This window comes from Medicago sativa, chromosome 8 (assembly GCF_051527215.1).
Source record: "Medicago sativa cultivar Bolivia chromosome 8, Bolivia_mono, whole genome shotgun sequence".
NCBI classification, from domain to species: Eukaryota; Viridiplantae; Streptophyta; class Magnoliopsida; order Fabales; family Fabaceae; genus Medicago; species Medicago sativa.
In genome coordinates this window covers 40,747,276-41,032,791 of record NC_140756.1, presented here as the reverse complement: position 1 = coordinate 41,032,791, position 285,516 = coordinate 40,747,276, and the positions used below count along the sequence as shown (strand labels likewise).

General features: G+C 35.3%; 29 protein-coding genes, 3 long non-coding RNA genes and 8 pseudogenes across 55 annotated transcripts; 21 read left to right on the top strand and 19 right to left on the bottom strand.

The window, feature by feature from the left end:
* Positions 1-1,980: 1,980 nt before the first annotated feature.
* LOC146899138 (protein TAPETUM DETERMINANT 1-like) lies at positions 1,981-2,957 on the bottom strand (annotated as a pseudogene).
* A 6,299-nt stretch (positions 2,958-9,256) lies between these two features.
* LOC146899137 (uncharacterized) lies at positions 9,257-9,700 on the bottom strand. The gene has a single exon (XM_085736694.1). It carries the CDS (start codon positions 9,698-9,700, stop codon positions 9,257-9,259), a length of 444 nt encoding a protein of 147 aa, XP_085592820.1.
* Positions 9,701-22,899: 13,199 nt separating this feature from the next.
* LOC146899136 (putative disease resistance protein RGA3 pseudogene) lies at positions 22,900-30,814 on the bottom strand (annotated as a pseudogene). 14 transcript variants are annotated; one of them, XR_015023898.1, is made up of 15 exons: positions 27,487-30,814; positions 27,216-27,388; positions 27,033-27,119; positions 26,686-26,786; positions 25,972-26,388; positions 25,555-25,882; positions 25,406-25,472; positions 25,108-25,169; positions 24,928-25,016; positions 24,708-24,838; positions 24,497-24,615; positions 24,233-24,418; positions 23,876-24,146; positions 23,592-23,790; positions 22,900-23,273 (listed from the first exon to the last, which is right to left on the bottom strand). The product of XR_015023898.1 is annotated as a putative disease resistance protein RGA3 pseudogene, transcript variant X7 (transcript). The 14 variants fall into 14 exon arrangements; XR_015023894.1 differs by having other exon boundaries at positions 24,497-24,563; XR_015023897.1 differs by having other exon boundaries at positions 24,233-24,563; positions 25,972-26,181; positions 26,254-26,388.
* A 2,941-nt stretch (positions 30,815-33,755) lies between these two features.
* LOC146899135 (putative acetyltransferase At3g50280) lies at positions 33,756-35,536 on the top strand. The gene has a single exon (XM_085738566.1). It carries the CDS (start codon positions 33,880-33,882, stop codon positions 35,206-35,208), a length of 1,329 nt encoding a protein of 442 aa, XP_085594692.1. The 5' UTR covers positions 33,756-33,879; the 3' UTR covers positions 35,209-35,536.
* A 6,736-nt stretch (positions 35,537-42,272) lies between these two features.
* LOC146899134 (14-3-3-like protein C) lies at positions 42,273-42,985 on the bottom strand. The gene is made up of 3 exons (XM_085738575.1): positions 42,947-42,985; positions 42,567-42,870; positions 42,273-42,459 (listed from the first exon to the last, which is right to left on the bottom strand). Exons 2-3 carry the CDS (start codon positions 42,866-42,868, stop codon positions 42,288-42,290), a joined length of 474 nt encoding a protein of 157 aa, XP_085594701.1. The 5' UTR covers positions 42,869-42,870; positions 42,947-42,985; the 3' UTR covers positions 42,273-42,287.
* A 1,848-nt stretch (positions 42,986-44,833) lies between these two features.
* Positions 44,834-51,201, top strand: SWEET2 (Nodulin MtN3 family protein). 2 transcript variants are annotated; one of them, XM_085738570.1, is made up of 7 exons: positions 44,834-47,129; positions 47,229-47,265; positions 47,360-47,576; positions 47,674-47,832; positions 47,934-48,053; positions 48,176-48,311; positions 50,661-51,201. In XM_085738570.1, exons 1-6 carry the CDS (start codon positions 47,069-47,071, stop codon positions 48,287-48,289), a joined length of 708 nt encoding a protein of 235 aa, XP_085594696.1. In that variant the 5' UTR covers positions 44,834-47,068; the 3' UTR covers positions 48,290-48,311; positions 50,661-51,201. The 2 variants fall into 2 exon arrangements, with proteins under 2 accessions (XP_085594696.1, XP_085594695.1); XM_085738569.1 differs by lacking the exon at positions 50,661-51,201 and having other exon boundaries at positions 44,838-47,129; positions 48,176-48,481.
* Positions 49,907-52,046, bottom strand: LOC146899132 (uncharacterized). Its single transcript, XM_085738572.1, has 2 exons — positions 51,286-52,046; positions 49,907-50,089 (listed from the first exon to the last, which is right to left on the bottom strand). Exons 1-2 carry the CDS (start codon positions 51,883-51,885, stop codon positions 50,042-50,044), a joined length of 648 nt encoding a protein of 215 aa, XP_085594698.1. The 5' UTR covers positions 51,886-52,046; the 3' UTR covers positions 49,907-50,041.
* Positions 52,047-56,263: 4,217 nt separating this feature from the next.
* LOC146899131 (RING/FYVE/PHD zinc finger superfamily protein) lies at positions 56,264-58,398 on the top strand. Its single transcript, XM_085738568.1, has 2 exons — positions 56,264-57,513; positions 58,105-58,398. The coding sequence occupies exons 1-2, from the start codon at positions 56,599-56,601 to the stop codon at positions 58,153-58,155; spliced, it is 966 nt and encodes a 321-aa protein (XP_085594694.1). The 5' UTR covers positions 56,264-56,598; the 3' UTR covers positions 58,156-58,398.
* Positions 58,399-62,021: 3,623 nt separating this feature from the next.
* On the top strand, positions 62,022-62,859 carry LOC146899130 (kunitz type trypsin inhibitor 106). Its single transcript, XM_085738573.1, has one exon. It carries the CDS (start codon positions 62,220-62,222, stop codon positions 62,832-62,834), a length of 615 nt encoding a protein of 204 aa, XP_085594699.1. The 5' UTR covers positions 62,022-62,219; the 3' UTR covers positions 62,835-62,859.
* A 5,332-nt stretch (positions 62,860-68,191) lies between these two features.
* Positions 68,192-68,587, top strand: LOC146899129 (kunitz type trypsin inhibitor 111-like). The gene has a single exon (XM_085736693.1). The coding sequence runs from the start codon at positions 68,192-68,194 to the stop codon at positions 68,585-68,587; it is 396 nt and encodes a 131-aa protein (XP_085592819.1).
* Positions 68,588-69,930: 1,343 nt separating this feature from the next.
* On the bottom strand, positions 69,931-72,943 carry LOC146899128 (uncharacterized; annotated as a pseudogene).
* Positions 72,944-77,776: 4,833 nt separating this feature from the next.
* On the bottom strand, positions 77,777-79,962 carry LOC146899127 (uncharacterized). Its single transcript, XM_085738574.1, has 3 exons — positions 79,747-79,962; positions 79,361-79,671; positions 77,777-77,915 (listed from the first exon to the last, which is right to left on the bottom strand). Exons 1-3 carry the CDS (start codon positions 79,891-79,893, stop codon positions 77,777-77,779), a joined length of 597 nt encoding a protein of 198 aa, XP_085594700.1. The 5' UTR covers positions 79,894-79,962.
* Positions 79,963-83,308: 3,346 nt separating this feature from the next.
* LOC146899126 (kunitz type trypsin inhibitor 111 pseudogene) lies at positions 83,309-84,286 on the top strand (annotated as a pseudogene).
* A 1,735-nt stretch (positions 84,287-86,021) lies between these two features.
* On the top strand, positions 86,022-89,619 carry LOC146899124 (uncharacterized). Its single transcript, XM_085738567.1, has 3 exons — positions 86,022-86,162; positions 88,344-88,694; positions 88,789-89,619. Exons 2-3 carry the CDS (start codon positions 88,344-88,346, stop codon positions 89,425-89,427), a joined length of 990 nt encoding a protein of 329 aa, XP_085594693.1. The 5' UTR covers positions 86,022-86,162; the 3' UTR covers positions 89,428-89,619.
* On the top strand, positions 86,024-88,244 carry LOC146899125 (uncharacterized; annotated as a pseudogene).
* A 15,645-nt stretch (positions 89,620-105,264) lies between the features above and the next one.
* LOC146899123 (uncharacterized) lies at positions 105,265-106,484 on the bottom strand (annotated as a pseudogene).
* Positions 106,485-107,904: 1,420 nt separating this feature from the next.
* On the bottom strand, positions 107,905-113,995 carry LOC146899122 (mitogen-activated protein kinase 19-like). Its single transcript, XM_085734858.1, has 10 exons — positions 113,716-113,995; positions 112,620-113,028; positions 112,377-112,504; positions 112,213-112,272; positions 111,123-111,272; positions 110,838-110,993; positions 110,193-110,404; positions 109,965-110,066; positions 109,653-109,813; positions 107,905-108,473 (listed from the first exon to the last, which is right to left on the bottom strand). The coding sequence occupies exons 1-10, from the start codon at positions 113,740-113,742 to the stop codon at positions 108,136-108,138; spliced, it is 1,743 nt and encodes a 580-aa protein (XP_085590984.1). The 5' UTR covers positions 113,743-113,995; the 3' UTR covers positions 107,905-108,135.
* A 903-nt stretch (positions 113,996-114,898) lies between these two features.
* On the top strand, positions 114,899-120,856 carry MSRB1 (methionine sulfoxide reductase B 1). Its single transcript, XM_085734859.1, has 5 exons — positions 114,899-115,137; positions 116,534-116,645; positions 120,094-120,159; positions 120,314-120,511; positions 120,601-120,856. The coding sequence occupies exons 1-5, from the start codon at positions 114,930-114,932 to the stop codon at positions 120,629-120,631; spliced, it is 615 nt and encodes a 204-aa protein (XP_085590985.1). The 5' UTR covers positions 114,899-114,929; the 3' UTR covers positions 120,632-120,856.
* Positions 120,857-124,215: 3,359 nt separating this feature from the next.
* On the top strand, positions 124,216-137,163 carry LOC146899120 (SH2 domain-containing protein A-like). Of its 2 annotated transcripts, none has more exons than XM_085734857.1 (12): positions 124,216-124,513; positions 125,808-125,996; positions 126,676-126,885; positions 127,026-127,115; positions 127,601-127,678; positions 127,782-127,946; positions 129,491-129,841; positions 131,954-132,240; positions 134,753-134,915; positions 135,574-135,923; positions 136,759-136,836; positions 136,928-137,163. In XM_085734857.1, the coding sequence occupies exons 1-12, from the start codon at positions 124,364-124,366 to the stop codon at positions 136,944-136,946; spliced, it is 2,130 nt and encodes a 709-aa protein (XP_085590983.1). In that variant the 5' UTR covers positions 124,216-124,363; the 3' UTR covers positions 136,947-137,163. The 2 variants fall into 2 exon arrangements, with proteins under 2 accessions (XP_085590983.1, XP_085590982.1); XM_085734856.1 differs by having other exon boundaries at positions 129,491-129,859.
* Positions 137,164-141,523: 4,360 nt separating this feature from the next.
* Positions 141,524-150,932, top strand: LOC146899119 (11-oxo-beta-amyrin 30-oxidase-like). Its single transcript, XM_085734851.1, has 6 exons — positions 141,524-141,826; positions 142,663-142,703; positions 148,745-148,921; positions 149,006-149,238; positions 149,324-149,711; positions 150,183-150,932. Exons 1-6 carry the CDS (start codon positions 141,556-141,558, stop codon positions 150,606-150,608), a joined length of 1,536 nt encoding a protein of 511 aa, XP_085590977.1. The 5' UTR covers positions 141,524-141,555; the 3' UTR covers positions 150,609-150,932.
* Positions 150,933-152,293: 1,361 nt separating this feature from the next.
* On the bottom strand, positions 152,294-154,129 carry LOC146899118 (uncharacterized). Its single transcript, XM_085734855.1, has 2 exons — positions 153,865-154,129; positions 152,294-152,911 (listed from the first exon to the last, which is right to left on the bottom strand). The coding sequence occupies exons 1-2, from the start codon at positions 154,110-154,112 to the stop codon at positions 152,476-152,478; spliced, it is 684 nt and encodes a 227-aa protein (XP_085590981.1). The 5' UTR covers positions 154,113-154,129; the 3' UTR covers positions 152,294-152,475.
* A 2,145-nt stretch (positions 154,130-156,274) lies between these two features.
* LOC146899117 (11-oxo-beta-amyrin 30-oxidase-like) lies at positions 156,275-162,037 on the top strand. The gene is made up of 4 exons (XM_085734853.1): positions 156,275-157,214; positions 158,263-158,480; positions 158,565-158,797; positions 158,910-162,037. The coding sequence occupies exons 1-4, from the start codon at positions 156,944-156,946 to the stop codon at positions 159,463-159,465; spliced, it is 1,278 nt and encodes a 425-aa protein (XP_085590979.1). The 5' UTR covers positions 156,275-156,943; the 3' UTR covers positions 159,466-162,037.
* LOC146899116 (uncharacterized) lies at positions 160,193-162,055 on the bottom strand. The gene is made up of 2 exons (XM_085734854.1): positions 161,791-162,055; positions 160,193-160,810 (listed from the first exon to the last, which is right to left on the bottom strand). The coding sequence occupies exons 1-2, from the start codon at positions 162,036-162,038 to the stop codon at positions 160,375-160,377; spliced, it is 684 nt and encodes a 227-aa protein (XP_085590980.1). The 5' UTR covers positions 162,039-162,055; the 3' UTR covers positions 160,193-160,374.
* A 4,341-nt stretch (positions 162,056-166,396) lies between these two features.
* On the top strand, positions 166,397-168,544 carry LOC146899115 (cationic amino acid transporter 8, vacuolar pseudogene; annotated as a pseudogene). Its single transcript, XR_015021593.1, has one exon. The product of XR_015021593.1 is annotated as a cationic amino acid transporter 8, vacuolar pseudogene (transcript).
* Positions 168,545-169,026: 482 nt separating this feature from the next.
* LOC146899114 (uncharacterized) lies at positions 169,027-170,950 on the bottom strand. Of its 2 annotated transcripts, XR_015021595.1 has the most exons (6): positions 170,771-170,950; positions 170,494-170,617; positions 170,179-170,249; positions 170,039-170,097; positions 169,620-169,694; positions 169,027-169,414 (listed from the first exon to the last, which is right to left on the bottom strand). It is a non-coding gene; the product is annotated as an uncharacterized LOC146899114 (long non-coding RNA). The 2 variants fall into 2 exon arrangements; XR_015021594.1 differs by having other exon boundaries at positions 169,048-169,694; positions 170,771-170,946.
* Positions 170,951-171,915: 965 nt separating this feature from the next.
* LOC146899113 (uncharacterized) lies at positions 171,916-175,386 on the top strand. The gene is made up of 2 exons (XM_085736692.1): positions 171,916-173,370; positions 173,548-175,386. The coding sequence occupies exons 1-2, from the start codon at positions 171,916-171,918 to the stop codon at positions 175,384-175,386; spliced, it is 3,294 nt and encodes a 1,097-aa protein (XP_085592818.1).
* A 2,998-nt stretch (positions 175,387-178,384) lies between these two features.
* LOC146899112 (uncharacterized) lies at positions 178,385-179,437 on the bottom strand. The gene is made up of 2 exons (XM_085732970.1): positions 179,089-179,437; positions 178,385-178,996 (listed from the first exon to the last, which is right to left on the bottom strand). The coding sequence occupies exons 1-2, from the start codon at positions 179,415-179,417 to the stop codon at positions 178,498-178,500; spliced, it is 828 nt and encodes a 275-aa protein (XP_085589096.1). The 5' UTR covers positions 179,418-179,437; the 3' UTR covers positions 178,385-178,497.
* Positions 179,438-197,629: 18,192 nt separating this feature from the next.
* LOC146899111 (cationic amino acid transporter 8, vacuolar pseudogene) lies at positions 197,630-199,779 on the top strand (annotated as a pseudogene). Its single transcript, XR_015021574.1, has one exon. The product of XR_015021574.1 is annotated as a cationic amino acid transporter 8, vacuolar pseudogene (transcript).
* A 458-nt stretch (positions 199,780-200,237) lies between these two features.
* LOC146899110 (uncharacterized) lies at positions 200,238-202,185 on the bottom strand. 2 transcript variants are annotated; one of them, XR_015021576.1, is made up of 6 exons: positions 202,006-202,185; positions 201,729-201,852; positions 201,414-201,484; positions 201,274-201,332; positions 200,855-200,929; positions 200,238-200,649 (listed from the first exon to the last, which is right to left on the bottom strand). It is a non-coding gene; the product is annotated as an uncharacterized LOC146899110 (long non-coding RNA). The 2 variants fall into 2 exon arrangements; XR_015021575.1 differs by having other exon boundaries at positions 200,238-200,929; positions 202,006-202,181.
* Positions 202,186-202,579: 394 nt separating this feature from the next.
* LOC146899108 (uncharacterized) lies at positions 202,580-208,558 on the top strand. The gene is made up of 3 exons (XM_085732909.1): positions 202,580-207,701; positions 207,806-207,941; positions 208,061-208,558. The coding sequence occupies exon 1, from the start codon at positions 203,151-203,153 to the stop codon at positions 206,619-206,621; it is 3,471 nt and encodes a 1,156-aa protein (XP_085589035.1). The 5' UTR covers positions 202,580-203,150; the 3' UTR covers positions 206,622-207,701; positions 207,806-207,941; positions 208,061-208,558.
* LOC146899109 (uncharacterized) lies at positions 207,845-208,380 on the top strand. Its single transcript, XM_085736688.1, has 2 exons — positions 207,845-207,941; positions 208,073-208,380. Exons 1-2 carry the CDS (start codon positions 207,845-207,847, stop codon positions 208,378-208,380), a joined length of 405 nt encoding a protein of 134 aa, XP_085592814.1.
* Positions 208,559-209,274: 716 nt separating the features above from the next.
* LOC146899107 (uncharacterized) lies at positions 209,275-210,327 on the bottom strand. Its single transcript, XM_085735794.1, has 2 exons — positions 209,979-210,327; positions 209,275-209,886 (listed from the first exon to the last, which is right to left on the bottom strand). The coding sequence occupies exons 1-2, from the start codon at positions 210,305-210,307 to the stop codon at positions 209,388-209,390; spliced, it is 828 nt and encodes a 275-aa protein (XP_085591920.1). The 5' UTR covers positions 210,308-210,327; the 3' UTR covers positions 209,275-209,387.
* Positions 210,328-228,508: 18,181 nt separating this feature from the next.
* LOC146899106 (cationic amino acid transporter 8, vacuolar-like) lies at positions 228,509-230,759 on the top strand. Its single transcript, XM_085732908.1, has one exon. It carries the CDS (start codon positions 228,673-228,675, stop codon positions 230,455-230,457), a length of 1,785 nt encoding a protein of 594 aa, XP_085589034.1. The 5' UTR covers positions 228,509-228,672; the 3' UTR covers positions 230,458-230,759.
* Positions 230,760-237,433: 6,674 nt separating this feature from the next.
* On the bottom strand, positions 237,434-241,507 carry LOC146899105 (gibberellin 2-beta-dioxygenase 1-like). The gene is made up of 3 exons (XM_085734528.1): positions 241,018-241,507; positions 238,897-239,254; positions 237,434-237,907 (listed from the first exon to the last, which is right to left on the bottom strand). The coding sequence occupies exons 1-3, from the start codon at positions 241,416-241,418 to the stop codon at positions 237,656-237,658; spliced, it is 1,011 nt and encodes a 336-aa protein (XP_085590654.1). The 5' UTR covers positions 241,419-241,507; the 3' UTR covers positions 237,434-237,655.
* Positions 241,508-249,842: 8,335 nt separating this feature from the next.
* Positions 249,843-251,650, top strand: LOC146899104 (uncharacterized). Of its 2 annotated transcripts, none has more exons than XM_085734771.1 (5): positions 249,843-250,028; positions 250,150-250,307; positions 250,397-250,517; positions 250,601-250,771; positions 251,317-251,650. In XM_085734771.1, exons 1-5 carry the CDS (start codon positions 249,996-249,998, stop codon positions 251,326-251,328), a joined length of 495 nt encoding a protein of 164 aa, XP_085590897.1. In that variant the 5' UTR covers positions 249,843-249,995; the 3' UTR covers positions 251,329-251,650. The 2 variants fall into 2 exon arrangements, with proteins under 2 accessions (XP_085590897.1, XP_085590896.1); XM_085734770.1 differs by having other exon boundaries at positions 249,848-250,028; positions 251,314-251,650.
* Positions 251,651-253,531: 1,881 nt separating this feature from the next.
* LOC146899103 (uncharacterized) lies at positions 253,532-254,063 on the top strand. Its single transcript, XR_015021545.1, has 2 exons — positions 253,532-253,847; positions 253,893-254,063. It is a non-coding gene; the product is annotated as an uncharacterized LOC146899103 (long non-coding RNA).
* Positions 253,710-260,967, bottom strand: LOC146899102 (cell division control protein 2 homolog). 3 transcript variants are annotated; one of them, XR_015021544.1, is made up of 10 exons: positions 259,444-260,967; positions 259,071-259,355; positions 258,844-258,979; positions 258,586-258,759; positions 257,786-257,949; positions 257,615-257,702; positions 257,461-257,514; positions 256,647-256,727; positions 254,638-255,613; positions 253,710-253,964 (listed from the first exon to the last, which is right to left on the bottom strand). XR_015021544.1 is itself a non-coding variant. In XM_085732841.1 (10 exons), exons 1-9 carry the CDS (start codon positions 259,653-259,655, stop codon positions 254,705-254,707), a joined length of 2,103 nt encoding a protein of 700 aa, XP_085588967.1. In that variant the 5' UTR covers positions 259,656-260,967; the 3' UTR covers positions 253,710-253,964; positions 254,683-254,704. The 3 variants fall into 3 exon arrangements, 2 of the variants coding, with proteins under 2 accessions (XP_085588967.1, XP_085588968.1); XM_085732841.1 differs by having other exon boundaries at positions 254,683-255,613; XM_085732842.1 differs by lacking the exon at positions 254,638-255,613.
* Positions 260,968-261,107: 140 nt separating this feature from the next.
* On the bottom strand, positions 261,108-264,801 carry LOC146899101 (cold-responsive protein kinase 1-like). Its single transcript, XM_085732843.1, has 7 exons — positions 264,621-264,801; positions 264,027-264,172; positions 263,817-263,929; positions 263,513-263,723; positions 263,143-263,380; positions 262,635-262,785; positions 261,108-261,743 (listed from the first exon to the last, which is right to left on the bottom strand). The coding sequence occupies exons 2-7, from the start codon at positions 264,097-264,099 to the stop codon at positions 261,348-261,350; spliced, it is 1,182 nt and encodes a 393-aa protein (XP_085588969.1). The 5' UTR covers positions 264,100-264,172; positions 264,621-264,801; the 3' UTR covers positions 261,108-261,347.
* A 4,823-nt stretch (positions 264,802-269,624) lies between these two features.
* Positions 269,625-272,562, top strand: LOC146899100 (uncharacterized). The gene is made up of 2 exons (XM_085736687.1): positions 269,625-272,502; positions 272,559-272,562. Exons 1-2 carry the CDS (start codon positions 269,714-269,716, stop codon positions 272,560-272,562), a joined length of 2,793 nt encoding a protein of 930 aa, XP_085592813.1. The 5' UTR covers positions 269,625-269,713.
* An 8,148-nt stretch (positions 272,563-280,710) lies between these two features.
* LOC146899099 (cold-responsive protein kinase 1-like) lies at positions 280,711-282,454 on the bottom strand. The gene is made up of 6 exons (XM_085733506.1): positions 282,385-282,454; positions 282,151-282,254; positions 281,847-282,057; positions 281,495-281,717; positions 281,185-281,305; positions 280,711-280,961 (listed from the first exon to the last, which is right to left on the bottom strand). The coding sequence occupies exons 1-6, from the start codon at positions 282,437-282,439 to the stop codon at positions 280,731-280,733; spliced, it is 945 nt and encodes a 314-aa protein (XP_085589632.1). The 5' UTR covers positions 282,440-282,454; the 3' UTR covers positions 280,711-280,730.
* Between the last annotated feature and the right edge of the window lie 3,062 nt (positions 282,455-285,516).

Here is a 285,516-nt window from a genome sequence, read left to right as displayed (position 1 = left end):
TAGTGTTGTATTGTTGTTGTACGAACGTGATTTGTTGTATATAATATTCATTCGGAGATTTATTGTTGTAAATTTTAATGTATCCAGTATCAAGTTAATGCACATGCTAAACTTTCTAGATATGTTTAGTATGAGCGGTACACTAACCATCTCTTTTAAAAGATAAATTTGTAAAAATAATAGCAATTACAAACAAATTTATTACCACTTTCGATTTTTGTTTTTTTTCCTTCCAAAAGGACCCAATAATTAGGACGGAGGTAGTATTAGATTATTACTCCATCCGTTTCAAAATACATGCCGCTTTCAAACACTTCACACATGCCAATGCACAACTTTGACCGTTAATATCTCTTATTATCTAAATTAAAAAATTATAAAAATTTAATATTTTGAAAATATTTGTCGAGACAAATCAATCAATATCTTACATGCTAACATTTGTATTTATATAACCAAAAATATTTCCCCTCTTTTCCCCTTCTCTCTCTTGTGAGCCGTCACTAAAACCCTAGTTTCTTCTCCTTCATCCATCAAAGAGAGGTGATTTAGGGTCAATTTTTGACCCAAAATCACCCTCTAACTCGTTTTTCTATTTACTTTTTATTGAAATAAGTGATTTTCACATTTATTTCGTCTTTTCTTTTGTGATTTCGTCGTCTTAGTGCGACGTTGTTTTGTCTTTCTTGTTTCGTTCAGGTATTTGTTCGATTCAGACTGTCAGATCAGCTTCGATCCAGTGCAGATCAAATCAATGACTTTGGAGTCGTCAACGTTGCAAATCCAGAGACATGAGTATTCTGGAGACTTAAATATAATCATATGTGTATGATTTAGTACTTTGTCGTTTTATGCTATTAACATGGATGTTGTGAGTTTGTTCACAGATTCATCCTTTTTGTTTTTAGCGAATTTTCATTGTATAGATATACTTTATCAATTTGAATGAATGAATATCGTTTATTTTTGTCAAAAAAGAAAAACATTTGTATTTATATCTTAGTTAAAAGCTAGAGTCAAAGTAAATCATATGAATAGTGCACATTGCAAAAATGCGACATGTATTTTGAAACGGAGAGAGTACATTAAACTCGTTGATTACAAAATTAATATCTGCGTTACATTTCAGCATATAAACACATTTATTTATATTTATAAGCATTTCATTCATTGATTAAAAGATTCAAAACTTTTTTTAAAAGGAATGATTTAAAACTTATATTAAATTAAATAATAATAAATAATTAAAAATATTTACATAATTATAACATTATTTTGAGTATTATTAAATTAATATCATTGATTAAAAAATTAAAATCTCCATTACGTTTCAGTATCAGCAGTTATAAACTCATTATTTTTTGTCCTCGTGAGTTTAGCTCAACTGGTTGAGACAATGCATAAAATATGCAAAGTCCGGGGTTCAAACCCTGTCCACTACAAAAAAAAAAAAAACTCATTATTTTGAGAATAAATCAATTATACTATCAGCACGAAGTCAAAGTAAGAATGAAGCAGAAAAAAAAACTACATATAGTAAAATAAATGAGAAGAGAAATACAAAGGTTTAATTGTAATTTTGGTCTTTTGTTTTTACTATTTTGCGGATCTTGTCTTTTATTTTAAAATCTGTCAATTTTTATCCTTCTATCATATTTTGACTTAAAAAAATTGAGATTTGATATGTTTTAAATGACTTGGTATAAGACCAGATAATAAATAACAAAAAAAAAACTCAAAACTATCAATTTTTAAAATAAATGATTAATTCCTTCAAAAAAAATGATTAGTTTGTCAAAAATAAAAAAAAAGTTTCTGCAAAATGGTGAAAATAGTGTACCAAAATTGAAATTAAGTCATATATGGGTAGATTTGATTTGACATATATTGCCAGTTTGTTTGCCACATTGGTAACACAGGCTTCGGATCTTTTCTTATTCAATCCATAATAAGTTACAATATATTATTTTTTGCCCTAACTAATCCTAATTAAGAACATCCAATTTTGGAAGAAATAGGTTCAAATTTAAACTTAGGAAGCCACGCATAGCGAAAGAATACAGATTGAGCAGCAGGAATAGGTCCTCCTTGTTTGACAAGACACTCAGTATCAGAAACAGTCAAGAGTGCTGGATCAATTCCAAGATATGGATGAAATCCAGTGCAATTAAGCTTCATTTGTGATTGAGGGACAGCCACAGTTGTTGGTTATGCTAATTCTCCACACTGGCATGCCATGTGCCGAGTCATGTGTTTCGTAATGCCTAATGCTAATGTCACTCAAAGTGCACATCCCATAAGCTGCAATATATATATATATATATATATATATATATATATATATATATATATATATATATATATATATATATATATATATATATATGGGTTATGATAGAAGACACCCTTTGGTGGTGTCTTTTATCAAGCAACACCTCAAGGTGTGATTTTCACTTTTTAGTTATAACTTTGATAAAAGACACCTTCATAAAAAGTAGTTGGTGTCTTTTAACAAATGCTCATAGAGTAACTTGATAAAAGACACCTTCATAAAAGGAGGTGTGATTTTCACTTTTTAGTTATAACTTTGATAAAAGACACCTTCATAAAAAGTAGTTGGTGTCTTCTATCATAACCCTATATATATATATATATATATATATATATATATATATATATATATATATATATATATATATATATATATGATTTGAATATAAAAATAATAAACTTCTATCAAAACAATAATAAGCACCGAAAGGGTGGTCACTGGAATAATACAAAAAGCTATCGCAATTTTTCATTTGCAAAGACATTTTGCTATTGTATAATCTTTGAGGGTATAAATGGCTTTTCCAAATTACCATCATATGCATGCTAGAGATGAAAAGTATATTACCTTGGAAAACGAGTGCAAGGAATAGAGTGAGGGAGAGAAGCTTGAAAATTGAAGACATTTGAGATTTAAGATTGTAATTTGTAATTGTAATAATGTGCTTGTGCAAGTGTTCATTTGACTTTATATATAGGATTAAATGGTCCCTCAAAAAAAAAATATAGGATTAAATGGTAACGACGGTATACAAATTATTTATTTTACTTTTCTTTCCTTTATTATCAGGATACGAATCATCTAGAATAACCCGTTACAGTAGTGCATTTAATGAAGGCTTAAATATGTATTTCATCCTTGCAATTAGGGGTCGTTTAAAAATTGGTCCCTGTATTCGCTAATCCTTGGAAATTACCCTTGCATTCTTTAATCATTTAAATTTTCGTCCTTTGACCAACTTAATCACTGCCACGTCATCAAATTAGCAAAATGGCATGGGAATGGACAAAAATACCCTCATCATCCTTCTTCTTCCTTTGAACAATGCACTGTTCATCTTCTTCAATTTTTCAGAAAAAAACCATGAATCCAACCAAAAAAATTCCAGCAAGAACAATCAAGGAAATAGATAGTGTTTAAACTCAAGGAAATAAATTAATGCAAGCTCTTCTGGTACAGGCAAATGTGATGTGCTTGTAAACTAATATTAAAGTGTATGCATCAAATCATACGTAGTGTACCCAGAAACGGGAACTAGTCCACAACCATCACTCTCATCTTCTTCATTCTACTATCAAGCTTACAACTTCATGAAATACAAAGATGGGAGGAAACAACTACACCAGAACAGCTAGCTACGCCAGGCATCAAGCAAGGAAAACTATAACAGCAAAAACAACTACCACTATAGCCACAACACAAAAACTATAACATCATATCCTAATCTAATGCACCAGAACAGTAAGCAGCGAAACAAAAATGCTCCAAACCAAAACAGCTAGCTACACACAAACTCGCCGAAATCTCGCCGGAAAACATGTTTCGAGATGAGACAAAACTCGCCGGAATCTTGCGTTTGTAATCTAGATCTGGAATTTCTTGCTGAAAATGGAGAGAGACAGTGTTGAACGATGTGGTTTCTGATTCGAAGGTGGAATTTTGTGATGGTGGTTAGGTTTTTTTTCTTTGAAAAATTGGGGAAAAGGAAGAACTGATTAATGGGGGAGAAGAAGAAGAGGGAGGAGGAAAGGAAAGAATAACGGGGGAGAAGAGGAGGAGAGAAAATGATAATTTGCAAGGGGTATTTTTGTACTTTCAAGCCATATTTCATTGATTAGCTGACGTGGCAGTGATTAACTGGGATGAGGGACGAAATTTTAAATGATTAACGATTGCAAGGCTAGTTTGCAAGGATTAGCGAATACAGGGACCAATTTTTAAACAACCCCTAATTGCAGGGATGAAATACATATTTAAGCATTTAATGAAATATATTTTTCTCATCAAATATCTTTCAAATTTTTTTAAAAAACTAGCACCAGACTCATGCTAAGCACGGGTTGGACGTCGAAGCAGAGGTCATATGTCAAAGCGAATTGCAATGTTATATGCATTGAGAAAAAAGAAAAAAAGATTAACGACAAAGATGACGTTAATGATAAAAGGCAAATTACATTGACATTCCTTGAGATTTTCATAAACAACATAAACACACCGTCTAATTTTATCCAATTTCATTTCAATAACCTTCCAAATACACAATTTAATTTTAGTCATATTGGTTTGATATATCTTGTATTTGTTTCCTCTTTTGACAATAAGTTGAATGAGGTTTCTTTTTTCTCACAATGGAGAAACAATAACAATTGTTTTTAACAACAATAGAATCAAACTTCGACTATTAAAGAAGAGATTAAAAGAGAATATAAAGATGGATGGATGTTATGGTTGATTAATGAAAAGGAAATAATCTTCGATATATCTGTTTTATTACATTAGAGTTTAAAAATTAAACCACATTGACAAAGGAACAGTGAGTGATCTCTTTAGTTGAAAAAATCACCAAAGTCTTATGTTAGGTTGGAGACTAACTCATCTCTAGTTGTTTGGGCTTTTAAGAAATCTTTTTTGATGTTATGTTCCTTAAAGAATAGACGGGATAATTGTAACATTTTGATTAGACAAATGAACTTAATGATCACTCATATCTATAGGAATGGAAACCATTGTGCTAACATAATTAATGACTAATATAGGGTTCTCCTTGAACTCTTATATAGTTTGGTTAGATTTGCCCTCGTTTATTAAAGAGCATTTTGTAAGGAATCTTATGGGATAGCCAAATTGTGGATTTTGTCTACTTTGGGGAGGTTTTGGCCAAATCCCCCTCCTTTTTTTTTTGTTCTCTCTAGGTTACATTTTGAGGTTGTAGCTCTTGGCTACTCCTTCTTTTTGCAAAAAAAATAAAAATAGAATATGATATGTCCGGTGAGGATTGATGAGAGGATACGGTGGAGAGAAGTGCTCTGGTACGGTTATGATGAGTTTTCGCGGTAGAACGAAAGGTGGATGCAGGCACGTTAGCAATCCAACGTTCAAGTCAGTAATGAAATTGAGAAAGAGTGTGTAGAAAGTGTGGTGAAGGGTGAATCGTACCTTGTGGGTGAAGCTAAGTAAACCTTATATAGGTGCACGTGAGAATAACCATCTTCGGGATATGCGGCGTGTGATTGGGGAGCGGTTAGAGGACACGTGTATGGTGATCGTTGAGCGGAGGCGTGCTTGAACGTGATGCGGTGCACCGTTATTGGTGTGTTCATTAAGGCGTAGTGCTTTAGTGTGGTGGACGTCTAGTCCACGTGTCAATACGGGATGGACCTTCTGGTCGATCCAGAACATAATCATTTGTTCTTTAAAATATTTTTTTTCTATTTATTTATCATAATAAAATCATTTGTATAAAAAATAATTTGAATTGTTTAAATATATGCTGAGGTGTTAAAAGATTAAGATGGGGCAAAATTGTATTTTTGTTGGTTATTAACTTCCATAGTTATTATATATGGAATAAATTGTTTCTTTAGATATTTAGAAGTTGAATTATAGGAAAATTTATTCTGATTGTGATTAAAATTAAGTTTTTTTATTTATTCTGATTGAGATTAAAATAAAGTTTTTTTTATTCTTTTAAAAAAAGATTAAGTTAATGTGTTTGATCGAGTGAGTTTGTTTTAATTTGTTTTAAAGAGAGAAAAATAGGGGGAGATTGAAGCAAAAGACACAAAAGAATATAATTTTGATGACGTGTCAAAATATTAAGAAGGTTAAGATTATATTTTTGGTAGACATCAAGTTACATAATTAGAGAATACATTCCATAGTTTTTTTTTTTTTTTGACAGAAACAGACTTCACTCATTTCATTACTATTAGTAGTTGTAATACAAGATGGCATATAATCATGAACTTGGGAACTAGCATAAGATAATCACGCCCTAGCTAACAAGTGGGCAACATTATTTGCTTGTCTCCTAATGAAATTTATCTTAAAGTTTTGATGATTCATAAGTGAAGTTTTTCAAGTATTCAGAATCGTGCCAAACATGGAATTGGTGCTGAAGATGCTAGAGATGCCGTCAACCACTTGCTTGCAATCAAGTTTGATAGACACCCTGAAATCCTCATCGTACCAAGCCACAATATCGCTTCTTTTAGACCTCTTGCTTCTGCTTCTTTGGGTTGTGGGAGACCTTTGTACCACGCTGTCTTTGCTTTAATGAACTCCCCTCGATCACCTCTTAGACACATACCGACCCCATAACATCCTTGATCCTTAAAAATTGCCGCATCTATGTTGTACTTCAATTCCCCGGCTACTGGTCTAATCCACCTCTCTTGTCTGTGATCCTCCATTCCACTGTTATGGTATTCTCCTTGTTCTCTCCTTCTCTGAATTATGCGGACCTGCTGCCAATGGAATAAGACATCGTGCGCCATATGTACTGATATACGCGGTTCTGTTTTGACGTTGTTCCATAACTTGTCGTTTCGCCGTTTCCACATGCACCAAAGGGTCATTACGAAATCAAAGAGTTCTTGGTGTTGTAGAGATTCAAGTAATTGGAAGAAAAGAGCTACAAAACCATCCGATGTTTCCAAGTTGTCTTGTATAATGTGCCTTAGGCCTACTTCACTCCAAACCTCCACTAATTTTGCACATCCAAAAAAGACATGCCAGTCATTTTCGTAGGAGCTATCACAGTGCACGCACCGATCGCAAACATTTAAACCACGTGTTTGAAGCCTGTGTTTCGTGGGTAGACATCCCCTTGCCGCCCGCCATAAGAGCACCTTAACTTTTTGCGGGATTCGAAGGTTCCAAATTTTCATCCAGTTGCCTTCTACTCGCAAATCGTTGTTATCCACTAGATTCTCCATAGTATAGTGATATGCCGATTTAACCGTGTATTCCCCGTGGGTGGTGAATTTCCAACACCATTTGTCTTGTCCCATGTCATCCATAATTGGCATGGCTAAGATGTTTTCGGCGTCTCTTTCATTAAACACCTCCTTGATGACATCCACTTTCCATTCATTACCGTTATCCTCAATTAGCTCGCTGACCGTCATGCCCTCCCTCCCCGTTGGAACGATACTTGTCGCATAACCTCTCACTTCGTTATTAATCCAAGGATCATACCAAGCTCTAATATGTGAACCATCTCCCAATCTCCATCTGAGGCCTCCTCTGACTATTACCTGTGAAGCATGGATACTAAGCCATACATAGCTTGGGTTATGACCCAATTTTGCATCCATAAAATTCCATTTTGGAAAATATTCAGCTTTGAAAACTCTTGCAACTATAGTATCATGGTTGGTTTCTAATCTCCAACCTTGCTTCCCTGCCAAATTGAAACCATACAGATGTCGAAAGCCCATGCCTCCATATTCTTTTCTCATCGTCAGTTTCTCCCTTCTTAACCAGTTGATGCCTTTCCCATTTTGTCTATTCGATCCCCACCAAAACGAATTTAACATTTTTTGAATCTCCTCTCCTATAGTTGTCAGGAGTAGAAAGGAACTCATACAATATGTTGGAATCGATTGAGCAACAGATTTAATAAGTACCTCTCTTCATGCTTTAGATAAATGTTTGCCTGACCAATTTTGTATTCTCTTCCAAATACGGTCACGGATATGATTGAACACAGCCCTTTTCTTTATCCCCACCATCGATGGTAATCCCAAATATTTTCCAGATCCTATACTCTCTGAGACCTGTAAAATGCTCTTCACCGTTTCTCTTGTCGTATGATCAGTGTTCTTGCTGAAGAATATTTCTGACTTCTGTAAGTTTATTGCCTGCCCCGAGGCCTCTTCATATTTTTTAAGTGCCTCTGATAAAGTTTGTGCCTCTTTTTCGTTTGCCCTGCAAAACAGAAAACAATCATCTGCAAATAATAAGTGTGTCAGGAGTGGAGCTCGCCGACACACTTTGATACCATGGATATCCCCTCAGGCTTCTAATTTTTTTAGCAAGACTGATAGGCCTTCAGCACAAATAATAAAAAGGTATGGGGACAGCGGGTCCCCTTGTCGTAAGCCTCTTCCAGGACATACTCATTCATTTGACCCACTTTTCGTCGAACCCCATATTCCTCATCATACCTTGGACAAAACTCCAGTTTACTCTGTCATATGCTTTGCTAATATCTATCTTCAGCGCTACTTCCCCCTTCTTCCCTTTGGATTTACACTTCATGTGATGTAAAATTTCAGATGCTACCAAAACATTATCCAAGATAGATCTATTCTCCACAAAAGCTGATTGTTCTTGTGAGATGCATTTTGGTAATAACCTCTTGAGTCTATTTTCTAGCACCTTTGATATGATTTTGTAAAGGACATCACATAGTGAAATAGGGCGTAAATCCCTCAAAGTTTCTGGATTATTCTTCTTTGGAATTAAGACGATATTTGTTTCCACCAATTTTTCCGAGAACTCACCTGTATTCAGCCACAAGACTCCAGTATGAAAAATCTCTGCTCCACAAAGATGCCAGAAACGCTTATAAAAAGCAGGATTCAATCCATCTAGCCCTGGTGCCTTATCCGAGTGCATACAAAACAATGCTTTATGAAATTCTTCCATAGTAAATGCCGTCAGGAACAAATCATTGTCTTGTTGGGTTATGCGTGGACCAACCATGTCAAGAATGTGTTGCATATTCCATATATCTCCCGTGAACAGGTCATCAAAGTATTCCTTCGCTACACCACATAACTCGGTGTGGGATTCCACAATTTCCCCATCATTTCTTTGAAGTTTAGCAATATGGTTTCGCTTTCTTCGAGCACTTGCCATGGCATGAAAGAATTTTGAATTTGTATCTCCATCCTTCAACCAATTCACTTTCGCTCTTTAACTCCAATACGCGTCCTCTTGTGCAAGTAGGTAACTCATTCGTTCTCTAGCCTCATAATAGTGTTGCACTCCTATCTCATCTTCCCTTTCTAGTAACAACATCATCTCCTGCCTACATTCATCAATAGCTTTTTTGAAATGTAGTCGTATAGCCGTTCCCCACTTCTCCAACTCCTTTGTACAGTTTTGGATTTTGTCAAGCACTTGATCGCCTTCTACTCCGTTCCACCCCTCTGTCACCAACATCTCCACATCTTCCTCTTCTAACCAGGTATTTTTGAACTTGAAAGACCGTCCAACATTATTTCTTTGCCTTTCGACAAGGTTTAATAAGATTGGTGAGTGGTTAGATCTATCTGCAATGAGGTTAGTGAGAATAACATTTGGAAATAGATCTAACCAATTATGAGTAGCCATGGCACGGTCCAACCGCTCTTCCATTCTACCTTGCACACTGCGCCCTCGACACCATGTATATTGGTACCACGTCAGTGGTATATAACATAGGTTACTATCTTGAACAGCTTCACGAAAGCCTCTTATTCTCTAGGGCGGGTTATCTGTTGTACTTCTTTTTTCGTCGTTCGAAAGAATGTCATTGAAGTCCCCTACAATGCACCATGGTAAGTTATTATCCTGAGCGAGAGTTCTTAACAAATCCCACGAATCTCTTCTTCTTTCACTATCTGGGTAACCATAGAAACCAACCGCTTCTATGGTGATTTCCACAAACATGCCAACCCACCGCTTCTTCCAATTTTATCTACAGCAAAAGCTCCGTCAAAACCCAATCTAACACGAACTTCCTCGATCTTATTGGCATGCATAAGTGTCTCACATAAAAAGAAAATATCTGGCTTATACTTACGAACTAGATACCGGATAGTTGGAACTACACTCAGGTTACCCAAGCCCCGACAGTTCCAGCTTATAATACTCATTTTTCCCGGAAGGCCTGGCTGCTAGGGCCCGCCGATAAAAAATGAATATCGTTACCGTTTCCTCCGTCTATCCTCTTGTTATGTTGCGTTACGGGATCAAGCGCTGTTTATTGTAGTGGGGTTCTTGTAGTGTCTTTCTTGATGGCATGCTTATTCGTTCCTCCCTTCTTCATAATTTTAACTTCGGTATACTTCCTCTTTTTATCGTCTACCACTGCTTCCTCTTCTTCAACATCCATGCTTACTCTCTCACCTGTATCAGCGTTCTTTTCCACTTGTTGTTTCTTTTTCGGAATTATAATGTTTGGGTTCTTCATTAACTCAGCAAAGAAATTCTTGCCCTCATATGAACTAGTTGTCTTTGACGAACTTTCCGCCAAGCCTGGAGTAATTGCTTTGGGTCTAGACTCGTTGCTCTCATGTTTTGGTTAATCGTGAATGGGCTTTCCACCTCCTTCTTGTCCCCTTCGATATAATTCAACACGCAATTCTGGTCCCCATTACCGTTTTCCATCGTCCTCATCTATCTCATATAGGAGATCGCACGAGTCATCTGCGTGACCTAGCAGCCCAAAATAGTAACAGAAGGTGCCAAGTCGCACATACTTCAACTGGACGTCACATGTACTACCATCTTTTTTCTTGAGCCTCCTTGTCTTCTTTAGGGGTCTACGCACATCTAGCAACACTCGCAATCTCATATACTTCCTCCATATTTGGGAGTTGTTGTTTGGATCATACTCTAAGAATTCTCCCAAAGCCGTTGCGATCTGTTGTCCCACCCTCTCAGACATGCATCTTAATGGAAGTTGGTGAACCTGTATCCAAAACAGTACTTTAAACAATAGAACATGTGACGGCATCGCTGCTCCCATCATTGATCCTAAAATCAGCATATGCTTCCCGAAAAACCAAGGCCCTATTTTCAAAACCTTTTGCAAATCACGATGGTGGTTAAACTGGAATAAGAATATGCCATCATCGGCATTGGTTATTGTAATCCCCTTTAACGGACACCATATCTCTTTCATCTTGTCCTTCATCATGTGCACACGAATGGGTTTCATCGACAAGAATCTCCCTGCAAAACACAAAGAAGGAACAATTTCCTCTCCCCTAGTTTGTCCGTCCATCTCCACGGTAATCTCCTCTTCGTCGTCCTCTAATGTGAGGCGCTCGAAACGATCCATGATATTCAGTGATAAAACTTTGATGGAGTGGTTGTTCGACAGAACTTCAAAAAAACATTGTTATGGGTTCTGATAGTCAAAAGTATGTTGGAATGGTTGTTTATCAGAAGTTGGAGTGCTGTTATGGAAACAAGGGTTATCAAAAATCGTAAGGGTTATCAAAAATCGCAATTTGATGGTGGTTGTTTGACAGAAACGAGATGCTGTTATGGATGGCTTAAAATTTGAAAATCGATTGTTTGAAGGTGTGGTTAAGTATCAGAAAATCGAAAGTTTGTTATGGATTCAAAGGTTATGAAGAAATTGAAATTTAATGGAAAGGCAATATGAACAGAAATCGAAATCAGTTATCAGAGATGTCGATTCTCTGTTTTGCGCTCAAGGTTTAAGAAGAAAACAAAGTTTGATGGAAAAGTTGTTTAACTGGAATCGGTTGTCAAGATTGAAAGGTTTAAGGAATAAGGGTTGGTTCCTATCTATACTTCTAACAAGGAGAGAAAGAACATCTCATATAGAGAGAAAAGCTATTGGCATCTCATAGAGAGAAGAGCGATTGTTGTTTTGTTTTTCTTTTGTGTACATTCCATAGTTATTATATAGAGAATAAATTGTTTTGAACTCTTTGGATATTTAGAATTTGAATTATAGGAAAATTTATTCTAATTGGGATTTAGATTAAGTTTGTTTATTCTTTTAATTATTCATTTTTGATTGAGATTAAGATTAAGTTTGTTTATTCTTTTAAAATAAGATTAGGTTAACGTGTTTTATCAAGTGAGTTTGTTTTAATTTGTTTTAAAGAGAGAAAAATAGGGGGAGATTGAAGCAAAAGACACAAAAGGATATAATTTTGATGACGTGTCAAAATATTAAGAAGGGGTAAGATTGTATTTTTGGTAGATATTAAGTTTCATAATTAGAGAATAGAAGAGAATAGATTCCATAGTTATTACTCCCTCCGTTCCTTTTTAAGTGTCGTTTTAGAATTTTACACAAAAATAACGAAGTGTATTTTTGCACATTTTTTTCCTATTATACCCTCATTTTAATCCACTAATAATTTTCTATTTTTTTGCACACACTTTATCTTTCCAATAAATTTAATATGTAACAAACAATTGTTAGTTACTACTCTCTTTCTCCAACAAATTTCTATTTTTTTGCGCGTTTTATCTTTCTCTCATAACAAACAATTTTCAATTTTCTAAATATTGTACATATCTCTTCAATTATTTTAAGTCTATATCAAAATTTTTCCAACTTCACATTAATCGAATTCATAATCTGCATCTTCATTTAAATCAAGATCCATTAGTACTCTTGATGAAACTTCTTCTTCTTCATTGTCATCTTGTTCTTGATCTTGTATCTTGTGAAAGGAGTCATCAATTATTTCTCCCTCTTCACCTCCCATATGCAGTTCCAATGAGTCTTCCACTCTTTCTTCCTTTCGAACATTCATGGAGTCTTTTATTTTTTCTGTCAGATTTGTTCTTTTACTTTGCACTTGTAATTTTTAACAAGCAATACTCATCTTATTTATAAAATTTTAACTCTTCATGGAACCATTATCATAGGTAACAAAATTTTGTTTAAATTTGAAGATAACAAGAAACAAATTTTGTTTTAAAACAAAACAAACAAACTTTGTTTAAAAAAACAAACTTTAGTTTTCCAAATATATAGCATTAACTAGATCTCCCACCCGTGCTGCCGCACGGGTCATATATAGTTCACAATATCACTTGCAATAGATTAAAACAGTGGATGTGATATATTATGAAGACCGTGTAAAAAAACTCTTTAGATATGTCTTTATATTAATCTGTTTTATTAAATAACCTTTTCCTTGTACGTGTGTTTTCTCAAAATGAGCGTATCTCAATTTGTATTTTTTATTGCAATTCGAAACATAAAGAATACTCCCTCCGGTCACTATTATAAACAAAAAACTACTTTTTAGGTTCATTGAATGAGTGATGTATGTGGTCATTATTATAGACCACATACATCATTTATTCAATGAATCTTAAAAGTAATTTTTTACTTATAATAGTGACCGGAGGGAGTATTGTATATTTCCGAAATGGATATCTATTGAAATTTAAGCGCAAATGACATCGAATACAAAATGTTGATGTTCATTAGGAATTATATACAGCAGCAAATTAAGCATGAAATATGGTAGCAGGAATCACAATCATAATACCAAGAATTTGGGCAACATTGTTCTTGATTAATAAGCTGCCAATTCATGTTAAACGTACCCACATACTCAGACACAAACCTGTATTCTAGCTGCATTTCAGATGCTATATATTTCTGCAATCGTATGGCAACAAAGCAGAAGTCCTTTCACGCACTATTTACATAGTAGAAAACACAAAACAGATTCAATTATAAAAGCATGCCATAGCTGCAATGCGATATTCAATGTTTAATAAACTGCAAACAACCAAGGTTCAATACACACAAATATATGCTTATAAACCTTTAACCCAATTGAATAGTAAATACATTTCATTTCAGATATATTACAGACATATAATGGTAACAATTTGTTAACAATGACAATATATTAACATAAGACAGGTTGATGGCAATCTCTAAAATCTACCAAAACTTGTGGTGACTTGACAAACTCTTCACAATACTTAATATTTCTTTATTGTTGGCAAGCTCTTGGTTTCTATTCCATTGTCTTCTAAATAAGTTTTACCTGAAACAAAAACATAATTTTCTATAAAATTTGCATCTCCAAAGGACCACCTCCAAATATTAATTAGGATATGTACAACATCATCACATATAGTATATTGATTTGTTATCCCATGGAGACACTTCTTTCAGATGGGATCAAATCGGCAAACTATGTTCTCTAAATGCAATTTTGCAGTCAAAGAAAACCATCTTAAAACTCAATTCATATTACTTGAAACTTGAAATCATATGAAAATGGGAGACATAATACATGTAGAACAGACTCTAATAGATAGTGCTTTTTCTTCCTCATTTTCCTCAGATCATGTGATTTGGCAGCAACAAAATCTGATGACAGATTAAAAACAGAAAGTTCAATGAGTTAAACTAACAATAATAAATAAACTAATACGTTTTGGTTTGCATAAAATATGAACTAAATGTCGGTGTCCATCACCAGTTTCGGATTGAATTCAACAACGAACATTCGCCATTTTAGTCGAATGAGCTCGAGATTTTCACGGTCATCGTCAGTGGTGGCTAACCAATCAACTTTTGCTGCACATAGACAAACAAACAATATAATAAATCAACATAAGCTGCAATGATATATAAATGACATAATTTGGATATGTATGTCTCAAATTCTTTCTAGAATTAAAAAAAATAATGCCAAATTTTTAGATCAATCACATTATAACTCAAGTCCGATTAAATTCATCACATGAAATCTATATAAATAAAACAAAAGTACGCACGCAACACATACCAATTCATAGTTTGATTGCAAACCATAAGTTACGTTAACACCAATCTCAAAACAGGGATCTTCATAGTTTAACTGACAATGTCATATAAAAACACATTAGTTAAGGTCAACCCTACACAAATCATCCGAAATTATAGAAACAACACAAAGATGGACAAACGCACCAGATTGAATTTTTTCTTTAAAAACAACACAAATCATCAGAATTTTTTCTTTAAATCAACACGTAGAACAAATAAAAACAATGCAATTTAATCCTACATTCTTTAGCCTGCAATGGAAAGGAAAGAACAATCATTGTGTGGTGTTTTGATTAGTACACTACATATGCCTTGTAGAGATAAGCACTATGATTTCATAGTTACACTAAGACACTAGTCATTGGTTGCATAGATATAGTTTTTCTGAGGAAAAATATAATTCAAAATTCTGAGTCTTTTCTTGTATGATAGATTGTAGATTATATAATTTTAAGTGAAATACTTTAAGTGAAACACCATTTCCATCTATGTTGGCTTGGACCCACAACTCCTTTATCTCTTCCTCATTCAACCCATGAGAATGACCAATTAAATTGAGCTGCAAAGGATTGAAAAAAAAAATATTATAAACACATGGATTTTCAGATAAGCATGTGCGTTAAATGGTCTTTTAGCGTGCTAATCGCACAGTTAATATTGCAACAAAGCTGTCGAAGTGCTTCAGAGAAACTAGAATGCGTAATACAATCTTCATTATTGGCCCTTAGAAATGCAAATGCATCAGTTTCTGTGAAGCTCGCCTCAATAGAGACTGAAAAAATAGAGAAATTTTTGTCAACGTCGATTTAGTTCCATGAAACTAAAGATTGAAATTCAATGAGACATTTCATCAAACACATAAAAGTGGAAGAAATTGAAGGTGAAAAACTTACACAAATCCGGATTTAAAGATGAGGGAAAAAATATACCAACGGAGAAGGAGAAAAAACTTACACATAGCAGTGAAAAGGAGAATAAATCATCCCACCTCTCCTAGCTGCAACAGAGCGTGTCATATAAACCAGCGGATCATAATGAAGATGATTCCGATATCCAGATTTGATGTGAGATTCTCTTCAGGGTATGTTCACTCTCAACTCACTGTTATCGCGGTGGTTTCCGGTGAGGTGGCCGGAACTGTAGGCAATGAGGATGAAGAAAATCAGCGATTGTGAGAGGAGAAGAGCATAGAGAAAATAGAAAACGAAAGAGAAGAGCTGAGGTAGAGGAAGAAGCTTGTTCTGAGAGAGAGAAGGAGAGAGGGAGGGAGGGAGAGGGGGAAGGTTGTAAATGACATAGGAAATGGAACAACATTTATTAATCGCATTTGAATCTGAACTGATTGGGAACATATGGATTATGTGGAGATCTACACAGATGCATCCAACGGCCAGAACAATTTGCAGCCAAAACCATGAAGATTAGGGTTGGCACAATTTGTTAACATTGTTATTCATATTAGAAACTAGATCGTCTACCCGTGCTGCCGCACGGGTCATATAATTTTTAAATATAACACATTGATCTATATAATATAGATAAATTATTTCATAAGGTACGTTGATCGAGTTAAATATAATTGTGTATCACGTTGTCTCGGTTTAAAATAATACACTACGAATAGGTAATTTTTTTATGGAATCGAAGACATTTGTCTTGGCAATAGCAACAAAACATAACCACAAATGGATAATATAACAAAGCATTCACAATGTCGTAACAAATACAATCAAAAGACTTATAGTTGGATAGTTATTGTAACAATATTAGCTGCTATTAGTCACAATTGATGACGGGTTCAAAACTATTCGATATACGCAGTTTCAATGAGAGCATACAATAATTGAGCAAAAATGTAACATCACAATGTATCAAATTATCAATTGATGGTTGTTCCAGCTACACAAGCGTATAAAACAACATGTGGAGGTGTCTTCACAAAAACCTGAAAACAATATAAAATGCAGGAATTTTAATAGGTATCATTGTTTTTGACATGCTAAGATCTGAAATAACCATAAACAACTGAACATACCAATTGGTTTTATTGAAAAATATAAGAGTAATTGACAAAGGGTATAATTGACAAATCATACCCTTAAAATACCAAAATGACAGTTAAATAGGAACGAAAAATTCACCCTAAAACGACACTAAGGAACGGAGGGAGTATATATAGAGAATATATTGTTTCGAACACTTTAGATATTTAGAAGTTGAATTATAGGAAAATTTACACTAATTGAGATTTAGATTAAGTTTGTTTATTCTTTTAATTATTCATTTCTGATTGAGATTAAGATTAAGTTTGTTTATTCTTTTAAAAAAAAAAGATTAAGTTAATGTGTTTTATCGGGTGAGTTTGTTTTAATTTGTTTTCAAGAGAGAAAAATAGGGGGAAATTAAAACAAAAGACACAAAAGGATATAATTTTGATGACATGTCAAAATATTAAGAAGGAGTAAGATTGTATTTTTGGTAGATAATAAGTTTCATAATTAGAGAATAGAAGAGAATAGATTCCATATTTATTATATAGAGAATAGATTGTTTTAAACTCATTAGATATTTAGAAGTTGAATTATAGGAAAATTTATACTGATTGAGATTTAGATTAAGTTTGTTTATTCTTTTAATTATTCATTTCTGATTGAGATTAAGACTAAGTTTGTTTATTCTTTTAAAAAAAAAAAGATTAAGTTAATGTGTTTTATCGAGTGAGTTTGTTTTAATTTGTTTTAAAGAGAGAAAAATAGGGGGAAATTGAAGCAAAAGACACAAAAAGATATAATTTTGATGACGTTACAAAATATTAAGAGGGGGTAAGAATGTATTTTTGGTAGACATTAAGTTTCATAATTAGAAAATAAAAATAGAAGAATGCATTCCATAGTTATTTTATAGAGAATAGATTGTTTTGAACTCTTTGGATATTTATAATTTGAATTATAGGAAAATTTATTCTGATTGAGATTTAGATTAAGTTTGTTTATTCTTTTAATTATTCATTTCTGATTGAGATTAAGTTTGTTTATTCCTTTAAAAAAAAAAGATTAAGTTAATGTGTTTTATCGAGTGAATTTGTTTTAATTTGTTCTAAAGAGAGAAAAATAGGGGGAGATTGAAGCAAAAGACACAGAAAGATATAATTTTGATGACGTGTCAAAATATTAAGAAGGAGTAAGATTGTATTTTTGGTAGATATTAAATTTCATAATTAGAGAATAGATTCCATAGTTATTATATAGAGAATAGATTGTTTTGAACTCTTTAGATATTTAGAAGTTAAATTATAGGAAAATTTATACCGATTGAGATTTAGATTAAGTTTGTTTATTCTTTTAATCATTCATTTCTGATTGAGATTAAGATTAAGTATGTTTATTCTTTTAAAAAAAAGATTAAGTTATGTGTTTTATCGAGTGAGTTTGTTTTAATTTGTTTTAAAGAAAGAAAAATAGGGGGAATTGAAGCTAAAGACACAAAAGGATATAATTTTGATGACGTGTCAAAATATTAAGAAGGGGTAAGATTGTATTTTTGGTAGACATTAAGTTCCATAATTAGAGAATAGATTCCATAGTTATTATATAGAGAATAGATTGTTTTGAACTCTTTAGATATTTAGTAGTTGAATTATAGGAAAATTTATACTGATTGAGATTTAGATTAAGTTTGTTTATTCTGTTAATTATTCATTTCTGATTGAGATTAAGATTAAGTTTGTTTATTCTTTTAAAAAAAGATTAAGTTAATGTGTTTTATCGAGTGAGTTTGTTTTAATTTGTTTTAATGAGAGTAAAATAGGGGGAAATTGAAGCAAAAGACACAAAAGGATATAATTTTGATGACGTGTCAAAATATTAAGAATGAGTAAGATTGTATTTTTGGTAGACATTAAGTTTCATAATTAGAGAATAGAAGGTAGTTTTTATTTTAGTCAAAAAAAATGTTATATCTTTTTTGATCAATAAGTTATATTGTTTATTTAAAATAAAAAAAAAGGTTATATAGTTGGTAAACAAAAATTTGCCTTAAAGTCCTCGCGAGTTTAACTCAGTTCGTAGAGATAATGCATAATATATTCAAACCCCGATCACCGCCGAAAAAATTTCCTTAAAAGAATGTTGCGTGTAGTTCTTGAGATGTTGAGTGACCTATGTTGTTGAGTAACCTATTTTTCATCAAAGTCTAGTCCTTTTTTCATAGAAATTTTTGTTAATCTAAGCCCTTCCATTTTTTTATTTGATTTTACGTCGAGCCTATATGAAAACACTCAAACACTTAGAAAATTCTTTCAAACTTAGTATCTTAGAATTTCTTAAGTCTTGGAAGTTTCTTAAGCTTAAAGTTTGTTTACCACTTTTTGAATTCTAAAGTGTAAACACATAGAAACTCTTTTGTGAAACTCTGATTTTACATGTCCTCTTGTGTGCGGCAAGGAAGTCTCTGACGTGTGTGCTGGAGCAATTGTAATCTTGTGATTATAGTGAAATATCCCTTGGAAGTGCAAGGGGATTGGACTAACCTCGAACTGTGGGATGAACCAGGATAATCTGCTTGTGATGTCTCTCTTCTCTTACTATCTTATTATCACTTGTTTTGTTTTGTTAAAACTCTTAAAAAGATTTTCAAAAAAAGTCAACACAATTCAACCCGTTCTTCTCATGTTTTTCTCACCTTTAGTTGGTTCCAAGAGCTCTTGGTCTGATGGTTCAACACTTGACAATGTAACAAGTTAAGATCCTGATAAAAACAATGTTGATCCCATTAACACATCCTCTTCTAGTGCTACTCATCATGATGTAATTCATGATTATAACAACACAAAATCCACCTCTGATAAAAATTCTTATTCAGTTAAACCTTCATATTTCATTGGAGATGCTGAACAATTTTCTTGGTGGAAAAGCAAAATATATAGTCGCAATATTGGTGTTGCTGATGAACTTTAGGATATCATTCAAGATGGTATTGATCAAGGTTTCAAAAAACGGACCGGTACCGGGATTGCGGCCATTACAAATCGGTATCGGCAGCCACCGTGACCGTTTTTGGACCTTTTCACGTTGAGAGCAAAAATCACAGCAAAATCGCTGTTACGGAACGCCGTTACGGCCGCGAAACGCCGTTACTGACTCTGTTACAGACTTGAACTTATAGCTTTTTTTTGGTTAGCTTTTGAATCACGTAGACGGTGAAGTTGGTTATGGAAAAAGAGAAAGAGTGAGATGAAAAGGAAAAATTAGACATGGAGAGACAAATAGAATGGAGAAGAACAATACTGAGAGAAAGAGAATGAGAAACAACGGCAGTGTATGAGGAAGGGAATAAGGTTAGGGTTAATCTATCACTTACAAACTGGGCCGGGTATTGTATTGGGCTTAAAAACATATGGCCTCAGAAACATACAACACAACACAGTATTAGTATGAATTAAACATAGACTAACTTACCAATACACACACTCTTCATTCAATAATAATAAATTAATAATAATAATTACTTTTAGATGGTTTATTTGTTTATTCATATATTTATTTATTAAACTCAAACAGAAAAAGTGTGCATTCATCTCTTATATAAGTTCAAGGTAATTTTAAATTGACACTCTTAATTCAACCACTTAATTTGAGTATTTAGGTAACAAATATTAGATGAAATTTTAGAGAAAAAATTGAGACTTTGATGTTAGAACTTTGAACTTTGATTGCATATTTATTATGTTCTAATTATGGAAAAAAGTATTAATCTAAGTTATTATACATTATATGATAATATAAATAGTTTTAATACGTTTTGTGAAACGTTTTGATTAATTCACACCGCGAAGACCGTTATTTGTATCGCAGCGTCTGTTACAACCGAAATCGCGACAACCTTAACGCGACCGCGATCGCAACCGCGACCGTTATTTAGAACCTTGGTATTGATATTCCAGTAAACTATGATGGAATTGTAATTGATAGAAAGGGCTTAAGTGATGCGCATAGAAAAGATCTATAAGAAGCATTAGAGAGTTCATGGCATTTCGGTAGAATATCTTCCTTATCCATAATATACCAAAATTGTTGATAAATCTAGTGCTAAGAGAATATTTGAGTCCCTCTGATCTAACTATGAGGGATATCAACAAGTGAAGGAAGCCAAGGAAAATCGTCTAGTTCAAACACTATGAGTTATTCAAAATGAAGGATGATGAAGATATTGAAGCCATGCACTCAAGGTTTCAAACTCTGGTCTACAAGTTCTGAATAAGATATACACTACATCAAACCATGTCAAGAAGATTTTAAGAAATTTACATACTAGATGAGACACAATGTGGCTATTATTCAAGAAATAAAAGACTTGAAACTTTGATTGGAGACTGTGATAATCTCTCTAAAAAAGTCATGAGATGGAGCTGTTAGGGGATAAACCATCCAAAAATTCTAAGTTTATTGCTCTGAAGTCAAAGCATAAATCTCTCAAAGCACCTCAAGCTGTAGAATCTTAAGAAGATACTATAGAGGAAGATCTCAAAGAAGGTTTTGATGATGAAGAGATCGCTTTATTGTCTAAGAGACTTCAGTAACTGAACAAGAAGAAGGAAATATTTCCTGGAAGAAGCATTGGTGCTAAAGGATCAAGCTTCAGAGATTAGAAAGATGATCCAAAGGCTTGCTTCAACTGCAAGAAGCCTAGACAATTTGTTGTTGATTGTCTTGACCGTCAGAAGGACAACCCTAAGAAGGGTAGTTCAAAGAAAAGGCTTTCAAAAACAGAGTCAAGAAATATCTCATGGTAACATGGGAAGATATGAATGATGACTCTGACGAAGAGGAAGCAAATCTGACAATGATGCATCAACATCCTCGGATGTAAACACTGATGCTAATTGAGAAGATGATGATAAAGGTATTTGGTGAACTAACTCGTTAAGATTTTATCACTGATGTTAAGGACCTAATTAGCAACTATGAGAATAAATAAATAAAAAATTAAAGTTTTGCAAAAACAATACAAATTACTTCTTGACAAAGATAAAGGTCTGTACATAGAAATTGAGAATTTCATAATTTGTAATCAGATTCTGTAAGATGCTCAATCTTCTTATGCCCGTAATTGCTTTTCAAGAGTTTGTCATTAATTTAATGGAGAGAAGAAAGTTAGCTTTTCTGATCTATGGAAGGTGTTCTATCTTTTTGATTAAGTAGTAGTTTATGTTTGGAGTGATGTCATTAGTTTTTGTAAAGCACCCGTTTAGTTTGGATCACGTACTTCGCTCAAGTGTGTTTTTAGAAACGGTTGTCGCGGTGATTTTTGGATATCAAGCTATTGGTTAGCGTTGACTCTCAATTTTAAGTTCACCTCCGATCTTTTATTTTTCCAAGGCAAAGGGGAGAAGTTCGAAAAAACCCTATTTTAAGAGATCAAAGGTCCGGGGGTTGGTTACGTTAAGGGAAGGTATTAGCACCCTAAATGTCTATAGTATCCTATAGGAAGCTCTTGTTTTTATTTATCTTATGCTAAATTATTACTTGCTTATAAATAAAAGGCCTAAGTGTGAATAAAGTCTAAATGTAAAGAAAGAAAATGTTTTTGTTATTTTGTTGATTTGAAAAGACAAAGTCTTTTGCATACATACTTGAATGGGATCAAAATCATGTAGTTCAGGGTAAAAAGCCGAGTGATTGGTTTTAATTGATTTTAAAGTTTGAAAAAAAAGTTTTTGAGTATAAGAGGCCGAAAGGCATAGAAGAATAAAAATGTGATTCGCTTGATTTTGAAAATGTTTTTGAAAGGATAAGAGCCGGAATGGCATAGAAGAATAAAATGCGATTTGCTTGTTTTAAAGTTTGAAAAAAACTAAATATTTTGCTACCCAAGTTATTCACATCATTGATAACTTGTGCCATGTTTATTGAATTCTTTGTCTGGTTACATTTCTGTTGACAAGTCAATTTTATAAATGACAAAAATATCTCGTAGTTACTGATTTTAGCTTCCATAAGGCAATAATTTGATTAAGTATGAATTCAAAAAAGTATTTGTCCCTTTTAAATAAATAATGTATCTACATTGTTTGGAACAACCAAGGCACAAAATGTCTGATTATAAGCTCACCAACAAAAAACTACACTAGAGGAATGGGAAAGAGATTAATACAAAGAATCCATTATTTCGGCAACATCAGTACTAGTAGATATTGTAAAATCAAGGACAACCTCCTGAGGCTTAGGAGAAGCTATATATAACTCTTTCAACATCTGTTATAAGTTCGAATTAAGTTCGGCTCATGTGTTGGATCACCATTGTCGGTTTTCTTTGCTTCATTTGATGGACTAATAGTTTGTTCACTGCCTTCTTTGGAGATTGATTTTTCAGGCCAAAATACATTCAATCCCTTACCTGTATGTATAACCAAAATACATTAAATTCCTTTATCAAATCTTACCATACATCTACAATATACTATTTTTTTTCTTCTTTGCTATAAGGATGGAATTTTAAATATGTTTGGTGAAAAAATGATCTGTGAAGGTAATTAGCATTATAAAGTCCTGAAAACCAACTCCAGCCAAAAGGAGGTGGAAAGAGTATTACTTTGTTGAAGCATCCAATAAAAAGAAAGCCGACTAAAGTTTCGATATGTATGTTAAAATAAATTAGTTTGACGAGGCAGAAAATTCATGTTAAAGTATTCACTTTGACATGAACTATGTTTACCTTGAAACCAACGATAAGCAGCAAAGAGCTATCAGTTAAAGGAAATTGAAATCTTCTGCAGCAAACTTCACTCCTAATATTGCTTAACAACGTCGCCAATTCTGGCTATTGGTGTTTCCCCTGATCGAACATGAAACTCCGACTCTTTCATAAATATATTATACATGAAAGGGCTATTTCATAAATGAAGGACCATCACCTGCATATTTTCATGGATACATGTATTTAAATTGAAATCAAGTAATATATGTTAAAATTAATACTATAGGAATGAAGATCTATACCATATCAATACCAGCATCAACGGAAGTGGAGATGCGACAACGATAATCTGACCAATTAGGTTGACATTTTTAATCGATTTCGTCTCAGACAAAAATCACAAGTTTCACATAAATAATTTCAAAGATGTCTTCTTCTTCATTCCAATAAACAAATTTTGGAATGTGTGCTATCTTGTCTCATTCCTCTCCTGTTCTCTCCTTGCACTAATTTTTGGCAACCACGAATATTTCATATATGAAAGGGACTATTTCATAAATGAAGGACCATAACCTGCATATTTTCATGGATACATGAAATTAAATTGAAATCTAGTAGTATATGTTAAAATTTATACTATAGGAACTGACGATCTATACCATATCAATAGCAGCATCAATGGAAGTGGAGACACGATGACGATAATCTGACCCATAAGGTTGACAATTTTAATCGATTTCGTCTCAGACAAAATCACAAGGTTCACATAAATCAAGTCTCTTAAAAAATGTCTTCATTCCAATAAACAAATTTTGGAAAGTGCGCAATCTTGTCCCATTCTTCTCCTGTTATTTCCTTAAACTCCTTTAATTTTGGGCAACCACGAATATTCAAAAACTCAAGTGAAGTGAGGTGTCAAATACCTTATGGCAGGGATCTCAATTCCTCGCATTCAACAATATCCATAGTTCGAAGAGAAATAAGTGTCACCTGTTCAGTTTCACAAGAGATGCTCTCTGCAAGTTGCATGACTGATGCTAATCTACTAAAATACATGGAGTTAAAAGATGTAAAATTCACTTTGTTATCAAATAAAACGGTTGATTTCTCATTCATATCATCCAAAATCATCACCTCTTATAGTTTCTGTGGTTCAGCTGAAGCATCCTCTTGCTTTCAGGAAAAGCAGTGGACACAACACAACTTGATCAATAACATTGTCCAACACAAACATGGTTGCGATTCAGCAGCATTCCACAACATATCTGACACAAACATAACGAAATAACATGAGTGACTCGACTAGAATCGTGAAATACAATGTCACCTTCCTAATAAAGAGCTGTATACACACCTGCAGATTTTCTGTCTTTGGTTGGTAACATGCTAAGCATCACATTGCTCCCTTTGGTAAGCAACAATAACGAACGCAGGGCCTCATTTCTAACAATATTTACCAACACACGAGAATCATAATATGCATTGGTTGTGACAAAATGCTCTAGATTGTTATTGATGTCGATGACAATTTTACCCGGATTATTACACACATGTAGATCTTGGCTTCCCTCACTCAAAAGATGTAACAAGTGGTTCCTGCACATAGAAATTAAACTAAGACAATAATATGGTAATAATGATGTACAAGAGACAAAGAAGCTTCAAAAAATTGTTCTGACTAGAAATTACAGTCATCAAATTGAAGAACCTTTGATGATAAATTCATAATGACTAAACATGCAATTATAGATTTCAATACCACAAATAAAAAAGGGATATTCAGAACATGTTACTGCACTGATAAGTAAGAAAATCAAATAATCCAAACTTACCTATTAAAGACAAAAGTGAAACTCACATAACAAGGAAACCATAGTCAAGAGACGTGACAGGCATATCCTGCAAAGAGAGTACCAAGAGATTGTTATACACTGTAAGAAACACAGTCAAAATAAATAAAGATGGAAGCAGAAACACCAACATCTCTGCTTTTTGATTCCTGTTGAAACTAGTAGCAGAAACACCAACATCAACTGATGCGTAATTCCAGAATATGAGATATCTTGTTACAATCCTCTCCTGTTTCCTCCTTGCATTGCTCCTTTATTGTTGGACAATGAATATTCAGAACCTCGAGAGAAATGAGGTGTCGAATACCCTCCTCCGGAAAGCATCTCACTCTTCCACATCTCAAACTTCACTCCTAAATATGCTTAACAACATCACCAATTCTGACTATTGGCGTTTCCGCTGATTAAACTTGAACTGCCAACTCTTCCATAAACATTTCTTACATGAAAGACCATCACCTGCATATTTTCATGAATATATAAATTTAAAACGAAACCAAACAATATATGTTAAAATATTATAGGAACTGAAGAATGGCCAAGGTTACCTTTACGTGATCATACATTTGGATCATCCATGAAAAGCTGAATATTTTGAGATATGGAGTCGAGTGAACTTTTACCAAACATAGCAGGTTGAAGTTTCAAATAAAAGCATAATTGTGTTGTATTTTGTAGAAGCTCAACCAACTCATGGCGAACTTCAGCAATCATAAAAACTTTCATTACAGATCTTCTCCATATGTTCCACAATATGTCTATTGGAAACAAACATAATGAAATAACATGAAATACAATAACACCTTCCTAATGAAGAGCTGTATACACACCTGGCTAATAGCTTGAACCAAGAATTTTGATTTGTTGCATTAACAAGCTCAGCGTCAATTCTAAAGATATGGCCCAATTCTCACAATAATTTTACCCGTAGACATTCCACACAAAAACTGAGAAAGCAAGTGTTCCTGCATATAGAAATTTAAATTAGAAAGTAATACGGTGATAAGAAGATGCAGGAAAGAGATAAAACTAGCATACATCTTCCAGATAAATTCTCAACTAGAAATTTAACAAAATTCTGAACAAATTATACTTATTATGTATGCAAGTCCACTCGTCCTGAACTAAGTTTGTAATTAAAAAGTGTGGCCAGCAATCATTAATGTAGTTAACATCTTACAAAAATTGCATCGTCAATGCTCTAATCACAGTGCCGTAAAAATATATCAAAATGTTCAAAGAATTATAAAAGGGACGTATACCTCTGGAAAACATTGAAAATCTCCACCCGTTACATTTAGCAAAGCAAAGGAGAGAACTCTATCAGGAACCATTGCTGCTATTTTATAAGCTATCCTAGATCCTGTTTCAATAGGCAAACACAATTAAAAATAAACACAAACAAATAACCTCAACCTAATCAAATCTTAGGGAAAACCATCTGAATTTTAACTAAATCAAAACTCAATAAAAAAGACATAAACACACAAAATGATAAACAATTTCTTCAAAGGAAAATTATTATTAAAATTAAGCAAAGAGGAATCCAAACAATATATCATTCAAACAAACAATCTAAAGCAAATAAATAAAAAAGACCAATAAAAACCTTGATGACCAGACTTTCTATTGTGCACAGAGCTCCGACCCACACCCCAATGATCAAAAGCGAAAACCATTCAATTTGTAGACAATCCTAACCATTCAATTCAATCTCCACAAAATCAGCAAAATTAAGGAAAAAAAAAATCAAAAAAGAAAATTTAAAAAATAGTATGCTGAAGAAAATTACCTGAATAACCCCATGAGCTTAGCTCAGTTGGTAGGGATATGCATATTATATGCAGGGGCCGGGGTTCGAACCCCGGACACTCCACTTCTCCACAATTTAATTGCCTGAATCAGAACATTTGTCCGTAGGTTGAGTAGTAAAATATCTTTCATGTACGTACTCTGGATCTGTTTCTGCGGAATGGGTTCCAAAGAAGTCAACAACGAGAATATATAAAAAGATTTTTGAGCAGTTGAAATACAAACATAAGAAGGGGAAACAGAGATTCTACCGGTGAAATAGATTTTTGCGATGGTGATTGAGGCAGATAAGGGAAAACGTCTCTGCTTCTTATAACTCAAACTTTATATTTGGAATATGAGCTATCTTGTCCCAATCCTCCCCTGTCCCCTCTTTGCATCGTTCCTCTAATGTTGGGCATTCCCAAATTGTCAGTACTTCAAGAGAAGTGAGGTGTCGAATACCCTCCGGCAAGCATCGCAATCCTTCACAAAAAACAATATCTAAATTTCGAAGGGATTGAAGACCTTCCCAAATTTGCTCTGGTAAGGACTCAAGCTCATCACAACGAGAGATATACAGATGCGTCAAAGATGGGTTAAAGGGTTCATTTGGTAACTCCTTCAGTTTTGGGAAATCTTTTACCCACAGAGATTGAAGAGAAGTAAGGTTTTTGAACATCCCCTCTGGGAAGGATGTTATTCCATCACTGCCTAGGGTAAGCTGAGTAAGACCACGGAAGGTAGAGATTGACCTCAGTAACTCATTATTACATTGCGTTACAGTGAGGTCTTTAAGAGATGGAAGACATGGCAGTCCAAGTTTAGAGCAATTCCAGATTCTCAACTTAGAAAGACAAGGAAACATCTCCCTTCTTTCCACTTTCAATAACCCCTCCATGTTTGGTAGGTATCGTAATTTGAGTACCACCAGAGATGGGAAAACCCTCACCTCCATACCATCCTCAGATTCATCATCATCCAAGTATTTCAGATTATCCAAAGAAATTAATTTCAGTTTTTTTAGAGATGGTAGTTTTCCAAGTAACGGAAGGCCCACAATTTTCTCGCAAGCCCAAAGTTGAAGAGAAATTAAATTACTAAGAATAATTATTCCACTTGGTAACGATAATCCTTCATAGTAATTTATTTTCAAGCACTTGAGATTTGAGTGAGGTTGAAGCTCTTCGAGTAGTTGCTCAGCACTAATAGTTGGTGGCTTGGTAAATCCATCATGGCTTTCCCATGACAAGCATAATTCATGAAGGTCTTTTTTACCCCTCAGATTAGCCGCTTGAGCTTCAGATAAACTGCCAACATCTTTTAAGCCTTCGATACACAGCTTTCCACCAAGGTTTAGATCACGTAACTCTGTCAAGCTATTCCCTTTCTCAACACTAACAATGTACACACTTAATGTTTTTAGACAAGATAATTTTCCAATGTTAGGAAACATTCGAGACAAAGACCAACACTCTTCAATGACTATATGTCTAAGATTTGTTAAGCAAGCCAAGCGTTTTGGGAGACAACTCAGTTTACCACATTCTTTTATTTTCAAAATTTCCAGTTTTTGTAAGTTGTAAATGGAGTCGGACAACTTTTTTATATCAACAGAACGAAGTTCCAAATACCTTAAATGAATTAAACTCCATATTGGGACATGTAGAGAGGATGTGATTAAAACACGAAGAGATCTGTTTAATGGGAAGTGATCATGTTTTTTTGGGAAATAAGTTTTCAAGTCAAGCAATGTTCGTAAGGATTCAACTTTTTTGAAGGCACCCTCATCGAATGATAACAAATTATAGGAGTTAAAACTTATGTGGTGTGTGTTTTTTGTCAAACTAGTCATGTTTGCATTCTCCAAATACATACATTCTTTACCCGTTATTGATTTAGCAAGATCATGGACAAGATCATGCATCTTAAAAGAAATGTCTCCAGAATATTCATCCGTCTTGCTATCTTGAAAGAATGATTTTTGATACAACTCCTTCCAAACCATGTTTCCAACATCTTCAATGTCCAAATTACCCATAGATGAAATAAATCCATTAGCCATCCAAAGTCGAATCAATTGTTCTTTAAGGATTTCTCTATCCTTGGGAAATATAGCACAAAAAGAGAAACATTGCTTTAGGGTTGGTGTTAAATAAAAGTAACTCAACCTCAAAGCAGGCAAAATAGAATTTTCTTGTGGTAAATCCCAAAGCTCACTGTCTTTAATATCAAGCCATTCCTTTTCTTCATTCCTTGAGCTCATCAAACCCCCCAATGCTTTTGCTGCAAGAGGCAATCCATTACATTTCTTTACTATCTCATTTCCTATTTCCACAAACTTTGTATGCTCTTTGTAACGTCTAAATGCATGTTGTTTGAACAACAACCAACAGTCACTATCAGAGAGACCAGACAAACGGTGAGTTTCCCATGTTCCCATGATTGTTGCAACCTCCTCATCACGAGTGGACACTAAAATGGAACTAGCTTTTGATCCACACGACAAAACAGATTTCAAATGATCCCATCTATCTTGTGTTAACCCAGATTCCAATTGTTCATTTTGATTCCACACATCATCCAAAATCAGCAAATATATTTTCCCTTGCAACAATCCTTGCACCTTTCTTTCCATTACATCTAACTCAAAGTCAGGACACTTCTCTAATGTGATAGACTCTATAATAGAACAAAAAATCCTCTTGACCGAGAAAGTCTCAGAAACACAAACCCAAATTTTTTTATCAAAATGGCCACTCACCCTAACATCATTAAAGATCAATTGAACAAGAGTTGTTTTTCCAATACCACCTAAACCAACAATGGGATAGACAGAAATGAAGTCAGAGTCCTTCGCATGGGTGAGAAGAAACTCGACAATCTTTTCTTTATCATCATCTCTTCCCAGCGCTTTTGATTCAAGAGGGGTGGAGCTGGTTTGGCGCCCTTCAACTACTTGATCTGGGATTACCCTAAGAGTTTCACCCGTCTGTAGAGAAAACTTGTTCTTACTTTCAGCAATATCATCTAACCTCTTTGTAATCTCTTTCAACCTGTTACCGATCTCATGGCGAAACTGGATGTTCTTTGGTTTGAAAGAGGTAAATCCTTTCAGTCGATAAGAATCGATCGAGTACTCATCAAGGATATCATCGAGCACATAAACAGCATCTTTGAGGTCTTGTAACCATAGCTTAATAGAGAGTTCTTTGAATTGTTTCTTCTCAGCATCTTCAAGAACAGCCTTGATGTGAACTAAGTTTTCTGATAGCTTTTGAGCCTTTGACTTGATTCCAGAAATGGTAGAAAATTCATTTTGAAGGAGAGACGTCAAGTTTTCAAACACAACTCCAAGCAAAGCATCGGCCATTTTTTTGTGAAAACAAATTAAAGAGTTTTGCAAAGATAAGAAGATGAGAAATTTGTTTAGTTAGAATGAGTGTTGAACCAAGCTGGAGACCTTTGAGAATGAAATGCAATGGTAGTAGGAAGTCAGCAAGCAAGCAGGTGTTCAATAATTGTGAGCAAACTTTTACGTAGGTCCATTATTGATATTATTTGTCTCTTTGTTTTCCCGCTTGAACACAAATGAAAAGTACATCAATGTTTATGAATCTAGTCCTATACAATGTTTATGAATCCACTTTAACCATTAAGACGTGGCCGACAGAATAATGATCTTTGGAGTAATTAGTTCTGGTGTGTGTCATTTAATGATATTTGTTGGGTAATGTTAACCGGTGCTCCCAGGGCACTAATTAAGAAGCAAATATAGTAATGTATTGCATTGAAAATTGTGTTTTCAATCTCTTAAAAGTCAATAAAGTGTTTTTTTTCAAATTAAAACTTTCTCTTTATGGTTTTCTTAACTAGTGCCCGAGACACTGGTTAACATGACCCATGTTTGTTTTATGCATCCACTTTAATTTAATGTATTGAACAAGTCTTATCTACTATACCAATTTTTCGATAGAATGAGTGCTAAACCAAGTTGGAGACCTTTGAGAATAAATGCAATGAAAGTAGAAAGTCAGCAAGTAGGTGCTCACAAACAACTGATAAAAAAGTATTAATGTCGGCATGAATAGAAAAAAAATGTACTCCCTCCATCTCTAAATGTAAGCATCCTTTTATTAGAGGCAAATGGTGCTTACATATAGAGACGGAGGGAGTAAATGTTAACGTTATTGAGGTCCATTATTGATTCTACTACCTCCGTCCCTAATTATAGGACCCTTTTGCTAAAATCACGGGAATTAAGAAAGTGAATATTTGTATTAAAGTTGTTTGTAATCACTATTGTTTTTACAATTTTATCCTTAAAAGAGAGGGTTAGTTTATGTTTACCATATGCTATTTATTGCTGATTGAAGAAAAAGATGTATAATAAATAGGGGCATGTATGTAAAGAAATAATTAATGTAGTTGGAAATAGCAAAGGGGTCTTATAAAAAGGGACAAAAAAAATTCTCAAAAGGGTCTTATAATTAGGGACGGAGGTAGTATTTGTCTCTTTTGCTTTGTTTTGATACTTGAGCACGAATAAAGAATCTACAAGTTCATGAATCTAGTCACCGGAGTATAATTTTTAAATAAAAGTCACCGTATTAATTGTTAGGAAGAGTTTGATTGAACCACTTTAACCGTGGCCGACAGAATAACGATCTTTGGAATATTTAGTTCTGGTACGACGTCATTTACTGATACTCCCTCCGTCCTAAATTGTATGATATTTTGGGCATTTCACACATGTAATTAATATTGTGTGGGAAATAGATATTATGAGTTCTTTCCTAAAAAAATTTATCCATAATAAATAATATGAGAAAGATAAATAAAATAATTGAAAGAAAAAAGAGTAATAAATAGTTAAGGATATACTCTTTCCGTTTCAAAATACATGTCCTTTTTGGAAAAATTGCAGTAACCAAGAAACCAAATAAATTTTGTTATTTTTGATGAAATTATGTGTGTTTTCTATAATACCCTTAACCATTTGTTATTTCATTATATTTTTTCTCTCTCTTCAATAAATATGCAAGGGTATTATTGACAAAATAATAATTAATGTTGCATTGAAACTTGAAAGTGACAAGTATTGTGAAACAAAATTATTCTCCAAAATGGACAAGTATTATGAAACAGAGGAAGTAATAGGAAAAGTAACATTAATGTTTCATTGGTATTGTAAAGCGACATATAATTTGGGGCAAAATTTTTTTTTTCTAAAGTAACATACAATTTGGGACGGAATGAGTATTTGTTTTATGCATTCTAGGGCTGAAAATGAGTGGAGTTGAGTCCAGCGAGCTCGACTCGATTATATTTGGTCCGGCTTGAAACTCGACTCGAGTTCGTTACGAACTTTTATTTTAGCTCGAACTCGACTCGGTTGAAGTTCACAGTTAAGCGTGCTTGACTTGGAGTAGTCTTTGGATGGGTGACCTACCGGGAAGTTTCCTGGTAAGCGTGCGAGTGAGGACAAATGCGGAAAAGACTCGTGTTGATTTGTAGGGTCAGTCGATAATGCTTAAAGTCGTCTGGGATGTTACAACTGTCCTTAAGGATTTATCCGCCTCATAAGCGCATATCCTCCCAGGATACAACATGTTCTTCCCTGATATGAATCACATCAGAGGTGACAGAGCAGCTTGAATCTATCTCAAAGATAGCAGGAGATGTAACCAAGAAACGTAAACTTATTTTCTAAGGAATAGGAAATTAACTTTTTGTGTAAAGGTTAGTCTGCCATTTTAAAATAAAGGATAGAGAGATTTTTTATATAAAAGAAAATGGTACTGCCAATTCTCCAAACTAAAACGTGTGTTTTTTGGCAAGAGGACTATGTGTTTTTTTTTTTTGCGAGCACTATATATTTTAAATTTTTTAATGTTAACGCACATAAGCGAGGAACTTGCATATTTATATTTTAATGTTTCTGCGTACACGAGGAACTCGCATATTTTTAAGGGTCTTAAGGATACCATAATTAGTAAGTCTCTATTAAATTCAACAATTTTTTAATTTTTAAAAAGTCAAATTTATCATTTTTCACAATTTTTCAATATAACATTTCTATTTTTGTGTTTTTAATTAACCAATGTTCCAAGGATATTCTTTAACATTTCCCTTATTTTAATCTTACCTTTACTTCTTTTCTTTTTTTGGCAGAATTGTTACTTTTTTCTTAAACACGTCAAGTCCACTGAAATTGACACAAGAAAGAACGAAACCCAAACTTTGAGAGGAACATATTTCAAAGTTCCAAACCAACACTATTAAACTAACTTAAATAGGTCCTCGTGAGCTTAGCTCAGTTGGTTTGGACAATGCATAAAAAAAATATGCAAGGTCTGGAGTTCAAATCTCAGCCACTACCAAAAAAACTAACTCAAATAGATTCAAAAATAATACTTTTATCTGCAAAGAAGACTTACGACCACAGATGCAGATAAATTGGATTTAGCCACATGATAAAAAGTTAAAAAAAGAAAATAATTAAATATTATTGATATAATTTTTTTATCATATGTGTATATCTAAATCTAAATAAGTCCTACATCACATATCTATCTAATTCCTCAACATAGTATTTACACGAATCAAGTCTTACATCACAGTTCTATTCTATCTAATTCCTCAACATAGTATCTACATGAAATATGAGTTCCATCAAAGTCCTCTCCACAACTACAATACATGCAGCAAATCATAATCTTTCTGAATCAACTTATCATACAATCCATCTAACCCCATGGGATCTACAATTCCTCCCATTTGGATTCAACCAAAAGGGGCTTCTTTATCACCACCCTTTCGAATTAGATAGAACAAATCAAATCCAACACCTTAAAGACTCTCTTTCTTCTACCCTTGATATTTTTTGGCCCTTCACAGGTCGTCTCAAGATAACAAAACACGAAGCTAATACTATCTCGTGTTCCATCATGTGCAACAACAAAGGGGCACTCTTTGTTCATGCCGTAGCAAAAAACATTAGTGTTGCCGACATCGTTAAACCCACTTATCATCCTCCTATTCACCACTCATTTTTTGCTCTAAATGGAGTTAAAAACTATGAAGGAACATCACAACCGTTACTTGCAGTCCAAGTAACAGAGTTAGTCGACGGCATCTTCATTGGCTTCACAGTTAACCACGTGATTGTTGATGGTACGTCGTTTTGGCATTTCATCAATTCATGGGCTGAAATCTCGAAAGGTTGTCTTAAAATATCCAAACTTCCAACATTTGATCGTTGGTTTTCAAAAGGTATTGAATGTCCCATTAGATTTCCTTTCACAATAGAGTCACGAAATGAGGATAATTATGAAGAAGGAAAAATCAACTTTCCAGAGAGAGTATTTCATTTCAAAAAGGAGAGTATCGCAAAACTAAAATTCAAAGCAAACTTAGAGGTTGGTACAAAAAATATATCTTCCTTGCAAGCAATTTTCGCTCATATTTGGCGATCTATTATACGTTGCAAAAAACTTGACCCACAAGCAGAAGCGAAATTCGTGCTGGATATTGGAATTAGACCAAGGTTGATTCCTCCGTTGCCTGAGGATTATTTTGGTAATGCTGTGATAGATTGTGTTGTTAGCATTAAAGCCGGTGACTTGTTGGAAGACGGTGGGCTTGGTAAGGGCTCTTTGGAGATGAACAAGATGATTGCCTTGCACACAGATGAGAAGTTGAAAAATCAATATGAAAATTGGTTAATAACACCGAGTTTTGTCACCTCTGGTATGGCCAACAGTGATTCATTGGTGATTGGTGGTTCTCCTTGGTTTGATGTTTATGGTAATGATTTTGGTTGGGGGAAACCTGTGGGGGTTCGAAGTGGGGGTGCGAGTAAAAGAAATGGAAAGATTTATGTGTATGCGGGTGTAGAAGATGGTAGTATGAACCTTGAAGTATGTCTTCCTTGTGAAGTTTTGGAGGCAATTGGAAATGATCCCGAGTTTATGGATGTTGTGTCCTACTAATGTGGGTTGTAATCCTATGCAAAAGCTTCGGCATTTTATTTTGGAAAATGCTACTTCTCAAGAAAAATAACTTCAAGAATTTTTCAAGACACAGTTGGCAAATTTTAATTGGATGATTTATTTGTCCACTTCCTATTTTTCAGCCACACCTCCTTGAATTGTGGCAAATAGTGCATTGTGATTGGCTATTTTTTATTCTTGAAGAATTCTTGATGTTATTTTTCTAGAGATATAGCATTGCTCTTTTATTTTTGCTTAGATCCTTTGGTATGTATTTGTGACTTTGATTAACGTATGTCTTTGATTAATGTATTTGTGACTTTGCTTAGATCCTTGAAGTATGTCTTGGTTTTGTATTTTTCATTGCATATGTAGAGTAGGTTTTTCATGATTGTATTTTTGAAGCAATATAAAATGGAATTAAGAAGAGTACAAGGATACACCAACCCAAATACAAAACAATCAAAATATTACAAACAAAATCGTATTATGTATAGACACGATAAAGGATTAGTGTAGCAACCTGAATGAAATATACAAGACAACCCGTGGCAGAGCCCTTCATGGGCTGAGGTGGGCCACGGCCCACCCCAAAAATAAAAAGTCAACGATTATAGGTTTATTTTGCGAAATTTTATACAATTTTGTGTCGGTTTTAGGTTTCGGTTGATCCAAATTCCGCAAAGTGACGTAGTGGCCCACCCGAAAAATTTAAATAATTCAATTATAGGTCTATTTTGCGAGCTTTTATACAATTTTATGTCGGTTTTAGGTTTCGGTTGATCCAAATTCCCGCAAAGTGATGTAGTGGCCCACCCGAAAAATTTAAATAATTCAATTATAAGTCTATTTTGCGAGGCTTTAAACAATTTTTCAACGGTTAATTTTAATGGCCTACCCTAACTTTTTTTTTCTAACTCCGCCACTCGCCACTGAAGACAACCTTTCTCTCTCTACTTAAAAACCACCCCCACATACATTATTGTTTTTATGTGAGAAAAAAAAAATCCATAATTGACTCCAAACCACCGTAAGAACCAGGTTTGTTAGAAGTACAATAACCCATAATTTGTTTGGATGATAAGTACAATAACCCATAATTTGTTTGGATGATATTTTTTTTTGAAGAAGCTAAATTACCCCACTCAAATTGACTGTTTGGATGATATTTTTTTTGAATTGGATGATAAGTACAATAACCAATAATTTGTTTGGATGATATTGTTTTTGAAGAAGCTAAATTACCCCACCCAAATTGACAATTGAAGAAGCTAAGTACAATAACCAATAATTTGTTTGGATGATATTATTGTTTTTGAAGAACCTAAATTACTTTTTGAAGAAGCTAAATTACCCCACCCAAATTGACAATTGAAGAAGCTAAATTACCCCACCCAAATTGAAATTGACAATTTGAATTGGATGATATTTTTTTTGAAGAAGCTAAATTAGCCCACCCAAATTGGCATCGAGGAGAATCGAACCTGAGACCTTGAGGAGGAGCACACTCTCAGGTCCCAAGTTAATACCACCAGACCTTGTTTGGATGATATTAATAATGTTTGTTAGAGAACAATTTATCCTTTAATGCGTGTTAAGCGTGAAGGTCAAAAGGTTTTAGGTAAAACTTGAAGATTTTGAAAGTACAATCATGTAAAGCAATTCTAGTAAAATCCTAGCATCATCAAGATGAAGACTTAGACTTCTAAACATAAATGTTTTGGATTTAACTTGCAACTAATAAATAGTAAAAGATGAAATAATTAACCTTTTATTAATAGGGAAATGATAAAGAGTGCCCTTGTGACATTGGTTAAGAAGAGAAAAATAGAAATATTGTTTTGAAAAATGGTGAAAAGTGATGAACTTAATTTTTTAAAAGCTAAAATATTATTGAATCCAATGCAAAGTTACCACTTTTGGTTTCCCTATGGACACTTGTTAGCATAACTCTTATTAATAGGGTTTGTCTAACATGTGCAATATTGAACATGTTAAAACAAATAAAAGTGTAAACATTTTATTGAAAAACAATGGTTATTTATTAAAAAGATACATATTTAATCTTTTTTTTTAGAGAAGATACATATTTAATCTTAAATACACAAATTCTAATGTAAACTTACTTTTTTTAACTTCTTAACATAGAAAAACCATTTTAATTATATGTAAGTATAGAAGTGGTCCTCCCGAAGAAGGAGTAGGGATCCTCTCCAAGAAGGACATGTCATTATTTGAACATTCAATTCCATTCAATGCTACCATTGGGTTCCATAGTGTCCTCATCCCGACAGCTCCCAGCAAATGATACCATGCACGATGGGCTGCAATAACTTTTTTTTCTTGACAAATTATCTCAAAAAAATACTCCAATTTCGTTTGTTAAAATTTTCAAATAATAGTAATTATTTTGATAATTTAATTTTTTAATAATAAATGTTACTACCTCCGTCCCTAATTATAAGACCCTTTTGAGATTTTTTTTTGTCCCTTTTTATAAGACCCCTTTGCTATTTCCAACTACATTAATTATTTCTTTACATACATGCCCCTATTTAATATACATCTTTTTCTTAAATCAACAATAAATAACATGTTGAAAACATAAACCAACCCTCTCTTAAAGGATAAAATTGTAAAAACAATAGTAATTACAAACATATTTAATACAAATATCCACTATCTTAATTCCCGTTATTTTTTCAAAAGGACCCTATAATTAGGGACGGAGGTAGTAGTATATTAATTTTCATGTTAGTTTTTTTTAAAACTAAAAATTTGAATATTTAACTCATCAACTTTTTTTAATCCCTTCTTTAAAAAAAAAAAAAAAACTCTTTTAATCCTTTAACTCAAATTAGTTGAACTCGCCAACACACGTTGGCTCAGTTGGTAAGGAACGGGCCACTTCCCCTCAGAAGGTTGTGTGTTCGATTTCCGATGCCGATGTGAGGACGGTGTTGGTGGGTGATCTGTAAGTACCTCTGTAAGTGCCCTTTGGGCTCGGAGGCCTGCCCTGACCCTGGTGGTGACCGGAGCTGAATGCACCTAAACTTTTTGTAACCAAAAAAAATAGTTGAACTCACAATCCAAACATCCTCATATCCAACAAAATCTATGATAAATTAAGATTTTTTACTACTTTTTCCTACCACCAGATGAGAAGGGTAGCACAAAAAATTCTGTCAACCAATAAGAATGAATTATAGAAATATTTACTACTTTTGATATATCTTTTTGCCACCTATTTGCATCGTCTTTCTTTGAGCCAAATCACGCTAAAGTAGAAAACAATCGTTGAATCATATACACCGTTTCTGGCGAGTGTGGTTATGGTGCATAAGGAGATCCTTATGCACCGTGCATAATTGATTTCTACACCCAACATAATTGCTTTCTACACCCCAAGTGAAAGCTTAATTCTAATAAGTCATGCATAAGTCCAACTCATTAACACCTAGTCCAACAAAAACAATTTAACCTTTCTGCACCCCCGTAGCCGGAAACCACCGCCGGAACCTTTCACTATCGCCGGAAACACACCGCCAGAAACTCATCATCACCACCACTGCCGGAACTCCGATCGAATCTCCGATCAATCTCAGATCGAATTCATCATCTCCATTCGAATCCGCCTCCTTCGCCGTCCTTCGTCTCCGATCAATCTCAGATCGAATCTGCCTCCTTCGCCATCCTTCATCTCCGATCAATCTCAGATCGAATTCATCATCTCCGTTTTAACTCGTCATCTTCATCTCCAATCGGAAGGTTCGTAAACCCTAACTACAAGCCTTGTTCTTCTCCAATTTCCAAGTACGAGTTCCCCAAGCCTGTTACTCATTGATCTATTTCTATTATCGTTCCTTTTTACTTCGATTTCATTTCCTTGCTTGCGATTGTTAATCTGGTGATTATGTGCAGTTGTTCGAATCCCATCGAAGCCTCTTTCCGTTGATCCAATGGATTTCGATGATGAACAAGGTACGTATCGTTCATGCAAAAACCATTCGTAGGTTTTCAGTTTTCTGCTTTTTGTTTCCTTTACTTTCTCTCAATTTCAGTTCCAATTAGTGGTTTTCAGCAAACCGTTAGAGATTGAGGTTTGGATTTCAAGGCACATGATTTCTAATGCATGTTCAATGTACTTTCCATTGCAACATTTTTATCATTGTTTATGTTGTAGTAATTTCTGGAAATGGTTTCATAATGTTTAATTTCGAATTGGTTTAATTTCTGGAAAATCAACTCAAATAGTTTAATTTCAGGAAATGGTTTTCAGCATTTTACTCTCAAAACCAATATGTTGTGTAAATGGTTTTAGCAAGTTTTACTCTGAAACCATTTTGCTGTGGAAATGGTTTCAGAGCGTTGATTTGCTTTGGAACTGTTTTTAACAATTTCTTTGTTTGGTTTAGAATCTAAGTTGTAAAATGTGTTATTTTGCTCTGAATTTAAAATGGTTTACATGTATGTGAAATAGACTTAATCTTAATTGTCTCAGCAAATGGTTTCATACTGTTGATTTGTTTCTTATTATAGTATGTTTTGTTTAAAAATCATATAGAAAACCATTTTACTCTCAAAACCAATATGTTGTGTAAATGGTTTTAGCAAGTTTTACTCTGAAACCATTTTGCTTTGGAAATGGTTTCAGAGTGTTGATTTGCTTTGGAACTGTTTTTAACAAATTTCAGCAACAAATTTTGTTGTGGAATCTAAGTTGTAAAATGAGCAACCATGGGAAGAATGACAAGGCTGCAAAAACTATGGATTTGAGAATTGGAATCTGTTCAACAATATTAAGCAACTCAAGCAATTGCAAAAGAAACTACGTGGAGAAGGCAGCAACTTCATACTATGAAGAATTGATTCAAAAGCTAGCACGTCCAACATGATATATAACCTCCGATAACGGACTGGATTAGTGTTAATGTTTTTTTTATTGAATTTCTGGATTTAATGGTTATCTTTGATCATGCAGGTGAAAAAAACTAAAAAGCTAGAGTCATTGCCATCATTCAGTTTTGGGCTAACACAAATGGATGAGGAGGAAAGGAATGACACAGCTTCATCATCTGATGGTGGTGAAAAGAAGGAGCAGAAAACAAGAAAGTCCAAGGGTAAAGAAAAGAAGCATCAAATAAAGAAACAGCAACATGTTGCACAAGATTCTGATGAAGGAAGTTCAGATGATGAAGAAATGATTCAAAAGCTAGCACGCTAATGTGTTTTTTATTGAATTTCTGGATTTCTAGATTAGTGTTAAGTTTCTTGTTAATGTTTGTATCAAGTTTATGAATTTCTGGATTTGTAAAACGTTTATGGTTAAACAAACTTAGGGGTATGGAATACTGAAACCATAAGTATGGTCTAATGGTTTTGATAGTTAGGTGTGTCTTTTTATAGTATCTATCATATTATACTATTCATCTTATTTAATTTTTGGCCCAATAATGTTCAATTTAATTTAATTTTACTAAAATTAGGGGCATGGAATACTGAAACCATAAGTACGGTTAAATGGTTTTGATAGTGTTCTATGTGAAACCAAAATAACTGCCTAATGGTTTTAAATGAAATTACTAATTTGTTTTAAACAATTTATCTTCTAGAAAAAGAAAACATACTTTTGCTTTATTTTATGTTTGTTTTTGTGTTAAACCTCTCGAGTTCCTATGAAAAGTGACATAATCAGTTGGTTGTGTCTTTTTATAGTATCTATCATAGTATACCGTTCATTTTATTTAATTTTTGGCCCAAGAATGTTCAATTTTATTAAAATTAGTTTTCAATGTAACCACTTAATAGTACACATTTTGATAGTTTTCAATGTGAAACCAAAATAATTGTCTAATGGTATGGTTTTGTAATAAAAAAAATGTGATAAACATTAAAATCATTATTAAGTAACCACTTAATAGTACACACTCATAACCTATTAAATAATTGTCAAATGGTAAGTAAAATAAAAGAATAGTGAAAATTATTATTGATAAATGGTTTTAAATAAAAACAATTACTGAAACCATAAGTATGGTTCAATGGTTTTGCTAGTGTTCTATGCGAAACCAAACTAACTGTCTAATGGTTTTGTAACAACCTATAATCATGAATACGTAACAACAAAGAATGTGAATGTTATAATTTCCAATAACAAAGTGCTCCACAACAAGTGCTCCTAAAAGATGCTAGCTATGTCAAAAATGCTGGCTATGTCTTCCGCAGCATCAGCTTGGATGTCATAGTAAAAAGATGGTTTTGAGAGAGCTTCATTTCTAAAGAATTCTTGAATTACAATTGCTTCACCAACCACCATCTCCTTTCTAAAGAATTTTTGAAGGATTGTCATTACATGTACATTTTACCTGCATGCAATATTCATGTGTTTTGAGTGAGCTGGTTATACAAAAACAAAGAAAATTAACCCTAAACATGCCAACATTGCAGATCAAATTTCACATATATTGTTTGAGAGGTCGATACTTCACTCTGCACACATCGCTAGCATTTAAAAGCAAAGATGTAGTTTGAGATATGTGCATCTCTTTCATTAATACTTTCAGTGTTTCCAAACTAAGGGATAAAAGAGATGAGACATGAAAGAAAGAAAATGGAGCCAGGAATTTGGATATGTCATACCAAGAAACTTACTGTGTAATATGTCTCTAAAATCTCAGTTAATTCTTCTGGATAGAGCTTATGTCAATTTTGTCTTTCATCAAGGAAAACAAACATATCTTGCTTCCTAAGGCACTCATTGCAATTGTGGAGAATCTATATACCCTAATGTCCTAAAGTATTATGATCAGACACAACTTACGCTTACTGTATCCTCTATGTCATGAACAATATTTCAAAAGAAAGTCTAGAAACGCAATTTCGGCCATGCCATAAGATTTTTTTATGTCTCTAAGACCTATAACAAGATTAGATGGAATATTATAAATGTAAAAAAAATCATTACTGATCCCGAAAAGCCAAGTCCCGCAGACTGCTTTATTGAAGAAACAAATGCATATAATGCATATATACTAAAATCAGAAATGATATGAATGTAAAGTAACTCAAACCAAGCATGATTAAGCTTTCAAGAACAATTGTGAATCTGAAATGAAATCAACAGAACATTGAAGAGAAACAACCCCGACAATTGTGTAGAATACCTGATACGCTTTCAAGGACTGATCAGCAGCCTCTTTCCTCTCATCACCACTCTTAAACTCAGCCAGATAACGATAATAATCGCCTTTCCTACATCACAATCAAACACGAAGTAAAACAACATTCAAGATCCAAATTTCATCGCGAGCAAAAACAAAACAAAACAGAATCAAATCAAAGCCAAAAAATAAACCTACATTTTGTAATAGAACACATTAGATTCACCGGAAGAATTCGGAATAAGATGATCATCAATCACAGTCATAATATCATTACAAACATCAGCCAACTCCGATTCAACTTTTTTTCGATACTCCTTGATCCGATTGACATTCACATCACTCCCTTTCGCTTCTTCTCGCTGCTCAATTGACGAAAGAATCCTCCAAGAAGCCCTACGTGCTCCAACAACATTCTTGTAAGCAACTGATAACAGATTCCTCTCTTCAACCGTTAATTCAACATTGAGTTTCGCAACATTCTTCATCGCATCAACCATTTCTAAAAGAAACAAAGCAATTAAACAAATAAGCAAAAAAAAAAAAGATACGAATCAAAAGCAAAAATGAGATGTTACCTTCGTAGCGTTCGGCTTGTTCAGCGAGTTTGGCGGAGTATACGAAGCAGACTCGATCACAATTTAAAACATCCCTATAATAAACACATTTAACCAAAGCAAAGAAAAAAAAAGTTCAACACCTTCAAATTAAAATCTACCATACACTTATTTTCTTTATCACCTTCATTTCACACACACAAATTTAAGTGCTTAAATAAACACTTAATTTAAGTTGTTTAATTTAAGTGCAAACAGAGCCTAAATAAGCACTTATGCTTTAAGTGCTTAATTTAAGTTGTTTATGCAAACAGAGCCTAGATAAAAAGGCGCCATGAAATGATGCTAAAAAAGCAACTAGTTTGTAAACATGAAAACACCTACAGCACAAGCTAATTGATTTCGGAATAAAATCATTATCTCATTCTCATGATTGTGAAATGAATCGAATCAAAACAGTGCAAAAACATCAGCATTGAAAATTAAACAGAGATCTGAAAATGGAGTTTTCATTGATACAACAGATTGAGGTGATTTGTAAACAATGCAGAAGCATGAAAAGCGTTGATGCAAGAAATGAAAAACGAAAGAGATGTTGATTGCTTACCGGCGACGGCGAGTAGTTAGCCGGTGACGGTGTAACTATTTTCCGATCTGTTTCGGCAATGGGGTGGACGGAGGATGGAGGGTGTGGTGGAGGTGGTCGGTTGAGAGAGGAAGAGCTGAAGTGGTGGTGGTGAGGTGCGAAGGTTTGGTGGAGGTGGTGGTGGTGAGAGTGGTGGTTGTTATCGTCGTGGAGGAGAGAGAAATCGTCGTCGTCGCAAGAAGCCATGAGATTAACGGCGGAGAAGACGGTGAAAGGGTTTGAGAGAACGGCTTTAGGGGAAAGAGAGAAGAAGGTGAATATGTGATAAGATTATAACACGTGTCCCTCCCTGATCTGACGGTTGTGATATGCTTATGCATGGTGCATAAGGGAAGAACTTATGCACCATAACTTTTGCCGTTTCTGGCGTTCACATATGTAATTTTCCAATTAGGTACTGTTTTTTTTTTTAATAACCAATTAGCATGTACTATTGTCAATCCTTTATGAAAGAGGAGTGATATTTTGACAACCAAAATCAAACAACTTTAATGACAACCTTTTTTTCTCTCTTCTTATTGGACAATAACAATAGAGAGAGAAAAAGGAAGAGAAAGAATAAAAGTATAATGTGAGTATGAGAGAGAAAGTTGTCACAAAAGTTGTTTAAAAATGGTTGTTAAAATATCATTTCTCTTTATGAAATATTGCTTTTAACCCTCCGGGTTTTTATTTTTAGTGAAATAAGTCTAGGTAATTTAGAGTTGGGTAAGCAAGAAGCAAAAAAAAAAAAAAAATCTTATAAAAAAAAATCCTCGGACCCAAACTCATATCATTGTACGTGACAAGTTTGGTGTTCGTCCCCGTACACCCTGGACACCTAAGTGCATGCACTGGCGGAACTCTTAATGGGAATAGGTGAGCCACGACCCTCCCCTAAATAAAAAGAATATTCTTTATGTAGAGGAAATTACTAAAATATCCCTAAATTTTTAATAAAATTATTTGTAGCGCACTTCATTGAGTAGGGTTCTCACATGTTTCTGTCATATTGATACGTTCAGGCTTTCTTTTTTCTCTAGCTCCCTCACTCTCCTCTTCGGAACATTGTTGATACAACCCTTAATATTAGTTATGAGTTTCTAAATGATAACATGACTGTTTCAATTGAAAGGAAAATTACTGTGAATATTAGTTATGAGTTTATCATTGGTGATTTCAAGTCACTTGCATCGTATAGCGAAGTATTTTTTTGATGATCAACTTTGTGTTTACTACTTATAACAACATAAGTTTTTTTTTTAGGCAAAACGAAAATTATAATAAAATTAAACAAAGAGATACAGAGACTAGGGGGAATAAGACCTGACCAGGTATAACCCTGACGGGAGTTCATAATGATAAAAGCAGACCAAGTTAACCAACCCTATACTATTCTAACAAATATTCACATGTTACGGACGTAGCCTAGCGCACCCGCGTACGGACGCGAAGCCAAGTTATAAAAATATATAACAAGTTAAAAATTGAAAAGAACGTTAGGGTTTTAAAATTGGTGAATGGATCGACCGCCAACATGGTATCAACATCCAAGTGCCAACAGCTTCCTGAACACACCAGCAAGCATAAAAGCTCTTTCGAACAGTAAAGTATCATAGTGTAGCAGACATGATGCCTTGAAGCCTGCAGATCTCAACAGGCCTGGAACATCGGAGAATCGAAGACGTCAGCCAACCACACACCGGTTCCAATCAAACGCGTAAGAACTCGGATGGAGGAATGAGTCCAATACGTTAGTAACATAGACCCTTTCGGGTTTATAGAATTAGATCCTTTCGGGTTTTCGAAACACAAGAGGCCACAAGTCTTCAACCACCCATCTCTGATCAGAAGTAGTAGCATAAAAAACACAAACCAAATATCCATACAAACATGAAAACAAACACCACGCCAAACGCCGATGACCTGGCAAAACGCAACCAACGACCCAACAACCCATGCCACACAAAAAACCAATCCAAAACAAAAATCAATCGTAAAATCTAGTGACCCAGACAATGCATTGAATATGAAGTGGGTTTGAAATAGAACCACCACAATCACCGTCGTACACAAAACCATAAAAAAAAGGAGAAAACACAATCAACAGACACAAACAAACGAACCAGCCCTTCCGACACAGTGGAGACCTGCTACTAAGCCTTAACCCAGCCGACCAAGGAGCAACACGACCCACCAACCCATAAATCCATAAACGAAACAACCACAACATCCTAAGAAACCAACAACACACCGGCAAACAGAGCACACAACATCTTCATGAAACACCGACGAAGAAAATGTTGGCGAAAGAAGGTGACGGGAGCATAGGATGAAAGGTCATCGAAAAGTAGGTTAAGGGGTGGCGCGGAAGACGAAGGTCACTCGTCGCACCATCGAAAGAAGAGGCTACATCGCAAAGGCAAGGATTTGAATCTATGAGGGATGAAAAGGAAAGTCGGTTACTGTTTGTGTTTCAGGAGTGAGAAGAGAGCTTGTTTTCAACAACATAAGTTTTGTGTTTACATATTATAATTTGTTTTTTTAGTCCGCCCAAGATTTATTTTACTACGTTATTGGGTCCCGCACCAATTACCTGCACTTTAACAACAAAAAAACATCACAACATAGTTTTTTGTTTACAAACATAGTTAAAATATGATTTAAAGTTTTTTTATATCAACTAATAAAATAATACACATAGTATTGAACCAAATAAGAAACATCTAAAGTATACAAAATAATTGCAAATTACACTAAATATCAAAGACTTAAGACTAGTTATTTAATTGTAGTATTATATAAATGTATAGTTATAGTCTATATAATGTGCGCGATGCAGGGTGAGCTGAGCACTAAAGTGCCCGTACCCGCACTTGCACCCGTTCAAATTTTCAAGTAATTGCTCAAGTCCAGGCCCAGACCCAACAACGTCGATATTTAGCCTGACTATCATGAGTATTTTTTGTGGGTGTCCATTAGACTTGAGTCCAACTGTCATCCCTACGAGTCGAGTACGAAGAAAAAAAATTTGAAAAATTATTAGATATTTTAAGTTTGAATCGATAACAATAAATATAAGGTCATACTAACAAATACGTAATGATACATGTTAAGAATTCAAAAAAGAAAATAATTAATAAATTTTATATAAAAAAATGTTTCTTTTTATAGTTTTAATATGATAAAATTATCTTTTTCAAACCCTTAACTAATGTATTCACAGTGTTTTTACTCGTGTAATTCTGGAGTCTTTAGTTTTGCAGTTACGCGGGTAGTATTATTTTTTACTCGTTTTATGCCAAAATTAAAAACATTTTTCTTATCTTAGTCGTTAATCGTTATATTAAGTGTCAAGGTCAATCATAAGTAGTGAGAGGTTGAAATGCACAACACATATTTAAAGAGAGAAAACTTTTACCAAACGAAATGAGGATAATTGTGACATAGAAAAATCATATAGTGCATATCTCAAATTTTATTAGTTTCACTAAATCATAAGTTAAAGGCTTAACTTGATGTCTCTGTTTAATGCTTACTCCATTTGTGAAGTTGGTAAAGATGCAGCTGGAATTGCTGGTACTACATTTTCTTCCTTTAATTTTCAGTTATTTTATTACATTTAACATTTTTAACTTATCTTTATCTTGATCTCAATTCTTGCTTGTTTATTTGTAGGTAATATCTTTGCATTTGGGTTATTTCTATCTCCAATGTAAGTATTTTATTTATTAAATTAAAAATTAAGCTTAGAAAAAATTTCTTGTATATATTTTGATTATTAATTTGGATTATGTTGTGAATTGTAGACCCACATTTAGGAGAATTATGAGAAATGGATCAACAGAAATGTTCTCAGGATTGCCATATATTTATTCTCTATTGAATTGTTTGATCTGTTTGTGGTATGGAACTCCTCTTATATCACCTGATAATTTGTTGGTTACAGCTGTTAATTCAATTGGAGCAGCTTTTCAGCTTGTGTACATTTTCTTATTCTTAATCTATGCTGAGAAACCAAAAAAGGTTGTTATTTTTCTAATACTATGGAAAGTTTATGATAAATTTCACATTGATTTTAATGTGTTACAAAAATGTGTTATTGTATACTTCTTTTTGATAGGTGAGAATGTTTGGATTATTGATGGCAGTTTTTGGTATATTTGTGATCATACTAGTCGGGAGCTTGAAAATAACCGATAGTTCTATTCGCCGAATGTTAGTTGGATGCTTGAGTTGTGGTTCTCTCATTTCAATGTTTGCCTCTCCATTGTTTATAATTGTAAGTTTAACATTTTCTTAGATATCCAAGTAATACTGAGTTTTACTAGTTTGTGTGAATTCAAGCTTGGTAAAATTGTTTATATCTATATAATTTCGCAGAAATTGGTCATTCGCACGAAGAGTGTTGAGTTTATGCCGTTTTATCTTTCGCTTTCAACCTTCTTAATGACCATCTCCTTCTTTCTTTATGGATTACTCAGTGACGATGTCTTCATTTATGTAAGAGTCCTTTCATCTCATTTCTCCGTTTCTTTCTGAAATATTGATTACAGTTTTAGAATTCAGATATTTATTCTGTTGGCTTATATTTGTATACCTTCATTTTGTGTTTGATTTGTTAGGTACCAAATGGGATAGGTACTGTTTTGGGAATGATACAGTTGATTTTATACTTCTATTACAAGAGTTCATCTAGCGATGGCTCTACAGAACCCTTGATAGTGTCGTATGGATAATCTATGCTGACAAAGGCAAAAGGTGAACGAACACACAATTTGTGATTATGATTTATTTGTCTTCCAAAGTTTATGTTAGATGATTTTCTGAAATTAGTCTCAAACATTCATTGAATGAAAATATTCTCCACGAGTTGAACTACTTGATATATATCGGGTTTTGGTAAACTAAGTTTATCGATTCGGTTTTCACTTTTTCATATTTAACTCCATTTCTAGCTTGGTCTTTTGTCAACTTTTCATTTTTACTAGGTAAGAATGAAAGCTTTTATGAAAGGATTAAACTTAGGTACAGTGATACAGGCACCATTCTTTCTGTTCTCTACTAAAAAGTTATCATAACTGTCACTAACAGTTTTGAAAGGGCATAAAAAACTTCTTGTACAAACATATTGCCTTTGTGAGAGGGACAGTAAGAAAAGTACTTCCAGCACTGCATGAAAGTGTAGTTCTTCATGAAAAGAGTGGTTGAAATCTTAGCAATCAACGAGACAATGATGTCAATATCCAACTTGCGACATTAAAAGCTAAGGCCATAGTTTTTTTTTTTTTTGAGGGAAAGCGAAGGCCATAGTTGTAAACCGTTCAAAAATCTTGAACTTTTTTCTTTATGTATTCAATTTCTTCTGTACCAGTATAGTTAATATTCTTTTCTCTTTAGCAATACCAACAGTTTTCTTAAGAAAAGGTAATATGTTCACTGATAGGCTCATTAAGAGGAGATAAAGTGAGGTATTATGAGGAGCATGAGAGAGTTCTGTTTAGTGGTTCAAGGCCAATTTAGGTTTCATTCATCTTATAAGGATCTAGTCTCCAACCATTTTCAAAGTTCTTTCCTTAATTTTCTAAGGTAGTACTATTGTAACAGAGGTATATTTTCTCCAAAATAGCCAAAATTCATTATCAGTGTTATTCACTTCCACCCTTCAATTTTCTGGTACCTATCATCCACAATCTTAACTTTATCCTAATTGTGATAATTTAAAAACACCTTTTTCATTCTAGGCACAGATCAACTTTGAGTGCTTTTTTCCTTTTAGTCTCTTTTTATGTTCTTGTGATGTCTTGATTAGTAGAGTTATCCGTTCCTCGATTAAACTATCCTAGATAGAAAGTTTAGCTCTCTCCAATTCGTATTTGTGGGATATAGGTCAGTATTTAGCGGCTTTACAGAGAGAACACCTTAATGCTATGCTTAATTGATAGAAAAACTGTTGATGCATATTACATGTGATCATGAATAATGCTGCAAACATATTGTCAAATATAGATTTAGAGTGAAAGAGAAGCATCGTACATAATAGTATTAAGATTTAAATATTCCATCAAAGTTAAATTTCCTTCTAAATAATAAAGCACTGAATTGACCAAAAAAAATATATGGATATTCTCCTATGTGATGACATGTTAGTTGAATTGAATATCATTTTATGTCTGTTTCAAAATTGTCCAGATGGCATTGAACTGTCTTCATTTTGTGCTTATAAGCTGTATTTAGAAGAGTGAAAGAGAAGCATCGTTACAGAAGTGTTTACATTTAAATATTCCATCGAAGTAGGATTTCCTTCTAAGATAGTTTAATCAGAGTGACTTGATAATTTTGTGTTGACTTGATAATTTTTATGTTATCAGAGTGATATGATAATTACCTTTGCAAAGAAAAAAGTGTGATATGATAATTTCATTACAGTAAAACCTCATTGTCTATCTGATACAACTTAGAGCAGAAAGAAAGACAGTGTAACATCAGTACTATAGTAAATCTTTTAGTGTAGTCCTCACTGTAACATCTCTTTCTTCCTGCACAAAAAATGATCTCAAAGTCAAACATGGAAATAACAGATGCCGTAAATATGTTGTCTGAAACTAGAGGTTGCAACATTGTTTTGATTCAATATTTTGGAACAATTAATGTTGCATTCTACAGAGTAATAAGTTACTATTGAGTATATCTCATAGGCTCATAAGAGGGGAGAGTGAGCTAGCTAGCGTAGCGAAGCGAACTTCACCCTAATCATTCAAGTACGGTTCAGTTCAGGGGTATTGTTGAAACCTGGACCGTATTATTAAATATATAGCTTGTGACACTGTAAACCCTAATCATTCAAGTAATAAAACAGTTGCTTTGTAGTCGCAAATGTAGGCACACTTGGCCGAATTGCGTAAACAAATGATCGTGTTCCATTGTTTGCAATTTGCTTTTCTTTATACTTCTTTTACTAGTTGTTCCAACAGTTAATACATCAGAAATTTTGTCTCTTTTTAGATAATCATCTTTAGCTTTTCAACTGTATTCTTCTCTCATGTCATGTTGCCTTTATTTTGATGAAGAAAAGTGTTAGAAATTGAAATTTTTGGTGTTAAAATGCAGGTCATTTCATATGTAGTCCCCTTCAAAGACCTGCTGCATTCCAGTTTTAAATTTTCTTTTAGTAATAAATTTTTCAAAACAAATTTACCCAATCTCTTTAAAAAAATTGAAGAGAAAAACAAAATTAGATGCATTGATTAATTATGTGAGTAGATCATCAAGAGAAAATAGTTAATGTGAGTTTCAATCAGGTAAACTTAGATTGTAAAAAAAAAAAAAAAAAAAAAATCAAATTTCAACAAATATAAAAGTACTGCAATCTTTCTTAATCTCTGTAATTTGGTCAATGAGATATTATATTCAGAGACAGAGGTAGTAAAATTATGAATGAACTTTACATATTATTAATGCATTCATTTGAGTGTTGCACTGTGCTTTAAAGTGGTACAAACAAGTTCATTAGATTTAACATGCCATGCAGCTACAAACAAGTAATTTCAGCCGTTTGATGTTATAGATCTATAAGAGATCTCACAATTGTCTTACCTTAATTTATATCATGCACTTTCACTAATGAATAAGTACGCCATCAAATGGTATTTGTAGGAACAAATATACATTACACTATCTACAATAATGGATTTAATAATCCTACAAAATGAGTATGAAAGGAAAAATTGATTACCTGTTCAGAAATTTCCATGCATTGTTGTATCTCATTCACAGAATCATTAAGCAATCTTCCTTTTTCATCATAGAGAATGAGTCCACTAAAACTTGGAAGCTCACATTTCTCCCCTCTCAATATTGGTCTTTGCCACACTGCTGATGCTGAATCATGACTAAGGCTTTTCCACCCATTTTCAACCCCATGATGCCTTTGTAAACTTCCAAGCAATGGAGATCCCCTCTCTCTCTGCCATCTAATACTCTCTTCCAATTTTCTTGCCTTGCTCCACACCATTGAACCCATCAACACCCTTTTCACTGAAATCCATCCACAATTTGGTTCTGACCATTCTGTAGAAGCAGTAGTAGTACTAGAGTTAGTAACATTCGTCGTAGTGGTAGTAGTAGTAGTGGTAGTAGTCGTGATAGTCGAACTAGACTCATTCTCTTCTATAACACCCTCTTGGTTCAAAACCTTATTATTATTACTACCTTTCCTTTTTAGTACAATAATAGTGCAAAGACAAACAAGTGCAAAAAATGCACATGCAAGTAGAAGAATAGCACCTAGTGTTGAAATCTTCAATTTGTCTACTAAATCCCATAAAGCTTCCATGAGTTGCTTGCTCTTTTCCTATTTTAGTGTAACAAAGTGAACATGGAAATGATGAGCAAAGAGCTTTGGTTTGATTTGATTGAATATATTTGGTGATGTGGAATAATGAAGTAGTAAAAGGAAATAAAAAAAAAATAAAAAAAATTGCATGAACCATGTTTGTTTGGTTAGGTTGGCAAGGTTCATATGAGGTCCACCGCTAATATGAATTGTTGAAACTTGGGCCCCATTTACGTTTGTGGGGCATACATGGAATCGTAGCCGTTGGTGTTGAATTAATTGATGGCTCACCGTTCAAAGATAAATTAATGGCTTCTCACGAGGACTATGTTGTTGATATTAAGTGATGATGGAAAGCACAGTAGTTGATACTGTTAAGGGATGTAAACGTAGACCAGTGTACGACATATTATATCATATGGTTGGGAAAATGAGGTAACGAAGAAGAGAGTAATATGAGGCAGTTGCTAGGGACCTTAATTGTTGTTCGATGTACCCTAGGGACCTTTCTTACGAAGCACTCTTTCAGTAGTATAAAATTGTACTCCTAGGTAATTTTGTCCTCCACCTCTCAAAATAAGTGAGTTATTTGTTCATTTTACACATATGAAGAAAAAATGCATAAGTAAAAATGAGAGAAAAATGGTTTTATGTGTGTTTACCGATGTTTTTGGTAAACAAAAAGACTAGTTTGATTATTACGAGCAGATTCAAACCAGAAATTTTAGGACGAGAAATTCTTGTGTAGGAACGAACCTAACATATCATTCTTACAAACAACAAATTAAAACATGACACGTCATTTTTTTCTTTTAAAATAATTATGAAAAATTAACCAGTGCTCTCTCCCTCTCTTCATAGCACCACTAGTTCGTGATCTTCCATCACCACCACCACCATTCATGGTGGAACTTTCTTTGTTTACTCTTGCTAAAGTATATCTTCCACCACCATTCATGGTTGAAGAAAACAACAATGGCCACTTTCAAGATGATGTTATCTTTTTTTTTTTAAAAGACAGATTATGTTATCTAGGTAAAACACGGTGATTACTTTGTCTGTTTCCTTATATCCCTTTCTTCCCATTTCATGTTTTCTTCGCAAAATTTAAGGAAAATATGAATTATTTAAACTCTTCATTGAACATATGAATTATTCAACATATGAATTTCAAAAGGAAAATCGTTTATACACGAGCAAGCCAAGGAAAGATTCACCATGATTGGTGGTGGTGAATACTAACTGCAAATAATGGTTGATAGAGAGAGAAGGAGCAGTTGTTTTCCATTTCTTAAATTATTTCCAAATTATTTTAAAATAAAACAATGATGTGTCATGTTTTAATTTGTTGTTTGTAAGAATGATATGTTAGGTTCATTCCTACACAAGAATTTCTCTTTTAGGACATGTTGTGCAATCTTTTTTCAGAAAGTGTATGAGTGTTCACCAAGTTCATATGTTGCTTTTATGAACAAGCTGAAGCTTTGTATGAAAATAATTGTCTCTCGACGGGAAAAACGCAGTAAATGCAAGTAAAACGACTTAAAAGTTTAAACAGTAAATTACATTCTCCTCCCCTCAAAGATGCTTGAAATACACTCCCCTCCCCTTTTATGTTAAAATATACACTCCCCTCCCTTAAAAAATAAAATTTATACTCCCCTCCCTTATAAGATACTTGAATTACAACTCCCTCCCTTAATAATTAAATATGCACTACACTTTAATCTATTTTAACATAAATAAATATTTTTATGATATATATTAATTTGAAACCATCATTTAAGAAAAATTAATTCATTTCTTTATAATTTAAATGTCAATGATAATTAAATTTAAATATTTTTCTATTGAATTGATAATTTAGAGTATAAAATTAACTTTTAAATAACCATGCTTTATTGTTATTAGTAATTTTTCACATATTTTAATTTTATTTTGGGTTGTTTCATATTTTATAATAGGGTTTAAAACTACATGTTAATGAAATTGTGAATAGAAAATTGCAAAAATATGTATTCAATTTTTCATTATATTAAAATAGACCGCAATACTATTTTTTTCAAAGTGTGTTAGATTATTATTATTTTTCTAGATTAAGAGAAATAAAAAATAAATATTGAGGGAGTAAAGTGTAGATTTTAACATAAGGGGGGAGGGGAATGTAATTCAAGCTTCTCTTAGGGGAGGGGAGTGAAATATTTTCTAATATGTTTTGAATAAGAGGGGAGGGGAGTGTATATTTTAACATAAGAGGGGAGGGGAGTGTAATTCAAGCATCTTTGTGGGGATGAGAGTGTAACTTACTCAAGTTTAAAATGCGGAAACTTGAAAAGGTAAATTGCATTGCATTAATGTAAAGGTGGTTCGACAAATCATATACATACATTATGTATGACTCTTTTCTATAGACGCTGGTATTTCGAGCACTAAAATTCTATAATTGATTTGCGAACTATTTTTCATATGAAAAACTACTATTAATACATAGTGTAAATAACTGAAAAGAGCTAACTGCCACGAACTGTAATCCTTCCATCAAAAAATCGTCTGACCCGCACGTCTGCAATAAGGAAACTGTTGCCTTTTGAATTCAAATTATTTCCCTTCAACATCAACTGCTTGGCTTCGACCAATTTCCTCTCTGGCTCACATCTTGTCGAACTTCAAGGATTATTTAACTCTTTCAAACACTAAGTTCAGACCCTGTCGAAATCTCTATGCTGAAGATATTGACTTTAATTTCTGAAAGAACAAAAGTCAACACATGTTGATTGCATTAATTGAGCTTGTCAAAATTACAGGCTAACAATGTGTCCTTGTCAAGGATTTGTGCATTCACCATGATCATAAATGCAAAGTGGAAAATTTTGAATTGGAAGTGATGAAATTAATACTCCCTCCGTTTTAAAATGAATGTCGTTTAAGATTCTTACACATATGTTAAAAAATGCATTAATTAAAAGAAGGAGATATGTTATTTTACCAAATTATCTTAATCAACTATTGATTTGTTTTTCATTAAAGAAAAGATAATACTTTGAAAGTATTTTATATAGTATTAATTGAAGGGTACAATTGAAAAGAAAAAGTTATTATTACATTGAAAACTGAAACTGACATTCATATTGAAACAATTTTTTGGACTAAAATGACACTCATTTTGAAACGGATAGAGTATTAATTATACTCCCTCCGGTCACTATTATAAGCAAATTTTAAATTTTTAGGTTCATTCAATAAATGATGTATGTGGTCTACAATGTAGACCATATACATCATTTATTGAATGAATCTAAAAAGTAGAAATTTGCTTATAATAGTGACCGGAGGGAGTAGTGTGTAAATAATTGAAAAAATATAATTAATACTCCCTCCGGTCACTATTATAAGCAAAATTTGATTTTTTAGATACATTCAATAATTAATGCATCTAGTCTAGACTAGATACATTAATTATTGAATGTATCTAAAAAGTCAAATTTTGCTTATAATAGTGACCGGAGGGAGTATTGCATTGAAAAGTGAAATATGTCAATTATTTTTGGACAATAATTTTTGTAAATGGATCACTTATTATGGGATGGAGTGAGTAATATTAGAGGCGTGAATAGGCTAGGTCGAGCTAGGTTTTGCAATGCCTAAGTCTGACTTGTCAAATTTTGTTAGGCCTAAGTCTGGCCTGCAGCCTGTCATAAGCTTAATTTTTAGGCCTAAGCCTAGCTTATTGAAAGCTTGATATTGTCTGTTGGTCTATTTATGCTTGAGACGTACACCCTCCGGTCACTATTATAAGCAAAAATCTACATTTTAGATTCATTCATTTAATGATGCACATGGTCTTTATTATAGACCACATACATCATTAAATGAATGAACCTAAAATGTAGTTTTTTGCTTATATTAGTGACCGGAGGGTGTATCTTCTTAATTTGAAGTTTATATCATTCACGAAGGTTGTCTGACATCAAGGAAAAGGAGTTCAAAAACGTAAAGTAAACGAAAGTTATAAGTTGTATCTCCTATTTGATCGCAAGAGAGTGAAAATGACCGTATTTGATGGTATGATTGTGATGAATTACCCTAAAATCGTCCAAAAATCACAAAGTTTTAGAGAAGATCGAGGTTGATTGCAAAAGTGGAAATGATGAGCACAACACACTATTTCTAACATTTAAACCATCCATTTGAGATAACTCCCGAAACTCATTGAACGGGAGATAGCTCCATAACGGTTTGGATCGTATCTCCCAAATTGTATTAACAGAATTTGAGGGAGCTTGTGAGCTTGGGAGTTGAGGTCTTGAGGATGGGGGATGGGGTTCAAAAAGCAATCTTCTTCGAATCAACAAAGCCCATGTCGGTTTCCAAAGTCAGCAGATCGGATCTGCCGCTTGAATTCAACAAACCGCGCGGGTTCGAAAATCCAAACTCCAAACGACAACACTTTTACTTTCCCGCCTTATTATTTTTCACTCAAAATTTTTTCATTTTCATTTTTCCAATTTCTCCCTCCAGTTTTTTCCTTTTTCATTTTCCATTTTCCAATTCCTTCCCACTCGTTTTCCTCTCCCTCCCAATTTCAATTCAAATTCCCGCAAAACCAAAAAAACTTTCCTTTCTTAATCAAAATCATATTCCTTAATAACCTCAAATCCTTCACCCGAAAACCTCACTCTCAGATCTCAACCTTAAACCAAAAACAATCCAAACATGGATTTCACCAAAAACATCACCGACCTACCTCCCAACAAACGACTAAGATTCATTTACCAGCAACAACAGCAGGAAGAACAAGATCTTAGTCATTGTTCACTCTTACCCACCAAAAAACGCAAAGAATCTCGTAACTCATCACTTTTTCACACCCCACCTTCATCACCAACACCCCCACCATCTACTTATTCTCTACCCACCAAAAAAAGAATAACCGCCCTTCAACCCCACCTTCACCACCAAAACAACATCCCAACCGACGCTGTTCCACTCATCGACCTTAACGTCGAATACAATCCTTCTCTCCCCTCACCCACCCCAATCGAAAAACAATCTAAAAAACAGGACATTGAATTTGAAGTCGATGACGATGGAATTTTATGCTGTGTCTGCCATAGCACAGACGCTAATGCAGAGGACCCAATAGTTTTCTGCGATGGTTGTAACTTAATGGTTCATGCTTCTTGCTATGGCAACCCTCTGGTGAAACAGATCCCAGAGGGTGATTGGTTTTGTGATCAGTGTCGTTTTAAAAACGACACTGATACTGACACCGATTCAATTCGTTGCTCCCTCTGTCCTACGAAAGAGGGAGCAATGAAACAAACAACAGATGGAAAGTGGGCCCATCTTGTTTGTGCTTTACTTGTGCCTGAAGTGTTTTTTGTGGATCCAGAAGGGAGAGAAGGGATCGATTGTTCTAAGATTCCACAGAAGAGGTGGTTGGAGAAGTGTTATGTATGTGGGTGTTGTGATGGATGTGCTTTGGTTTGTTCTGAACAGAAGTGTGGTTTGGGTTTTCATATTACTTGTGGAATCAAAGAGGATCTTTGTATTGAGTATAAGGAAGGGAAGAAAGGTGCTACTGTTGTTGCTGGTTTCTGTAAAACCCACTCTCAGATCTGGGAAAAGGTAACATTTTCTTTGATAGATTTATTTTATTTTTTAATTAATAATAATTATATTAGTTTTTTAATTAACAATTGTATAGTAGTTTTTTCATTATTCATTGAGTTTCTTAAGAATATTTATTTTTTGGAGCAAGATCTATATTTTTGATGACTGAATCAATTATTATTAATATGACTTTGTATTGTCTTTCATCAGCAAAACTGTTCACATATATTATAAAAAATGAGCATTTCTGTTTGTAAAAAAAAAAAAAAAAAATTATAAAGTGATTAAATTTTGATATATTTTTAATTTATAAAGTGATTAAATTTTGATATATTTTTACTATATATTTTTGATAATTTGAGCTGTTAAGTTTCACATCATTATATGCATTGTAATTAAATATGATAAGCTAAAAATGCTGTCAATGACTAAATTTTATCTGGTTTTAAGGAATTTTATTCATCAAAATTATTTTATAAACTAATTCAATTTTTTTGCAATAGTATAAACATGAGAATTGTTGTTAGTGAATTATTGAAGGCTAACTTTTTTGGCTTGGTAGATTTGTATTTTATGAGCAAGTTTAATTTGATTTTATTGGTGCAGAACAAGGGATCCGGGAAATACAAAATTGTTGCGGTTGAAGATAAAGAATAGCAAGATTGGTAGCTAAGGTCTTTTAATTCTGTTGATTTTCTTAGGGAATTCCACAGTTGGTTACTATAGGAGTTCATTTGAGTTTGTTTTAGCTTTTACTTAGCTTTTTTTAGTGTAGTCTTCTTCGGATGAAGACAGATTACAACAGTACTTATGTTACTTTTGCTTTTGGTGGAAACATCATTTATTTTACTTGAGATTGGAATTGAACAATAACATTTGAATGGAGACAATAGTTTATAATTTTACGATATAGCATTATGCTTACTTGTCACTGTCAATTGGTTTTATTGAAGTTTGATGGCTGCAAATGTGAAAATCATGCTCATTCTAGTGGTTAAAATATCGATTAATTGCTCTGTGGACTAATTGTGATCGCTTGATCACTGCAACACGTTTATGCATGCCTCTGCATTTCTCCCCCTAACCAGGTAGGGAACTCGATACTAGTTTGAGTTTCTTCAAATTGTTTTGGATGTAAATTTACATGAACCTCTCCTAAATGTACCATGATTAATGGATGCATTCAATCTTGTTGAAAATCGCAATGATATTATCATATCACCTAGTACATTATTTTTCGCATTGTCTTATAGGTTTTTCAAACATTATTTCATCCATGTTGAACTCATTTTTTTAGAGGAAACATACCTAAGCATTGGCTGCAATGGTGATGGATGAGCACAATACCAACTGCAATCCTCACCGATGAGTTATGACATTGACAAGTACCCTCATCTCTGCTATAAAAAACAAGAAGCGAAGGGTATGGAGACTGTTGTTTTCAAATTAATTCTTTTAATGAGTGCTTTAAAGGTTCTGAGATTCCATCCCTTAGCCACAATCTGTGATCCAAGTACAGGTAGAAGTCATAGTTGTCAATCTTGTAAGTATTTCAGTTACCGCGACTTAAAACAATCACAAACATAGTGGATGAAATTTTCATTTACCTAGTACCACATTTGTTTTTGAATTACTAACCTTAGTAAATAGTTGCTAGAAGTGTTGGTGGAGGGAGTTCAACCCTTAACCCCTTACTTCTAACATCCTTATCATTCCTCAGCACAGTTGGCAAACATGGAAATGAGAAATACTTATGTGATCATACATGAAAGAAGTAGGAACAACATCATGACATGCAAGTCAAACAAACACTGAATTTAGTTAAAAGTTGATTTGTTTTCTTATTTTCAAGAGTATAGTTCTAAGGGTCTTAGTGATGAGGTTGGCTAACAAATAAAGGTTGAGGGAATGAAAACAGAACTTGAACAAGACTGTATTGACACTCTCCCCAAAATCCAAGTGCATGAAAACAGTCATTTTTGTGTATATATGCTGCATTGATACGACCCCTTTTGATCAAGGATCAAGCTCCGAAAAGTTAAGAGACGAGTAGAGAAAAGGTAAGAAATATATTGGTTAATTACACCACTCCCTGCACAAACAACAACCTTGTCCTCAAAGAAACCAGTTGTATCTTGACTACTATAAACCGTTTGAGTGTTGCAGATCAAGCCATGACCCAATAAATGGTACTACTAACTCCACCTAAATTAAAAACTGTTTTAACTCTCCGATAGTTGCCTTGCCTTCTAACGCCAATTCTCAACTAGTTGGTAGCATTCAGTTTTACCAGTTATGCACACACACATGAATGCTAGAAAGAAGAGAATGGTATCACTGCTCAAAGCAAGAAAGTAACAAATAATATCACTCTCCAACTCATTTGAATGTTGAGACGTTATATTTCCAAGCATCACATGGTCATACAATTGTAGGCAAGAAGCAGAGCACCCCAAACAAACACCAACATTGGGTTGCACTGGAGTACTTTTTAGGAACATAAATGCTTTAAACCATGATTTTGTAATTTGAAGACACAAAGGCTTCTATCTTTCATTGAGGTAACACACCGGTTTTTTCCATCAACCAATCAAACATGATTATTGGTAATATTTGAATTCCAGTGTAAGTGGGTAAATTACTCCAATTTCCGTCTCGAAGCATATATCCAAAAAACCTAAATGCAGTAGGTGTTTTCCATGTATTCCACATTCAAAGATCTTTGCAAAGTACACTACCAAATTCTTCTTCATTAGGCCATGAAATAGCTTATATTCATTGTCAATGCTGCCAAACTTTGTACACTAGTCAAGTAGTGCAATGACCAAATCATCATCGAGCACTATTCCATACAGTTATGTGTGAATCAATCGAACGCCAATGTGCTAGACCCGGGGGCAGATTTCCTGCTGTAACAGCAGGTGCTGTAATGCATGTGAGCCATTTGATCAGATTTTAGTGGCTGAAATCAAAGTGTGTGAAAACTGACAGAACAATATAAACCGTTGGATCAATGTTCAATGGCTGAGATCGACCACTGCGTGAAACTGCGTGAAGCAGTTACAGCAGGGGATCCAGGTCCTGCTAGACCCCATAGCTGTAAACATGCTGATGTAACAGACTATCAATTACCAATGTTGTCTGGTTGTCTGAATGCAAAAAGATGTCATAGTTTTACAGTTTTTGACAATTGACATATAATCTAAGAAATTAAGGAGATACTACATTTGTGGTTTAACAAATTAAAGGGTTCAATTTCCATCCATTATTAGTTTATGACACTACAAAGCCAAATTAGACCACACCAATTAGGCCTCATCAGAACAAGCAATTTAAGAAAAACAAAATCAACACAAGCACGCTACTGCTAATAATGTCTGCAACAACACAACGAACCAACATATATCCTCACCAAAGCCTTATCACCTCAACAACACCCCCACCTATGTTACCAATTAGGAAACCACCAACCAGCTACACAAGAGAGACCAATATTTTGCAGCACATCAACCATGATTGTAAATTTACAAGTGATCATGATAAAAGTCCAACGTTTAGCGGTGTAAAAACTCTTTACACTAACGGTGTAGTAAATTAAAATTAAAATTAAATGGCTGACTTTGTGTTCTCCGTAAATGATTGAAATCAATGTATTCTAAGACATTAACTGATTACAGCTAAAAGAGTTGAAGAATTTAAAGTTCAGAATATAAATACTAAAATACTAACATTTGTCATTTAAATAGAAAAAAAAAATGTAGTAAGAGAGCGACAAACTTTTTAATTTTTTTTTTGTTATGTAAAAAGAGTGTGACAACATGCGAAGAACATGTGTTAAAAAAAAAAATATAGAACACAAACAGTGTCTTTTCTTTTCTTCAATTCAGCTTATACTCTGATAAATTAAGAATATTCGAATATGGTTCTACAGAACGGATTAATTTGACATATTTTTAGGGCACTCTTTCCATGCAAGAAACACATCATTTTTGTCAATCTATTTTTTTCGATAGAAGGGAGGGAAATGAAGAAGACAAAAGTGTTTGTCTGTTTCATTGGACGATTCATACTAGGGAAAATTCGTCATTGTCTCTTGTCCACATTTCCATCAAAATTCCGTAATCCAAACAAAGTAATTAACAAGATGCTTATTCTTGACATAGTTAATCTCGATAGCATTGTTTGTTCCTAAAAGGTACTCTCTTGGTTTCAAAACATGTTTTGTTTTACATTCAATATGTCTCATGATAAATACCATATTTATAAAAATAAATTATCTCAAAAGAGTGTCACTTTCAAATGAGTAAACAACATTATATAGACAATGGGGGTAAAAAACATTTCTCAAAATTTGTGTAGTTTTATATTTTGAATACAACATTAGTTACTTTATTCAAATTATATCTCAAATCAATATTGTTTCTATATCTTAAAAAATATAATATAAAATTTCTTATGATTAATATCATATAAGTATTTAACAACTACAATACAATATTGTTAAAATTTTACAATAATTTTTTTAGAACAATCATTGATTTATATTATAATTACATTTTTCAGTCTATATAAAAATTACAAACTTTAAGTGCATGTATCACAGTTCTATAAATACTTAGCCTAGTAACATAAAAAAGCACATCATTGTAACAAAACCCAGAAAGCCATTGAGTGTAAGCCAAGTTATTACATTACAAGTTACAACTAACAAATAATAAACCATGTCAATGAGATTATCTACTAGAACCCTCATAATTCTTGCTCATGTATGTCTCTTTATAACCACAACAACAATAGCCCAGTTTGTCTTCGACACAGTCGGAGAACCAGTTGAAGGCGACGAGGAATATTTTATCCGTCCAGTTATCACAAACAAAGGAGGACGTTCCACTATGATCAGCAGAAATGAATCATGCCCTTTACATGTTGGTCTTGAGAACACTGGCTTAGGACACGGTCTGGTTGTGAAATTCACACCTTTTGCTCCCCATCACGACTTCGACGATGTTAGGGTTAACAGAGACTTAAGAATAACATTCCAAGCTTCATCAAGTTGTGTACAATCAACAGAATGGAGATTGGGTGAAAAAGATACTAAGAGTGGAAGAAGGTTGATTATCACTGGAAGAGATAGTGCTACTAATGGATCATATGGTAACTTCTTTAGGATTGTAGAGACCCCACTTGAAGGTATGTATAATATACAGTGGTGTCCTACAGAGGTATGTCCTAGTTGTAGATTTGAATGTGGAACTGTTGATATGCTGAATGAGAATGGTAAGATTTTGCTGGCCCTTGATGGTGGTCCCCTCCCTCTTGTTTTCCAGAAAGAATAATTTTTAATTTATAGGTACCCTTTGTTTTTATTTACAATGGAGCTATATATTGTTCATTTCAGTTAATAAAATTGGAAGAGATATTACATGTACTTTGTTCTTGATTCATATAATTAATAAAGCTCTAAAAGTTTGTGTAGAATTTTTATATTATGTATTTGAAGAATTCATCATCACTGTGTTATATTTTTAGTTCCTCTGGTGGATGTTTTCATATGATTGAACTCATTGAAGAATTTAGGAAGGGGAGATGAAAATGATAGATTCTGTAATTCAGGGCCGTCTTAACACTATTGAGACCTAAGCACCAAGATAAATGTTGTAAAAGTTGCGAAGAACATGACATCCTTTTGTCAAGTAAATGCTTCCATTGTTCCTTGAACCAAGACCTCAAACTCGTTGTTATTTGGATCCAACAAAGTTGCATAACGATCAATCGGATCACCAAAATCATGACCAAACATACTAGGCTGCATAACAGTACCCTGCAAGAGCAAATATATTTGAATTTAAAATAGGGTTAAATATGTTTTTGGTCCCTATAAATATACCAACTTTTCATTTTAGTCCCTCTAAAATTTTCCTTCAACTTTTAGTCCCTATAAAATTTTCAATCACTACTTTTGGTCCCTATTTTAAAGTAAACTCATATGTAGAAATCATATTTTTAAATCAAATTTTGCAGAAAAATGTATAATATTATAAGGATCTCTCCCAAAAATAGTTAGAATTTTTGACCAAAACATGAATTTAATATGAATTTTTATATTTTTGGCGGTAAAAAATTCATATTTAATTCATGTTTTGTTAAAAAATTCTAATTATTTTTGGGAGTGATTTTTACAATATTCTATACATTTCTGCACAATTTCATTAAAAAATACAAAAAATTACTTAAAAATAGAGACCAAAAGTAGTGATTGAAAATTTTATAGGGACTAAAAGTTGAAGGAAAATTTTAGAGGGACTAAAACGAAAAGTTAGTATATTTATAGGGACCAAAAACATATTTAACCCTTTAAAATATAAGAAAAAAATTAGACGTAAGCCAAAAATATGGTAAATGATTTACACAAAATTCACATAAGCAACATCAAACTCTGCAATATGTCCTATATTTCACCCGCAATTCATTGATAATCTTATCCGATTCGGATACAGGATTCATATCCAAGGGTGCTGATACAAAAACAAAACAAAAAGTAAGCAACACATATTCTGTTCTAGACCGGCTAAGAGCCAATAAGATAAGGCTCAAACACGGTGAAGGATTACGCCCTCTTTTCTCACTTGCATCCATAATATCGATAAAATCACCGAAGATACACCACGGTAAATTAGACTGATGAGATAATTGACGTAACATGTCCCAAGAAGCACGTCTACGACTACCATTAGGATACCCATAGTAGTCTGTTAACCGCCAAGGACCTTTTTTAGGATCAATAACATGAACAGAAATGTGATTGAGAGTAATCTAAAATTTGACAATTTGTAGACGAATTCAAAAAATAAAAAGCAAAACCACCACTTCTACCAAACACAGTCAACAACAACAACAACAACAACAACCAAGCCTTATCCCACTAAGTGGGGTCGGCTACATGGATCAAATGACGCCATAGTGTTCTATCAAAAACCATATTTGGATCCAACTCATTGACCTCTAAATCTATTCTAATGGTTTCTCGAATGGTTTTCTTAGGTCTTTCTCTACCTCTTTTAACCCGACTCTCCTCCATTTGATCTACTCTTCTTACAACGGCATCTACGGGTCTTCTCTCTACATGTCCAAACCATCTAAGCCTATTTTCTACCAACTTTTCTACTATAGATGCTACCCCCACTCTCTCTCTGATGGTGTCATTCCTAATCCTGTTCTGTATAGTCTTGCCACTCATCCATCGCAACATCCTCATCTCCGCTACACTTACTTTACTCTCGTGTTGGCTCTTAACCGCCCAACACTCCGTACCATACAACATTGTCGGTCTGACCGCTATCCGATAGAACTTTCCTTTCAGCTTAAGTGATACTTTCTTATCGCACAAAACACCTGAGGCTCTTCTCCATTTCAACCACCCACTTGAATACGATGATGTACATAATCTTCTATTTCTCCGTCATTTTGTACTATGGACCCAAGATATTTAAACCGTGTAACTTGGGGTATGATATGATCTCCAACTTTCACCTCCAAGGTAGACCCACTTATCCTTTTGCTGAAGTTACATTCCATATACTCCGTCTTGCTTCTACTCAGGTGGAAGACATACGCTTCTAAGGCTTGCCTCCAGGTCTCTAGCCTCTCATTTAACTCCTACCTCGACTCACCAAGCAAGACTACATCATCTGCAAAAAACATACATCTCGGTGCTAACTCTTGGATGTGTTCCGTCAGTACATCCAAAACTAAAGTAAAAAGATAAGGACTTAGGGTTGACCTTTGGTGCAGTCCTATTGTTACGGGAAAATCTACGGTATCCCCATTCCGCGTCCTCACACTAGTCGAAGCTCCCTCATAAATATCCTGGATAGCTCTAATATAGGCAATCCTCACCCCTTTCTTCTCCAGGGCTTTCCACAAAATCTCTCTAGGTACTCTATCATACGCCTTCTCCAAATCAATGAAAACTAAGTGTAAGTCTTTTTTATCCGTCCGATATCGCTCCATCACGCGTCGAAGTAAGTAGATCGCTTCCATAGTCGACCTCCCAGGCATAAAACCAAATTGGTTATCCGTAACGTGAGTCTCTTTTCTTAATCTTCGCTCAATTACCCTTTCCCATAACTTCATGGTATGACTCATTAGCTTAATTCCCCTATAATTCGCGCAATGTTGTATATCCCCCTTGTTCTTGTAGATTGGAATTAAGGTGTTTCTTCTCCACTCGTCTGGCATTTTCTTCGTCCACATAATCTCGTTGAAAAGTTTTGTGAGCCACACAATTTCTCTATCGCCAAGACTTTTCCACACTTCGATTGGTATGTTGTCCGGCCCAACTGCCTTGTCATTCCTCATCCTTTTCAACGCTTCTTTCACCTCGTGCTCCTGGATCCGACGATAATAGTTATAGTTCCGGTCCTCCTCTCTGATGTCTAACATGTTAGAGTCTGGTAAGATCTCGTGTCCTTCATTAAATATGTTGTGGAAATAGAAAAATCAAAACCAAGAAAATAACGTAATTCCTCAATTTTATTGCGGTGGACTAATGTCTCACTAAGAAAGAGGATAGCCGGCTTATAATACCGGAGAAGGTATTTCAAATTAGGAATTGCACTCGGGCTACCAAAACCCCGGCAATTCCAGGATACAAGACTCATTCACCTCGACATGCCCGACCTTCAGGTCATGTCGTTACATTCAGATCAGCATACAAAGGACACATGCGTACCTTTCCACCATAACTACACATGATGAGTAGATTAGGGGAGACACCAGGCGTACAGATTAGGAGAAACCTAAACGTAACGAGAATCAACACACTCACAAGGGAAAACGACGATCGGCGAACGGTAATTTAATGATCATATTTTAAAAATTGAGTTGTCATTTACCAATTAAAAATCATGTCGTTTATTTTAATTGGTTTCCTACATTTTTATAGAAACAATGATGTTACAAACTACACAATATAACTTTCATGCAATGACACCTAATCTTAATCATTGAAAATCATGAAAATGTTTACTATATTGTTGCACCAATTTCTCTTGATCAGAATGAAAGAGGCACTTTTTATGCAGCAAAGCTTTATAATGCTTTGTGTCAGCCCTTTAAAGAGTAGAATAAAAAGGTGCTACATTGTCATCGAGGGCGATTTCAGGACATTTTGGCAAAATCGGAAGTTTAGAGAATTCAAGTAATTATGCGTTTATAAGATATAGCGCATTGCGTCTAAAAAAATCACATTAGTAAACATACATTTGAATTAATCGGTTGACAACATATTAACTTATCCGAACATATAACAAAGATTTTCAAAATAATAGTGTTGTACCCGTGCGAAGCACGGGTTTTTAACTAGTTATCATACGTTTAAGATACAATACCTAGGCTAGAATTTGTCCCAAAATATATATACCTATGACAAAATGCAATGCTAAATTTTTTTGTAATTAGTTATTAGTTTTTTTTTTTTGAGGACAAGTTATTAGTTTTTTCTTTGGATCAAATTAAAATCCTATTATTTATTAACTTACCGACAAAAGGGAAAAAAAATTAGAGACAAAAGTGTCTCTCTTATTAATTTAGATTAACGTAATTAATTAATTGTACGATTCAAACTAGGAAAAAAATTCACCATTTCCACCTTATCAAATTAGCGCGATCAAGCACAGAAGATTGGATAGTTACTTTCTCGTAGTAATATTTTGAAAATTCCCGTAAATTAATTAGTGTAATTGGACTTATGTTCATTCATGAATCATTATACTCTCTCCGTCTCATATTAAGTGTTTCATTTGAATTTTACACGAGTATTAAAAAAATGATTTTGTACCAAAAAAAATGATTAATTGAAGAGCAATTAATAATTTGAAACGAAGAAAATTAGAAAAGAAGATATCTAATTTGAGACGATAAATACGATTGCATAGTAAGTTGATCAGTCTTATAAGCCCTGCCTGCCTTTGGCATTAATTTGAACCATAGTCACATAATTCGTGTAATCAAGGGAGAATTGCGAATTGGTACGTGAGTACCGAATTCGGGTACTTCAGCGTATTGGTACGCACAAACCAGCGAACCAAGAGTACCAAAGCATGGTACCGCTGATTGGTTGAAAAAAAGGTTTAGACTATAAAATGAATCACCATGAGTTGATGGCTGAGTGAAAAGAACAGGAACAAAGAGTGGAGAGTGAGAAACTTGGTAGAAGAAATTAGGTCTGGAACAGTGGTGGCGGCTGTTGTTTGAGCAGATGAGGAAGATGATAAAATTTGGGTTATTGTGGAAATTGGGCTTTTCTCTTGTTGGACCATTTTTTTATATTGGACTTTGCTGCATTTGGGCCAAAGAATTTTGAATTGCTAACTCTGCAGAAAATAATAATATAAGTGTATGACCTAGTGATTTCTTTAAGAAGTAAACTCTTTTCTTTTTTAACTAAACTACTTTTTTTTTTAGAAAATCTATAAATATATTTTTTGTAATTAAAAGTTTTAGTAAAAAAAAATACTTTTTTTTATAGCTCACTGTATTTATTTAGGTATTATTAGTACTACGAACCGGAGCGTACCGAAGCTGTATACCCCTATACGTACCGAATTCTTCTCCTGTCGCGTACCACGAACCCGTACCGCGTACCGGAACGAACCGCGAATTATGCGACTATGATTTGAACAAGCAAACAACCATGTCAACTAGATCCTTCATCATATTCATCCTTGCTAATGTGTGGCTTTTGGTGGTAACAACATCAATAGATCAGTTTGTCATCGACACAAGTGGTGAACCCGTTGAGAATGATGAGGATTACTTCATCAGACCTGTTAACACCGGCAATGGAGGAAGTCTCACTTTGGTCACCAGAAACTCGTGCCCTTTCAATGTTGGTCTTGATCCCGATGCGCCACAAGGTTTTGCTGTGTTATTATCTCCTTTTGTTTCCTATCATGAGGATGACGAGGTGAGGCTTGGCAGAGACTTAAGAGTGATATTCCAAGCAGGCACGAGTTGCGGACAGTCAACAGAATGGAGGTTGGGTGAGAGGCAGTGTCCTTCCCGTTGCGTTCCAAAAAGAATAATCTGAAGGATGGTGAAGTTTACCCAATAAATATGGAGTCATCGTTCATTTAATTACATGTATTCTATCATAGATAGAACAAAGCTTCAAAGATGGTTATGTGTATTGTTGACAAAATTGTTGTGTATTCTTTCTTTCCTAATGAGAAGTTGTTGTCACTTATTTAATTTATTGATTTCGTTGCATACAAGTACTTAAATGAGGTGGATCAACGAAAATTAGCGTTGTATTAGATTTTGAAAAATGCTCGATGGTGCGAAACATTTTCGCAAATATAGCACGAAGCATGTATTTTTTTCTTTTAATTAAATTTATTTTCCAATTAAATTTGTAGCGAGAAAGTTGTGATAAATAATAATAATAAGCTATAATCTTTAAGGTATAAGATACAGTTTTATTTTCCAAAACCGTTGAATTTTAAAATAGGGGGACAATATAAATATATATTGTTACAATATAAAAGTACAAAATTTACACCCGCCAACACAATACGAGCAAATAGACATATGCGGAGCACCCATAAACCGTTAGTTTATTTGTAATAATTTTTTGACAAAAGTTTATTTATAATAATATTAATAATAATTTTTTGGGAGAATAATAAAAATAATAAAGTGTGGATATGTTAGTAACTTGCATTTAATTGTGGGTACATGCTTAGGTGAATAATAAAAACATATGCTTCGCGTGGTTTGTGCGAAATATTTTCGCACCATTTAGCATCACTCTTAGATTTTTGAAGGGAAATATATTTTTTCGGTTATAAAGCTAAACAAAAGAGAAAATAAACAAAACAAAAGGGGAAAATCAAAATCACAAAAACTACTCTCTAGAAAATAAAGTTACTGCTGCGTCTATCTTGAGGAGGTTGAGGAGATCGATGTCCGATGACGCATATGTCAATAGCTCTGTAGGTAACGATTTACCCGCATAAATGTTGTTGGTAACATTTTTCAATAATGACCCATGACTTTTCCCCAGAGTAAAATATGTTAGCCATGATATTGCCATGAGAATTGTTATTAACTACACTTGTGTGGTTAGCCACGATATTCCCTTGAGTAAACGCTTCCCACGACTTTACCATGAGAAATTAGATTACCTACATCTTGATGGGTGCAGATCATCTCCATTTCCTTGGGAAATTGAGATCTCAAGTTTATTGCATATGAGTTTGACACGTGGCGCAATAAAAAAGCAATGGCTAAGATTTATTTTAAAACAAAATCACTAAAAAATTAAACAAAATATTGTTTCAGTTGGGTAGACATGATGTGGTCATATATATAAGTTCCTACAAAATCAAAATGCATTAGAAATCAATGCTCCTAGATGTCATCTCTGTCAGACTCATCATAATGTGAATGACGACGGTGACAACAGGCGGAATCGGCCTGTAAGGAAACTACCTTATTCTACAATAATCAGATGCCTATGGAACTCCGCAACACTTTCTGCTGAAGTTCCTCTTGTTGAAGCTTCTCTGCTCGCCTAAGCTCCTCATGTGTCTTTCGTACCTCTTCCTCTGCCACTTTGGCTCACTCCTCAAGTGTTTCCATCTGTGTCGCCATCTCCTCAGATGAAACTTGGCGGCAACTAATGCAGGAGGGTTTTATTAGTAATTTAGTAGTATTTATTATTTCAGCCTAATTTTCTAGAACTTTATTTTAGGCCCATTAGAGTTTGTTATTTCTCTATTTAAGCTTAACAGTTGTAACCTAAGAGGCAATTTATAACTTTTATTCAATCAATAATATTTTAGATAGTTTTCTCAATTTCTGGTGGATTCCGGAACCCTATTTTCACAAGTTTGTCGCTTGCAAACTTGTTCTTTTCTATCAAGGTTTAGCGCTTGCTAGGCTACGCTTTCGTACTGCGTCAGTTGGTATCAGAGTAGGTTTCTCCTATTCTTTTCCTAACATGATCAGCCATGGGAGATCAACTTATGACGAGGGCAGAGTTTGCCGGCATAACCGTGACTCTTACTACAACATCAAAGCTCTGTCAGATCAAATGGCGGCGTGGACAGGTAAGGTTGACAACAACAACGCCAACAGCAACAACAACAGAAACAATCTGAACAGAGGCGGAGAACCAATTCCGGTTATTAGGGTTCGTAATAACATCCCTACTATTGTTACGTACCGAAAATCAAAACATACCCGTGAATATGATTTGGAATACTATGAGTGTAGATATTACACAAAGTTGAAGGATGATTACTACAAATTTAAAATCTCTGATTCGATATATCGTTGTCCGTTTTGTTACAACAAAGATTACTCCTTGACCAACCTTTTTGAGACATGCTTTCAAAATGGCAGATAACTCGCGTAAGACGGTTAAAGATATTGCTAAACACTCTATTTTGATAACGTATATTCTAAGAATTCTTATGCCGTTGAAAGAGGAGATCGAGGCTGCTCGGACGACCCAAGCGTTGTCGACGTCTGTGGAACCGATCGAAGAACATTCCGTCACCGAACCTGTTGTTAGTATTGAGAAGACTGATGAGCACATGGTTTCACTTTGTGATGGAGCGAATAGGGATGATGAAAAATTAAAGCAAGAAGAAGGGATGAGTATCGATGTTTCTTGTAAAGATGATTGTGCTGAGATTAAAATAATCACTACAGTGACAGAAGATCTCATCATGGAGGATGTAGTAGACATCTATGCAAATACGACTAGACATAATTGCGAAGAGGGCCAAAATTGTTTAGTTTATGATGTTTTGACGCTAAATAATGAACATGAAAATGATACCATCCCTGCTAAGGAAGATTGTGACCCCACCGGTGTCAGTGAAACTTGTTTCAGGAAACTTGTTTTTGATCACTTATCAAGAAAAGGTGATCTTGCTGAAGAAGAAAAGATCACGAAAGAACCTTCAGTTGAACCTTTTGAAACTCGGGATCAAAATGGGTTTAATGATATTCCTCACGGTAAGCTAGGACCATCTGTTGATGATGATAGTGAACTTGTTTATACTTTTAATGGAAAACTGAAGCGACGAACTTTGCCAAGTATCTTTTGTAATGGACGTACATATTTTGTCCAAGCTATGTACCAACAGCTAAGGTTGGATCCCTATGCAGATGACACAAAATTTCAATATGGAGGCACTGAAGGAAAGCATCACCGACTATGAGAAGCCATGCAATTTCTTGATCCACTAGAATACTAACTCATAACTCATATTAAGTCTTCTTTATTCAACATTTGGTTACCATTAACTCCAATTGTGTTTACTGTCCAACAAGTTAGTGAACTTGATGTTAGTGGCACAAGCTCAAACATGTTAATTAAGGTGGGTCAAACATCCTTTCACGATAAATTTCCAGTTCCCTATGCCATCTTTGAGCAATGGGATCACAGTGGTCATTTGGATGTGTTGACACGAGACAGGTCCTCTCTCTGCAAGCAATGGGTTCCAGCCAAATCAATTCAATGGCATAAAGGCAACTGCTATATTTTTCAAATCAAACCATCTTTGCATTTCACTCAATGGGATCCGGGTGGATGTTCTCTTGTTCATTGGAGGAGTTAACATGCATGAGAAGCTCCTTATCAAAATAAGAATTCGGGGTCGAGTTCTTTAGAGGTGGAGGAGACTGATGCAGGAGGGTTTTATTAGTAATTTAGTAGTATTTATCATTTCAGCCTAATTTTCTAGAACTTTATTTTAGGCCCATTAGGGTTTGTTATTTCCCTATTTAAGCTTAACAGATGTAACCTAAGAGGCAACTTATAACTTTTATTCGATCAATAATATTTTAGAGAGTTTTTTCTCAATTTCTGGTGGATTCTGGAACCTTATCTTCACAAGTTTGTCGCTTGCAAACTTGTTCTTTTCTATCTAGGTTTAGTGCATGCTAGCCTACGCTTCCGTACTGCGTCAGCAACCTTTAGATGCAAGAAAGTTTGGGGTGAAACTTGCAACACATGGTCTAGAATGTGAGGACCGATCTCCAGCACCGTAGAGACATCCTCTCCTCGGTTCTTTCCCCTGGCAGATTGAACCCACATATTCAAACGAGCTACAGAGTCAATCGTTTTGCAGCCACTTTCTGAGAACTGATGCAGCTTAGCCTTAAATGTCTCCTAATCAAAATAAAAAACAACGTAAAACTTGTAAATGTTGCATTGCTAATTTTACAGAAAAAAAACATAAACAATTAAAGAATCAAGGATTTAATTTTCCTTACATAAGTATTTTTAGATCTAGGATCAACCCAAGATGAGTCTTTCTTGATAGTGTGAGTTCTCTACCCAACTTTGCTGCCTTTAATCAACATAAAAACAAGTCACACATTAGTTATGGGCCAAACACTTCTTACATCATTTAAAAACTACTCTCATCATTAGTTATAGAGAGTTACTTTTCCCACCCTGTTGCTTTCTCACGCGCCCTGCAAAAACACCAAAATTACCCCTGGTCCGGATTTTATTTTCCGAACCAGATTGTGAGTGATTTCCGAATTTTAAAATCCGGACAATGTCGATATGAAATTTTAGTGTCTTTTTTATGTCAAGGGTCTCTGTTGACCGTTATATAACCCTCGCATAAGTTGCAATGCAATTGCAGGGGTCGTATGAACGGTCAACAATGACCATGACACCACAAACACTCCTACAAAACTTAAAAAATTTTAATAAAATTTGAAGAAAATGAAAGAAAAGAGATGAAGTGAAGAATGAAGGAATTTGGTGAACATGCAAGCCTATTTATAGCCTAAAAAAAGTCCTAGGTAATTTGAAAGTCAAGGAAAATGTGATTGTCATTCAAAACCGTCCAAAATTGCATTAAAACTCCACTAACCGGTCAAACCTTTGGTGAAACGCCACAGTCCAAAATAAACTGAGGGTTTCCGGATTATAAAATCCGGAATGCATGAAGTTTGTCCGGATTATAAAATCCGAACAACATCAGACCTTGTATTATGGAGCGTTTTCGTGGCGAATGGCTTGGAAAAAAAATAAAACAAAGGTACATAACATAAATAAAAACAACATAAGACAAATAAACAGTTAAAAATAACCATAATAACATAAATGATGAATCTTTTGGGAAGGTGTTTCAAGATGATTTCTTTGAGTTAGATCCTGCTGCCTTGCCAAATGACATATTCATCTGACAGGCAGCAAGATCTAACGCATAGCAACCTCTTGATATTTTTGAGTTATCTATCTATCTATCAAGGAGACATCACGGAGTATCTATATATTTTTGAAATCATGTTGAGGATCTTCACCATGCTGGCACATAGAGAGCAATCTATTTTGCGGCAGCATGACAAAGATCCTCAACAAAATGACAAAAAATTTCATGGTTTCTTTGTGTGTTTTTGATGGAAATGAAAATGAAAATCGGAAACACTTATTTACATGGGTTTATGGATGATGTGGACCACATAAACTCTTGATGCAATGTGGATCACACAAAAGAGTCTGATGTTGAAGCTTTCCGGATTTCAAAATCCGAACCACCTATCACCCTATAGAAAGGCCAAGTTTCCCTTTGTTTTGCCCCATGATCATATTTATTTGGATTATATAATCAGGAAACCATGTACATTCCGGATTATATAATCCGGATTGCATCAGAATCATTTGGCCGGTGGTCTGCACCACAAAGAAAACGTTTTTCAATCTTTTTGGACGGTGGTCAAGTAAAAAATATGTGTAAAAAACATGTTTTTACACGTTTTTTGACTGAATTATTGCCTTTCCCACCTTTTTTTACCCTCTCTCCCCTATAAATATGCTTCATTTTCTCAAAAATGGTCACACCTTCTTCTTTCTACTCTTCCTTCTACAACGACGTGTTTCCATCGTTGGCCTTTCATAGAAAGAGGCCTCTTTGGAAATACATCAAGGTTTATATGATCGGTCAACGAGGAAGGGGTTTGTCTGGGTGTCATGTTGGTCTGTCTGGGTCTGATTTTGACCATCATGGTCTCTTGTTCCCTAGAGGCACATGTGCCTTCGCCAACATTGTTTTCTTCTTCCCCTCCCGCCTCTTTCCTCCCCCCTCTTTCCTCTCCACCAGTGGCTGGAGCCACTGGTATAGCTTACCCCCTCCCCCTTTGAAATAGTTTTAGGTTCTTATGTAATACGATTAGAAATAGTTTTAGGTTCTTATGTAAAAAGCTTCAACATTTGTAATGTATTATTCATATATTAATAAAATGACTTTTTTTTAGCTTTGTGTTCTTTTTATTTCTGTTTTATATTTCTATTTGCAGTTATTTTACGAGTTTGAAAGCTTAAAATGAAAAAATTCTGGAAAAAGAACATTTCGTATTTTAAAATCCAAACAAATCTAGAAAATACTAACAATGCAGTTCGTAAAACTAAATCCGAACCAGGGATAATTTTGGAAAAAAATAGGGCATGTGAGAATAACATAAGGTGGAAAAAATAATACTCTTAAGATATGTATTTGAGCATAATTCTGTCATATTTGAGCATTTTATCCTTCATTGAAGCCTGTATATTCTTTAGATATGTATTTGGGCATAATTATTTTTAAATCTCAATCAATTTTTCTTGAATACAGACTCTAGCCCTTTTCAAGTTAAACACAAATTTTCAATTATCAATCAACGAACACCCTATTGTATGCCGGCAACGACGATCCTGTCTTATGAAGTTATGATCAATGGTATACGACACTTGTGATTTTGGCAATTGATTGTTCTTCTGTTAATAGTTGCATAATTGAGATGGAGAGATGTTTTTGTTTTCAAATTGAGATGGAGAGATTATTCATAGAGAATAAGAATTAGAAAGAAAAGAGACTCATAAACTAGGTAAAATATTGTGACTTTTAATATGCAAAAGCAAAAAAACTGACTCTTTATTATTCATAACACTCCATTTCATTATTTTAATTTTAGTGTCTCAATTAGATTATTAACTTACTTTTGACTCATGACTCATCGGTTTAGTTGTTAAAATTATGGATATAATTAATATTTTTTGGTACATGCAGTTGACTGATATTATTTTATATTTCATTTAGTCACGTCATTTATTAGTTTTGACTTTGTAGTAGCCCTGTAATTTTGTCAGCAATTAACATTTTACATTTTTTTATGGAAGTATATATATATATATATATATATAGGTAGTAAAAATATATTTTTTGGTGCCCCTAAAAGTATGGTGCCCTGGGCTGCCGCCCCCCCGGCCCGTGCTCAGGGCCACCTCTGGTAGAGACAATGCATAATATATACAAAGTCCGGGCCATGAATCATTTTTTTTTTTTAAGATTTGAAGCTCTTACACTTGACTTCCTTGTTTTTAGAAGAAAAAAAATAGATTTTGGAAAAGCTACTAGACATAGCTTTCAATTAAAAATTAAAAATAATTTTTTTTAACAAAATAGATTTATTGAAAATCTAAACAAACACTACAAAAATAATAAAAATGATTTTTTAAAAAAAGTAGATTTTTTTTTTCAAAAAAATTCAAACAAACAGGCCCAATGCTTACATGTTCGTGATCTACCACGATTTTCAACACGCCCATGAATTTGCACGTGTGACAACATGCTTACAGGTTCCATGAATCAGTTGTTGTAAGAGTTTAGTTTTTTTTTTTTGTTGACTGGGGTTTGAACTCCAGACCTTGCATATTTTATGCATTGTCCATACCAACTGAGTTAAGCTCGCGAGGACAATAAGAGTTTAGTCTTATAACTTCATAGTAATACAAAGTTCAAATTCCCCAAAGGACGGTTATAAATTGATCATTAGTGCTACTTTAACCGATCAAAATTCCCCCTTTTTCAATTTTTTTTTGGGTTAATATGTTTTTACCCCCTGTAATATGGGCGAGTTCTGGTTTTCCCCTGTAAAAAAAAAAATAGTTTAGATAATGTCACTGAAATATGAAGATTCTTTCGAAAACATCCCTGATCCAATCTGACACACTCCCCCTGCTGACGTGGCATGACTTGACGCGCCACATGTGTACTTATTATTTTTTTTGATTGACATGTGTGTAATTATTTAACACATCACTATTTCCCCTTTTTTAATTAAAATCATTTTAATAATTTATAAAAAAAACATAAAAAACTTAAATTCTTTTAAAAACACAAATCAGAGAAATTAGAAAGTCACATATGTTTTTCGCTTTCAACCTTCACAAAACACACTACACACTTTTATCTTCCATTTTGTAAACCCTAACTCAGAATCTCTCCAAATCTCTCACCAAGAAACGAAACCCTAACTCAGAATCGGTACCCAGAAGAAAATGACGAAATCGAAGAACCTGAAGAACGCGAAGAAGAAGAAGAAGAAGAAGAAGAAGAAGAAGAAGAAGAAGAAGAAGAAGAAGAAGAAGAAGAAGAAGAAGAAGAAGAAGAAGAAGAAGAAGAAGAAGAAGAAGAAGAAGAAGAAGAAGAAGAAGAAGAAGAAGAAGAAGAAGAAGAAGAAGAAGAAGAAGAAGAAGAAGAAGAAGAAGAAGAAGAAGAAGAAGAAGAAGGAGGTAGCTACGGAAGGAAAGAGGAACGACACGAAGAAGAAGAACACGAAGAAGAAGAACACGAAGAAAAGCGTTCAACCCGAAGGAAAGACGGTTGTAGCGGAGGCGAAAATGAACATAGAAGGTGGAAACGCTTCGGTAAGTTTCTTTCTTCTTCATCCTTCTTTTTTGTTTCAAGGCTTTAAAAATCATATATTTGCATGGATTTAAAACAAAGAGGGTTGTTTATAGCTGCTGTGGTCCTGTTATGGGCTTTAAAAATCAATTTTTTGCACAGATTTTTGTCTTTTAGGGTGTTGTCTTTTAAGGTTTTTTATTCCTAAGAAAGGAAATTGCTTTGCTGACTCTGTGTGTGGGGTATGTGTGTGGGGTCCACTCTTACACGTGTCTTTAAGCACAATCTGTGTCTTTTATGCACTTATATGTAATGACTTATTCACTATTATGTTATGACTAATGCACTTTCTGTGCTATTTTCTTAAGTCTTATATGCAATCTTAACAGTGTTGTTAAGTCTTTTTGTAGTGAATCTTAGTGTTACTAATGCCAAAGTTAAACCAGAAGGTAACATAACCAAAATATTTCATTCATTAATACCAACCATCACATCATACTAAACCAAAATATTTCATTCATTAATACCGACTACTACATCATACTAGTTATAGATGTTACAAAAGGTCATCTTTGAACACATTACATTTCAACAGGAGACATAAACTTCAAAACAACCAAGAAGAAAATCCATGACAACACCAATAAAACAAGTAGGCCAAAGCTTTTGCTTCTTTCATATTGCAGCTTCTTCTTTGTTTTTAGGTGCTTGGTTGAGGCCCTCTTGAAGGTGAGAAAAACACAAGAAGGGGGGTTGAATTGTGTTTTGAAAAAATTCTTCGTTTCTCCTAAAACTGAACACACTGATCAGAAGCTAAGTGAAACAGCTTCTGAAGTGACAATCAGAATCTGAACGCAACGGAATAAAACAGAGAGAGAGAAGAAGAAAGACACAAAGCAATTATACTGGTTCCTTCCACAAACCGGAAGTAGTCCAGTCCCCCTTGCACTTCCAAGGAGATTTCACTAAGAGTAATATCTGATTACAATTGCTCAAGCACACCTGCAAGAGACTTCCTTTGCTCAAGCACACTTTGCAAGAGTCTTCCTATGCTCAAGAACACAATCAAGAGACTTCCCTGCTCAAGCACAACTGCAAGAGACTTCTAACTAAACAAAATTACACAGAAAATTGTTTAAGGTTGAACACTTGATATACAATCAGAGGTGCTCACAATATAAATCAGATACAGACTCAATAACTTAAGAATTTCTAAGATGAAACTTTAAGACACAGAAATTCTAAGTGAATGCAGAACAATTTCAGCAGAGGTTTGGCACTTGTAAAAATGTTGTGAGTCTTCCGTTCAGCATTACCAAATCTCTAAGACTTCACTCCTTTATATAGAGGTGTGAAAGAGACGTTGTGAAATTGGCAGCACATCAAAGAGTCGTTGTTGAAGCTTGATCTTTCACCAATGATCTTTTGCCTGATTTGGTTGTTGTCCTTTGAAGAACCAATTTGAAATCCATTCCCATTGTGAAGGAACATCTTTGCAGGCAAGCTGTTATTCTGGAGCTGTTTTCTTGTCCTGTAGCGTAGACACAAAATAGAGTAGTGGAGAAGGTGGTTGTACAGTTCGTACAAAGTACAATGTCAACGCTTTTTGAAGATAAGGTTCCAAGGCCTTAAAATCTTCACCAAAATGACCGTTGCAACCATCCACTAATCTTCTGCAGTGTTTTCGAATCCAATAGACAACTTTTGAAGTGTTGATCTTTGAATCTTCAGCTTGTGGTGATAATCAGCTTCTGATGAGCTTCAGCTTCTGATGAAGTCGCTTCTGAACTATCTGCTTCTGATGACTACCGGCCTTTGAAGGCTATCCGCTTCTGTTGACCTTCAACTTCTGATGACCTTCAGCTTCTGATGACTTTCAACTTCTGATGACTTTCAGCTTCTGATGATCTTCAGCTTCTGATGACGTCATCATTCTTCAGGAGCACTTATGACTTCAGATGCACTTCTTTTCAGATGCTTTTAAGCTTCCTTTTCTTTAGTCCATAGCTCTCTTTTTGTTCTTCAGAACCTTTATATGATGTACATTTTTAACTATGGTCCTGTACACTTGAACAAATATTAGCTATTCCAATTTACAATTTTTAATACCTTGTTATCATCAAAACTCTTTAAGGTTCATTGTTAAACACATTTTGTTCCAACACCTCTCAGTCCCATATACCTTGCCTAATTCCTTTCCAAGTTCTTTTCCAACTTCCTCTCCAATTTCCTTGCCAAACACCCTTAGATATTCAGATATCATTGCACAGTTCTTGCAACCATCTTCAAAATTCTTAGAAGTCAGATTCACCATGTTGCTGCTTCCAACATCATAGCCAGTTGAACCGTTTGAGTTTTGCAATGTAGAACCAAGTTCATTGTCTCTGTTCTTTGTAGCCAATCTTTTCAACAGGGCTTGCACTCTTGGTGTTTCTAACTCATCATCCCATATGAACAATTTACAATGATCTTCATTCTACATCAAATAATCACAACAGATTTACATGACAAGAAGATGAAATCAAAATAAAAAAAAATTGAAAAATTTTACCTCCCAAAAATTACAGCATCTCCAAAACTTCCTCTTTGGGCTTTCATCTGTGTTTGCTACCCACAATCGCATATGTCTATTGCACCCACATTTGGGTGCATTTCTTCCATTTGAGTTCCCAATTGATGATGCTTTGCTTCCAGCCATGTCAAACCCTAAAATACAAAAATAAAGAATAAGAAATCGCGATGAGGAACAAATTGAGAACTGAATCCGAAAACGAAATTGCAGAAGAACAGGATTACGAAAATGGAGAAGAGGAATCGCGATGAATTGAGGAAGATGAAGAACAGGATCTGAATGAACATTCTTTCCCCTTAGGGTTTTTAATTTGAGATTTTAAAAGAACTAGATTGATGACCCGTGCGCCGCACAGGTCTTATGAGTTGAAGATCTTAGCATAAAGATAAAATGTAACAGTTTATAAGATCTTCACACTAATCTGTTATTGATGCTTAATAAGTAATTTTTTTATTACTTTCCTAAAATATTTTTTTTTATTACTACTCAGGAGCTACAGTTTACCATCCATACCACTGCTATAACTAATTAAATTATAAGAACAATACTGAATTTCATGTTATTTGAAATTACTCCTTCCGTCCCTATATGTAACCACCCTTTTATTAGAGGCAAAGGGTGTTTACATATAGGACGGAGGGGCATGGATTCTCTCCTGTGAAGTTTTCACTGGAGCAGGTCCAGTGCACATCCACGCCATTAATTTCTTTTTAATGATTAAAACTGCATTGATTACAAGGAAAACATGAGGTTGAGATTTCACAGGACAAAAACTGCACTGGAGAGGATCTCCTCCCTGAAAGAGGGAGTAGCTACTCCCTCCGTTCCTTTATAATTGTCACTTTTGCATAAATTTTTTGTTTCTAATTAACTGTCGTTTTCAAAGTTCAAAGTATCATTAAATGTGGCTTTACCTTTATTACCCCTATATATTTATTGCAGAGAGATAAATGTATGAAATGAAGTATTAAATGATTAAGGTTATTATAGGAAAAAAAATAAATTGTTGTATCAAAAGTAGTAAAAGTATTCGTTGTCTTGGTTTGTGTAAAAAGTCAAAATATGACAATTAAAAAGGAACAGAGGGAGTATATGCAAAATGATTACAGTGATATCAAACCAATCCATTTATTTGCAGATTAAAGATCAATACAATTAATTAAGGCTACATCTAAAGTTGAATATGCAATGCTTTAGTGACTTTTCCATCAACAGATGTCAAAATACAGCAGCTAAACACAACCAAGCTGATCATACGGTTATTATGACAAAAGATTCATCTCCACAAAGCACAACCAACACCAAGCTATGAGGAGAGGCATCAAGGCATGGGGAAAATACTTAATTTTATAAATTTAAATCCCTTAAGGAACATTACAGTGTATATTTAATATATATAACCAAATTGCATTCATTTCAAAATGTTGATATTGTTGTGAGTTTGTTAATAAAATATGTCATTAACTATCTTGCCGCTGCAAATTGTTTGTTCAACTGTCTATCCAACTCAGCAACTATGTACCATGATCCAAAACATGTTAAAACAAACAAAAAAATTGAAAAGTTAGCAGCAGCAAAAGAAGAAAAAATTGCTAATAGGAAAATAATGAAGAAATCAAAGATAAGAAGGAAGAGGCTCATAGTGAGGATTCAGGAAAAAAACAAAGAAAAATAGAAAAGAGACTCTTGTAAATGGAACTTAAAACATCTATTCATATGGCCACTTTAATCTACATGCATCCAACGATAACATCCATTCTTAAGGCTACCATTTAATCTACATGTATCCAACAATAAAATAATAAAGCGAGCTAACAATTATAAAAATCGTACAATTGATCTATTTACATTGGAACTACATATACAATCACTCTCTAATCTATTCATCTTTTTTTACTATCATCTAAAGGATACTTTTACTATTGAATCAGGTATACTTAAATCTAACCTATTCATCTATCTCAACAGGTATACTTTTACTATTGGAAATGAAAAGTTCTTGAAACACAGCAAAATAGCAGAAACTGAAAGCATGGGAAGACCAACAATACATCTCCTTCTCCATTCATATTTCTGTAATTGAATCAGTGCCATGACAACATACAAAAGTGGCACCAAACTTGCAAAATTCCTTTAAGTACTAAAATAATATCCTGACCAACTCCTAGCTGCAAAATTTTGCAGGTTTCAGCTGAGATATTCTGCCTTCAATCTAAAGTTATTCTCAAGAAGACCATGCTACATATTGTAACAAAGAACGAAGACATTTTGAAAATAAAAAAGGATTGACATTGATAATTACTTCCTCTGGTCACATTTATAAGAAAAAAAACCATTTTTTAGTTTCATTCAACACTTAATGTATTTGGTCTATAATATATATATATCAAATACATTAGGTATTCAATGAATCTAAAATGTGATTTTTTGCTTATAAATGTGACCGGAGAGAATATAAAGAAAGAAAGGAGGATAACTAAAACAAAGAGAGGATTCCGATGTGGAATGAAATTTTGAGAAGAGAGAAGGTTGGAGTATATTGGAAGGGAGAATGAAGTGAAATGAGCAGGAGCCAGGAGGGGAGCAGTCGGCTGCCTTGGGAAATGAAATAGGTTGGGTGGGATGGTTGGTTGTACCGAAAATAAAAAATGGGAATAGGTGGCGTGGGAATTGGAATGGGGTATTGGTAATGGAAAACCATTTAACTCATCATCTGGCAGCGTGAAAGGAGTATAAATTAAAAAAAGAAAAATTAATAGTGCTAAACTAATGGAAGAGCTAACTAATAGTGCTAAAATCATGCCTTAATAAATGCATAGGAAGTGGAAGGAATGTAACAAAGGAGGCAAATTTTGAATTTCAAATTAAACATATAGAAGGAGGGAAATTTTTTAGAGTTTTGAGGATTAATTAGCAATTAATGACAGGTTATTGGAGGGAAAAATTAGGTTTAGTGATTGCATGACCTAACAAGCATTTAGAGTAAGGGATTTAAGTTTTTTATGTTTTTTTTATAAATTATTAAAATGATTTTAATAAAAAAAGGGGAAATAGTGATGTGTTAAATAATTACACACATGTCAGTCAAAAATAAAAAAAATAATTACACAGGTGACGCGCCACGTCATGCCATGTCAGCAGGGGGAGTGTGTCTGATTGGATCGGGGGTGTTTTCGAAAGAATCTTTATATTTCAGGGACAGAATCTAAACTAATTTTTTTACAGGGGAAAAACCAGAACTCGCCCATATTACAGGGGGGTAAAAACATATTAACCTTTTTTTTTTTTAATTAAAAAGAGACAAGGGTTTTAACCAGCTTGTGAATTTTGGTCTCTTTACGCAACTATGTATATCTTATTATTAGCCGGTTCAAACTAGAAAAAAGTTCACCATTTCCAGCCTATCAAAATCTCGCGATCTAAACAAAGTTACATAATGCTTCTATTCATCCATTCCCGCGGAAGATTTATTAGTTAATTTGTCGTCATATGAGTTACAAAGCTAGCTAGCAATTAGAAATTTCATGTAATTAACTAATTGGACTTTTGTTCATTCATCAATCAATCATTTTAATCTATACATTGCATTGTATCATGATTAGTCCTATAAATACCTTGCTTGGCAGGCAACCAACAACAAAAACACAAAACCCCTAAATCCATTATTAAATAACAACCATGTCAACTAAATCCCTCACCATATTCATCCTTGCTAATGTGTGTCTTTTGATGACAACAACATCAATAGCTCAGTTTGTCATCGACACAAGTGGTGAACCCGTTGAGGACGACGAGGAATACTTCATCAGGCCTGCTATCACCGGCAATGGAGGACGTTTTACTTTGGTCCCTATAAATGACGCGTGCCTTTTGCATGTAGGTCTTGAGAACGCTGACTTGTCACCTGGTTTGGCTGTGGTATTCTCTCCTTTTGCTCCCCATCATGAGGACGACGAGGTGAGGCTTAACAGAGACTTAAGAGTGATATTCCAAGCTTCCACAGGTTGTGGACAATCAACAGAATGGAAATTGGGTGAGAAAGATGCAACGAGTGGAAGGAGGTTCATTGTCACCGGAAGAGATAGTGGTACAGTTGGATCATATGGTAACTTCTTTAAGATTGTGGAAACTCCAATTAGAAATATCTATAACATCCAATGGTGCCCTACAGAAGTGTGTCCCAGTTGTAAGTTTGAATGTGGGACTGTTGGTATTGTTCGTGAGAATGGTAAGATTTTGTTGGCTCTTGATGGCACTCCCCTTCCCATTGTGTTCCAGAAAGAATAATCTGAAGGATGATGAAACTTTGATTTTAGTGGTGTGTTTATGCACTCTTGTTGTTTTCTTGTTTACCAATAAATATGGGAGCCATCCTTCTCTTTAATTACATGTATTTTATCATTAAACAAAGCTTCGAATGGTTATGTGTATTTTAAAAAGAAAATTGTGTATGCTATCTTTACTATTGAGAAGTTGTTGTCACGTTGTTGTCACAAAAAATAAATTACGGATCATCCTATCCTTATCCCCTCTTTAATTAAAATTTATCAATTGATTTTTAGATTGAAAAAGTGTGATAGAATACCACCTTCTCACTCCTACTTGCCCGCCACAAATGGATAGTATTTAGCCTCAAAAGAGAGAAGAAAAGAAGGAGAAGGAGGGTACGGTTTGATAGCAATTATTTTGCAAGTATGATTTTAAATATCTTCAAGAACTGAAAGTAAATTTCAACAATAACAAAAAGTAACTATGATTTTAATCACCTCCTTTACATTATCATATTTTTGTTATGCACAAGAATAAAACAACCAAATATTTTGTTATGCACAAGAATATTAAAACAACTATTAAAAATCGTGGTTTGGCTTATAACCCCACAAACCCGACTTGTGAGGTGAAAATTTCCCCCACACCCCCTCACGATCAATACTATTGGGCTTGGTTCGTGGAAATAAATGGTTGGTGGTCCGATAGCTGAAACCTGATAATAGGTGGTCCAATGGATTTTGGAGAGGCTCTGATATCATCTTAAAAATTGTGGTTGAGCTTAACACAAGCTCTCAAAACCGGCTTTGTGGGGTGGAGATTATGCACACTTATAAACACATTGTCAGATCATCTCTTATCCGATGTGTGACTCTTTGACAACAATCAAATAGTCTTGCAGTGATTATAACATTCTAGGTATAAGTGAAAGTGTAATTTTTTTTTCCATAAATAAAACATCAAATTAATTGATAATATGATAAAATAAAAATCATTCCTTGAGTATACGACACATCAATAGAGAGGGTGGGGTATATCGAAGTGTCACTAAAAGAGTCAGGAATATCCTGAAATAAATTAATATAAAATACTTTTAGGTGTCCTAAATTCCAAAAAGGTATGCCAAAATAACCATAATATTTTATAATAATAATTTGGCCAAAATTTTAAAAATTTGGATAAAGGCTCTATCTATATTTTTTTTATAAAAACTAAAAAAAAATGTATTAATAGAAAATATAGTTATACAATTGAGGAGGCTAGGCCAAAACTCAGTTATAAAGAAACAGCTACAAATCTATAAACCCATACTAGATCTACAAAGTAGGGGTGTTCAAAACCGAACCAACCCAATAGAAAAACCGCAAACCAAACCGAAACTGAAAAAAACCGCACTTGGTTCGGATGAATTCGGATGACTTTTGCACTGAACCGCGCGGTTCGGTTCGGTTTGCGGTTTGCATCTCAGCAACCAAGCCAAACCAAACCAAACCGCAAGAATAATGAATATTACTTAAATATGTATTAGCCCAATTACATAGCTCAAGAATAATCTCTTTTGATTCGATTTTTCCATCGTTGCACCATCAGGTTCGATTATAATTTGTTTCCATCTCTTTCAATTCATTCCAGTGATGAATTTGTTTTCTTTACTTCCCAATAATTTGTTTCATGCTTATATTTCTTCTTAATGTTACCTATTTTGATATAAGTTTTACCTAGGGGGTGTTTGTTTGAGGGTAACAAAAATAATTCCAAGGAATCTAAGGCTGGAATTCAACATTCCTTTGTTTGGTAAGTGGGAACCACACAAATATGTCCAGGAATACAATTTTCCCAGGAAAGCCATCTACCCACGTTTTCCCCCATTTCTTCCCCACGTTCACCCTTTTTTCCATCCCTTTTATTCCCATGAGATAGCTTGGGAAAGTTTTATTCCCAGGAAATGAAACCCATGATCTTGAATAAAATACCATATTTGCCCTTGCCATTCCCGCTAAATTTTTCTCTGCTATTCCCGCTAATTTTTTCACCCATGATCTTCTATAAAAAAAGAAACCCATGATCTTTGTAGTGTTCATCAACTTCTTGTTGTTTGGGTTTTGGATTTCACTCTTCTCTTCAAGGTACCATCTAATTTCATTTTAATTCTTCCATTACTCAACATAGATTTGGTGATTTATATCATTTCTCTGTTTTTTTTTATCTTCTGATGCTGCTTATTGCTTTGTTACTAAATGAATTTGTCATTTCTCTGCTTGCTTATTGCCTCTGATGTCGCGTCATTTATCTGTTTGCTTTTTGTTCTTTTTTTGTGAGAATTTTAACCCAGCTTTGTTACTTAATGAATTAGTCATGCACAGATTCAATTGTTTTAAATTGTAGATTTAATACTCAAATAAAATGCTAGTACGAGAAAATTATGTATCAGAATTTTAAATTGTAGATTTTAAAGTGTATTAACTATGAAGTATATATATCAGAATTTAACTCCTATAAAATAAGTGAAAAAAGAAAATAGTTATTATATATGTATGTGGAGTATGAAAGTGCTCATAATCTCAATCGTTAAGTATATAGAACTCTGATTCTGAAAATTAAGCATATAGCATTTTTTTTCAACTTTTATACTTCTTAATATTATCCATATATGATATTCCCAAGTGTGAAATATTATCTAAGAAAGTGAGATTTGTCAAATTTGGAATCACTATATATTTGGATGTTAGTGCTCTGTTTAGAATGTTATATATGATGTAATTCCTATGTTTCTAATATAGTATTATGACGTGCAGCAATTTTTTGTTTTTAATCATGACACATTTGATGGAAATACGTGAAAGGAAGAAAAAAATTATAGCAATGTTTATGATATATATGGAGATGTTGAATTACTTTATGCTGATGACAATTGTGTTATGCTACCTTGAGTTAAGTAAGCGTTCAAAAAAGCGAAAAAGGTCATGGGATTTTTATGAAAGAAGTTTAATTAGAGAAGTCCATTTTCGTAGAATTATTTACATAAGTGATTTGGCTTGCATTGAAAATACAAGGATGGATAGAGCTGCTTTCCATAAACTATGTGACATGTTGCAAGTTATTGGTGGATTGCTTCCTACTCGACACATGTGTGTGGAGGAGTTGGTGGCCATGTTTTTACATATATTGGCACATCATGTTAAGAATAGAATGATTAGAAGACAATTTGTTAGGTCTGGTGAAACGATTAGTAGGCATTTCAGTAATGTATTATTGGCAGTTTTGAAGTGTCATAAAGAATTGTTAAAACAACCTAAACCAATTTTGGAGGGCAACACAGACGAACGATGGAAATACTTTAAAAATTGTTTAGGAGCTCTTGATGGCACTTACATCAAGGTCAATGGCCGGAAGCTGACAAAAGTAGATATAGAACAAGGAAGGGTGAGATAGCTACAAATGTGTTAGGTGTATGCTCACCAGATTTACAATTCATATATGTCTTGCCTGGTTGGGAGGGATCAGCTGCTGACTCTAGAGTCCTTAGAGATGCTATTTCTCGACCAAATGGTTTAAAGGTTCCTCAAGGTACAATAGTATAAATTAATATAAAAATAAAACATGTCTTGCATAGTTTATGGATTTTAACTTCAGTTTTATTTATGATAGGGTATTATTATTTATGTGATGCTGGATACATGAATGGAGAAGGATTTCTTACTCCTTATAGAGGTCAAAGGTATCACCTTAGTGAGTGGAGGAATGGATTACAACCATCTACCCCTAAAGAATTTTTCAATATGAAACATTCTTCAGCTAGGAATGTAATAGAAAGATGTTTTGGACTTTTGAAAGGACGTTGGGCTATATTGAGAGAGAAGTCATTTTATCCTGTAAAAACTCAAGGAAGAATAATAGCAGCTTGTTGTCTTCTACATAATCATATTCGCAAAGAAATGACATTGGATCCTTTGGAATTGAATTTAGGAGATGATGACTTCTCTGATGAAGTCATGTCCGGTGACATGATAACTACGGTGGAGCCAAGCACGACATGGAGTCAATGGAGAGATAGTTTTTCATTAGATATATTTAATAGGTGGAGAGGTGGAAATCATTGAAAATTTTCATGTTTTTTATTTGACATTTCAATTTGATTGTAATTTTTACTTTCAATGTACTGTTGAGTTTGATTTAAAAGGTTCATTAATCAAATCTGTTTCTTTTTATGAGTTTTTATTTGTAAAATATGTGCTTTTAATATGATTTTATTTATTTTTTGTTCTTATATATTTTGACATGCACGCACTTGTTGAGTTGTTTAATAGATGGACGGGTCGTCTGAAAATCAAAATGTAAGAAGCACAAAGCGACAATGGACTCCTGAAGAAGATGGAGTATTAGTGGAAGGTTTGTTGAAATTAGTGGACGAGGGTTGGAAGGCTGATGCAAACTCATTTAAACCTGGGTATACTAAAGCATTGGAGAAATATATTCACAACAAATTCCCAGGTTGCACACTAAAAGCTAACCCACATATTGAATCAAGAGTGAAACTGCTTAAAAGACAATATTCTGCAATCAAAGATATGTTGGGTCCAGGTGCAAGTGGTTTTGGGTGGAATGATGCTGAAAAGATGATTGTAGTAGAGAAGGAGATTTATCGTCAATGGTGCAAGGTAATATAAAACATACTATTCCACAATTGATAAATTCATGATAATTTTTTTTGCATCAAATTTATATTTCTAAACACTTTTTCCTTTAACGCAGTCTCACCCTACCGCAATTGGCTTGTTTGGAAAACCATTTCCACACTATAAGAGCTTGGATACTGTATTTGGAAAAGATAAAGCATCTGGTAATGTATCAGAAGACATTGGTGATATGCCTACTGAGATGGAGAGTGAAAATTTTCAATCAACACAAGAAGGCGGATCAGGAATTAATTTGAATGATGATGATGATGAGAATTTTGAGTCGCAGGTGCCAGAAACACCCACAGCTAACACTATTGCTCCGGGATCAAATCCAACAAACCAACCTCCACGTGATTCTACTAATCATAGGACCGGAAAGCGTGGGGGAAAAAGGGTAAAGTATAATGATGATGCTTCTGATAGCATGTCAAATTCATTGAACAAATTGGGTGAGATTTATGCTAATGGTGTTGAGAATATGAAACAAGTCTTTACTTCTTGTTTTGTGCACGAAAAACACACAGCTGATAGGAGGAACCAGATTGTCTCTATTTTAAAAGAAATTGAAGGATTATCCGATGCAGAAGTGGTAATGGCTGGTATGCTTATCACCAAAGACAATAACCTTTGCGACTATTTTTTCACAATGGATACTCCTGGATTGAGGAAGCGGTTTGTGGACATTGTTTTGAGTAACAATGGTTCTAGGTAGAATTTAGAATGTTCAACGCTTTTCGAATTTCGTAAAAAAAACTCAGTAGCCACTGTCTTTAATTCCTTTTATTATTTAGTTGTATCCGTTATTATGGTCTTTATTAGTTGTGCAATGACTTCGATTATGCTTTAAATTTATTTACTCTATTGGATATGTTACTAGTGCAACTTTTGATTTATTTTTGAAAAAGTGATTTTGCTGGTCTCATATTGGTTTCAGTTTATGCATAATGTTGTAGCTAGTTTTTAGTGTCATTTTTTAGTTTGTTCTTGTGGATTTTGCAATCTTCTTTAATAGTGAAGATGGGGACATAACTGATTCTAAGTTTATGTGTAACATCAGTGGTGGCTAGTGTTATTTCAACAGGTTGTGGCTGTAGTAAAATTTATTCAATTACCTGGTTTATAATTTTTGTTGTCACTCTTTGGCAGAATTGGAAATTAGATCAGAGTGGTTTGTGCAGGTTCTGAGTTGGCTATAGGAAATTTGTGTCTGTGAAGGCTTTCTGGTTTCATTTCAGTTATGTACCAACTTTGCTTTTGCTTTAATTGCATTTTTTTTTTGTTGCTGCCATGTGTTCTTTTTAGCACTGTTGTATTGTGGTTTTTGTTGATGTTTGTTTGCTGCAGAGAGTATTTTATGATGTTCTAGTGTCTCTTTTTAGCACTGTTGTATTGTGGTTTATAATGTTGATAGGGTTATTCAGAAACTGTTATAAGATTCTATCATTACTTGAAGCTTCATGTGAAACTGAAGCTTGCAGCTTATTGTTAGGGGCTGATTTCAAATCATTGATGACATAAAGAGCAGTGTAGGTTCAGCCTTGTTTTTGCTGTCGGATCTGCAATTTTGTGCAATTCCATTCCATACTTTTATGATTTTTTAGGTGTTTGCGGATCCTATTGCTTTTCATTTAGTTTTGAGTCTGGTATGTCCAATTTTCAGTGCAGGTTTATGCGTTGTTTTCGACCTGCTTTGGCTGGTTTTTTTCTTTCCTTCTTTCTTTTATGTTTCTACTATCTCGCTGCTTCAGTAGTTTTGTTTGCACTCTTCTTGTGCGTTTCCGGGTATACCTTGTGCTTGGACGAGTGTTTATCAATACCTTGTGCTGGTATGTTGCTGCAATCCGTGACAGACTGCACATTGTTTTACATATAAAACACTTGAACAATTTCATTTGATTTCTGCATAATTTGTTGTTGACTGATTGTAGCAACATCTATTGTATGACTCTAAAAAATGAGCTTGTTTCTTGATCTCCAAGAGCATGGTAGTCAAACAATGCATGAACTCCTTGACCAATACATCCTCACTCTGATCCCAGCAGGGTATATTTTTATTTTTTCTTTACCTCTATTACCAAGCTATTTACTATGTATGTGGTTATCTGCTGGCACTGAATTTGTAGTCTAACTGTATTTGTTTAGGGAAAAGTCCAATTTACTCCCTCCAACTTAGGATTAGGATCATGTGCTTTTAGTGCTCAAACATTAAAAATGTGCAATAAAATCCTCAAACATTAAAACTGTGCACTTTATTCCATCTTTCAAACATAAGCAAAAATTGTCATGCTCAAATAAATTTGACCATTTTTTGTGCCAACTTTCTTCATGGGAGAATTCCAATTTATCTTCTTCAATTTAGGTTCATGTGCACTCTGGTCATAGACTTTGTTTACATTACACAGCATATTTGTGTAGGTACAGGTCTCTAAATTGTTGATTGAGAAGGATGATATCTAGAAAGGGATCATAGAAGCTATTGCTCAACACTATATTATATGTCTTGTTGTGGGAGCAGCTACACCAAACATAATGCTGACTTTCTTTAATCTTATAAGCTGAATGATTCATAAGGGGGACCATTAAGCATTACATCGATCGCACACTATGAGGCACATACACTTATCGGATTAGGCGTGTCCTAGTGTCGGACATGTGTCGTGTCCGACACCGACACTTATAACTATACCGAATTATATGATTTTCTCCAATTATTAACAGTGTCGGTGTGTCTGTGTCATGTCTGATGTCGGAGTCCGTATCTGTGCTTAATAGATCGTACATAGTTGGGATGAACAATATATGTTCAATTAAACATGTGACTACCATCACAGCGTGCATCAAATATACAGGATCCTATACAATTAAGCAAAGTAGCAACTAATTAAAGAGGTTACATGAACTTATTGAACTTGCTGGCAAGATCAAATCAACTTTAAGGATCTGGTAAATTTGTATTCCCACTTAAATTAAATTTTATAACTTATCATTTCTATGTTGAGTACTTTTTTATTAACACATTATGATTCTCCAACCATGAGTATAGATAGCTATGTGTACCTATAATTATAAGTTCCGTTTACGAAATGATGTAAAGAAACCAACCTCCCTCCTTGAATACATTCACAACAAGATCCAAACAAATATGCATAGATAAAATGATAATGTTCCATTTGGGTAGGGATGTCAAACAACTGTTTTCACAATTTTGATTTTGCATGGGTATCGAAAAGTAGAATGGAATTACAATCCAGCAAAATTGGAGTGTAAAGAAGGATCACTGATACACGTTAGTTTTATGGTTTATACAATGAGGGCATTTGTGTAATTATAATGTTCATTCCCAGGATTCTACATCACAAACCAAACGTATTTTACCTGTACCCAGGAATTATTTTAAAAAAAGTTCCCAGGAATTAAACAATTAACCAAACACTTTTTTCTATATTTTCCTGGGAATAAAATTTTAACCTCTCACATTCCTGGGAAAGTTGATACCTGGGAATAAATTTTGTAACCCTCAAACAAACGCCCCCCTAATATTTTATCATATAAACATCAAAATAAAATGTCCTATGTTTATTTTGTAACAAGTTGGCAATATTAGAGTTAATGTAATATTTATTTATCTCGCGATAAACCGCACAAACCGAACCAATCCAAACCGCATTGGTTTGGTTTGGTTTGAATGACTTTTTAAAAATCAACCGAACCAAACCAAACCGCATGCTTTTTTATCTCGCGGTTTGGATGACTTTTTTGCTCAAAACCGAACCAAACCGCACCGCGAACACCCCTGCTACAAAGAATAAAATAGGAAGTGTAAATCACTAAGGAAGCTAGCGAAGGTTTTTGTGATAAAAATAAAGAAGAATGAAAGGATAAAATCATCCTTCATGGTTAGAAAATTGTATTATGACTCAAAATCATGGGTTTTGTTTTATTTTTATTTTAATATTTCACTTTATATTTTAAAAATGGTCTTATGCTTAACTATTTCATGTGCAGGGAAGAGTTGTCTAGTTTTGGAATTTTTTTATGGTTCCTTCCCAACCAGTTTTATCACCACAAAAATTGATTGTAAAGTAATTAAGAATCATTGATCTTGTTGGTAATGTAACATAAGATAATGCAACAGAGATGCTTTCAATTATACATGCTTTTATTATGTACTCTTTTTTTTAGACTCTTGGTGTGTTGTAAATCATCGATCATTCTAGAATGCAAGCACTACTCAGAAATAAACATGTTAGAGAAATTTCGAATGTAGGTTTTCATTGATCATCACTAATATAGTATGACTGCCATATCGAATGTAGGTTTTCTCCTCTACTGAAGTTTTTACAATATACCAACGAGGATTCTTAAGACAACAGTATGAAAATGGAATATAGAATATGAGAAGAACAATTTGGAATAGATTTATGTGTATATGTTTCTTATACTGTATGTACCTCTAGGCCATATATATAATATATTTACAGACGTATGTTAAGCTAATCCTAAGTCATGACAGTCATGATCCTCAATCAGTGGGATCTAATTTACTGTGCATTGAAAGGAAAATAACTAGAGTTAACTATTAGAGAAGGTAAATATATACACATTAAATAGAGTCAACTATGCATAAGATAGATATTTCCTAACACTCCCCCTCAAGTTGGTGAGTGAATGTCGTGAAGTCCCAACTTGTTACGCAATGTCACGAACTGATCCTTTCCTAAAGCTTTAGTGAACACATCTTCTAACTGGAATCGTGTTGGCACATAAGAAGGGCTAATCAAACCATCTTGCAGTTTTTCCCGTACTATATGACAATCTATTTCAATATGCTTTGTACGCTCATGAAATACAGGATTCGCTGCAATGTGTAAAGATGCCTGGTTGTCGCAAAATAATGGTGTTGGAGCAGCCAGTGGGACTTTCAAATCTTGTAATATGAACCGTAGCCAAGTCAGCTCCAAACATGCATTAGCCATAGCTCGATATTCAGATTCTGCTGATGATCTAGAGACTATAACTTGCTTATTAGATTTCCATGAGATGAGAGAATTTCCGAGGAAAATGCAAAACCCTGTAACGGATCTTCTAGTGGCATGACAACCTCCCCAATCTGAATCACAAAAGGCCTTTAAGTTAAGGACATTAGAGGTCGAAAATAATATGCCTTGTCCAGGTGCGCCCTTGATGTATCGTAGGACTCTCATTGCAGCATCCCAATGAGGTTTTCTAGGTTCTTGCATGAATTGACTCAATGTTTGTACAGAGTATACAATGTCAGGTCTGGTGACAGTAAGATAAATTAGCCTACCAACGGGCCTTCTGTATTTGGTTGGATCATTTAGTACCACTCCATCTGTGGGAGTAAGTTTCAAATTTTGCTCCATTGGAAAATTGTCGGGGCGAGCACCTATCTGTTCTGAATCTTGCAAGATGTCTAGAGCATACTTTCTTTGAGACATGAAGATACCTTTCTTAGAGCTAGAGAACTCAATGCCCAAAAAATATTTCAAATCTCCAAGATCTTTGATACGGAAGCGCTTAAGAAGGAAATTTTTAAGGCGTTTCATTTCTTGAAGATCATTCCCTGTAAGAAGTATGTCATCAACATAAATGAGAACTGCTGTGAATGAAGTACCTTGAGGTTTGGTGAAAAGAGAATAGTCAGCATTTGATTGTTGGTAACCAGCCTTTTGAATGGCTTCAGAGAAAGTAGATAACCAATTATTGATGCTTGTTTGAGTCCATAAAGTGACTTATTGAGCCGACATACAACGTTCTCCCCCTGTCGGCGAAGACCAGGTGGAGACTCCATGTACACTAATTCATGCAAATCACCATGAAGAAAGGCATTTTGCACATCTAACTGGTGTATGAACCAATTACGAGCAGCAGTAACGGTAAGAAGGCAGCAAAGTGTAGTAACTTTGGCAGTTGGGGAAAATGTTTCTTGATAGTCAATCCCTTCAACCTGAGTGTATCCCTTAGCAATAAGGCGTGCCTTATATCGCTCTATGGTGCCGTCAGATTTATACTTTATTTTGTATATGTAACACTCATACTAGACGTATCTAGAAAGTCTAGCACGTGCGTTAAATTGAGTACTGGATACATTAAAATTTACAACTCAAAACTTCGAATGAATAATCTTATACAACAAATGTGTTTGTACAACAAAAAAATACAACTCAGCTTTTCATAAATATACTATAAGCAACCTTGATTATCCATACATCCTGCAGCGGTACAAACGAACACTTGTCGCATCATCCATTCGGCTACTAGCTTGCTAATCCAACCTGTTTATCTGAAACAAATAAGGATTGGGATGAGACATAATGTCTCAGTGAGTTCCCCTAAATCCTAGGCTATAGGCAACCATGGGAAAAACTACGGTCACCACGTGACTACTTTACAACCTGACGGTTGATTATACGTGTGTGGGGACTTGCATACCTAGACGGTCGTGCATACTAGGGCCGTCATAGTCTTATCTTACTTGTTATAGGCTTCTCATCTATACATGTCATGGCGGCCGAGGGGAAATCTAGGACCGCATTGCCAAGTATATGATTTACGTAACAAGGCCTAAACTTAAAATAACATAGCATATTCATGACATGACTCTAAACCGGACGATTAGGAGAAACCTAAGGTCGTCACGGACATAGCTTTCTCTACTTGTTCTACACATATTTTGCTCTTGCCTAATGGCATCTCATGCCCTTTTCTTGTTCTTAAACATAATCATACATGGGCTCGTTCTTGAGCATAAACATAACCGTGCATAGAAACCTACTCATATCATACATGTCGTATATAAGTTCATTTATTATGTTAGCGTTGAACAAACATTATTATCTTGGTTCATTTTACGGAAAGTCCCGGGTGGAGTAACCTCGAGTACAATCCCATCATGACCGATGTACGTACATCGGACTCCCTCGGTGTCGTGCGGGTCCCTTGCAGCTTGAACCGTTCCCCTTAGGTCGAGAACCTCTTGTATCCCCCTGACGTGGATATCAAGAGACACGAACACCGCCATGCGGTTATAATCTTAGTCTTAATATCGTGAAAGATTAAACCTAATCATACATGCGAGTTACCTCGGAACCTTGATCGATCCGATAAAAGGTAAACTCATACTTGATCATTCTTGTTCATGGGCATAGAAATATTCTTCGCAATCTAACTTACACATGCATTCATGATTAACAATCTAATTCTCGACAACTAGTCGAGGCTCTAGTTCATTCCCTTACTGGAAATATAACTTGCTACCCGATCGTGAAACAAATATTTCTCTCATATGTCATGCTTTCCAATATAAATAAATACTTGCTTTGCTTTCAATAAAACATTTAGAAATCTATGCCTTGGAGTCTTGTTTTGAGGGGTTTACATTTATAAAAGATTACGTGAATGGAAGCCGAACCGGAGCACGACAAAAAGGCGAGACGAGAAAACAGGGCAGCAGCCACTGTTTGCTCGCCTTGAACTCGCCGTGGCGAGCTGGTGGCGAGCAGCCACCCCTTCCGGCCTTTCTTGCTTGCAATGGCGAGCTCTTTACTCGCCGTGGCAAGTTGATGCAGCTCAGCCCTGCATAAGACATGTTTTTGTCCCAAAATCCTCAAAACAAAGCTTCCCAAGGCATATATTGACTCTATGGACCATAAAGAACTTGCAAAGTAGTCTTGGAACAAGTATTCACATGTATTGGAAGCATGACATAAAAAGGGGTAATAATTTCTAAGTATAAACCCTACACATATATGTTTTCTTGCAAGCATAATCACACAATCCCAAAGGGTAGGAAGCTAACTAAGGAACTCACCTAACAAATGTCTTGTGATTGTTCCAAGCTCCAAGCTCAAGAAATTTCCAAACCCTAGCTCTTGATTCCAACTTCAAATCATTTCCTCTTGGATTCTTTACCATGAAATAACCATTCCATAAACAATTTTAAGCTCCAAGCATCACCTTCTCTTGTCATGAACAAACCCTAAGTCTTCAATCTTCCCCCTTGTGAAGAAAAGGGTGAAAACCATACTTGAACCATGCTTCCTTGCTTAAGAGATCATGATGGAACTTGGCATAAACTTGTCATGGGAGAGGAATAAATTTTTGAAAGGATTAATGAAGGAGAGAAGAGGGAATGGCGTGAAAGAAGAGAGAAGGGAGAGCAATTCCCAATTCCAAAAACCTAGAGAGAGAAAGATTATAGAAAATGAGATATTTTTGGGTCCAATTTACTTAAATACCCCTTTCTCGAGCAATTACTATAATGCCCTTGCCTTGCACGTGTTTATACGTCACTGATACTTAGCTCGTGTTGACTGACATTTCATAATAAACATTTCCATCATACTTATTTCCCTTAAATACATGTCATCTAACGCGTTCAGCGGGTAATATTCCGATACTGACAGGCGGGATATTACATTCTACCCCCTTAAAGAAATTCCGTCCTCGAAATTTAGAAATCACCAACCAAACATCGCAACTAAAACTTGCCCTCTTCGGTTTCCGTTATATAATGTCTGATCAATTCCCATCACAAAGAGTTTCGTAGGATACTTCCCTTAACAAACGTACCACCTTTGGTTTAGTCATACATTCTCGAAGGAGTTCAATGTAAACTTTCTTCATTAACACATGTAATTTTATTCTGTTCTCTCCATCCGCATAATTCCGAACATAACCTCCTTAATCTTAATATCCTTGAATCTTCTTAAAACTTCGGGATTAAAATTTACCCTTGCTTCATGTGGTCTGATTGTTTCGATTCATAACCTATCCGCTTAACATTATCCATTCATAGAAGTAGCTTACCATCAACTGGAACACTCAGGATTTGTCTTTCGACTGGGGTCCTTCTGGAATCCAGGTTTGCCCTGCCGTGTTCAATTACATCATAAGCATCCCATTGCATGTACACGTAGTCCATATTTAGTCTTCCTTACTGTACCTTGTGACTCATACTTCCTACTTACTCTGGTTATCCAACAATTCTTACAATTCTCTGATCTCATCTTGAAATCTTAGAAAATCTTTTGTTTCTCATTGCTTCCATATTCATAACTGTTCTTATAACTTGGCATAGAGATGTGAAATCAATCACGCCGTTACACCCGATAACCATTAACTAATCCTTTAGATCACATGATTTTAATTATTACGACTAGACCACTTGCTCTTGTATACTCTTAGCTTAAACTCGTATGTCTCATATATCCCTTCGAATAACAGTGTTGTTCGCTTTGCCATCTTACTTTCCATAGCGTCTTACATACATTCCAAGTGCCACCTCTTGTTAGATAATAACGATACTTGTTCCAAGATATTGCTTCATAAAATTTTTTTTTCCTTCTAAACATTGGCATATGGGTATTTGGAACAAATAAATGCATGTTTTTAAAAATAACTTCGTTCCCAAGTCCCTCAATATCCATCTTTACTTTAGGAATTTTAAAATCATGGTTCGAAATTATCTTAGCAAGTATCGTCATTACTTAATAAGTATGGCATATGGGGTATGAATCTCATCGTGCATAGCCCAAGAATCATGTCTCCTTTCCTGACGAAATTCTTAAATCTCAAAAGTGTATTCCCTTCTATTCCTCCTCAACTTACATGCATATCCTAGACATACGTTACAGTTTAACATAAATCATGTAGGATCCTCAATCTACTTGACAATACAGTAGAAACTCTTTGAATTAATACTCGGTAAATTAATAAACTCTCTAAAATAATAAATTTGTCCGGTCCCGACTTGGGCCAATGTAAAAAATTGAAAAACTCGATAAAATAATAAGATAATAATTTTTCGGGAGATCCCTTTATAATCTTCGGTCCCAAGAAAATCATAAATTAATAATTCATAGAAACTGAAGAAAAAAACATTAATACATTGAACACATTTGTTCCTCTTGTTTACATTTACTGTACTTCAAAAGTCATTATTGATTTCCAATGCATATGAACACAGTAGTTACTAATTTATGTTGAGTCCCAAGGTTCGCTGCAACGTAATTCTAAGAGGCATAGACTAATTTGCCTTTTTGTTTGATATGTACAGTATAATTACTTAAAAACTCTTTAAATTAATAATTATTAATTTTTCGATAAATTAATAACTCTCTAAATTAATAAATTTCTCCGGTCCTGACATTATTAATTTATAGAGTTTTAACTGTATCTCATTCTCTTGTTCCAAGAACTTTAAACTTGAATCTTAGGAACACCATATTCGGATAACAGTTGCATGTTGTTATCTTTTCCCGATTAACACCTCTTCTTCATAAACCGATTATCACACTTGATTTAATCATTACTTTAAGTCACAAGAAGAAACCTTCTAAACCTTACATGTATTCCTATTGCCATAACACCTACTCTTCCTAGCCGACTGACAGTTCTTGCACGGGTTCAACATCACCGATTAGACAACCCGATTACTTCATTTGTAGTAAATCTAGTCTTCCTCGTCTTACTTGGTGGAGACACATCCATAATACCATTACTTAATGTTTTCGGAAACTTCTTATTCGTCTCATAACACTCTTACCAAAACCATGTCACTACACTCGACATTTCTTACCATTCTTCTCGAAGGTTCTTATAATCAGACTCATGGCTCCGTGAATGCCGTCAAAGACCTTACTGATCATTTTCCGTTGCGCTACTCTGATTCTCACCCGTTGTCTTTAACGAATACCTTAATCCGTTGTGACAGGTAAAATTTCACATTTCTTTCTACCCATGTTTACTATCTTACCAAAATCTTCTATGTGGTAACCAACGCTACGACCTTGCACTTTCACCACCTTGCGAGATTAAGTCTCACGATAAGTTTATCAGATGTTCACATTACTTTCCTTGCGCATAGATTTTACACACTTATTGGTTGAACTTATCTTCTATCATAACGATGCCATACTTAAACTCATTCCCGAGCAATCTTGACTCATGGTGCACATTCTCATCGCCACATAATTACCATTTCCATGAATCATCCTTACGAATTCCCATAGTAGACTCATAACGTACTCATACATACCTTTCTTGAACATCCAACATTGCATCTTCATATTCTCGCATGCTATGCTTTGCTTAATCATACTAATGCTTGCTCGTTGATTTTCTGTTTTAACGAAAACTTCATAAATTAGCACATGAGTCATTGGCGTTGATGTTTTCTTTATCTTATATATAAAAAAAAACATTGTGAATCTGGATACTAGTCGTTACCATAAAATTTTCACTGAACGAGTTGATAACACAACAGTGACATCAACTTGCTCCAATGAGTTTAATTTACTCTACTCGAGTTATAACTGAATGGTACCTGCAGAATTCCATTTTAGTTTCAAGAACACCAACTCCAATCACTCATATTCATATATCTTTTCTAAAACCGCGTAAACTTCATGTGTCATCATCGTGCCGAGCCTTAGCAAGTTAATTAAGCAAAACATAGATTCGAGGAAAACGCATAACTCCATATAATTTGAAAATCTTGTGGCTACACACAACTTTTCACCTTACTACTCTTCGTCTCATGACTTCGCATCCACAACGTCTATCCCATAATCCGAAACCTCAAACTTCTGATTCAAGCCCATTCTTAACTTCTAACACATAACTTCCAATGTTACCTTGAACAGAAATCGATTTCGTTAATGGTTGTCCATGCCTTTCCATTAAAACTTTAGGATGTAATGTGCACTCGATACTTGGTGTTTCAAGGAGTTTTTATTGTATATCATATCGCGAAGACAACCCCCAATATCTAATGCAGTCCCTAGAGACGAACTGACGGTTTTCAGGAAAACTGAAGTTTCGTCCCCAGGTTGGATATTAGCGAGTTTCTTCGATTCCATGTTTGAAGAGAAAACTAACTTTTACATAAAATTCTTATTTCACAAGTAACAATGCACATTATCTACCCTTAACATTATAAAACTTTCCATAATATTTGCATGACAAGCATTAACATCAATCTACACAATTCTCGGTACATCAGAAATTGTCGTCTTAATCGTAGTAACACTTAACATAAAACTGTAACTTCTTCCACCACACATAACTCATCTCATAACTTTGTCTCCTTAGACAACCTTGCAGACATTATAACCTTATCCCCTCTGGGCATTCACATCTTTGAACTTCATTCACATAGTAACTCCTAAAAGCTCACCGTTTCCTTCAACATGTGTTAACTTCTCCTTATCTTGTGGCCTCACAATTGCGTTCCAAATTACAATCCCGTTCCAACAACAACTCATACCAATCTCCAAGTCAAACTTAGATACTTCCAAATCCTCCACCTTCGGGTATACAAAATATCCTTAACAACTTACCCAACGATGTCGGAACGTACCTTCTTAACATTGTCTTACATTCCCGGAGGATTCATACTTCTTCTTGATTAGTTCATCGGCCACCTTTTGGCACGATCAAACTTCTTCATCACATACTTCGTTCCTCCTGGGTCATATTCAGCTCTCAGGCATCCGTTCTAATCGTCGAGTGTTAAATTGAGTTAATCAGGCTCAACTAACAACAACAACTAGAACATTCACCCGGAACCCAATGGTCCCACTACCTTTGTTGTAACTTAATGACCCACGGCACGATCTAAATCAACCAGGCTCTGATACCAATTGTAACACCCATACTAGACGTATCTAGAAAGTCTAACACGTGCGTTAAATTGAGTACTGGATACATTAAAATTTACAACTCAAAACTTCGAATGAATAATCTTATACAACAAATGTGTTTGTACAACAAAAAATACAACTCAGCTTTTCATAAATATACTATAAGCAACCTTGATTATCCATACATCCTGCAGCGGTACAAACGAACACTTGTCGCAACATCCATTCGGCTACTAGCTTGCTAATCCAACCTGTTTATCTGAAACAAATAAGGATTGGGAGGAGACATAATGTCTCAGTGAGTTCCCCTAAATCCTAGGCTATAGGCAACCACGGGAAAAACTACGGTCACCACGTGACTACTTTACAACCTGACGGTTGATTATACGTGTGTGGGGACTTGCATACCTAGACGGTCGTGCATACTAGGGCCGTCATAGTCTTATCTTACTTGTTATAGGCTTCTCATCTATACATGTCATGGCGGCCGAGGGGAAATCTAGGACCGCATTGCCAAGTATATGCTTTACGTAACAAGGCCAAAACTAAAAATAACATAGCATATTCATGACATGACTCTAAACCGGACGATTAGGGGAAACCTAAGGTCGTCACGGACATAGCTTTCTCTACTTGTTCTACACATATTTTGCTCTTGCCTAATGGCATCTCATGCCCTTTTCTTGTTCTTAAACATAATCATACATGGGCTCGTTCGTGAGCATAAACATAATTGTGCATAGAAACCTACTCATATCATACATGTCGTACATAAGTTCATTTATTATGTTAGCGTTGAACAAACATTATTATCTTGGTTCATTTTACGGAAAGTCCCGGGTGGAGTAACCCCGAGTACAATCCCATCATGACCGATGTACGTACATCGGACTCCCTCGGTGTCGTGCGGGTCCCTTGCGGCTTGAACCGTTCCCCTTAGGTCGAGAACCTCTTGTATCCCCCTGACGTGACACGAACACCGCCATGCGGTTATAATCTTAGTCTTAATATCGTGAAAGATTAAACCTAATCATACATGCGAGTTACCTCGGAACCTTGATCGATCCGATAAAAGGTAAACTCATACTTGATCATTCTTGTTCATGGGCGTAGAAATATTCTTCGCAATCTAACTTACACATGCATTCATGATTAACAATCTAATTCTCGACAACTAGTCGAGGCTCTAGTTCATTCCCTTACTGGAAATATAACTTGCTACCCGATGAAACGAATATTTCTCTCATATGTCATGCTTTCCAATATAAATAAATACTTTCTTTGCTTTCAATAAAACATTTAGAAATCTATTCCTTGGAGTCTTGTTTTGAGGGGTTTACATTTATAAAAGATTACGTGAATGAAAGCCGAACCAGAGCACGACAAAAAGGCGAGACGAGAAAACAGGGCAGCAGCCACTGTTTGCTCGCCTTGAACTCGCCGTGGCGAGCTGGTGGCGAGCAGCCACCCCTTCCGGCCTTTCTTGCTTGCAATGGCGAGCTCTTTACTCGCCGTGTCGAGTTGATGCAGCTCAGCCCTGCATAAAACATGTTTTTGTCCCAAAATCCTCAAAATAAAGCTTCCCAAGGCATATATTGACTCTATGGACCATAAAGAACTTGCAAAGTAGTCTTGGAACAAGTATTCACATGTATTGGAAGCATGACATAAAAAGGGGTAATAATTTCTAAGTATAAACCCTACACATATATGTTTTCTTGCAAGCATAATCACACAATCCCAAAGGGTAGGAAGCTAACTAAGGAACTCACCTAACAAATGTCTTGTGATTGTTCCAAGCTCCAAGCTCAAGAAATTTCCAAACCCTAGCTCTTGATTCCAACTTCAAATCATTTCCTCTTGGATTCTTTACCATGAAATAACCATTCCATAAACAATTTTAAGCTCCAAGCATCACCTTCTCTTGTCATGAACAAACCCTAAGTCTTCAATCTTCCCCCTTGTGAAGAAAAGGGTGAAAACCATACTTGAACCATGCTTCCTTGCTTAAGAGATCATGATGGAACTTGGCATAAACTTGTCATGGGAGAGAAAGAAATTTTTGAAAGGATTAATGAAGGAGAGAAGAGGGAATGGCGTGAAAGAAGAGAGAAGGGAGAGCAATTCCCAATTCCAAAAACCTAGAGAGAGAAAGATTATAGAAAATGAGATATTTTTGGGTCCAATTTACTTAAATACCCCTTTCTCGAGCAATTACTATAATGCCCTTGCCTTGCACGTGTTTATACGTCACTGATACTTAGCTCGTGTTGACTGACATTTCATAATAAACATTTCCATCATACTTATTTCCCTTAAATACATGTCATCTGACGCGTTCGGCGGGTAATATCCTGATACTGACAGGCGGGATATTACAGTATACCCATTTGCAACCAATGGGCTTATGACCAGGAGGAAGAGGTACAAGACTCCATGTGTTGTTTTGTTGTAACGCTTCTAATTTTGTATTCATTTCTTCCTGCCATTGTGGATAGTGGATATCTTGATCATCTGATTTGGGCTCTTTATGTGTTGTAATGTTAGCTAGAAAGGCACAATGTGTAGGAGAGATTTGTGAATATGAAAGATAATGAGATAGAGGATACCGAGTACCTGACTTAGACGTTGGCTCCAAGGAGGATGTGTTGACTTTTGCGAACATGTGGTAGTCTTTATGCCATATCGGGGGGGTTTTGTCACGAAGGGATTGTCGAACTTCTGGAATGGGAGAAGTTTGAGGGTCTGGAGTGTATGATGTGGATGGATTTGATTCATTTATAGGTGAGGCATCGGAAGATGTTTCAGAGGGTAGTTCTGTAGGAAGATTGGGCTCATGTGTAGAGGGTGTCTGGGTTTGTTGTAGTTGATGATGAGATGGTGTAGGAATAGACCAATCATCCAAGGCTTCAAAAGAAGGATGAGATGAAGTCATGTTAGGTTTAGATGCTATTGGAATGGAAGGAAAATCAGTTTCACAAAATTTGACATCCCGGCTCACAAAGAAAGTCTTTGTCTCAGGATCATAAATTTTATAACCTTTTTGTCCAGTAGGATATCCAACAAATAAACCTCTTTTTGCACGGGGGTCAAATTTATGTGTAGGGTGGACAACGGTAGCATAACATAAGCAACCAAACACTCTCAAGTGATTAAGTGATGGTGGTTTGTTGTATAATAATTCAAAAGGTGATTTATTGGATAGTAACGGAGACGACAATCGATTTATGAGGTAAACAGTAGTCAATACACATTCACCCCAAAATTCAAGTGGTAGATGTGACTGAAATAGTAATGCTCGTGCCACAACAAGAATATAACGATGTTTGCGTTCCACAACTCCATTTTGTTGTGGAGTGTAAACGCAAGTTCGTTGATGTTCTCTCCCTCGAGATTGGAAAAATTCTCTCATGGACATGAATTCAGAACCATTGTCAACTCTAATTGTTTTAACAGTTGCTTGAAATTACGTATAAGCAAAATTAACAAAGGATTTCAAAATGTTTTGTGAATCTGATTTGTATTGCTTAAGAAACAGCCATGAGCATCTTATAAAATCATCAACAATAGTTAAAAAATAACGTGCCTCTGAATGTGTGGGAACTTTATGAGGACCCCATATATCACAATGTAATAATTCAAATGGAGCATGAGTTGATATAGAACTTAAAGGAAAAGGAAGTCTAGTCTGTTTGGCCATGGGGCAAACATTACAATTATTCTCAAAAGAAATGTTATTTGTAGATAGTAATGGAGAAACTAATTTGAGACGAGATGGGGATGGGTGTCCAAGGCGCATATGCCATAAGTTTGAGGGTTGAGAAACCTGATGAGAGTCGGGAGTTTTTTGTAAGGGAGACATGTAATAGAGACCACCACATTGTTCACCCGAGCCAATCATCTTCCCCGTAGCCAAGCCCTGCAATACACAAAAGTCAGGATATAAAATCACACAGCAATTTAGAGATGTGGTAAGTTTGCTAGAAGATATCAAGTTTAGCCGAAATGAAGGAATACATAAAACATCATGTAGGGTTATATTGGAATTGAATGACAAGTCCCCAATGGATGTGATTGGAGCAGAAGAGCCAGTGGGTAAATTGACAAAAGGAATGATTGAAGACTTTGTTTTAGAGAGAATGATGTGATCAGATGTGATATGATTAGTGGCTCCACTATCCAAAATCCAAGGCTTAGTGAATATAGAATTAATAGAAGCGTTAGAAAAGAGAGACAGACCTGCAGCATTAGCATGAGTGTTGTTAATACCAGCATTATTGTTTGAAGAAATCATACTCAATGCGCGAGCAAGTTGTTGAATCTGCTCTGCCGATAATTCAAGTGTAGACTGTGAAGATTCTGCTGCGTTTGCAGCAGGGAATGACCTAGATGCAGCGCTGCGAGGTCCATGTTGTCGCTGTTGTGATTGGTTCGCCTTGCTGCTTTGATTTCCCATGTTGTTGGAACCCCATGTCCTGTTTTTAAACCTGCATCGATCCTTTGTGTGCCCTTTCTTATTACAGAAACTGCAGTGAAACTTTAGAGTTCGGCAATTATCAATTGTGTGGCCCTCTCTATTACAGTGTTCACAATGCTTGTCTTTGACAAGCTTGTTGGAGAAATTGTTTTGATGAGTGTGGATTGCAGCAGCAATGGAGAAATTCTCTGTTGTTTCAGAAGTCATTTGGCGTTGTGTTTCTTCTTGAATGACTAGAGAGTAGGCTTGTCAAACGTTGGGTAATGGTGACATCATGAGAATATTGCTGCGAACAGTGTTGTAAGAATCGTTAAGGCCCATGAGAAACTGCATCAAGCGATCTTCTTCCCTTTGTTCATCATGTGCCTTCATCTGGCTGCAAGTAGGAAGAGTGCGATATGTTTCCAATTCATCCCAAAGGCCTTTGATTTTTGTAAAATAGGTTGAGGCTGACATGGTGCCTTGGGATAAAGAGGCCAATGACTTTTGAATCTGATATATTGCTGGAATATTTTTCTGTGAAAATTGATCTTTAAAATCTTCCCAAACCTGACAAGCAGTCTTGGCATGAATGACTCCCTTAGCCAGATCTGGTTCTACAGAATGTGTGAGCCACAATAAAATCATGTTGTTGCACCGATTTCATAGAGCATATTCTGCAGGTTGATCTACTTCTGATGGTGTTTTGATGGATCCATTGATAAAACCCACTTTGTTTTTGGCTGTGAGGGCATGAACCATCGATCTGCTCCATGATGAGTAATTAGTGCCATTCAATTTTGTTGGGACAAGCAAGTGACCAGGATGATATGAAGGGTGAATGTAATATGGATTTGATGAATCCATATCAGAATTGTTGTTGTTATTTGATTTGTTACTGCAGTTGTTTGATTTTCCAGTTCCCTGATCGAGCTCTGATACCATCTTAAGACAGCAATATGAAAATGGAATATAGAATATGAGAAGAACAATTTGGAATAGATTTCTGTGTATATGTTTCGTATATTGTATGTACCTCTAGGCCATATATATAATATATTTACAGACGTATGTTAAGATAATCCTAAGTCATGACAGCCATGATCCTCAATCAGTGGGATCTAATTTAATGTGCATCGAAAGGAAAATAACTAGAGTTAACTATTAGAGGTAAATATATACACATTAAATAGAGTCAACTATGCATAAGATAGATATTTCCTAACAAGGATTGGGTCTAACATAAGGGTTTAATTACTCATATTGCGGAGAACAATTCTGATTAGAATCGCTCCCATATTTATTAGACTCCGCTCAAGTGTGACTTGAACAGAATTACAGCCAGTGTAACAAAAGTAAAAAACCTTTTGTCATATGAGATGGACCTGCCACCAAATCTAAAATCTCAACATCTCAATTCACATATTGACACAGGGTGCAAGTAATGAAACCATTGAAGGCTTCAGGAACAACCACTACATCAAATGATAACACTGAAAGTGAAAGATATTTCGAAGAACATGTCGGCAACAGTCACATGGCTGGAGATCATAAAATTGACATGTATAATTTCAGCGCCTGTGTGATGTTATCAAAACCAATATTAGCACTGAAGTTTACTCAAATGAAGCTTGTTGATGCTCCAATTGCACTTTTCCCAGCTGAAAATTCTGTAGACAACACTGTTCACTCTTGTTCCATAAGCACTATAGTTTATTTGAACTTTATGAAAAATCTAATTCAAATCTCTAATTTATCCTGTTTATGTAGTTTCAACTACTCTGAAGTTATTCCATACAGATACACAGATTGCTAGCTTATCCTATAATTTTGCATTAATTATGGGTAGTATGCTATATTTCAACAATGCAATGTAACTTGAAATTAAAGAGAAAGGTAAAATGGAAAAATATACAGAAAAAAGGACATAACTGAGGAGAATGTAATTGCATTTACTTTTACCTGCAATAATTTGCCTGGGATTTTCTAAATGTGAAAAAGTGGTATCTAAATTACATGCATTGACACAATTAGTGAGCGATTCTCCGAACAAACCTCAAAAAAAAACTTTTTGAGTACAATAAATCGAATTTATAGAGATTAAAAAACAATCCAAATATTGATGTTGTACATATACACAATCAACTTTCTTTATTAACAATTGAATGTCGTGCATATAATTACAAGGATGGTGATCAAAAAGTAAAAAATGAAAACCTAAACCCATCTAAAGTTAATAATCGTCACTCCCTTCAATTCTGGGCTAGCATAGTAGGTTTCAATCTCATGAAGTTCAAGCCTAGGACAAACTGTACTGAATGCCCCTTGAATACCTGTGACTGTGAGTGGCAACAGCTACTGCTGCAGCACCGACTACACCAATATGAGACTGTGCATGCAGCAGTTTTGTATCAATAGTTACATGATCATTTAGGTTATTGTTATTGCCTCGCCGACGGTATGGGTTATTGTTCAAATCAGAGGTTGGTGTGTCCTGTAAGTTGGACTGCTGGGTTCTAAAGTGACTCGAGACTGCTTGAGTAGTATTTTGGTAAACCATCCTTGGGTCAATAGAAGAGTATGCGATTCTTGCATCTTCATAGTGTAGAACTGGGCCTACTACTCTCCCTGGCTTAGCTGTGGCAACAAAAGAAAAACTGTTCAGCAATGTTAAATATAGACAGAAAACAGCAATATAAATAACATCGTAGTATCATATTGAACTTCATGTTGCAGAACGACTACATTAATGGATTTGTCTACTCTAAAGCGAACAATTTAGAAGTTACAACTTCCCTTTCTACTTGTAACTTATCTCAGTTGAAACAGCAGTTCCCTGGGAATTAAGAATTATTGATAGAAGTACTACTATTCAGTGTGCAATCTGGTTTACTGTTCCAGATTCTAAGTATAAAGTTGGTGACTTCATGTTTTGATGAATAAACGTTTAATGTGAAGTGAAGATAAATAACAAATCATGAATATATTGGAATATCAACCAATCCAAGATAAATTACCACCACATCATGTCTATGGATAATAATAGTAAAAGGAAGTTATCATCCATCCTCCAAGGCTACAACATGCATATACACATGTTGAATAAACCCAATTAGTGGGATTTGGCTTCATGTTGATATGCTGCAAAATTTAATGTTGGGATGGCTCTTTCTCCTAATATGCTACACGTATCACAGCTCAATCAAATCAAATTATTTTACATTGTAGGGTTTCTTGGAAGATCTAGAATTTGATTTGCGGTGTTTCTTAGTAATTAGCTTCATCCTCTTCAGATCAGATTAAGAACATCTTAAAATCCACTTGTTTTTAGAAGGTAAAAGGAATGTCAGGACCTTTCTAAGGGTCTGTTTGGCAAGACACTTTTTTTGAGCTTATAGCTTATATCTTATAAGCTCGTATGATTAAAAAAAAAACTGTTTGGTAATATTACTTTCTCATGAGCTTATAGCTTATGTGTATGAGCTTATAGTGTTTTTTGTTAAGCTAATTAATTCAAGTAGCTTATAACTTATCATCTTTCAACTCAATTTTACTCCTGCAATCTTAATTGGAAAAAACTAATATTAATTAAATGTACCATTTTTTATGTCATTTCATATTTATAAGCTACTTCAATCGCTAATTTTACCAAACACTACAAATTCAATCGGTTAGCTAATCCGTTATCAGCTATAAGCTAGATTATAAGTCATCCGCTATAAGTTAGCTTATCACCTATCCGCTAGTTTTTACCAAATAGAGCCTAAGTGTACTTTTTTTACATAATTGTGCATATTATAGTTTGAATTCATATACCTGGCACCCGTGGTGGAGGCTGTACACCCCTTATTTGATTTCCAGAATTTTCTGCGGCTGCTCGCAAACCCTTAGATGTATCTTCTACCATTTTCTTGTTCTCACACAAAGTAAAAGTTGACTGGTTACTTGGAAGCACTGCACTAGAGTGAACAGTGGACCTGCAAAAGAGGAATGATTATATTAACATACCATGAGAAATATTGAGCTACAAAACTCTGACAAACTCAACATGTAATCAAAACTTCAATAACCAGCAACTTAAATACATCAAGGGGAAAGGCTACCATGTTTGGTTCTTATTGATCTTACCTTGGAAGGGAGACATGCTTTCTTTCAGGAGCAAGCACTGGCCCACTTTTTCCATCATTTTCCTCAAGATAAGCAAATTGCTTCCTCAATTGATCAATTGCACTGCAAGGGGCATAAATGCATAAATAATATGCATTGCACATAAACATTCATTACACATACATCAATAACAACATCAGCGAAAAGAGCAATGAGGATAAAGTATAATCAATAGAAGTGTATATTGACCTAGGATAGAGGAAATTGGCGCCTTCAGTTCCATTCATGTAATCTTTGAGCAGTTGAGGATGATATTCTAGTATTTCCCGATATACTAGTTCTCTAACATCGTCTTTTGTTAACCGTCTCCTCTCAAACTCAAATTCCAATTTTGAGATTGGCTTACACGAAGGTTCTCTCTCAACTTTTGCCAAACCCTTGAAGTAAGGATCAGCCAGTGCCTGCCAACAGAACATGCAGAATGGATTCTATCAGGTATATAATGAACAAAAAGACAACTTTTCATGATGGTTCTTGAAATACACTCAAATAGATACTCCATTTGGACTTAATTAAAAGCAAAAAACAGGTCATATTTGGTGCAATCAAATATTAGCAAAAATCAACTTATTGTACCTTATTTAATGGTATCATTCTAAAAATATCTTTTAGTTAATGTTATCATGGAACAAGTTCCCAAAGAAAAGTAAATGAAGAGAAAGGGTGGTTTGGAGAATAAAATTTATTTTTTATTACATTAAAAAAAAGTAAATGATGTTTTCTAGCATTCTTAATAAGCGTGCAATTCGCTATATTTTCTTATATATGATTCCAGAGGGAGTATTTCCTAGATGGGTCTAGAGGTAACACGTTACACTATAGATGAATATATACCTCTTCTGCAGTTGGCCGATTCTTTGGATCAAATGCTAGAAGCCTTTGCAAAAGGCGAAGTGCCAATGGATCAGCATCTGGAAATTTCTGTTCAAATGGCACAGGAAGTTTCTTCCGCATTCCCGTCAAGTACTTCCTTGCATTATCATTTCTAACCTGCAAAATTTACAAAGGAAGTGTCAAATACTAGTTATATAGAAACTTAGTTTCATGAAAGAAAACATTAAGAACTACCTACAAATTAAATCCAATGAAATAGATAAATAAGGTGAGAGAAGCTCATACTCCTGCAATAGTTTCAAGCGATGGTGTCCCAAGAAGGTCGGTAATCAAATCTAACTGATGCACGACACTTTTACCAGGAAACAGTGGCTTTCCCAAGAGCACCTCAGCAAAAATGCATCCAATGCTCCATAAATCAATTGCTGGTGTGTACTGCAAACAGCATGCCAACAATATCAGAAATTGAAAGAAAATTACACATCCAACCATACCATTCAAAAGGAAACAGACGAATAAACCAGTACATTTACATGTAGAACAGATAATTCAACATCCAGAAGAAATCAATAGTCTTACTATAATAGAGCACACAGAAGATACAAGAAATAAATGCAACGGCAAGGCATATTTCCACCATTGAACGTTCAACATACTATGATTGCCTGTTTGGATAGAATATATTTGATTTATGATTTCTTGTTCAAATTAGATTCCTATGTGTTTCTCCCTGCAGGTGTCAGATTATTTTTACTCAACATTTTACTATATGCCTACTTGATTGAGTAAAAAATATACAATATTTTTGTATCGCATAACTCAGCATCAAACATGGGCATGTCACTCCAGCTTAAAACCACAATACCATTTTAGAATCTCTCTTTTAAATAAAATTTAAATGTTTATAACCATCAACAAATGTATATCAAATATTGGCATGACTGGAAGGGTGGAACCAAATAGAATAAAACAGAAAACACTGCTCCATTCCATCAAACATAAGTCAAACATAGAAGTTTGTATTTTTAAGCAGTAATAAGTCTTTCAGAGTCTCAGAACCAGATGGAAATGACAACATCTAGTTCTCCGAGAGGTACAGTGGACACTGGACAGGGTAACATAAAGTTTAAGAATCCTAGGGATAAAGCACATTGTCAAAGGAACACTCAAATCATTAGAATCCTAGCAAGAAAAAAGTAGCTACACAGATTAAACTAGTATTTGTAGTATTTCATGTCTTGATTACAATATCAATGAAGCTGATTGTTTCTCTGTTATAGTGTTGATGGACCCATACCAAATAGGTCAAGAAAAACAATATCCATATCATGTCATGGAAGAATTAGAGATATACATCTCCTAGCTAGGCTAATACCTTAGAAGCAAATGATCCACAAAGCTCTGGGGCTCTATACCATCTTGTAGCAACATAATCCTGCAAGAAGCACCAAAAGAAAGAGATGATAAACCTTCTTGCAACTGATTGCATAACCAATAAAACAGTCATACTCTTGCAATTATAAATGAAACTACATATACCGTCCAAAATATTGATGTTGGGGCATCATTAAATGCAACTCTTGCAAGTCCAAAATCGCAAACTTTGAGTTTACAGTTTGCATTTGCCAATATATTCTTGGGTTTAAGATCTCTGTGGTACACATTAGCTGCAATCGAACATAAAGTTACTTAGAAATCGTTTAAAGCCAAATTTTACAGCAATAATAAAAATCACAGAATGTATATCAAGTCCAAACAATGAAAAGAAAGACGGGCATATACCCGAATGCATATACTTCAACGCACGTAGCATCTGATAAAGAAAAAACTGATGGTGTTCACGGGTCAAGTCATCATTGGCTTTAATGACTTGATGGAGATCAGACTCCATAAGCTCAAAGACCACATAAATATCTTTAAATTCTCTCTTTGACGGCGGCAACATGATCCTCTTAATATCAACAATATCAGGGTGTCTTAAAAGCCTCAGCAACTTAACCTCACGAAGGATTCTAACGGCATCAGAAATATGTTCAAAGGCATCCTGAATCTTCTTAATTGCAACCTTTTCGCCAGTGTGGGTGTCAATTGCTGCACAAACAACTCCATAGCTACCCTTTCCAATAATCTCAATAATCTTGTATCTGTTAGCTTCCCCATACTCAGTGAAAAACTCTAACTCTTTTGAGTCCTGCAAGTTATTAACTCTAAAATTTCAATGTCTGTGCAATTCAGTCAGCTCAGCACAATGTTTCAAGACAAAAACGAATCAAAATCTACTAACCAAAACCTTTCTTTTTCTTGTTTGTAAACGAAGTGACAAACACCACTAAAACTCACACACACAACTGCGAGTTCCGGGTTCAAACCCGGATAAAGGTGTCCAACCTAACAATTTCGGCATTACCAGCCTGACGGACTAACAAAAACCTTTCTAGAAAGATATCATAGTTGACTAGAATGTTTATTTGAGTTTTAAAGCATAAAAATTAGTAAATAATTATTCTAAACAAATGAATATCCTTAATAACATGTAAACATTCAAATGATTAAGTTTGATGTATGAGTCAAACATTATCCTTAGCATAAAAAATATAACTAATCTAAGTTTTTTTTTTTTACTGCATACAATAACTATAACTATCTTTATTATTTACAGTTAAAATAATTATTCTGCCAAATGATAATTATTACACACGTTCACAAAACAGAGCCAAATGATTGATAAAATCAAATAAAAAAATCAGAAGAAAACAAAAATCTTCAAAACCATTAATTTCCAACGGTTAAATATTAAAAAAATCATCATTTTATGCCACCCCATGTTCAAATTTTTCATTATAACGTAACATTTGTTGAATTAGAGAGAGAATAAGACCTTGAGCTGCTGAATTTTCTGCGTCATTGTTCTCCTCTTTTTTTTTCAAAAAGCAGATAAAAACCTGTTTACATTGAAGAGAGACCGAAATTAAACGGAGAAGAACCAAAATTTAAGCTTCGAATTGACGAATATAGAAACGAATTCGAAGCTTGGAGATTGGTCCTTCTCCGATGAAGATGATGATGAAACCCTAGAAGAGAGAGAAACCAGAAGCGACGAGAGAGAGAGAGAGATATGAAATGAAATGGAAAGAGATTTGTGAACCGAAGAAGGTGACAGAGAATTTTGTCGGATTATTGTTTTGTTTTGTTTTGTTTTTAATAATAATATAATTTGAAAAGTTGTTTATTTCTGTGGCTATGGTTTTTTCTTTGTTCCTGAAAAATATAATATTATACCGACAGATTTTGATATTTTCTGATATTTCCGTTTCATGGTAGTCGTTGAGTTTGTAGTATTCTCACTCCTTCCTTCATTCATTATAAGCTCACTTTCTATATTTGCTTTCAAATTACACATGCTTTAATTAATGAATTTATTTACAAAAATATACTCTATTTTACTATAAATTGTTTAGACATTATCACACAAGAAAAATATAGTTAATTTCGTATTGATAAGATAAAATTGATAGAGATCAATATAAATCTTATCTAATTATGAAATAAATTCTATATAAAATAATAAGATCTATATAAATTTCGTCTACTGTAAATAGATTCTATATAAAATGATGAGATTAAAATAAATTTTGTCTAATAAATGAATCAATATTAGAAGAAACATTGAGAAGAGTGTACCGTACCATATAAGTTGCCTTCTTCTTACAGAGATGAGATGAGATTTTTTTTTAAAGAATCATTGCTAACCAGTACTTCTGAAATACTGATTAAAGAAATAAAAAAAGAAAATTTTAAGTTAAAAATGATATTTTTTAAACTTTTAATGTATTGATTATACAACTTCTAATATAAATACTACTATATTTGATTACCGTGTCTTCGGATATCTAGTATTGCCTTCTTTTTTTTTTGAAGTCTATATAAACTATAAAGAGAGTTACGTGGCTTTATTTGGATAGAAAAGATTAATCAAAAGAAATCATGTTTCATATTTAGTTACGTGGCACCAAATAAAACCGCGAACATTCCAACAATACGTTTTTATTTATTTTTATTTTATGATGAAACCCCTCATTTAAGAATCGAAGAATGGCATCTCATAGTTCGAGCCTATCAGCTGCTGCGCAAATTCTTACCAATACCCAAATTCATAAATTTGATTCCAAACTTTTCTTGTGGCCATCACGTTTGCAATTGCATACCAAACCCACAACAAAACTTTCTTCTTCAATCCAGGCAATGGGTTCTTCAGCTTCTTGTAACTCCAACAACCCAAACACCACAGAAATTCAATCAGGTTATTCATTATTCTATTCTGCTTTTCTTTGCTGAAATCAATTTACTTTAGTATCTAGTTTTGCTCATAGACTATTTCAACATAACTTAATACTTAATATTTTGATAGAAACAAACTGGTATCTATATTGATAAGTTTAGAAGAAGAAAAAAATATCGTGGGTCGAACAGCTATACTTACTTAACGGTTGAACTCAGGATTACCAGAGCCATTTCCTTGGGAACCGGAGGGTTAACACTTAACACCCGAAAAAATATTATTAGGAGCGGGCCATTAATAACTCTGCTTGTAGGTGTATGGGGGGTTGTGATGTTGACAAAGGTTTTGATCAAATGTTCTTTGAATGACCATTGTTTTCAAGGTTCTGCGAGGCGGTTGTGGGTTTCTTGGGTATGACCACCCGCTCTTACAAATTTAGAAATTGATTATTCAATTTGCTGGCTTTTTGGAGTGGAGGAAGAGTAATTGCACAAAATTGTACAAGAAAATGGTGAGGGAAGTGTTAAATTTATATTCTCTTAAGTTTAATAGCTGAAGTGAAAATGAAAATAGGAGAAATTGGAAGTAAACAAACAGCCCTTAATGTTGTGTCTGAAGAGTTCGAGTAAGAAAGTTTTGCCGTGTAGTGTGTATTGGCAGGGTGGGCAGCAGGAAACCTGGAGGTACTTTGCAGCAGATGGCGTTGATGTGATATCCCAAATCTGTTGCAGAAGTGTGGGAAGCTATCCCAAACTATGGCTTCGCATGAGATGGTGAAGGGGCTTACTTGGAGTGGCAAATTGCTTTTGGTGGAGGGTTTTGGAGGGTTATTGAGGTTAAGTCATCACCTGGATCTGTGCTGATTAGTGCGGCTCTTGAAGGCTCAATGTTGAGATTGGTGGCTTAACCATCATGGACCTGAAGAGTTGTATGTTGGTTATAAAGTTGGTGGAGAGAAATATAGCTCAATTTTATGTAAAAGCGTGTTCCCGTCTTCGGACTGGAGTGGAATTAATAGGCGTGGGGTGTGATGTAATGCTTGCTGTTTAAAGTTGGTTGGGAAGTAGAAGTATTGAAACCGAAATACATTTAACGTGTAGAGGGGTGGTGCTGGTTTTTATTTGAGACATCTCTATGCTATTTTCAGTGATGGTAGTAGCAAGGTGTATGACATTTTTGTAGTCCTTTGCATCTCCTGTGCTTGGTCTAGTGTATTATTAATAGTTAATAATATTTTTGCTGTTTTTAGAAGAAAAAAAAATATACGGAGTCATTTAGTTTTTGTGTATTATTGAAATGTGTGTAAATTGTAGATGATAAAAGTAAGAAAGAGATAGAGATAAACACCTGCAGTGGCACATACAGTGTCTGTATTTTTTTTTTTTCTTCTGATAGGGATGGTGTCTGTGCTTTGCAGGATCTAGTTCTGTTGATTATAAATCTTTAAGTGATGAAGAATGGAAGAAGCAGCTAACAGATGAACAATTTTATGTTACTCGGAAAAAGGGAACTGAGAGAGCTTTCACTGGGTGAGTTTAAGCTTGGGTTTACTAGTCGTGCATGTCATTTGCAACTTCTTTTTCAAGATTCTTTCAATGCTATGTAGCAGCGACATTTCGGTGTGTCTGACACTCATACGACAAAGAACATACTTTCAATCATTCTTATTTTATCAAATTATTACGGACCTTGGTGGTATGTCCGTTGTCTATGTCTGTGTTGGTGCCGAAGTCGTGTTACCATGGCTTTTTGACTTGCTTGTTACTCTCAACTACTAACTTTCCTTCATTTTTAGGCCTATTTAATTAAAATTTATCGATTATGTTAATCCAGTTCACCAAATTTATTTTACATTAAAGGACATGGCGCTGCATAGCTGGTTAAAGAATTTTATGCACTTGTTGAAAACATATCATTTAGTTGATGCCGCATTTAAAAGATGGAAGTTTGAATGCACCTCATTGATTGCAGTTGTGTTCACGTGTGTCTGACACTCATACGACAAAGAACATACTTTCAATCATTCTTATTTTATCAAATTATTACGGACCTTGGTGGTATGTCCGTTGTCTATCTGTGTTGGTGCCGAAGTTGTGTTACCATGGCTTTTTGACTTGCTTGTTACGTTGTTACTCTCAACTACTAACTTTCCTTCATTTTTAGGCCTATTTAATTAAAATTTATCGATTATGTTAATCCAGTTCACCAAATTTATTTTACATTAAAGGACATGGCGCTGCATAGCTGGTTAAAGAATTTTATGCACTTGTTGAAAACATATCATTTAGTTGATGCCGCATTTAAAAGATGGAAGAAAACATATCATTTAGTTGATGCCGCATTTAAAAGATGGAAGTTTGAATGCACCTCATTGATTGCAGTTGTGTTCACACTATTTAATTAAAATTTATCGATTATGTTAATCCAGTTCACCAAATTTATTTTACATTAAAGGACATGGCGCTGCATAGCTGGTTAAAGAATTTTATGCACTTGTTGAAAACATATCATTTAGTTGATGCCGCATTTAAAAGATGGAAGAAAACATATCATTTAGTTGATGCCGCATTTAAAAGATGGAAGTTTGAATGCACCTCATTGATTGCAGTTGTGTTCACACAGTTGTGTTCACAAATGGAGTAGTAGCTACTTCTGGTTTATTGCAGTTGTGTTCACACAGTTGTGTTCAGTGTTCACAAATGGAGTAGTAGCTACTTCTGGTTTATAACATTAAAGAATTTTATGCACTTGTTGAAAACATATCATTTAGTTGATGCCGCATTTAAAAGATGGAAGAAAACATATCATTTAGTTGATGCCGCATTTAAAAGATGGAAGTTTGAATGCACCTCATTGATTGCAGTTGTGTTCACACAGTTGTGTTCACAAATGGAGTAGTAGCTACTTCTGGTTTATTGCAGTTGTGTTCACACAGTTGTGTTCAGTGTTCACATTTTGACTTGCTTGTTACTCTCAACTACTAACTTTCCTTCATTTTTAGGCCTATTTAATTAAAATTTATCGATTATGTTAATCCAGTTCACCAAATTTATTTTACATTAAAGGACATGGCGCTGCATAGCTGGTTAAAGAATTTTATGCACTTGTTGAAAACATATCATTTAGTTGATGCCGCATTTAAAAGATGGAAGAAAACATATCATTTAGTTGATGCCGCATTTAAAAGATGGAAGTTTGAATGCACCTCATTGATTGCAGTTGTGTTCACACAGTTTGAGTAGTAGCTACTTCTGGTTGCAGTTGTGTTGTGTTCAGTGTTCACAAATGGAGTGTTGTGTTCAGTGTTCACAAATGGAGTAGTAGCTACTTCTGGTTTATAACGTGTGTTCAGTGTTCACAAATGGAGTAGTAGCTACTTCTGGTTTATAACAGTTTTCTAGCTCTCACCATTGACCAATGGGCATCATACCGAGGCCGAACTCATCCCTACAAAACCGGCTTGTACGGTGAGGATTGCCTCCTCTTTATAAACTATTCTCAAGAATCCTATCTATCCGATGTGGGACTAAATCCCATCCGAGTGTTGGCCGCTAACACACCCCCTCGCGCTTTAGCCCAGCCCGTGAGGATTGCCTCCTCTTTATAAACTATTCTCAAGAATCCTATCTATCCGATGTGGAACTAAATCCCATCCGAGTGTTGGCCGCTAACACACACCCTCACGCTTTAGCCCAGCCCAATGGGCCTGAAGCGTGGAGATGCAAGCCCCACGATGGACCCGATGATTTATAAACTATTCTCAAGAATCCTATCTATCATCTATCCGATGTGGGACTAAATCCCATCCGAGTGTTGGCCGCTAACACACCCCCTCACGCTTTAGCCCAGCCCAATGGGCCTGAAGCGTGGAGATGCAAGCTCCACGATGGACCCGATGATTTATAAACTATTCTCAAGAATCCTATCTATCATCTATCCGATGTGGGACTAAATCCCATCCGAGTGTTGGCCGCTAACACACCCCCTCACGCTTTAGCCCAGCCCAATGGGCCTGAAGCGTGGAGATGCAAGCCCCCCGCTAACACACCCCCTCACATCTATCCGATGTGGGACTAAATCCCATCCGAGTGTTGGCTGCTAACACACCCCCTCACGCTTTAGCCCAGCCCAATGGGCCTGAAGCGTGGAGATGCAAGCCCCCCGCTAACACACCCCCTCACATCTATCCGATGTGGGACTAAATCCCATCCGAGTGTTGGCCGCTAACACACCCCCTCACGCTTTAGCCCAACCCAATGGGCCTAAAGCGTGGAGATGCAAGCCCCATGATGGACCCGATAGGCTCTGATACCATGTAACGAATATCGAGGCCGAACTCATCCCTACAAAACCGGCTTGTACGGTGAGGATTGCCTCCTCTTTATAAACTATTCTCAAGAATCCTATCTATCTGATGTGGGACTAAATCCCACCCGAGTGTTGGCCGCTAACAATTATTACATAATTAGTTGAAGATGTCACATTCAAATGTTGTTCATTGTATTTCGCTTGTGGTTAATACCTGAAATGAAAGATATAAGGATTTCAGTTGCATAAAGTATTGTATAAAAGTCTTGTGATGTTCTGAATGTTTCACTTTATTGAAAAGAAACCCAAGTTCTATATTTAAAAGAGGAAAGGTATTGAAAAAAGTTTATAAAGAGAGGCACCTGTCGCCTTTCAATTCTTCCAAGTCGGTTTTGTAAGGACGAGTTAGACCCAATATAAAAATCTTGATACACAATGCTGAGTCAGTTTCGTGTGCACTTGGCTTTAATACTTGGTGTCCATATATGATTCAGGTACTCTAAAGTTTACCATATCTTGTGCCTAAAGTTTACTTTTGTACCATGTTGGTACTCTAAAGTGATATATTAGTGATATTGTGGTATGATTGCTGGTTAGATTTTGTGATAGCATTTCAATAATTATGTGCTACTATTTGTTGTATTTAACCGTTTTTTTAATTCATTTTAGAGAGTACTGGAATACCAAAACTGAAGGGACTTACCATTGCATATGTTGTGACACACCCTTATTTGAGTAAGTACTTTTTGTATGCATGTATGTATGATACACCTATTCGCTTGTACTTTGTTTGAGTAAGTACTAAGTACCTGATATTGTGGTATTTATTTAATCAAATATATATGGCCCGAATCATCTTGAACTTATTAACTTCTCTTGTGTTTTCCAGATCATCTACCAAGTTTAATAGTGGAACTGGTTGGCCATCTTATTACCAGCCAATTGGTAAAAATGTGAAATCAAAGCTAGATTTGTCAATTATATTCATGCCCCGCCAAGAAGTTCTCTGTGCTGTTTGTGATGCTCATCTCGGACACATTTTTGATGATGGCCCTCCACCCACAGGAAAACGTTACTGTATCAACAGGTAAAGAATCACTTGTTGAATTGGGTTTCTTTTGCACCTGTATACGCTCACATTTGTCTAAAAGTTTGTTTGTTTTGGAATTTCTGCAGTGCTTCCCTTAAGCTCAAACCAAGGAAGTAAGATAGTCAAATATGTGTCACTCAGAAGCAGATGGTTTAATATTAAAATGGTAACCGACAAAATCTGTAAATTGATCAGTATATTGTATACTTTTTTTTCTGTTTTTCTTACTTGAAGAATGAAACTGTCTCGTGCTGATAGTGTATCCAAATTTTTATAAAATGTGAAAACTTGTTGATTACTGTACAATATCTTATATAATGAAGTTTGAAGTATTTGTGTAGCCCATTACCCAACGTTGTTTAAGCTTTTGAAGTAGCCTGTTTAATATAAGTTTGTAAGTTGTTTTTGATAATACTCATTTTAGTTACATTCTAGTTTTCTATTCTTAAAAACCAAAAGAGGAGAAATAACATGAATCTAACCATGGATATTGAAAGGGTCTCGGTATATGCCATGGTGAACATTTGTCAAACGTGGTTTAAAATGATTTGGATTTGTAAAGATTATTAATTTGGAATTTACCTTTAATTGAATTGGTTTATGTTTGATGTAAAGTTCAGTGTAAACATTTTCAAAGTAATGCAAAGCTAATTGGATTATCTCTTCAGATCAAACCAAGTTTTGGAGGAAAAGTATATTTTTACATGTTAGAAAACACTTCCCCTTTAAGCTCCCATCTTTCAATTTTTTTCAACCCCTCATCCTTCTTTCTTTATCACCAAAACAATGTCATCTCCTCCCTTCGTCATTTTACTTTGTGTTCTCTCACTAAAGTCTCACGTGATCAATTTTTTTACAATGCATTATCCGATTAGGTTATGGTGCTGAGGCTACAGATAGCTGAAATACTTGCTTGATTACCTTTGTTTCACTTATGAGTCTACTTGTTACATTGATTGTCTTGACAATGATGGAGGTGTTTGGATGGAGGCTTTGATGTGCCTCATGACCGATTGATGCACAAAATTGAGGTTGGTTAGGGAGGCACTGTCGTAGTTTGGGCTGGTGACGCTGTTGAAGATGTCACTAATGGTGAAGACTTGAAGGTTTTGCAGGTCCATATTGCAAATCTTCTTGTGGAAGGGTTTAACCTCCTCCATGTGATGGTCATTATAGAGCCTCATAATGATATAAAAAGAGTTGGTGTTTTTTTCTTTTTTCTTTTTTTAGTGGAAAAAGAATTGGTGTTGTTATCTTAATATTTTTTTTAAGGAATCTTAATATTATTGTTATTTATTTCTAAAGTTATAATATAATGTTAATTTATTAAAAGTTGTTATTTGATTGATTTGCTTTGAAACCTACTTTGGTAATCCATCCTGCTGAAGCCCTCTTAGGCCCTTACATTTTGCTGGAATGACGGTGCTATAACTAACAACACATCTCTTGACTCTGGTGTTGTTGTCCACGTGCTGTGGTATCATGACTCTTGTTCCAAATGGTTGAAAGTGTTCAATCATGTTATTAATTAAATCCCTTGCATTGGCATCATCAATCATACCTGAGTTAAATGATGTTTACTCTGTCATTTGTGCGAGTTTTAGTTTGCCTCCGGTAAAAAGGAACTTTTAGAGTCTAACTTTGTAATTTAAAGATTCTTTAGTTTTGGACTTTCATGACATCAAATTTTAAAATTTAAAGTATTTTTGTTCCTTGTAATTTGAGCGAATTTTGGTTTATCTCATGCCATATAATCCACTGTGTACGATCAAAATTCACGAAGATTCAAAACTCAAAACCAAAGAATCTTCAAATTAGAAGGTTGGAATCCAATTTTTGTTTATACAATAGATAACCCAGAACTTACCGAAATTGCATAGGGTAAACACCATTTAACCCATCATACCATGTTATTAAATGATCAATGTTTTACTAATAATTTTTGATGAGTTATATTTAAAAAAAATTCCATAGTATCGGGAAGAATGTCAAGGCCTACTGGACTTGGTTCCAGAAGATGAAAAACAAAATGAGGCAAAATTTGTTAACAAACAACTCTTACATGACATGTAAACAATCAAAGTAGAATGACCACAAAAAATCGATTTATATAACCGACCTTTGGATTACAACCAGTCACACGTATAACAGTCCAATTATGTGAAGAGAGAGAGAGAGAGGATGAAACAAAAGAAAATTCGAGAAAATATTATGCCGGAGATAATTGAAAAACTTGCAGTATTGATACTAGTTGTGTAGAGACCTTGTAATAATCCATATCAAAGTATATTCAATAATCTTCTCAATCATACTCTTGACATTATCCTGCAACGTCACTAAGCAGATTAACACACCATCAAATTTCTTGTTAATAGAGCTTAGGTTAGCATACTAGATCATCCATATCAAAGTCCATGAATCATACTCCCTCCGGTTCTTATTATAAGAAACAATCAATTTTTTTGGTTCATTGTGCAAGTGATGCAGTAAGATACATTAATTATTCTATAAACCTAAAAAGTCAACTTTTTCTTATAATAAGGACCGGAGGGAGTATCATAGTAGAATATAATCTTTTAAAGTTTTCAATTGGATTAGAAGAAATCACAAAAATATTCAATTTTTAAATTCAAAGTCAAAGACATTCAAATATATTTGAAATTTAAAAACTGTTTTGAAAAGTACGTGTTCGTAATCCATAGGTTATGCATTGATGATCGTGAATCCAGGTTTTATTGCTTAGAAGTAAATCCATATTGTGGCTATATTTCAATATGTTCAATGGCACCATAATACAACATAATTGTCATTGATCCATATAGTTGAGTAATGTGTAAAGACACATGAACACTTTCATACAAAATCAAACTTTATGCGTCGATGTTTGCTCTGGATCCATTCAAGATCCAAGATCTCGATTTTGTTTCAAGTTTGGCTCAATCATTGGCCGCACGATTGTTGTTGTTTCTAGATGTGTGTTCGCGAGTGTTGTTGGTTCTTGGTAGTCTTAGTAGTTCCATATTTTGTTTTATTAAGCCGTCGTTCTCAATGCGACAAATATGTTCGATTCTTGCAACTGATTGGGTTTGGGTTCTCTAATATTGTTTGGGACTATCTTGAACACGATTGCTTGCGTTGTTGGCTACAAATCCTAATTCAACATTAGTGGTTGTACACTGACGCGATTACTCTTTCTTGCTTGTTGTTGATCATGACAAGAAGTTGATTGTTGATCACTGCTAATTTTTGCAACTAAACTTGTTTGGGGTAGCTCAATATTTATTATTTGGGGTAGCCAAGGCTACCCCTCCTATATGAAGGGCTACGCCCCTGGTCATTCAAACTTTGAATTAGAGGTGGGAATAGGCCGGGCCGCTTGTATGACCCGTCCTACTAAAAGTCTGGCTCGACCTAACTCGTTTAATAAATAGGTCAGACATGAGCTTTTTAAAAAGCCTATTAATTTAAATGAGCTAAGCTTAGGCTTATAAAAAAAGCCTATCAGACCTATCAAGCCGGCCCGTATATGAGTATATTATATTTTCCCATATTTATTATTCATACGGTAGTAAAATATGACAGTTCTTTCAAATTCTCATGGCTCAGACACTCGTTAACAAGACTCTTATTATTATTTTGATTTTTTTTTTTTTTACAATTGTTGCAAAATATATTAAAAGTTTTCAACCTACGCGTGTTCCGTCCGGTTTCAGCGCAAACAAGGAGGGAGGGAGGCACTCTGAACCAAACCGTTACTCTTAACAAACAAACAGTACAAAACAAAACAAAACCGTCAACACAAAGTCACACAATTCACCGATTTTGGTTTGGTTTCAACTTGACACAGTGATGGGTAATGATGAAATGAGAAGAAACGAAGGGTACTGTAAGCTGAAGGATTTATGTTTGGATTTTGTTGAATATGATGGAACTTTCTCTTTCTGCTTTTGGATTTATCTCACTAAATCAACCACATTCCCTACCACCATTCTTCATCAGGTTAATCATTTTTCTCTTTCATTGTTTTTTTCGCTTCTTTTTAGAATAACGGTTTCCCTGGATTTGTCTTTTCACTTGGTTAAAGGGTTTCAAATTTATAATGATCAATTTGTTACCTTTGTTTTTCCGACTCCTCAAGCTGTACATTTTGACATAGCCAGAAGAAACTTGCAAATAATTTTTTAAATTAGTATCAATTTCTTCACTTTTTTAATATCTACATTATTATTTTTTATAGAGGCACCAAACAACTATTTTGTTTTAGGGAAAAATTCATTTTATTAAGTATGTATTGTGCGGGCGGTTGTTTCCATTCATACATAGTTCTCAAGTTTTCTTATTCTGATTTAGAGTTGGGTATTATGAGATTCCCGATTTTCACAACAAGTAGTATGAGATGCTCGATGGAGTATTTAAGTGGCTTGATTCTTCTCCATTGATACCTAGCTTTTAAAGGGAGAAATCCCCAAGTGTTTCGATACTTATCATTTAGTATCAGACATGGTTGCTGGCGGCACAGAAAGACCGAGTAAAGCGTCGTAGAGTGCAGCTGATGAGATGTCGGCTCTCAGGATAGTGCTATGATAGAGACTTGGGTATTATAAGTGTTATGGGATGTTCGGTGGAGTATTTAAGTGGGCTGCGTCTTCTCCATTATAGCTAGATTTTAAGGGAGTGTTCTTGAAGTGTCGGAATGCTTATCATAATCATAGTTTAGTATATCTGATACTTTTTTTTTTTTGAAGAAAAGTATATCTGATACTTTTAGTTTGTAATCAAACTATTCTGTGTGCAATTCTTCCGAGTTATTATGAATTTTTATGTTTAGAGATTTAATAGGATTAATTTAGCTGATTTTTTTGGGTTCGCAATAGTGGTGTTGTTTTTCACCCCTTTTTCTGTTTGCATGTTTTTGTGTATTCCATAGATACTATTGTTATTTTTTATGTTTTCATTTCTCTGAACATAATACGTGTTTTAGAATTTAGATTGGACCTTTGCTATTATATTTCTATCTATGATGCTAACATTATGTGATCGAGGCTGCGAAAATAACTCGAATCCACCACTTGATGCCATTTCTCTAGTGCAAGCCCAGAAAAGGCTTTGGATATCTGAGTATACCAATTTAGCATTGTGGTTTACTTGGATACCTATGGTTGAAAATTTGTAGATCCAACTTTTTACCTGCAATACTTTATCATTATGTTCCCTTTTGTGGTATTATTCTGTTTTTATTCTTTGTTTTATTATTGAAAATGCAGCTTGCTAAATAAATTAATTGGGTTTGCAGATTCACTCTGACATTTCCGAAAGTGCTCCTTTTCTCGTTATCAACAATAATAAGAGAATCAATGTTTTGCCAGTTCTTTACTTACATGAAGAAGCTCCTGTTACTTGCATGGGTCCTTGGACAGAAGTTCCACATGTTACTGTTGATTTTGAGTTTCCTTTGGAAAAATGGGTTCATGTTGGATGTGAGGTATCTTATATGACCACTTGAGGATTAGCTTGTGCTATTTTTTATATGTTTCTTTGTTTATGGCTTTCACTTCACTAAAATGTCATTTGCACTCTGCTCCTATAGATATTGTTTATTACTATCTCTGTCCTTAATAATAAGCCGCATCTGAAAATAATATTGTCCTTAACTATATTCCCCATTTCAAATCACTAGACGCATATATTATAATTTTTTCTGAAAATACCCATAATTAATACTACTTACTTAGTGTCTTGGAAGATGAAAAGTTGAAGTTAAACACATTCGTATGCAAAAGGGTATCTTAGGAACATTGATACACAAAATCGACACATTAAGTATACTACCTACATTTCTTAATATATTTGAATATTTTAAAAGGTGCTTATAAATAGGGATGGAGGTAGTATAATATAAGACATAGACCATAATGCATTTTTATTCTTTTCTGTGGTGTGATTTTTCATATTTCCTTTCTAGATTTCAAATATGCAAGAGTAATTAAAATGAAAAGAGAAAGAAAATTGACTTGCAATGTACCCAAGTTTGACCTAAACCATTTTGGTAAATTCATGGAGCACATTTCTTGCTGTTATTTGTTGATATTAGTCCATTCCTTTTTTCTTTTCAAATTTTTTATGGGAATATATGAGATGGCTATCTCCTTTTGTTATTACAGGTTTGTCCAAATTATATTCGGCTTCACATTAATGGGGAGATTGTAGGAGAAAAGTCACTGTCTTCCTTATTACATAAGGAATCCAATTCAAGTAATTTGAAGGAAATACATTTGGCCAACCTTTGTGGAGACAGTAGTGGTGTGCAGGGTTACGTGTACAATTATGAAGGATTCGATACTGTTTCTTCTATCAAAGATCATCATTTAAAGGTGATTCTGTGCATCTGATTGTAATTTTGGTTCTTGAAATTCTATGTTAGTTTCTCATTTGGTTGTTTGTTCTCTTAGATTATTAGAATCAGCACAATACTTCATTCCTGTGTTGATCACTATATTTTATCTTCTGTCAGGACCCTCCTCTGAAGTTATCAATAGATGAATCATCCATATCTGAGGTTGAAGAAGAAAGTGATGGTGTTTGGGGCATTGTTGGTGGTAAAGTAAGAAAGATGTTCTGTACACAACACCCTGTTAGTCTATTTTAGGTCTTCTTTTTTATTGTTATGAACCATGATCTAAAAGGTCTAGGGTAAACCTTTCATTTTTTTGGAATCATCTTTTTTACACTGTTGGCAGAGTTTAATTTTGGAAATATGTGATACACTTTATGTTTGCCAATTTTGAAATGCTTATAGTCTAACCCTATATATAAGGGATTAAAAAGTTGAGCCACTTTATTGGGTTACTCACTGATTGTAGTTCTAGAAATGTTCTCTGTTTTTTTTTTGGATGAAGTTCTAGAAATGTTCTTAGTAGTCACATACTGATTAGACTTCTAGCAATGCAACTATAAACCTTCACCCTGTTCTTTACTATGGTTATACTTCTCAGAACTTCAAAAATTGTGTCGAGTTCTAAGTGCTGTTAACTTTGCCATCTCATTTAAGCTATGTTTTAAACTTTGCCTTTGCATAATTTGGCACAGGCATCTTGTCGCAGGAATGTCTCTTTAGACGTTGTTTTATCAGATGCATTTGGACAGCCTGTTGATATGGAGAATGAGGTTTATAGTCCTCCTTGGTTTAATACTTGTCAAGTTAAGGCTCTCTACTTGAAAGGAAGTTGGAATTTTTAATATTCACGTTACCTTTTTCTGGTTATTGTAGGTTTTTGCTTCACTTGTGTATGCTGACACGGGGGCTCCAGTCGAGAATACAACTGATGACGAAGCACCCCTTTTGTCTAGCTATGATGGAATTGAATTTTCTTCTTGTGAAAGGCCTAGTAAATTTTTGTTGGGTCGTGCATCATTTAAGCTCAGGATATCTCAGGTAAAAATACCGCATGAACATTGGTTCTACTTATAATACCACAATATCTGATAATTATTCACTGACCAAGTGGATATCAGTACACTTATTCTTAGAAATCGGGTGGGCCTCACTCAGCCTTACAAAACCGGCTTATAAAGTGAGGACTACCCCGACTTATAAACATAGGCCCAGGTCTTACCTCATCCAACGTGGGACTCTTAACACACACCCCTGACGCAACATCTAGAGTGTGACCCGAGTGGTGCGATAGCAGGTGGTCCAACATATCTTGGATAGGCTCTGATACCATCTTAAAATTTAGGTTGGGCTTAACTCAACCTTTTAAAACTGGCTTATAAGGCGTGGACAACCCCCACTTATAAACGTATGTTCAGGCCTTATCTCATCCAATGTGGGTTTCTTAACACTTATATACACACAATGTACTGAATCAAAGAATCCAAAAGATTTAGGGATAGAAAACAATGTAAACTTTAATATCAAAGATTAAAAAAGGAAATCAGGAAAGAATCGTAGAAATAAAGCTGCAATCCATTTCCCCTTAAGCTGTAGCATATGTATGATTAGTATTTAGCTTATTACATATGCAAGTTATCCTAGGACCCCATGATCATTTAATGACAATGTTTGCTGGGTTGATCTTTGGAACTTAAAGATGTCTTGATGATGCCAGAGGGGGATCTTTTCTAGTTTCTAGGATAAAATGACAATCTACTTGTGTTTATTCCTCACATGAAAGATTAGATTTGAAGAGAGTTCAAATGCCGATTGATTATCACAATCAAGTTCCATAGGACTTGTATCTCAAAGAACTTCAATTCTTGAAGCACGTGTTTCAGCTAGACAAGTTTAAATAGTATTAGCTTCCCAAAGCATGATAATCGACCACCGAGCTTGACCTAGCAAAAATAAATTTCTTTTTACTCTTCCCCGAGATGGGTTTCATCCATTAAGTACACAATGCCCTAAACTGGATCTCCTATCACAGTATCACTAGCATCTCTATTAGTCTTGTGTTCGGAACCCACAATTGAATTCCAAAGAAACAACACTTTTATTAAGAAATAGGATATAATATCTCCTCCAAGGGTTCCCGCTTCACAATAGAGAATACTCTATTAACAATTACAAATATTCAAAGATACTCTCTAACCTTTCTGTTCTCCTATTTATAGACATACCCTAATCCAAATAACAAACTAACTAACTTCTCTACCAACTCATAACTACTTTAACCACCCTAATTTCCATATATTTAATATCCTAACACCTTGTCTGGATTAGAATATTAAAAACTGTTAATGTGTCACATGTCCACACAAATGAACCTTATTTCGGGTGACCCTTGGATATACGCTATATTAGAACAACTGTATCATGGTGGTTAGTACAAGACAAGTTGAGGAATTGACTTACAAATTACAATGACCTGGTTTATTTTATTTATTTTTATATTTCAAATTTTGGTCTAAATTTTTGGTAAATGTAATTTCTTTCCATTATTCTCTTGCTCCATCAGTAACCGTTGTTCCTTTTGCCAGCTTTCATCCAAGTGTGATAGCAGGTTGTTCCTCATCAGATTTTGTGTTCCAAAATTAGGAGATTATCCTTTCCTTCAGACAAACACCCGTCCGATTCGATGCATCTCCAGGAGCCGTAACACAAAATTATCCACGCTGGTGTGGAAAAAGTCAACTTATGCTCTTGAAAGACTCAATTTGTCGCAATCTTCAGCAATTGATGATGTGTCATTGGAAAGTATGAATTCTGGCCACGAAGAAAAAACCAACCCACTGATGAAGAGGTTTAGAGTTGGACTTGACAAGATATCTGTATCAGTTAAGGCCAACCCCACCATAAAGCAATCTGGGGTAGAATGTAATAATTCTCATGTATGGACTGCTAATCAGGTACTTTCCTGTTTCGTTTGCATTCTTATTTTATCTCAAGCATAAAGAAACATACGTAATTATATTTAAAAAAACATAAATTGGAACCTGGCATGTGCATGGATGGCCTACTCAGTAGGTTGTTGCTTTTATGAATATTATTTTTAACACGGTACTCCACTCACTACAGGGTGGTGCGATCATCACTACAGAGGCAACTAGAATGCTCGATTTTCTACCAGCTTTTTTCATTCATTTTGTGTTTGATAGGCTTTGATTATTCATAAGCTTTTTCAACTTGAATGTACTGGAATTTTAACTAGCAATGTTTGGAATTTTTAGAATACTGATTGTAACTAATTCTCTCCAGACAATCGAGGACCTCACTGAACAGAGTTCGGAGAGTAGTTAAAATACAATAAATTATGAAATACTTGCTTTACTTTCCAAATTTCTGGTCACAAATCATACTATAAGCTTAAGCCTATGGGAAGACCTATGAATGGTTTTTTCTTTAAGACCCGCCCTCTCATGCGTGCCGAGTTATGGATCACATGCTAATTGAATCCTTGTGTAAAGATTTAACTATTAGGAAAGTAAGGAACCTTGGTTAGACACACTTTGATATTGTATTAAGTGCCCAATTAGCTAGAAAGCTTAAGCGCTTAGGAAGATGTCTTGGGATGCTTTGTTTTATATCATGCACTAAACATGTTTAAAAATATGATATTGTGAAGAAAATATTTGACGTAGATATTCTCATATTTCTAAACTATAGCACAAATTTTTAATGTAAGTGGTGTAACTTAAACATTGGCTCTGTTTAGTAATGTCAATAAGCTAGTTTATAGCTTATTGGAAAAGCTTATAAGCTTGTTTGATCAAATGAGATGCGTTTGGCAAACAAGCTTCTCTCACCAGCTTATAGCATTTTTGGAGATGCAATTTCAAGTATCGTTTGAGTTTATAGCTTATATTTTTTTTACATTTTCTCACATTTTTATCTTTATTATTTTAATTTTAATACTTCGTCAACCTTTTGTTAAAAGAATTAAAAAGTGCACGCATCATCAATTACCAATTATTAATTTTTTAAATATCCTAAATAGAAAAAAAGCCAAGAACATCAAATCGAGCATGTCTGGCAAGTCCAATGTTCATATTTGAGCCAACTAAACAGATTGAAATTTCACACCCCGTATTGGTTCTGCACAATCAATAATCATCTTTGTTTCATTCTCAAGTCAATAATCATTATATGTAGTGGGGGGTTGGGTAGCTCAACTGGTTTAAGCTAAGGGATAAGAAGTTGGAGGTCTTGGGTTCAAACCCGGACGAAGGAGAAAAAAACTAATCTAACACTCAAGAAAAAAAAAAGCATTATATGTAGTTTGATTTATACCATAGAAAGTTAGAAGCATCAACGATAATTTATAGTAGCACTCTAATGTCAATATGTTTTTTTTTATTACAATTGGTGCTAGAGAAATAGATGAGTGACTTTTTCATTACACATACAACAATTTGTCCTAAAAAGAGTCACAGATATAAAACCATTACATCTTTAAAAATGGGTGACTTCAATGTGTACTGCACAATTTGTCCTTGAAGACTTGAACCATTACGAGCAAGAAGTGAGGAAGAAACTCAAATCATTTATTTTTTATTTTTTAAATTTGATACATTCCAAATTAAATATTTATTTACTTTTATGTCATTTTATATTTACAACAGTTGAATTTACCAAACACTTTAAATTCAACCTACTAGCTTTTCAGCTATAAGCTAGCTTTTCTATCAGCTTAGCTTATGGCTTTGTTTTACCAAATGGAGCCATTTTTTGACTTACATTTGTTGGTAATCCCACCTTGATTGCGATCTGCCCCTAGTTGCCTTATGTTGGCTTGTCTTTGAGGGGGTCGATTTAGTCCCACACGGTTAGATAGGACGCTTGATAAGAGTTTATAACGAGGAGGCACTCCTCTCCTTACAAGCCGCTTTTGTAAGGATGAGTTAGGCCCCAAATTTCAACAACATTCTTGCATGCTTTATAAACCTTTTCAGATGTTTCCTTTAACTATTTCTTTATGATATTTTTTTCTTATATAAAATTAGGTTGAGAATGGGTTTCCAAAAAGCTTGGATGGCCGATCTCTTAACTTTGAAGAAGCAGATGTCTCTCCATCTGAATCATCAGAGAGTACAGGGGAGAGAAATTCACCTTCAAATAGCATGGAAAGTAGAAGATATCAAATATCGGATATGACCATTTTCAAATACTGTCTGGCAGGCTTGGCTGAGAGATCTCAAATGCTTAAAGAAATTGCCATCTCTGCTTCAGACAAAGAAATTTCAGAGTTGGCTCATCATGTTTCACACTTTTCAGGATGTTCCCACCACAGGTAGGTGATTTTTCTTTTTGCAGTTATATTTAATTGCGTTAGTGCCAAATGAGGATGATAGTCGGACAAAATTGCTAGTTCCTAGAAAGGTTGTTCTGAAAAAATCATATGTTAATCAACAATGATTCTTTAAATTATACATCTTTGTTAGATGATATGCAAGTATATCTTATGATATCTTGTTCCTATCTAGAATATCTCGTCAGATTAGTTTCTTATCTGTATGTATATTAGGTTATCTCTTAGAGCAGTTTCCTCTCTCGAACTATCTTAGTTTATCTCTTAGGATTAGTTCCATATATTTTATTTGTTATTGTTATTAGTTTCCCTATTTGAGTTGGTTATGGAGTCTAATTTTAGCATAACTAAGTTCAAGTGCTAAGTTATTTGTATCATCATCAATTATCAATTCAAATCATAATCATTCTTGATATTAGGGTTAGGCCTGACTCAGCCCTACAAATTTGGTTTGTAACGTGAGGAGGAATGCATTCTACATGTAAACACATTTTTAGGCCATATCTCATCTAATTCGATATGGGACTTTTAACATACCTCTGGATCGTGACTTGAATGGTCCAATAGCGGGTTCCAATGGTTCGTAGATAGGCTCTGATGCCATCTTAATTTTTGGATTGATCATAACTCAACCCTACAAAACTAGCTTGTAAGGTGAGAGATGCCTGCCACTTATATACACATTTTTTGTCATATCTCATCCAATATGGGACTCTTACAATCATACTAGAAGTCTTTATGTTTTTTCTCTTTTCTTCAATATAACTTAACTATGATATCCCTGAACTTCTGAAACTCTGCTACAATAATTTCATTGTCAATGATTTGTTTATTTTTATGTTGTCACTCTTCTCCGGTTTTCGAACTCCTCAATTGTCTCTTTCTATCGGTGTGTTTAGCACCATTTTCCAGCCACTGTTGCCACCATTTGCCACCAACCAGTTATTTTTTTGCAACTTGTTTAGTGAGACCACCACCATTAGAATAGCTCTCCTCTGAACTACCAGTCCCCTAAATCTCAGGACAATCAAAGTTAATACACTCTTCTGGATGTTCACACCATTTTTTCTTCCCTTGTGGTATTTCACTCATGTGAACCAACAGACTCACATGGTGGTGCGTAGAGGCTTCTTTCCTTTAGTCACTTGTTGCACAACTATTGCTTGCATGTCCTTGTTTAAATTCTATCCTTGCTTGGCTTCTCTTGACTCACCGATCCGTATTCCAATGCTTAATGCTGCCAAGTAGAGGTTTTTCTCCCTCAAAATTGCTCTTACTTGTCCTAGGTTGCCTCTTCCCCTAAATTTTATCTGTATTTGTTTGATACTTAATTATACCCTACGGATGCAAAAAACAAAAGGATTCAGAAAATCATTGTAACCCTTTGATTATTCCAACTGCAGACTGGTCCAAGCTCATCCCATTGCAGGATGATTCACAGCTATCCCAGCTGTTGAATGGGTTGTGCCTGTACTAGATCAACAGAAACCTCGTGTTACTTTTAGGAAGCCATGTCCGGAAGAAGCTACAAAAGATAGGTTCCACGAATAACACAACACGGGGGTATATATTGGGTTTTGGCCATTTGAAGAATAGCCCTGCAATGATCGTGATTTTTCACAATCCTGGCCACAATAGCAAATACAACTGCTACTATTGAAAAATGCAACACCACAGACCTCTGTGAATGCTATAATGCACTAAACCTAAATTCAAGTAGAATGTTCTCGCAGATTCTTACAATTTGGGTTTGGCTTAAATCAACATCATAAAACCTGCTTGCGAGGTGTATGGATGACTCCTTTCATGCCATGTCACATCCAATGAGACAGTCTTATCACTCTGCCTCACGTCCAAGATTTAGCATTTGGATTGTGACCCGATGATAGGCGACAGCATATCTCGAATAAGCCATGATGCCATATTAGAATTTCGGTTTGGCTTAATTCAACTCTATAACACCGACTTGTAAGGTGGTAGATGTCTCCCTCCTTTAAACACTTTTCAGGTCATATCACATCCAATGTGGCACTCTTAACACCATGTCCCATGTCTAGGTTTGAAAATTTTGGGTGTCACCCGAGCTTCCCTATAATGGGTGACACGACATATCTTAGGCAGGCACTGATACCATCTTTGAATTTGAATCTCAATAAACTGGCTTGTAAGGTGAGGGATGCCTTCCACTAGCGAACACTTTTTCAAAGTTCAGACCTTATCATAAATAAACTTAAATTCCTTGCCGGGTAAGTTCAGACCCGCACGAAAGGCGTAACGATCAGGGCACTGTCTCGGAGAGAGGCTTGGTGAGAGGGGAAATTCTTATTTGAGTATTATGCATGAATATGCTTCTGCACCTTTCACATCCTTCTGTCATTATTTTGCAGTATAACAAGAAACACTAATTTCTTCCAGTTTCATTCATATAATTAACCGCGTTTATTGGAATTACCCAGCATGTTTTCTCTTTAATTACTGGCTTTTTTTAAATCAGAAACCAAATATTAATTTCCAAGAGATTGATAGAAGATGGAACTAATCTTTGGCTGGCAATGTCTCCAAACAACCACCCCATTCCTTGGAAGAGCGCAGTGTATGAGGTTGAAGAGCAATTCATGAAGATTGCTTCTTGTGGGTCAAGATCTCTCTCTCATCAGGTCCGATTTCTTTGTTGTTTCTTTTAAGGAAAACTATTACTCCCTCTGTCTCATACTATGTGTCTCATTTGGAATATTTTTTTTTGTCTCAAACTATTTGTCATTTTGTAATATCAATACAACATTCATTACTTTTTTTACCAATGCTATCCTTATTTATTAAAGTAGTTGTAAGTATATAGTGGGCAAATAATAAATGAAGTACAAGGATATATTAGTGTCTAACATATTATTTTTCATTGGAAATTTGTATAAGTAATCATTTTCTTAAGAAGTGTGCACATTCCAAACGAGACATAGAATATGAGACAGAGGACGTATCATAAATTTAAATAAGTTGGTACACATTTAATTGTTTATAACTTGGGTTTTGTAATTGGCATTAAATCACATAGATACTATCATGTATGGTTATTAACATGGTAAAAGGCTATAAACAAAAAGTAGTTTGAGGCTTATGTGATCGGGTATTAACCGATATATTGAGAAAACATTGCCAATTTCTACTTTCATGATTAAATTAATGTTTTCTCTAATCAGAAGAGTATATAAAGTGTAAACTGAAAGAAATAAAATACAAGTTAGATTGATCTTTGGGTGTATCAGAATCACAGAAAAATAGCCTGCAAAAAGTTCATTATTTTAGTAATGGTTGCAGGACCTTGAGATTCTAAGAAGCATTGCGGGATGTCAAGAGTATCTATCACTAGAGAACTTTGAGAAGTTATGGTGCTGGTTGTACCCTGTAGCGTGTGTAATATCCAGGGACTGGGTAAATGCTATCTGGAATTCCATGTCACCTAAATGGATTGAAGGATTCATCACCAAGGAGGAGGCAGAAGCTTCACTTCAAGGTCCAGGAGGATTTCAAGAACGTGGTACTTTTATACTTCGGTTCCCCACCTCAAGAAGCTGGCCCCACCCAGATGCCGGTTGCCTAATTGTTACATATGTTGGGAATGACTACAAACTTCGCCACAAACTACTTTCAATGGATCATATATACGGGTAAGGTTTATATCTTTTTTGTCGAATCTGTTGCCTATTTTCTACTTACTTAGATGTTCAAAGTCATGCATTTCATTTATGATGAGTTGATGATATTTGCTTGTAATTTAATTATGTTTGCATCGACGGACAGTATTTACATAACCAAGGTTGAGATGGTATTTAGGTGAAATACTATGATTTTCCCCTTTTCTGGTTATCTATAACATAAAAAATGATGATGATTAACAACAATAATAACAACCAACGCATTAAATGATCCCATAATGTCTTGTTATATACTTATGATTTGATTTCATTGATAATAACATTCACCTCTATATATTTTAGTCTCCTTCTGTTGCCAATATTTTAGTCTTCTTACCACTGTTTTTTTTTTTTTGGGTCTTCTCCATACATGCACAAACAACCTAAAACCAAACTACTGTCAATAATTTGGATTAATTATTGAACTTTACTTTATCTTTTGTTATAGAAATAGCTTATACATAAGTGCTTATCGTTATAAGCTCTTTTGCAATATGTTGCAAATTAAGTTGTTTATCCACTCTTTGATTTTGTTTAAAAATGTGCTGAATGTCAAATAATCTATGTGGGAGCTACAATCGGCACTAGTTAGCATTTCCCTTAAACCTAACTTAAACATGTTACAAGCTCTTAATTTGTCTTGGCACTTGCAATGCAATGAACAAGATGTAAACATTTATTTCTGTAAATTATTTGTAGAAGACGCAGACTCCATTTATGTATTGACATACAAACACAGATGGACACAATTCATTTTCTCAATTTTCATCAACTAAACTATTGTTCACACTTTTCTCAATTCATATAGCTCTGATAATCAAAGAATAGATGTAAAACCATTGCAAGATATGCTACTGGCAGAACCTGAGCTGTCCCGTTTGGGAAGGTAAGATATATAGCAGCTTTATTATATGTTAAATTAAATTGTTAACATTTCTTAATATTAACTGTTTTATCCATCATTGGAAATTCTTCAGGATAATGAGAAGTTATTAAGCACACTTGCATTTGCATTACGGCAGAATGTCCCTTAATTTCCAGTCAAAGTTGCCTTTGAAGGTTGTATTGGGATTATAGATTCACAAAGGAGGATGGGTTCTAGGTTGAGTTTGAATTATGATAGTTAATTTTTCATTTAATTTGTATATTATATACATGTAAAGTGATATTTTAGTGGTGATATTTTTAACACTAGCGGCTGATTATAATTATATACTCCCTCCGGTCCTAAATATAAGCAAATTTAACTTTTTAGGTTCATTCAATTAATGATGTATGTGGTCCATATTATGAACCACATACATCATTAATTGAATGAACCTAAAAAGTCAAATTTGCTTATATTTAGGACCGGAGGGAGTATTTCATAACTGAGATAAATTTTCTACCCAAGAAAATTTTGATTTCATTTTATGAAGGGTAATATGGTTTTAGTAGTTATCGTTGAATATAAAAATATTGTGCCTTCCTCAGAGGATTCAGAAGAAGTGAGGGAACTATACCTCTTATACTCATATATTGGGAAGGAAATTTCACAGCAGATTATAAAAATAAAGCACCTTGCCTTTAATCATTATGTTGCAGATCTGATTATGAAGGGGTTGTTGTAAACTTGATCTAGTTGACCTGCCGATCGAAATATGCCAGTTGGCAAACCAGCTGTATCAAGTACAAAAGCACCGCTTCGAACACCAATTCCTAGAAATTTCATCACTTATGTTATTGTGCTGTTTTACGCTGTTGAATTATGTTTTGTACCCTTTTTTCCTTAAGTCATTCACCATGAAACCCCTCCAAAAATCAAACTTAAACACAATATGGGACTGTTCGAATTATACAACCCGAAAATGCTCTAAGATTTTCGGATTATATAATCCGAAACCTCCCAGACTGTGTGGATTGTGGCGTTTCACACAATGTTTGGACAATTTGTGGTATTTTAATGCATTTTTCGTTGGTTTATGCATTTTAAATGTTTCCTTTGACAGTAGTTACATTTTATGATATGTTTATGGCTATAATTAGTCTTGCATGCTTCAACATTTTATTCATTCTTCATTTCTCATCCTTTCTTACTCTTTCATGCTATTTTTTGGTTAGAAGTGTTTATGATATCATGGTCACTGCTGACAATCCCTGAAATTGCTTTGCAGTTTATGCGGGGATTGTACACGGTCAGCAAAGACATTTGATATCAAATACGACACGTTTTCTTTTATATTTTGCTAATTTTCGGATTATTAAAGTAAAAATACCTAACAATCTGTTTCGGATTATAGAATTCGAATAGAGGGTATCTTTGAAAAAAATAGATGCACGAGAATAAGATAGGGTCAGAAAAGTAATAGTCAAACATAATATACTATACAATTTCAAATTGAATCTTCATTGCCTTCTCGGACTGTGTAAATTTTGTTCTTGAAGATAATTTAAAATTCAAATTTCATTTTGTTCTTGGGGTTTTTTCAAGGTTTAGATCTTCTTCATTTATAACTTGCTCCATTTGAATAGATAGAAACACAAAAAGTTAAAAATAATTAATGATGATAGGACCCACTTAATGGCAGGATCCACCACCTATTTTTTTTTTTTTTCTATCTCTTTTCAAATTGAACTAAATGAAGAGGTTCTTTACCGGTTTTTCCATATCTACATTTAGATGAAATTTTGCTGACGACAACATAAAAAAGAAGAAAAGAAAAGGAACCATGTGGGTGGGATTTAGCATGGGACAGTGAAGTATTTTCCCACCATGGGAAAGTTAGATTAAGCCATTAGATCTAGCCAAGAACACAGATTTATTATGGTCTGTCTGTATCAAATCTCTCTTTATCTCCTATCTCTATCCTCAACCTCCTCTCTCCACCCTCAAGAATATAACCATTCTAACCACCACCATGTTTAATTTCAGTCTTCAACCTTTGCCATTAAACAATCTCACTGTATGTTTAATTTCACTTGTCATTGAAAGAAAAAAAAAATCAAACATTTTCATTGAAATATTGGATCCATTGACCTTCTAAAAAGACAAAAGAGAAACAAAATTCAGCAAAAAGAAAAAGAAGAGAATAGAAACCACACAGTACAATACATCCATAACAACAACTAAACTACATCTATAAAATCTAAACTTAATTTCAAAAACATAATTAAAGAGTATAAAAAATGTTAGTTCTACAATTCCTCTTCTATGTCCCTTTCCAATCGTCAAATTTGTACGTGTTTGCCATTGGTGCTTCTACAATTCCATTGTTCTACAATTCCCCCATGTGAATTGTGTGAAGTTATGCGATATCAGACGAGTTCCGTTCCTAGCTTCATGGGTTGGGTGAGAAATCTCTCCTTACACCAGAGCATATGATTGTTCATCTTTTCCATTATTATTTTCATCTCACAAAATTAATTATAAATCCAGTAAATTAGGAATGAAAAGCCATAAAATAAAAATAAGAAATTAAAAAAATAATCCAAAATCATATCAATCTTTGATCAAATTAATCAAATCATCACAAAATATAGAGAAATTGAGGGAGATCTAGGTGTTAAACATGGTGGTGGTGGTGGTTCTGCTCAGAGAGAGAGAGAGAGAGAGAGAGGAGGAGGTAGAGAGAGAAAGTGAGAAATCGTTGATGTTTGTGTGGTTGAAGAGAGAGGGAGAAAAATTGAGTGTTGAGGGAGTATGATAAGGGTGTATTCTTCATGAGATCTAATGGTTAAAACTTACTTTCCCATGGTAGGAAAAAACTAGCCTTTCCCATACTAAATCCCACCGAAGTTTGGAGATGAGTCAAGACATATATGTATCGGATATATGGTGCCGTTTCCGGTAGGAACCTTAAATAGGTCTCCTACGGTAGGAGACATGGTAAAACTGATTTTTTTTTTTTATGTAACAAAAATAACATGTGTAACTATTAGATTGTTGAAGAACACTGATCTTACTGTAATCCCTCCACATTGAATTTTTTTTCCACTTTCTTCAACCTCAGCCAAAACAATTCCCAGGAAAAAAACATTTTCCTCCCCTTTCCGTTCTCTCATCTCTTCCGCCGCCGACAACATCCTCCTTCCCACCGTCCAACACTTTATTCCACCTCTCCCTTCCTTTCTCTTTCGCTCACCACCGTCCCCACCACCGTGTTCTCCATCCTCGTCCTCAGACCCCACCCCCACTTCCGTCGCTCACTCCCTCGCCCACAACCACCATCGTTCCCGTCATCACCGTTCTCAACCCTTTCGAAATCCGCCGTCCTGTCCAAAATTCAGATTCCCCATCGTAATTTCTTTGATTTGGGTAGATCTGAGAGAGAGAGAGAGAGAGAGAGAGAGAGAGAGAGAGAGAGAGAGAGAGAGAGAGAGAGAGAGATTGGCCAACGCGACTATGGAAGGAAGGATCCAGTTTAGGTATACTTTCTTCGTGGAATTTTTTATAAGACTATTACAACATATTTGAGTAGCTATCAGTTGTTAACTTTTAACAAATACTTAACCAAAATGATGCAATATTACAGAACTATGATCAAGGGAGAAGTAGAACTTGGAATCAAAAACAAGTATAAGGCATACGCATAAGAAAGCTCCATTTCAAAGTTCTAGTCCAACAACAATTAAAATGAAGAGAGGGATTGACCAAAGAGTGGAAGTGTAGTGAGGGACGGCGGCGGCGACTGTGTAAAAGAAGATGGTGGAATAGTGTAAAAAAGTATCTTGTGTTGAGAGAGTATAATAATATCATGGTCTTCCAAAGTTTTCAAACATATCCAATGGTTAACATTTATTTTGCAAAAAAAAAAAAAAAAGATTAAGTCTCCTACGGTAGGAGACCTAAAGAGGTCGCCTACCGTAGCCTTTGCCTCGGATATATATCGATACTCCTCCAATATTCATGGATACTCGTGAAACGTGTCCACAAAGTATTAGACTTAGTTTTAAAAATTTTAAAAAATATTTTATTGGATATTTACATATGATACTCCGTAAATACACACAAAAATTTAGAAGATATTTTTCAAAAAAAAAGATGAAGTAAAAGAGTGAGACAATATTGTGAGAATTTAATGTAAATATATATGATTCAATTTAATATGTGAATTAGTAGATTTATCTAAAGTTGAACCAAACATAAAAGTTATGTTTTTTTTGACAGAAACACCATTTCACCAACGTAGGACAAAAGTGAAATCCTTTGTTCCTTTCACGCAAGAAAAACGAGGGAGCTAATTATAATATATACTAGAGGGGAATATGACGAAATCATTCGAATAAACAATCAATCAATCAACAAATAAGCATTTCCGTATCATATCATATATAATACGTTGCACCCTTTTTAACCATGTGTTGTGTTCATACAGTACTCCAATAATGTTGCACTCTTCAATTGTGTTGTCAGTTTTTATCGTTCAAATCATTAATTGACAAACATCCAAGGACCCCAAACAAATCTGCACCACAAGAGTTATGTCAATTAAAGAGTACAACTTACATCAAAAAAAAATTAAAGAGTACAACACCATAAAATTTGTGTGGCACATTGTTATATATAGTTGCTCAAAATCCAAAATATCTTCTCCATCATATCTCTAAAGTCATAAGGAACACAAGTATGGAGGCACTTTCACCAGCTACCTTCTGGATTCTTACAGTCATAATTGCTACTATTCCTTTATGGGCTTTCCAGAAGCTGAATTCCTTGTGGTTGAGACCAAAGAGGTTGGAAAAGCTTCTAAGAGCACAAGGTCTTCAAGGAGATTCATACAAGTTGTTCAACTCAAAGTTGAAGATGCAACACGAAGCCAAATCCAAACCATTTGATCTCTCCAACGATGTTGCGCCACAGATCTTTTCATTCGTACACCAAACTGTCCAGAAATACGGTATATATTTATAGGCATATCATATATGGGATAAGATCAAATGACACCAAGGTGTCAAATTAAATTTGACACCAAATCCTAGCCATTAATTTAGTTTTAATCTAATGGCCATCAATTCATTAAGTCCTCACATGTTTGATCAAATAACATATCTTTTAAGTTTAGAAATAATTTATTCTTTCTCCTCTTGGTTAATTGTTTTCCGAAAATTATCTATTCTAATTTTTTTTAAGGATTTAAACGAATATTCTCTAATTCTAAATCTTTTGCTTTTTTTTAACCAAAGAAAAATTCCTTGTTTATCCCAGCAAAAAAGGTCTACATATTATAAATAGAAATCCACGATTCTCTAATATAATACAAACCTTGAAGCCATTGATTTTTTTTTCCAATTCCTATTTAACCACAAGTTGGTGGCAATCTTTCTCAAAATCTCTAATGCATAATGAATCAGTATACACTTTTTCAGCTCATGCTTGAAATTTGAACTTTTACGGTATATATGTGTGAAAGCTTCTCATGATACTTTTTTCTAATATGCGACAAAGATAAACTATGCTGAGTTAATTGGAGTAATGAAAGAGGTATGAAGCATGTGCAAGAGAGCTATAATAATAAGAGATATAGTATCCAACGATGGTTGGTAAAATAAAAGCGAGAATTGCAAGAGTTTATTAGATACCACCATATCAAATCGATATCAAGTAACCAACGATGATTGGGTCTAACAAAAGGAAAAATCCTCGAAAAAGTTGCTTAGTTGGAATATGTTTGGTAGGTCTTCCATAAGTTGCTAAGCCTTTTGGAACAATTGCTAATAATTATGTGATGTGTAGGCAAGAGTTCATTTTTATGGGAAGGTAGAATACCAAAAGTGTGATGAAAGTTTATAGTGTTTAGCCATAGATCACTAGATACAAATTATAGCATATCATCAGTAACAAAAGAAGGAACAAGAATTGTGTACCTTTGAATTAGGTTGATGAAGGATAACCGTAGACAACGCCGACAACTATGAGAGGGGTAACTACCCTCATTCTGTCTAGCTCTAGGTTTTCACCAATATTCAGAATCATTAACCGTCTAATGGGATGACGTTTAAATAGCTAAACGGTTGAGGGCAGGGACCTCTCATTGGGCTTATCTAAATGGTCCAACCCATCACGGTCCATTTAGTAACAATAGCCCAATCAAACATATTCATCAACTAATTAGTGTTTAACACAATAGACCATAATATATATTATAAGATTAACTTATAATAATTGATTATTGTCAATCCATAATTGATTAATTAAATAATTAATCCAACAGTCTCCCACTTGGATGACAATACTCAATTACTAAAACTTTTATGTATGGTCAAAACACTAATCATTCAAAAGAGAAGTGAGCTTTAATGCTGCAGAAATTGAATCCGATAGGGAAAACAAATCATACAGATCAAAGACTCACTTTTCTAACAAATGATGAATTTATAGTGACACGTTTGAATTAAAAAGAATGTGTCACTAAAGAATAGCCCAAGCATTTTAAAAATGCTATAACAAACTCCCACTAACCCAAAATAACATAGACTTAATCAAATCATTATGAGTTACAATACTCATATATATAAGTCTGTGGTTAGTGGTTCTGCCAATGAGTTTTCAATATTACAGAAGTCATATATCCACATAGGTACGCGAATAGTAATTACTTATAGGGATAGCCTATTAAGAGAGTGTAATTACATGTAGTCAAAATCGATAAATGTTCTACGACATTCAATTAATCCAAATTTTGTAAAAAAATGTGACTATGAAAATCCATAAAAGCAAAATAGGAAATTCAATAATCCCCAAATTGGATTAACATAGACACTTAGTTTAAAGAAAAAGATGTTGATTAATGTGGCCACTAGAATGTCAATAACAAAAGAACATTTATGATTATCTCAAATTATAAGTACCACAAGAACACAATATCATACTCGATAGGAGTATTGATATTATACATTGTACTTACTATTTATGACCTCATAAAATGTGGAAAGTTGGTAAAACAGAAGCACAATGTATATTTGCATGCCAAGAAGTTATTGTGCATATTCCAACAAAATTGACTTAAGCATCCAATTTATGATGCTCATTGAGATCGATAGAATTTTAACATATATCTCAATATAATAGAATGAGACTAAAGTTTAAAGTCTCTTAAGCTATGCCATATTTTATAGTGTGCACAAGAGTATATGGCGACAACGACAATAATATTGTGTACACATTTCTCTTGATCTCACATATATATATAAACAAGAGTGAGATTTCTCATTTGAGCTCATAATATATAATATTGTGTACACACTCCCACTGATCCCACATATATATAAACAAGAGTAAGTGGGATTCTCAATAGTGATCACTGACATAAAAATATTATAATAATGTAATATTCAACAGTGGGATACTCAATTACTAGTGCAAGATTATCAACATAAGTGGTTATATAATTTTAGCCAATAGAGTTTCATGAACTCAACCACATATTTTGCACATGAACATAGCAGAATTATTAACACAAGTGGTAACTCAAGAATAATATAAAACCCCTTAAATACATATTTTATCAATGGCAGATATCATCAAGAAATGGGTTTCATAGTTAACCACATATTCTGCATTTGGAATTAAGGAGAATGTAAATTTTCATTTAAGAATTTTATAACACAAGATCTCCTTCTCACAATTAAAATTCCAAAGAATTTTATAAATATAGTAACCTCTATATGACAGAATATGATGATTATATAAAAGGTTTATCATCATATGAGTGAGATAAGTCTTTATTATTATAAAATAGGATATGAGACTTTATTCACAATTTTAATAACTCACTCAAAACTCAAATGTTATAATTATACTTACACAAATTTGAGAAAAAAAACATTAGGTTACAAGCAGCGGAAATACACAAGACTTATATTTTATTATTATTGAGGATATAAGAGAAAATAGTTACAAGCTTTCATAAGTATTAAAGAATAGCAATAGCATAATTAATATCCTCAATATAAGTCTCTACAATAATTTCATATCTAAAAATATGAAACAAATAAATATATTTGTTTATGAGATATAGTTAGTTGACATGTAGAATTTTCCTCACTTGTTGAAGAATGATAGTGAAACTATCTTACCCACAAAATGATGATTATGTTAAGTAATGTCATACCGATAGGGTATGTCCATCATGTTACACAATACATAGCAATGATTCTCCCACTTGATAGAGAACTAATCATGATAGTTGAATTTAAAAGTCTGAAAGTATTTTAAATAAAATATCCAACTATTTCTCTATCACAAAATGATATGTTAAGTAACGTCACACCGATAGGGTATGTCCGTCACTCACATAACAAAGGGATAGTAGCAATCCAAAATATTTATATATATAAAAAAAATCACATATAGTTATAAATTTAATTCAAAATATAATAATATTGGATTGCAAAATTTATACAATTTTCTACATGTCTTTTAACAAAATAACTTACTTATATTAATCTCATTCAAGGATCTTAAGCATAATAAGTAAGAACTATATCATCACAATGTATCATTCTTATGTCTTACAAAATTTAAACATTGATAAAGTATTCTAATTATAATTGACATAAGTATAAACGTTTTAAGTACATTGAATAATAACAATTATATTAATAACAACACACCGATAGGGTATGACTGTTACCAATATAATGCTAATCTATTTAACAAAATTCGCATAATTGTACCCACGATAGGTGAGATTACAATTATACAAATAAATAATGTTTATGCTTAAGAGAGTATGATACAATAATATCATGCATAAACAATTGTACTTAATTTACTCAACTTCGGTCATATTCAAACGATAGAAAAATGTGCTTAACAATATTTTAAATTAGCACATCATAAATATGACTTTAGAATTTCTTTTATATGAAGTAGTATAATAACAAAAGTTGTTATTTGGAATAGAAGTGTGTCAAATAGTTTTCTAATTTATCCAGAAAAGAACTCTTAGAATAAAATTTTTCAATACTCCCACTATAAATTAGAAAAAACACAAATAAAAATGGAGTATTATAGTAAGAAAATAGTATATAACAACAAAGTTCTGTTTAGAATATTCTAAAAAAGGATTTCACTTCTATATAGGATATCATAATTGCACAACAAAAGAGAAGAAAGACTAAATTTCTTCATATATGCAATAATAAGCAATAAGGCACTAGAGGATAAAATAATTAAATCACAACTAACCTCAGAGAGTGTGACATCCATCCTTATACTTAGAGCCAATGACTTTTGATGACTTAAGGAGAATATCTTATAATATAGTCATCTCAAAATAATCACGAATAGAGAATAAGTCATTATAACTAAACATATATGAGACTCTAATTATAAATCAATATGATTTATATAAGAATTCAGATGTAAGGATGATACATATTTCAAAAATTGCCTCAATTCTTAATAAGTTGTTTTGATAATAGTTAACAGATAAACAACAAGGAGGCTTACAAATTTTAATTCATCATTAGAATTTTAGCATAAAAAAAATGCAACCACGCCTCATTCATAGTTCAACATAATTGTGATCCAAATATTTAATTGCGACAAGATACATAATTATATAGTTAATGATGTTTGTCACAAAGTTTAGAGTTATAAACTACGGGTCTAGATTAGAGAGTATAATAGAAAGCATAATGTATATTAAAGAAAAATATGTCAATTAATATAAATGGCATATATATACAACTCACTATACTCATTTTGAAAACAAAATATTATGAGGACCCTTTCAAAACAATTTGTGACAAGAATCAAAGACAAGTGTCTTAGTTTAAATATGTCGCCAAAAGAATGATCAATTAGTGAACTTTGGATCTTTATGCTAATACAATATGAATTCAAGAATATCTTACATTAGAATATTTATAATGCCAAGAATATTTAAAATCGTAAAATTTAAATTAATTATACTTGGCATTAAAATTAACAAAATTGAGCCTTCTATAAATTCACAATAGTAAATATAAGAGAGAATTTTCAAAAACAGTTTAAGCTCAAATATTGAGAATACATGATTTGAAATAAATTATTCTCAATTTAATTGATATATGATCTTTTCAAGATTTGACAAAATTTTGAAATCCATGCATCAAAAATACAATATCAACAATTGTCAAAAATATATTAGTTTATACAAGATATTTGAGACAAGAATATAAGACTGAGTCTAAAGATTCTTCACAATACTAACACTTTAAAAGAATAATTTACATAAGTGTTATATTTTAGACTCAAATCTAAAGAATGCATGATTTAAAAGAACATATGATTCTCATATTAGTATACATCAAATATTTAGATATCTCATAAACTAATTTAAATCCCAATTTTTATGAGTACAAAATAAATCAAATCTTCTTACGAATATTTTGGGTGGAAGTAAAAATTATATTTATATCTTAAAATAATATAATATTTACTAGTTAATTAGGGATGTAAAATTCCTTATTGACACATCAATCCCAAGTTTGAGAGGGTAAAATTTCTCAAAAAAATGTCAATCAAGAATAAGGAATATTCATGTAATTTTCATACAACCAAAATGTGAGAATATAATTTAATTATCCCCAAATAATATCATATAAAATATTTATAAGTGTCAAATGAAGGTGCCAAAATTATAAGAATAGTAAACAACTTATTTGGCATTTAAGGCATATAAAGTTTGGAACTTAAAATGGCACGCGCTCACACGTCTGGGTTTTCCACAAAGTTTTTTTTTTTTTTTTTTTTTTTTCAGTGCGCGCGTGTTGCCACGCGCCGGTCTTTCTTCTTCGCCCGTTTGGGCTGAATTCGGGTCGAAACGACCCGAGAATTGACCCGTCCTATCCTTGCTCAATATTCAACGAAATTCATCAATCTTTACATCGATTTGAACGAAATTGGGAGAAGGGAAGAACCCATGTATCGTTTTTGAGGAATATCGACTTAACAACAGATCTAAGAAAAATAGGGTTTATCCAAAATACAAAATAGGGACTGATTTCTCATAGAAAATTGAATTGCTTATTTCTCACGATCGATTTAATAGAAATCGATATGCTAAAACATGTTTGCGAATTCAGTTCCATACTACTATATGCTAATCATGCAGAAATACATTTGATAAAATTAATACAAAGCAACATTAGTTTCCTGCAATTGATTTTGCAATTGACTTTTGTACGATAAACCTTATAAAATTGATCTAACAAGGATATAGTTTATTGAATTTTAAGAGTAGCCACATGCAAAAGGATTAACAAACACGACATGGAGAGAATAAGCAGAAATAATTTACTGCATCGGTACATAATCCATTGATTCATAAATATTCATATGATAGAATGATAGCCATAAAATGTATCTAATTGGCTCTGATACCAATTGATGAAAGTTTATAGTGTTTAGCCATAGATCACTAGATACAAATTATAGCATATCATCAGTAACAAAAGAAGGAACAAGAATTGTGTACCTTTGAATTAGGTTGATGAAGGATAACCGTAGACAACGCCGACAACTATGAGAGGGGTAACTACCCTCATTCTGTCTAGCTCTAGGTTTTCACCAATATTCAGAATCATTAACCGTCTAATGGGATGACGTTTAAATAGCTAAACGGTTGAGGGCAGGGACCTCTCATTGGGCTTATCTAAATGGTCCAACCCATCACGGTCCATTTAGTAACAATAGCCCAATCAAACATATTCATCAACTAATTAGTGTTTAACACAATAGACCATAATATATATTATAAGATTAACTTATAATAATTGATTATTGTCAATCCATAATTGATTAATTAAATAATTAATCCAACAAAGTGATCATCGCGGACCCTGAACAAATCAAACAAGTGTTTAACAAGATGCATGACTTCACCAAACCAAAGTTCGATTCCATTGCTAAGTGTTTGTTCGTTGGATTAGTAAGTTATGAGGGTGACGAATGGGCAAAACATCGAAAGATTATAAACCCTGCATTTCACATTGATAAATTGAGAGTAAGGATCAATATCTCATTTCATAATCGAATTCTATTACTTCTTTTCTTAATGTGACATGTTTCATGCCTAACTTATTTACAGAATATGCTACCGGCATTTATTCAAAGCAGCCATGATATGATTAGCAAATGGAAGGAAATGTTGACATCAGATGAATCATGCGAGATTGATGTCCGGCCTTTCATTCAAAACTTGACTGGTGATGCGATTTCTAGAACAGCATTTGGCAGCAGCTATGTAGCAGGGTCAAAAATATTTGATCTTATAAGATTGCAGGGGCATATTCTATTTAATACACGAAGTCCGATGAAATGGTAAGACAAAGATGCAAGTTAGAAATTCATAAGCTAATACATTCCCTAAATAATTAACATCACTTGATATATAATGTGTTTCTAGGTTTCTACCTACAAGTTCCAACAAAAGGATGAAGGAAATCGATAGAGAGATTTATGATTTAGTCGAGGGTATCATTAAAATACGAGAGAAAGCCATGGACAATGGAGAAGCCATCAATGATGATTTATTAGGCTTACTGATGGAATCAAATAACCTTGAAATTCAAGGTCATGAAAAGAGTAAGACAGCTGGAATGACATATGATGAAGTAGTTAAAGAATGTAAGCAATTCTACATTGCAGGACAAGAGACCACTGCATCTTTGTTAGTTTGGACAATGGTGTTATTGGCTAGGTTTCCTGAATGGCAAGAACGTGCAAGGCAAGAAGTTTTGCAAGTTTTTGGAAACCAAAATCCAAATCATGATGGGTTAAGTCAACTTAAAATTGTATGTATCACACATTTCATCATTATAATATCGTTACAACTTGTTAAATATGTTTTCGTAACTTTCTTTTTTAATCTCTTCAAAGTATTTCCATCAAACTTTCATCCTCACGTATTTTCCGTTACCAAATTTAGTCATCATTATTTAACAATGGTGACATTTATGTAGCTTGCCACGTGACTTTTTTTATGACATGGCGTTGATACCTTTAAGATATATTAAGGTCTCCACAATGGCACAATATCAACAAAAAAAAAAGCCATGTTGTACTTATCATGTATATTTACGATAGACATGTGTCACTATAGTTAAAAAGCAAGAAATATATTTTTTTTTTAACATAAAATATGTTGGGGACGGAAGTTATAAGAAAGTTTTTGTTGGGACTAATCAAAAGTTGATATATTTATAGGTATGACACACGTGTATCCTTTTTTGTTGCTAACTTATACCATAACATTTTTTCCATAGGTGACCATGGTTTTATATGAGGTCCTGAGATTATATCCACCAACAGTTTTCTTAGTTCGAGCTGTAAAAAAAAATTTAAAACTTGGAAACCTATCACTACCTGCAGGAATAAATGTTTCCATACCGATACTTTTGGTTCACCATGACTGTGATATATGGGGTGATGATGCAAAAGAGTTTAAACCAGAAAGGTTCTCTGGAGGAATTGCAAAGGCCACAAAAGGTCAAGTTTCATTTTTCCCATTTGGATGGGGTCCTAGAACATGCATTGGCCAAAACTTTGCCTTATTGGAAGCCAAAGTAGTATTGTCACTACTTCTGCAAAATTTCTCATTTGACCTTTCTGCAGACTATAAGCATGATCCCACTGCTATCCTTTCTTTGCAGCCAAAACACGGGGCTAAGATCCGTCTGCAAAAACTGTAATATCAAAAAATTGTTACATTTGGATTGAAAATAATGTTTGAAGCAAATAGTATTGCATGTGTATGTTAGGTGCAAGCCGAATAAAACAAGAGAGGGAAAGGGATTGGCATTTGGTTGATTAGTACTTGGTTGGTTGGTCAAGACTAGGCTCTGTAATTGCTAAGTGTTTGTGATAATTTCTGGCAATTACTCTTCCTTTTCCATCTTACTTTGTATATTCTATATATTCGCCTTGTAACTTAACTCTCTGAGAAGATTATTCCGTGAGTTTTATCAATAAATTAGTTGGTATTATTTAGTAAGGCAGCAAATGCCAACCAATAAGCTGGTATCAGATGCATCATAGTCATGCAACAATTAATAGTCGCGACCCGAAACAAGATTGAAGCACTTTTGGATGATGTTAACTGTATGAATAGGCCATACAATTGTTTGATGTCTTCTAATCCTATGAAACTGAGAAAAAATGCAATTCAAATCCGGATTTGTACATCATATCATTTACAAGTTCTCCTTTTCTGTATGGATGTCTTTGTTCCCCTAGAAAGATGCTCTCTGCTAGGGTTTCGCCCTTCCCCTAGGGTTTCCTGGCTGATCAGCTGTTAGTTTCTCTGGTACGCTCGCTCCTCCTCAGGTTTTTAGCTCCTCCTCACCTCATCTCTGTGATAGTGACCTCAAATGTATGTTATACGATTGAATTCGACAATTGGGAGAAATTGCAGCCGTGTTTACACTGTTTCGGTGGTGTTACGAAGGCTGACTCACAATTTCACCTACTTCCAAATTCTCGTGGACACAAACACGGCACTTTAGCAGGGTTCTGGCAGGGAGCCTTTAACTTGCGATTTAGATTGTAATATCAATAAAATGTTTCGGTGGTGTTATGAAGATGTTTGAATCATGTAACATTGCATGAGTATGTTTGGCGAATGTGTATGTTTTATATTAGAATAAGAGAAGAAAAAGGACTATGCTCTCTAATTCTTTGGAGTTTGCGACAGTTTACCCTTTACAGCTTTCCTTAATTTGTTGTATATTTGATATTCTCCTTGTAACATATCTTTGTGAGAAGATTATTCCATGAGTTTTATTAATAAATTATAATTATAACTAGTATTATTTAGTTAAACAGTGAATGAATACCAACCAATATTTATCATTGGTATTTCCCTAAAAAAAAAAATTATTTATCATTGGTATTAGACGCACCATGACCGTGCAACAACTAATTATCGTGACAAGAAAAAGGATGGAAGCATGAATTGAACTTTTGGAACGAGCGTATGAAGGATATCTAGTGACCTGAGAAGAAATTTAAGAGTCAAGGAGGATTCTTGAACCTGAAAAATTTGAATCTTATCGGAGAAGTTCTAGCCGCGACAAAGCAGAATCCCATATAAATGATGGCGAAAACCTGCCACATCAATATTTGAGAATTAATTGATCATGCCTTCGGTTGGACAAATATATTGCAGAAATATATTGAATTGAATTGAATCGATGACAAGGAGAAAGTGTAGGTTGCCATGGTTGCTTGGAAGGAAAGGCTCACACTTGGTACCATTGGTGGGACTGATGTTCCCTAAAATTCCACTTGGAAAGATTTTAAGGCAACACTCTTAAAGACATTTGTACCTTCCAAGATCCAAAACACTTATTACTGAATTAACTAAAAAAGTTTAAAATTACATGAAACAAAAAGTCAAGCTAAAAGCATTGTGAAACACTTCAAGCCTGCACTTTATTTATCAATTCAACAAGATGTCTTAAGTAACACATCAAACTGCATTCTACTTATTTCTTTCACAATGAAAACTTACATAACATACTATCTGGAATTTGTGAATGGTTTCTTGTCTAGTACATTTCACATAGAATGCAAACCATTTTCCAAATCAAACAAGAACCATATCTCATTCACCCTATTATCGTATTCAAAAGGGGCATTGTACTGAGCAACAGAGTAAACTGAAGCATGACCAGCTCTATGGCTTTGTTCAATAGCAGAAGACCACTTAGTACCGGCAATACTGTCCTTCAACGCTGATGCTAGCTCACCAACATCTGTATCTTTGACAAAACCACCAAATTGTCTAACTGCTGCATACACAGATTTCCATCTTTGAACATGAAGACCCTTTGCAGGTGGTGGATTTGCTTGGTTCACTTTTGGTACATAAAAGCTGACAACAAATGAAGACTCACAAAATGGTCCATCACTTGGTAAGACTTCAGAGAGAACAGGTGCTGTCATCTCAATTTTTTGCTGGTAGTTGTTCTTCCCCTGAATGTAATCAAATAGCCTAAGAAAAAGAAAAAGATTGATCAAGTTTAGTAACTCTTCGGATGGGACAATCCAGCACCACAAACACTTCATTAAAACTTCTTTGCAGTATAGATGAACTTATTGATCATTCATTGGTTTAGTGTGTGTTTGGTTTCACGGTGGAAGTGTCAAAAGTGATTCCAGAAACAATTGATTTTAGCATGTTTGGATGATATCGATAAAAATTAATCATCTCTAGAATTGGTTCTAACTTGAAGCTTAATTTATAGCTGAACTCATTTTTACTTGAGTGTATCCAAGTATAAATCATTTCACATTCAACTTACTTTTAATTAAAATCAATTTTACAGAATCAATTCATTCATTCAAAATCAATTTATGTCAATGCAAAAGTAAAATCAATTTATGTCAATGCAAAAGCAAACACACTTCCCAACGTAAACAGTGGGAAGAGTTTGATTTTGACATGTTTGGATGATGTCGATTAAAATTGATTTTGTCGCTACAACTAATTCTAACTTGAAGTTGGAATTAGTATCTTTTGCCTCCAGACCTATGAAGCACAGACACTCCTCGAATTAGACGTATCCCGACACCGACACTTGTAATTACACTAAATTATGCGCTTTTTTTCAAATTATTAGCTGTGTCGGCGTGTCAGTGTCCGTGTCGTGTCCGGTGTCCGTCCGCATCCGTGCTTCATAGCTCCAGACATGATTTTTCAACTCCCTTTTATATGTATTCAACTTTCAAACGTAAAGCACTTCACAATAAGCTTATTTTAAATAAAATCAATTAATTCCAAATCAATTCCAATCACACTAGAAGCAAACACACATTTAGTTTTTTCAATCAAACATGCAAGTTAAACATCATATTTTTTTGTATACTAATCAAATGCACTCATAGAAAATAGAATTCGAAAACCTAAACTATTACTGAAAAAACTTAAGTAAAAAAACAAATTACCTCCTGAAACCAGTTCTAGTAGCTTCAACAAGAGAAATGTCTTGAATAGGAGAATTGGAAATCCAAACAGACGAATTATAACGTCTGATTTCATAGCCATTTCCAGCTTCTATGACATCATAGTTGGGACACTCTATGCGTTTGCATGGTATAATATCATATGAAAGAATACCTGATAATGAAATTGAGATAAGAGTCAAGAACAGTGAGAGCTTCCATGTTGTGGTGGTTACAGCCATGGATTGCATGCTTGGAGTTTGTGAATTATGTTAAGGAACAGAATGGTAAATTGATAAAAGGGTTTTTTCTATGGCTACGATGAAATCATGAAATTCAGTTTTTATCCACACATTTTGTATAGTATACACGTCTCCGCTGGCGGAGCAAGGAAATTTATTGAGCCCGGGCAAAAAACATTATCGTAAATTCACATGTGATGTAATATATAAACAGTCATGAATCGAAATAAAATAGGTTCTTCAAAAGTACAATTTCAAATAGGGTTATTAATTGAAATTGACAATGTAATATACGTGAAGTCTTAAAAATTGACCCTGTAATTAAATAACATGTATTCTGAATATGTAATTCGAGATTTTTATTATTTATAACCTTGTAATATGCGCGAAGTCCAAAAAAGCAACCAAGAGATTGAATTTTTTCATGATTTCTTAGAGGCCAGTTAAGAACGTTAAAATATGTCTTTACACAGAAAAAATTATAAATTTTCGACAAACGACAAATTAATTATGAATTTTTAAAGTGTCAAAAACTCAAAAAACAAAACAACGAAAATCTTGACATATAAATCGAATTTTGAGCTCATTATTTACAGAGACATCTATAAAAATACATAAAAAGGATTTGTAAAGTTTCATAGCATTTCGAAGTCGTTTAAATTTATTTTGATTTTTCAACCAAAACGTGCAAAATTGAAATTTTGTTCCGCGTAAGCGTATACTCACAAGTCAAATTTAGTTCCCTAATTTTGTAGGCATGACAAGAACATGATAAGAACCTTCACAATGAAATTTTGTAGTTTTTAAACGAAATATAAATTAATTATAAATTGTTTAAGATATTCATAAGAGAAAGTCTAACATAGGCACAAATACAAATGAAAAATGTTTGGACACACTCACATAAAGGTAGAAAAGTAAATGAGAAAAAATGTAGTCACATCATTCAATTATTTTTTCTTCTAATTTTATCAATTTATGTGTGTGTGCTTAACCACTTTTTGTTTGTGCTTGTGACCAAGTAAGTATTCCTCTATTCATAATTATGAGGGAATAAAAATTCATAATTAATTTATCCCTGGTTGAAGAAATTTAATTTTTTATGTCAAGCTATATTTTAACGTGCTAAACATTTATGAAAAAACAGTGAAAAAATTCAACTTATATATCACATTTTTAGACTACGTGTATATTATAGGGTGGTTAAAAATAAGAAGAAATTCAAGTTACAATGCTAGAATATATGTTTTGTATTTTACAGGGTCATTTTCAGACATAATGTATATTACATGGTCAATTTGAACAATTAACCCGTTAAAATTAGAGAGATGAACCCGTCAATAGTGTGCTAAATAAAATTAGGAGGTAAATGTCTTTTCCGAGCCTATTTGCGTGTGAGAATTTTCAGATTCTGCCCAAATTTTTCTTTTTGTAAGTGTGTTAATGGGATTTTGGGTTGGGTATAATGTGCAAAAATTATCGATCGAGCCCGGGCTACCGCCCGAGATCGCCGGGCGACCGCCCCTGCACGTCTCTGCTTGTGCTTGGTGACATTTTGAAGCTTACGGATAATATTTTTAATTTTCTTTTTGAAAAAAAGAAAATAATATTTTTTTAGTATAAATCCTTTTTACTAGAAAAGAAAATATTCTCTCTCAAAGAAAAGAAAATATTTTTTCTTTGGTAACATATTGGTCTCAAATATTTTTTCTTTGGTAACAGTTTTGTCCAATTTTAACTTGGTCTACGTTGACGTGATGCCACATGTTATTTTTTTTATTTTATTTTTGCCTTGGGGGCCAAAACTGCTGTAGTTGCAAAACTTAGGAGGCGGTTTTGTAGTTTTTTTTCTTAGGAGACCAAAATCGCAACTTCGTGAAAGTTAGGGGGCCAAAACTGCAATTAAGCTTTTTTTTTTAATACAAGTCAATCAATTAAAGTGTAAAAGATTCAGTTTTCATATTGATCCAAAATAATGAAAAATAAGTTAAAGATTCCCTAATATGATATTATCCACCCATTCAGGTCCTTAATATGGATTTAGTCAATTGAATGTGAACAAAATTTAATTAATATTCAGTCCCGTAAAAAATACTGTATGAACACAACACATGGTTTTTTTTTTTTTTGAATCAGCTTATATATAATGAAATGCCAAGCACAAGAAGTGCAAAATGGCAGCTGTTACAACAGAAATCCACCCTGCAAACTGTAACAAAGCGCAGCAGCAAAGGGAGGAGGCAACAAAAAGCATGCGCAGTACAAATGGGAGGAAACAAAACCTGCTAAACCAAAACATAAAGTAAGCACAGAAACCTCCCTAAATACAACACAGCAGCAACCAAAGCTTGCCTCTAAACAGCCGAGGGATCCTAACAACCAACCCCTTGGCAGATCCAAAAAACAGCGCCCTTCATCTCCTATTTAGGCACTCTCTTGGATTCCATGTTTTACTATTATATATGATATGAAATGCTTATTTGTTGATTTTCCATGTTTTACGGAAAAGCTGTGAATTGAGATTGGTTGTTTATTCGGATGATTTCGTCATGTTCCCCTCTAGATATATATCATTGCTTTATAATATTAAAAAAATGTTAACTTGTACAAAATAAAATGTTATCTTGTGTTCTTGGGTCTAAGTAAAATAGATTTTTTTTTTTATTTTCAAAATTGTGTATAAGATAGAATTTAACGTGCACAAGTTAGCACCACCATTATATTATAATTTTTCTTGCGTGAAAGGAACAAAGAGCTTTTGGTGAAATGGTGTTTCTGTCCACAATACGTCTTCTCCATCATCATATCATATCTCTAAAGTCATAAGGAACACAACAAGTATGGAGGCACTTTCACCTGCTACCTTCTGGATTCTTACAGCCATAATTGCTATTATTCCTTTATGGGCTTTCCAGAAGCTGAATTCCTTGTGGTTGAGACCAAAGAGATTGGAAAAGCTTCTAAGAGCACAAGGTCTTCAAGGAGATCCATACAAGTTGTTCAACTCAAAGTTGAAGATGGAACATGAAGCCAAATCCAAACCATTTGATACCTCCAACGATGTTGCGCCACAGATCTTTTCATTCGTACACCAAACTGTCCGAAAATACGGTATATATTTATAGGCATATGTTGTTTCGAATCTAGGATCACCTTTACTTGAAGACAATATTTTTATTTTTCATTATTATACATGTTAACTTTTTTGTTTTTTGGGTTAATATATGTTTACCCTTGTAATCCTTCAAAAAAAAAAATATGTTTCCCTTGTAATATTAGCGATTTCTAGTTCACCTTCTGTAAAAATATTTGTTTAGATTTCAACCCTGTAATTTGAAGATTTTTTGATTTTGGACCTTCATGACATCAAATTACAAAATTTAAGATACTTTCGCTCCTTGTAATTTGAGAGAATTTCAGTTTACACCCTGCCATATCATTAATATTTCGGTTTACCCCCGTCATATCATCGATTTTGTACAGTCAAAACTCATGAAGGTCCAAAACCAAAAAATTTCAAATTACATGGTTGGAATCTAAACAATTTTTTTTACAGGGTAAATCGGAATTCGCTAATATTAGAGGGGTAGACATATATTAACCCATAGTTTTTTTATAAGCAAATTGTGAAATGCTAAATCTAGCGAAGACATCCTTCACGACCAGTTTCCCGAATGACGTGTTAGCATTTTGTGGTACGGATGGTACAACAATTGTGAAAACTGATAGATTTAGAGATAGAAATTTTCTATCACTAAATCTAATGGTTCTTGCCGTGCAATTGATGTAGAGGATCCAATTCTATAAAATTTATGTGATTGTATAAATTCACTTTAAATTTTTTTGACAAAAATGCTAAACCTAGGAGTCTGGATTTCGAAACAAGGACTTTCAAGCAACCACACTTGGCAACTAGACGAACATGACATGGTTGGTAAAATAAAAGAGAGAATTAGAAGAGTTTATTTGATACCACCATATCAAATCAACATGAAGTAACCAACGATGATTGTGTCTAACAAAAGAAAAAATCCTCGAAAGAGTTGCAAACCACTGTCCTAAAATTTCTCAAACAAAACTATCTAGAATGATACTATGGGTTTGGTTCATTCAAAATGAAGTAACCAACGATGATTGCTAATGAATAATTGATGTGTAGGCAAGAGTTCATTTTTATGGGAAGGTAGAATACCAAAAGTGATCATCGCGGACCCTGAACAAATCAAACAAGTGTTTAACAAGATGCATGACTTCACCAAACCAAAGTTCGATTCCATTGCTAAGTGTTTGTTCGTTGGATTAGTAAGTTATGAGGGTGACGAATGGGCAAAACATCGAAAGATTATAAACCCTGCATTTCACATTGATAAATTGAGAGTAAGGATTAATATCTCATTTCATAATCGAATTCTATTACTTCTTTTCTTAATGTGACATGTTTCATGCCTAACTTATTTACAGAATATGCTACCGGCATTTATTCAAAGCAGCCATGATATGATTAGCAAATGGAAGGAAATGTTGACATCAGATGAATCATGTGAGATTGATGTCCGGCCTTTCATTCAAAACTTGACTGGTGATGCGATTTCTAGAACAGCATTTGGCAGCAGCTATGTAGCAGGGTCAAAAATATTTGATCTTATAAGGTTGCAGGGCCATATTCTATTTAATACACGCAGTCCAATGATATGGTAAGACAAACATGTGGTTTTGGTGTGCTAGTAGAGTTCAAGTTGTTAGAAATTCATAAGCTAATACATTCCCTAAATAATTAACATCACCTGATATATAATGTGTTTCTAGGTTTCTACCTACAAGTTCCAACAAGAGGATGAGGGAAATCGATAGAGAGATTTATGATTTAGTCGAGGGTATCATTAAAATACGAGAGAAAGCCATGGACAATGGAGAAGCCATCAATGATGATTTATTAGGCTTACTTATGGAATCAAATAAGCTTGAAACTCAAGGTCATGAAAAGAGTAAGACAGCTGGAATGACATATGATGAAGTAGTTAAAGAATGCAAGCAATTCTACATTGCAGGACAAGAAACCACTGCATCTTTGTTAGTTTGGACAATGGTGTTATTGGCTAGGTTTCCTGAATGGCAAGAACGTGCAAGGCAAGAAGTTTTGCAAGTTTTTGGAAACCAAAATCCAAATCATGATGGGTTAAGTCAACTTAAAATTGTATGTATCACACATTTCATCATTATAATATCGTTACAACTTGTTAAATATGTTTTCGTAACTTTCTTTTTTAATCTCTTCAAAGTATTTCCATCAAACTTTCATCCTCACATATTTTCCGTTACCAAATTTAGTCATCATTATTTAACAATGGTGACATTTATGTAGCTTGCCACGTGACTTTTTTTATGACATGGCGTTGAGACCTTTAAGATATATTAAGGTCTCCACAATGGCACAATATCAACAAAAAAAAGCCACGTGGTACTTACCATGTATATTTACGATAAACATGTGTCACTACAGTTAAAAAGCGAGAAATATTTATAGGTATGAAGTTTTAAGAAAGTTTTTTGTTGGGACTAATCAAAAGTTGATATATTTATAGGTATGAAGCACATGTGTATCCTTGTGACAGGATAATAACCTTTTTTGTTGCTAACTTATACCATAATTGAACTTTTGGAACGAGCGTATGAAGGATATCTAGTGACCTGAGAATAAATTTAAGAGTCAAGGAGGATTCTTAAACCTGAAAAATTTGAATCTTATCGGAGAAGTTCTAGCCGCGACAAAGCAGAATCCCATATAAATGATGGCGAAAACCTGCCACATCAATATTTGAGAATTAATTGATCATGCCTTCGGTTGGACAAATATATTGCAGAAATATATTGAATTGAATTGAATCGATGACAAGGAGAAAGTGTAGGTTGCCATGGTTGCTTGGAAGGAAAGGCTCACACTTGGTACCATTGGTGGGACTGATGTTCCCTAAAATTCCACTTGGAAAGATTTTAAGGCAACACTCTTAAAGACATTTCAACCCTCCACGATCCAAAACATTTATCGCTTAAGTAACTAAAAAAGTGTAGACAACTAAAAAAGTTTAAAATTACATGAAACAAAAAGTCAAGCTAAAAGCATTGTGAAACACTTCAAGCCTGCACTTTATTTATCAATTCAACAAGATGTCTTAAGTAACACATCAAACTGCATTCTACTTATTTCTTTCACAATGAAAACTTACATAACATACTATCTGGAATTTGTGAATGGTTTCTTGTCTAGTACATTTCACATAGAATGCAAACCATTTTCCAAATCAAACAAGAACCATATCTCATTCACCCTATTATCATATTCAAAAGGGGCATTGTACTGGGCAACAGAGTAAACTGAAGCATGACCAGCTCTACGGCTTTGTTCAATAGCAGAAGACCACTTAGTACCGGCAATACTGTCCTTCAACGCTGCAGCTTCCTCACCAACATCTGTATCTTTGACAAAACCACCAAATTGTCTAACTGCTGCATACACAGTTTTCCATCTTTGAACATGAAGACCCTTTGCAGGAGGTGGATTTGCTTGGTTCACTTTTGGTACATAAAAGCTGACAACAAATGAAGACTCACAAAATGGTCCATCACTTGGTAAGACTTCAGAGAGAACAGGTGCTGTCATCTCAATTTTTTGCTGGTAGTTGTTCTTCCCCTGAATGTAATCAAATAGCCTAAGAAAAAGAAAAAGATTAATCAAGTTTAGTAACTCTTCGGATGGGTCAATCCAGCACCACAAACACTTCATTAAAACTTCTTTGCAGTATAGATGAACTTAATGATCATTCATTGGTTTAGTGTGTGTTTGGTTTCACGGTGGGAAGTGTCAAAAGTGATTCCAGAAACAATTGATTTTAGCATGTTTGGATGATTTCGATAAAAATTAATTGTCTCTAGAATGGGTTCTAAGTTTTAACTTGAAGCTTAATTTATAGCTCAACTCATTTTTACTTGAGTGTATCCAAATATAAATCATTTCACATTCAACTTACTTTTAATTAAAATCAATAATTTTACAGAATGAATTCATTAAAAATCAATTTATGTCAATGCAAAAGCAAACACACTTCCCAACGTGAAAAGTGGGAAGAGTCAAAAGTGATTTCAGACACAATTGATTTTGACATGTTTGGATGACGTCGATCAAAATTGATTCTGTCGCTACAACTAATTCTAACTTGAAGTTGGAATTAGTATCTTTTGACTCCAGACCTATGAAGCACAGACAATCCTCGGATTAGGTGTATCTCAGTGTCGAACACGTGTCGTATGCGACACCGACACAGCGACACTTGTAATTACACTAAATTATGCGCTTTTTTTCAAATTATTAGCTGTGTCGGCGTGTCAGTGTCCGTGTCGTGTCCGTGTCCGCATCCGTGCTTCATAGCTCCAGACACGATTTTTCAACTCCCTTTTATATGTATTCAACTTTCAAACATAAAGCACTTCACAATAAGCTTATTTGAAATAAAATCAATTAATTCAAAATCAATTCCAATCACACTAGAAGCAAACACACATTTAGTTTTTACAATCAAACATGCAAGTTAAACATCATATTTTTTGGTATACTAATCAAATGCACTCATAGAAAATAGAATTCGAAAACCTAAACTATTACTGAAAAAACTTAAGTAAAAAAATAAATTACCTCCTGAAACCAGTTCTAGTAGCTTCAACAAGAGAAATGTCTTGAATAGGAGAATTGGAAATCCAAACAGACGAATTATAACGTCTGATTTCATAGCCATTTCCAGCTTCTATGACATCATAGTTGGGACACTCTATGCGTTTGCATGGTACAATATCATATGAAAGAATACCTGATAATGAAATTGAGATAAGAGTCAAGAACAGTGAGAGCTTCCATGTTGTGCTGGTTACAGCCATGGATTGCATGCTTCGAGTTTGTGAATGTTAAGGAATAGAATGGTAAATTGATAAAAGGGTTTTTTCTATGGCTACGATGAAATCATGAAATTCAGTTTTTATCCACACGTTTTGTAAACACGTCTCTGCTTGTGCTTGGTGACATTTTGAAGCTTTTGGATAATACTTATAATTTTCTTTTTCCAGAAAAGAAAATATAATTTTTTTAGTAAAAATCCTTTTTATTTGAAAAGAAAATAATTTTTCTATGGTAACATATAAACAAAATATATATTTTTGGCACCATAGTAAAAAGTTTTTTTTAGACATAGCCCCTGGGATAAGATTCATTGATGCACCATTAAACTCTGGTGTCCCCGTGAACTCAACTAAATTGGTAAAGATAATGTATAATATATGCAAGGTTCAGGCTTCAAACCTCGGACACCAAAAAAAAAAAAACTCTACTAATTAGTTTTCCTTCCATCATGGTTTTTATGTGCAAAGGCTTTATAATATTTTCTTTTTCGGAAATAGTCAATTCGGTCCTCGAATGTGTAATGATTAATCATAATAGTCTATCAACGTATCAAAATTTCAAAATAGTATATGATTGTGCATTCTTTAAGTCAAAATAGTCTATGACGATAAAATAATCTCTCAATGCTCACAATAACTCTTTTCATATATGGATTGAAATGACAATAAGTAAGTACTTATAAGGACTGATATGACAATAAGTAAGTATATTGAAGGACTAATATGACAATATAAATGAAATATTTTAATATCAGTGACTATTTTGATTAACGAAATGCACAATCAAGGACTATTTTAAAATTTTGATACATTACGGGACTATTGTGACTACTCGTTACACATTAAGAAATAAAAATGACTATTTCCCCCATTTTCTTTCGTTCTTACTCATCTTCTTAAAATGTGCAAACTCATCATAGATAGTTATCATTTTCTTACAATGAGTACAATAGTATATACTCTGTCAACGATGACGCTATCTTAGGGTGTAAACTTCAGTAATATGTGAAAGGCTTTTGTGTGCTTACGATGCTTGTATTTCAAATATTTATGAACCCTTTTACGATGTAAAAACCCCATAATATCTCCTGAATATTGGTCACCAGACTCCCCTTTTTAAGGGAGCGGGTTGGTGATCCTTATCCAAATTCCAACTCAATTGTCCAGGATAGGCCTTGGAGGTGGCACCGGAGGATTATCACCCATCTCTGGTACTTCAATCAAAATTTGATTCAGATTGCTTTGTGCTTCCTTAAGTATATATTCTTCTAACTGAGCCAAACAAATTGTCTTCCAGTTAGCTCTTATTGTCCTTTCGATCTCAAGATCGTGAAGTAATTCATCCCTTGGGATTTTACCTCAACCAGAAAACACCTTAGTAACACTACACAATACAAGATCAGAATAAAGAGTTCGAATGTATATATATATATATATATATATATATTTCAAATTTTTCAATATATTAGATGATTCATAAGAAATGTAATCGTATAAATATCATAACTCAATGTAAAGAGGGTTCCTGGTTCCTTGAATCCTATTTTGAATTTCATTTTCTATGTCGTAAATATAAAGTTGTGCAAATTGTGGATTTTGTCATGGCAACAAACTACCAATTTAGTGAACTCAAACATCATGTTGTACGTTCTCTTTTTTTTTTTTTTTGGGTCAAGTAGCCTAGTGGCTATAGCTCACACATTTTAAATGTGGAGAAGTGAAGTGTCAGGGGTTCGAACCCATGCCCCTGCATAAATTATGCATTGTCCCTACCAACTGAGCTAAGCTCACGGGGACGTACGTTTTTATATGTTGTTGAAACTTTTTGGAATCAGATGAGTCATTGTTGAATAACAATTCTTGTAATAATTTAGGAGGTGTTTTTAACAAAGGCAATTGCACCTTTCCCTTTCCACAACACATTGTAACTTTTGGATTAGATGTATGTTTAGATTTTCCCAACTTTTTCTTGATACCACATATTTGCTCCACAATATTGACATTCAAAAGTAGGATCACCAATATACCCTGATGATCATTCATAAAACTATTATATTGACTGATTTTAAAAAGTAAAATATCATTCATTATAACTGAACACTCATTTTCTACTTGAGCTACATGTATATAATTAAAATATTCTTCGTCTGAATTTAAACCTAAAACATATAATATTTCGTTTAAACAAAACAATCAAATGAAATCTATTATTTATAGAAACTTCATATATGCATATATGATCATTGGTCTTTTCTAATACTTTTTAATCAATCTTTCATTTTCATTATACAATTATTTATTTAATTTTGCTAAACGGACAATTGTTTATTGATAGGCACAAAGAGGAAGAATCCCAAATCAAATTGATTTATACTTGAAACTTCTATAAACTAAAGTCCAAAGCCATAAGTCGTAGATTCGGTTGTTAAAAAACGCAATAGTATATGCATGCTTTTTAGAGTATTTTTCAAGGGGTGACTCTTTACTATTGCTTGGTACTTAATTTTCACTATGATCAAGTGGTCAATTATAAATAACAAATATTGCCTGTTCTAGAATTGCCTAAAACAAACTGAGTCTAAAAAATTTTAGAGTTTTTTTTCTTTCTTTTTTTCACCTTTAAATCCATAACAATCATTTCAAGGAATTGGTAGGGCACAATGGAAGTGATCATCTATATTATATATAAAGAAAATAACCTCTTTCAACTCTTTGGAGCTGACTTCCTTCAAAAAAGTCTTTTGGACCGACTTTTTCTCTTTTCAAAAATGCCCTCAATTTTCAATACAAATAACACATCTAACAAATAGATAAGAATAATTTCAAATATAAAAAAAATATAACAAACATGATATGAATATATATATATATGGTTTTTTCCCTTTATCATTTAAAAAGTGTACCAAACTAGATGAATATATTTATACTTACTTTTTCATTATCTCAATTATACCCTTAAACAACTTTTTCTATAATAAAAATTGTTGTTTGTGTCATTAAAAATAAGAATTTAGATTATATTTTTTTTGTTATATTGTTGGTGTCGTGAAATAGATAATCATGATTACTTTAGTTTGTTATAAACATTTTTATTTTTAGTTTTAATCAAAATCAAAATTTCATAAAAAAAATACCGTTCATAATTTTCAAACGTTAGCGAAATAAAAAGAGCGGAAAGATGAACACGTGAGTGCCCGCCTTTTCTCTAGTGTTTATATAAAAATTTGGCTCAAGAAATTTTGTTACATTTTATCCCAAAAATTTTATGATTAGCATTAGCGTGAAAAATATTTTGAGGAATTTGGTTACAATTTTTTTTTTAAGATCTTGGTTACTGTTTTTTTAATTATTATAGGAAAAATTGGTTACCAACTTGTGATTACTTATTATTTATCTCATAGTTATCCAAAAATTTGTTACAAATCATTATCCATAATTAATAATTATTTAAAAATCAAATAAAATAATTTGTTACATCATTTGACCATTGAGTCAATGCATTAGCAACCAAAATATTTAAGGTAAAACCATTATTCTGTCCCTCAAAACCAAGTTCAGTTTGACCACAATGTCTGACTCACAGGGGCGGAGCCACACACAAGGTTGTGTGGGCTCCTGCCTGCACTAAATTTTCAATTTTTTTTAATACTATTGATAGTTTTAATCTAATAAACAATTATGATAGATGTTAATAGATTTAATCTAATAAAAAATTATGATAGATGCTAATGATGGATTATCATCGACCTAAAAAATAAGTATTATTTCTTTGTATGCAACTGATTTAATCTCCTATATGAAAGTGCATCAGTTGAAGACATTGCTAGAGCTTAAAAAATTTATCGATGTTGCGGACCCTTTCAATTTTCATGGAGTTTTATTTGTTGTTGCAATAAATTGTGTATACGGTGGTAGTAGGCAACCGTATTGAATGAACTACAAATTAGAAAGCATGATAAGAAATTGAAATTCCTGGAAGAAGATGAAGAAAAAGTGGGAAGTGCTTTTTTGGTACAAAGAGAGAGATTTCCTAAAAAGAGAGAGATGTGTTACTTATTCAATATTTTTAAAATATGGCAAATCGTAAAGAACAATTGTGATGTATATATTCGGCTTTAAAAAATGAAATGTAATATATATTAAATACTACAAATTATATATATGATGCCCCCACTATTCAAATTTTCTGGCTCCGCCACTGCTGACTCATAATGATTAATTGAGAAACCTGTCCAGATTAAAACCGTATCAAGACGCAAAACACGGTTCAGTACATTATTTTACTGTTTTGGAGGTTTTTTTTTTCCTGAAAGAACGTCTTTGGAAGTTAGTTACATATTTCCAAAAAACAAAAAATATTTTATTTAACAGTATTTATACAATGATTAAACACCACGATTCATTGTACCAAAAAAAAAACATCACGATTCAATCTCAATTACGATTCACCAACCAACAAACTGCTAGTTATACGATTCCATCAGTGAGTGTCAGTTAAACATGACACCACCGACATCATCCTCCTCCTCCTCCACGACCACCACCGCCGCAGCTTCAAAACCACGAAGCTACTGGCGATGGAGCAAGCAAGATTTCTTTCCAGAACCATCTTTCCAAACCGGAGAAACCTACCGAACCGCCTTAGCAAACACCTGCTCACGTCTAAAAGACCGTCTCCTAAACCGATCAACAGACTCTCATGAACTTCTCGTCCTTCCCAAAGCCAGTGAAAATTCCATGACTCGTTGCCTCACTTGGTGGGACTTAACCTGGCTCGCTTTCGGCGCTGTCGTTGGTTCCGGTATCTTCGTCGTCACCGGTCAAGAAGCTCGTTTCAATGCTGGTCCTTCCATTATCCTCTCATATGCAGCGTCAGGTTTCTCCGCTCTTCTTTCCGCTTTCATCTACGCTGAATTCGCCGTTGAAGTTCCTGTTGCCGGTGGCTCGTTTTCATTCCTGAGAATCGAACTCGGTGATTTTCTTGCTTTCATTGCTGCTGGTAATATTCTCCTTGAAGCTCTTGTTGGTGCTGCCGGTCTCGGTCGTTCATGGTCATCCTATTTTGCAACAATGATAAAGAACGATTCTGATTTTTTTCGGATCCGAATTGATTCTTTTAAAACCGGTTTCAATATGCTCGATCCATTAGCCGTTGTGGTTTTGTTAATCACTAACGGAATCGCGGCTAGTGGAACACGAAAAACATCTATCTTAACATGGTTAAGTTCAATTGTTACAACTTTTATTATCGGTTTTATTATTGTGATCGGTTTTATACACGGAAAGTCGTCGAATTTAACACCGTTCTTTCCTTACGGTGTTAAAGGTGTTTTTAACGCTGCAGCTGTCGTGTATTGGTCTTATACCGGTTTTGATATGGTTGCAACTATGGCTGAAGAAACTAAAAACCCTTCAAGAGATATACCTATTGGTTTAATTGGTTCAATGTCTATGATAACGGTTATTTATTGTTTGATGGCATTGGCACTTGTGAATATGGTTAAGTATAGTGAGATTGATGCTGGTGCTGCTTATTCAGTTGCTTTTGTTCAAATTGGTATGAAATGGGGTAAATATTTAGTGAGTATTTGTGCTTTGAAAGGAATGACAACAAGTTTGCTTGTTGGGTCAATGGGACAAGCTAGGTACACTACTCAAATTGCAAGGTCACATATGATTCCACCCTTTTTTGCACTTATTCATCCCAAAACTGGAACACCTATTAATGCTACACTTTTGACAACTTTGTCAAGTTGTGTTGTTGCTCTTTTTACTAGTTTGGATGTTCTGTCTAGTGTTTTTTCTGTAAGTACTCTTTTCATTTTTATGCTTATGGCTATTGCATTGCTTGTGAGGAGATATTATGGGAGGGAATCAACGGATAAGAGTGATTTGTGGAAGGTTCTTTTGTGTTTGTTTTTTGTTGTTGGTTCTTGTGTTGCTGGGACTGCGCTATGGAATTCTGGTTTGTTTGGTTGGATTGGGTATACAGTTGCTGCTTGTGTTTGGTTTTTGGCGACTTTGATGATGAGTTTGCTTCCGAAGAAGAGGCAACCGAAGGTTTGGGGGGTTCCGTTGGTTCCGTGGGTGCCATCATTGTCAATTGCGACGAACCTTTTTCTCATGGGATCATTGGGTTATGAGGCTTTTTTTAGGTTCTTGATTTGTACTGGTGTGATGCTTTTGTATTATTTATTTGTGGGTGTTCATGCAACTTATGATGTGGATCATGGAATTGGTCAAGAATCAAACCGTGAAGAGATAATGGAAGGTGCCATAGTTTAGCCCTAACACTATGGAACGATGGCCAATTGTGAATTACAAGTCATAACAAGCTCTTTACTGGAAGAAAAAAAATGTGGTTAGTATAGTCCATATATTTATTGATTAGTGTGCTGTGTTAAATGGAACAAGGATTGTACATATAATTTTTATATTTGATTGTTTTTAACATAGACTATGCTCTCGAATTCTTATAGGATTGGTTATTTGTGAAAGTTACTTTATTGTTTGACACAGTTTCTATTTTGCATAGCTATTGCTGCACGAGTCAATAATAATAATATCAATGTTCCATCAAAAAGCAAAATCAATGTTCATTCTTCATTAAAAAAAAAAAATCAATTTTCATTCTTACTAGTTACAAACCCGTGCTCGCACGGGTTGAATAATGTATTTTTCAAAAATTTGGCTGTGAAGGAGAAATTTGCAAATTACGGTAAATTATTGTCCTTCATAAATTGTATTGTGAGAAACACCCAGTAGCAGGAAAAAAAGCACCCAGTAGTAGAAAAACAGGTGCTGCAATTACAGACGAGCAGCAGCCCTCAACCAAACTAACCCAACCGAAGATTGTATTTTAACGTAATATTTTTACTATAATTAGTTAATATATTTAACCCATTGATCCTCTTTAAAAGAAACATCTTTCTTAATGTTCTAATTGTTTAGACTATGATGAATCGCAATGTTGCGTATGAATAATAGTAACATAATGTTTCTTAATTAAAATCTAAGAAACATGTAATGGTGTAACATGATTCAAAGAACTACACCATAAACTGTCTATGAGTAATTTCAACAATTGCAACAAGTCTCAGTCTTACTTCTACAATTGCAACAACCCATCAAACTAAGAACCCTTGAGGAATTTGCTGGCCATAATAAATTGCACCAAGTACATGTGACCTAATTTAGTAATGGGATCAGGTTGTTTCCTGAATCGAAACATGTCTATTTATCTTTTGACAGTGGTAAATTTAAGCCAGCAATGCTCAGGTCTTTGCAGAAGATACAGTAATCTTCTGGCTAGCAGAATTTAAAATTCCTCTAATAAGAATCTTCAAATATCAAGACTTCACTGCAATCTGCAAAATGTCTTGAAAGATTGTGAAAATAAGTGGATTATAGGCCAATCAATAAGCAACATGCCAGATAAATAATTCCAAGTCTTTAGGGGTAACAATGAATGGTAACTTTATATACATTGTAATGCACAGAAAAGCATATGATTATATTTAGCTCATTCTTGACATATTGCCAATTGAAAATGATTTAATAGAATATTTTTACTTGCAATTTAGATCTTCCGTCTTCCATCAGTCATGATCTGATAGAGTTCACGCCGCTCCCACGGTGACCTCTTTTCTGTTAAAGGAAATTTAATGAATAAACCAAAAACTGATATGTATTTTATAAGTGCATTTCCAAATAAAGGAATGTATTATATAAAGACATTCCTTGAATCTCTTTATTCAAAAATTTCATAGATAAATCCCCTACAAAGTCATTTGTAAGTTCAAGTTCTTGTGTCTGATAGAATATAAGTTTGTTATATGCTAGCTAGAACTACACAACTAAGCTATATTGTGTTGGAACATTGGGAGTCAGAAAAGGTTGGAAGAGGAGAAATTTTCTCCTTTACAAAGACAGATCAATAATTATTTAATTTGTTCAAATAAAATGATATGAGAAGGTAATTTTTATCAAACCTTGAACAAACATTGTCAAATAATCACTTCCTCTCCACAAAGGAAAGACAAAATATTGGCTGTCAAGGAGAAATAGAAGTAAGAACATGAAATCTAAAAGAGAACAAATTCATAGTATAAGTATTGATCAAATCAATTACCATTCCTTAGCTCTATGCTCTAGCAAGTGATTAAGTTTTGCTTTCATAGTCACTCCAATATGACCGCTACCTATGTGATAATGAAATAAAACCGGCCAAATCATATATAAAAAACCAAAATAACATAGAAAGTAGAAATCATAAATTAACATATAATTGCTACACAGCCAAATAGCTGTTTCATAAGTTGCACCAACGTTCCATCAAAACATAGAGAAATAACAAAGTGGCAAAAGCTCTTCAAAAACATGCATGTTGATTGCACAATTAAGGATGGACTTCGAATTTTAAAAAATAAATAAACAGTACACATACCCTCATCTGCCCTCTGATCAAAGGTTGGCTTTCCAATCCAAAGTAGCGACGATTCTCACCGCCATCCAGCAAATGGCGTCCCGTCCAAGCGAGCATATATCTTTGATCAGTTCAATCACCACATCTGTAAATTCGAAACATAAAGGGAATGAAATTAAAGAAAAACCCTTTTGATCTTGCCTTTCACAAATCCCTAAATGGAACAAAACCAACCTCCAAATCTGTTGTTTAAAAATTAAGAAACTATAGAGCAACACAAAAGTTATTGAAAACTTACTCTTTTTCTTACTGATCCCATCAACGTGCCTACTCTTCATTTTTAGAGTAACCTTCACATAAATAATTTTGAAAGGTAAATATAAATATTGTAAGATAGCAAAGTTATGCATTCACCTTATCATACTAAAGGTGCCCCCACTTCATAACTGTTTCATGATCAAATTTACTGTTGTGAATTCGTTGTGAAAACCACACCAATAATAAAACTGATGCGTGGAGCAAATTAATACCAAGCAATCAATTGAAGCGGATGGCAAAAAAAATAATTCAAACAAAAATAAACAGCAAGAGATAAAGGAAGAAGAAGAAGAACACAAGAATCTGTTTACCCAGTTCGGTCTAATGATGACCTACTCTGGGGGAGAGAGCAGCTCTCCGTTCCACTATTCTGATATGAGTTTCTTTACAAAGAGATATTGAAGGTTACAAGAATTAGTCTTCAAACCTAACTCTACCCTCAGTCCCAGCCTCTTCCCGTGACCAAGAGACTCAATCCTAATAGTGTTTTGTTCAAGGTGAATCAAAACAATCCCAACCCTAGTGTTGTTGCCAAGAGAATTTCTCTATAAACCTGGACCGTCATAATATTCCTAAAGGCTAAAGATCCCTTCATAAAGACCTGGGCGCCCTCCGTAAGGGCCTAGGCGCACTCTAGAAGGAAAACCCCTTCATAAAGACCTGGGCGCCCTCCGTAAGGGTCTGGGCGCCCCCCAGAAGGGCCACAGGCCCAGGCGCGTCTTCCATAAGGACGCCGCCTCACTCAGTCTCTAGAACCCTCCAAAATCATCAAAAGTACGCCAATACCCCTGTTGCTTGGAAACCAAGCAACCAAAGCCCAAACCCATAAACAGGCTATAAATAACACTCTTGAGAGCAGTCTCAAGGCATCGAATCACCAGTCCAAAACCCTAATACACGATTCTTAGCCCTAGAATCCTTACCGTACTTTTCTGCAAGTACAGTTGGCGCCGTCTGTGGGAAAGGTAAAACTAGCCTCGACCACGTTTCTAAATCGCGAATCGTGATTTGGAAAACCTGAAACCAGACCTCCGAATCGTAAGACCACCTTACGACTTGGAAACCCCTTTCCCTTTACAAACCTAAATCGCACCTCACGTACGATTTAGAGAAAAGCCTTTCATCATGGCGACAGCCGAAGAATTAGAATCCATGCGAACTCAACTCGCACAATTGCAAGATCGCAACGACGCCTTACAGGCTTCGATGGAGAACATACAACAGAAACAACTGGAGGAAAAAGAGGAATCACACCACGGCGAGATGGACGATCCGGAGCCGCAGCCTCTGTCCGCCGAGATCTGGGGAGCGCCGGTTCCAGAGAACTTCAAACCACCCCATCTCTCCGTCTTCGACGGGAAAAGCGACCCTATGGAGCACGTCATAGCTTTCAACACTCGCATGTCCGTAGTCGGAGCCCCTGACTCCCTCAAGTGCAAACTACTGGCGGGGACTTTTTCTGAGGCCGCCTTACGATGGTACATGAACCTCCCTCGTTTCTCTGTCATCAGCTACCCGGACATGACAAGGAAACTCATCGAACAATTCTCTGCCAGTCGCCATCGCAAAGTACCCGCAACCAGCCTTTTCAATGTTCGCCAAGGACACAATGAGTCCCTGCGAGACTATCTAGCGAGATTCAACGATACGACCATAAAAGTCATCAATCCCAACCAAGAAGTATTTGTAGGCGCCTTCCAGAACGGTTTGAAGGCAGGACAGTTCAATGAATCACTCGCTCAAAAGCCCGCTGATTCCATGGAGGAAATAATCGCAAGGGCAGATTGTTACATAAAGGGCGAGGAGAGCAACGCTGAGAAGAGGGCGAGAGACGCCAAGGAACGAACGTCCAATTCAGAACGGCGACCTTATCAACCATCATCTGGTAGGGATCGCATTCCTTACCGAAGACCAAATTACAGGCCCTACCCGCGTCCGGAGGAATTCACCCCTCTCAACACGAAACCGGAGCGCATTTTGAAGGAAGTCTATGAAGCCAAATTGATCCCAGACCCGCCTCCGCCACGATACGAGGTCATGGGAAAGGACAAAAACAAATGGTGCAAGTACCACCGAATACGGGGACATGACACTGACTCATGCATACACCTACGACAAGAAATAGAGAAGCTGATACAGAATGGAAAATTAAGAGGATACGCTCAGGACAGGAAGGGCGAGAGCGAACACAAGATGGAAAGGAAAAAAGATGAAGGGAGCGAAGGGAAGAGACACACGCTCAACACCATTTCGGGCGGTTTCTCCGGTGGCGGAGAGTCCAATTCATCACGAAAGAAATACGTCAGGCAGGTGATGTTGTGTCAAGAATACGAAACCCCAAACTCTGGGCGTGAACCTGACATCTCTTTCACTGCCAGAGATTTCCAAGACGTCATACCGCACGACGACGACCCCATGGTCGTTACTTTACAAATATTCAAGTGGGATGTGAAGAGAGTATTGATTGACCCAGGAAGTTCGGCAGACATCCTATACTACGATACATTCGATCGAATGGGTTTGGACCCGGAACTGCTACAACCTTTCAAGGGAACCCTGGCGGGTTTTACAGGCGAACAGGTACACGTAAGAGGTTACATCACACTCAAAACAACGTTCGGGAGCGGCTCTCATTCAAAAACCATCTGAGTAAGGTACCTCGTCGTGAACTCGCCAAGCTCTTACAACATTATCATTGGTCGCCCAGCCTTCAACCTTTTGGGAGGTTTCCTATCTACAAAGTTCTTGGTCATGAAGTATCCCCTGGATAACGGAAAGATCGGGACCATTCGAGGCGACCAGAAAACCGCCAGAGAATGCTACCACAATAGCCTGAGATTACAAAAGGCAAGGAAGAAGTCTAGTAATGAAGAAACTCACGAGGTCAACATGATAGACCTCGATCCTAAAGAAGACTTCCAGCAAGAGCGCCTCGAGCCCATCGAAGACTTGAAGGAAGTATCCATTGGTCCAGAAGCACATCAGACAACTAAGATCGGCACGTCTCTGAACCAGAAGGAAGAGATCGCCCTCGTCGATTTACTACGGAGAAACCTGGATCTCTTTGCCTGGCACCCATCTGAAATGCCAGGAATGGACCCCGACATCGCCTGTCACCATCTGTCAGTCAAGCCTGGAGTGAAACCGGTAGTGCAACGGAAAAGGAAGATGGGCGAGGAAAGAAGGAAAGCCGTGGACGACGAAGTGCGGAAATTAGTAGACGCCCGCTTCATCAGCGAAATAAAGTACCCAACATGGCTGGCCAATACCGTCCTGGTAAAGAAGGCGAACGAGAAGTGGAGGATGTGCGTGGATTATACGGATCTGAACTCAGCATGCCCAAAAGATCCTTACCCGCTCCCAAACATTGACCATCTGATTGACAGTGCCTCAGGCTACAACACCTTGAGCTTCATGGACGCCTACTCTGGTTACAACCAGATACGAATGGACCCTTTAGACGCCCCCAAAACGGCCTTCATGACTAACACCAAGAACTACCATTATGAAGTCATGTCCTTCGGCCTAAAAAACGCTGGAGCCACTTTCCAAAGGTCTATGGACACCGCTTTCACACACCAGATTGGACGTAACCTGGAAGTATACATCGACGATCTGGTAGCAAAAACAAAAGAAGGAGGGAGCCACACAGAAGATTTGGAAGAAATCTTAGGGCAAGTAAGGAAGTATTGGATACGATTAAACCCATCAAAGTGTTCTTTCGGAGTGCAGGCTGGGAAATTCCTAGGTTTTCTCTTAACTAGGCGAGGTATCGAAGCAAATCCAGATAAGTGTCAGGCGATCATCAACATGAGAAGCCCGTCCAACATAAAGGAAGTCCAACAGTTGACAGGAAGGCTGGCTGCCCTGTCCCGCTTCTTATCCTGCGCCGGCGACAAAGCTTTCTCCTTCTTCGCTTCAATTAGAAGGAAGGAAAAATTTAAATGGACACCAGAGTGCGAGGATGCCTTTCAACAAGTAAAAAAGTTTTTATCTAGCCCGCCAATCCTTCAGAGACCAAACCCAAACTCCATCCTCTTTCTATACTTGGCGATCTCCGCAAATGCTATGAGTACGGTGTTGGTCGAGGATTCAGAAGAAGGAGAAAGGCCGATCTACTTCGTCAGCAGAGTGTTCAAAGGCGCCGAGCTGCGCTACCAGAAGTTAGAGCGCCTGGCTCTGGCCGTAGTCGTTACAGCAAGGAAACTGCGTCCGTATTTCCAAAGCCACAGAATAGTCGTAAAAACAGACTATCCCATCAGACAAGTGCTTGGGAAACCGGACCTTGCAGGAAGGATGGTCGCCTGGTCCGTAGAACTATCAGAGTACGACATCCAGTTCGTACCAAGAGGAAGCATAAAGTCCCAAGTCCTGGAAGATTTCGTGGTAGAACTCACCTCCCCGTCCCCAGAGGAGGTCCCATTTGTATGGCTTTTATCTGTTGACGGCTCCTCCAACTTGAAAGGAAGTGGCGCGGGCGTTATCCTGGAAGGTCCCGACGATATTGTCATAGAACAATCCCTCCGGTTTGAATTCAAAGCAAGCAACAATCAGGCAGAATACGAAGCTCTAATCGCCGGCATGACTTTGGCGTAGGAAATGGGGGCTGAAAATTTACGAGCAAAAAGTGACTCTCAGCTCATAACAAGCCAAATTACGGGCGAGTACCAGACGAAGGACCCTCAACTCACCAAATATCTGGGAAAGGTACGAGCCCTAGCCAAAAGATTCGTTTTCTTTGAAGCTATCTACGTGCCCCGAGAACAGAACTCCAGAGCGGATATACTAGCAAAGCTCGCCAGCACCAAACGTCCGGGCAACAACAGAACCGTCATTCAAGAAGTAATCTCAGCGCCCAATACCAGCGTTGAAATGGTTCTCCACATCGCCGAAGAAGGTGTAGGCTGGATGGAGCCGCTACTCAGGTACCTAACCGGCTCCTTTACACCCAAGAACAAAGACGAAGAGCAGGTAGTCAGAAAAAGGGCTTCAAAGTTCACTATCATCTCAGGCAAACTCTACAAGCGTGGTCGAACGAGCCCCCTGCTGCGTTGTCTAGCGGAGAGCGAGACCCACCTAGTGCTTCTTGAAGTTCATGAAGGCGTGTGCGGCAGCCACATAGGAGGGCGAGCTCTAGCTGCAAAGCTCCTCCGCGCAGGATATTACTGGCCCACTATGCTCCAAGACAGCTCAGACTTCGTCCGAAAGTGTGACAAATGCCAAAGATTCTCTGATAAAAAGCACGCCCCAGCAGTAGAACTTACTTCAGTATACTCCCCTTGGCCTTTCCATAAATGGGCGGTTGACATCGTAGGACCTTTTCCTCTCGCCCCAGGACAACTGAAGTTCCTCATAGTAGGAGTCGATTACTTTACTAAGTGGATTGAAGCAGAAGCCGTCGCCAAAATAACAGCTGAGAGAGTCAAAAAATTTTACTGGAAGAAAATCATCTGCCGTTTCGGTCTACCCAAATTCATAGTGTCTGATAATGGGACCCAATTCGCAAGCTCATCCGTGGTAGAATTCTGCAAACACCTGGGAATACAGACAAAGTTCGTCTCAGTAATACACCCGCAAGCTAATGGGCAGGCCGAGTCAGCCAACAAGGTCATCCTCAACGGCATCAAGAAGAAGCTGGAGGCCGCCAAGAGTCTCTGGGCAGAACAACTCCACGAGGTAAGGACATGGCCAATTTAATTTCTATTCTCAATTCAAATTCTCCACATTTCCAATACAATGTGTCACACGTATGAACGTCGCCTTGGTCAAAATAAGCACAGGTACTATGGTCTTACCACACTACACCACACTCTTCGACAATGGAGACGCCATTTACGATGGTTTACGGCACAGACGCCATGCTTCCAGTAGAAATTGATACCCCCACTTGGCGGAGAGATACCTTTTCTGAAGAAGGTATCAAGTCTTATATTTATGCATCTAACTTGTTGTTTTGCAGGCAGACAAATTTCCTTTTTACAGTTTCCCCTCTTACAACTCCACCGTATGAATTCATGAGTTATTTCTTTGAAAAGCTAATGAGACAGGTCTCGCTGTTAGCATGGACGTGATCGACGAGGTGAGAGAGCAAGCTCACATAAGAGAATTCGCCGCCAAACAGAGAGCAGCCCGCCGCTACAACTCAAAGGTGGCGCACAGAGAAATGAAAGAAGGCGATCTCGTGCTAAAGCAAGTGGTCGCCCCTACAAGAATAGGAAAATTGTTCCCCAATTGGGAAGGCCCGTATCGAGTTCGAGAAAAATGTTCCCATGGAGCTTACAAGTTGGAAGAACTGAGCGGAGAAGCTATCCCCCATACTTGGAATATAGCTAATCTGCGCCACTATTACAGTTGATTTTTCGCTTTTCCTTTCTTTTTTCGTAGTTTGTCATCTTTGAATAAGGCTGGCTTAAAGACCACCATTATGACTTATGATTCCTTTGAATAAATTGAATAAACAGAGGGTTAGGGTAGCACTCTTTTCCCCTGCAAGGGCAGGGGTTTTTAACGAGGCGCCCTCTCCTTTTTTCAAAGTTACTAGCTCCTACTATTGCATGAAATATTATTGTCAAAAATTTTATACGCAGGATCGCCAGTACCGTCAACCCTGGAAGGGCTCTGACGTAGATGATTAACTTCAACCCTGTAAGGGCTCTGATGCTCGCCCAAAACGCCAACCCTGTAAGGGCTCTGGCGGGGTTCGACTGAAAGTTCCGTCAACCCTGGAAGAGCTCTGACGTAGATGATTAACTTCAACCCTGTAAGGGCTCGGATGCTCACCCAAAACGCCAACCCTGTAAGGGCTCTGGCGGGGTTCGACTGAAAGTTCCGTCAACCCTGGAAGGGCTCTGACGTAGATGATTAACTTCAACCCTATAAGGGCTCTGATGCTCGCCCAATACGCCAACCCTGTAAGGGCTCTGGCGGGGTTCGACTGAAAGTTCCGTCAACCCTGGAAGGGCTCTGACGTAGATGATTAACTTCAACCCTGTAAGGGCTCTGATGCTCGCCCAAAACGCCAACCCTGTAAGGGCTCTGGCGGGGTTCGACTGAAAGTTCCGTCAACCCTGGAAGGGCTCTGACGTAGATGATTAACTTCAACCCTGTAAGGGCTCTGATGCTCGCCCAAAACGCCAACCCTGTAAGGGCTCTGGCGGGGTTCGACTGAAAGTTCCGTCAACCCTGGAAGGGCTCTGACGTAGATGATTAACTTCAACCCTGTAAGGGCTCTGATGCTCGCCCAATACGCCAACCCTGTAAGGGCTCTGGCGGGGTTCGACTAAAAGTTCCGTCAACCCTGGAAGGGCTCTGACGTAGATAATTGACTTCAAACCCTGTAAGAGCTCTGATGGTCGCCCCCAAAAAAAAAAAGGCTCGCATAATTTTGATCAATGTAACGTGAACCTTAGAAAGGCCCTAATTAAATTTGACAATCACAAAGCCTCGAAAAAGCTAAAGCGCATCGTCATCCAGAGGAAATTCACGCAACATAAAGACGATAAAATAAAAACAAACGGCAGGCTCATACAAGTGCGATAGTATGATCAAAATGCATCAAAATCTAAAAACTACGAAGTTCCCATACGGAATCCAAAAAAAACAAGCGTTAAATGTAGTACGTCACCATGACTTAAGTTACAAAACCATATGATCAATGTAGTACGTCACCATGACTTAAGTTACAAAACCATAAGATTCGACATAAAATCATTCATCGTCGACGAGCTCGCCGTCGACAATCACCTTAAATGGATCAAGATCTTCCAATTTGGCGTCAGGGTTGAAAAAGTGCGCTTGCTCCTTAGCACGCCTGAAGCCATCTTCAAAGTAGATCGCCAAAGCTCGCCTACCTTCGTCCACCGCCGCTTCCGACTTCTCCAAGGCGGACTTGGCCTCATCCCTCGCCGCCTCTGCAGCCTCTTTGGCCATCTTCATCTCTTCCAGAGCATCCTCAGCAGCCTTCTTGTCCTTCAGCGCCTCCTTCAGGCGGCCATCTAGCCCGCTAGATTTATGTTTCCACTTCTCGACGTCCTCAGCAGCATCTTTATATTTCTTCTCCACCAGATCCTGCTTAACCTCCAGACAATGGGTCAGCAACAGAGTCCTCAAAGCAGCAGTACCAATATCAGCCACCAGGTCACTGCACTTAGCTTTCACCCCGGCCTCGACATCGACCTTCGCAAAAGGTACTTGTTCTTTCATGTACCTGCAAGACGCCGCGTCACAATGTCATCATAAGTCACCTCTCGTTTGAAACAAATAAAAACAATCAACTAGAAAGCAGCCAAAAAGGCTTACCGGCGAATGTCAAATTCCGAGTGCCAGAAGGACTCCATGACCTCATCATTCAGCGACGTCCCACCGACCTCTTTCCCAGACGGAGGGCGACCTCCAGCACCCTTAGCGCCTCGCGTGGTCCTGGACTTTTTTGACAAGGGAGATTCAATGGCAACAGGGTTGTGCGCCCCACCAGCACCCTCCGAATCGTCCACCTCTATAACCCCAGCTTCGCCCTTTCCAGAAGGCTCTTTACGTTTCAGCTTCCGCAAAGAGACGCCAGCTGAACCACTGGACACATAACCATCAGGATTCTTGTTCCTCTCAAGCTCGGCGAGGTACTTCTTCATCTCCGCTCCAGTCAGGGGCAACATCTCCTCTAAAAATAAAACCAAATTCATCCAGTCAGTAAGACACATATGATAACCCACAAGCGAAACCCAACATAAGTAATCAAGAAAACACTCACGTAAATAAGCATTCAGACGAACCAAGTCGCCCTCCCTATTTAGCAGCTCGTGAATATTGGTTAAAGGGGCTTCCTCCAAGAAATCCACAAGTGCACGCTCGTAGGGCGACATGGCGTCACGAGCATAACCTTTCACAGCCAAAGGAGCACTAGTCCACCTAAGAGGAAACTTGGGTACTCCATTCACCAGCACGGAAGATGTAGAACATTCCGGTGCACCCTGTACCCTAACAAATGTGTCTCGCCATTCTTTCTTAAAATTGCAGGCATAAGTAGGAAACAGCCTTTTTCCAGAATGGGCCGAAATAGAGATCCACGTGCCCTTGTTGACATCTTTGGTCCCATAGAAGTGGAAGAACACCCCAACCGAGGGCTCGAGACCCAGGGCTTTGCACAGAACCTCGAAGGCGCGGATAAACGCCCAACTGTTAGGGCGTATTTGAGTAGGCGCCATATTGAGGAGCCTCAAGACATCCATCTCGAAGGGCGTGAAAGGGATTTTCACGCCAAACTCCTCCAAAACCGCAGTATAGACGAAGTAGGATTCGTCGCCCTCGCCCATCATCTCTTGGTCACAGGCACGCTCATCAGGGTCACAGGACAATAAAACTACGTCCTCCTCTCGCCCAGTGGCAGAGATATCAAAATTGCTCCTAAAGTAGTCAAGAGCAGAAACATCGACGTACAATGATTCTTCCAGCCGCACTTCCTCGGCGAATAGGGCCATTTCTGCGGACCTAGAAGCGTTTTCGTCTCCAACCAACCCTAAGGGAGCCTGAAACGGACGAATCTCCTGGCACTCGTCCTCCTTGTGATTCGTCCCTGAAGTGGCAGACAAGAACACACAGTCACTATCACTACCCGAATTAGCGCTAGATTCGCTAGACAAATCACTAAACAACTCCTCTCCAAATAAACCGTCATAATAAGTGTCCCAATTTATCATCCCATCAGGACCGGTGGCATGTTTCAAGCATTCCTTCCTCAAACGATTTTTCTCAACTGGATCAATGGGTTGAACCAATCTCCCTTTCTCATCGCACTCCCTAATCAACACCATACCTAATTTCTATTTCAAACTCTCACGAAGCGTAACAGTAAAGAAAAATGTGTGAGAGGTTAAGGGGTTGAGAAATACCTGCGAAGGAAAAATAGAAAGATCTGCTGAAGCCGCTTAAGCCGGAAGGGAAGGAGCTTGAATACAGCAACGACGGAAGCGGAGAAATAAAAATGAATGCAAAGGCCAAACACGTCCTTTAAAAAGGAAAGGTCGCCTCGGGAAGCGTGTCCGAAACGATTGAGTGGGGCAACGTCATTTGATCTCGACACGTGGCGATCATCGGGGACGAAGAGAATACGAAACGTTCAGAAGGCGAGCTATTGATGTCAAGATCGCCACGCGAAAGAGCCTCGCCGAAACTCCAAGCAAGCCCCTACGCGTAAATCTGCGAACGGGCGGCCGCCCAAAGCTAACATCAGACGTCATCATCACTTCGCCTTGTTCCAAGACTCGTGCTTGGGGGGCTGTGGACCGTCGTAACTTTCTTGGGAGACTTGCTGAACCTCAGGAAAGTCCAGTCCCATGACATCATCACTTCGCCTTGTTCCAAGACTCGTGCTTGGGGGGCTGTGGACCGTCATAATATTCCTAAAGGCTAAAGATCCCTTCATAAAGACCTGGGCGCCCTCCGTAAGGGCCTAGGCGCACTCTAGAAGGAAAACCCCTTCATAAAGACCTGGGCGCCCTCCGTAAGGGTCTGGGCGCCCCCCAGAAGGGCCACAGGCCCAGGCGCGTCTTCCATAAGGACGCCGCCTCACTCAGTCTCTAGAACCCTCCAAAATCATCAAAAGTACGCCAATACCCCTGTTGCTTGGAAACCAAGCAACCAAAGCCCAAACCCATAAACAGTCTATAAATAACACTCTTGAGAGCAGTCTCAAGGCATCGAATCATCAGTCCAAAACCCTAATACACGATTCTTAGCCTTAGAATCCTTACCGTACTTTTCTGCAAGTACAAAACCCTAGTTTGTATGTTGGCTTCTAAACCCTGTTTTTCTACACCACATAATCATCTGATACAAGGTTTATATTTATAGTGGAAAGCATCCCTTAAAAAACCAAACGGAACAGAACCGGCCCATGAAAAAACCGTTTTTTTTAACTTCTGCAGCGCAACAAATCGGGCGCCGATTTTTACAGTATCACAGGCCTTCAGAGTTAGCTCAAAATCGGGCCCCGATTGCACAGTGTTCGGGCGCCGATTTTGACAGTTCCAGGATGCATCATTTTTGAGTCATTTTCCAACAATTCTCCACCTTGACTCCAAAATGGTGATGATGCCAATTTAACCATCAATCACCTTGCTGCTCTCTCCAACCTTCATCTATGCTTCAATGAAGTTAATCAAGTCCAAGCAATGCTTGAACCTTGATCTCGGTAATGATTTGGTGAACATGTCTGCTGGATTTTCTTCCGATGCCACTTTCTCCACCATGATCTCCTTTGTCTCAATCATGTCTCTAACAAAGTGCAAACGAATGTCAATGTGCTTTGTTCTTTCATGATAGACCTGATGATTTGCCAAATGAATGGCACTTTGGCTATCACAATGTATCTTCACACACTCTTGACTAATCCCCATTTCTCCAATCATACCTTTCAACCATATGGCTTCCTTGACCCCTTCAACAAGGGCTATGTACTCTGCTTGAGTTGTTGAAAGAGCTACAACTGATTGTTGATTTGCCTTCCAAGTTACCGCTGTACCGAACAATGTAAACACAAACCCAGACAAAGATTTTCTAGTGTCTACATTACCTGCATAGTCCGCATCCACATATCCCTCCAAAGCATCCCTTCCTGGTTGTGACCTTGTATACTTTAGACCACCTTTCAAAGTCCCATTCAAATATCTCAGAACCCACTTCAAAGCTTGCCAGTGCACTTGACCCGGATTTGCCATAAACCGACTTATCACACTTATTGCATAGGATAAGTCCGGTCTACTACAAACCATACCATACATGATGCTTCCAACCCCACTTGCATAGGGAGTACCCTCCATCTTGTTTTTCTCTTCATCGGATTGAGGACACTGCTTTATTGACAACTTTGTGTGATGACCAAGAGGAGTGCTAACGACCTTAGAATCTTTCATTCTGAACCGCTCCACCACTTTCCTCAAGTACCCTTGCTGAGATAAGAATAGCTCACCTTTGTTTCGGTCCCTTATGATATCCATACCAAGTATCCTCTTTGCATTACCAAGATCCTTCATCTCAAATTCATCATTCAATCTTTTCTTGAGCTTCTGAATCTCTTGCATGTCAGAACTTGCCATAAGAATATCATCTACATAAAGGAGAAGGTAGAGAATGACTTTCTCATTTCTCCTCATCATGTAAACACAACTATCATAGTTGCTTCTCACAAAACCAGCCTTTACTAGGAACTCATCAAACCGACGATACCACTGCCTTGGACTTTGCTTCAACCCATACAAAGATTTCTTCAACAGACATACTTTTGAATCATCTTCTACGAAACCTTCTGGTTGTTGCATATAGATAGTTTCTTCCAACTCTCCATGTAGAAATGCGGTCTTCACATCCATTTGTTCTAACTCAAGATCATACATGTTAACAATCGCCATAAGTACCCTTATAGAACAATGTTTTACCACCGGTGAAAAGATTTCATTGTAATCAATCCCTTCCACCTGAGTAAAACCCTTTGCTACAAGTCTTGCTTTATACCTTGGTGCTTCGACCCCTGGTATACCTTCTTTCTTCTTAAACACCCACTTGCTTCCCACTACCCTTTGATTCTTAGGTAATGAAACAAGTTTCCAAGTCTGGTTCTTTTCCAATGAAAGCATTTCCTCATTCATTGCCTTCAACCAATCCTTGCTTTCATTGCTTTCTAATGCTTCCCTGAAGTTCTTTGGTTCCGAGTCTTGCAATTCTTCAGCTGCATTCAAAGCATAACATATGAGGTCAGCATAACCGTATCTAACAGGTGGATTAATTTGTCTCCTTATCCTATCTCTTGCTAGCTGATAGTCAGGATCAATTGTTTCTTGGCCTTCACTCTCATCAGGTACTGGAGTCTCATCCTCCCCTTCCCTTTCATCAGTGGTAGGCTCCACCTCAAACTGAATTTTCTCTACCCCCGTTTCTGAGCTTGTATCCAGGTCTTTGCACTTCATCCCCATACGGGTCTCATCAAAAGTAACATCCCTGCTTATAATAAATTTTGATCCTCCAGGTTCCATCTTCCACAGTCTGTAACCTTTCACACCTTCAGGATAACCCATGAAAATACACTTCACAGCTCTAGCATCAAGTTTGTCCTGTCTCACATGAGCAAATGCTAAAGCTCCAAAAAATTTCAAATTAGAGTAGTCTGCCGGTCTCCCACTCCAAACCTCCATAGGTGTTTTAAGATCTATCCCTGTTGATGGACATCTGTTAATCAAATATGCTGCAGTACTAACAGCTTCTCCCCAGAAACTCTTGGACAGTCCAGCTCCCAACAGCATACACCTCACACGCTCCAACAAGGTCCTGTTCATTCTTTCAGCAAGACCATTCTGTTGAGGTGTGTATGCCACGGTTCTATGCCTCTTTATACCTCGTTTCCTGCAAAACTCATTAAACTGCTCTGAAACAAACTCCAGGCCATTGTCAGTTTAGTTCCAATCTGATTTTCTATAAGTGTATGCCATTCTTTAAATTTTTCAAAAGCGTCACTTTTATTCTTCAGAATGTATACCCATACCCTTCTAGAAAAATCATCAATAATAGACATGAAATATGAACCTCCCCCATGAGTTTTAACTGATGCTGGACCCCAAAGATCCGAATGAACATACTCAAAAGGCCTATTAGATTTATGCACACCCACCCCAAACTTCACCTTGTGTTGTTTGCCTAATGTGCAATTATCACAGAAATCTAGTTTGTTCAATTTTTCATTCCCTAGCAAACCTTGTTTAGCTAACTCAACTAAACCCCTCTCACTGACATGACCTAACCTCAAATGCCACAGTTTAGTTATGTCCAGAGTGTCTACACTAGCAACCGATGCATGACCTATAACAGTGGAACCATCTAAAATATATAAACCATGTATTTTAGACCCTTTAGCTATAACTAATGCACCATGAGAAATTCTCATCATACCACGTTCAATTCTAGTACAATAACCTAGACCATCAAACATGCTTATAGATATTAAATTTTTCTTAAGTTCAGGAATATACCTCACATCCTTCAAAAGGAAATCACGGTCATCAAACATTTTGAGACGGATAGTACCCATACCTTGAATTTTGCAAGCCTTATTATTACCAAGGCGAACAACTCCACCTTCTTTCAGCTCCAAAGTTTCAAAGTACTCCTTTCTCGGACAGATGTGATAAGAGCACCCAGAGTCCAAGACCCAACCCTTTTCAGGTTCCCAACTTGTCACAGTTAGTGCTCCAGCACTCTCATAACCTTCCTCTTCACTTGCAATCTGAACGGATGGGTTACCACTTCCATTGCCCTTTCTCTCCGGACAATCCTTCTTGAAGTGACCATTGTTGTGACAAAGAAAACATTTGTACTTTGTTTTATTATCACCACCCTTTGGCCTAGACTTTGACCTGGAATTCTTGCCTTTCCCCTTTCCTCTGTTTTCACTTCTCCCCCTTGAGACATTCAAGCCTTCTCCACTATCATCAACCTTCAACTCTTTGAACTTGGTCAACTCTTTGGTTCTCAAAGCTGCTTGAACTTCCTCCAAAGTGATAGTGCCCTCTTTGCCATAAAGCATAGTATCCTTGAAATTCTCAAAGGACATAGGTAAAGCACACAGTAGGTGTAAGGCTTTATCCTCATCTTCCAGATTTACATCTATGTTCGCCAAATCATCAATAATCTTATTGAACTCCGTCAGTTGCTCCATTATAGGTTTTGACTCCACCATTCGGTAAAAGTAGAGTTGTTGTTTCAGACATTGTCTATGTGCCAAGGACTTGGTCATGTACAATGAATCAAGTTTATTCCACATAGACACAGCAGTAGTCTCCCTTGATACTTCTCTCAACACCTTATCACCAAGACACAGAATGATAACACTGACCGCTTTATCATTCATCTCTGTCTTCTCAACAGGTGTCAGATGCGCAGGCATCTGTGCTTCTCCCTTCAATGCTTCAACACACTTTTGTTGAATTAGAATTGCCCTCATCTTTACCTTCCACAACCCGAAGTCGTTACTACCGGTAAACTTTTCAATATCCCACTTCGAACCCATGATACCTGGTTATTGATTTGACCTTTGCCCCACGGTGGGCGCCAATTGTTGTGAATTCGTTGTGAAAACCACACCAATAATAAAACTGATGCGTGGAGCAAATTAATACCAAGCAATCAATTGAAGCGGATGGCAAAAAAAAAATAATTCAAACAAAAATAAACAGCAAGAGATAAAGGAAGAAGAAGAAGAACACAAGAATCTGTTTACCCAGTTCGGTCTAATGATGACCTACTCTGGGGGAGAGAGCAGCTCTCCGTTCCACTATTCTGATATGAGTTTCTTTACAAAGAGATATTGAAGGTTACAAGAATTAGTCTTCAAACCTAACTCTACCCTCAGTCCCAGCCTCTTCCCGTGACCAAGAGACTCAATCCTAATAGTGTTTTGTTCAAGGTGAATCAAAACAATCCCAACCCTAGTGTTGTTGCCAAGAGAATTTCTCTATAAACCCTAGTTTGTATGTTGGCTTCTAAACCCTGTTTTTCTACACCACATAATCATCTGATACAAGGTTTATATTTATAGTGGAAAGCATCCCTTAAAAAACCAAACGGAACAGAACCGGCCCATGAAAAAACCGTTTTTTTAACTTCTGCAGCGCAACAAATCGGGCCCCGATTTATACCATTCGGGCGCCGATTTTTACAGTATCACAGGCCTTCAGAATTAGCTCAAAATCGGGCCCCGATTGCACAGTGTTCGGGCGCCGATTTTGACAGTTCCAGGATGCATCATTTTTGAGTCATTTTCCAACATTTACACTTGTGATTAACGCTAATTGATGCCCAAATAAATAAGTGGCTGATTATTGAGTACTAAAGGTGCATAAAATTAAAGCACAATATTATTATGGAATAGATTAAAAAGAACACACCTGATTCATTTTGTTTATATATACAGACACAACTTTGAAATAAAAAGTAGTATAACATTTGCTCCAATTCTAATCTATATTATCAAGTAACTCATCATGGAATTCTCCATCTTACCGTTCAAGACATTGCTCAAAGATCCCCTAAATATATTTTAACATCACACTGCCTCAATGATAGGAATATGGACTACTCTTCATTTCTTAATTGATTTAAAATTGGATTTTGAGGAACGAGGAGGGGAGATTTTATTATACATCTCACATTTGAGATGAAAATGTACAAACATGAACGCATGCACCCTATATTTGGAAGCCTTTAAAAACTCAGTACCGAATAGCAATGGACAAATACGATGTTTAGCAGAAAATAACTGTGATTAGATAACAGGAAGATAGCCAATACAACTTACCAACTCGATCAGACCTTCCTAGCCTTTTATTAAGAGCAGCTAGCTACACATATACTATATGATTAACTTAGCATTAATTGGAAGAAAGGGTTGCAGAAGGGTGCTGCAGCGGCCTTTCATTGGAATACACTAAAACTTTCCTCATAAAAATCACGTTTTAGCTTATAATCATGTTAAGAATTATAGCCTTAACCACACACACTATAACTTTACACTATAACTTGTAATTTTCTCAATTACTATAGAACTAATTGACTATTGGTGACACATAAAATTAAGATATGACTTTCCATTTAAACTAAAACCATCAATTAGTAAGTATTGATATCTGGCTAAGGAAAGAAAGAATAAGTGAAGTTTTACATAGAACAAAATTTTATTTAGAAGAACGAAGACAGAAATGGTTAAAACCGATTTATTAGAATTCGGAGTAGTGCAAAACAGATGATGAAATAAATGGACACTCACACAATTTTAATTTCTGCAATTTCAGAAACGGATAAGAGTGATTTATGGAAGGTTCTTTTGTGTTTGTTTGTTGTTGTTGGTTCTTGTGTTGTTGGGGCTGCGCTATGGAATTCTAGTTTGTTTGGTTGGATTGGGTATACAGTGGCTGCTTATGTTTGGTTTTTGGCAACTTTGGTGATGAGTTTGCTTCCGAAGAAGAGGCAACCGAAGGTTTGGGGGGTTCCGTTGGTTCCATGGGTGCCATCATTGTCGATTGCGACGAACCTTTTTCTTATGGGATCATTGGGTTATGAGGCTTTTTTTAGGTTCTTGATTTGTACTGGTGTGATGCTTTTGTATTATTTATTTGTGGGTGTTCATGCAACTTATGATGTGGATCATGAAATTGGTCAAGAATCAAACCGTGATGAGAGAATGGGAGCTGCCAATTGAGGATTCTTTCATGTTGTTGTGGAATCAAGAAGAGTTAAGTCTTTATTGGAAAAAAAATGTGGTTAGTATAGTCCATCTATTAGCCATATATATGTCAAATGAAGACCCAGATGATTAGTCCCTTATATTTGTGTTAAATGGAACAAGGATTGTACATATAATTGTTATATTTGATTGTTTTAACAGACTATGTTCTCGAATTCTTATAGGATTGGTTATTTGTGAAAGTTAGTTTATTGTTGGCACAATTTCTAGTTTGCATAGCTATTGTTGCACGAGTTATTCCACAAACAATGTCAATAATAATAATATCAATATCTGCTCCATCAAAAAACAAAATAATAATATCAATGTCCATTCTTCATTAAAAAAAATCAATTTTCATTCTTATTCTTTATTAATTTCTTACCCACTTATCAAAGGCCTATCATTGATATCAAAGCAATTATGATCCACATAAATTTAGTGGTTGTGCGGGAATTTTGGCACGAAGATGGTTGCAGAAGTGGTGGCAAGTTATAACGGAAGCAATGTTGCTTGTCGGTGGTTGATCCAATTTTGTACCTTAAATCACTAAAGATTTGTGAGGGTGGGAGGGAAGAATCGGTGTCTCATCTTTTTTTCGAGTGTCCATCATTTTCAGGTGTTTGGTATGCTATATGTCATTGGATTGGGATTGCTACAGCGTTTCAAAAAGAAAGTCTGTCACATATGGAGCAATTTGAAGGGTTGATTGATGGCAAGAAACGGAAAGCTTTTTCAAAATAAGGAAATTGATGTTGATAGAATGGTTGAAGAAGTGAAAGTGGCATCGTGGAACTGGTTGAATATTAAATCAAATATTCTTAACTATAATATTACTAATTGGTGTTTAAACCCTAGGGCGTGTCTTGGTAACGTATCAGTTTAAATCTTGTGTTTGAAGCTGAGGTTAGAGTTCAGGGAGTCAATTTCGGTTTAGTTGCTGCGGGGGTCTGTTTGAGGCGTTTTTCTTGAAGATGTTGGTTGTGATGGCTTTTGATCTGTTGCAGTAGGGATTTTCTCAGTGTGTCGGGTTTATGCTCAGAAGTAGAGGGAGTAAAGTGGTGCTAAGTGTAGCCATATTTAAGTCAGTAAGAATTGGGCAGCAAGAGGAGGCAGAGGTTTTAGCATGAATGCTAATTTTGGTTTTTGACAGTTTTTTCTGTAATCAGGCGCAGGTGTGCATTGTAGGGCAGCAGGGAATTTTGTTTCATTTCATTTTGAGTGCAGATAATGGCATGAGAAGGCAGCAAATTGATAGAGCAATTTTTTTTAAAAGAAAAGATGTTTTTGTCATGGTAGAATAGGAGGCATTATCGTTCACTTAATTGGCAGCAGCAATTTCATGCTGATAAAGGTAGCAAGATGCAATGTTCTGAGTAGTATATTGAATCTCATTGATTTGTTTTTAGGCGCTTATGTGCATATTCAAATCTTGGTAGTAAATTCATTTTTAAAAAATTGAGAAGCTGGTGATTTTTTTGTTGTGTGTTAAGGGGATCGCTTGTTAAGAGTCTTCTTGATTGCATCTCAAAATCCTTATCTGTTTGTCTTCGGAATAGTAGTTGATGTTTCTTGCATTGTCTACGGTTTTCCGGTAGCTCGTTAGTGGCTTGGAGCGAGATCCTAAGAAGTCTCTTTTATTTCGATTCCCAAACATTTTTCGGCAACTTGTTCGAATGGGGGCTTATTTTGGTGTTTGAGATTCTATTTCCCTTTAGGAGCTCTTTGGGCTTTGGCACCCTTCTTGTTGTATTTGATGATCTCAAGATGTTATGTCCTCTAAAAACTTTCTTGTTGTTTTTGGACTTCTTTTTGGCATTTCTTATGCAATTGAGATGTTATTCCTTTATCTTAATAAAATCTTTTTTTCTTCTTTAAAAAAACAAAAGATTTGTGAGGAAAATTGGCTATCATGAGTTTGGTTGAGACTTGGTGGAGACACTAGTCAATGTTTGTTTTCTTTGAGGAAAATCAAACCGAAATTGGAATTCTTTGTTTTTGAGAAGACTTTCATCTTATAATCAAACCAACTTTTGGAACTTAATATGAGATTAGTGTGTTGCGTGTTAAATATAATAAGAATGTGTTACAAGTACAAGAAACTGTGGAGAAAAGGGATTGGACCAAGACATACAAAAGAGTAGCACTGGGCTCAATATAAGAAACAAGTCTAAGAGGAAGAAAATTTCCCATCTTACTTTTGAAATTGCTTATCTCACCAACCTAAAGACACTTAACTGTCATCGACATACAAAAGAGTAGTACTGGGGTCAATATAAGAAACAAGCCTAACAGGGAGAAAATTGCTCATCTCACTTTTGAAATTGCTTAGCTCACCAACCCAACGACACTTAACTGTCATCGAACATTTTTTACATCGGTTCAACCGATGTTAAAAGTGTCCAGTGCAGTTAACTGCTGTAGGGTTGGTGAGATGAGCAATTTGCAGTTGAGACTCTGATCTTCTGCCAAATTTTCATTAGGATCAAGGTTATTGGTTTCAACAACCATTTTTTGTTGCATTTCAACCTCTAAAGTCAATTTCCATTTATTTTCGGCCATACAAACCGTAATCTCAGCCCAAGCACTAGACTCAGGCATTTTGATTTTCATCAATTTCCCACCCAATTAGTGGGATTACCCCTGCTTATAGGGTTTGCTCTCATATCACTTCCTTCTCCCATATAAATCCATGAGTAGAGTGAAGTTTTACGGAGCAAAACACACTTTCCTAGTGCACAAAACACATTTTGTCGAATGACTTTTTGGTAATGTAGTTAACTTATGTCATAAAATAGCTTTGGATGCTTCAATATTTTCGACCAAGCCATCTTCCTTCCATATAGTTATTCTTTGATGGAGAGATGAAGGCAATGCTCCAATTCCATGTATGCATTCCCGTAACGCCCCAAATTTATATCCAAGATATTACTTAAAATATTTTTTTTTCTTAGAAAACATATGGCTATTTTTTTTAAACTATAAGAAGGAAGTAATAGAAAATAGGCTTAATTATATAAATGGTCCCTTAAATAATTATGAAATTTCAATTTGGTCCCCTTATTAATTTTCGCCCTAATTTGGTCAAATTACCTCCGTCCATCAATTAAGTCCATTATGTTAAATCTCGTGGAAAAAACATTAACATTCATCTCTCCTTCATCATGTTCATCATCAAACCCAGCAACATTCATCATCTTCATCTATAAACCTAGCAACATTCATCATCTTCATCATCAAAACCCAGGGAAAAAAAATTACACTATGCAAATTCAGTAGAACGAATTCCAAAACAAATCAAACGAATTCTTTAACGTTTTTGGTACAAATCAAAACTAATTCATCAGAATCAAAACGAACTCCAATCAAACTTTTTATCCTAAATCCCTTCAAATAAATTCATCAACCCTTCTCAACTTCAAACTTCAATTTCATTTTTGTTCTCAGATTGAAATCAGACATCTCAATTCCAAGATTCTCGAATTCGCAACTCATCAATTATGATGATGATGATGATGATGATCATAATAATAATAATAATAATAATAATCAAAATAACACAAATTAAGGAAAATCCACAAACAGGTTCAGCTCATTATGGACAAATACAAATGGAAGGTCAAGCTTCACTATGTTGAGTTTTAAATTAATAAAAAAAAAAATTGTTCTTCAAGTCATTAAATTTCTTGGAAACACATTCAAACGAAACCAAGAAAGTTGAGAAAATGCAATAAATTGGGGTTTATTTCGCCAATTTAATCACTCAGTTTGCTATTGTCATGTTTACTGTGCTTCTATGAAGCACGGATACGGACACGGACACCAGACACCGGACATGACACGGACACTGACACAGCTAATAATTTGAAAAAATCACATAATTCAGTGTAATTACAAGTGTCGGTGTCGTGTCGGTGTCGGATACGACACGTGTCGTATCCGACACTGGGACACGTCTAATACTAGGAGTGTACGTGCATCATAGTTGTGCTTCCTTTATTTATTTTTTTCAATTTCATATTTCACCCTTTGCCTCAATGAAAACCAAAATTTGTAGAGGGCTTCTTGTTGTTGTTGTTGCATCTCGACCAAAACTGCAAAATAATCATGCATCATGTGGCTTGAATCGCAAGATTGAGTCGGGTCGTATACAGGTCTTTTGACCCGGTTACACTGATATGGATTTGGGGAGGTTGGTGTTGTTCTAGTGAGAAGAGAGAATAAGAGACGTGAGTTGTGTGGAAAAGGGGAAGGGGTGTGTGAGAAGAGAGAAGAAGGAGAAGAAGAGACGTGAGGTTGGGGAAGTAGAAGCAATTGATAATTAATTTTTTTTTTAGTAAAGCAATTGATAAGTAATATTATTAGTCTATAACTAATATAAAAAGACATGTCCATAACTAATGTAAAAAGACATGTCCATTGAAATTACCATTTTGCCCCTAGAAGGGGCATTTTGGTAATTCAATTATTGGAGGGTGGGTTTTTTTTTAAGGTTGACCTATGAATTTTCATTTTTGCCCCTAACCAATTTTTTTTAATTGTTTTCTAATTTTTATATTTTTAATAACTTTTAATCAGTACCTTTTGTTGTTTATTGGCCGCGGATGTGTCTGACATACATTTTGGTTGGTGGATCCTCCAAATCAAAGATCAATCTATCACCCTCTTGTAAGTCACGGTCTACGACGAAGTTAAACCATTCACCACCTAAATTTTTCTCAGCATTCCCTTCGCCAGCAGTCCTAACCTTGCAATTATATGTCTTGTGTGTTTCCAAATCTTCTAAAGTCATCCTTAGATACTTTCTTTTCAAGACTTTTTTGGATATTTGATTTGGAAAATGCTATATGAAATCAAAAATGGAACTGTAAAGGCACATAGATTGCTTGAATAGAAACTATTTCTTTAAGGTTGATGTTATGAGACATTAATAAATTACAATTATAACACCTTCTGAATTTAATGTTAAGCACCTCTTTTCAACTCACGCTGGGAACCTTTTCTTTATTTTTTAATATTATATTTCAATATGTTTTTTTTTCTTCCATTTAACTTTATTTTTTTTTAACCGTTCCATTAATTTTTTAAGGAGGTTCCATTTAATTTTATTACCTTTTTTTCAAAGGAATTTTATTATCTTTTTATCACTTATATATTTAATTTCAATATCGTTTAATCATCACAATCTCACAAATATTTTTATTCACGCTGTCATTTAATGATCCCAAATATTTTTATCTCCTTTCTTCAACCTCGCAAATATATACACACATTAACGTTTAGAGTAAAATTTTATGTCCGTCTGTCTGTTTTTTTGTTACGCTAATGCATATAATTTTTTTAGTGTTGCTTGGTTGAGTGCTACCTCACCAATTTTTTTAACTATTTTCCAATTTTTATATTTTTAAAAACTTTTAACTATTTTACAATTTTTTATTTTTAACTATTTAAAACTAAGTTGATGGTTCATGGTTTTTAAGGTTTATATTTTGACATATTACAATGATTCACAATTATCCGTCATTTTACCATCTATCCTTTCAATGTAATCTTTCAGACTGAATATTACTAAGCATATGTGAAGAGACTGAATATTGCTCAGCTGATATTACTTTTTTGACGTCAAAGAGATTTTTTTATTTTTTAACGGTCAAATTATTAATAACCAAGTTCCTACACAAGACGCTAAAGAGTTTAACGTGTTTCTTTCGTTCATTTTGTATCATGTAAATATTGTTGTTAATCCCTTTTTGGTAACTCTATGACAGTAGCGCTCACTTTTATAATTTTAACTAATATGTAATTTATGATGTTTTCCTGCTCTTGATAAAGCTTTCATAAATATTTTGATAAATATTTATAATTTTTGTGCCATATTCATTAATTTGTTCATTTTTCTTTCGGAACAATTTTTTTACGAAATACGTTACTGAACCCCATGCCTTAGACCATGCATCACAAATATTTGGATTATGCGACCTTCATTCTCAAATTTACGAAGGTAATATTCCGTAATTTGAACATCTCTCCTTTAAAACAAGTTTTTTAAAAGTGCGTATAATTCACATGAAAGGACTCGATACTAAATTGCAGTTAATATATGCCTTTGCTGTAGATCATGTGAAATGATTTATATACGTTGAAAATGAAAGGCAAAATGATATAAATCAAGTAGAGATGCATTCAACTATCTGTCTGATTCAGAAGTTTGTTCACCTGAAAGGACTGGATACTAAATTGCAGTTAATATCTACCTTTGTTGTAGATCATGTGAAAGGATTTATATACGTGACACTAAATTGCAGTTAATATCTGCCTTTGCTATGGGTGGCAAAAATACTCATGCCCATGGGTAAAATCCGTCACGGGTATGGAGCGGGTAACTAAACGGGTATCCACGGGTATAATAAACGGATATTTGACTACCCATTATTATATGGACACAGACACGGATTGGATTGTATCCATACCCATGGGTACCCATACCCGATAATAAATTAAGTAAATTACTAATATATCTTTATATATTATATCTTATTACTTAAAGTTGATACCTTATTGAAGAAAATTTTACCGCCCACCTAAAAATCCTCAATAATAACCTATTTTTATTTTAAATTTTTTTAATTCATCTTATTAAGTTCACTGTTTCCACTTTATTCACATCATAAAACATATAGATTATATAAGAATCATGAATTTTCTATGAATTATGTATGATTTATGAAATTTTGAGTGGATTATGTATGGATGTTTAAAAGTTGAAGTTTTTTGGTAATTAAAAAAAGTTATTATTTGTACCGAAAAATAAATAAATTCAAAACTCCATTGGTACCCATGGATACCCATGGATACCTCAATACCCACGAGTACCCGTATAGTGGATACCCACGAGGATACGAGGCGGGCACGGGTATCATATTTATCCAACGGGGCAGGGACAGGTATCATATTATCCGTACCCATGGGTATCCATTGACATCCCTAGCATTTGGTGTAGATCATGTGAAAAGATTTATATACGTTGAAGCTAAAACACAAAATGATATAAATTAGGTAGAGAGGCTTTCAGCTATCTGTCTGATGCAGAAGTTTGTTCACCTGAAAGAACTGGATACTAAATTGCAGTTAATATCTGCCTTTGCTGTAGATCATGTGAAAGGATTTATATATGTTGAAGCTGAAAGTCAAAATGATATAAATCAGGTAGCTTTGGTAATAGGGTTTTCATTGGTTTATAGATAGATATCAATTATTATTGGAAAAGTGTTTATACCGCTGACTAAATATGTTTTCATTTGTTACTCGTGATCAAGCCATTTTAAAGATTTAATTTTGTAATCCGTAATGCAAGAGTACTCCAAATATTGTATTATGGTTTATAATTATCTGTCATTTTGCAATCTATCCTTCCAATATAATATTTTGTCAAATACGTTACTGAACCCCGTGCGAAGCACGGGTTTGTAACTAGTTTCCCTAAAAAAAGTAATATTACCAGTTGTGTTTCAATTCATTTTGGAAGTGGAACAGGAAAAGCTTTTATTTGTTGATGTTGTTGGAAGTTTGGTAAATGAGTTTAATTTGTTATTTGGTGTTTGAATTTATGAGTTTAAATTTTGTTTCAACACATTGTAAATTTTGGATTAGATGTATGTTTAGATTTTCTCAACCTTTCTTGATACCACATAGTAGTTGCTCCACAATATTAACATTCAAAAGTAGGATCACCAATATACCTTGATGATCATCCATAAAACTATTATATTGACTGATTTTAAAAAGTAAAATATCATTCGTTATAACTGAACACTCATTTTCTACTTGAGCTACATGTGTAAGATTAAAATATTCTTCGTATGAATTTAAACCTAAAACATATAATATTTCGTCTAAACAAAACAATTAAATGGAATCTATTATTTATAGAAACTTCATATATGCATATATGATCATTTGTCTTTTCTAATACTTCTTAATCAATCTTTCATTTTCATTATACAATTATTTATTTAATTTTGCTAAACATACAATTGTTTATTGATAGTCAGAAAGAGGAAGAATCCCAAATCAAATTGATTTATACTTAAAACTTCTATAAACTAAAGTCCAAAGCCATAAGTGATAGATTCGGTTGTTAAAAATACAATAGTCTATGCATGCTTTTTAGAGTACTTTTCAAGGGTGACTCTTTACTATTGCTTGCTACTTACTTTTCACTATGATCAAGTGGTCAATTATAATTATAAATAACAAATATTGCCTGTTCTAGAATTGCCTAAAACAAACCGAGCCTCAAAAATTGAAGAGTTTTTTTTTTTAATTTTTTTTTTTACCTTTGAATCCATAACAATCATTTCAAGGTATTGGTAGGCACAATGGAAGGATGATTTATATTGTAAATAAATAAAAAAAAAAAATCCTTTCAACTCTTTTGGACTGAATTCCTTCAAAAAAACTCTTTTGGGCTGAGTTTTTCTCTTTCCAAAAATGCCCTCAATTTTCAATACAAATAACACATGTAACAAATAGATAAGAATAATTTCAAATATAACAAAATGTAACAAACATGATATGAATATATATATATGTCTGGTTTTTTCTCTTTATTATTTAAAAAGTGTACCAAAGTAGATGAATATATTTACACTTAATTTTTCATTATCCCAATTGTACCCTTAAACAAATTTTGCTATAATAAAAATTGTTGTTTGTGTCATTAAAAAAATAATTAGATTATATTTTTTTGTTATATTGTTGGTGTCATTGAAATAGATAATCATGATTAGTTTAGTTTGTTATAATTTGAAAGTAACAAATATTTATATTTTTAGTTTTAATCAAAATCAAAATTTCATAAAAAAAAAGATCAAACGTTCGCGAAATAAAAAGACTAGAAAGACGGGCACTCACATGCCCGCCTTTTCTGTAGTGTTTATATAAAAATTTGGCTCAAGAAATTTTGTTACATTTTATCCCAAAAATTTATGATTAGCATTAGCGTGAAAAATTATTTTGAGGAATTTTGTTACAATTTTTTTTGAAGATTTTGGTTACTGTTTTTTTTAATTATTATAGGAAAAATCGGTTATCAAACTTGTGAGAGTACTTATTATTTACTATTTACCTCATAGTTATCCAAAACTTATTATTTACCTCATAGTTATCCAAAAATTTGTTACAAATCATTATCCATAATTAATTATTTAAAAACCAAATAAAACAATTTGTTACATCATTTGACCATTGAGTCAATGCATTAGCAACCAAAATATATTTAAGATAAAACCATTATTCTGTTTCAAGGTAATACTCCCTCAAAACCAAATCCAGTTTGACCACAATGTCTGACTTAATGATTAATTGAGAAACCTGTCCAGATTAAAACCGTTTCAAGACGCAAAACACGGTTCGGTACATTATTTTACGTTTTTGGAATTTTTTTTTTCGCTGAAATAACGTTTTCGGAAGTTAGTTACATATTGGTAACCAAAAAAAGTTAGTTACATATTTCTTAAAAAAAAATACTACTTTATATACAGTATTTACACAAATAATTAAAACCCACGATTCAATCTCAGCTACAAAGTTCGTATCATATCGTATGAACAGAAAACATAGACATTCACCAACCACCACACTGATTGTCTTACAGTGTTAGTCAGCCGATTCCATCAGTGTTGTGTTGTGGGTGTGGACAGTCCGTCCATTCATCACAAAAATCAGTTAACCATGACACCACCGACATCCTCCTCCTCCTCCACAACCATCCCCACCACCGCACCTTCAAAGCCACGAAGCTACTGGCGATGGAGCAAGCAAGATTTCTTTCCAGAACCATCTTTCCAAACCGGAAAAACCTATCGAACCGCCTTAGCAAACACCTGCCCACGTCTAAAAGACCGTCTCCTCAACCGATCAACAGACTCTCATGAACTTCTCGTCCTTCCCAAAGCCAGTGAAAATACCATGACTCGTTGCCTCACTTGGTGGGACTTAACCTGGCTTGCTTTTGGCGCTGTCGTCGGTTCCGGTATCTTCGTCGTCACCGGTCAAGAAGCTCGTTTCAATGCTGGTCCTTCCATTATTCTCTCCTATGCAGCGTCAGGTTTCTCTGCTCTTCTTTCAGCTTTCATCTACGCTGAATTCGCCGTTGAAGTTCCCGTCGCTGGTGGCTCGTTTTCTTTTCTAAGAATTGAACTCGGTGATTTTCTTGCTTTCATTGCTGCTGGGAATATTCTCCTTGAAGCTCTTGTTGGTGCTGCCGGTCTCGGTCGTTCATGGTCATCGTACTTTGCCACAATGATAAAGAACGATTCGGATTATTTTCGGATCAGAATCGATTCTTTTAAAACAGGTTTCAATATGCTTGATCCATTAGCCGTTGTGGTTTTGTTAATCACTAACGGAATCGCGGCTAGTGGAACACGAAAAACATCTATCTTAACATGGTTAAGTTCAATTGTTACAACTTTTATTATCGGTTTTATTATTGTGATCGGTTTTATACATGGAAAATCGTCAAATTTAACACCGTTCTTTCCTTACGGTGTTAAAGGTGTTTTTAACGCTGCAGCTGTCGTGTATTGGTCTTATACCGGTTTTGATATGGTTGCAACTATGGCTGAAGAAACTAAAAACCCTTCAAGAGATATACCTATTGGTTTAATTGGTTCAATGTCTATGATAACGGTTATTTATTGTTTGATGGCATTGGCACTTGTGAATATGGTTAAGTATAGTGAGATTGATGCTGGTGCTGCTTATTCAGTTGCTTTTGTTCAAATTGGTATGAAATGGGGTAAATATTTAGTGAGTATTTGTGCTTTGAAAGGAATGACAACAAGTTTGCTTGTTGGGTCAATGGGACAAGCTAGGTACACTACTCAAATTGCAAGGTCACATATGATTCCACCCTTTTTTGCACTTATTCATCCCAAAACTGGAACACCTATTAATGCTACACTTTTGACAACTTTGTCAAGTTGTGTTGTTGCTCTTTTTACTAGTTTGGATGTTCTGTCTAGTGTTTTTTCTGTAAGTACTCTTTTCATTTTTATGCTTATGGCTATTGCATTGCTTGTGAGGAGATATTATGGGAGGGAATCAACGGATAAGAGTGATTTGTGGAAGGTTCTTTTGTGTTTGTTTTTTGTTGTTGGTTCTTGTGTTGCTGGGACTGCGCTATGGAATTCTGGTTTGTTTGGTTGGATTGGGTATACAGTTGCTGCTTGTGTTTGGTTTTTGGCGACTTTGATGATGAGTTTGCTTCCGAAGAAGAGGCAACCGAAGGTTTGGGGGGTTCCGTTGGTTCCGTGGGTGCCATCATTGTCAATTGCGACGAACCTTTTTCTCATGGGATCATTGGGTTATGAGGCTTTTTTTAGGTTCTTGATTTGTACTGGTGTGATGCTTTTGTATTATTTATTTGTGGGTGTTCATGCAACTTATGATGTGGATCATGGAATTGGTCAAGAATCAAACCGTGAAGAGATAATGGAAGGTGCCATAGTTTAGCCCTAACACTATGGAACGATGGCCAATTGTGAATTACAAGTCATAACAAGCTCTTTACTGGAAGAAAAAAAATGTGGTTAGTATAGTCCATATATTTATTGATTAGTGTGCTGTGTTAAATGGAACAAGGATTGTACATATAATTTTTATATTTGATTGTTTTTAACATAGACTATGCTCTCGAATTCTTATAGGATTGGTTATTTGTGAAAGTTACTTTATTGTTTGACACAGTTTCTATTTTGCATAGCTATTGCTGCACGAGTCAATAATAATAATATCAATGTTCCATCAAAAAGCAAAATCAATGTTCATTCTTCATTAAAAAAAAAAAATCAATTTTCATTCTTACTAGTTACAAACCCGTGCTCGCACGGGTTGAATAATGTATTTTTCAAAAATTTGGCTGTGAAGGAGAAATTTGCAAATTACGGTAAATTATTGTCCTTCATAAATTGTATTGTGAGAAACACCCAGTAGCAGGAAAAAAAGCACCCAGTAGTAGAAAAACAGGTGCTGCAATTACAGACGAGCAGCAGCCCTCAACCAAACTAACCCAACCGAAGATTGTATTTTAACGTAATATTTTTACTATAATTAGTTAATATATTTAACCCATTGATCCTCTTTAAAAGAAACATCTTTCTTAATGTTCTAATTGTTTAGACTATGATGAATCGCAATGTTGCGTATGAATAATAGTAACATAATGTTTCTTAATTAAAATCTAAGAAACATGTAATGGTGTAACATGATTCAAAGAACTACACCATAAACTGTCTATGAGTAATTTCAACAATTGCAACAAGTCTCAGTCTTACTTCTACAATTGCAACAACCCATCAAACTAAGAACCCTTGAGGAATTTGCTGGCCATAATAAATTGCACCAAGTACATGTGACCTAATTTAGTAATGGGATCAGGTTGTTTCCTGAATCGAAACATGTCTATTTATCTTTTGACAGTGGTAAATTTAAGCCAGCAATGCTCAGGTCTTTGCAGAAGATACAGTAATCTTCTGGCTAGCAGAATTTAAAATTCCTCTAATAAGAATCTTCAAATATCAAGACTTCACTGCAATCTGCAAAATGTCTTGAAAGATTGTGAAAATAAGTGGATTATAGGCCAATCAATAAGCAACATGCCAGATAAATAATTCCAAGTCTTTAGGGGTAACAATGAATGGTAACTTTATATACATTGTAATGCACAGAAAAGCATATGATTATATTTAGCTCATTCTTGACATATTGCCAATTGAAAATGATTTAATAGAATATTTTTACTTGCAATTTAGATCTTCCGTCTTCCATCAGTCATGATCTGATAGAGTTCACGCCGCTCCCACGGTGACCTCTTTTCTGTTAAAGGAAATTTAATGAATAAACCAAAAACTGATATGTATTTTATAAGTGCATTTCCAAATAAAGGAATGTATTATATAAAGACATTCCTTGAATCTCTTTATTCAAAAATTTCATAGATAAATCCCCTACAAAGTCATTTGTAAGTTCAAGTTCTTGTGTCTGATAGAATATAAGTTTGTTATATGCTAGCTAGAACTACACAACTAAGCTATATTGTGTTGGAACATTGGGAGTCAGAAAAGGTTGGAAGAGGAGAAATTTTCTCCTTTACAAAGACAGATCAATAATTATTTAATTTGTTCAAATAAAATGATATGAGAAGGTAATTTTTATCAAACCTTGAACAAACATTGTCAAATAATCACTTCCTCTCCACAAAGGAAAGACAAAATATTGGCTGTCAAGGAGAAATAGAAGTAAGAACATGAAATCTAAAAGAGAACAAATTCATAGTATAAGTATTGATCAAATCAATTACCATTCCTTAGCTCTATGCTCTAGCAAGTGATTAAGTTTTGCTTTCATAGTCACTCCAATATGACCGCTACCTATGTGATAATGAAATAAAACCGGCCAAATCATATATAAAAAACCAAAATAACATAGAAAGTAGAAATCATAAATTAACATATAATTGCTACACAGCCAAATAGCTGTTTCATAAGTTGCACCAACGTTCCATCAAAACATAGAGAAATAACAAAGTGGCAAAAGCTCTTCAAAAACATGCATGTTGATTGCACAATTAAGGATGGACTTCGAATTTTAAAAAATAAATAAACAGTACACATACCCTCATCTGCCCTCTGATCAAAGGTTGGCTTTCCAATCCAAAGTAGCGACGATTCTCACCGCCATCCAGCAAATGGCGTCCCGTCCAAGCGAGCATATATCTTTGATCAGTTCAATCACCACATCTGTAAATTCGAAACATAAAGGGAATGAAATTAAAGAAAAACCCTTTTGATCTTGCCTTTCACAAATCCCTAAATGGAACAAAACCAACCTCCAAATCTGTTGTTTAAAAATTAAGAAACTATAGAGCAACACAAAAGTTATTGAAAACTTACTCTTTTTCTTACTGATCCCATCAACGTGCCTACTCTTCATTTTTAGAGTAACCTTCACATAAATAATTTTGAAAGGTAAATATAAATATTGTAAGATAGCAAAGTTATGCATTCACCTTATCATACTAAAGGTGCCCCCACTTCATAACTGTTTCATGATCAAATTTACTGTTGTGAATTCGTTGTGAAAACCACACCAATAATAAAACTGATGCGTGGAGCAAATTAATACCAAGCAATCAATTGAAGCGGATGGCAAAAAAAATAATTCAAACAAAAATAAACAGCAAGAGATAAAGGAAGAAGAAGAAGAACACAAGAATCTGTTTACCCAGTTCGGTCTAATGATGACCTACTCTGGGGGAGAGAGCAGCTCTCCGTTCCACTATTCTGATATGAGTTTCTTTACAAAGAGATATTGAAGGTTACAAGAATTAGTCTTCAAACCTAACTCTACCCTCAGTCCCAGCCTCTTCCCGTGACCAAGAGACTCAATCCTAATAGTGTTTTGTTCAAGGTGAATCAAAACAATCCCAACCCTAGTGTTGTTGCCAAGAGAATTTCTCTATAAACCTGGACCGTCATAATATTCCTAAAGGCTAAAGATCCCTTCATAAAGACCTGGGCGCCCTCCGTAAGGGCCTAGGCGCACTCTAGAAGGAAAACCCCTTCATAAAGACCTGGGCGCCCTCCGTAAGGGTCTGGGCGCCCCCCAGAAGGGCCACAGGCCCAGGCGCGTCTTCCATAAGGACGCCGCCTCACTCAGTCTCTAGAACCCTCCAAAATCATCAAAAGTACGCCAATACCCCTGTTGCTTGGAAACCAAGCAACCAAAGCCCAAACCCATAAACAGGCTATAAATAACACTCTTGAGAGCAGTCTCAAGGCATCGAATCACCAGTCCAAAACCCTAATACACGATTCTTAGCCCTAGAATCCTTACCGTACTTTTCTGCAAGTACAGTTGGCGCCGTCTGTGGGAAAGGTAAAACTAGCCTCGACCACGTTTCTAAATCGCGAATCGTGATTTGGAAAACCTGAAACCAGACCTCCGAATCGTAAGACCACCTTACGACTTGGAAACCCCTTTCCCTTTACAAACCTAAATCGCACCTCACGTACGATTTAGAGAAAAGCCTTTCATCATGGCGACAGCCGAAGAATTAGAATCCATGCGAACTCAACTCGCACAATTGCAAGATCGCAACGACGCCTTACAGGCTTCGATGGAGAACATACAACAGAAACAACTGGAGGAAAAAGAGGAATCACACCACGGCGAGATGGACGATCCGGAGCCGCAGCCTCTGTCCGCCGAGATCTGGGGAGCGCCGGTTCCAGAGAACTTCAAACCACCCCATCTCTCCGTCTTCGACGGGAAAAGCGACCCTATGGAGCACGTCATAGCTTTCAACACTCGCATGTCCGTAGTCGGAGCCCCTGACTCCCTCAAGTGCAAACTACTGGCGGGGACTTTTTCTGAGGCCGCCTTACGATGGTACATGAACCTCCCTCGTTTCTCTGTCATCAGCTACCCGGACATGACAAGGAAACTCATCGAACAATTCTCTGCCAGTCGCCATCGCAAAGTACCCGCAACCAGCCTTTTCAATGTTCGCCAAGGACACAATGAGTCCCTGCGAGACTATCTAGCGAGATTCAACGATACGACCATAAAAGTCATCAATCCCAACCAAGAAGTATTTGTAGGCGCCTTCCAGAACGGTTTGAAGGCAGGACAGTTCAATGAATCACTCGCTCAAAAGCCCGCTGATTCCATGGAGGAAATAATCGCAAGGGCAGATTGTTACATAAAGGGCGAGGAGAGCAACGCTGAGAAGAGGGCGAGAGACGCCAAGGAACGAACGTCCAATTCAGAACGGCGACCTTATCAACCATCATCTGGTAGGGATCGCATTCCTTACCGAAGACCAAATTACAGGCCCTACCCGCGTCCGGAGGAATTCACCCCTCTCAACACGAAACCGGAGCGCATTTTGAAGGAAGTCTATGAAGCCAAATTGATCCCAGACCCGCCTCCGCCACGATACGAGGTCATGGGAAAGGACAAAAACAAATGGTGCAAGTACCACCGAATACGGGGACATGACACTGACTCATGCATACACCTACGACAAGAAATAGAGAAGCTGATACAGAATGGAAAATTAAGAGGATACGCTCAGGACAGGAAGGGCGAGAGCGAACACAAGATGGAAAGGAAAAAAGATGAAGGGAGCGAAGGGAAGAGACACACGCTCAACACCATTTCGGGCGGTTTCTCCGGTGGCGGAGAGTCCAATTCATCACGAAAGAAATACGTCAGGCAGGTGATGTTGTGTCAAGAATACGAAACCCCAAACTCTGGGCGTGAACCTGACATCTCTTTCACTGCCAGAGATTTCCAAGACGTCATACCGCACGACGACGACCCCATGGTCGTTACTTTACAAATATTCAAGTGGGATGTGAAGAGAGTATTGATTGACCCAGGAAGTTCGGCAGACATCCTATACTACGATACATTCGATCGAATGGGTTTGGACCCGGAACTGCTACAACCTTTCAAGGGAACCCTGGCGGGTTTTACAGGCGAACAGGTACACGTAAGAGGTTACATCACACTCAAAACAACGTTCGGGAGCGGCTCTCATTCAAAAACCATCCGAGTAAGGTACCTCGTCGTGAACTCGCCAAGCTCTTACAACATTATCATTGGTCGCCCAGCCTTCAACCTTTTGGGAGGTTTCCTATCTACAAAGTTCTTGGTCATGAAGTATCCCCTGGATAACGGAAAGATCGGGACCATTCGAGGCGACCAGAAAACCGCCAGAGAATGCTACCACAATAGCCTGAGATTACAAAAGGCAAGGAAGAAGTCTAGTAATGAAGAAACTCACGAGGTCAACATGATAGACCTCGATCCTAAAGAAGACTTCCAGCAAGAGCGCCTCGAGCCCATCGAAGACTTGAAGGAAGTATCCATTGGTCCAGAAGCACATCAGACAACTAAGATCGGCACGTCTCTGAACCAGAAGGAAGAGATCGCCCTCGTCGATTTACTACGGAGAAACCTGGATCTCTTTGCCTGGCACCCATCTGAAATGCCAGGAATGGACCCCGACATCGCCTGTCACCATCTGTCAGTCAAGCCTGGAGTGAAACCGGTAGTGCAACGGAAAAGGAAGATGGGCGAGGAAAGAAGGAAAGCCGTGGACGACGAAGTGCGGAAATTAGTAGACGCCCGCTTCATCAGCGAAATAAAGTACCCAACATGGCTGGCCAATACCGTCCTGGTAAAGAAGGCGAACGAGAAGTGGAGGATGTGCGTGGATTATACGGATCTGAACTCAGCATGCCCAAAAGATCCTTACCCGCTCCCAAACATTGACCATCTGATTGACAGTGCCTCAGGCTACAACACCTTGAGCTTCATGGACGCCTACTCTGGTTACAACCAGATACGAATGGACCCTTTAGACGCCCCCAAAACGGCCTTCATGACTAACACCAAGAACTACCATTATGAAGTCATGTCCTTCGGCCTAAAAAACGCTGGAGCCACTTTCCAAAGGTCTATGGACACCGCTTTCACACACCAGATTGGACGTAACCTGGAAGTATACATCGACGATCTGGTAGCAAAAACAAAAGAAGGAGGGAGCCACACAGAAGATTTGGAAGAAATCTTAGGGCAAGTAAGGAAGTATTGGATACGATTAAACCCATCAAAGTGTTCTTTCGGAGTGCAGGCTGGGAAATTCCTAGGTTTTCTCTTAACTAGGCGAGGTATCGAAGCAAATCCAGATAAGTGTCAGGCGATCATCAACATGAGAAGCCCGTCCAACATAAAGGAAGTCCAACAGTTGACAGGAAGGCTGGCTGCCCTGTCCCGCTTCTTATCCTGCGCCGGCGACAAAGCTTTCTCCTTCTTCGCTTCAATTAGAAGGAAGGAAAAATTTAAATGGACACCAGAGTGCGAGGATGCCTTTCAACAAGTAAAAAAGTTTTTATCTAGCCCGCCAATCCTTCAGAGACCAAACCCAAACTCCATCCTCTTTCTATACTTGGCGATCTCCGCAAATGCTATGAGTACGGTGTTGGTCGAGGATTCAGAAGAAGGAGAAAGGCCGATCTACTTCGTCAGCAGAGTGTTCAAAGGCGCCGAGCTGCGCTACCAGAAGTTAGAGCGCCTGGCTCTGGCCGTAGTCGTTACAGCAAGGAAACTGCGTCCGTATTTCCAAAGCCACAGAATAGTCGTAAAAACAGACTATCCCATCAGACAAGTGCTTGGGAAACCGGACCTTGCAGGAAGGATGGTCGCCTGGTCCGTAGAACTATCAGAGTACGACATCCAGTTCGTACCAAGAGGAAGCATAAAGTCCCAAGTCCTGGAAGATTTCGTGGTAGAACTCACCTCCCCGTCCCCAGAGGAGGTCCCATTTGTATGGCTTTTATCTGTTGACGGCTCCTCCAACTTGAAAGGAAGTGGCGCGGGCGTTATCCTGGAAGGTCCCGACGATATTGTCATAGAACAATCCCTCCGGTTTGAATTCAAAGCAAGCAACAATCAGGCAGAATACGAAGCTCTAATCGCCGGCATGACTTTGGCGTAGGAAATGGGGGCTGAAAATTTACGAGCAAAAAGTGACTCTCAGCTCATAACAAGGCAAATTACGGGCGAGTACCAGACGAAGGACCCTCAACTCACCAAATATCTGGGAAAGGTACGAGCCCTAGCCAAAAGATTCGTTTTCTTTGAAGCTATCTACGTGCCCCGAGAACAGAACTCCAGAGCGGATATACTAGCAAAGCTCGCCAGCACCAAACGTCCGGGCAACAACAGAACCGTCATTCAAGAAGTAATCTCAGCGCCCAATACCAGCGTTGAAATGGTTCTCCACATCGCCGAAGAAGGTGTAGGCTGGATGGAGCCGCTACTCAGGTACCTAACCGGCTCCTTTACACCCAAGAACAAAGACGAAGAGCAGGTAGTCAGAAAAAGGGCTTCAAAGTTCACTATCATCTCAGGCAAACTCTACAAGCGTGGTCGAACGAGCCCCCTGCTGCGTTGTCTAGCGGAGAGCGAGACCCACCTAGTGCTTCTTGAAGTTCATGAAGGCGTGTGCGGCAGCCACATAGGAGGGCGAGCTCTAGCTGCAAAGCTCCTCCGCGCAGGATATTACTGGCCCACTATGCTCCAAGACAGCTCAGACTTCGTCCGAAAGTGTGACAAATGCCAAAGATTCTCTGATAAAAAGCACGCCCCAGCAGTAGAACTTACTTCAGTATACTCCCCTTGGCCTTTCCATAAATGGGCGGTTGACATCGTAGGACCTTTTCCTCTCGCCCCAGGACAACTGAAGTTCCTCATAGTAGGAGTCGATTACTTTACTAAGTGGATTGAAGCAGAAGCCGTCGCCAAAATAACAGCTGAGAGAGTCAAAAAATTTTACTGGAAGAAAATCATCTGCCGTTTCGGTCTACCCAAATTCATAGTGTCTGATAATGGGACCCAATTCGCAAGCTCATCCGTGGTAGAATTCTGCAAACACCTGGGAATACAGACAAAGTTCGTCTCAGTAATACACCCGCAAGCTAATGGGCAGGCCGAGTCAGCCAACAAGGTCATCCTCAACGGCATCAAGAAGAAGCTGGAGGCCGCCAAGAGTCTCTGGGCAGAACAACTCCACGAGGTAAGGACATGGCCAATTTAATTTCTATTCTCAATTCAAATTCTCCACATTTCCAATACAATGTGTCACACGTATGAACGTCGCCTTGGTCAAAATAAGCACAGGTACTATGGTCTTACCACACTACACCACACTCTTCGACAATGGAGACGCCATTTACGATGGTTTACGGCACAGACGCCATGCTCCCAGTAGAAATTGATACCCCCACTTGGCGGAGAGATACCTTTTCTGAAGAAGGTATCAAGTCTTATATTTATGCATCTAACTTGTTGTTTTGCAGGCAGACAAATTTCCTTTTTACAGTTTCCCCTCTTACAACTCCACCGTATGAATTCATGAGTTATTTCTTTGAAAAGCTAATGAGACAGGTCTCGCTGTTAGCATGGACGTGATCGACGAGGTGAGAGAGCAAGCTCACATAAGAGAATTCGCCGCCAAACAGAGAGCAGCCCGCCGCTACAACTCAAAGGTGGCGCACAGAGAAATGAAAGAAGGCGATCTCGTGCTAAAGCAAGTGGTCGCCCCTACAAGAATAGGAAAATTGTTCCCCAATTGGGAAGGCCCGTATCGAGTTCGAGAAAAATGTTCCCATGGAGCTTACAAGTTGGAAGAACTGAGCGGAGAAGCTATCCCCCGTACTTGGAATATAGCTAATCTGCGCCACTATTACAGTTGATTTTTCGCTTTTCCTTTCTTTTTTCGTAGTTTGTCATCTTTGAATAAGGCTGGCTTAAAGACCACCATTATGACTTATGATTCCTTTGAATAAATTGAATAAACAGAGGGTTAGGGTAGCACTCTTTTCCCCTGCAAGGGCAGGGGTTTTTAACGAGGCGCCCTCTCCTTTTTTCAAAGTTACTAGCTCCTACTATTGCATGAAATATTATTGTCAAAAATTTTATACGCAGGATCGCCAGTACCGTCAACCCTGGAAGGGCTCTGACGTAGATGATTAACTTCAACCCTGTAAGGGCTCTGATGCTCGCCCAAAACGCCAACCCTGTAAGGGCTCTGGCGGGGTTCGACTGAAAGTTCCGTCAACCCTGGAAGAGCTCTGACGTAGATGATTAACTTCAACCCTGTAAGGGCTCTGATGCTCACCCAAAACGCCAACCCTGTAAGGGCTCTGGCGGGGTTCGACTGAAAGTTCCGTCAACCCTGGAAGGGCTCTGACGTAGATGATTAACTTCAACCCTATAAGGGCTCTGATGCTCGCCCAATACGCCAACCCTGTAAGGGCTCTGGCGGGGTTCGACTAAAAGTTCCGTCAACCCTGGAAGGGCTCTGACGTAGATAATTGACTTCAAACCCTGTAAGAGCTCTGATGGTCGCCCCCAAAAAAAAAAAGGCTCGCATAATTTTGATCAATGTAACGTGAACCTTAGAAAGGCCCTAATTAAATTTGACAATCACAAAGCCTCGAAAAAGCTAAAGCGCATCGTCATCCAGAGGAAATTCACGCAACATAAAGACGATAAAATAAAAACAAACGGCAGGCTCATACAAGTGCGATAGTATGATCAAAATGCATCAAAATCTAAAAACTACGAAGTTCCCATACGGAATCCAAAAAAAACAAGCGTTAAATGTAGTACGTCACCATGACTTAAGTTACAAAACCATATGATCAATGTAGTACGTCACCATGACTTAAGTTACAAAACCATAAGATTCGACATAAAATCATTCATCGTCGACGAGCTCGCCGTCGACAATCACCTTAAATGGATCAAGATCTTCCAATTTGGCGTCAGGGTTGAAAAAGTGCGCTTGCTCCTTAGCACGCCTGAAGCCATCTTCAAAGTAGATCGCCAAAGCTCGCCTACCTTCGTCCACCGCCGCTTCCGACTTCTCCAAGGCGGACTTGGCCTCATCCCTCGCCGCCTCTGCAGCCTCTTTGGCCATCTTCATCTCTTCCAGAGCATCCTCAGCAGCCTTCTTGTCCTTCAGCGCCTCCTTCAGGCGGCCATCTAGCCCGCTAGATTTATGTTTCCACTTCTCGACGTCCTCAGCAGCATCTTTATATTTCTTCTCCACCAGATCCTGCTTAACCTCCAGACAATGGGTCAGCAACAGAGTCCTCAAAGCAGCAGTACCAATATCAGCCACCAGGTCACTGCACTTAGCTTTCACCCCGGCCTCGACATCGACCTTCGCAAAAGGTACTTGTTCTTTCATGTACCTGCAAGACGCCGCGTCACAATGTCATCATAAGTCACCTCTCGTTTGAAACAAATAAAAACAATCAACTAGAAAGCAGCCAAAAAGGCTTACCGGCGAATGTCAAATTCCGAGTGCCAGAAGGACTCCATGACCTCATCATTCAGCGACGTCCCACCGACCTCTTTCCCAGACGGAGGGCGACCTCCAGCACCCTTAGCGCCTCGCGTGGTCCTGGACTTTTTTGACAAGGGAGATTCAATGGCAACAGGGTTGTGCGCCCCACCAGCACCCTCCGAATCGTCCACCTCTATAACCCCAGCTTCGCCCTTTCCAGAAGGCTCTTTACGTTTCAGCTTCCGCAAAGAGACGCCAGCTGAACCACTGGACACATAACCATCAGGATTCTTGTTCCTCTCAAGCTCGGCGAGGTACTTCTTCATCTCCGCTCCAGTCAGGGGCAACATCTCCTCTAAAAATAAAACCAAATTCATCCAGTCAGTAAGACACATATGATAACCCACAAGCGAAACCCAACATAAGTAATCAAGAAAACACTCACGTAAATAAGCATTCAGACGAACCAAGTCGCCCTCCCTATTTAGCAGCTCGTGAATATTGGTTAAAGGGGCTTCCTCCAAGAAATCCACAAGTGCACGCTCGTAGGGCGACATGGCGTCACGAGCATAACCTTTCACAGCCAAAGGAGCACTAGTCCACCTAAGAGGAAACTTGGGTACTCCATTCACCAGCACGGAAGATGTAGAACATTCCGGTGCACCCTGTACCCTAACAAATGTGTCTCGCCATTCTTTCTTAAAATTGCAGGCATAAGTAGGAAACAGCCTTTTTCCAGAATGGGCCGAAATAGAGATCCACGTGCCCTTGTTGACATCTTTGGTCCCATAGAAGTGGAAGAACACCCCAACCGAGGGCTCGAGACCCAGGGCTTTGCACAGAACCTCGAAGGCGCGGATAAACGCCCAACTGTTAGGGCGTATTTGAGTAGGCGCCATATTGAGGAGCCTCAAGACATCCATCTCGAAGGGCGTGAAAGGGATTTTCACGCCAAACTCCTCCAAAACCGCAGTATAGACGAAGTAGGATTCGTCGCCCTCGCCCATCATCTCTTGGTCACAGGCACGCTCATCAGGGTCACAGGACAATAAAACTACGTCCTCCTCTCGCCCAGTGGCAGAGATATCAAAATTGCTCCTAAAGTAGTCAAGAGCAGAAACATCGACGTACAATGATTCTTCCAGCCGCACTTCCTCGGCGAATAGGGCCATTTCTGCGGACCTAGAAGCGTTTTCGTCTCCAACCAACCCTAAGGGAGCCTGAAACGGACGAATCTCCTGGCACTCGTCCTCCTTGTGATTCGTCCCTGAAGTGGCAGACAAGAACACACAGTCACTATCACTACCCGAATTAGCGCTAGATTCGCTAGACAAATCACTAAACAACTCCTCTCCAAATAAACCGTCATAATAATTGTCCCAATTTATCATCCCATCAGGACCGGTGGCATGTTTCAAGCATTCCTTCCTCAAACGATTTTTCTCAACTGGATCAATGGGTTGAACCAATCTCCCTTTCTCATCGCACTCCCTAATCAACACCATACCTAATTTCTATTTCAAACTCTCACGAAGCGTAACAGTAAAGAAAAATGTGTGAGAGGTTAAGGGGTTGAGAAATACCTGCGAAGGAAAAATAGAAAGATCTGCTGAAGCCGCTTAAGCCGGAAGGGAAGGAGCTTGAATACAGCAACGACGGAAGCGGAGAAATAAAAATGAATGCAAAGGCCAAACACGTCCTTTAAAAAGGAAAGGTCGCCTCGGGAAGCGTGTCCGAAACGATTGAGTGGGGCAACGTCATTTGATCTCGACACGTGGCGATCATCGGGGACGAAGAGAATACGAAACGTTCAGAAGGCGAGCTATTGATGTCAAGATCGCCACGCGAAAGAGCCTCGCCGAAACTCCAAGCAAGCCCCTACGCGTAAATCTGCGAACGGGCGGCCGCCCAAAGCTAACATCAGACGTCATCATCACTTCGCCTTGTTCCAAGACTCGTGCTTGGGGGGCTGTGGACCGTCGTAACTTTCTTGGGAGACTTGCTGAACCTCAGGAAAGTCCAGTCCCATGACATCATCACTTCGCCTTGTTCCAAGACTCGTGCTTGGGGGGCTGTGGACCGTCATAATATTCCTAAAGGCTAAAGATCCCTTCATAAAGACCTGGGCGCCCTCCGTAAGGGCCTAGGCGCACTCTAGAAGGAAAACCCCTTCATAAAGACCTGGGCGCCCTCCGTAAGGGTCTGGGCGCCCCCCAGAAGGGCCACAGGCCCAGGCGCGTCTTCCATAAGGACGCCGCCTCACTCAGTCTCTAGAACCCTCCAAAATCATCAAAAGTACGCCAATACCCCTGTTGCTTGGAAACCAAGCAACCAAAGCCCAAACCCATAAACAGTCTATAAATAACACTCTTGAGAGCAGTCTCAAGGCATCGAATCATCAGTCCAAAACCCTAATACACGATTCTTAGCCTTAGAATCCTTACCGTACTTTTCTGCAAGTACAAAACCCTAGTTTGTATGTTGGCTTCTAAACCCTGTTTTTCTACACCACATAATCATCTGATACAAGGTTTATATTTATAGTGGAAAGCATCCCTTAAAAAACCAAACGGAACAGAACCGGCCCATGAAAAAACCGTTTTTTTTAACTTCTGCAGCGCAACAAATCGGGCGCCGATTTTTACAGTATCACAGGCCTTCAGAGTTAGCTCAAAATCGGGCCCCGATTGCACAGTGTTCGGGCGCCGATTTTGACAGTTCCAGGATGCATCATTTTTGAGTCATTTTCCAACAATTCTCCACCTTGACTCCAAAATGGTGATGATGCCAATTTAACCATCAATCACCTTGCTGCTCTCTCCAACCTTCATCTATGCTTCAATGAAGTTAATCAAGTCCAAGCAATGCTTGAACCTTGATCTCGGTAATGATTTGGTGAACATGTCTGCTGGATTTTCTTCCGATGCCACTTTCTCCACCATGATCTCCTTTGTCTCAATCATGTCTCTAACAAAGTGCAAACGAATGTCAATGTGCTTTGTTCTTTCATGATAGACCTGATGATTTGCCAAATGAATGGCACTTTGGCTATCACAATGTATCTTCACACACTCTTGACTAATCCCCATTTCTCCAATCATACCTTTCAACCATATGGCTTCCTTGACCCCTTCAACAAGGGCTATGTACTCTGCTTGAGTTGTTGAAAGAGCTACAACTGATTGTTGATTTGCCTTCCAAGTTACCGCTGTACCGAACAATGTAAACACAAACCCAGACAAAGATTTTCTAGTGTCTACATTACCTGCATAGTCCGCATCCACATATCCCTCCAAAGCATCCCTTCCTGGTTGTGACCTTGTATACTTTAGACCACCTTTCAAAGTCCCATTCAAATATCTCAGAACCCACTTCAAAGCTTGCCAGTGCACTTGACCCGGATTTGCCATAAACCGACTTATCACACTTATTGCATAGGATAAGTCCGGTCTACTACAAACCATACCATACATGATGCTTCCAACCCCACTTGCATAGGGAGTACCCTCCATCTTGTTTTTCTCTTCATCGGATTGAGGACACTGCTTTATTGACAACTTTGTGTGATGACCAAGAGGAGTGCTAACGACCTTAGAATCTTTCATTCTGAACCGCTCCACCACTTTCCTCAAGTACCCTTGCTGAGATAAGAATAGCTCACCTTTGTTTCGGTCCCTTATGATATCCATACCAAGTATCCTCTTTGCATTACCAAGATCCTTCATCTCAAATTCATCATTCAATCTTTTCTTGAGCTTCTGAATCTCTTGCATGTCAGAACTTGCCATAAGAATATCATCTACATAAAGGAGAAGGTAGAGAATGACTTTCTCATTTCTCCTCATCATGTAAACACAACTATCATAGTTGCTTCTCACAAAACCAGCCTTTACTAGGAACTCATCAAACCGACGATACCACTGCCTTGGACTTTGCTTCAACCCATACAAAGATTTCTTCAACAGACATACTTTTGAATCATCTTCTACGAAACCTTCTGGTTGTTGCATATAGATAGTTTCTTCCAACTCTCCATGTAGAAATGCGGTCTTCACATCCATTTGTTCTAACTCAAGATCATACATGTTAACAATCGCCATAAGTACCCTTATAGAACAATGTTTTACCACCGGTGAAAAGATTTCATTGTAATCAATCCCTTCCACCTGAGTAAAACCCTTTGCTACAAGTCTTGCTTTATACCTTGGTGCTTCGACCCCTGGTATACCTTCTTTCTTCTTAAACACCCACTTGCTTCCCACTACCCTTTGATTCTTAGGTAATGAAACAAGTTTCCAAGTCTGGTTCTTTTCCAATGAAAGCATTTCCTCATTCATTGCCTTCAACCAATCCTTGCTTTCATTGCTTTCTAATGCTTCCCTGAAGTTCTTTGGTTCCGAGTCTTGCAATTCTTCAGCTGCATTCAAAGCATAACATATGAGGTCAGCATAACCGTATCTAACAGGTGGATTAATTTGTCTCCTTATCCTATCTCTTGCTAGCTGATAGTCAGGATCAATTGTTTCTTGGCCTTCACTCTCATCAGGTACTGGAGTCTCATCCTCCCCTTCCCTTTCATCAGTGGTAGGCTCCACCTCAAACTGAATTTTCTCTACCCCCGTTTCTGAGCTTGTATCCAGGTCTTTGCACTTCATCCCCATACGGGTCTCATCAAAAGTAACATCCCTGCTTATAATAAATTTTGATCCTCCAGGTTCCATCTTCCACAGTCTGTAACCTTTCACACCTTCAGGATAACCCATGAAAATACACTTCACAGCTCTAGCATCAAGTTTGTCCTGTCTCACATGAGCAAATGCTAAAGCTCCAAAAAATTTCAAATTAGAGTAGTCTGCCGGTCTCCCACTCCAAACCTCCATAGGTGTTTTAAGATCTATCCCTGTTGATGGACATCTGTTAATCAAATATGCTGCAGTACTAACAGCTTCTCCCCAGAAACTCTTGGACAGTCCAGCTCCCAACAGCATACACCTCACACGCTCCAACAAGGTCCTGTTCATTCTTTCAGCAAGACCATTCTGTTGAGGTGTGTATGCCACGGTTCTATGCCTCTTTATACCTCGTTTCCTGCAAAACTCATTAAACTGCTCTGAAACAAACTCCAGGCCATTGTCAGTTTAGTTCCAATCTGATTTTCTATAAGTGTATGCCATTCTTTAAATTTTTCAAAAGCGTCACTTTTATTCTTCAGAATGTATACCCATACCCTTCTAGAAAAATCATCAATAATAGACATGAAATATGAACCTCCCCCATGAGTTTTAACTGATGCTGGACCCCAAAGATCCGAATGAACATACTCAAAAGGCCTATTAGATTTATGCACACCCACCCCAAACTTCACCTTGTGTTGTTTGCCTAATGTGCAATTATCACAGAAATCTAGTTTGTTCAATTTTTCATTCCCTAGCAAACCTTGTTTAGCTAACTCAACTAAACCCCTCTCACTGACATGACCTAACCTCAAATGCCACAGTTTAGTTATGTCCAGAGTGTCTACACTAGCAACCGATGCATGACCTATAACAGTGGAACCATCTAAAATATATAAACCATGTATTTTAGACCCTTTAGCTATAACTAATGCACCATGAGAAATTCTCATCATACCACGTTCAATTCTAGTACAATAACCTAGACCATCAAACATGCTTATAGATATTAAATTTTTCTTAAGTTCAGGAATATACCTCACATCCTTCAAAAGGAAATCACGGTCATCAAACATTTTGAGACGGATAGTACCCATACCTTGAATTTTGCAAGCCTTATTATTACCAAGGCGAACAACTCCACCTTCTTTCAGCTCCAAAGTTTCAAAGTACTCCTTTCTCGGACAGATGTGATAAGAGCACCCAGAGTCCAAGACCCAACCCTTTTCAGGTTCCCAACTTGTCACAGTTAGTGCTCCAGCACTCTCATAACCTTCCTCTTCACTTGCAATCTGAACGGATGGGTTACCACTTCCATTGCCCTTTCTCTCCGGACAATCCTTCTTGAAGTGACCATTGTTGTGACAAAGAAAACATTTGTACTTTGTTTTATTATCACCACCCTTTGGCCTAGACTTTGACCTGGAATTCTTGCCTTTCCCCTTTCCTCTGTTTTCACTTCTCCCCCTTGAGACATTCAAGCCTTCTCCACTATCATCAACCTTCAACTCTTTGAACTTGGTCAACTCTTTGGTTCTCAAAGCTGCTTGAACTTCCTCCAAAGTGATAGTGCCCTCTTTGCCATAAAGCATAGTATCCTTGAAATTCTCAAAGGACATAGGTAAAGCACACAGTAGGTGTAAGGCTTTATCCTCATCTTCCAGATTTACATCTATGTTCGCCAAATCATCAATAATCTTATTGAACTCCGTCAGTTGCTCCATTATAGGTTTTGACTCCACCATTCGGTAAAAGTAGAGTTGTTGTTTCAGACATTGTCTATGTGCCAAGGACTTGGTCATGTACAATGAATCAAGTTTATTCCACATAGACACAGCAGTAGTCTCCCTTGATACTTCTCTCAACACCTTATCACCAAGACACAGAATGATAACACTGACCGCTTTATCATTCATCTCTGTCTTCTCAACAGGTGTCAGATGCGCAGGCATCTGTGCTTCTCCCTTCAATGCTTCAACACACTTTTGTTGAATTAGAATTGCCCTCATCTTTACCTTCCACAACCCGAAGTCGTTACTACCGGTAAACTTTTCAATATCCCACTTCGAACCCATGATACCTGGTTATTGATTTGACCTTTGCCCCACGGTGGGCGCCAATTGTTGTGAATTCGTTGTGAAAACCACACCAATAATAAAACTGATGCGTGGAGCAAATTAATACCAAGCAATCAATTGAAGCGGATGGCAAAAAAAAAATAATTCAAACAAAAATAAACAGCAAGAGATAAAGGAAGAAGAAGAAGAACACAAGAATCTGTTTACCCAGTTCGGTCTAATGATGACCTACTCTGGGGGAGAGAGCAGCTCTCCGTTCCACTATTCTGATATGAGTTTCTTTACAAAGAGATATTGAAGGTTACAAGAATTAGTCTTCAAACCTAACTCTACCCTCAGTCCCAGCCTCTTCCCGTGACCAAGAGACTCAATCCTAATAGTGTTTTGTTCAAGGTGAATCAAAACAATCCCAACCCTAGTGTTGTTGCCAAGAGAATTTCTCTATAAACCCTAGTTTGTATGTTGGCTTCTAAACCCTGTTTTTCTACACCACATAATCATCTGATACAAGGTTTATATTTATAGTGGAAAGCATCCCTTAAAAAACCAAACGGAACAGAACCGGCCCATGAAAAAACCGTTTTTTTAACTTCTGCAGCGCAACAAATCGGGCCCCGATTTATACCATTCGGGCGCCGATTTTTACAGTATCACAGGCCTTCAGAATTAGCTCAAAATCGGGCCCCGATTGCACAGTGTTCGGGCGCCGATTTTGACAGTTCCAGGATGCATCATTTTTGAGTCATTTTCCAACATTTACACTTGTGATTAACGCTAATTGATGCCCAAATAAATAAGTGGCTGATTATTGAGTACTAAAGGTGCATAAAATTAAAGCACAATATTATTATGGAATAGATTAAAAAGAACACACCTGATTCATTTTGTTTATATATACAGACACAACTTTGAAATAAAAAGTAGTATAACATTTGCTCCAATTCTAATCTATATTATCAAGTAACTCATCATGGAATTCTCCATCTTACCGTTCAAGACATTGCTCAAAGATCCCCTAAATATATTTTAACATCACACTGCCTCAATGATAGGAATATGGACTACTCTTCATTTCTTAATTGATTTAAAATTGGATTTTGAGGAACGAGGAGGGGAGATTTTATTATACATCTCACATTTGAGATGAAAATGTACAAACATGAACGCATGCACCCTATATTTGGAAGCCTTTAAAAACTCAGTACCGAATAGCAATGGACAAATACGATGTTTAGCAGAAAATAACTGTGATTAGATAACAGGAAGATAGCCAATACAACTTACCAACTCGATCAGACCTTCCTAGCCTTTTATTAAGAGCAGCTAGCTACACATATACTATATGATTAACTTAGCATTAATTGGAAGAAAGGGTTGCAGAAGGGTGCTGCAGCGGCCTTTCATTGGAATACACTAAAACTTTCCTCATAAAAATCACGTTTTAGCTTATAATCATGTTAAGAATTATAGCCTTAACCACACACACTATAACTTTACACTATAACTTGTAATTTTCTCAATTACTATAGAACTAATTGACTATTGGTGACACATAAAATTAAGATATGACTTTCCATTTAAACTAAAACCATCAATTAGTAAGTATTGATATCTGGCTAAGGAAAGAAAGAATAAGTGAAGTTTTACATAGAACAAAATTTTATTTAGAAGAACGAAGACAGAAATGGTTAAAACCGATTTATTAGAATTCGGAGTAGTGCAAAACAGATGATGAAATAAATGGACACTCACACAATTTTAATTTCTGCAATTTCAGAAACGGATAAGAGTGATTTATGGAAGGTTCTTTTGTGTTTGTTTGTTGTTGTTGGTTCTTGTGTTGTTGGGGCTGCGCTATGGAATTCTAGTTTGTTTGGTTGGATTGGGTATACAATGGCTGCTTATGTTTGGTTTTTGGCAACTTTGGTGATGAGTTTGCTTCCGAAGAAGAGGCAACCGAAGGTTTGGGGGGTTCCGTTGGTTCCATGGGTGCCATCATTGTCGATTGCGACGAACCTTTTTCTTATGGGATCATTGGGTTATGAGGCTTTTTTTAGGTTCTTGATTTGTACTGGTGTGATGCTTTTGTATTATTTATTTGTGGGTGTTCATGCAACTTATGATGTGGATCATGAAATTGGTCAAGAATCAAACCGTGATGAGAGAATGGGAGCTGCCAATTGAGGATTCTTTCATGTTGTTGTGGAATCAAGAAGAGTTAAGTCTTTATTGGAAAAAAAATGTGGTTAGTATAGTCCATCTATTAGCCATATATATGTCAAATGAAGACCCAGATGATTAGTCCCTTATATTTGTGTTAAATGGAACAAGGATTGTACATATAATTGTTATATTTGATTGTTTTAACAGACTATGTTCTCGAATTCTTATAGGATTGGTTATTTGTGAAAGTTAGTTTATTGTTGGCACAATTTCTAGTTTGCATAGCTATTGTTGCACGAGTTATTCCACAAACAATGTCAATAATAATAATATCAATATCTGCTCCATCAAAAAACAAAATAATAATATCAATGTCCATTCTTCATTAAAAAAAATCAATTTTCATTCTTATTCTTTATTAATTTCTTACCCACTTATCAAAGGCCTATCATTGATATCAAAGCAATTATGATCCACATAAATTTAGTGGTTGTGCGGGAATTTTGGCACGAAGATGGTTGCAGAAGTGGTGGCAAGTTATAACGGAAGCAATGTTGCTTGTCGGTGGTTGATCCAATTTTGTACCTTAAATCACTAAAGATTTGTGAGGGTGGGAGGGAAGAATCGGTGTCTCATCTTTTTTTCGAGTGTCCATCATTTTCAGGTGTTTGGTATGCTATATGTCATTGGATTGGGATTGCTACAGCGTTTCAAAAAGAAAGTCTGTCACATATGGAGCAATTTGAAGGGTTGATTGATGGCAAGAAACGGAAAGCTTTTTCAAAATAAGGAAATTGATGTTGATAGAATGGTTGAAGAAGTGAAAGTGGCATCGTGGAACTGGTTGAATATTAAATCAAATATTCTTAACTATAATATTACTAATTGGTGTTTAAACCCTAGGGCGTGTCTTGGTAACGTATCAGTTTAAATCTTGTGTTTGAAGCTGAGGTTAGAGTTCAGGGAGTCAATTTCGGTTTAGTTGCTGCGGGGGTCTGTTTGAGGCGTTTTTCTTGAAGATGTTGGTTGTGATGGCTTTTGATCTGTTGCAGTAGGGATTTTCTCAGTGTGTCGGGTTTATGCTCAGAAGTAGAGGGAGTAAAGTGGTGCTAAGTGTAGCCATATTTAAGTCAGTAAGAATTGGGCAGCAAGAGGAGGCAGAGGTTTTAGCATGAATGCTAATTTTGGTTTTTGACAGTTTTTTCTGTAATCAGGCGCAGGTGTGCATTGTAGGGCAGCAGGGAATTTTGTTTCATTTCATTTTGAGTGCAGATAATGGCATGAGAAGGCAGCAAATTGATAGAGCAATTTTTTTTAAAAGAAAAGATGTTTTTGTCATGGTAGAATAGGAGGCATTATCGTTCACTTAATTGGCAGCAGCAATTTCATGCTGATAAAGGTAGCAAGATGCAATGTTCTGAGTAGTATATTGAATCTCATTGATTTGTTTTTAGGCGCTTATGTGCATATTCAAATCTTGGTAGTAAATTCATTTTTAAAAAATTGAGAAGCTGGTGATTTTTTTGTTGTGTGTTAAGGGGATCGCTTGTTAAGAGTCTTCTTGATTGCATCTCAAAATCCTTATCTGTTTGTCTTCGGAATAGTAGTTGATGTTTCTTGCATTGTCTACGGTTTTCCGGTAGCTCGTTAGTGGCTTGGAGCGAGATCCTAAGAAGTCTCTTTTATTTCGATTCCCAAACATTTTTCGGCAACTTGTTCGAATGGGGGCTTATTTTGGTGTTTGAGATTCTATTTCCCTTTAGGAGCTCTTTGGGCTTTGGCACCCTTCTTGTTGTATTTGATGATCTCAAGATGTTATGTCCTCTAAAAACTTTCTTGTTGTTTTTGGACTTCTTTTTAGCATTTCTTATGCAATTGAGATGTTATTCCTTTATCTTAATAAAATCTTTTTTTCTTCTTTAAAAAAACAAAAGATTTGTGAGGAAAATTGGCTATCATGAGTTTGGTTGAGACTTGGTGGAGACACTAGTCAATGTTTGTTTTCTTTGAGGAAAATCAAACCGAAATTGGAATTCTTTGTTTTTGAGAAGACTTTCATCTTATAATCAAACCAACTTTTGGAACTTAATATGAGATTAGTGTGTTGCGTGTTAAATATAATAAGAATGTGTTACAAGTACAAGAAACTGTGGAGAAAAGGGATTGGACCAAGACATACAAAAGAGTAGCACTGGGCTCAATATAAGAAACAAGTCTAAGAGGAAGAAAATTTCCCATCTTACTTTTGAAATTGCTTATCTCACCAACCTAAAGACACTTAACTGTCATCGACATACAAAAGAGTAGTACTGGGGTCAATATAAGAAACAAGCCTAACAGGGAGAAAATTGCTCATCTCACTTTTGAAATTGCTTAGCTCACCAACCCAACGACACTTAACTGTCATCGAACATTTTTTACATCGGTTCAACCGATGTTAAAAGTGTCCAGTGCAGTTAACTGCTGTAGGGTTGGTGAGATGAGCAATTTGCAGTTGAGACTCTGATCTTCTGCCAAATTTTCATTAGGATCAAGGTTATTGGTTTCAACAACCATTTTTTGTTGCATTTCAACCTCTAAAGTCAATTTCCATTTATTTTCGGCCATACAAACCGTAATCTCAGCCCAAGCACTAGACTCAGGCATTTTGATTTTCATCAATTTCCCACCCAATTAGTGGGATTACCCCTGCTTATAGGGTTTGCTCTCATATCACTTCCTTCTCCCATATAAATCCATGAGTAGAGTGAAGTTTTACGGAGCAAAACACACTTTCCTAGTGCACAAAACACATTTTGTCGAATGACTTTTTGGTAATGTAGTTAACTTATGTCATAAAATAGCTTTGGATGCTTCAATATTTTCGACCAAGCCATCTTCCTTCCATATAGTTATTCTTTGATGGAGAGATGAAGGCAATGCTCCAATTCCATGTATGCATTCCCGTAACGCCCCAAATTTATATCCAAGATATTACTTAAAATATTTTTTTTTCTTAGAAAACATATGGCTATTTTTTTTAAACTATAAGAAGGAAGTAATAGAAAATAGGCTTAATTATATAAATGGTCCCTTAAATAATTATGAAATTTCAATTTGGTCCCCTTATTAATTTTCGCCCTAATTTGGTCAAATTACCTCCGTCCATCAATTAAGTCCATTATGTTAAATCTCGTGGAAAAAACATTAACATTCATCTCTCCTTCATCATGTTCATCATCAAACCCAGCAACATTCATCATCTTCATCTATAAACCTAGCAACATTCATCATCTTCATCATCAAAACCCAGGGAAAAAAAATTACACTATGCAAATTCAGTAGAACGAATTCCAAAACAAATCAAACGAATTCTTTAACGTTTTTGGTACAAATCAAAACTAATTCATCAGAATCAAAACGAACTCCAATCAAACTTTTTATCCTAAATCCCTTCAAATAAATTCATCAACCCTTCTCAACTTCAAACTTCAATTTCATTTTTGTTCTCAGATTGAAATCAGACATCTCAATTCCAAGATTCTCGAATTCGCAACTCATCAATTATGATGATGATGATGATGATGATCATAATAATAATAATAATAATAATAATCAAAATAACACAAATTAAGGAAAATCCACAAACAGGTTCAGCTCATTATGGACAAATACAAATGGAAGGTCAAGCTTCACTATGTTGAGTTTTAAATTAATAAAAAAAAAAATTGTTCTTCAAGTCATTAAATTTCTTGGAAACACATTCAAACGAAACCAAGAAAGTTGAGAAAATGCAATAAATTGGGGTTTATTTCGCCAATTTAATCACTCAGTTTGCTATTGTCATGTTTACTGTGCTTCTATGAAGCACGGATACGGACACGGACACCAGACACCGGACATGACACGGACACTGACACAGCTAATAATTTGAAAAAATCACATAATTCAGTGTAATTACAAGTGTCGGTGTCGTGTCGGTGTCGGATACGACACGTGTCGTATCCGACACTGGGACACGTCTAATACTAGGAGTGTACGTGCATCATAGTTGTGCTTCCTTTATTTATTTTTTTCAATTTCATATTTCACCCTTTGCCTCAATGAAAACCAAAATTTGTAGAGGGCTTCTTGTTGTTGTTGTTGCATCTCGACCAAAACTGCAAAATAATCATGCATCATGTGGCTTGAATCGCAAGATTGAGTCGGGTCGTATACAGGTCTTTTGACCCGGTTACACTGATATGGATTTGGGGAGGTTGGTGTTGTTCTAGTGAGAAGAGAGAATAAGAGACGTGAGTTGTGTGGAAAAGGGGAAGGGGTGTGTGAGAAGAGAGAAGAAGGAGAAGAAGAGACGTGAGGTTGGGGAAGTAGAAGCAATTGATAATTAATTTTTTTTTTAGTAAAGCAATTGATAAGTAATATTATTAGTCTATAACTAATATAAAAAGACATGTCCATAACTAATGTAAAAAGACATGTCCATTGAAATTACCATTTTGCCCCTAGAAGGGGCATTTTGGTAATTCAATTATTGGAGGGTGGGTTTTTTTTTAAGGTTGACCTATGAATTTTCATTTTTGCCCCTAACCAATTTTTTTTAATTGTTTTCTAATTTTTATATTTTTAATAACTTTTAATCAGTACCTTTTGTTGTTTATTGGCCGCGGATGTGTCTGACATACATTTTGGTTGGTGGATCCTCCAAATCAAAGATCAATCTATCACCCTCTTGTAAGTCACGGTCTACGACGAAGTTAAACCATTCACCACCTAAATTTTTCTCAGCATTCCCTTCGCCAGCAGTCCTAACCTTGCAATTATATGTCTTGTGTGTTTCCAAATCTTCTAAAGTCATCCTTAGATACTTTCTTTTCAAGACTTTTTTGGATATTTGATTTGGAAAATGCTATATGAAATCAAAAATGGAACTGTAAAGGCACATAGATTGCTTGAATAGAAACTATTTCTTTAAGGTTGATGTTATGAGACATTAATAAATTACAATTATAACACCTTCTGAATTTAATGTTAAGCACCTCTTTTCAACTCACGCTGGGAACCTTTTCTTTATTTTTTAATATTATATTTCAATATGTTTTTTTTTCTTCCATTTAACTTTATTTTTTTTTAACCGTTCCATTAATTTTTTAAGGAGGTTCCATTTAATTTTATTACCTTTTTTTCAAAGGAATTTTATTATCTTTTTATCACTTATATATTTAATTTCAATATCGTTTAATCATCACAATCTCACAAATATTTTTATTCACGCTGTCATTTAATGATCCCAAATATTTTTATCTCCTTTCTTCAACCTCGCAAATATATACACACATTAACGTTTAGAGTAAAATTTTATGTCCGTCTGTCTGTTTTTTTGTTACGCTAATGCATATAATTTTTTTAGTGTTGCTTGGTTGAGTGCTACCTCACCAATTTTTTTAACTATTTTCCAATTTTTATATTTTTAAAAACTTTTAACTATTTTACAATTTTTTATTTTTAACTATTTAAAACTAAGTTGATGGTTCATGGTTTTTAAGGTTTATATTTTGACATATTACAATGATTCACAATTATCCGTCATTTTACCATCTATCCTTTCAATGTAATCTTTCAGACTGAATATTACTAAGCATATGTGAAGAGACTGAATATTGCTCAGCTGATATTACTTTTTTGACGTCAAAGAGATTTTTTTATTTTTTAACGGTCAAATTATTAATAACCAAGTTCCTACACAAGACGCTAAAGAGTTTAACGTGTTTCTTTCGTTCATTTTGTATCATGTAAATATTGTTGTTAATCCCTTTTTGGTAACTCTATGACAGTAGCGCTCACTTTTATAATTTTAACTAATATGTAATTTATGATGTTTTCCTGCTCTTGATAAAGCTTTCATAAATATTTTGATAAATATTTATAATTTTTGTGCCATATTCATTAATTTGTTCATTTTTCTTTCGGAACAATTTTTTTACGAAATACGTTACTGAACCCCATGCCTTAGACCATGCATCACAAATATTTGGATTATGCGACCTTCATTCTCAAATTTACGAAGGTAATATTCCGTAATTTGAACATCTCTCCTTTAAAACAAGTTTTTTAAAAGTGCGTATAATTCACATGAAAGGACTCGATACTAAATTGCAGTTAATATATGCCTTTGCTGTAGATCATGTGAAATGATTTATATACGTTGAAAATGAAAGGCAAAATGATATAAATCAAGTAGAGATGCATTCAACTATCTGTCTGATTCAGAAGTTTGTTCACCTGAAAGGACTGGATACTAAATTGCAGTTAATATCTACCTTTGTTGTAGATCATGTGAAAGGATTTATATACGTGACACTAAATTGCAGTTAATATCTGCCTTTGCTATGGGTGGCAAAAATACTCATGCCCATGGGTAAAATCCGTCACGGGTATGGAGCGGGTAACTAAACGGGTATCCACGGGTATAATAAACGGATATTTGACTACCCATTATTATATGGACACAGACACGGATTGGATTGTATCCATACCCATGGGTACCCATACCCGATAATAAATTAAGTAAATTACTAATATATCTTTATATATTATATCTTATTACTTAAAGTTGATACCTTATTGAAGAAAATTTTACCGCCCACCTAAAAATCCTCAATAATAACCTATTTTTATTTTAAATTTTTTTAATTCATCTTATTAAGTTCACTGTTTCCACTTTATTCACATCATAAAACATATAGATTATATAAGAATCATGAATTTTCTATGAATTATGTATGATTTATGAAATTTTGAGTGGATTATGTATGGATGTTTAAAAGTTGAAGTTTTTTGGTAATTAAAAAAAGTTATTATTTGTACCGAAAAATAAATAAATTCAAAACTCCATTGGTACCCATGGATACCCATGGATACCTCAATACCCACGAGTACCCGTATAGTGGATACCCACGAGGATACGAGGCGGGCACGGGTATCATATTTATCCAACGGGGCAGGGACAGGTATCATATTATCCGTACCCATGGGTATCCATTGACATCCCTAGCATTTGGTGTAGATCATGTGAAAAGATTTATATACGTTGAAGCTAAAACACAAAATGATATAAATTAGGTAGAGAGGCTTTCAGCTATCTGTCTGATGCAGAAGTTTGTTCACCTGAAAGAACTGGATACTAAATTGCAGTTAATATCTGCCTTTGCTGTAGATCATGTGAAAGGATTTATATATGTTGAAGCTGAAAGTCAAAATGATATAAATCAGGTAGCTTTGGTAATAGGGTTTTCATTGGTTTATAGATAGATATCAATTATTATTGGAAAAGTGTTTATACCGCTGACTAAATATGTTTTCATTTGTTACTCGTGATCAAGCCATTTTAAAGATTTAATTTTGTAATCCGTAATGCAAGAGTACTCCAAATATTGTATTATGGTTTATAATTATCTGTCATTTTGCAATCTATCCTTCCAATATAATATTTTGTCAAATACGTTACTGAACCCCGTGCGAAGCACGGGTTTGTAACTAGTTTCCCTAAAAAAAGTAATATTACCAGTTGTGTTTCAATTCATTTTGGAAGTGGAACAGGAAAAGCTTTTATTTGTTGATGTTGTTGGAAGTTTGGTAAATGAGTTTAATTTGTTATTTGGTGTTTGAATTTATGAGTTTAAATTTTGTTTCAACACATTGTAAATTTTGGATTAGATGTATGTTTAGATTTTCTCAACCTTTCTTGATACCACATAGTAGTTGCTCCACAATATTAACATTCAAAAGTAGGATCACCAATATACCTTGATGATCATCCATAAAACTATTATATTGACTGATTTTAAAAAGTAAAATATCATTCGTTATAACTGAACACTCATTTTCTACTTGAGCTACATGTGTAAGATTAAAATATTCTTCGTATGAATTTAAACCTAAAACATATAATATTTCGTCTAAACAAAACAATTAAATGGAATCTATTATTTATAGAAACTTCATATATGCATATATGATCATTTGTCTTTTCTAATACTTCTTAATCAATCTTTCATTTTCATTATACAATTATTTATTTAATTTTGCTAAACATACAATTGTTTATTGATAGTCAGAAAGAGGAAGAATCCCAAATCAAATTGATTTATACTTAAAACTTCTATAAACTAAAGTCCAAAGCCATAAGTGATAGATTCGGTTGTTAAAAATACAATAGTCTATGCATGCTTTTTAGAGTACTTTTCAAGGGTGACTCTTTACTATTGCTTGCTACTTACTTTTCACTATGATCAAGTGGTCAATTATAATTATAAATAACAAATATTGCCTGTTCTAGAATTGCCTAAAACAAACCGAGCCTCAAAAATTGAAGAGTTTTTTTTTTTAATTTTTTTTTTTACCTTTGAATCCATAACAATCATTTCAAGGTATTGGTAGGCACAATGGAAGGATGATTTATATTGTAAATAAATAAAAAAAAAAAATCCTTTCAACTCTTTTGGACTGAATTCCTTCAAAAAAACTCTTTTGGGCTGAGTTTTTCTCTTTCCAAAAATGCCCTCAATTTTCAATACAAATAACACATGTAACAAATAGATAAGAATAATTTCAAATATAACAAAATGTAACAAACATGATATGAATATATATATATGTCTGGTTTTTTCTCTTTATTATTTAAAAAGTGTACCAAAGTAGATGAATATATTTACACTTAATTTTTCATTATCCCAATTGTACCCTTAAACAAATTTTGCTATAATAAAAATTGTTGTTTGTGTCATTAAAAAAATAATTAGATTATATTTTTTTGTTATATTGTTGGTGTCATTGAAATAGATAATCATGATTAGTTTAGTTTGTTATAATTTGAAAGTAACAAATATTTATATTTTTAGTTTTAATCAAAATCAAAATTTCATAAAAAAAAAGATCAAACGTTCGCGAAATAAAAAGACTAGAAAGACGGGCACTCACATGCCCGCCTTTTCTGTAGTGTTTATATAAAAATTTGGCTCAAGAAATTTTGTTACATTTTATCCCAAAAATTTATGATTAGCATTAGCGTGAAAAATTATTTTGAGGAATTTTGTTACAATTTTTTTTGAAGATTTTGGTTACTGTTTTTTTTAATTATTATAGGAAAAATCGGTTATCAAACTTGTGAGAGTACTTATTATTTACTATTTACCTCATAGTTATCCAAAACTTATTATTTACCTCATAGTTATCCAAAAATTTGTTACAAATCATTATCCATAATTAATTATTTAAAAACCAAATAAAACAATTTGTTACATCATTTGACCATTGAGTCAATGCATTAGCAACCAAAATATATTTAAGATAAAACCATTATTCTGTTTCAAGGTAATACTCCCTCAAAACCAAATCCAGTTTGACCACAATGTCTGACTTAATGATTAATTGAGAAACCTGTCCAGATTAAAACCGTTTCAAGACGCAAAACACGGTTCGGTACATTATTTTACGTTTTTGGAATTTTTTTTTTCGCTGAAATAACGTTTTCGGAAGTTAGTTACATATTGGTAACCAAAAAAAGTTAGTTACATATTTCTTAAAAAAAAATACTACTTTATATACAGTATTTACACAAATAATTAAAACCCACGATTCAATCTCAGCTACAAAGTTCGTATCATATCGTATGAACAGAAAACATAGACATTCACCAACCACCACACTGATTGTCTTACAGTGTTAGTCAGCCGATTCCATCAGTGTTGTGTTGTGGGTGTGGACAGTCCGTCCATTCATCACAAAAATCAGTTAACCATGACACCACCGACATCCTCCTCCTCCTCCACAACCATCCCCACCACCGCACCTTCAAAGCCACGAAGCTACTGGCGATGGAGCAAGCAAGATTTCTTTCCAGAACCATCTTTCCAAACCGGAAAAACCTATCGAACCGCCTTAGCAAACACCTGCCCACGTCTAAAAGACCGTCTCCTCAACCGATCAACAGACTCTCATGAACTTCTCGTCCTTCCCAAAGCCAGTGAAAATACCATGACTCGTTGCCTCACTTGGTGGGACTTAACCTGGCTTGCTTTTGGCGCTGTCGTCGGTTCCGGTATCTTCGTCGTCACCGGTCAAGAAGCTCGTTTCAATGCTGGTCCTTCCATTATTCTCTCCTATGCAGCGTCAGGTTTCTCTGCTCTTCTTTCAGCTTTCATCTACGCTGAATTCGCCGTTGAAGTTCCCGTCGCTGGTGGCTCGTTTTCTTTTCTAAGAATTGAACTCGGTGATTTTCTTGCTTTCATTGCTGCTGGGAATATTCTCCTTGAAGCTCTTGTTGGTGCTGCCGGTCTCGGTCGTTCATGGTCATCGTACTTTGCCACAATGATAAAGAACGATTCGGATTATTTTCGGATCAGAATCGATTCTTTTAAAACAGGTTTCAATATGCTTGATCCATTAGCCGTTGTGGTTTTGTTAATCACTAACGGAATCGCGGCTAGTGGAACACGAAAAACATCTATCTTAACATGGTTAAGTTCAATTGTTACAACTTTTATTATCGGTTTTATTATTGTGATCGGTTTTATACATGGAAAATCGTCAAATTTAACACCGTTCTTTCCTTACGGTGTTAAAGGTGTTTTTAACGCTGCAGCTGTCGTGTATTGGTCTTATACCGGTTTTGATATGGTTGCAACTATGGCTGAAGAAACTAAAAACCCTTCAAGAGATATACCTATTGGTTTAATTGGTTCAATGTCTATGATAACGGTTATTTATTGTTTGATGGCATTGGCACTTGTGAATATGGTTAAGTATAGTGAGATTGATGCTGGTGCTGCTTATTCAGTTGCTTTTGTTCAAATTGGTATGAAATGGGGTAAATATTTAGTGAGTATTTGTGCTTTGAAAGGAATGACAACAAGTTTGCTTGTTGGGTCAATGGGACAAGCTAGGTACACTACTCAAATTGCAAGGTCACATATGATTCCACCCTTTTTTGCACTTATTCATCCCAAAACTGGAACACCTATTAATGCTACACTTTTGACAACTTTGTCAAGTTGTGTTGTTGCTCTTTTTACTAGTTTGGATGTTCTGTCTAGTGTTTTTTCTGTAAGTACTCTTTTCATTTTTATGCTTATGGCTATTGCATTGCTTGTGAGGAGATATTATGGGAGGGAATCAACGGATAAGAGTGATTTGTGGAAGGTTCTTTTGTGTTTGTTTTTTGTTGTTGGTTCTTGTGTTGCTGGGACTGCGCTATGGAATTCTGGTTTGTTTGGTTGGATTGGTTATACCGTGGCTGCTTGTGTTTGGTTTTTGGCGACTTTGGTGATGAGTTTGCTTCCGAAGAAGAGGCAACCAAAGGTTTGGGGGGTTCCGTTGGTTCCGTGGGTGCCATCACTGTCGATTGCGACGAACCTTTTTCTCATGGGATCATTGGGTTATGAGGCTTTTTTTAGATTCTTGATTTGCACTGGTGTGATGCTTTTGTATTATTTATTTGTGGGTGTTCATGCAACTTATGATGTGGATCATGAAATTGGTCAAGAATCAAACCGTGATGAGAGAATGGAAGGTGCCATAGTTTAGCCCTATTTGTTGTGGAATCAAGAAAAGTTACGTCTTTATGGTAATTGGAGAACAACACTATGGAGCGATGGCCAATTGTGAATTACAAGTCATAACAAGCTCTTTATTGGAAAAAAATGTGGTTAGTATAGTCCATATATTAATATATATGTTAAATGAAGACCCAAATGATTAGGTCCATATATTTATTGATTAGTGTGCTGTGTTAAATGGAACAAGGATTGTACATATAATTTTTATATTTGATTGTTTTTAACATAGACTATGCTCTCGAATTCTTATAGGATTGGTTATTTGTGAAAGTTACTTTATTGTTGGCACAGTTTCTATTTTGCATAGCTATTGTTGCAAGAGTTATTCCCCAAACAATGTCAATAATAATAATATCAATATCTGCTCCATCAAAAAACAAAATAATAATATCAATGTTCATTCTTCATTAAAAAAAAAAATCAATTTTCATTCTTATTCTTTATTAATTTCTTACCCACTTATCAAAGACCTATCATTGATATCAAAGCAATTATGATCCACATAAATTTAGTAGTTGTGCGGGAATTTTGGCACGAAGATGGTTGCAGAAGTGGTGCCAAGTTTTAACGGAAACAATGTTGCTTGTCGGTGGTTGATCCAATTTTGTACCTTAAATCACTAAAGATTTGTGAGGGTGGGAGGGAAGAATCGGTGTCTCATCTTTTTTCGAGTGTCCATCATTTTCAGGTGTTTGGTATGCTATATGTCATTGGATTGGGATTGCTACAGCGTTTCAAAAAGAAAGTCTGTCACATATGGAGCAATTTGAAGGGTTGATTGATGGCAGAAGAAATTTTGAAAGGCGAGTTAGTGTGATTTGGTTCGCGTGCATATGGAGTATTTGGAAAGCAAGAAACGGAAAGCTTTTTCAAAATAAGGAAATTGATGTTGATAGAATGGTTGAAGAAGTGAAAGTGGCATCGTGGAACTGGTTGCATATTAAATCAAATATTCTTAACTATAATATTACTAATTGGTGTTTAAACCCTAGGGCGTGTCTTGGTAACGTATCAGTTTAAATCTTGTGTTTGAAGCTGAGGTTAGAGTTCAGGGAGTCAATTTCGGTTTAGTTGCTGCGGGGGTCTGTTTGAGGCGTTTTTCTTGAAGATGTTGGTTGTGATGGCTTTTGATCTGTTGCAGTAGGGATTTTCTCAGTGTGTCGGGTTTATGCTCAGAAGTAGAGGGAGTAGGGCAGCAGGGAATTTTGTTTCATTTCATTTTGAGTGCAGATAATGGCATGAGAAGGCAGCAAATTGATAGAGCAATTTTTTTTAAAGAAAATATGCTTTTGTCATGGTAGAATAGGAGGCATTGTCGTTCACTTAATTGGCAGCAGCAATTTCATGCTGATTTTCATACTAAATGTTAAGGTTCCACTTAGTGCAAGCTTGGCAAGCGCTAGAATTTGTTTAGCATCAAAAGTGGAGATAAAGGTAGCAAGATGCAATGTTCTGAGTAGTATATTGAATCTCATTGATTTGTTTTTAGGCGCTTATGTGCATAAGTGAGTAAGGATCTTCAAATCTTGGTAGTAAATTCATTTTTAAAAAATTGAGAAGTTGGTGATTTTTTTGTTGCGTGTTAAGGGGATCGCGTGTTAAGAGTCTTCTTGGTTGCATCTCAAAATCCTTGTCTGTTTGTCTACGGAGTAGTAGTTGATGTTTCTTGCATTGTCTACGGTTTTCCGGTAGCTCGTTAGTGGCTTGGAGCGAGATCCTAAGAAGTCTCTTTTATTTCGATTCCCAAGCATTTTTCGGCAACTTGTTCGAATGGGGGCTTTTAGTGGTTATTTTGGTGTTTTTCTATTTCCCTTTAGGAGCTCTTTGGCCTTTGGCATCCTTGTTGTTGTTGTATTTGATGATATCAAGGTGTTATGTCCTCTAAAAACTTTTTTAGCATTTCTTATGCAATTGAGATGTTCTTCCTTTATCTTAATAAAATCTTTTTTTCTTCATAAAAAAAAAACAAAAGATTTGTGAGGAAAATTGGCTATCATGAGTTTGGTTGAGACTTGGAGACACTAATCAATGTTTGTTTTCTTTGAGGAAAATCAAACCGAAATTGGAATTCTTTGTTTTTAAGAAGACTTTCATCTTATAATCAAACCAAAATTTGGAACTTAATATGAGATTAGTGTGTTGCGTGTTAAATAATAAGAATGTGTTACAAGTACAAGAAACTGTGGAGAAAAGGGATTGGACCAAGACATACAAAAGAGTAGCACTGGGCTCAATATAAGAAACAAGTCTAAGAGAGAGAAAATTTCCCATCTTACTTTTGAAATTGCTTATCTCACCAATCCAAGGACACTTAACTGTCATCGACAAACAAAAGAGTAGTACTGGGGTCAATATTAGAAACAAGCCTAACAGGGAGAAAATTGCTCATCTCACTTTTGAAATTGCTTAGCTCACCACCAACCCAACGACACTTAACTGTCATCGAACATTTTTTACATCGGTTCAACCGACGTTAAAAGTGTCCAGCGCAGTTAACTTCTGTCGGGTTGGTGATGAGCAATTTGCAGTTGAGCCTCTGATCTTCTGCCAAATTTTCATTAGGATCAAGGTTATTGGTTTCAACAACCATTTTTTGTTGCATTTCAACCTCTAAGGTCACTTTCCATTTATTTTCGGCCATGCAGACCGTAATCTCAGCCCAAGCACTAGACTCAGGCATTTTGATTTTCATCAATTTCCCACCCAGTTGGTGGGATTACCCCTGCTTATAGGGTTTGCTCTCATATCACTTCCTTCTCCCATATAAATCCATGAGTAGAGTGAAGTTTTACGGAGCAAAACACACTGTCCTAGTGCAGAAAACACATTTTGTCGAATGACTTTTTGGTAATGTAGTTAATTTATGTCATAAAATAGCTCTGGATGCTTCAATATTTTCGACCAAGTCATCTTCCCTCCATATAGTTATTCTTTGATGGAGAGATGAAGGCAATGCTCCAATTCCATGTATCCATTCCCGTAACGCCCCAAATTTATATCCAAGATATTACTAAAATATTTTTTTTTCTTAGAAAACATAAGGCTATTTTTTTTAAACTATAAGAAGGAAGTAATAGAAAATAAATCCATACCGAAACTAGTAAAACAACAAACATAAAACCATTCTTAAAAATTTATTTTATTCTTAACCGAGGAAATTTACATCCATTATTTTTAATGAGTTAAAAGAAAAATAAAATCTTTAAAACTATTTTACATCACATTCACAATTTATTAAAACTTATTTTTGTCCCCGCGCACGCTTTCATTATACATAAACATCATGTTTCATTCTTTGGTACCTACAACATTATATTAATGTAAGGGTCAATTTTCGGTTCCACATGGGATCACCTAAACTCAACAAAATGCCATAAAATAATAATAATAAAAGTACTCATCAACTAAAAAGGATTATAAATTACCAAAAGAATAAGTACACAAAACTATTTTCTAAAACTTTATGCATGAAGTGCATGATATGCATGACTCAAATGATCCGAATATCGTCGTGTTAACGCACACATCCATGACTAATGAACCACTCAATGGTTCCTGCAAGGCCCACAACCAGTGACATTAGCCCAATAAAACTAGGAAAATTGCTCTTCTACTATAAAAAAAACACTCACTCTTGAATGGACGAAAGTACCTCCGTGTGACTTAAGTCACGCTCAATACTTTTAGCGTGAGTTAATTCACGAAGGTTATAAATCCAGTGTGACTTAACTCACGTTGTGTGTTGTTATAGAACATCAAGAGACATAAACATAACCATCCATTTTCAAAAGCTCCAAATACGAATTCTCTCCCATTTTTTTACGATTTTCTTCATTCTTGCGCCAATCAAACTCAATTTCTACCACAAAATCAAGTAAGTTTTGCTTATCCTATTGCATTGTTTTTTTTCTTGTTTAAATTTTTTATTTTTTTGGAGAAATTTTACGTTTTTAGGTTTTTAGAAATTTGGTTTGCACGTTAGTTTTTAGGATTGTTAGTGATGAATTAAGTTAGGAATTGTAGTTTAGATGTTGTTTAGAGTGCAATGTAGTAATTTTTGACCCATGCCTTGAACCGCTAACTTTCTGAATGAATAATAATGTGTGCAAGGGTCTCTATTTATATTAAATGATTATTTAGGGTTTAAGAGAAGAAAACTGGTCATTTCCACAGATTTAGCTTGAAAAACAAGTTGCAGGCAATTTCTACCTGCAGTCGTGCGCAGGAGGCATAGACAGGGGCACATGAGGCGCATTGGGCAGTGGCAACACTGCCTCATTCGCTAATGGCGCATGAGGCAATTCATGTATGTGAAATCTTGCGTTTTCACCCTGTTTTTGATCGTTCATCCGCCTGGAAACTCCTAGGAACTTGAAATGAATTTTATTTAGTTTGTATTGTCTTCAAAAACCTTCTAAGAACTATTGATCTTGAATCTTCCTAACCTTGATCCTTCACGTGATGTCTTGATTTGTCGATTTACACGATTTCTCATTACAAAACACTCAAAACACCTATGGAGTTGCATGATTTAGGATAAAAATGAATTACAACTACTCGAGTGAAAACAATACAATATGTTCCTCAAACCATTGACAACTCCTCTAATTCTCTTCATATTTGTCTACAAACGCAGAGAAAAGTACTAAAAACATAGCCAAAAATATCATATGATGCTCCATCATCGGGTGTAATAGTGGATTGTGTGGAAGCTAGATTTTGAAGAGCTTGTCCAAAACTTATAAGGTAAGTAGAAAATAGTGCAGAATGTGGGAGGATATCTCAGACACCAAATTGAAAAATCTCACTGTCAGTGGGGACTGAACTAACTTAGTTAAAATGAAGGAATATAACTTCTTTGTATAATATTCTCCATCTCAAAACTCATTTATTTGATAGTTCAGAAGCAAACACAATCGTCCAATTTATTTTTGTATCAAATTCATTTTGATAAATATTTCAAATCATCATATCTAAAAAACTTCTCATGGTTGAGAAGTAGCCAAAAATTTTAAAAGTCATAATTCAAACTCTATTTCTTGTGACTATTATTTTTACTTCACTTCCACCGCATTTAAAAAGTCATAATTCAAAATTCTAGGCATTCCTTGGAGATTGTTAGAATCCACTCAGCTGAAGCTTGGAGCCGACTTGGATCACAAGAACATTCATTTTTGGCGTCAAGATATACTCTCTCTGTCCTTATATATGAGCATCCTTTGCCTCTAATAAAAAGGGTTATTATATAGGGACGGAGGAAGTATATCGTTTACATTTCCTTCATTATCTTTTTCTCTGACAAGAAAAAGGACCACACAATGCAAGAAAAGTCATGCTCTGTGTATGGAGTATACCAAAATAAGAAAAGTATCTTAAGATTTTGTAAAATTTTAAAGGATAACGATAGGCCGACATCATTAAAAAGTTACATTTTTGTAAAGTTGTAGCTATGCAGCATGACATGCGCATTCAAGCATTACAAAGGCAGGTTAATACATACATAGTATACGATGAATGTTTGGATTGATATTAATAATGATGGCAGAATCTTCGTGAGGTCAAGCTCGAGGCCGATCGATAAAGATTGGACTGTCCAAATTTTAAGTTTAAAATTTTACATTAAAGTTGTATTTTGATAAAAATAAAGATGGCTTATAAGTTAGATAGTTCATAACTAATGGTTGATGACTAATAAACTATAGCTAATGGTTGATGTTTAATAGCTAATTAGTTGATTGAAAATTTTGGTTAAATTAATGATTTAAGTAACGGAAAAATATTGACTAACATAAAAGAATATTTATATATTGTGATAAATTTATATCAATTATTATTTAAATATTGGAATTTATTAATTTAAATATATTAATTTAATATATTTTTCATATATTTTTTTTTGTTGCTTAAATCTCAATTTATATTTATTAACTAAAATGCTGAACTTTATAAACCGGTGCAATGTAGAACTTGTAGGTAAATGATTATCATAAGTTGGTCATCAAAAGTGGCACCGCCACTTTCAGTTCGTGGTAAATAGGGATGGGAATAGGCTAGGCCGAGTTAGGCTTTGCAAGGCCTAAGTCTGGCCTGCCATATTTTTTTAAAGCCTAAGTCTGGCCTGCGGCCTTACTTTTTAGGCATGAGTCTGGCTTTCTGAAAGTCTGATACGGTCTGCTAGCCTGTTTAAAAGCTTATATATTATAAACATCTTTAAATAAGCAATGTGATCTAAGTTTAAATGGACCAGCGAACTAATAGTTCAATTAGATTAAACTCTATTTTGATAATCAACACGAGGTTTTAGGGAAGTTTTAAGGAATTCGACTATATATTGTATCATATTTCTATTCTAGTTTATAATAATACATTTATATATGCAAAAAATTAATGTATACTAATAAAGCTTAAATAATTGTAAAAGTTTACAAATTTATATTTTAATAGGAGTATAATTGACAGAATAAACATATTTAAAATGATAAAGTCAAATTTACATAAAAAGAGAAAATTAACAGTATAAGCTCACAAAATAAGTTATAAACTCTTGTCCCTATGTGTTTAACTCAGTTGATATGAATATTGTATAATATATGATGCAAGGTCCAGATTTGAATCCCGAACACACCACTTTTTCATGTTTAAAATGTGTGAGCTTCAACCGCTAGACTAATTGAAGAAAATCAAAACTATAAGCTCTTAATAAAGTGATAGTTACCAAATATATATATTTTTAGTCATCGAGTTTATAAGATATAAGAGATATAACTTATAATTTAGTTTATCGGTTTTACAAACATATTTAAATAAAAAAATTATCCTAATATATCTAACGATTTTGAGATGTTAGATCCAACCGACCAAAACTAATATGTAAAAGTTACATTTTTAATAGAAATTAAATGTTACACTAATCAATTTGATGAGGCCATGTATCAAACTCATAATCAATCCAAATTTAACATGAAATTTGATTTATAATTAGATAACTTGGTACAAAGAAAGCCATGACATGAAATTTGATTTATAACTAGATAACCTATAGTACAAAGAAAAGCATTAGCAAAAAGAAAAAAGCAAAAATCCACTCCTATCACACACATGAGATAGACATCCTAATATTGACAGGTGTATCAATTATCATATCTTATCTGTAAAGTAAGTACTATTTAGGAATCTTTGATTCTCTCAAAGTGACAAAGCCTATTGTCTGATAATCTTGTAGCATAAGCTGATTTCTTGTATTCAAACCATGTAAACTCTCTATATAATAAGCCTTCATTTCCTTTTATGAGACAAGGCAAAGGTGCAATTTTATCATTCAAAGATGGACCACCAAAATAAATCATGGAGAGTCTAGATTTGAACCCATTTGCTAAAACTCTGTGCCTCACACTCTTGAATCGTCCATTAGTCATAACCTGTTTTGTGGATAAAAATGTGTCAGAATCACAAGACTAAAAAAGTGGTTATGGTATACCCCATTTCAATGTAAACAATAATATTCAACCTTGTTGACACGACAGGACTACATTGTTTACTTCTTTTCCCATCACATGGGGATTGGTCAGAAGCAAGGGAGTTGAATTGGAGAAAGAGTACTATGGGCCTGTTTGGTTTGGCTTCTTAGAAGCAATTCTAACCCAAAATCAATTCTCTACAGTGCCAAAAGCAATTCTAGCCAAAAACAACGTGTTTGGTTCAGCTTTTCAGAATTGTTTTTATCCTCCAAAAGCAATTCTCCATGAAGCTACAAATCCTAGCTTCTAGCTTTTCTAGAATCAATTCTCCTTGAACAACGTGTATAGGTTTGTATATTTTATTATTACAACATGTTATTTTACTTTATTACCCTTTAACAATTCTCATTCTTTATCAATTCTCCTTTAGCTATGTATATTTTAGTAATTATACATTCAAAAGCAATTCTACATAATTGCATCCAAACATAAATAATTTTGTTTAATCAATTCTACATAATTGTATCCAAACATAAATCAATTCTCTCAGAATCAATTCTGTCAGAATCAATTCTATTAGAATCAATTCTCTCAGAATCAATTATATTCAAAGCTGAACCAAACGGGCACTATAATGATATGATAATTGTTCGTTCACACACTGTTTATCTTTATCCACATGTTAATACCATTTCACATCTTATCTAAAGGAACAGAAGAAACTAGTACTAAAGAACTATGAAAAAAAAAAGAATGATTTTTTGATCAATGGTAGTGAAATTAACAATATGTATATTGCTAATAACTGTTTTAAAAGTATTGTTTAAGGAACCAATTAAAAAAAATTTGTCTTAAAATTACGTGTGAAACACATGTAAAAATCATAATTATACAATTTTTAGACTAGGATCATACTTTGATTACTTCTATTGTAAGAAAAGAGTGTCTACCTGAAGAGAATCACCAACATTAACAAAGAAGGAATTGTGATCAGAAGGCACTGAAATCCAACTCTTATCTTTGAGACAAATTTGAAGACCAGAAGTGTTATTTGACCTCAACAAGGAAATTATTTGTGGATCTGTGTGTTCACCAAAACCAATCAAATTTTCATTTTCATTGTTATTCAAATTTGACTCAGAAGGACAAGGGGGATAATGGTTGAGCCTGAAAATGCAATCACTCTCCTTATCCATTACAAGCTTACTAAATACATTCTTTTCTTCAATATTCAATCCTGAGGCCATCAATTCAAGAATCTCACATCCCATCTTTTTCACACTTGACATATACTCACTCAACAAACATCTGCAACAACAACAAAAACATTCCAAAGAAAATAAACACTTTAAATTATAAAAAGTGTAACAATCATACTTATACATCTATTAACATCTTATTTTTCCTTTCTATCACATCATTAATTTCTCATTTATATAATTTTTAAAAAAAATGATAAAATGTGTCTCCATAACACTTTTTAAGACATTAAATTGTTTTTATAAAAATTAGTGTAATCAATGGGTTAAAAATTAAAATATGTGATATGTAATATTTAAAGAGTATACCTGAAACATTCGTTAGCTAGATCCTACTTTTTTTTTTCTCTTCCTATTTCCCTCTCATAGTGTATAAGTTCAATGGATGCACACAAAACATGTGTTTAAAATTGTAATTGTAATTGCGGCTGCATATATCATTTTCAATATTGAAAAAAAATTCAATTAAATATTGATGGTAGAATCCAATCATAAATATATATTAGAAAAACGTTACAACAAGAAAGTATGTCTTTTAATCCATATCAGCTCTATAATGGTCACATCATCACAGCAATAGCTATATAGATATTTCTAATGAAAACACAAGAAAGTATAAACATGTTTAACGTTATTATTAGAACTAAAGTAGCAAATTAAAAAAATAACAAAAAATTGAAACAACTCTATTTAGTATGTTTTCGGTTTAACTTTTTGGTGCCGCTGCCTCATATTTAGATGTCTTTTTGATGTGATTTGGAGAAGCTACTATTTATTGCTTCACTAGAAACGTGAATTTGTGCCGTGGTTTTGGCCAGACGTAAAAAAGATGCCGCTTAGCCAAACACAGACTTAATTTCATTGTATTTTTACGTCTTTTTATTATTTTTTGTCCCATAAAAAATAGGACAGTTCAAAAAATTATCTTATATAAATATCATTTCTCTTTAAATAAGAGATAAAAGGCTGGTCCACTACAATTAATCAGTTAAATTTATTTTCAAGGATGGGAATTGTTACACGTTGGGCTTGTTAAACCACATCAAAATTATGTCAAGGAGTAGGATTTTATACTTTGGGAGATGAAAGAAGGGGAAGAGACTTTTAGGGTAACAAATATAAAGAAAAATTGATAAATCTTTAATAATTTTTGAAAAATGTATATTTTTTGTAGAATATAAAAAAATGCTTATAATAAATATATTTCAAATTTTAAAAAATGATAAACTAATGCTTATAATAAATATATTTTAAATTTTAAAAATATTATAACAACATCAATTAAATTTGAATCTTTAAAAAAAAATCAATTAAATTTGAAAAAATCATATAAATTCTTCTAAAGTCCTTCCCTCTCAATGTTTTCTATTTTTTTCCACTTATATTTTTTTTCAAACACTCTCATCCCATCTCTTTCAGACTCGCAAAATAAGGCTAATGGTGTTCCAACACTTTGATATATATTAGTTGTATCATTTGAACTTTTATTTTGTAATGAGTTGAAGTACCCTTTATACTCTCCTTAATTACAATTACTTTGCATATAAAAAAAAAATACACAAAAGAACACCTAGTGGATTTTTTTTTCAAATAAACCATTTTTATGACCTTAGATAACAAAATTTCATAAAAATCAACTAACATAATACGTGAACCATTTTCTAAAACTTCAAAAAACAAATTTTTATAAAAAAAAAAGTTCTTCTACCACAATATGTGAAATCATAACTATAACTTGAAACACTTTTATAAGTTATAACATCATTTTTGTTTTAGAATGAAAAAGATAGTGCTATAGTTTGAAAAACATACCGAAGCTTATCTGAATCTTTACCAAAAGCAGGGGAAAGTTTCAATGAATTAAAATCTTGATTATTGGTAAGAAGAAGATATTCAACCCAACCAATATCACCGTTTTGTCCAATTTTCTTGTTACCATACCCAAATGGATTAGCTGGTCCTGCTTTTTCCTTTTGATCAATAGACATAGAAAAAAACTTAACAGCTTCAGATTCCAACAAAGATATACATTCCATTGAAACACCATGGTTTATCACCTTAAAGAATCCAAACTCTTCACATGCTTTTACTATAACGTTTTTTGCATCGGGTTTGGAAAGATCCACTATAGGGATTTCAGTTGAAAATGTGGTTTGTTTCAAGTTTCTTATACATGGATATTGCTCTAAACTTGTTTTGGACAATACAACCATTTTGAGTGAGAAAGATTGAGAGAAAAATAAGATTTTTTTTTTTTTTTGAAGTGTTTATGGGGGTTTAGAGTTATGAGCAGAGGATGCTTGGAGAAAGATGTTTAGGTTATTTCTCTATTTATATACTTGAAAAAGTGGTATTGTGGGGAAGATATTAATGTTATTATTATTTTAGAGGAAGAAAGAAGCTTGGATTGTTCAACGTCTTATCTAGGAATAAACTTATTTTACAAGCAATTGTATTCTAATATTATATGAGTTTTACTCATGTGTACAATCTTAGTCATATGTATTTATAGATATAATATATTATAATTTTTATGTACCACTTTACATATCAGTATATTAGTTATTATAAAGAGCAAATATGAGATCAATAGTTTCATATTAATTTAATGGAAAAATGATGTACTTGTTTCAATAATTTAATTGTATCAGATAAATTGTTTCAATTATTTTCTCCACTTAAGTGTTGTAAACCTCAAAATGTGCACCAAGTTCCATGTTTCTTGAATTTTTCTTTGACTATGTTGTCATATTTGTACTTATTTAGTTGACCGAATTGTTTCGGTTTGTGCTGGAAATAGGTCTTCCAGGGATGGATGTTATTTTAGCTGCTATTATTAATATATTTTATTTGTTTTTAAGCAGATAAAATGAAATTTATTAACCGAACCAATCAAGTCCTTCCGGTAAAAGAAGTGTAAAAAAAAGACTTGGGAAAAATATCAACAATTACATCACAATATAAGAAAAAGACTTGTTGAAAAAGACTTCCAATAACGCTTTCAATTTAAAAAGAAAAAGACTTGTTGAAAAAGACTTCCAATAACGCTTTCAATTTGTTTGCTAACACCTTATTCAAACATCCGATCAAAGAAATCGGTCTAAATCTGCTAGATGTTGAGACTTTCCACATTAGGAATAAGAGTTATGAATGTATTGTTAAACCACTTCATCAATTTAGCATTATGATGGAGTTCAGATAAAAGCGCATAAAATCATCTTTTAACCTCATTCATTCGACCTTCTAGATTTTCGGTATGATTATGATGCCAAGTTTACAAACTTCCTTTTATCAATTTAAGTTTTTCTTTCAGCACATAACCTCCTCAAACCATCCACTTGAAATGAATGTCATTAATCACAGACAAGCTGCTGATAACCAGGAAGCTCCGCCCAACAATCTAACATACAATGGTCAGAAATACCTCATATCAAACCCCTCTGAATGCAATTAGGTCATTGAACGCACCAATCTTCAGATAATAAAAATCTATCTAAAGTCGTCTCCTCGGTACCAGGTAAAGCTCCTTCCACAAAGATGAAGACCAAATAAAACATAATTTTCAATGACCTGATTAAACTAAGAAAAATCATCCTGTCTAGGACCAACCACCCTACTCCTACTTTCATCAGTAGAATGAATAGCGCTGAAATCACCACTAACACACCAATTAGCCTCCTTGTTATTGTCAATCATACCGCACAACCGTAACCACAAATATTGTTTGTCATCCAAGTCACAAGGTGCATAAACGCTAGTTATAAGAAAATTGTTGTCGTCCGCTACAAAGCAGCCTTGGATTATCAAAGCATGACCAAAACTCCTACTAACCCACACCTCAACTTCTGAAGCATTCCATAAAGTTAGAATCCCTCCTGATGCCCCAACTGATGGTCGATAAAAGAATCCATACCCATTTGAACCCTAAAGGGCTAGTGAAGGAAACTAACGGAGGGGTCAAACTGGCAGACATTTAACAGTTTCAGCGAGATTTTGTTTCTTCTTTAATTTGAAGGGGTATTTGGAAAAATTTATAATATTTGGGAGGTGTTTTAGTGTTACTCAATATAAATCGCTTGTACTTCCCACTTGAGTTGGCCTGATGGTATTGACTTGTGACCTAGGAATGTGCTCCTCCTCAAGGTCTCAGGTTCGATTCTTTTCGATGTCAATTTGAGTGGACTAATTTAGCTTCTTAAAAAAAAAAAATTGCTTGTACTTCTTTTTAACATGCTTTTTATCATATGAGAAAAGAGAAATGATAATGGTTGCCCTTGTTACACTCTTTAAGGTTCTCAATGTATTTGAAATTGTGTAGTTAACTTTTTAGTTTGTAAAAGAAAAAAAAAACTTTTTCAAGAAATAATTTCTTAATTTGCAATTCTTAAAGAGTCTTTGAGGGCCCATTTTACTAATAAGAATTCTTTGTCTTTGAGGGACCAAGATCCTAAATAAAGTATCTTTTTACACTCTTTTAATGTCATATCTCTCTTTAATGTGTATCTTAGACTTTTTTCTGATAATTGTACTAAGCTAAAGCAAAAATAGAACAGGAAATCGTAAAACATGATGAAATGCTATAATCATTACGTTCTATTAAGATAATTTCGTTATAAATCAATTAGTTGGAAAACTTTTATAGCCATACGGCATGCTACAAATATGAAAATTTTGCTATTTGTAGTTAAAATCAAGGTGCAGGTTATGATGGGAACACTTCTTAATTTTCCCATGATGGGAGAAGTTGAGTTGACTGGTTATAGCCAGTAGTACCAGTCTTTTTAATTTTACAATTTTCATCCCCACAAAACTAAATATGTTTGTATTACTTAATTATTGTTTTTATTATATTTTTTCACGTCCACTGTTCATCTTTTAAAAATGGTTTGACTTTTTTTCTTCGTAGTTTTTTTAAGAAAAAAAATAATTATTATCTCCGTTCCTTTTTAAGTGTCACTTTTTAACATTTTACACAAACCAAAACACTCAATAAATATTACTTTTTCTTATACAATAATCTATACTTTTACTATAATAGCCTTAGTCATTTAATATCTTATTTCATATATTTCTCTCTCCACAGTAAATAACTAAGGGTAATGTTGGTAAAACAACATTTATTGTTGCATTGAACTTTGAAAGTAACAGTTAAATAGAAACAAAAAATTTCTCCAAAAGTGACACTTAAAAAAGAACGTAGGGAGTAATTGATTAAGAAAATCATTTTTTTATTTGTAATAGCCATATCACATATCACTTGTTTAACAACCACAGTACCACACCATTCTAAGGGTAACACTGCCAACATTTAATGAGTTTTTTTTATTTTATTTTTAAAAGGCCAACATTTAAAGAGTTAAATAAAGGATATGAAATAAAAATAATCAATGTGTTATTAATCTAAACTTTAAAAGACCTCTCCTTCAAAAAAAATAAAAAAATACCTCAGATGTAATTTAACATTATTATTCAAAAACTACATAATTGTAAAAATTCAATGTCAAATTATAATTTTGCCGAAACTCAATCATAGATTATGTTGTAAAAATTGTAATTGTTCTGTGAAAAAAGTTTTGGACATTTCCAACCAATTAAATATCACACTTTGTCGCATGTGTATAAATATTTTTGATTTAAATTAGCCGCAGCAAATTAAGAAAAAGAGACTATATATGTATAATTAACATCTACGTCCAAAAAAAAACATCTACGTCCTCGTGAGCTTAGATCAGTTGGTTGGGACAATATATAAAATATGCAAGATCGGGGGTTCAAACTCCAACCACTACCAAAAAAAAATTAACATCTACAATTGGATAAAATGGAGGGAAAATACAAGGTAATTGGTAGAAAAGGTACCAAATCTCATATCTAGGCCATTCAATATTTTATTAATATATCAATGGTATATTTGACCTTCTCCCATCATGGGAAAATTAAGAAGCCTTCCCATCATAAATGCCACCTAAAATCAATACCTCCCTATAATCTTCAAAATGCTATCTAGTACCTATATTCCTCATATAATTGATTCAAGGATCTAGCTAGATTCCTCCTCCTTATCCAAATCCATATGCTAAGGTTTCAACGGTCAATTTGGAAGATTTGTTCAATTTGTTCCTTTATTGTTCTTTGAATATTTTACGGTCATTGCATCTAGCAGGTATAATCACCATGTGAAAATGGTCCCTAGCATTGAGATTTCAATATCTTTCTCTCCCCCATCCTTTTTTTCAACCTTTTAATTAAAGAAACAATAACTCTTCTACGTTAAAGAATAATGAATTTTATAGTAAATTTACAAAGGCCTGACGTCTCTATACATTCTAGAATTATAATGTTTCCCTCTAAATGAAGAAAGGGAAAAAAAAAATTTGTTCGTCTCCCTTTTAAAATTGTTCATTCCCTTATTTAAGCAGCAAGTAATTGTTGTTAATATAAAGGAATGAACAATTTCATTAGTGAGAAGAGTAATTTTCAGAAGGGAATTTGGCGTGTGATCAATCTAGAACAAGCATGTTACTCTCTTCAATCACTCCTACCCTCTAAATGAACCGATGGAAAACCATGAATTATAATGTTGTCTCTCCGTCAGTTTTTCCGTTAGTCAATATGACGTGACAATTGACTATCACGTGGTATGACAGATCATGTCACATTATAAGGGGATGTTTGTTTTTGTTTTATTTAGGAAAAATATTGGATTTTTTTTAACGGTTACGAGCAAATACCCCTGCAATTTTATACTTATGAATAAAATGTCCCCTGAAATTGATAATCGTGTAAATTGTTCCATGTAACAAACAATTTTTATTGTGCTCTCTTTGGATTTTCTTTTATATCTATACATATATGATCTGTCCGGTGAGAACGGATGAGTGGCAACGGTGGCGGATAATGCGGATAATGCACGACGGTGTTGAGTCCTCACGGTGGAAAGAAAGGTGCATGCAGGCACGTTAGCACTCTAACGCTCAAGTCAGTAATGGAACTCAGAAAGAGTGTGTAGAAAGTGTTGTGAAAAGTGAATCACACCTTGAGGGCGAATCAATTTCACACATGTAATGTGATCCTCGGCGGGGGAACGCGTCTGTGTGGCGCGGTGCACTTAAGCTGGTGTGCTCTCTCAGGTGCGGAGCCTTAAGGCAGTGTAAGTTATGCCAAATGTTATTGTGTGATTACTCTCCACGTGTCACCCCAGTGAGTTTTAGGCGCTCCAGGGAAAGCGTTTTACGTGTGCGTAGCTTTGACTGCGTTTTGTTTTCCCAAAGTCGTTGTTAGCCGTCCAGATCGTGGCTCTTTGTTCCTACTCCACCTAGTCCGTTGATTCGAGCAGATTCAAGGTTATTTAAAGGGGGGGGGGGGGGGGGGGGTGTCCTTTGTGTTTCTTTGCACTCACCGTTTTTCCCTTGGCATGATTGCTAGAAAACGTTTCCTCCTTTTTCCTTCGAGTTTTTACGTTTGTCTTCCTTCTTCTAAGTGTTCCTCCCATTCGTCGTTTTGGTTTTAATGAGAGATGGTTTATTCCTTTGTGGGTTAGGAGGGTTTGTTCCATGCGCTTATCATGGTGGTGCGTAATGGAAAGGAGGAAACTACACTGGTCGAAGAGTTTGCCAAAACTAGGTCAGGATATGTGATTTGCGGCAAGACCGTTTGTAACAACCCATTTTTCGTTAGGATTAATTTATTTATTTATTATCTATGTTTAATTGCTTCTTTGTGTGTTTGACTTGAGATTATTGGATTTTTAGGTGAGAAGAGTATTTTAGTCATTTTTAAAGCCATGGGTATTTTGATCATTGGATGAGTAAGGGTAATTTAGTAATTTTAGAAGGAAGAATATTTTAGTGTTTTTAGTATGAATAATTATTTTTACTAAGTTAGAAGTAACTTGCGCTAATTATTTTGAGATGGTAATTAATGAGATGTTTTAAGTGTTAAGGGAATAGTAATGTTTTAATTAAGTGGTAAGAGTCACTAGGCCCATTATGAATTGAGGTAACCAAGCCCATTGAATTGGAGTATATAAGGATACCTTATGGAATTCTGCTCTTCTCCCAACTAATTTTGCTCGTTTCCAACTGAAATTCTCATAATGTCCCTATGTGAGTTAACTCACGCACCTTATAATCTTGTGTGACTTAAGTCACGCTGCGTGACTTAAGTGTATATCACATCAAAACAGAAACATTTGCAAAACATTTCCAAAACATCACCAAGTGCGATTTTTCTCCCACCAAGTGTGAATTTTACCAACTTCAACAAAATCAACATTAAATCAAGCAAATCAACAAGTAAGTTATGCTTATCCTTCTTCATTGTTTTTTTTGTTGTTTAAATTTATGATATTTTGGAGAAATATGACATTTTTTGGTTTTTAGAAATTTGGCTTGCATGTTAGTTTTTAGGATTGTTAGCGATGAATTAAGTTAGGAATTGTAGTTTAGATTTTGTTTAGAGTGCAATGTGGTAGTTTAGGTTTTTGAATTTTTTTGATTTTAGGTTGATTGAAAGTTGCACTCTAGGTGTTCGATAAAATGTCTCAATGACTTTTTTTTTGTTTTTTTGGATTGTTAATGATGAAATTTGTTAGAAATTGATTTGTTATTGTTGATTATAGTTAGTTTGACTGCAATGTGGTAGTTTATGGACTAAAATGATACTGCCGAAATTTAACTGTTGTTGTTGAATAGTTAGAAATGACACGATGTCCGTATAAAAATGTCTCATTGATTTTTTTGCTTTTTGAAATGTTGTGCATATATGTCTCAAAGGCCTGACAGAATGATGGAAAATAGGTCTCTTCAAAAAAAGAATGATGGAAAATAGGGAAATTTTAAATCCCTATTTTTGTGATTTTTAAATCCAGTATTGTGTTACTAATGGAATTTTTAGCTAGTGTTATTATTACTATGAAATCATATAGTAATGGCACATTAGTGACGGAAAATGTGCATTAGTGGCGGCTTTTTGGAAGTACGAGGATACTTCCAAAAGTATGAACGGCAAGTTGAAATTCGCCGAGTTTCTTAGACCATTGCCAATGGTGGTGTCTTTACCAATTAAGACACCGTACCTAATAGGTAACCCCATTGGAGATTTTTTTTTTTTGGGGGTCTCTTAAGACCCGGGGTCTTATTTAAGACCCCCAACTTTAAACGGGACCCGCACGCTTTTAATATTAAAAAATTGAAATGTAGTGATATAAAGTTATTGATTAGTGGGAAAATGTAGTGATTTTTTTTTTTTGAAAAATAAAATCAAATTGTTAGTTTGTCGGTCATATAAATATGTTGTATTTTCTCTAAAAAACATGTTGATTTTTATTTTTGAAGGGAAAAAAAATGTTGATATTCATTGTAAAATGAATTTTTATTGTATTATCTTACTTACTAAAGCTTAACCCTGAAGCTAACCCAAACCCTAATATTTTTCCCCCATTTTTCCCTCCACTTTTCTGAGTCATTGGATCTTGCACATTTAGGCGCCATTCAATTTTAGCCATTGATCATATTTCATATTTATCTCTTCTATTTTCCGAAACAACTATTTCATATTTATCTCTTCTATTTTCCGAAACAACTATTTCATATTTATCTCTACTTCCGAAACAAATTGGCCCTACAACTATTTCATATTTATCTCTTCTGTTTTCCGAAACAACTATTTCATATTTATCTATAGCCAAATTTTTCCGAAACAACTATTTCATATTTATCTCTTCTGTTTTCCGAAACAACTATTTCATATTTATCTCTACTTCAGCTTATCCCCCCAAGCTAACCCTAACCCTAATATTTTCCCCCCATTTTTCCCTCCATTTTTCTATGTCATTGGATCTTGCACATTTAGGCGCCATTCAATTTTAGCCATTGATCATCTTACTTAATGCTAGCCGAATTTTATTATCAAGTTTGCTATAATTTTGGCCGAATTTTGTTAGCCACTATCATCCAAGTTCACATGAATGCTCATCACAAAATTCTCTTTGATAAACTATAACCAAAACATTAGGATAACTATGAACTAATGTCTAACTCATCAAACGTTGTAACCAAATTTTCAATAAATAAGGAAAGAGGAGAACCGAAATAAGAGCCCGTTTGTTATAGCTTTTTCAAGAAAAAAAATCACTTATTTTTAAAAAATAATCACTTTTTAAGAGTATTGTATCTGTTTGTTACAGATTTTAAAAAAAATCAGAATCTAAAAATAATCTAAAAACAGCTTCAAATGAGAAGCTGTTAGGAGCAGCTTAAAATAAAATAGATTTTTTTTAGAGGAGAGAGAAAATATAATTTAAAATATTGAACTAATTTTGTAACAAAAAAAATCCCTTTTATATAGTTGTATCCAAACAAACTAGATTATTTGTTTTAAAAAAGTGATTTTTATTACAGTAAACAAACGCAAAATAGATTCTGATTTTTCGTATAATCTCTAAAATATAATCTCTAAATTATTTTATGTGAAAATCACTTTTATTTTAATCCGTAACAAACGGGCCCTAAATTTCCCAATAGCAAATAATAAAAATAAAAAAACAAAAACCTCAAAATTAGATGCCAAGTTCACATGAATGCTCATCACAAAATTCTCTCCGATAAACTATAACCAAAACATTAGGATAACTATGAACTAATGTATAACTCATCAAAAGTTGTAACCAAATTTTCAATAAATAAGGAAAGAGGAGAACCGAAATAAATTTCCCAATAGCAAATAATAAAAATAAAAAAAACAAAAACCTCAAAATTAGATGCCAAGAGTTTCTTTCTAATGCTACATATATGACCTTGAAGGATATTTGTGACCTCCGAGAGGTATACATTAACTAAGCTTAATTTTTATGAAAGGGCATTTATTACTTTTGTTTTGTTTGTCAAAAAAAAAAAAACTTTTGTTTTTTTTCCTTACTTACATATGTATTACTTATTTAATCAGGATACTGTGTGCATTACTGTTGCTACTACATTGAAGTTTGCTGTTTCTAAATTTGGTTGGTTTTGCTATGGCTGCACTGCATGCACTAAAAAGGCAGCCAATCCAAAAAAACCATACAAGTGTTCATGTTCGGAAGAGGTGAAATTGGCAATTCCAAGGTATATATTTTTTTAGTCTTATATAATATAATTATTATAATTTCTGTGTTGTAGAATCCTCATGTATCTCACTATTTTCATCATAATAGGTATAAAATTGATATATATGTCAAGAGCGCTGATTCAAAATATAAGTTTGTTTTATGGGATGCTGATTGTGCTGCTATTATTTGGAAGTCTGCTGTTGATGTCTATCAATCAATGAATGAGGTATGTATTACTATGCATTCTTTGAAACATTTACAAGATAAAGAACTAAAAACTTCAATGGATATGGTAAATTTTTTGTTTAGGAAGGAGAAGATGACCCTACGGTTTATCCAGATGAATTGAATTACATGTTGGGAAAGAAAATGGGGTTAAAGGTTAAGGTTAAACCAGGTTATAAACAAGCTTCAGTCAACATGTTGTCGGTTGAGGATGCTTTTATCAAACAAGTTGAGAATGAGCTAGACATTGATGAGGTAAAATGTCGTCACAGTTTGATATATAACTTTTATGATATTCATATTCTACTTTTTCACTTGATATATAACTTATATGATATTCATATTCTGCTTTTCTGCACATGCCCAAGTTAAAATTAAGATATTGATCGAAACTGGCATATCTTGATTTTCATCCTTGAAGTTACTTTACTTTCCCATTTTCTTCTCCTTAGATCGGAACTCCCTCATTGTATTTTGTACTAATGATGAGCATTTTGATCAACAACTCAATCGTCCTACATGCACATTTTCCTATACCCCCACATGGATTCTTGGCATCAAGTCTCCAATCACACCCAACTATACCTGGATTGTCTATGTAATTGCCATATACACAATTATTAGTCAATCTCAATTTGTTTTTAGAATTATTGGTTTATTTGGGATAACTTGACATAATTACTAACCACCTGTGTGAATTTTTGTTCATGTTACTTTTTTCTGATACTTCTTGACATATTAGGCTTTGAAGTAATATATCGATTGTATGATTGACCCAATGACTAATATTTTTTCAGCAGAAGCTGTCGTAGAGAGACCGACTGTTAATATGATATTCTTCTTTTGCGGATGAAATTTGTGTTCCAGTTTATTCTTCTTTTGCTCCATTGCTAGCAACAACAGAGGAAAAGAAAGAAACTGGCAGAGGAGGGATATATAACATATTATGCATAATATAGTAAAATTGCTTTATGCATTTTGTACTGTGTGTTCATACTATGTTGGTTTTTATTCTGATATTTCATTAAGAGCACATGTAGCATGTAGTTGTATTGGAATTCGACAACTTTGAGACCGATCTTTCTAAACATTTCAAGTTACATCTGAGAACACCTCTGAGATAGTCCTTAGAAAGTAATTTACTGTTGTTAGAGACTTAGAGTTAATGGTAAAATAAGACGGTTCCTTTCAATAAGTAATTTTATTCTCACTGTTTAAAAAGTATAACTTTATAAGATTTGTAAATTTGATATCAAGTGACATTAAAATACCTAAAATCATATCATAATCATAATATTATAATTGTTGTGGTTTTTTAAAGACAACTTGCTTCCTATCGTCATCTAACCTTTGTAACATGATATTAATGTTGGTGTTTCGAAAGGCAATGGAAATATTATAGATAATATTTGGATTATATTTTCAATATTTTTGGAATTTATAGTCGTGTAATCTATAGCCAACATGGTGCAGCTGAAGCCAACATGATTGCTCTTTAGCCAGTGATTTTTTCATGAAAAAGGGTTTTGTGGTTGGGCGCTAGAATTAGCATTGAGAGTGAATCAATAAAAGACATATCATCCGGAGATCTTAAAAGATCAAACTTATTCACACTTAACTTCTTTGTTAGTTGGTTTATTTTTGGTGCACCAATTGATTTAGAGGAACTATCAAGTTGACTGAAAAATAAAAAATAATAAATCTAACAAATATTTCACCTGTTCGACAACATGGGTCGACGGTCTAGGAAAAATCTTATTTAAAAAATAAATTACGGACAAGGAAAAACTTATTTAAAAAAACACATTAAGATAGAAACGTACTCATGAGTTCTTTGACATGGTGTTTCTAATATTTCGCATCTAATATTATAATGAATTGCAAGTAATATACTAAACTATATATGACCCGTGCAGTAGCACGGGTATGCAATCTAGTTCATATTATTTCACACACAAAAACCAAATATTTATATGCAAGCCTTTAATTTTACCAAGTTATAATGTAGAAACTGAAACCAACAAATATACAATTTTTCTAAAGACTATCCTTGTATATTAACACAACATGGTTAACACAATATTGCATATAAAATTATTTATTTCGCTCAACATTGAACACTAGACACTAAAAAAAAAATGTTTTCACCCATTTAATGTGCGTATTTTTGGTATTTCAAATTTTTTTTTATAGGTCGACAATTTTGAAGTATTTCTTATTATAAGTCGACAATTTTAAAGTATTACTGATCAGTGACTATATATTGTTTATTTAAGTTGCTAACTTTACGAACTTTCTTTGATAATTATAATTTTTTCTTCTCCATTTTTTTTAAATATATAATAAATTTAAATTCAAATTTGTATTTCAAATAACTGATATAATATTATTACTCAAATTAGTCATTTTTTGTTTACTCTATTGTAAAATTCAAAATTTAATACATACTCTTACAACACAATATGTTTGACATGATTTTTTTTTTTTTTTCGATTTTTTGTTTACTCTATTGTAAAATTCAAAATTTAATACATACTCTTATAACACAATATGTTTGACATGATTTTTTTTTTTTTTGTCAAGTAGTGTAGTGGCTAGAGAAATTCACATGAAAGATAAATAAGTTGGGTGTCTGGGGTTCGAACCCCGGCCCCTGCATAAATTATGCGTTATCCCTTATCAAGTGAGCTAAGCTCACGGGGACCTGTTTGACATGAAATTTAATACATACTCTTATAAAACAATATGTTTAACATGAAAGACATAATTATTTTCAGTCTGATGAACATTTCATGAAGAAAAAAAATGTTCATGTAATGAAATGTTATATACTTATATGGTGCAGTAATTATTTTATTTTATAAGCGTTATGTATTTTTGATATCAACATAAAATTAAACACAAGTAATTGAAGATTCATAGTGTTGTTCACATTTCTTTACCAGTCATAATTAGTTAATACTTTCTTTTTTTGACAAAATTTATTATACTTTAACTTTTATACATATTTCTCTACTACATAAATATTGTGATATTTATAAACATTTGATTCACTAACAAAATATCAACCTTACTGAAATGCTGTAGGTTGAATGCAGTGGTTAGTTTTTTAACAAAGAGCCAGGAAGGAATTAAGCAAACTACCAACTAACGAACAATTTTTGTAAAAGAATAAGAAGAAACTAACGAACAATTAAAAATACTAACAAAGCAATTTATACGTGCATTGCCCTTGTAACGAATGGGGAATGGTTATGAAAAATAAGGGACAGGACTAAAATGAACATTCAACACTTAGTCATCCAAAAAATTTGTAACAAAAAAAAAAAAAGTCATCCAAAGAATTTAAACCGAACTGTTTGTAACAAAAAAAAAGTCATCCAAAGAATTTAAACCGAACTGTCTCCACTTCTTCAGCTGATCAGGATTTTGATTTTCCTTTAATAACCTGAATGAAAACAAAACATGGTTAGTTAGTCATCCAAAGAATTTTAAACAATTTTTTTTTGAAGAGTTTACAAATGATAACTGAAGGTAGTAACTTTTTTAAGAAATAGTGAATAAACAAAACTCAAGAGGTTCAAGGTAGAAATGTTTGCTCAGAGAATTTGTTAAACTCATCGTTAGTTTAGGACAACTAATTGTAACTGGTTTATCTTGCCAATGAGAACTAACACATTAAATATACAAACCTTAGATCCCTTTTTGGGTTCAAAATCTAACACACCTTAAATCACAACATGCTTCAACATTCACACCTCAAAGCTCTAAAGCAACTCTTTCAAAACAATGTGAAAGATTTCTAAAAAAAATTCTATATTTCCCACCCTCTCAAAGCTCTCACCTCCCTTCCTCTCCAAACTACAAAACAAAGTGTAAGAGTATGTTTAGATGGAGGGTTTTAGAGGGAGAAATAGGGGAGGGCTTACTGTTGTTCTTTTAAATTAAGGGTACTCTAAAATATTTTTTAAAATGAGCATTATATGATCATTTATATTTTGTTCTTTCAATTTGTTTTTAAAAATAACAGGTATATTAAATATAAACATAGTCCTCTAAAGTTTTCCCTCCAAAATCCAACTCCAAAAAATACACTATTAAGATGTATTTGAGGGAAATACCTCAAATGAACTCCAAAAGAAAAACAGAACCTGAGAGCTCAATACCTCAAATGATCATTTTGCAACTCTACAGAGCACCAGTACAGGGAAGTTGCAAACGCTTCCTCAACATCTCAAGCACTTTCTTCACCCGGTCATTGGCAGCAGGAGCACCGCCAATCACACAATCCGAGTGATAAGGACTGCTGATACGCACCTCATTCATTACAACTATGACAGTCTTGTCCCAGCGGACTGGAAGCGTTTTAGATAAAGCATCAAAGATGCTCTGCGCTTCGCTTGTAACACCAACCCCAATCCTCTCAGCATCTGCCTCTGCTTGTCTAATGGCAAGTTCTTCTCTTGCTTGGAGATCATTGAGATCAACGTAGAAATTACGTGGATCAAGTGGGTCTTCATATTGACCTAGAAAGGTGAAGTCTTGAATGTAATCAGCGTTCAAAAGCCTAATTTTTCTAAGAGGGGCATCTTTGGAACCTTCCATGAGTCCGAGGATGTTGGAGGAATGATCAAACGTAACAACTTGGGCTTCAAATTCTTCACCAAATGTTGTCCTGATCGACAGCAAACATCCCACTACAAACGCTTCAGAGTTATTGTTGGTTGGTGTGGTGCTGCTGCCACCCTCCATCGTCATCGAAAACTCCTCTGCATTGTTGATACTGGTGGTGTCATCCTCCACCGTCATCCCAAACTTTTCTGCATTGTTATTGTCAGTGGTGGGGATGCTGACACCATCCATTATCGTCACAATCTCTTCTGCCTTGTTGGTGCTGCTGCCACCCTCCAACATCATCGCAGACGCTTCTGCATTGTTGTTGGTGGGGGTGGTGCTGCCATCCTCCATCGTAGTCGCAAACTCTTCTACATTTTTGCTGTTGGCGTTGCAGCTACCACCTTCCATCGTAGTCACAAACTCTTCTGTGATGTTTTTGTTGCCACCCTCCATGGTAATCGGCCTTTTTTTTGTGACGGACTGCTCCATCGTAATGAATGTAGTAATCTTAGTTAAGGTGTAAACAACTATGTGAATTTCCTTTATACTGAAATTTACCGAAATATATCAAAGACTCCTACAATTTTTTTTATGATATTCACATTATACTTTGAATTCACTTTGAGATCATCATGTTTAAGCTGAACTCAACCTATCTTATGAATGACATATAATAGGCTAAGACTTTCCTATTACACACAAGGAGTTCATGAAAGTACCAATAAGATTTAACTTTGAAAAACTTCCATCTCTCATTAGTAAAACGGTCACAATATTAGTTGTTACTTTATGGTTAAAGGAGACATTAATGTTGATAACCACCAAAATGTATTTACTGAAATTGTGCATAACTTATGATGGCTCCGATGGATGTTGGATTGCCAAAAGAATATGGAGCAATTTATGTGGAGGCTCTATCACAACAGCGAAGGATGGTGATTCCGTTGATGGCGTTTTTGTGGATATAGAGAGGTAGTGTGAAGGGATAAAGGAAGAGCAAAATGATGAGGGAAGGAGTCCCAGAGGGGAGGGAATTGGAAATAAAAAGTCATGCGATTAGAACAAATCTCATTCTTCATACAGTTATATTTGCACTAGCGCTCTTTACCGACAGACATGAGAATTAAGAATCACTAGCATGAGTGAAGTTGAGGATGGTGAAGTTGTTTTGGAAAATAGCGCTAATTTGGTTACAAATAGCGCTAATTTGGTAAGGAAAAAACTAATGTAGTTAAATATTGAATAGAAAAGGGTATAAAAAGTTTCTAATGTTATTGCTTGCTACATTTAGGGAATTAGGTAGTATTGAATAGCTTAATGCTGCCTTTTATTTAAATTTTTGTGATGATTGTTTTTTGAAGAAGTTTGTGATGATTGTTAAATAGCCATCTACCATTGCATAGGTCTTACATACCTCATTCTTGTAGGTAGCTTTGAACACACACAGGCACAGATAAAATAAAAGACGTAGCAACAAAAGAGAGATGGTTTAAGAGAGTAGAATAGGATATACCGGATTCAAGTCATCAAAGTAAGCATGTCTAAGAGCAGCTTCGGCAGAAATCCTCCTGTTTGGGTCCAAGCAAAGCATCCTCTGCAATGCATAAGAAACCGGCATGAAAGAAAGTATTGAAAATGAGACCAAGAAAGGAATAGAGATAAAAAAAACTAGTGAATCACTGATTTTGTTCTTTGTTTTTTTTTTTGAGCAACACTGATTTTGTTCTTAAAATAACAGTGATGATATAACTTGATTTATAAAATGAACAAAATTTTAAATTGTTATCTGAAATTGAAAATTCTTAACCACATTACTTGCTCTGTAAGAAATTTTTACAAATAATCTGATCAAATAATTTCAATTTCAAAAATTTGTTTATTTGATATATCAAATTTTCAAACACTTGCTATTTCATGCATTACATTGGTAACTATTTATAGTATTAAGGGAATGGGAAGAAGAAGAAAGTGGAACATGTGTGATACATTGACACAATGAAAAAGAAAAAAACATAAGGTGTGAAAGTGATGATGAGGTAAATTTTGAGTGGCAGAAGATCAATTAGTAATTAGCAATGTATATACGGATCTTCACAGCAGGGTGTAGCTAATGCGGTTTACATGACCACAAATTCACCTTCAATGAAAATATATATAAGCAATTTAAACTTAGGATTGTAAAAGCATTCATTTTTAATTAGGATATGTTTTCAAGACAAAAGGGGTGAAATAATGTTATAGCAGCACCTTCACAGCAGTGTGTGGCTAATGTGGTGCAGTAAACCTAAGGATCTTCAAATCAAAATTAGTGAGAAAATGAGACTCACCATTAGAAGATTAAGACCAGTTGGATCAAAAGGAGGAAAAATTGATGACAGGTCCTACAGTACACACAGTTGCATGGAGGCACATAAGCAAGATCCAATAACAGGACAACTGGTGAAAAATAACTCATATATTTGAGAAGTGAGAATTTGGTACCATTGGTCTAAATTTGGGATAGGTTTGAAGGTTAGCACATAAAGCAGTGACTCCTGGCCATGTTTCCTCTGTTGGGGTACCGAACATTCTTCATGTATAGAAAAAGGCATTGTTGGTTTGATTGAAAATAAAAAAGGGGAAATAAATCCTGTTTTGTGTGAGTGAAATTACCTGAAAATCGTCTCTAGTTCATCCTTGCAATCAATTGCTCGGAGAATTGGTATTCCAAGTACCATCTCACCAAAAATACAGCCGACAGACCATATATCAATTGGAGTTGAATATTGGCCACATTCAAACAATATCTCAGGTGCCCTATAAAACCGAGTTGCTACCTGCGACAATAGTGTAAAAGATATTTCAGGAACCATGACATCTACTTTCATTATAAGATCTACTGTCAGAAACCATCACAATATCTCAGGTGTTTTTGGAAATAAATAAAGACAACTACTATGGTTATTTCAGGAACCATGACATCTACTTTCATTATAAGATCACACACTATTCCATTATAATTGACCACTCTTGTGAATAACTATTTCTTTTTTAATCCCTTTCAGTTACTCTAGTTATAATACTTTCAAATCATGACTTGTCTCTGTGTATATCTATGTCCAAGTGTCCTAATCAAAAATAAATTTGTTTTCCAAAATTGACATATAACTAGATCTCTTTCGCAAATGGTTATGAGTTAAATTCTTGACTAGTGTGTATAGAAGAGCATCTGTTTCGAGAAGAGACAACTTATAATGCAGGAAAGGACTAACGCGACACAACAATTTGAATCACCACAACTGGCTGACATGATAAATCTAATTGTACATGTCTAAATGATAATATGACAGAAATAGTGTTGAAAGATTAAATTTAACAACTATGCACTAAAAACATCAATACATCTTAATTACATATGCACAAATACGCACGGAAAAGTTCTAAGATTACTTGTCGAACGAGAAAAACATTACCTTTGGCGAATATAACACGTCAGGATCTCCCAACTCTCTAGCCAAGCCAAAATCAGCCAACTTGATTATCTTTTCAGAATGATCAATCAAAAGGTTACTCGGTTTCAAATCTCTATGAATAATCTTGCGAGAATGACAGTACTCCACCGCAGATAGTATCTGATACAGAAAACTCTGCAATAACACCAACGTTAAATAAAAAAAATCACATTAATTACAAAAGATTACAACAAATTATGTTCGATAAACCTTATTTACCTTTTTAGTCATTGGATCGTTAATAGATGAATCGAAGCGTTCCGCGTCAAGAATGTAATCATGAAGATCACAATCAAGATACTCTAAAACCAAGTGCACGAGTCTTGTTCCCTTCTTGTACTTTACATTCAACAACCTGTACGCAACACAATCGTAAAATTAATTGATAAAATCTTTAACCGAAAAATGAAATTAATTAAAAATGTTTCAATTTTAGCAATAATTACCTAACAATGTTAGGATGATTCAATTCCCTAAGAAACGAGACTTCTCTGATGATGGAACCAGGAACAGCATTATAAGTTTCATGAATAGAAACTTGTTTAACAGCCACGATTCGTTTAGTTTCGACGTCGCAGCAACGGAAAACTGTACCGAAACCACCTTCACCAAGCTTCTCAAGAAAATCCAGATTTTCGAACGGTTTTCCTTCATTGAATTCTTTTTCGTCTTTCTTGCGCCTTGAATTACAAGTACTGCAGCATAATTCGCATGCTATGATGCGAACAAACCTAATCACAAGAAATTTGATTAATTAAACAAATTAAGTAGAAATGTAGAATTACTGAATGATTAGAGTGTGATCGATGAAGAACTTACAGAGAATCAGAGTAACTTGAATCGTGTTCTTGGAGATTTCTCAGCATTGTGAAATGGGAGAAGAGAAGAGAGAAAGAGAGAGGATTTGAGGAAGAAACCCTAATTCTTGAGGAGAATGAAAAAATAGCGATGCGAAAGAAAGAGTGGGATTTTGAAGATGAAAGGGTTTGGCGCGAAAATGTGAGTAATGAAATACGGTTACGAATATACATAGTTGCTTGCCACGTGGCATTTCATTGATTAACTAAACGTTATTACCTTGGTAGTGTAATCCTTCTAGACAAGGATCACCGCCTGAGTGAGTGTTGACGGGATGTAGGTAATGAACGCCAAGCAGTGGCTTCTCCGCTCCTACGACGACGACGGTGTAAGAATGCGTTGAATATGTGAAGTTTTTAGCGTGTATGTGTAGAGTTGTTAGTTAGTCGTTGCAGTGTCTTTGGACGTATGTGAGTAGATTAGAGTGGGGACAACATATCATCCAAAATAGATGGTCTATATTTATGTAGGCGGTCATGATTATGTGTATTTCAGGCGAGTCTATGCAATAACTCGTTTATTGGCTAATAACTTGAGGTGACCATCAACCAATTTGCAGAGTGGGGTTAGAGAGTTTTTTTTGTGTGTGTTAACCCTCTAGTTCTCAGGACGGAGTTTGACCGCGAAGAGTACATTTTGACCAATAATTGTTTCACCAAGGAATCAAACTCAAATTCTTGATTCGTCATTTGGCATAGCTCATTAACCACTTGAGCCTAATCATTTGGTTAACATAGTTTTATTTTTCTTTCTAAAGATTTGATTCAATATGTCCTTTAGTACTTAGTTAGTTGAGCTTAGTTTCCTTTCTTTTTCCCATGATTTTTCTGTGTTCTTTTATTTGCCAATTTATTAAAAAAATAATAATAAACATGAGAAAAAAAATATAATAAGCCGTGTACTTTTCTATGTGTTCTTTCTTATTTTCCAAGTCAATTTTGTGGGTCTATAAGCTGCGTGTTAAGAACGCTCTAATCTAAAAGAAGCGTGTTTAGTTCCCAATAGGAAAGGTCTTCGTATTACGAAAGCTTCTAAATTCTAATAGTTCATGAAGACTTTTGTTACATTTCCAAATTTCACAAGGCCAAAAATAAGCATGTGATGGGTGTCCAACCTGTTTCCAACCCTATATTCTATGAATAAAAAAATCTTAATTAATGATTTGGTCCCTTAAGTTATTTGTTGGTTACATTTTGGTCCCATAAGTTATTGACGTTACAATTTGGTCCCTTAAGTTGCTTTTTGGTTTCGTTTTGGTCCCTTAACTATTAAAAGTTTCGTTTTGGTCCCTTAACTTATTTTTTGGTTTCGTTTTGGTCCCTTAACTCTTCCTCCGTCAACCACTTTGGTCCTTTACGTTAGAATGAATGTATTAGAGTTAAGGGACCAAAACGAAACCAAAAAATCAGTTAAGGGACCAAAACGAAACCAAAAAATAAGTTAATGGACCAAAACGAAACCAAAAAATAAGTTAAGGGACCAAAACGAAACTTTTAATAGTTAAGGGACCAAAACGAAACCAAAAAGTAACTTAAGGGACCAAATTGTAACGTCAATAACTTATGAGACCAAAATGTAACCAACAAATAACTTAAGGGACCAAAAGAGTAATTAAGCCATAAAAAAACATGAAAACATCTTCACTTTTACTATTTAATTAAATTAATTGTACCTTTAACACAAAAAAAAAAATATACAAGATTGTACATTTTACAAAACTTCCTAGTGGCACAGTACCAAATAATTTTAACAAACAAATAAAATTATGGAATCGTCAACAAATTTACATGAGGTAACACACCTCATAAGAAAGAAATAAAAAGTTATCTTGTATCAAATGAAAAATCATTGATGACTAGTTAAGTTTACTTGTTTAAATCATATTTTACAGTAAAACTTGAAGTTGTTGCAGAACTTGAAGCAGCCAATGAAATGGTAGTAGTACCCTGGCTATCTGAGCTAGAGGAAGCATTGTATGAAGATGGAGCTGTCCCCATATCTATATTCTTTTTAGGTTCTCTAATTTTAAGGTCCATGACATCTGAAATCAAGCCTGGTTTTGTTATCTTGGTTTCATTGATATCCATTTCTCCGGTGAGCATTTTGACCACAGAAGACATGGTTGGCCGGAGCTTAGGAGTATCCTGAGTACAAAGAAGGGCAATCTTCAGAATTTTACAAGCCTCCTCAGCATCGAATTCGCCGTTTAGTGATATGTCTACCAATTGTGCCAATTCCTTTCGCTCATAAAGTTGCCATGTCTGTAAGTAAAGAAGCTTAAATAAGAGTTTGGTTTAAAGATACCATAATGCAGTAGAGTCTTATTTAATATCAATGCAATGAGTAAGCCGAACTAAGAATTACATTTTGGTATCTCAGTTCACTGTTTCAAAATGAGTAAAATCATGTGGTGTTTCGAGATATAATGCAGATGTACAAACAAGTGAAATTCTGTGTTAGAGCCTATTTGAATCAATGCAGATGCACAAGAGAAATTCTATGTTGAACAAAGCTTGCAGTCACCTTATTTTTAAATTAAATTGCCATTTTCTGTCCATAAACTAAAATATACTGTAAGAAACTGGTATCTTATTGCTGGAAATGGGGAACCCTTCTGCCTTTTATAACAAAAAGTGGCAACTCTTAGAGGGTCTGCTTACTTCCTAATGCCGAAAGGCCCTAATTCACTCAACAAACATGATATCTCACTCTCTAAAATTACCCTCTTATTTATAACCAACTATCTAACACTTATTAGGCTATGAACAGAACATACTCCCCTCAGGACTGTACCTATCACATATGTATGCAAGAACAACGTTTTGCTTTCGAGTATTGGAAAGAAATTCAAACACAATAGAACTAGATTTGTTAAAGATACAAAACACTGTTGTATATTTAGATATCGTCACAGCGAAAAGAAGAAAAACAGACCAATAATTTGAGACCAACAACAACACAAGGATTTGACTCCAATTATTTCATAGTTATTTCCACCCAACTTGAACCATACAAAGGAATTATGTTTTGGAGTATTTTTCTTATTAATAGGGAGACGAGCACAATAAAGTGTAATATATTTTCCATCTTACTGTCCATTTTAAAAATGCGAAAGATACTTGAACACAACAGAGGAAATAAGGCACACATACCGTTTCGAGAATATATTGATCTGCAATTGGTAATCTTGTATTTGTGTTAGACCTCCCACTGACTATCTCAACAAGGAGTACCCCAAAACTGTAAATATCTGCTTTACGTGTCAATTGCCCCCTTATTGCATACTCCGGTGCCAAATAACCTCTGAAATAAAAAAAAAACAGCATTGAGTTCCTGATATACGTAATTGGTGAGAAATGGGAGATAACACCACAAATAGTAAAAGAGATATGATTTCCTCATTCTCCCTTATGAAGCAACAGGGTGATGAATGGACATAATATACAAGAACATCCATTTAATATGACATCATGACAGCATTTGATTTATGCAGCTAATTCACACAATATAAAAGATGAATGACCTTTGCTGTTGTTGTATAGTTAGACATTTTGAGTTTAAAATAGGAATTACTGTTGGGAAGGGTACCCTGCTCTTTCAACAGTAAATCAAAATAAATGCTTCCAAATTTTGTAAGGACTGTAATTTTAAAACACTTACATTGTTCCTGCTACACGTGTGCTGACATGAGTCATGTATGATGGAATCAGCTTTGCAAGACCGAAATCTGAAATCTTAGGTGTAAGATCTTTGTCGAGGAGAATATTGCTTGCTTTTATATCCCTGTGAACAATATGTGGCAGTACTTCCTCATGGAGAAAGGCAAGTCCACGTGCAACTCCAAGGCATATCTTACGTCGTGTTTGCCAATTGAAGTAGATATTACTGTGACCTCCAGCTGCAAGTACAGAAGAAAAGAAAAAAGTCAAAGACTTGCTAATATAACAAGTGCACGAAATTATGATGAAATACAAGTCTTGTTCTCAAATTCTCGCAGAAAAGTGGACAGAAAGAATGATAATGCATTTACCTAGAAGGGTTTGTGAAAGGCTATTGTTCTCAAGATAATTGTAGACTAATATTCTGTGATCTCCTTCGACACAGCAACCATATAGTATAACCAAATTTTCATGCTTTATTTCTGAAATCACATTAATCTCGGTCAAGAATTCCTTCACCCCCTGTTTTGATTCAGTTGAAAGAACTTTTATGGCAGCCAACTTCCCACCTTTTAGAACTCCCTGATCATCCACCAAAATATCGATAAGGAAAAAAACAATGATCAAAACAAATGATACGGTGATGAAAGAAATACTAGAAAATTGTTTGGTTACCTTATAAACAGAACCAAAACCACCCTCCCCGATTTTATTAGCCGGGCTGAAATTGTCAGAGGCAATTTTTAGTTCTTTGTAGGTATAAACTTTAATTCGAATGCCGGAAAGTCCTGTTAACAAAGTATGTTGAATTAAAATCAAGCATTGTAAATAGGTATTTGTTCATTATTATACTGTAAGTATCTCAAATGTAGACTAGTTAGTTACCTTGATCGATTTCAGGATCTCGTCTTACATCAGAAGACACTTTCTTACCAAATAAGAAAGGAAAGCAAGTCATGACAGTATGAAGTAATCCAAATGCGGCTTCGAATGGAATCAATATCTTCAAAAGAAACTGTTTCTAATGTCACCTGAAAGATCCACATAAAACTATCAATGTCTTGAAGGATAACAAAGTGGAAAACCAATAATAATAAGAAGAAGAAGAATTCCTTCAAAAAAAAAAAAATAAGAAGAAGAAGAATTGAGCAACATTCGGGACTTACAAATGAACATTTTTCAGTCAAGTCAAAAGTGTATTAGATTGTTACCAAAGCCATAAGACCAAAAACAAACCAATGAATTTTAATCTATTCAATTCAATTCTAAATATAGTCTTTTAATTCTTACATAAAAAAATTAGTCAACGCAGTGTATCTAAACTCAGAATATGTATCCTAGACTATAGCTACAGTTGAATTGAATCTAAACATTGAAAAATAAATGTGGATTGATATTCTTGGGGAAGTAAAATTAGAGAAGATAATATTAAATAAAAAATAAATAAAAGAAAGAAAGAGTAAAATTGATTAAACAAACCTAAGAAGTTTAGAAACAGGATAAGATGAATCGGAAGAAATCAGGTTGTTGAGAATGGTAAGAAGAAGAAGAAATGAAGAAGGTGAAGATGAATTGAGAGAGAGAGAGAGAGAGACGGCAAATGTTAGAAAGTCAAGAGGGGACTTTTTGTTGTTGTGTATCTATGAATGAGATGAGGTTTAGTATGACCCGACCCTGCTCTATCTATTAATACTACTTGCTATTGCGGTTTGTTACTGCTGACTGACTCCATGGCGCGTGAACGCGGATAACATCAACAACCAACGACACTATTTCAAATGGTTGAATACTTTAATAAATTACTAACAACTTACTTAAAATAGACCTACTTTTCCAATAATTAAGAAGAATGGAGGACTACTCACTCCTTCATGCCCAAAATCTACGCATACATATTATGCCAATTAACGGTTTTTTTTTTTGGACCATTTTGGAGACACGAGACATTCAACTATTAAATCTTAAAAATCTTAATTTTTTCAACTATCATTTACCTTAGACACAAACTCGGCCACTAACATATTGGGTATGTGAACCGAACGCCAAGTATATGACCTATGATCCAATGAAACATTTGGTGATTCATCAATGAGTCTCCCAAATTGTTCAATCAATCGTGTTGTAATTTTGTATGGTCATTTTTTTGTGAGTAGTCATGATTTATGATGGGTATTTTTTATATAGATGTGACTAAATTGAGGGGCTTATTGAGCAATTATCGAAAAAGTCTATCCAAAAAAACTCATAGAAGTAGTTTTATTTGGCATGTGTTTGGTGCAGTGGTGACTTAAACGCAGCCTTGCGTACAGTGTAATTAATATATGATCCAAAAGTTTTCAAACTAATTTATAAAATATTACAAATCATAATATTTAGTCTAATAAAAAACATCCAAAGTTTGACAAAAAAAAACATAAGTATAAAAAAAAACAAATGCATATTAAAATAAATATCAAATATTTAAGATTAATATATATATACACACACATGCAAGTTGTGAGACCTACCGGATCCTAGACTGGCCAAACATACATTTGTACCATTTAAATTTACGAATGATTACCCGAATTCAAACACAAATCCATAAATGTTGATATTTATCCAGCTCTTTATGAGTATTATTTGCGGATGTCAAGGAGAACCGATTTCAATTAGCATCCTCACATGTAATCTGTAACAACCCGATTTTTCGCTAGATTTATTTTATTATTTATTTATGTGCGTTATATGTGCTCTTATGTGATTATTTGCCTTTGTGTGTATTTTTGGTCGGGATTTGTAGAATTCGGTGTTAGAAGGGTATTTTAGTCATTTTGGACTTAGGGGTATCTTGGTCATTTTGCGAGCAGGGATAATTTAGTAATTTTGATGAGGATTATTTTTAGTGCTTAGTGAGAGTTGTTATTTTCCTAAGTGCTAGGAAGTTGTAGTAATTTATTTTATTACCGGTAAGTGACTGTTAGTATTACATTTTACCGTTAAGTGAGTAGTAACATTTTGGTTAGAATAGAAATGGGTTAGGCCCATTAAGGTGTTGAGAGTTGAGCCCAATTAGATAGGACCTATATAAACTCTAGTTTGTAGTGAAAATAGAGTTTTTACCAACATTTTCAATTGAGAAGAGATAGAGATAGAGATAGAGAGAAGATAAGGGTTTGAAGAGGAGAATCTAGAAAAGGCTAGAGGGAGGTCAAGCTTCAAGGATTGTAGTTAGGATTGGAGCTAAAGTGAAGCCTTAGTGTTGATTGTGAAGAATTAAGGTAAGGGGGTTAGGCTTTAATCATAATCTTTTAGTTTAATTCTACCCTAATTCTTTGCATAATTGTGGTTAAGTGCTTAATTTGATTTTGGTTGTAGAATTTCGTGCTTAATTTTGTTGACATGATTATGTGCATGATTTGAATGATAATTGTGTTGTTGTTGTTGTTGTTGTTGAATTTGTATATTAAAATGGGTAGATATGAATATGATGAGTTTTTGTATGAAATTGATGATGAATAATGTTGTGGTTGTTAGATTGATGATGAATTCATGTTTAAATGTTGTTGTTGTTGTTTTAACATGTGTTGTTGATGAATTGATGCATTGGGTATCATGAATTTGGTGAATTGATGATGAAATTTGTTGCTGTTGTTGAAAGTTGAGAAAGTGGCGGTGAAGTGATGAATTTCGATGTGTTGATGTGGTAATCTCAAAACTTGTGTATGTTTGAGTGTTCTATAATGTATATGACCTGTAAACATCTTTGGGATCAAGTTTTGGGGTTTGGAATGATCAAAATTGGGATTTTGGGGTGGAAAGGGGTTGGATCCCGAAACTTTTTGAACTGTTCTGGTGTAGGACGCTTAAGCGTGCTCCAAGCGTCCACTCCCAGAAGCTACTGGAAGTTGGACGCTTAAGAGTGCAGAGGACGCTTAAGCGTGCAGCTCCCAGTTCAGCCATTTTGATTCTTTGTTTCGTGTACTTGGGGTCCAATCCGAGACTTCTAAAATGTTTCTTTTAACTTGTTAAACCTCTGTTTAAGCACTTAATCCTACTGGAACATGGTTTGAATCGAATTGGACTTGATTTTGTGAATTTTCACTTAACTTTGGAAAAATGGTCCAAAACGTTGATTTTTCCGAAAACTTGTTTTTCTCCGGAAATTGAAGTAGGGTTATGGTTGTATAATGTTTATATGATTTCTAAAAATGGTCGTGATTGGGTTCGTCAAGTTTTAACTTGTTTTGCTTTGAAAATTTGCATTCTTTGTAAAAGTGATAAAGTGAGACGAACTTTGAGTTTTTCATGATTTCGTCACACTTGGCCGGTGAAACGCCAAGGTATCCTCTACTGCACCCACAAGTGGTCTAGAGGTATTGTAACGCCCGTCTTAATTATTTACTTAATTTAATGAGGATTTATATATTTATTTATATATATATTTATATGATTTAAGAATTTAAATAGTTTGCATGATTTATAGATAAATTATGTGATTTTCTAGAATGACGTGAAGTATATTGATGTTGTGAAGTTGTTATGTTGGTGTGACTTATTTTATTATTAAATAAAATAAGATATGAGAAATAAAATAAAAATATTAAAGATTGGGCTGCGTGGTGAGATGAGCAATTAGTAGTGAGAAGAGTAAAAAGGAGAGATAAATAGACAGACATAAGTTAGGAAAAGTAGTACGTACGTTTTTGGAGAAAAAGGGAGAAAAGTCAGAAAGAGAGAAGAACCAAAGGAGGGCTGCGATTCTGCTATTATCAGGTAAGGGTGAGACTAATTTCCAATATTATTAAGGGTATAATTCTATAGGATGAATTTAGCATGATTAGGTTAAGTTTTGGTGAGGATTGAGAATTAGGTTTAGGATCAATTTTGATGAATGAATCAAGAACAGATGTTAGATTGATGCAAAATTAGTGTACAGACCTTAGATATGACCTAAGATGATAATTAGATGCTATTTGGATGAAGGAATCATGAATATAGGTGAAAAGTTGTGATTTTTAGGTTTCTGGCCGTACTGACATTCATCGCTCGCATCTGCGAGCAAGAACACTCGCAACGGCGAGCTAGAACCCAGAGCTCGCATCTGCGAGCAATGCAACTCGCAACTGCGAGTTACCTGTAAGCTCGCAACTACGAGCAGAATAATTCGCCACTGCGAGTAAGGACTTAGGAACCCAGAATGCATGCTTTGCTCGCCATTGCGAGCAGAGTTACTCGCCACTGCGAGTTAGGCTGTTAGTTGCCCAAAATTGTCCCGATGCGATCCCTTCGCACGTGTAGTCTTGAGTTGACCTTAGAATTAAGTAAGAGAGCTGTTTAGGATGTTTTTATAGACCCTGCAGTCTGTTCAGGTGACTGAGATTAGAAGTGTGGTTGCATGAATGTTATAATGATGCTTTATGGTATTTATGTTGATGTAATTCATACCTTAGATGATGTTAACACATTCAAATGTTATTAAATGTTGTATCTTGCTGCTGTTCCCTGCTTTTGACTGTTAGTGTCTTGAAGTTGCATGAGTCGGTCTATGTTGTAGAATTCAAGGAGTGGTCCATGATTATGAGTCATATGAGTTGTTTATGTTGTTGCCTAAGTTGTTGGAAGTTGAGTTGATTGCATACTCATTAAAGTTGGGGGCTTTAGGCCCGGCAGCCTTTGTGCTCATTAAAGTTGGGGGCTTTAGGCCCGGCAGCCTTTGTGCTCATTAAAGTTGGGGGCTTTAGGCCCGGCAGCCTTGTGCTCACACGTTGAAGAGCCATTATGCTCATTTTGTTGTTGATTGGTACCACATGCATTTGCATATCAAGAAGTTCATGATGTTTAAGTTGTCAAGTTGTTGTTGAGTTGATAGAGTTGCATGGTCAAAGAAGAGTTGTGTTGTTAAGTTGTTGTTGAGTTGATAGAGTTGCATGGTCAAAGAAGAGTTGTGTCGTCAAGTTAAGTGTTAAGTTGATTATGATTTGTGATGAAAATTAGTAATGGTATTTAATGATTGTATTTGTTATGAAATGAAAAATATGCTAATTGTTGATATGTTATTAATGTTTAAGTTGTTAAATGCATTTTATTGGATCATATTCTTAATGTATTGATTATGAAATCTCACCCCTTCTGCGTATATGTTGCCTCGACCGTGGGTAATGTGCAAGTAATAAAGATTAGAGGCGTTCATGAGTGGACTCTCAGTTGGTGTCTAGGTGCTCTGATACGTAACGGGATGGGGGCTTGCTTTTACTTCTATTCCTTACGTGTTTCTTTTATGAACTAATTTATGGGATTTTTCAATAAGGCCTGCGTGCCAAGACTTTTAAATGTTGAACTATTTTCCGCTGCAACAGTTTAAGATTTTTCATGATGTTGAATTTGAAGGATAATTATTACTATCTGTTTTTGAGATGTTAAAGTAGTGTGTGGCATTCCGTTATGAATTAAATACTCTGATTTTAATTGAAATTTTTATGTTGGGAAATCGGGGTGTTACAATTGGTATCAGAGCAGGTCGGTCCGTCCGGCCAAGTAGTGAGTCGAGTTGTGTCTTTAGGAGTTGGAATACCACTATTATGATATTCTAAATGTTGTGTGTTGTGCAGAGAAGAGACCTGGAGGCTGCGAATCTTATTTGCTATAAGAGGACTAGAATGGCTGGAAGAAATGATGCTGCGATTGCTGCTGCTTTGGAAGCTGTAGCCCAAGCTGTGGGACAACACCCAAATGTTGGTGCTGGTGCGAATGCTGATGTGAGAATGTTGGAGACCTTTCTGAGAAATCATCCTCCTACCTTCAAAGGAAGGTACAACCCTGATGGAGCACAGACGTGGCTCAAGGAGGTTGAGAGAATTTTCAGAGTTATGCAATGTACTGATGATCAGAAGGTGCGTTTTGGAACGCATATGCTGGCTGAGGAAGCTGATGACTGGTGGGTGAGCCTCCAACCTACCCTAGAACAGGATGATGCAGTTATTACTTGGGCTGTGTTTAAGAGAGAGTTCCTAAACAGATATTTTCCTGAGGATGTTCGCGGAAGAAAAGAGATCGAGTTCCTTGAGCTGAAGCAAGGAAACATGTCGGTGACAGAGTATGCAGCAAAGTTTGTGGAGCTGGCTCAGTTCTATCCACACTACACTGGGGACAATGCTGAGTTCTCTAAGTGTATCAAGTTCGAGAATGGTTTGCGTGCTGATATTAAGCGAGCCATTGGTTACCAACAGATCCGTGACTTTTCTGCTTTGGTGAGCAGATGCAGAATCTATGAAGATGACAGCAAAGCTCATTATAAGATTATGAGTGAGAAGAGGGGTAAGGGCCAACAAAGTCGCCCAAAGCCTTACAGTGCTCCTGCTGACAAAGGAAAAGGAAGAGCTAATGATGAGAGGAGGTCAAATAAGAAGGATGCTGGTGCTGAGGTTGTTTGTTACACTTGTGGCGAGAAAGGCCATAAGAGTAATGCTTGTACTAAGGATATTAAACGGTGCTTTCGTTGTGGCAGTAAAGGACATACACTTGCAGAGTGTAAGCATGCGGACATTGTGTGTTTTAACTGCAAAGAAGAGGGTCATATTGGGTCTCAGTGTACGAATCCGAAGAAGACTCAGACTAGAGGGAAAGTGTTTGCTTTGACTGGTACTCAGACTGAAAATGAGGATCGTTTGATCAGAGGTACTTGTTATATTAACAATACTCCTTTAGTTGCTATTATTGATACTGGTGCTACACATTGTTTTGTTGCTTTTGATTGTGCTTCTAAGTTGGGTCTTGCTGTGTCTGATATGAGTGGAGAAATGGTCGTCGAAACTCCAGCTAAGGGTTCGGTGATTACTTCTCTTGTTTGTTTACGATGTCCTTTGTCTATGTTTGATCGTGATTTTGAGATTGATTTAGTTTGTCGGCCTCTGAGTGGAATGGATGTAATTCTTGGTATGAACTGGTTAGAGTACAACCATGTTCTCATTAATTGTTTTAGTAAGTCGGTGAGTTTCTCTTCTGCTGAAGAGGAAAGTGGAGCAGAATTTTTGTCTACTAAGCAGCTGAAGCAATTAGAACGCGATGGGATCTTGATGTTTTCCTTGATGGCATCCTTATCTTTGGAGAATCAAGCAGTGATTGATAAGTTGCAGGTGGTGTGTGATTTTCCTGAAGTTTTCCCTGATGAAATCCCTGATGTACCACCGGAGAGAGAAGTTGAATTTTCTATTGACCTTGTTCCGGGAACGAAGCCTGTGTCTATGACACCTTATCGTATGTCAGCTTCTGAGTTGGCTGAGTTGAAGAAACAGTTGGAGGAATTGCTAGATAAGAAGTTCATTAGACCGAGTGTTTCACCTTGGGGAGCGCCGGTATTGTTGGTTAAGAAGAAAGATGGAAGTATGAGGTTGTGCATTGATTATCGACAACTGAATAAAGTAACTATAAAGAATAGATATCCACTTCCTAGAATTGATGATTTGATGGACCAGCTGGTGGGTGCACGTGTGTTCAGCAAGATTGATTTAAGGTCGGGTTATCATCAGATTAAAGTAAAAGATGAAGACATGCAGAAGACGGCCTTTAGGACGCGATATGGTCATTATGAATATAAGGTGATGCCTTTTGGTGTGAGTAATGCGCCTGGCGTGTTTATGGAGTATATGAATCGCATTTTCCATGCATTTTTGGATCGCTTTGTGGTTGTGTTCATCGATGATATTTTGATTTACTCTAAGACAGAAGAAGAACATGCAGAACATTTGAAAATCGTTTTGCAAGTGCTGAAAGATAAGAAGTTGTATGCTAAATTGTCTAAGTGTGAATTCTGGTTGAACGAGGTAAGTTTTCTGGGCCATGTTATTTCTGGTAGTGGTATTGCAGTCGATCCATCTAAAGTTGAAGCAGTATCACAATGGGAGATTCCTAAGTCAGTTACAGAGATTAGAAGCTTTTTGGGTTTGGCAGGATACTATCGAAGATTTATAGAAGGATTTTCTAAGTTGGCACTTCCATTAACTCAGTTGACGTGTAAAAGTAAAACCTTTGTGTGGGATGTTCATTGTGAGAACAGTTTTAATGAATTGAAGAAGCGTTTGACGACGGCTCCAGTTTTGATTTTGCCAAAACCTGATGAACCTTTTGCGGTGTATTGTGATGCGTCCAAATTGGGTTTAGGCGGTGTGCTTATGCAAGATGGTAAAGTTGTTGCTTATGCATCAAGACAGTTGAGAACTCATGAACGAAACTATCCTACTCATGACCTTGAATTAGCTGCAGTCGTATTTGTCCTTAAGATTTGGAGACACTACTTGTATGGTTCGAGATTCGAGGTGTTTAGTGATCACAAGAGCTTGAAGTATTTGTTTGATCAGAAAGAATTGAATATGCGGCAGCGACGGTGGCTCGAATTGTTGAAGGATTATGACTTTAGTTTGAATTACCATCCGGGTAAAGCTAATGTTGTTGTGGATGCCTTAAGTAGGAAGAGTTTACATATGTCTGCTATGATGGTGAAGGAATTTGAATTACTTGAACAGTTTAGAGATATGAGCTTAGTTTGTGAAATGTCGTCTCGGAGCGTTAAGTTAGGAATGCTGAAAATTGATAACGATTTCTTGAAAAGTATTAGAGATGCACAGAAGGTTGATGTTAAGTTTGTGGACTTGTTGGTTGCTAGTAATCAAACTGAAGATGGTGACTTTAAAGTCGATGATCAAGGTGTGTTGAGGTTCCGAGGTAGGATTTGTATTCCAGACAATGATGAGATAAAAAGGATGATTCTGGAAGAGAGTCATAGGAGTAGCTTGAGCATTCATCCGGGAGCTACAAAGATGTATCATGATTTAAAGAAGCTGTTTTGGTGGTCAGGATTGAAACGTGATGTGGCACAATTTGTGTACTCTTGTTTGATTTGTCAGAAGTCGAAGGTAGAGCATCAGAAACCTGCTGGGTTGATGACACCGTTAGATGTACCAGAATGGAAATGGGATAGTATATCCATGGATTTTGTGACGAGTTTGCCAAATACTCCTAAAGGGAATGACGCAATTTGGGTGATTGTTGACAGATTGACGAAGTCGGCACATTTCCTTCCGATTAATATTAGTTTTCCTGTGGCTCAGTTGGCATATATTTATATTCGAGACATTGTGAAGCTGCATGGTGTTCCTTCGAGCATTGTGTCAGATAGAGACCCATGATTTACTTCTAGATTTTGGAAGAGTTTGCAAGAGGCTTTAGGCTCTAAGTTGAGATTGAGTTTGGCTTATCATCCTCAGACAGATGGTCAGTTGGAAAGAACAATTCAGTCACTCGAAGACTTGTTGAGAGTTTGTGTACTTGAGCAAGGCGGAACTTGGGATAGTCATCTTCCGTTGATAGAGTTCACTTATAATAACAGCTATCATTCAAGTATTGGGATGGCACCTTTCGAGGCTTTGTATGGTCGGAGGTGTAGGACTCCGTTGTGTTGGTTTGAGACCGGTGAAAGTGTGGTTCTAGGACCAGAAATTGTTCAACAGACTACTGAGAAGATAAAAATGATTCAAGAGAAGATGAAAGCGTCGCAGAGTCGACAGAAGAGTTACCATGATAAGCGTAAGAAAGACCTTGAGTTTCAAGAGGGAGACCATGTGTTCTTGAGAGTTACCCCAACGACCGGTGTTGGTCGTGCATTGAAGTCAAAGAAGTTGACTCCAAAGTTTATTGGTCCTTATCAGATATCTGAGAGAATTGGCACGGTGGCTTATAGAGTTGGCTTACCACCGCATTTATCGAATTTGCACGATGTGTTTCATGTGTCGCAGCTGAGGAAGTATGTTCCAGACCCGTCCCATGTGATTCAGAGTGATGACGTGCAAGTTAGAGACAACCTTACGGTGGAGACTTTACCTTTGAGGATTGATGATCGCAAAATGAAGACGTTGAGAGGCAAAGAAATACCTCTAGTGAGAGTTGTTTGGAGCGGCACTACTGGTGAAAGCTTGACGTGGGAGCTGGAGAGTAAGATGATGGAGTCTTACCCAGAGTTGTTTGCTTGAGGTAAATTTTCGAGGACGAAAATTCTATAAGTTGGGGAGAGTTGTAACGCCCGTCTTAATTATTTACTTAATTTAATGAGGATTTATATATTTATTTATATATATATTTATATGATTTAAGAATTTAAATAGTTTGCATGATTTATAGATAAATTATGTGATTTTCTAGAATGACGTGAAGTATATTGATGTTGTGAAGTTGTTATGTTGGTGTGACTTATTTTATTATTAAATAAAATAAGATATGAGAAATAAAATAAAAATATTAAAGATTGGGCTGCGTGGTGAGATGAGCAATTAGTAGTGAGAAGAGTAAAAAGGAGAGATAAATAGACAGACATAAGTTAGGAAAAGTAGTACGTACGTTTTTGGAGAAAAAGGGAGAAAAGTCAGAAAGAGAGAAGAACCAAAGGAGGGCTGCGATTCTGCTATTATCAGGTAAGGGTGAGACTAATTTCCAATATTATTAAGGGTATAATTCTATAGGATGAATTTAGCATGATTAGGTTAAGTTTTGGTGAGGATTGAGAATTAGGTTTAGGATCAATTTTGATGAATGAATCAAGAACAGATGTTAGATTGATGCAAAATTAGTGTACAGACCTTAGATATGACCTAAGATGATAATTAGATGCTATTTGGATGAAGGAATCATGAATATAGGTGAAAAGTTGTGATTTTTAGGTTTCTGGCCGTACTGACATTCATCGCTCGCATCTGCGAGCAAGAACACTCGCAACGGCGAGCTAGAACCCAGAGCTCGCATCTGCGAGCAATGCAACTCGCAACTGCGAGTTACCTGTAAGCTCCCAACTACGAGCAGAATAACTCGCCACTGCGAGTAAGGACTTAGGAACCCAGAATGCATGCTTTGCTCGCCATTGCGAGCAGAGTTACTCGCCACTGCGAGTTAGGCTGTTAGTTGCCCAAAATTGTCCCGATGCGATCCCTTCGCACGTGTAGTCTTGAGTTGACCTTAGAATTAAGTAAGAGAGCTGTTTAGGATGTTTTTATAGACCCTGCAGTCTGTTCAGGTGACTGAGATTAGAAGTGTGGTTGCATGAATGTTATAATGATGCTTTATGGTATTTATGTTGATGTAATTCATACCTTAGATGATGTTAACACATTCAAATGTTATTAAATGTTGTATCTTGCCGCTGTTCCCTGCTTTTGACTGTTAGTGTCTTGAAGTTGCATGAGTCGGTCTATGTTGTAGAATTCCAGGAGTGGTCCATGATTATGAGTCATATGAGTTGTTTATGTTGTTGTCTAAGTTGTTGGAAGTTGAGTTCATTGCATACTCATTAAAGTTGGGGGCTTTAGGCCCGGCAGCCTTTGTGCTCATTAAAGTTGGGGGCTTTAGGCCCGGCAGCCTTTGTACTCATTAAAGTTGGGGGCTTTAGGCCCGGCAGCCTTGTGCTCACACGTTGAAGAGCCATTATGCTCATTTTGTTGTTGATTGGTACCACATGCATTTTCATATCAAGAAGTTCATGATGTTTAAGTTGTCAAGTTGTTGTTGAGTTGATAGAGTTGCATGGTCAAAGAAGAGTTGTGTTGTTAAGTTGTTGTTGAGTTGATAGAGTTGCATGATCAAAGAAGAGTTGTGTCGTCAAGTTAAGTGTTAAGTTGATTATGATTTGTGATGAAAATTAGTAATGGTATTTGATGATTGTATTTGTTATGAAATGAAAAATATGCTAATTGTTGATATGTTATTAATGTTTAAGTTGTTAAATGCATTTTATTGGATCATATTCTTAATGTATTGATTATGAAATCTCACCCCTTCTGCGTATATGTTGCCTCGACCGTGGGTAATGTGCAGGTAATAAAGATTAGAGGCGTTCATGAGTGGACTCTCAGTTGGTGTCTAGGTGCTCTGATACGTAACGGGATGGGGGCTTGCTTTTACTTCTATTCCTTACGTGTTTCTTTTATGAACTAATTTATGGGATTTTTCAATAAGGCCTGCGTGCCAAGACTTTTAAATGTTGAACTATTTTCCGCTGCAACAATTTAAGATTTTTCATGATGTTGAATTTGAAGGATACTTATTACTATCTGTTTTTGAGATGTTAAAGTAGTGTGTGGCATTCCGTTATGAATTAAATACTCTGATTTTAAATGAAATTTTTATGTTGGGAAAACGGGGTGTTACAGGTATACTTAGTTGAGGCATTGAAACTTGTTTACTTGGTTTTGGTTCAAAAGCTTCAATTATTTTAAAATGGTGAAGTCAGGGACGAACTTTGATGAAAATGGTTTTATGAGCCGAATGCTTTATAAATCCTCTAAGGATAGTTTGATATTATTGTAAGAAGATGTATGATTGATTGTGAGGTGATGAATATGATGTTGTTATCGTGTGTTGTATTGAATGGAGTTTGTTGAACTTTATGATAAAGTTGAATGTTGATGATAGCTGTTGATGATAGCCGTTGATTATAGCCGTTGAATTGTTGTGAACATATGCATTGTGGATTGAGTCATATGTTCATGCATCATATGTCGTGTCGGATGTTATATCCATATTGTCGTTGACTATAGCCGTTGATAATGATGTTTTTGTTGCATCATGGGTGACGACCTTGAGGAGATTTGGTACTGCATGCATCTAGAAGTGTCTAGAACATTGCATGCATTTGAATAGTTGATGAGTCGTGTCATAATTGAATATGTGACTTGGTGAAATTGTGCATTGGTGGAATTTGGTGAATGTTGTGATTGCGTGGATCAGTGTATATGTACATTGATGAATTTTGTTGATGGTTGTGAATAATTGAATTATGCTTTAATTGCATGTAGTACTTGATTGTGCTTATACACTTGGTGAATCAATTGATGATAACTGTTTTGATAATAATGATGAGGTGAGAATTGTATATGTTTATACCTATGATGTGGTGATTCCTTGATAATGATGATTGCTTGCTTATAACTTTGAAATGATGGATTGTACTTGTTGAATTTAGCATGCTAGATGAGTAATGAGGTGAGTAATATTTTCATTTGATGGATGTTGATAAAAGAGAACTCTTGTCGATGACTTGATTAAAGATTAAATATGTCTGTTATGCTATAATAATAATGTGATAGCTTGAAGTGCAAGTGATGGGGGATAATCATGTGATGCTAGTATTCTAGGAGGGATGGTTATGTATATGTGATATGTATGAATCCTTGAATGCTATGTTTATTATTTGATTATGATTAATGTAATGCTTACTCCCAGTGGTCTGTGGTGGACCGCCTACCTGTTTGTATGAATGGGTAGACAGCGTGCAGGTTTAGTCGCTTGGTGTGTTGCTTGGTGGATGTCTGGATAGCGGGAGCTTTCTCCGCTGTCGTGTCTTAGAGTCTAGGATAGGCTCTGATTAGGCTGTGGTGTCTTTTTGTTTTGTTGGACTCTGTTGTTATGTTGTTGATATTTTTCCCCATTTGTCGGGACTTGGAGGATTTTTACATGATGATGTTATTTGACCATGGCATGTATTTATATTTGGAGATTTATGTTGTATCCGCTGCGACTGTTGAGAATTATATATGCATGCTAGATGTTGTTTTGTTGAGGCATAGCGCTTATTTCTTGAATATTTGTTATATTCGCGTGTTTTATCGCTTTAATAGAAGTGCGTTACATAATCTTGTCTTGTACCGTTCTAGTTTTAGGATATGTTAACTTGTGTTCTTAAGGTACAAGTTAAGAGGAATTGGTGTATCCAACATTGCAAAAGTTTAAACATTTATAATTTCAATACAAATTTTTTTTTTTTTTTTTATAGTTCTTTAACTTGTGTCTGAAGGCACAAGTTAGCATGACCTTTAGTTTTGTCGTGTAACATAAAACTAACAAGGAAAGTTAAAAGAAGTTTTCCTTAAAATATTCAAAATCAAATCATGGTAAGTAGGAAATCAAAGAATGGCTGCCATAGGAAAACGAGTAGTAGAGTATGAATATCAATCACGTGGTTAGAATTTTTTTGTCAAATAAACAAAAGAATACTTTTCCTTTTCGAAGCGTGGTTGACTTAAAATCCAAAAATTTCTTATGTGTCCGTAGATTTCGGAAGAGTTGTAACTGCAAAACACTTGATAAGAAAATTAAACTAGGATTTCATATAAAAAAAACAATATTTTAACTTAAAGATATAATAAGTCATCGTAAATTGTAATTTTAAAAATGTTTTTATATTAAATATACACTTAATCATTATATTCGTATTTTTAAGCCCCTAAAAATTTTCTTCAAACTTTATTTGTCACATGTCTATTATTAATTTTAGGTTTTTATACGTGTTTAGTCCCTACAAGTAGAGGTCATTTAAAAATTGATCAATGTATTCTTTAATCCTGCAATTTTGCCCTGCCAAAATTTATTCATTAAAAAATTGGTCTAATTAAGCAAGTTTGCTGATTTGGATATTGATTACTGATATGGCGCTTACGTGGCAAGTGGTGACCGGATGTAATTGATGCCACGTCAGCAGTGCATAGGTGAATGGACAATTTTGACCTTACAGAAAGTAGCCACAAGAGAAATGACATATTTGCCCCTGGCTTCATCTTCTTCTTTTTCCCTCTCGACCTGCAACTCCCCCTTCTGCAAAACTTCTTTCTTCTTCTTCCCAGCAACTCAAACCCAACAAGATAAATCAACAACTGAAGGCAAAGTAAAAAACAAAGAAACAACATCCAAAGAACCTGTATGTTTTCAATTTCCAATTCTGATTCCAACCCGATGTCGATTGAACCCTAATTCTTCTTCTTCTTCTTCGTGGTGTGTTTTCAATTTCCAATTTCGATTCCAATCAGATTCCGATTGAACCCTTTCCAATTCCGATTGAACCCTAATTCTAAGTTTTCCTAATTCCCAATTCCCAGAACCTTAATTCACCATTTCCCTGCACTCTTCCTGGTTATTGTCGAAACGTTCAGGATGAACAACATCCTTAACATAAGCAACAGGACAATCATCGTCATTCAAAACAATATTCAAATCATCTTAGCTCTCAGTATTGTCGGTGTTTTACTCATATTGACTGTTGAAACCCAATATGAGTATAATCTAATCTTGTTGATTTATGTTCAATCTGATGCCATGTGAATAAGTTGTTATGGGTTTAACAAAACCAACAATGGCTTCATGTTTTTATCAAAGATGGGAGAACAATTTCTTGGTTCTGTTTTTACTAGTTTGTCTGATTTTAGTTTGAACTGAAGATGGAGATGAGATGAAGTTGATGATTTTTAGTTTTTTTTTTTTTTTTAAATTGGTTGATGAAGGTGATAGAGATTATGAATCTAGAATGTTAGGGAAGAAGAACAATAGGGGTATTCTGGTCTTTTTGCAATTGTCTGATGTGTCCAAGGGTATTTTCGTCAATTCACACCAACTTGACCAATCATTAGTGACACCTCAGCTGATTAGTGACGTGGTAGTGATTAACTGGGTTGAGGGACCAGTTCTTAAATGATTAAATTTTGGCATGACAAAATGCCAGGATTAAGGAATCCATAGACCATTTTTTAAATGACCGCTATTTGCAGAGATTAAACAGATGTAAAAGCCTTAATTTTAAGGATATATTCTAGTTAAAAGAATATATTAAAAAAAAAGAATTAATCTTTCAAGTGATTTTTTTAAAACTTAGTATTTCATGTTATTGAATGCATAAGTCATGGTTGCTTTAGGTAAAAAAAAAAATACATGGTTGCTATTTTCAATTAATGTACCTTAACATTACCCTTTGATGAAATGGGGTAATTTAGCCCAATCAAAGAAAAATTCATTTTTTTTATCTTATATCTTACAATCAAATATCATTTTCATCTCTAGAACATCAAACTTCTTCATCTGCTTCATTTAACATTGATCTCATTCTTTCGTTCCATAATTGAATCATATTTGTCTATAGGGGTAAATTACCCTCAATTCATCAAGTGATAATGTAGGCCTCACCATTTTGGTTTATTCATACAATCAATTACCATTTTCATCTCAAGAACATCAAACTTCTTCTTCATCTTCATTCAACATGTGATTTTCATATTCTTCATTCCATAATCGAATCATATTTGGTAAATTACCCTCAATTTATGAAGGGGTGGTGTAGCTGTTAATTTTGTTCGTTTTTGTTAGTGTGTGCCTACAATTCTGAGTGAGGACATGTCTATGTTGACACATGTTAGTGTCTCATTCGACAGCAACACATGAACATGGACACAATCAACCCTTCAAGTGTTCCAAATCGAATTCCTGCAACCCCTACAGAAGAGGCAAATGTCCAACATTTTTCTACAAAATTACCTATTAGCCTAATTTTTTCATCAAACAATTTCAGAATCAGATAATCATATAATTGATTGGCCATAATCTATAACCATACATTTTTATGCAAAACATCCTATTTCATCGTGCCCATTAAAATTAACAAATAAAACTCGTGGAATAGTCAAACACGTTTAAATGAAACAAAACTCCTCATAGAAATGAATTCTTAACTAAATCAAAGGGAAAGGTTTTAGTTGCAGTATTTGAAGCAGCTATAGGAAGCATTGTATGAAGATGGAGTCTTCATATCTATAGAATATCTGATACCAAGCCTGGTCTTGTTATCTTACTTTCATCAACATCCATTTCTCCAGTGAGCATTTTCAGCACAGCAGACATGGTTGGTCGGAGCCTAGGCGAACTCTGAGTGCAAAGAAGGGCAATCTTCAGATATTTACAAGCTTCCTCGACACACCATCCCCAGTCCAGTGATGTGTCTACCAACTCGACCAATTCCCTTCGGTTATAAAGTTTCCATGTCTGTTATAAGAACATAATCTTTAGTAAGAGCTGGTCTGAAAATGCCATAATGCACAAGAATATGATTAATATTAATGCAATGAATATGTTTTCGTATTGCACACCACTGGTTCATAATGAAAGTGAAATTAGTCATGTCGTGTTTCAAGATATAATATTTTAACCAGTGGGAGCTTAAGTCGCACAAGAATCTTTCAAGAACATTAATAGTGTTTACACATACTTGTTCTAGAATATGTTGGTTAGATCTCCCATTGACTATCTCCATCAGAAGGATTCCAAATCTGTAAACATCTGATTTACATGTCAGCGGCCTAAACACGTCCTCTGGTGCCATCGGACTCCTGAAATAAAACACACAACATTGAATTCTCGATATACATAATCGGGGGGATATAAATATAATTAACCACACATAGTAAGAGATGATTTCCACACTCCCATTTAAGAAGAAACAAGGTGATGAATGAAAGAATGAAAATAATATACAAAGCAACTCATACGTGCTTCCAAATTAATTTGTACACACTTACTCTGAGAAGAGACGAGTGATGTCTGGTCGAATAAGGTTCGTAAGACCAAAATCTGAAATCTTCGGATTAAGGTCTTTATCTAGGACTATATTGCTTGCTCGTATATCCCCGTGAACATTATTTGGTTGTACTTGCTCATGTAGAAATTCAAGTCCACGTGCAACTCCGATACATATCCTACACCGTGTTTGCCAATTAAATTTGATATTACTGACACTTCCACCTGCAGTATGGGGTTGAGAGTCAAAGGCTTCATTAAGTTAATGAAGTATATTTTGATGAAATAAAATGTACATTGTTCTCAAATTCTCCGAAAAAAACTTTATCAAAAAGAAAATTATAATACATTTACCTATAAGGGTTTGTGCAAGGCTACTGTTCTCAAGGTAACTGTAGACCAAAATTCGGTGATTTCCTTCGACACAACAACCATATAGTTCAACTAAATTTTCATGCTGGATTTCAGAAATTACACTAATCTCGCGCAAGAATTCGTCTGCCTTCAGACGGAATTCAAGTGATAGAACTTTTATAGCAGCTAACCTCCCATCTTTTAGCACTCCCTGGTCATACACCAAAATATAATTAATCCTTAAGGTTTCAAACACATATGAGATGGTGATGATATAAATACTTTAAATCTGTTTTTGGGTTACCTTATAGACCGTACCAAAACCACCCTGGTTGATTTTATTATCAAGGCTGAAATTGTTAGAGGCCTTTTTTAGTTCTTTGTAGGTGTAAACTTTCATCTGATTCCCTAAAAATAATGTCAAGAAGTATGTTCAATTAAAATCATTGACACAAGGCACTTTTAATTATATCATAAGTATCTCAATACAAGAATGCAACTATATTACAAAAAAATAAATTAAAAGTGGGTAAATTACCTTCAACATTGACACAAGGCACTTTCTTACCAAATTTAAAAGGTGAACAAGCCATATGCCTGTATCAAATGGTTCGAATGTGGATTCTAATGTCAAATGAGATCAATATCTATAAAAAAATCAGTTAAACTATCAATGTCGAGAAGGATATAATATAGTGGAAAATCAATAAAAAGAACTCCCTCCATTCCAAATTATATGTCATTCTAGCAAAAAAATTGTTACAAATTGTATGTCATTATGCCTTTTACTATTTATTATTGTCTTTTTCCAATTCTTTTAATTTATGTTTTCCATATCATTAATGAATGATATTTTTTGAAAAATAACTTATGATTACTCTTTTTTTTATACAAAATTAATTGTATTTCTAAATATATATGAAGTTACAAAAATGACATATAATTTGAAACGAAATGAGTACATGATAACAATAATGCAAAACAATGAAGAGACAAACAACATTCATGGAAGTTATGTATTGCAAAACCCTAGCCTAAATGGAACTACAATCAAAGCACAAATATCAACAACATTGTTGAGGCCGAAAATTCGAAGGTAGCTCGAAAACAATGAAGTGGCCACCAAAACATATTTAAATAGGAAAAATATTTTTAAAAAAACCTTATTAATAATGAAAACAACGAATTGTCAATTAAAATATATTTAAATAGGAAAAAAATTGAAAAGTCTTATATAACGAAAAAGTGATCTTTGAAACCAAATAATTTCTTCAGAAATCCAAGGGTACTTAGATTCAGTTAACTTTGAATAGAAGGTAGACTACATTTTTCATTAAAAGAAAATGTGCAATGATCAAATTAAAAGCAGAAGTGGTCATCGATTTTAAAGTTTGTGTATTTACCAAACCAAATGATAGGAATGCAGCAAATGGAGTGGGCTTAGACTATGGGCCTCAACCAAGGGTGTGGAAAGTTTACACTAGGAAAAGGACAAAAGGGGTGAAGGGTGACGTGGAAAAGAATGCATGAGGATGCTATATATACTGTGTCAGAGGTTCCTCATCCATTTGCTGCATTCCTATCACCAAAAGACTATGAAGCATGTATAGATTCAAACACATGACACGATACGAACACTATATAATTATATGTTTCGGTGTCGTGTCATTCGTGACATGTCTAATCCGAAAATGTCCCTACTTCATAACCAAAAGCGGATAGGGAATAGTCTTCGATTTTGAAGATTTGTGATTTGCGTATTTTTGTGTAATGATCAAACAAAAGTGGATTGATGTCCATATTCAAACAAGAAAACAAAGAATAATAATAACAATAAGATAAATTCAAACAAGAGAAAAAAATTCTTTCAAAAAAACAACAACAATAATAATAAGATAAATAAAATAATTAAGAATAATATTAATTAATGATTAAAAAATAAAAATGGTTTGTGCAACAGAAAACAATTAAATGAATCTGACACTATGAAACACGTACACTCATTGGATTAGGTGTGTCTCGATGTCGGACACAGTGTTTGACATGACACCGACATTACACTGAATTATGTTATTTTTTAAAATTATTATCCGTATCGGTGTGTCAATGTCCGTGCCGTTTCCGACAACCGTATCTAGTTCCTGTTTCATAGATCAGGAAAAATCATATAAACACTTAAACCCTAGTTTTTTTTTTTGTTTTTTTACCATAGAACCAAAAAGGAATTCATGCATAGACAAATGAAGAAAAAAATAAAGCATACAGAAAACATACCGTTCTCCGGTGAGTTAAAACACAGGCTTTTCTTTGCCTTCTTAATTTTTTCGTCTTCTTTTTCCATTCATAATGCAGGGTATTTGTGGATTATAGATGTGCAATGGATTTAGAAGGGAAGAATGAAAAAGGCAAAAAATTAATTACCCATTAAAATTGATTAAAACTAATTGGCAATAATATTTCATGAAATTATTTCTTTCCCTTTTAGTTCATTCTCTTCTTAATTTGGCTTAATTAGATTAAGGTTTTTAGAAATTGTTCCCCGCGTGACAGCTTAATACACTAATCTCACTCAAGAAGTGCCTCGGTTCTAGGCGATAATCACTTGTAGAAATTCCTTAAAAAAAAAAAAAAAAAAAAAAATCACTTGTGGAAATGAAAGCACTTTTATAGCTGCTATCTTCCCACTTTTTAGCATTCCCTAATAATCGCCATAATATTGTTGATGATAAAAACAAGGCATATAGTGATGAAAGAAATATTTGAAAGTTTTTTGGTTACCTTAAACTACCTTCTAACAGAACTAAAACTACCCTGACCAATTTTATTATCCGGGCTGAAATTGAGAGGGGGATGTGAATCCGGTCACTATTATGACCAAATACATCATTTAATGAATGAACCTAAAAAGTTGATTTTTGCTTAGTGACCGGAGGGAGTATTAGATAGATTTTTGGAAGGACAAATGGTTAGGTAATGAACCATTCTGCAGTTTATTTCCATCACTTTATTCGTCTAGACCTGCAGAATTTTCAACGGTTGCAGACAATGGAATTTGGCAAAACACATCATGGAGGTGGAATTTGAGCTGGGCTGTCAACAACGATATAATAGTTGTGCAGGAATTAACAGATTTGAAAGCAGTGTTACAAGGAATAACACCATCGAAGTAGTTTGCAGATTCGAGGAGTTGGATTCCAAATAGAATCACAGGTTTCTCAGTCAAAACATGCTACGAAATTCTGCAGAAGTCTGCGTCTTCTTCTTCATTAGACGTAAGCCAAAAGAAAGTGATTAACAAACGGTGGAAGAGTGGTGCCCCATCAAAGATCAACGTGTTCGGGTGGAGACTTTTCTTGGACAGACTCCCAACCAAATCGGCACTTATGCATCGAGGAATTCTTGATGATTCACAAAGCGCTACTTGCGTATTCTGGTCACAACATGTAGAATCAAACTCTCATTTATTCTTAAAAATTACTATTGAATTGTAACCATTGTCGAAATATTTACAAGATAATAGATTTCACAAAACTTCCTATTTCATCGTACCCAATAAAATTTAACGCAAAATCGTGGAGTAGTCAACAAATTTACATGAAATAAGACGGATTAGGATCTTCGACTGTGGTGTCTACTGTGCTATTCTCTGCTATGAGATTAATCCAACACC

Coding starts and splice junctions, on each gene's coding strand:
- MSRB1 (XM_085734859.1), top strand. CDS start 114,930: ATGGCATCTCATAGTTCGAGCCTATCAGCTGCTGCGCAAATTCTTACC. Junction 115,138..116,533: donor CACCACAGAAATTCAATCAG/GTTATTCATTAT, acceptor TGTGCTTTGCAG/GATCTAGTTCTGTTGATTAT. Junction 116,646..120,093: donor ACTGAGAGAGCTTTCACTGG/GTGAGTTTAAGC, acceptor AATTCATTTTAG/AGAGTACTGGAATACCAAAA.
- LOC146899102 (XM_085732841.1), bottom strand. CDS start 259,655: ATGTATATTCGTAACCGTATTTCATTACTCACATTTTCGCGCCAAACC. Junction 258,760..258,843: donor ACGATCCAATGACTAAAAAG/GTAAATAAGGTT, acceptor GTGTTATTGCAG/AGTTTTCTGTATCAGATACT. Junction 255,614..256,646: donor ACTTTGATGACTTGAATCCG/GTATATCCTATT, acceptor ACGATGGAGCAG/TCCGTCACAAAAAAAAGGCC.
- LOC146899108 (XM_085732909.1), top strand. CDS start 203,151: ATGGCGACAGCCGAAGAATTAGAATCCATGCGAACTCAACTCGCACAA.
- LOC146899129 (XM_085736693.1), top strand. CDS start 68,192: ATGTCAACTAGATCCTTCATCATATTCATCCTTGCTAATGTGTGGCTT.
- LOC146899112 (XM_085732970.1), bottom strand. CDS start 179,417: ATGAAGAAGTACCTCGCCGAGCTTGAGAGGAACAAGAATCCTGATGGT. Junction 178,997..179,088: donor TCGGAATTTGACATTCGCCG/GTAAGCCTTTTT, acceptor GGCGTCTTGCAG/GTACATGAAAGAACAAGTAC.
- LOC146899124 (XM_085738567.1), top strand. CDS start 88,344: ATGGACGGGTCGTCTGAAAATCAAAATGTAAGAAGCACAAAGCGACAA. Junction 88,695..88,788: donor TTTATCGTCAATGGTGCAAG/GTAATATAAAAC, acceptor CCTTTAACGCAG/TCTCACCCTACCGCAATTGG.
- LOC146899107 (XM_085735794.1), bottom strand. CDS start 210,307: ATGAAGAAGTACCTCGCCGAGCTTGAGAGGAACAAGAATCCTGATGGT. Junction 209,887..209,978: donor TCGGAATTTGACATTCGCCG/GTAAGCCTTTTT, acceptor GGCGTCTTGCAG/GTACATGAAAGAACAAGTAC.
- LOC146899105 (XM_085734528.1), bottom strand. CDS start 241,418: ATGGTTGTATTGTCCAAAACAAGTTTAGAGCAATATCCATGTATAAGA. Junction 239,255..241,017: donor AAAGATTCAGATAAGCTTCG/GTATGTTTTTCA, acceptor TTGTTGTTGCAG/ATGTTTGTTGAGTGAGTATA. Junction 237,908..238,896: donor ATGTTGGTGATTCTCTTCAG/GTAGACACTCTT, acceptor TCCACAAAACAG/GTTATGACTAATGGACGATT.
- LOC146899101 (XM_085732843.1), bottom strand. CDS start 264,099: ATGACTTGCTTTCCTTTCTTATTTGGTAAGAAAGTGTCTTCTGATGTA. Junction 263,381..263,512: donor CCTTTCACAAACCCTTCTAG/GTAAATGCATTA, acceptor CTGTACTTGCAG/CTGGAGGTCACAGTAATATC. Junction 262,786..263,142: donor ACACGTGTAGCAGGAACAAT/GTAAGTGTTTTA, acceptor TTTTTATTTCAG/AGGTTATTTGGCACCGGAGT.
- LOC146899117 (XM_085734853.1), top strand. CDS start 156,944: ATGGAGGCACTTTCACCTGCTACCTTCTGGATTCTTACAGCCATAATT. Junction 157,215..158,262: donor CCAAACTGTCCGAAAATACG/GTATATATTTAT, acceptor ATTGATGTGTAG/GCAAGAGTTCATTTTTATGG. Junction 158,481..158,564: donor TTCACATTGATAAATTGAGA/GTAAGGATTAAT, acceptor ACTTATTTACAG/AATATGCTACCGGCATTTAT.
- LOC146899130 (XM_085738573.1), top strand. CDS start 62,220: ATGTCAATGAGATTATCTACTAGAACCCTCATAATTCTTGCTCATGTA.
- LOC146899106 (XM_085732908.1), top strand. CDS start 228,673: ATGACACCACCGACATCCTCCTCCTCCTCCACAACCATCCCCACCACC.
- LOC146899118 (XM_085734855.1), bottom strand. CDS start 154,112: ATGCAATCCATGGCTGTAACCACCACAACATGGAAGCTCTCACTGTTC. Junction 152,912..153,864: donor ACTAGAACTGGTTTCAGGAG/GTAATTTGTTTT, acceptor TCTTTTTCTTAG/GCTATTTGATTACATTCAGG.
- LOC146899100 (XM_085736687.1), top strand. CDS start 269,714: ATGTTGTGTGTTGTGCAGAGAAGAGACCTGGAGGCTGCGAATCTTATT.
- LOC146899122 (XM_085734858.1), bottom strand. CDS start 113,742: ATGACGCAGAAAATTCAGCAGCTCAAG. Junction 112,505..112,619: donor GTTGAAGTATATGCATTCGG/GTATATGCCCGT, acceptor GTTCGATTGCAG/CTAATGTGTACCACAGAGAT. Junction 110,067..110,192: donor GCCAATTTCCTCTATCCTAG/GTCAATATACAC, acceptor TGCCCCTTGCAG/TGCAATTGATCAATTGAGGA.
- LOC146899127 (XM_085738574.1), bottom strand. CDS start 79,893: ATGGCTGGAAGCAAAGCATCATCAATTGGGAACTCAAATGGAAGAAAT. Junction 79,672..79,746: donor GATGCTGTAATTTTTGGGAG/GTAAAATTTTTC, acceptor TATTTGATGTAG/AATGAAGATCATTGTAAATT. Junction 77,916..79,360: donor AAGGTATATGGGACTGAGAG/GTGTTGGAACAA, acceptor CACCTTCAAGAG/GGCCTCAACCAAGCACCTAA.
- LOC146899134 (XM_085738575.1), bottom strand. CDS start 42,868: ATGGTTGATGCGATGAAGAATGTTGCGAAACTCAATGTTGAATTAACG. Junction 42,460..42,566: donor AATGTGTTCTATTACAAAAT/GTAGGTTTATTT, acceptor ATTGTGATGTAG/GAAAGGCGATTATTATCGTT.
- LOC146899113 (XM_085736692.1), top strand. CDS start 171,916: ATGGCGACAGCCGAAGAATTAGAATCCATGCGAACTCAACTCGCACAA. Junction 173,371..173,547: donor CGGGTTTTACAGGCGAACAG/GTACACGTAAGA, acceptor TTGGTCATGAAG/TATCCCCTGGATAACGGAAA.
- LOC146899120 (XM_085734856.1), top strand. CDS start 124,364: ATGGGTAATGATGAAATGAGAAGAAACGAAGGGTACTGTAAGCTGAAG. Junction 125,997..126,675: donor GGGTTCATGTTGGATGTGAG/GTATCTTATATG, acceptor TTGTTATTACAG/GTTTGTCCAAATTATATTCG. Junction 132,241..134,752: donor TCAGGATGTTCCCACCACAG/GTAGGTGATTTT, acceptor TTTTTAAATCAG/AAACCAAATATTAATTTCCA.
- LOC146899104 (XM_085734770.1), top strand. CDS start 249,996: ATGACCTTGAAGGATATTTGTGACCTCCGAGAG. Junction 250,029..250,149: donor ATATTTGTGACCTCCGAGAG/GTATACATTAAC, acceptor TTATTTAATCAG/GATACTGTGTGCATTACTGT. Junction 250,308..250,396: donor GTGAAATTGGCAATTCCAAG/GTATATATTTTT, acceptor TCATCATAATAG/GTATAAAATTGATATATATG.
- LOC146899132 (XM_085738572.1), bottom strand. CDS start 51,885: ATGGAAGCTTTATGGGATTTAGTAGACAAATTGAAGATTTCAACACTA. Junction 50,090..51,285: donor GCATGGAAATTTCTGAACAG/GTAATCAATTTT, acceptor TTTTTTGTGCAG/GAAGAAAGAGATGTTACAGT.
- LOC146899099 (XM_085733506.1), bottom strand. CDS start 282,439: ATGGCTTGTTCACCTTTTAAATTTGGTAAGAAAGTGCCTTGTGTCAAT. Junction 282,058..282,150: donor GTTTTGGTACGGTCTATAAG/GTAACCCAAAAA, acceptor GTGTATGACCAG/GGAGTGCTAAAAGATGGGAG. Junction 280,962..281,184: donor ACCAACATATTCTAGAACAA/GTATGTGTAAAC, acceptor TTCTTATAACAG/ACATGGAAACTTTATAACCG.
- LOC146899135 (XM_085738566.1), top strand. CDS start 33,880: ATGAGTTCCATCAAAGTCCTCTCCACAACTACAATACATGCAGCAAAT.
- LOC146899137 (XM_085736694.1), bottom strand. CDS start 9,700: ATGGAAGAGCGGTTGGACCGTGCCATGGCTACTCATAATTGGTTAGAT.
- LOC146899109 (XM_085736688.1), top strand. CDS start 207,845: ATGGAGACGCCATTTACGATGGTTTACGGCACAGACGCCATGCTCCCA. Junction 207,942..208,072: donor AGATACCTTTTCTGAAGAAG/GTATCAAGTCTT, acceptor CTAATGAGACAG/GTCTCGCTGTTAGCATGGAC.
- LOC146899116 (XM_085734854.1), bottom strand. CDS start 162,038: ATGCAATCCATGGCTGTAACCAGCACAACATGGAAGCTCTCACTGTTC. Junction 160,811..161,790: donor ACTAGAACTGGTTTCAGGAG/GTAATTTATTTT, acceptor TCTTTTTCTTAG/GCTATTTGATTACATTCAGG.
- SWEET2 (XM_085738570.1), top strand. CDS start 47,069: ATGTCTCTGTTTAATGCTTACTCCATTTGTGAAGTTGGTAAAGATGCA. Junction 47,130..47,228: donor AGATGCAGCTGGAATTGCTG/GTACTACATTTT, acceptor GTTTATTTGTAG/GTAATATCTTTGCATTTGGG. Junction 47,266..47,359: donor GGGTTATTTCTATCTCCAAT/GTAAGTATTTTA, acceptor TGTGAATTGTAG/ACCCACATTTAGGAGAATTA.
- LOC146899131 (XM_085738568.1), top strand. CDS start 56,599: ATGGATTTCACCAAAAACATCACCGACCTACCTCCCAACAAACGACTA. Junction 57,514..58,104: donor ACTCTCAGATCTGGGAAAAG/GTAACATTTTCT, acceptor TTATTGGTGCAG/AACAAGGGATCCGGGAAATA.
- LOC146899119 (XM_085734851.1), top strand. CDS start 141,556: ATGGAGGCACTTTCACCAGCTACCTTCTGGATTCTTACAGTCATAATT. Junction 141,827..142,662: donor CCAAACTGTCCAGAAATACG/GTATATATTTAT, acceptor TGTGATGTGTAG/GCAAGAGTTCATTTTTATGG. Junction 149,239..149,323: donor ACACGAAGTCCGATGAAATG/GTAAGACAAAGA, acceptor ATGTGTTTCTAG/GTTTCTACCTACAAGTTCCA.